Genomic DNA, 223,333 nt, shown 5'->3' with positions numbered 1-223,333 from the left:
ACCTCACACCTATTAAGATGGTTATTATACAAATATAAAAAGATGTCAGCGGAGATGTGGGGAATTTGGAACTCTTGTGCACTCCTGGTGGGAATGTAAAATGGTGCAGCCGCTATGGAAAAAAGAGTATGGCAGTTCCTCAAAAAATTAAAAATAGAATTACTACATAATGCAGGAATTCCACTTCTGTGTAGATATTCATGAGTTGAAAGCAACAGATATTTGAACATCGTGTATATACTCAAAAGGGTTAAAAAACAGGTATTTGTATATCCATGTTTATAGTATTATTTCACGGTAGACAAAAGTGGAAACAACCTGTTATCCATTAACAGATGACTGGATAAACTGGTATATATATATATAAAATGAAATATTATGCAGCCTTGAAAGAAATTCTGACACATTACCATGGATGAAACTTGAGGACAGTATGCTAAGTGAAATCAGTCACAAAAACACAAATGCTGTATGATTCCTTGTATGAAATACCTAGAGAAGTCAAATTCATACAGACAGAAAGAATGGCAGTTGGTGTGAAGGAGGGAGGGGAAGAATGAGGAGTTACCATTTACTGGGTACAGAGTTTCAGTTTTGCAAGACGAGTGCTGGCGATGGATGGTGGCGATGGTTGTGGAACAATGTCAATATATTTAATGCCACTGAACTGTACCCTTAAAAATTGTTAAGACTGTAAATTTTACCATCTTTACAGTTTCCCAAGATTGCAAGGCCAGTTAAAGACAAAAACTAAACTTACTATTTCCAACTGCCCTGCAGTGTGCAGACCTTTCTGTCGTCCCGCCCTGAGTACAACAATTGTCATTCGTGATCCCTGGTTTAAAAATTATGCTTGTGGCCAGGCCCGCTGGCTCACGCCTGTAATCCCAACTTTTTGGGAGGCTGAGGGGGGCGGATCACTGAAGGTCAGGAGTTTGAGAACAGCCTGCCCAACATGGTGAAACCCCGTCTCTTTATTCACACCACCAGCACTCCAGCCTGGGGGACACAGACTCTGCCTCAAAAAAAAAAAAATCATGCTTGCTTATCATAGTGAATGTTACACATTCAAACTTAACAAATATATTAATGGTAAGAAAATACGTTTCCTATCCGTTGTATACATTTAGGTGCCAGGAGCGACCTCGTTCGCATAAGGAATTCCGCAGATGAAAAGTGAAAGAAAATCCGTGACCTAAATAACCTGCAAGAAGAGGCCGGCCCCGCCACTAACCCCGCCCCGCAACGGGACCAATCAGCGGTGCGCGCGGGAGGGACACGCAGCCGCCGGCCGAGCAAGTCGATGAGGAGGCACTGGAGCTCCGGCGCGCGCTGAAACGCTGGTCGACGACGGGCTGTGCGACGTCTTCTGCAGCCGGCCTGGGCAGGTGTCTTCCTCGTGAGGCAGGCAGGGGATCCCGGACGTGAGTCCCTGCACTTGAGTGTGTTGTGCGGCGGGTGGGGCGGGGCGTTTCGCCCCGGCAGTTCTGGCGTATTCGCGGTGCCGACGCTAAGCGTGACTCCGGGTGGGGACCGCGCTCTCAGCGCTGCGGCGGCTCCGGCCTGTGGGCGCGCTGGGCTCCTCCCCCGGCTCCAGCGCCGGCGGCTGCCTGTCCGTCGTGGCTCGGCGGATTCCGGTAGGTGCTCGGCCCAGGGAGCGGCTTACGGAAAAGGCAGAGTGCAAAGCGAGACCCGGGCGAACGTTGAATTCTGTTGGCTTTGATCATCTCTGAAAACTTTAAGCATAATTTGAATAAATGCTGTCAGCCGAATAGCTCGGATTTAGTTGTAGTTAATTTTCTAAAACTTCAAGTCTGTGAATTAACACAGTTAACAAAAAACCGGACACAGGCTGGTACGAGTGCGTGGTGTTTACAACTAATTGATCACAACCAGTTACAGATTTCTTTGTTCCTTCTCCACTTCCACTGCTTCACTTGACTAGTCAAAAAAAAAAAAAAAAAAAAACCGGACACAAAGCAAACCTTCAACTCTGATTTTTTTTTTTTTTTTTTTTTTGAGACGGAGTCTTGCTGTGTCACCCAGGCTGGAGTGCAGTGGCGTGATCTCGGCTCACTGCAACCTTTGCCTGCCGAGTTCAAGCAAATTCTCAGTCTCCCGAGTAGCTGGACTACAGGCGCGCGTCACCACATCCGGCTAATTTTTGTATTTTTAGTAGAGACGGGGTTTCTCCATGTTAATCAGACTGGTCTTGAACTCCCGATCTCAGGTGATCAGCCTGACTTGGCCTCCCAAAATGCTGGGATTACAGGCATGAGACACCGCGCCTGGCCTTTAGCTACTATTGTATATAATTTAAAAATTATTAGTACCGAAGCCTGAGACAGGAGAAAAATGGTAAAAATAGTAGGGACTGCGGGAGAGAGAGTAGTTAGTACCCACTGACAAGTACTAGAATGACATAGGCGCCGCAATTAAACTAAACCAGCATAGCATGGTTACTTTTGATTAACACTTTGCTACTCAGAGTGTAGTCTGCAGCATCACCAGGAGCTTGTTATAAGTGGATAATTTCAGACCTACCTCAGATTTACTGAATCTGTTTTAACAAGCTCTGCAGTAGGTTTAGATGCAGCTTTGTTTGGAGGAAGTGTGAGATCTGTTGTAGGATTTCTCAAGGAGTTCCAGCCTTCATTCAGTGACCCTGGGGAACTGGCAGGAGAGCTTGAATTTCTAGCTGATTCTTCTATTCTGTCGTACCTTCTGGTCTTCCATCATTAGTAATGCTAATCTCTATTCCTGGATAAATCTATAGATCTGCTGGTCATTAGTGGAGAAAGTAACAGTTTGTGGATGTCACAGTCAAAACTCAGCTGCCTGGTTGACACAATGGCTCATCTGTAATCCCAGCACTTTGCGGGGTGGGAGGTCCTTCAAGACCAGCCTGGGCAACATAGCAAGATCCTGTCTCTATAAGAAAGAAAAAAAACCCTCAACTGCTTGACAGGCTTTCATTCACCTTTCTGTATAATGCCTCCTGTAGTATTTTTATCCCCTCCAAATCTCCATTTCCCCATCTCAACCTCCTCACATACAGTGTAAGAAATATAAATTATTCTTAGTAATTTCTCTGCACTCGATATCATATTATAATATGAACTCTGTCAGCTTCTCTTTTTACTTTACAGATTTTGTCTTCATTTCTGTTTATGGAGTGTATAACCTCGCTGCCTGTGAAGAACCCTTCTGTAACCTTGATTTCATCCACTTCCATCTTGGAGCCTCTCTCCAGTTTACACACTCCCTTTGTCACCTGCTTCTTAACCACTTAGAGAATTAGGTCTCTCACTGTCATTCTCTGAAAGGTCATAAATGGCCAACTAATTAATCCAATGGCTTTTTTTCAGACTTGATTCCTCTCCACTCCTCTGAAGTACTGAAGATGCTTGATACCTCTTTGTCGAAGTTAAGCCCCTCCTTGGTTTTTGCCCATTGCATTTTTTGGCTTGCCCTCTAGTGCCCTTATTAGCCTTCCCCTTCTCTCTTGTATTTGCTTCCATGGGTTTCTTCCTTAGCCAAACTCTAATTTTTCCCATAAAGTATAGTTTTTCAGTATTTCTAAGTATCTCCAGAGCATAACAGCAGTTTTGGTGTTCTGGGTCTTTAGTTGTTGTCATTGAGGCAGGGTCTTGCTCTATCACCCATGCTGGAGAGCAGTGGCGGGATCGTGGCTCACTGCAGCTTCAACCTCCCGGGCTCAAGTGATCCTCCCATCTCAGCCTCCCCAAGTAGCTGGGACTATAGATGTGCACCACCACACCTAGCTAAATTTTTTTTCTTTTAAGTTTTGTAGAGATGCAGTCTCCCTGTGTTGCCTAGGCTGGTGTCAAAATCCTGGGCTCAAGTGATCTTCCCACCTCGGCTTCCCACAATGCTGGGATTACAGGAGTGAGTCTCAACAACTGGCCAGAAACTTTTGTTCTGTGTATTTTATGCAGTTTTGGTTGTTCAGGCAGGTGGGTAAATCTGGGCCCTGTTAATCCATCTTGGCCAGAAGTAGGAGTTGGTGAAGTGCACTGGAGTACAGACTCCCCACTTTACCCTTAGGGGATATATTCCAAGACCCCCAGTAGATGCCTGAAACTTCAGTTAGTACTGAGCCTTATATATTTACTATGTTATTTCCTATACATCCATACCTCTGCTAAAGTTTAATTTATGAGTTAGGCACAATAAGAAATTAACAGCAATATCTAATAAAATAGAAAAATTGTAACAATACACAATAATAAAAGTTATGTACTGTGGCTGCAAATCTTTCACTTTGAGCTGCGACAGCAAAACTAGCATGAATTTCTTTCTCCTTCTGTACAATTTCATGGATACAAAATTTGTCTTGCAGCCATAGATCTTAGCAACCTCATCATGTGAATTTTTTTCTTTCTTTCTTTTTTCTTTAATTTTTTTTTTTTTTTTTGATACAGTTTTACTCATCACTGAGGCTGGAGTGCACTGGTGTGATCTCCGCTCACTGCAGCCTCTACCACCTGGGTTCAAGTGATTCTCCTGCCTCAGCCTCCTGAGAGCTGGGATTACAGGTGCCCACCATCTCACCTGGCTAATTTTTTTTTTTTTTGAGACAGAGTTTTGCTGCTGTTATCCAGGCTGGAGTGCAATGGCGCGATCTCGGCTCACCGCAACCTCCGCCTCCTGGGTTCAGGCAATTCTCCTGCCTCAGCCTCCCGAGTAGCTGGGATTACAGGCGTGTGCCATCATGCCCAGCTAATTTTTTGTATTTTTTTTTTAGTAGAGACGGGGTTTCACCATGTTGACCTGGATGGTCTCGATCTGTTGACCTCATGATCCACCCACCTCGGCCTCCCAAAGTGCTGGGATTACAGGCTTGAGCCACAGCGCCCGGCCTTTGCCCGGCTAATTTTTATATTTTTAGTAGAGACAGGGTTTTGCCAAGGTGGCCAGGCTGGTCTCTACTCCTGACCTCAGGTGATCCACCTGCCTCAGCCTCCCAAAGTGCTGGGATTGCAGGTGTGAACCACTGTGCCCAGCCTTTTGTTTTCCTTTGAGACAGATTCTCACTCTTAACCAGGCTGGAAGTACAGTGGTGTGATCTCAGCTTACTGCAACCTCTGTCTCCCATGTTCAATCGATTTCTTGCCTTAGTTGTGCCACCACACCTGGCTAATTTTTGTATATTTATTTATTTGAAATGGAGTTTCACTCTTGTTGCCCAGGCTGGAGTGCAGTGGCATGATCTGGGCTCACCACGATTTCAGCTCACCACAATCTCAGCTCACCGCATCATCCACCTCCTGGGTTCAAGTGTCTCCTGCCTCAGCCTCCCCAGTAGCTGGGATTACAGGCATGCACCACCATGCCTGGCTAGTTCTGTGTTTTTAGCAGAAATGGGGTTTCTTCATGTTGGTTAGGCTGGTCTCAAACCCCCGACCTCAGGTGATCCGCCCTCCTCGGCCTCTCAAAGTGCTGGGATTACAGGCATGAGCCACCACATCTGGCCTACTTATTTATTTTTTTTTGAGATGGAGTCTTGCTGTGTTGTCCTGGCTGGAATGCAGTGGCATAATCTCAGCTCTCTGCACCTCCACCTCCTGGGTTCAAGCGATTCTCCTGCCTCAGCCTCCCAAATAGCCGGGACTACAGGCACCCACCATTATGCCTGGTTAATTTTTGTATTTTTAGCAGAAACATGGGTTTTGCCATGTTCGTTAGGCTGGTCTCGAACTCCTGGGCTCAGGTGATCCGCCTGCCGTGGCCTCCCAAAGTGCTGGAATTACAGGCATGAACCATTTTGCCTGGCCAATTTTTGTATTTTTAGTAGAGACAGGGTTTCACCATGTTGGCCAGGCTGGTCTTGAACTCCTGACTTCAAGTGATCCACCTGCCTTGGCCTCCCAAAGTTTTGAAATTACAGGCATGAGCCACTGCTCCCAGCCCTTTTCTTTATTAAGTTGAGAACTTTCACTTTTTCACTTAAATAAAGCACTTTATGGCTTCTCTTTGTCATATCTGACTTGCCAGCATTGGCTGGCCTGTGCTGTAGTGCTATTAGTAAGTAAAATAGAGATTCCTTGAACACACACACTGATACCAGAGTAGTTGATCTGCTAACCCAGATGGGTACTAAGTGACTGGAGTGTGATACCTACAGTGTGGAGGTATCCCAGGTGGGATGGAACAGGACAGCAAGAGAGTTCCTCTCAGTACCCAGAGCTGCACATAATTGAAAACTTAGGAAATGTTTACTTCTGGAATTTTCCATTTAATATTTTCAGATTGCAGTTGACTATGGGTAACCGAAGCCTTGGAAAGCAAAACGATAGATGCAGGTACCACCATAGAGTTACTGTATCACCTTGCTCCAAAACCTCCACCTGAATGATTCCTTTAACTGTTCTTGCTAGGCTTTCTCTGTCAAAGCTGCTGTACCAAATCCAGGGGTCTGTTTGCTGCCCTCTGATTGCCTCACCTCTTAGCAGCATTCAACATAGCTGTCTGTTCTCTCTTCAGTCGGCTTCTGGAATTCCAGCCTCTCCTGGTTTTCTTCCTGCCTCGTAGCACTCACCTGAAGTATCTCTTGCCGGTTCCTCCTCTTCTTTTTGATTCCCAAATATTGGGTTGCCCTGACTCAGTCTTTTGTCCTCATAATAGATCTTAGGGTGATCGTACCCAGTCCATCTCCTTTAAACCCCATCTACATCTTGCTGACTCTCAAATGCAGTCCCACTGCTCTCCTTAGCTTCATCCTGCATATTTGCAGTCTCCACTTGGACATCAGTGGACACCTCAAATTTATTATATCCAAACAAAACTCGATCTTTCAGAACTTGCTGTCTTCCTCAGTCTTTTCCCTTCTCCCAATTGCCCTGGCCACAAACCTAGACATCGTCCCAAATCTTCACTTGTCTTTATCTATATCCAAATTTTCAGCAATTTCTACAGTGTATTTATTTCTGTATTAGAATAGCAAGAGATGTTACAAGAAATAAACCCCTATGTCTCAGGATTTGCCATAAAGGAAATTAATTTTTGCTCACATGAAAGTGAAAAGCTGTATTCCCACTTAGTGGGTGGCCTTCTAGGTGGTCATTTTGGGGTCCAGGTGCCTGCATAGTTTGGCTGCCATCCTCCAGGGCTCAGTGTCCTGGGCATTCTCCGGTTGGGAGAGGGCAGCTGGGAGGTTTTCATGGATGTGGTGCATATCCCTTCCACGCGCTGCATTGGCTAGAACTTTAGTATCACATGGCCATTCTTAACAAAGAGAGGCTGAGCCATACAGTCATCATTTGTCCAGAAGGAAGAAGAAATGTACCTAGTGACCTATTAGCTGGTCACTTTGCCAAATGTAGTAGGGTCTACCTACAGATTTGAAAAATCTAACCAGTTGTCATCACCTTTGCTGCTATCTTAGCTCCTGTCACCTTCATCTCTCAACTGGACACTGCAGATCCTTCCAACCTCCTGATTCATTGCATGGCTATACCACATTTTATTTATTTATCAGTTGATGGAAATTTTCTGTTGTTGTTTTTTCTGTGATGGGGATCCCACTCTGTCACCCAGGTTGGAGTGCAGTGACATGATTTTGGCCACTCCACCAAAATCATGGAGCAACCTCCACCTCCCAGGCTCAAGTGATGCAACCACCTCAGCCTCCTGAGGGGCTGGGACCACAGGCTTGCACTACCTCAGCTGGCTAATTTTTTGGTTATTTTTTTTCCATTGCTTAGCCTGGTCTTGAACTCCTGAGCTCAAATGATCCACCTGCCTTGGCCTCCCAAAGTGCTGGGATTACAGGTGTGAGCCACCACACCTGGCCCTGTTGATGGCAATTTGGGTTGTTTCTGTCTTTTGACTATTATGAAAAATGTGGCTATAAACATTCATATACAAATTTTTGTGTGGATATGTATTTTCATTTCTGTTGGGTATATGACTAGGAATGGAATTGCTAGGCCGTATGGAAAAATATCTATTTTCTTAATGAGCATATTTTGTATATATGTATGTTTTTAAAATATATGAACAATTTATTTTTATTTTATATACCTTCTTCCTTAGTTACTATTCAGAAAGCGTTCTTAACTCTAGAAGAAAGTAGTTTTCATTACAAAACAATTGGCTGGGTGCAGTCTTAGCACTTTGGGAGGCCAGGTGGGAGGATGGCCGTCAGGAGTTTAAGACCAGCCTGGATAACATAGTGAGACCCTGTCTCTACTAAAAATTAAAAAAAAAATTAGCCAGGTATGGTGGCACATGCCTGTGGTCCCAACTAGCCAGGAGGATCCCTTGAGCTCAGGAGTTGGAGGATGCAGTAAGCCACGATTGTATCACTGCACTCCAGCCTGGGCAACAGAGCAACACCCTGTCTCTAAAAAAAATTTAAAAACCCTAAACCCAGTTTATTTTAAAAATAATTCTATTTTGGCCGGGTGTGGTGGCTCAAGCCTGTAATCCCAGCACTTTGGGAGGCTGAGGCAGGTGGATCACGAGGTCCAGAGATCGAGACCATCCTGGTCAACATGGTGAAACCCCATCTCTACTAAAAATACAAAGAATTAGCTGGGCATGGTGGTGCGTGCCTGTAATCCCAGCTGCTCAGGAGGCTGAGGCAGGAGAATTGCCTGAACCCAGGAGGCGGAGGTTGTGGTGAGCCGAGATCACACCATTGCACTCCAGCCTGTGTAACAAGAGCGAAACTCCGTCTCAAAAAAAAAAAAAATAATAATTCTATTTCATAATATATATTAAAAATTGTTTTAGCCTTATACAGGATGCTGTGGTCTTTGCTCCTTTGTGAATGTCTACTGCTGGTAGCTGGTTATGCTCAGGATGATGACTGGATTGACCCCACAGACATGCTTAACTATGACGCTGCTTCAGGAACAATGAGAAAATCTCAGGTATTAAAAAAAAATTTTTGCATGTGTATGTAAGACCTTATTAGTCCCATGATGGAAATAATCTAGCTCTGTTGTTTTGCCCAGAGCTATGTGTGTGTCCATGTTTAGCAATTATGCAGAATATTTTCCTGACACTGTTAATCTGAAATTATTTCAAACCTACGTGGTACCAATTTTGAATATAAAGCCCTTGAAGTAGCAAAATAATTTGATTTTAGTTCTTAGGATGTACATTTGAAACTTCTTTTTTGTGGTTCAGTACAATTTAAGAATCTAACATGCAGAGTCATGAAATGATGAAGTCAGAATCTTAGTCTTCATTAACCAAAGGTTATTTTTGTAACTAAACTATAAAGAAATAAAATGTCTCTACTTTGTTTTAGGCAAAATATGGTATTTCAGGGGAAAAGGATGTCAGTCCTGACTTGGCATATGCTGATGAAATATCGAAATGTTATCACAAACTTGATTCTTTAACTTATAAGGTTAGTTTTTTTCATTCATAAATTTTGTATTTTTATATTATGTTAAATTGCTCTGTTTTCTTGTCTCTGCTGATATATTTGTGTTTGTAGTGTTTCCATGTACCATATGATTTTTATATGTCAAATTTTTCTTTGGATACTCTAACCTTGGTTTCTCATCAGTTATTCTAGCCTTAGTTTTCCTAATAGTACCTTGTATTTTCATGTAATAACATTGACCTCCCTGTGTTGTATTTCTTTACCAGACTGCAAACTTCTTGGTGCAAGGAGTACATTTCATTCATCTTAATTCTCTATCACCTATCACAGCTCGGAGGCATTGTAAACTCTCAACAAATGTAGCAAATGAAGAAATGTGTCTATTACCAGGTTATAAGCATAAGAGTTACTCTTACAAAGGATTATTATAATTTAGTGTGTAATCGCTGTTCATTCTTTCATTTATCCAATCATCTTAAAAAAATGTAGCTCAAGTATAGTTTATACAAAAATAAATGAGTCAGTAGATGTGAATGTAGTTATTTGCTGCAGGAGCCGCCTTCAGTTGGCTGCCTAGGCAGGGTGAACTGGTAGCGGTGTGGAGGGGCCCAGAATGGAGAAGGGGGTGTCTGTGCGATCAGTGGACGCTGCAGAGGTCCAGCAATGCTGAAGGTTTGAAATGAGGCAGTGATGGGTTGAAGATAAGAGGCAGGCCTTAAACTTATAACAGGTAGAATAGGCAAATGTTGATGGCTTAGGGAAGTAAGGGGGATAAGGGATAGGGAAGAACTAGAGTGAATAAGTCCCAGCTTGAGGGAGCTTGAGAATTTGTTCATTGAGATCCAGGTACAGCCCAATAAGATTCTTGTGATTCTTATTAAATGTTAATAGTCTCAACTGAGTGCACAGGAAGATGTGCTTGGATAAAATTTGCTTTACTCATGATTTGAGGAAGCCACAAGAAAAAAATATATTTAAAAAATTGCTTCACTTTGTGTATTATTGTATAGTGACTTAGTGGTTGCACAGCAAAAGTGCAGAAATGCCTTTTTACAGAAATTTTTTATTCCATTGTTTGTGACTTGTATAAACATTGCAAGAAACATGATTGGTAAAATGGAGTCTCAGATTCTTTTTTTTTTCCTAAGTTGTTTCTTTAAGGTTTGGAAATAAAATGGTTTTACAAACCTTGCCTGAAAGCAGAGGAAAGTGCTGCGTCCTTCTCTGTCCTTCTCTGTGCTCCTTATTTGTTGCCTACTTGTCCTTTGCAAAGAGAACACTGGGAAGCAGGCCAGATCTGCACCATGATATATTACAGCTGATAAAAGCAAGCTTGATAAAGACAACTAGCTCTTTACCGTGATTTCAATGGCAGCACTAGGCTAGAAGGTTAACCCTTACATTACACTCTGACTGTAACTAATGTTGAATTGGTTTTATGATTACAGATTGATGAGTGTGAAAAGAAAAAGAGGGAAGACTATGAAAGTCAAAGCAATCCTGTTTTTAGGAGATACTTAAATAAGATTTTAATTGAAGCTGGAAAGCTTGGACTTGTGAGTATTTGATGGTGTTATGCTAATCAGTATAGTGGATATTTTTATTGATTAATTTCAAATAGTATAAAGAAGTGAAAGCATCATGATGCTTTTTAACAGAGACCACCTGACTGACTTTTTAACCAGAAGCTATTCATACAGGATTAAAGGTACCACTATACTGCTTTGCAGTGGTCTGGTAGAAGATGAGCAGTGCAGAGTGCTCTTTCTTCTCTAGTTTGTATGGATTTACTTACTCAACTCTGTGCACTGCTCTACCAGTTAATGGAGGTGGGGTGATAATTCTCTCCTGACCCTAGTCCTTGTTTTCTCTCAGTATATGCTGAGGAAAAGAAAAAAGTGTTTTACGTAGTCTTTATCCTTGTTTATTGTGGTAAGTGCTACTTTGTAAACATACTGTTCACATAATTGTTAAAATTTCATTTTTGAAGACAGAGTCTTGCTCTGTTGCCCAGGCTGTGGTGCAATCTTGGCTCACTGCAACCTCCGCCTCCTGGGTTCATGCAGTTCTCCCTAACTCAGCCTTCCGAGTAGCTGGGACTACAGGCACCTGCCATCACGCCTGGCTAATTTTTGTATTTTTAGTAGAGATGGGATTTTGCCAGTTGGCCAGGCTGGTCTTGAACTCCTGACCTCAGGTGATCTGCCTGCCTTGGCCTCCCAAAGTGCTGGGATTATGGGTGTGAGCCACCAGCCAAAATGTCCATTTTTAAAAAGTAACTATTTTCACTTTGGGAAGTAAAAACATCAAGAAAATGTATAATAACTTATAACATTTATAAAGCTCATAGAATTTTTTTTTTCCTATCGTGTATGGCACCAGAATTGATTTAGAGAGTTAGAGACCAGCCTTTGGTCTTGATGTGGCTACTAGCCCCACCTGCTGAAGTGGTCACAGGCAGATCCCCGAAAATGAAAGGCGCTTACATCAGCATAGTGCAGGCTGGTGAAACTGGCCATACTCCCATCTTCCTGGTACAGTAAGAAGCCGCCAAAAGAGAAAGGAATGTTAGATGAATAATTTGACGACGCCACCTTATTCTGGAAGTATAGAAGCAGATGAGTTCTCATATGTGCACCCTCTGATTTGAGTCTTAGAACTGCGTACAGGGTAGAACAGAACCTAGATAAGAAAACAGACTGAACCAAAGATGGAAATGCCTGAAAATCTTTAATTTCTGATTTTTAAAACATGTTATTATTAATCAATGATGGCTTTTAAGAATGCTTACTGATGATTTGTGATAATTGTGACTTTTTTTCATTTTATATTTACTTTTTTTATATCTGTATTTTTTGAAACAGAGTCTATCACCAGGCTGGAGTGCAGGGGCACGATCTTGGCTCACTGTAACCTCTGCCTCCTGGGTTCAAGTGATTCTCCTGCCTCAGTCTCCCAAGTAGCTGGGATTACAGGCACTTGCCATCATGCCCAGCTAGTTTTTTTTGTATTTTTAGTAGAGACAGGGTTTCACCATGTTGGCCAGGCTGGTCTTGAACTCCTGACCTCAAGTGATCCACTCGCCTCGGCCTCCCAAAGTGCGGGGATTACAGGTGTGAGCCATGACATCCGGCCTTGTATTTACTCTTGTAAAAGAAAAAGGAATTTTTTTGTATTAACTGGCTAGTTAATGCAGAATTTGTTTACAGTGATTTTGCTAAGCTGAACTCACACGAAGCTAGTTATAAATACGTATTTCATGGAAACCCATTATTTTGTTGCTCTTTGAGATCCCTTGTTTTTCTTGCTTGAACTAATACAGATTTTAGGCTCTCTGAAAACTGTCAGCAAATGAAGTCATGCCACGAGTCATAAAATAAAGATGCACAGTTGATCCTCATTTTTCACAGATTCATATTTATTAATTGACCTCATTAAGTCTGTGTAACCCCAAAGTCAATACTCGAGGTGTTTGTGGTTACTCTTGGACACTATGAAGAGTGGCACAAAATTTGGGTGGCTGGCTGAGATGGAATAAGACAACTGAAACTGTTTTCTTGTTTCATTCCCATACTGCAAACAAGTGTCTTTTTTGTGGTCTATTTATTGGTATATTTTTTCATCCTTTTTTGAGGGCAGAGTGGTGATTTTTAAATTTTAAATTTAATTATTTATTTAGAAACATTCATTAAACGGCATGATGTCGTTGTTTAAAATGGCCCTCTGATATAGTGCTGAACTGAGGTCTGGTGTTTCTAAGTGCAGGAAGGTTGTGTGTTAGATAGGTTTCAGTCAGGCATAAGGTATAGAACAGTTGTCCATATGTTCAATGTTAATGAGTCAACTATACATATATTAAATAAGGTGTCCTTAAACAGGAGTGTACAGAAACACACATAAAACAATCAAATGATGAAAATGCTATGACAGGTTTGCAGGAAGCAAACCCTATGTTTACTATAGAAGTAATGGTTCAGTACTTGCTAATCAGTGTTTGAGGTGACTTTATAGAAGATACTACTGTGAATAGCAAGAATCAACTGTATTGTAGTGAAATTTACAGTATCTTTTTTGCATAGAGTGCTAGAATTTTTAAATTTTTTTACGTGTATTATCTTTGGTTTTCATTTTGGCCTGTGAAGGCAGGTGGATATTTTTTTTTTTTAGAGACAGGGTCTTGCTCTGTCTCCCAGGCTGCAGTGCAGTGGGTGCTCAAAGCTAACTGTAGCCTCAAATCTGGGGCGCAGACAATTCTTCTCCACACCACTGCACCCAGAGTTTTTGTAGAGATGGGGGTCTCACTTTGTTGCCCAGGCTGGTCTTGAAGTCCTGGCTTCAAGCTGTCCCCTCAGCTTGTCCCCTCAAAGCACTAGGATTATAGGTGTGAGCCACCTTGCCCAGGCTATTATTATTATACATTTGAAATACTGCAAACTACTATTTAGTTCCAAATTGGCTTTTGTCTTAAGATGGTTCACCAAGTAGTAATAAAAATCTCTTTTCCTGTTGTTTTTGGTAAATTTTATTTAGCCTGATGAAAACAAAGGCGATGTGCATTATGATGCGGAGATTATCCTTAAAAGAGAAACTTTGTTAGAAATACAGAAGTTTCTCAATGGAGAAGACTGGAAACCAGGTGCCTTGGATGATGCACTAAGTGATATTTTAATTAATTTTAAGCTTCATGATTTTGAAACATGGAAGTGGCGATTTGAAGATTACTTTGGAGTGGATCCATATAATGTGTTAATGGTAAGATGGGATGAGGGCAAGGGCAACGTGAGTAAGTGCCCTTTTTAAATACTTTCCAAACGACTATAATTATGTTAAGAACCTGTACTAGATCATTCATGCTCTATTGATGAACAAACCTCAAAATTGTAGAAATGATTTTGTGTATTTGAGTCCAGTTGTTTATAGTTTCCCTGAATATTTTTGGTGGCTGATTTCTGCTTCTTTCTGTTTTGAGGTACTTCTATGTCTGCTCTGCATCGTGGTTTTAGTGGCTACCGAGCTGTGGACGTATGTACGTTGGTACACTCAATTGAGGCGTGTTTTAATCATCAGCTTTCTGTTCAGTTTGGGATGGAATTGGATATATTTATATAAGGTATTACATGGGTGGAGAGTTTTACAGTTTTTTTTTTTTGAGACGGAGTTTCACTCTTGTTACACAGGCTGGAGTGCAATGGTGTGATCTCGGCTCACCACAACCTCCACCTCCTGGGTTCAGGCAATTCTCTTGCCTCAGCCTCCTGAGTAGCTGGGATTACAGGCACGCGCCACCATGCCCAGCTAGTTTTTTGTATTTTTAGTAGAGATGGGGTTTCACCATGTTGACCAGGATAGTCTCGATCTCTTGACCTCGTGATCCACCCACCTCGGCCTCCCAAAGTGCTGGGATTACAGGCTTGAGCCACCACGCCCGGCCTTTAAGTTTTACAGTTTTAACACATTTATTCACCATAAGAGAATACTAATCCATTGAGAGCAATCTTGCCTTTTTTGTGGGTTGGAGGCAGTGATTAGAGGTGGTCCATGGTACGGAGGAATTAAATCGACAATTCTTAGTTGACTGTTTTTTTGATTCCTTGACCAGTTAATGGGTAAAAAATTCAGTCCTAATTTTCATAACCTAGTTACTACTGTTAACATCAGCCAGGAGGGCTGAGCATGATGGCTAATGTCTGTAATCCTAGCATTTTAGGAGGCTGAGGCAGGCAGATCACTTGGTCAGGAGTTTGAGACCAGCCTGGCCAACATGGTGAAACCCTGTCTCTACTAAAAATACAAAAATTAGCCGGGAGTAGTGGCATGTGCCTACTCCCACCTACTCAGCAGGATGAGGCAGAAGAATTGCTTGAACCTGGGAGGCTGCAGTGAGCTGAGATCGTGTCACTGCTCTCCAGCCTGGGCCACAGAGTGAGGTCTGTCTCAAAAAAGGTGGGGGTGGGGTGGGAAATAAAGCTAAGTGAACACATTTAAAAATTCTCATGTAGGTAATTTAGGGCATGTCATTTTATTCTTTGCTAGAAATGATACCAAAATATTATTTTTTAAAAATTAGGTTATTTTTTGAATATATAAGTAGTATGTTCATGGCAGAGAATTTCAAAAAGACAGAACGATACAAAGAAATTAATTTTTAAAATCACCTATAATTTTAACACCTAGAGATAATCTGTCAATATTTTGAGCTATTTCTTTCCAGATTTTCCTAGATTTTATCTTTCAAAATTGGGATTATACTGTATATAGAAATTTGAAAGGACCACTACTATTCCCATCAACATAGCATAATCATTGAAAGAAAATTTTAGATCTTCCTAGAGAGTGAGTCAAGTAGCGAAGTATTTTCAATGATTTTATCTGGTTAAAGCATTGTGACATTTCCTTAACCTTTTGCCTTAAGTATTAAAGTATCTAGAACTAATTATTTACAAATTAAAAACAGATTCCATGTGGAAGGAAAAGTTATTTGAGTATTGTCACCTCAGTGATTTTGTATTGGTCATTGTGCTGGAAAGTATCTAGTGCAAAATAGGATATTATGAACTATAAAAGAAAATAAGGGCCAGGCACCATGGCTGACGCCTGTAACACTTTGGGAGGCCAAGGTGGCTGGATCATGAGGTCAGGAGTTCAAGACCAGCCTGGCCAACATGGTGAAACCCCATCTCTACTAAAATAGAAAAATTAGCCAGGTGTGGTGGCGGGCACCTGTAATCCCAGCTACTCAGGAGGCTAAGGCAGAGAATTGCTTGAACCCGGGAAGTGGAGGATGCAGTAAACCAAGATTGTGCCACTGCACTTTAGCCTGGGTGACAGAGCAAGACTCTGACTCAAAAATAAAATAAAGAAGTAGTCATTTAATTTGTATCGCTAGAACTAATTTTTGTTGTTGTTTTTGAGACAGTCTTGCTCTGTCCCCCAGGCTGGAGTGCAATGGCAAAATCTCGGGTCACTGCAGCCTCTGCCTCTGGGGTTCAAGTGTTTCTCCTGCCTGAGCCTCCTGACTATCTGGGACTGCAGGTGCATGCCACCACACCTGGTTGATCTAATATTTAAAAACAATGTTTTTAGTAAAGTTTTCCTTTTTCATTATAATTACTTACAGAGAAGGCAATTGGAGTTAGTACTACTTTATGGTTACTTGTTGCATTAAGGCTGTACTTTTCCATGAGCTGAAAATAGCTACTCTTTAAAAATAATGTTTTCCTACAATCCAGCACTTTGGGAGGCCGAAGTGGGCAGATCACTTTAGGCCAGGAGTTTGAGACCAGCCTGGCCAACATGGTAAACCCCATCTCTACTAAAAATACCAAAATTAGCTGGGCGTGGTAGCGGGCGCCTGTAATCCCAGCTACTTGAAAGGCTGAGGCAGGAGAATTGCTTGAACCTGGGAGGTGGAGGTTGCAGTGAGCTGAGATCATGCCACTGCATACCAGCCTGGACGATAGAGCGAGACTCTGTCTCAGAAAAAAAAAATTGGTTTTTTGATTGAAAATTTTAAAATAGTCTGGTTTGAATGAATGGTAAAGACACTCTTTGAATGAAGGTCTTTTGGATGTGTAGGCCTAACCTTCATTGGTAATGGCTTCTCCTGGTTCCCTTTCGGTCAGCTAGCTTTTGCACAGCATCAGGCCGAAGTCGCCAAGATGGAGCCATTTAACAATGTGTGTGCCGAGAAGATGGACTGGACTGGAAGTATCTGGGGTAAGGTGTTTGTGCACTTGGCCTTATTTTGAATAGAAATTCTGAGAATGAGAGAACATAGAACAAAGAAAATGATAAAATAACAGAGGAGGCTTTTCATGACTGAATCTTTTATATCAGAAGAACATGCAAGAAGCGTTTCAGGTTTCAAACCAGTGACCTTCACACTGAGCATGTGCCTGAAAAAGTTAAAAAAAATTTAAAAAACGGTGGCTTTTCGTGTTCATGTAAAGTCACAGGGAAGGAATAGAGGTTGTATATGTGTTGACTCTGATATTATCTATCTTCCTTCATTAGACTGTGAAGGATCCAGTGCTCGCTTTTGTTCATGTCGTCCTTAGCACAGTGTCTGGTATATTCTAGGTCCTCACTAGAAGTTTATTAAACAAGTGAATGAATGTATATATGAATTAATATCCATTTTAAGTTTGATGGCCTTATATTGACTTGTGAAATTTTATGTTGTAGCTTTACTATACTTCTTAACTAAGGGAAAACACATTGAGTTTTTTATTCTTCCACATTTTATAAATACTCTCATGAATGTTCAGTACCTCTGGTTGTGTATATCTAGCAATGGCAATGGTTTAATACTATTCTAAGGCATTTTATAAATGCAAGGCCATGACTGACACAGAATTCTATAGATGGGTTCCAAAATAAATTTCTTAAAAAGTTGTGGATCCCAGCACTTTGGGAGGCTGAGGTGGGTGGATCATGATGTGAGGAGTTTGAGACCAGCCTGGCCAACATGATGAAACCCCATCTCTACTAAAAATACAAAAAATTAGCCAGGCATGGTGGTGTACACTTGTAATCCCAGCTACTCAGGAGGCTGAGGCAGGAGAATTGCTTGAACCTGGGAGGCGGAGGCTGCAGTGAGCTGAGATTGCACCATTGCACTATAGCCTGGGCGACAGAGTGAGACATCGCCTCAGAAAAGAAAAAAAAAAAGTTGTGGGAACTAAACCAATTCAGCCTTGCTTCCTGACTTTAGTAGACAGTGAAATGCCTCCTCTAGCTCGGGCTAGTTTCCCAATGTATATAAGCCTGACTTGGAAAAATTAGAACCAGTGTTCTTATTTTGTAAACTCCATAAAGTACTGGCTTTTTAAATTAAAAATTTATTGAGGTAATTGTGGATTCACAAGCAGTTGTAAGAAATACTACAGCAAGAGCCTGTGTGCCCTTTCTCCATTTTCCCCCAATGGTAACATCTTACACAGCCTTAATAGTATAATATCGGGCTGGGTGCAGTGGCGCACGCCTGTGATCCTAGCACTTTGGGAGGCTGAGATGGGTGGATCACGAAGTCAGGGGGTTGAGACCATCCTGGCTAACATGGTGAAACCTGTCTCTACTAAATACAAAAAATTAGCTGGGTGTGGTGGCACACGCCTGTAATCTCAGCTACTTGAGAGGCTGAGGGAGGAAAATCGCTTGAACCTGGGAGGTGGAGGTTGCAGTGAGCCGAGATTGTGCCACTGCACTTGAGCCTGGGTGACAGAGACTCCATCTCAAAAAACAAAACAGTATCAGAACCAGGATATTGACTTTGATACAATCCACCAGTCTTATTTAGACTTCCCATTTTACCTGTACTCATTTGTGTGTGAAGCATTGCTTTTAAAGTATTTACCTTTTAGACATTTTTATAAAATATAATTTATCTGCATAAAACATGTATAATTTGAATGGATTTTTAAAACATGGTTTTGGACATAAGATGAAAAATTTAAAAATCAGTATTTGTGGGTGGTCAGGGAGGATCAAAACCAAAGTAATGTCTTATTTGGGGATGAAATACAACATTAAAAAAATGACCAGTGTTTTGTCTGTTTCTCTAAACAGAATGGTTGAGAATTTCATGGACCTATAAGGATGACCCATGCCAAAAATACTATGAGCTCTTACTAGTCAACCCCATTTGGTTGGTTCCACCAACAAAGGTATATAGTATGTATTTTATAAAAATTGCTTATACAAAATAAATCAGAAATCCCCTGTATTTTAAAGAAATTTAGTGTTATTTTGCTGATAAGAAGCCTTTGTCCAAGAAAAAATACTATTGCACAGTGATTTTCACATTAAAAATGGCACATTTTAATTTATGTCACCTCAATACACAATGAATTTTGACTCATTCTGTACTTTAGTCGTGTGCGGAGAAAATTGTTTTTGCTTTTCTCTTGTTTTAGGCACTTGCTGTGACATTCACCACATTTGTAACGGAGCCACTGAAGCACATTGGAAAAGGAACTGGGGAATTTATTAAAGCACTCATGAAGGAAATTCCAACACTGCTTCATCTTCCAGTGCTGATGATTATGGCATTAGCTGTCCTGGTTAGTATTAATATATTAGCACTGTCAGTACTTAGCAAGATTTACAGAGAAAAGGCAATGCTAAAATTATTGGGGTTCTTTGATGTTGTAAATCAGGCTAAGTTACACTTAATGAGAAGATGATTTTCAAGTGATACAGATTTTTTTCCTCCCGTCCACCCCTCTAAGTGATACAGATTTATTGTACTTGTATATTTTTCCTTTTTTTGTTTTTTGAGATGGAGTCTCGCTGTGTTGCTCAGGCTGGGGTGCAGTAGTGCAAATTTTGGCTCACTACAACCTCCGCCTCCTGGGTTCAAGTGATTCTTCTGCCTCAGCCTCATGAGTAGCTGGGACTACAGGCATGCGCCACTATGCCCGGCTGATTTTTGTATTTTTAGTAGACATGGGGTTTCGCTATGGTGGCCAGCGTGGACTTACCTGTATATTTTCCTAATCAAGAAAGTATTTCTCTAGTTTGATTGCATACGTTGTAGTAGTGGTTTAGAATAATAACGTCTTTTTAAATTTGTTCTTTAACCTTGGTGAATTAGCACGCAGGAAATAGGAAGTTGATTACTGCCTCCTTGAGAAAGGGGCCTTCTTATTTCTAGTCTGTTTTCGCAGCACTGAGAAGGGAAGAGCATTGAGTTTGACATAGAACCAGAAAGAGATCTGGAAGAATCTGGGTATACTGAGAAAGAGTTTGGGGATCTAGGAGCAGGCATTTATTAAGAAGAACTATTACTTGTCATTCATCCGTGGTCTATTCAGTGTTTTTGTTGTTGATTTTTTAGCTATTACCCAAGTAAAGCAGTTGTTGCATAAAACAAAAAGAACTTAGATGTGCCATGGGAAATTCTCCTCCCTAAGGATAGAAGATGCACCATGCTCTATTCACTTTCAAATCATTCCTTTTTTGGTTTTTGTTTTTTGGCTTGATTCCAGGACTCAGTGGTTGATGGGTACTTTTTAGGTGACATTAGTTCTATAGTCGTAGTTTAGTTTCTGAAACTGAAATTATCAGCAGAATCTTCATCTGTTTTTGTTTCTTATGTTCCCTAAGGAAAGTTTCACTCTTTGATTTTTGCTTCTGTCTTCAAATAGTAGTATTTGAAAAACTAGTACAGAAATTTTCAAAGTTTCTGTTCGCAGGACCTCTGTAGTCTTAAAAATTGAAGCCCACAAACAGCTCTTAAGGTGATTATATTTATTGATATTTATATATTAGGAGTTAAAACAAATTTTAAAAATACGGACACTGTATACACAACCACGTATCCCATGAGTCTCTGGAATCCCATTGTGCACTCATGACGGGACAGTGAGAAAGACAATGTCTTTGTATTATGAAAAGTTTTGATCTCACAGATCCCCTGAAAGTCTCAGGTATCCCCCGAGGGGGTCCCTGGGCCACACTGTCAGAATTGCTGCCTACTTTTTCCCATGGAATGTGAATAAAAACCTGTTGAATTTTAGCTGTAACTTAAGCCTCGTTTGTATTTGTAAAAAATAAGTGTACAGGAGCTTGTTTACATAATGATATACAACTTTACTTTTAGCATTTACCTTTTATGATGAGCATGAATCTAGAAACATGAATAATTATCAGACAACTAGAACCTACTAATTTAAATATCTAGGCTTCAGCCTGCCATTGTTACAGTTCAATCAGAATGTGTCTAGCTGATTAAAATGTCTACTGAATACTGAGCGATGTATTAAATCACTCGGGCCTGTATTACAAATTAACAATTATGTCTAAATGCCACAAATTAAATTACATTTACATATTTTTTTTAACACTGAATAAAATGCCTCATAACCTCTTTGTAAGTTAGCCATTAAGTCCTCAGGAAAATGTATTTCTTTTCCTTATAGAGTTTCTGCTATGGTGCTGGAAAATCAGTTCCTGTGCTGAGACATATAGGTGGTCCTGAGAAAGAACCTCCCCTGGCACGTCAGCTACGGGATAGAAGACGGCAGAAGGAAATTGATTACAGACTCGATGGTGGAGCAGGTGATGCAGCTTTCCATTATAGAGGACAAACTGGCCCCATTGAGCAAGGCCCTTATGCCAAAACATATGAGAGTAGAAGAGAGATTTTGAGAGAGAGAGATGTTGACTTGAAATTTCAGACTGGCAACAGGAGCCCTGAAGTGCTTCGGGCATTTGATTTACCAGACGCAGAGGCACAAGAGCATCCCACGGTGGTACCCACTGTAAGTCAGCACCTGTTTATTCTGCGGTCCCTTCGTTACTGGTCCTGAATGCTTCTGAAAGAATTCTGTCTGCTCTTTTACCCTTCATCCTGTTATATCCTGAGTGATATAATTCACTCTCGCGCTCCCATTTCTGGTCAAAAGTTAGTTCAGCTTCCTCAGAAGAAAAATTAGATTTAACTTTTATGTAAAATACAATGTAACAGTAGTTTCTTAGAACAGATGGTAATTCATAGGAACCTTCATGGGAAGCCAGCATGTGAGCATGACTGAAATTTCTGTCTTTGAAGAAATCAGAGAGGAGGCATCACTGAAGGCCTGGAGCTCTAGGGAAGGCGTAGTAGAGCCCTGAAGGCTTAGCTGAATGCAAGAGTGGACTGGGACCAGGGATCAAAAACATTGCTTTTCTAAATCTTCTGTGTCATTGGCTGGCTAGACTATACTTTTTACCTGTAGAATGGTTAGAAACTTCTCACCATTATCAGTCTGTTTTTTATTGTCGCCTGAAAAGTTTAAGTTGCAGCTGTAAACCTTTGAAATAGTTATGAGCATAATAGAATCTGGGAAACTATAGAATCCCTTCCCATAGAGTTCATATAAAAATAAACGTATCTATATGTACCTAGAAAACCTTAAGATGGGCCAGGCGTGGTCCTTACCAGCACTTTGGGAGGCCAAGGCGGGCAGACCACTTAAGGTCTGCAGTTCAAAACCCCCCCTCTACTAAAAATAGAAAAAAATTAGCCAGGCCTGTTGGTGCACACCTGTAATCCCAGCTAATCTGGGAGGCTAATGCAGAATTGCTTGAATCCAGGAGGCAGAGGTTGCAGTGAGCTGAGATGATGCCACTGCACTCTAGCCTGGGTGACTGTTACCTGTCACCCATCTCAGAAGTCTTCCAGTGACTTCCATCTCCCTTGAGGGGAAAGCCACTTAATCACAATGGCCTAAAAGCCTCCTTGGTCTCTCCTTCCCCCACATCTACTGCCTCTCTGGTCACCTCCTATTGTACCTCCATGCTCACTCTGCTTCAGCCCAAGGGCTCCTGACTGTTCCTTGAACTGAGAGCCTTTGTACCTGCCATTCACACTCTACAGTGTTCATTCATATAGCATATGGTAACTTTCTTCAGGCCTTTACTCATTTTTATTATTTTTGGAGACAGGGTCTCACCCCAGCCAGGGCTGGGGTGCAGTGGTGCGATAGCTTATTGCAGCGTCAAAATCCTGGGCTCAAGCAATCCTTCTGCCTCAGCCTTCTGTGTAACTAGGAATATAGGCATATGCCATCATGCCTGGCTAATATTTTTTATTTTTTGTAGAGATGGGGGGCTTGCTGTTGCACAGACTGGTCTCAAACTCCTGGCCTCAAGTACTTTCTCACCTTGGCCTCCCAAATTGATGGGATTACAGGTGTGAGCCACCATGCCCAGCCTCGTCACTTTTTCAGACCACCTTAAACTGTAATTTGACCCTACCAGCCCACCCACCCCACATTCAGCACTCATCTCTTTTCTGCTTTTCTACATAGCCCCCTTAATTCAATATATATATCATACTCGTGATTTTCTTCTAACCTAAATATAGTTCCAGTGAGAACAGTTTTATGTATTTTGTTCCTGCGGTATCCCTAACACTTAGAACTTAATATATGCTCAATAAATATTTGTCAAATGAATTATTCTCACCAGGCAAGAGAAATTAACAATACTGATTACCAATTCTCTTGACCCCTTCTAAGCTGGGCCAGTAGACCCGAGTATGCCCTAAGTGTTCCCACTCTTCCGTGGGAGTTCTCCTGTAGAGTATGGTGAGGTTTTAATAACATTTATATAGTTATAATCCAGCACTGGACCCTGGATTTGACAGAGTCTGGAGCTTGCTACAATGGATTTAGGTGGAACTTGTAAGGTATGTTTGATTACTAAGACTCCACATTACATTAAATGGTTAAAACACATGTAATTTTGTACTTTATAGCATAAATCACCTGTTTTGGATACAAAGCCCACGGAGACTGGTGGAATTCCTGGGGAAGGCACACTGAAAGAAAGCAGTACTGAAAGCAGCCAGTCTGCTAAGCCTGTCTCTGGCCAAGACACATCAGGGAATACAGAAGGTCCACCTGCAGCAGAAAAGGCCCAGCTCACGTCGGAAGCCAAGGACAGCCCAGACCAAGGCAGCACATGCAGCCCAGCAAGAAGTATGGCTGGACCACATGGACAGGATCCAGTCAGCAGCCCCTGTGGCTAGAGGAACAACAGCACAAGCGACACCTCTCAAGTCTTCTTCGAGCTTTGTAAAGTATACTCTCTATTCTCTCTAATCTGCAAGTATTCTGATCACTACACAGGTGCCAACTTCAACATTCACATTTTTACTGACAATTAGAATTAACACACACATGTATGTATATAAAAGCTTTTGATTTCGTCTTTGGTATGTAGTAGGAAGTGCTAATTTTAGAAAAGTCTCAGAATTTATGTTTTAAGATGAACAGATGGCAGGCATCACTGATTCTGGATAGTTAAGGAGCCAGTTGCAATGGGGGACATTGGAAAAGAAATTTTATTGTTACAGGCATGTACAGGAACCCACTAACCAACTTACATTGCCTAGTGGAACCCACTGTAGTTTCGACCACCCACTTGATGCACTCCAGCATCTTCCTGCAGCCATGGAGTATGCGTTACTAGATCAGTCTGACACCTCAGCTTGTCTCTGCGTAGGCTGCCCACAGGTCACTGTGGCCTTGTAGTTTCATCTTTTCTGCAGCTATTACTAGGCCTGCATCCTGATTTTCCCTTTTGTTTACTTAGACAAAACTGAAGACTGCCAGGGCAATTTAGATAACATAGCTTGTTATATTGGTAATCTGTTTTACAGAGTCAGTCAACTGAAAATGACTTTCTTTCTGTTCCCAGCAGATGAAGTGTATGGGCTTTTTATAAGACCTCTGTTTCTTGTTACTCAGAATCCTAGCAGTGGAGACTGTTCGATATTTGCATATCTTATTTATATTACAGCAAATCATATTGTTTTGTCCACAGGACATTTGAATTTTTAGAGATCTCTACACAGAGAATACCATGATGAAAAAATAGAGTTTGGTGCCTTCCTTAACTGCAGACAGGCCATGAGTCAGCACTTTAGTCTTTCTGATTATCAAAAGCATTCCTCATTTTAAAGTTTTTTTTCCCTTTTTTGTGCCCTTCTTCTGATTGTACATTTTAAACTTTTTAAAAAGCAATGCATAAATTTTGTACCTGTCCTTAGCAAGCAGATTTCATAAAAATCAATTATTTGTTTTAACCATATTTACAACTACAAGCTATGTTCAGCTGCTAGCTTAAAATGATAACCAGTCAGGAATAAAGTCTTTGAATTTTCATGCAGACATTTGTATTCCAAGCAATTTTGATTTTTAAAAAAAATATAAAATGCAGAATACACATTTTGGATCCAAGAAGTGTTACTTACATGCCTGTAACAATTTCATTTTAGGCCAGGTGCAGTGGCTCATGACTACAGTCCCAGCACTTTGGCAGGTCAAGGCAGGACGATGACTTAAGCCTAGGAATTCAAGACCAGCCTGGGTGACAAAGCAAGACCTTGTCGAAAAAAATTATACATATTAATATATTCTAGTTTAATACTGTAAACATCTTTAGTATTTCATCAGAAAGGTTTTCTTTTTCCTAAGAAGTGCAAAAGGATTTTAAGATTTTTAACACAGTGGGCATGTAACAAATGAATTCTGACAGACACCTGTGGTTCAGAATAAATTTGTGAACATCCATGCACATAAAGTAGTCCTCTGGGGACAAGATGTGTTCACACTGTTTGGGGAATATGCCCCCATGGTGAGATCTGTCTTTTGATCTGTGATCTGATTCTGAAAAGTAGTGAATCCCCAGGTGATGGACTGTAACTGTGAGTGGAATTAATGCTGCTTGCAGTTACTGCCTTTTAATCCAAAAACAAAAATTTTTTAAAAATGTGAAGTAAAATTTTACCTTTGTATTCTTTCGTTACAGATATCCATCTGGGGACGAAACCTACTTTGACACCTAGCAAGGCACCATGCAGCTGCTATTGAATGAAGACAGCAATTCAGGAAAGACTTAAATATGAAAGCAAACTGAACACATAAGGCCAGTTTATTACCAGAAAAGACGTAAGGCTTGTCTATTGACTAGGCAATATGTCATTAAAATTAAGGTTTAGAGTGTGAAGCTTTTTTAAAATTTTATTTTTTTCTGAGAGTTTTGTTCTGTCGCCCAGGCTAGAGTGCAGCAGCGCAACCTTGGCTCACTGCAACCTCCATTTCCTGGGTTCAAGCGGTTTTCCTGCCTCAGCCTCCCAAGTAGCTGGGATTTCAGATGTGCGCCACCATGTCTGGCTAATTTTTGTATTTTTAGTAGAGATGGGATTTTGCCATGTTGGCCAGGCTGGTCTTGAACTCCTGACCTCAAGTGATCCACCCTCATCAGCCTCCCAAAGTGTTGCGATTACAGGCATGGGCCACCGTGCCCAGCCTATATAGTGGGAAGCTTTAGGAAAATCAAAACAAGGTAGACAGCTGTTAAAATCAATGTTTAAATGGAATGATGTTGAATATTTACAGGCTGTAAGAACTATATTGTATACATAAAATAAACTTATTTTTACATTGGGGTTTGGTATACTGTGTTACTGAATTTTCTTATAAGAAAAGCCCCATGAAACTTACCTGAGTTTTTAAAATGCTATCCAGGACATCATACCCTAAGAGTATACATGAAACATAATGTGATCCATGTTTCAACTCAGCCCTTAATGTAATTCCAGATTTTGACTTTTTTTTTTTTTTTAAAAAAAAACATTGGCCATTTAGATAAGTAGTTCTGTTTGCCCATCAAAATCACCCGAGTGACTCTGAACAGGGGTCCACATCCCCAGATCCCATCCCAGCTGTGCAAGCAGAGTGGGACAAACTGCCAGCTTGTTCCAGGGGTGGGCTTCTGCAGTCTGATTCAGTATCACTCCAGGCCCTGCTCTGTCCCATTCTCGTCTTTTGCTACAGTTACTCTGTTATCCTCCCCTTCTGAACTGCCTTAAGTATCTGGGATAAGGAAGACAAGGCTTAATGACCACTAAAGTTCTAGCTGACATCTTTCATACTGAATTTCTGTGAGTTGTCATCTGTTTTCTGTTATGTGTTCTAGGTTCTTGATCTAACCATTTTTTTTTTTAAACATGATAACTTAACAAAAGTTTGTTTTATAGCAGTATTATGGAACAGAAGAGACCATTTTAAATGATACATATGTATATATTTTTTAACATATAGCCAAAACATACAAAAGATATGTTTTCTAGAGACAGGGTCTTGCTCTGTCACCAGGCTGGAGTGCACCCTCTACCACCTGGGCGCAAGTGATCTTCCTGCCTCAGCCTCTTAAGTAGTTGGGACTACAGGTGTGTGCTACCATGCCTGATATATATATATATATATATATATATATAATTTTTTTTTTTTTTTTAAAGCGAGAGAGAGTCTAGCTTTCACCCAGGCTGGAGTGCAGTGGCTTGGTCTTGGCTTACTGCAACCTTTGCCTCCCAAGGGTTCAAGCGATTCTCTTGCCTCATCCTCCCAAGTAGCTGGAACTACAGGCGCGTGCCACCAAGCCCTGCTAATTTTTGTATTTTTAATAGATACGGGATTTCACCATGTTGGCCAGGCTGGTCTCAAACTCCTGGCCTCAACTGATTTGCCCATCTCAACCTCCCAAAGTTTTGGGATTATAGGCCTGAGCCACTGCACCTGGCTGCTAATGTATTTTTCATAGAGATGGCAGTCTTACTATGTTGCCCAGGCTGGTCTTGAACTATCCACAAGTGATCCTCCTGCCTCAGCCTTCCAAAGTGCTGGGATTACAGGCATGAGCCACCATGCCTAGCCCAAGAAGTTTACTTAAGAGTTTCTTTATACTGGCTTTGGCCTAAAAAGTACTGAAAATAGATTTTCATGGAGAAAAAAACCTAGCTTTTTAATAAGACTTTTATATACTTTTTTACATTGGTCAAGTACATTATTTTTACTAAACAGCATTGTTTCCCACTACATCCATGGTTGTATATTAAAAAATGCCATTGTCAATTAAGATTTTAAAAACTTCTGTAAGAGGATTAAATTCTAATCTATGATTCATTTAACTTCCTACTTCACAAACACTAGGTAAAGTAATCTAACAAGCTGCCAAAGAACACATCCCAAGTAATAATCACAGATGATGAAGCACCTTACAGGACACCTCCACCTTGAAACACGTGAGTGTCCAGAGAAGTATTAAAGCCTTAATAATAGACTACTGAAGGTTAAATATTTACATTATTCTAAAAATATTGTAAGCTGTATTACAGAGCTATAAATTCTTCTTTTAAGGAAAGAAGTAATAGATTGTTTCCTTACCGTATTCTGAAAGGAAAAAAATATATCCATAGTAACTAGTGGCCTGCTGATTTTTTCCCTGAATTTTTAAACTCCACCAAAGCATTAGTTTGCAAAAAGTCCTTTAGCCCAAAGTCAGTGTCTCTGTTTTGATCTCTTTGTAAAAGAACTCTCTGTTCATCCATTCTTTTTGCCTGAGATCGTAAAATAAGGCTGAAAAAGTCTTCATCTGGTACTGTCGGACCCTTTGTGGTAGCAGGTGGCGGAGTACATCTTTGATCATCTAACCTGGATCCCTAAAAGTTTATGAGAAAGAAATTTAAAGACATACTGTGGGGAAAAAAAGCATGAAGCTATGTAATATCTCTGTCAGTCATAACAAGAAAATGCAGTTGTAAGCTATTTTTTTGGCTTCTCAGAAATTAATCTTTAGACCTCAAACTACATAAAATTCTTTTTAAAAAATGAATTAAGTATAGCTGCTTACATAAGAATAGCTGCTTCATGGGTTTAGTATGTGCATTATATTAAGTCATACTATTTTAATTATAATTGGTCACAAGGAATAATCTGAGACAAGGTCAACTGTATATAACAGTTTTAGGTTCTAAACTAACACGCATCAACAGGGCAACACCAAGTCTTTAGAAATATGTACAAAATCCATGAGGAACCACATTAAAAAAATCACATCTTAGGCTAGGAGACAGCAAATGCCTGCTTCTGTAAATGAGGTGTCATTTTCATTTTCCCATCAATACATTTGTTTATATATTGTCTATATGGCTGCTTTCCTACTAAATGGCAGTTGGGCAGTTGCAAAAGAGACCATATGGCCTGCAAAGCGTAAAATACTTTCTATCTGGCCCTTTACAGAAAAAGTTTGCCTGCCTCTGTCTTAGGCAGTTAAATCTGTTAAGAAATAGCCCAGACTGAATTTTTTTTTTTTTTTAGACGAAGTCTTGCTCTGTCACCAGGCTGGAGTACAGTGGTGCAATCTCGGCTCACTGCAACCTCTGCCTCCTGGGTTCCAGCGATTCTCCTGCCTCAGCCTCCCGAATAGCTGGGACTACAGGTGCCTGCCACCACACCGAGCTAATTTTTTGTATTTTTAGTAGAGACCAGATTTCACTATGTTGGCCAGGATGGTCTTGATCTCCTGACCTGTGACCCATCTGCCTCAGCCTCCCAATGTGTTGGGATTATAGGTGTCAGCCACCATGCCTGGACTGTGATTCTTACATTAGACACGCTACTCATCAAATAAAATGTACAAGCACTAACAAGTATACACCATAGATGCTGGCATTGTAGCTCAAGGATAAGAATAAAAATGTGATAGCTGATATTTGAGTAACCAATACATTGTCGGGGACAGTGACAAGCACATAAATCCCTCAACATTTACTCCCACAACCCTTAGAGGGTACAGTTAACTGCCCTAAGTCAGTGCCGCCTCCACACATACCTGGTTCACTCATTTCTCCTGTCCTAAGTTGATAATTTCAGTGTCCTCCAATTAACCCAACACTTGAACACTTCAGTTCCTAGACTTCTGATTTAGTGTTCTCCTTCACTTCAGCCTTAACCATCTGGCTCTCATGGTTATAGTCTAACCTCTTGTTATCTTCATAGAAATGCCTTTTCCAGTTCTTTGCCCATTCTTTTCTTTGCCCATTTTTGAATCAAGTTGTTTTCTGTTGAGTTTTAGGAGTTCTCTATATATTCTGGATATTAATCCCTTATTGGATATGTGATTTCCAAATATTTTATCTTGGTTGCCTTTTTTGTTTTTTTTTGAGACAGAGTCTTGTTCTGTTGCCAGGTTGGAGTGCAGTGGCACAATCTCAGCTCACTGCCTCAGCCTCCTGAGTAGCTGGGATTACAGGCACATGCCACTACGCCCAGCTATTTTTAGTAGAGATGGGGTTTCACCATGTTGGCCAGGATGGTCTCAAACTCCTGACCTTGTGATCCGCCTGCCTTGGCAGAAGCTGACAGAACTCCTTTCCGTTTTTGGATGGAACAGTTTGAGAAGGCATGGTGTTAGTTCTTTAAATGTTTGATAGAATGCACCAGTAAAGCTATCGGGTCCAGGGCTTTTATCAGGTTTTCTGTTACTGATGTAACCTCCTTCTTATGGTGTATTTTCTGTTTCTTCATCATTTCTTCTTGGTAAGTTTGTATTTCTAGTAATTTGAATCTTCTTTTAAAATTAGTCTGTCTAGCCAAAAGTTTGTCAATTTTGTTAATCTACTTTCAAAAAGTCTTGGCTTCATTGATTTTTTCTATTTTTTTCTGTTCTGCATTTTATTTATCTCTGCTATAATCTTTATTTTTCTTTCCTTCTGCTAGTTTAGGGTTTTGTTCTTTTTTCAGTTCTTTATGTTGTAAAGTTAGATTGTTGACTCAAGATCTTTTGTTACTGTAAACATTTACAGCTATGAATTTTCCCCTTGGCACTGCCTTTGCTGTGTCCCATACGTTTTAGTATATTTTTTTATTTGTCTCTATTTTACAATTTCCATTGTGATGTCTTTCATGGATTAGTCGTTTTAGAGTCTGTTTAATTTCCACAAATTTGTGTTTTCCCCGTTTTCCTTTTGTTACTGCTTATTTTATCCCATGGGGTCAGAGAAGGTACTTTTTATGTTTTAAATCTATTGAGAATTTATGGCCTAACGTGGACTGACCTGAAAATGTTCCATGTGCACTTAAAACGACTGTGCATGCTGCTGTTGTTGGTGGAGTGTGCCATATACACGTGTTAGACCTAGTTGGCATACTCTGTTTTTCAGATCCTCCATTTCCTTATCTTCCGTCTAGTTGTCCTATCCATTAATGAGCACAGGATATTGAATTCCTCAACTGTTTTTGTAGAACTCTCCATTTCTCCCTTCAATTCTGTTAATTTTTGCTTCAGATATCTTGATGATTTGTTATATATCTTTAGTATTCCTTGAATCTACTGAGACCACTGCTACTTTTTACTTCACACCTTTCATTTCTTTATTTTCCTTCTTACAGCCTGGATTCTAAAGTCCATTATTAAAATCACTTCTTGGCACATGTCTTCAACTACCAGTCTCTCCCCTATATCCAGTTCTCCTGGCAAAATATCAGTCTTGGTTTATCTCTCTGCCTCAAGCAGCTGGTTATGACTGGATAAAATACACAGCTTCACTCACCAGTTTTGCTTCCAGTGACTGAGCTTCAGGTGGGGTTTTAAAAAATTTTTTGAGACCGAGTTTCACTCTTGTTGCCCAGGCTGGAGTACAATGGTGCAATCTCAGCTCACCACAGCCTTTGCCTCTCAGGTTCAAGTGGTTCTCCTGCCTCAGCCTCCCGAGTAGCTGGGATTACAGGGGTGCGCCACCATGCCCGGATAATTTTTTTTTTTTTTTTTTTTTTGAGAAGGAGTCTCACTCTGTCACCTGGGCTGGAGAGCAGTGGTGTGATCTCAGCTCACTGCAACCTCCACCTCCCGGGTTTAAGCAATTTTCCTGCCTCAGCCTCCCGAGTAGCTGGGATTACAGGCATGTGCCACCATGCCCGGATATTTTTTTTTCTTTTTTTTTGAGAAGGAGTCTCACTTTGTCACCTGGGCTGGAGAGCAGTGGTATGATCTTGGCTCACTGCAACCTCTGTCTCCCAGGTTCAAGCAATTTTCCTGCCTCAGCCTCCCCAGAAGCTGGGATTACAGGTGCCCACCACTATGCTCAGCTAATTTTTTGTATTTTTAGTAGAGATAGGGTTTCACCATGTTGGCCAGGCTAGTCTTGAAACCTTGGCCTCCCAAAGTGTTGGGATTACAGGCATAAGCCACCACGCCCAGCCTAATTTTGTATTTTTAGAAGAAACAGGTTATCCGTCTGCCTCTGCCTCCCAAAGTGCTGGATTACAGGCGTGAGCCACTGCACTGGGCCTCAGGTGGGTTCTTAGTACAGCACAGTATTCTTAAAACTTTTCCACTAGTTTCAGTTTCTCTAAGTCAACTATTTCTCACTTCCTTTCTCTTCAAATTTATAGTGCTCCCCAACCCCAATCTTAATGAATGACTCTACACTTCTTTGGTGAGAAAATAAAAGCAGCCAGAGAGAATTCCTACTTGCTCCCATCTCCAAATCTGTACTCTGCTTTCTCTGTCACCTACATAAAAACTGTTCTTCAATTATCCCAGACTTACGTACATCACCGGCTCCCTTCTCTACTTGACTATTTCTGTCTGTAAACTCTATTATCACCCAAAATAAGAAAAAAATTTTTTGCCTTATACTTCTTTTCTAGCTAATAGTCCACTGAACTCATTAAAGTTTTCTATATTTACTATATCCTCTTTCACACTTCCTATTTTCTCACCCCACTCAATCCTTTGTCCCCACCATGCCACTGAAACAGTATCTTTCAAAATTATTAATAAACTCCATGTTACCAAATCTAGTAGGTTCAGTTATCATCTGACTCAGGTTCTTAGCAACATTTGCCACAGCTGAACATTGCTTAAGATACATTCTTCACTTGATTTCCACCACATCGCATGCTCGGGGTATCCTTCGAACTCTCCGGCTATTGCTACTTTGCCAGCTCATCTTCCTCCATCTACCTAGTAAATTCTGAAATGCTCAGGGCTGAGTCTTGGACCTCTTTCTGTCCTATTCTTTAGGTAATTTCTTTCCAGGGCTCTCCCAAATTTATTCTCCCTTGGGCTCCAGATTTGACATCAAATTGCCTATTTAACACCTCTACTTCACTGTCTATGCCAGTCTCACCTGCCCTTCCTTGAACTGGCTAACAGCTTACCAAATTGAACATGTCTAAAACAGAACTCTTGCTTTTTCTCCCCAAACTTGTTTCTCCTCTAGTTATCTCCGTTTCAGTAAATAGAATCATTCATTTCCCAGTTGCTCAAGGTATAAGTCATTCTTGATTCTCTCTTCCCCTGAAACCCTCTATCCAATTTATTAATAGGTCCTGCCAACTAACCATAAGATATAACTGATGTAATAACTAGTAATACAGCCCTGTGCTGACTGCTTCTCACTGTCCCCACTAGAGCCCACATCACCAATATTGTTTGCCTGCATCACTGTGCTATCTTTCTGACTGGTTTTCATACTAACAGTCTTGCCACTCTACATTCTTCTATCAGTAGCCAGCATCCTTTTTGAGGACACTTCCAGTACCTCCCTAATACATCTAAAACACAAGACTTCATTGTGGCCTCCAAGAGCCTATATAATCTAGGCCCTGATTACCTCTCCATCATCATTTTATACCTCTCTTCCCCCTTCCCCTCCTCATCCCATGCGTCACATTTGCCATTCCTTGAACTGGCTAAGCTTTTATATCCAAGAGGGGACTTGCTGCCTCTGCATGGAATATTCTTTCTCTAAATACTCACATGGCTGACTGCTTTGCTGCATTCAGCTTCACTGTATTCATGTCTGTTCAAATGACAATCCAGAAAGGTCTTCTCTAACCCTATCTAAAACAGACACTCCGCCACCACCACCTTTGCTTACCCACTGTTCCTTTTTCCTCCTCTAAAGTTCTTCATAGCAAGTACGATTACCTAATACAACACACATACACACACTGTCTCTCTCTATATATATATACACACACACACACGTACCCCCTCCTGCGTCCTAAAATGTAAGATCCTTTAAAAAATTTAGTGCATCCTCAGTGCCTAGAATAGCTCCTGAAACATAATCAGTGTTCAATAAATTTTACTGAATGATGGACAAAATAAGCCCTTCCTGAATGACAATTATAACACTGCCAATGTTCTCGATGGTACCTGAGCTGTATGTAGAATGAAAAAAACATACTGACATACTTGACATTTTACAAGGATGTCAAAGAAATCTTCATCAGCATCTTTGTTGTCATTAGTCATCAGGTGGCTAAGTACTGACTGGCTGTTGTTTTGTGTTAGACGAAGCCCTGGCAAATTATTGAAACTGGCCCTCTGGTCATCCAGACGGCGGCTCTGTGAGCTGGCAAGAAGGTCCAAAAACTCATCCGTGTTGGGGGATACCACAGGAACAGATGGTGCTGAGAACGGAATAAAGCCAGGGGTTAAAAAAATCCCTAAGCACATTTATTATATACCTAGATCTTTTTGGCCTTGCTAGTCCCAGTACCTGCCCTGCCCTCCAGCTATAGCGCTGACACTGATGTTGGCTAGATAGGTGCGGTTTTTATTGGTGGGAGGGAATAATGAGCCTCAGAGTACTTCAAATGACCCACTTGGAGGTTACTCAGATTTGGTTGTATTTATCTGTTTAATGCTTACTCAAAATGTGACTATAAGACATGTGACTAGATTTTAGAAGGTGAATGAACTGTTTTTCTTACATCATTTTTCAGACCAGGATGTATGGGACAGTGTTTTTTATTCCATGCTCTGGATATAAATCATCTAGCAAACTAACAGTTAAGTGCTGCTGGCAAGTCTTGGTCTATGGTATAAGAAATCTTTTGGTAGCTGAAATATAAAAATTTAAGTAACCTATTTTAGCCCTTTCTAAGTCAGCCAGGTCTTAGCCTCAGCCTTGGCCATAGGTTCCTCTTCAGTCTGTCTTCATTTTTCTTTTTTAATCCAGATATGAAATATTGACATTTTATATATAATCACAAGGTATGTATAACTATCTTTCCTCCTCATTTTTATTTTTAAAAATAAAAATATTTATATTTATATTTAGGCTGGGCATGGTAGCTCATGCCTGGAATACCAGCACTTTGGGAGGCTAAGGCAAGAGGATCACTTGAGGCCAGGAGCTCAAGACCAGCCTGGACAACACAGCAAGACCTCGTCTCCACAAAAAACATAAAAGAAATTGGCTGGGCATGGTGGTGTGTGCCTGTAGTTCCAGCCACTTGGTAGACTGAGGTAGGAGGATCACTTGAGCACAGGGGTTTAAGGCTGCACTGACTATGATCAAGCCCAGGCACTCCAGCTTAGCTAACAGCAAGATCTTGTCTCTAAATAAATAAAACCAGATTTTATTTTTATATATGTTTTAGACATAGGTTCTAACTATGTTGCCCAGGCTGGAGTGCAGTGGCTATTCACAAACACAATCATTGCAAACTATAGCCTCGAACTCCTGGCCTCAGTGATCCTCCCACTTCAGCCTCCTAAGTAGCTGAGACTACAGGCATGCAGCACCACACCTGACTCACAGTAACATTTTCCCCAAAAGATTTTTCAAAGAAAAGTAGGGAGGTAGTATGATATAGTTATGAAAGCACACTGGACTAAAAACACAGATATACTTCAAGGAACTGAAAAAACCTTGTGTGAACTGTATAAACAGCAGCATTTCAGATACACCTGGATTCAGGCTCATTTATCATATCTCCTATAACTAAAGTCTCAGAAATAAATCACAAGCATATCAAAGAGAACTTTTAAAACTGGGGGAGAAACAGAGATGACTCACTTTTTAGCATCATTTTGGGGGGAGTAGAAGAAGTTGCTGTTGAAGCTGTATGGCAGTTCTTTTCTTGTAAACAACATCTCTGATCATCCATCCTATTGCTTTGAAATCGGCTTAATAAGTCAAAGAACCCTTCATCGCCAATAGTATCTGCACTGATTTTCTAAAATATTGAGAGGAAGTCCAGTTCATTTGAAATATGCCAGTATTATCTTTAGATCATCAGTGAACATCATGATTCATTCAAATACAAAAAGTAAAGGATAAGGATTAAAATAAAAAAATTAAAAATTTAAATTGACCTTTTTAAAAAAGAATACAAGATGGAAAATATTGGTAATAAAAGGCTATTTTAATCCAACTAACAAAAAGCACTTCTAGTTTTTCATTCCTGTTTCTAAGGCTAAAGAAACATACCTCAGACTTAAGAGAACTGCTACAGATACTGAATTATGCACACACTGGTGATACAGGCCTGTACTTCAGGCTCCACATTCAGTCCTAAATATTATAATACAGTGGAATTTAAATATACTTATCTCTTTGTAAGAGCTGTTTAAGAAAGAAAACAGGTGTATTTTCCTAGCATAGTGATTTCTAAGGTCTTTTTATTATATTAGATTTGAAGATCTTGAAAAAATACAAACTTCAAATAAATGAATATTTGTGAGGAGAGGAAGACCTGTATTCTTCATTTGGAAGGCTTCAAAACTGAAATGATGAACGCAATGTCTAATACAAGTAATTATTTTTTTTTCATAATGATGTATAATAGAAGCACATATACAAAAAATGTTACGGGCCTGAGGAGGACAGAGGAACTAACTTTTAGGAGAAATAGGGAAATTTTCACAGCATTTATTTGTGTTGGCTCCTTAAGAATGAGTAGGCATTTGCAGGTGAGAGATGTTTCATACTAGTTAATATGCAGTCCAAAAAGTTTGTAGTATTAAAGAGATGATGAACTGAAGGGTAGGGGTAGGTACAGAGGAAGAAAGAGGCCTTTGTAAGCAATACTAACAAATGTAGACTTTATCCTAAGTGAAATAAGATGAGCAATGGCAGTAGTCAATTTTAATCAGTTTTGTTTAGATATAATAATGAAGGCAGGGAGATCAGTTCAGGTACCTATTGAAATCTAGGTAATAGAGTAAGAACGAGGCTAAGACACAGTAGTGGATTTTTTTTTTCTTTTTTTGAGAAGTCTTGCTCTGTCATCCAGGCTGAAGTACAGTGGTGCAATACTGGCTTACTGGAACTTCTGCCTCCTGGGTTAAAGCGATTCTCTTGCCTCAGCCTCCAGGGCTTCACCATCTTGGCCAGGATGGTCTCAATCTCTTGACCTCATAATCCACCCGCCTTGACCTCCCACAGTATTGGGATTACAGGTGTGAGCCACCGTGCCCATCTGACTTTATTTTTTATTATTTATTTTCTTTGAGATGGGTTCTCCCTTTGTCACCCAGGTTGGAGTGCAGTGGGGCAATCTCAGCTCACTGCAACCTCTGCCTCCCATGCTCAAGAAGCCCTCCCACCCCAGTCTCCTGAGTAGCTGGGACCACAGGTGTGTGCCACCACACCCAGCTAATTTTTTGTATTTTTGGTAGAGACGGGGTTCCACCATATTGCCTAGGCTGGTCTCAAACTCCTAAGTTGAGGAGATCTCCCACCCTGACCTCCCAAAGTGCTGGGATTACAGACATGAACCACTGTGCCCAGCAGAGAAATGGATTTGGAAATGGAAGTACCTTCTTTGTAACCTACTTTGATCCTTTTATCAGATTACAGGGTAGCTGCCTTAGAGATTTCCCAATACTTATGAGTAAACCCATGGTATTTTAATTTCTAAATAAATTAACTGATTGCTATGATCATTTTACTTTTTTTTTTTTTTTTTTTGAGACACAATCTCGCTCTGTTGCCCAGGCAACAGTGTTGTACAGTGGCATGATCTCAGTTCACTGCAACCTCCACCTCCTGGGCTCTGGGACCATAGGCGCACACTACCATGCCCAGCTAACTATATATTTTTTGGTAGAGACAAGAGTTTAATCATGTTGCTTAGGCTCATTTTTCATCAAAAGTTTGTAATTCTATCATTATAGTTTCAATAATGTGATTAATAGAAGTAGATGCTAACAGACACACTTCATTCTAAACTAATATTTAAAAATCCTCGAGCATCTGAATTTAATTTGTCTGTCTTCTGAGCTGAGTAGAGGGTAGTTTTACTGGGAGACAATGCAGTGAAATAACTGGTAGTATTTTTCCAAACAATAGTTACTCAAATAAATAATTATTGGCCAAGCGTGATGGTTCATGCCCACAATCCCAGCACTTTGGGAGACCAAGGAAGGTCAATCACTTGAGGTTAGGAGGTAAAACCCCATCTCTACTAAAAATACAAAAATTAGCTGGGCATGGTGACCCCCACCTGTAATCCCAGCTACTCGGGAGGCTGAGGCAAGAGAATCGCTTGAGCCCGGGAGGCAGAGGTCGCAGTGAACTGAGATTGCACGACCATACTCCAGCCTGGGTGACAGAGTGAGATTCTGTCTTGAAAAAAAGAAAAAGAAATAATTATTGTCCAATACAGTGGAGCAGTTTATCTACTAGGACAGTAATTATCATTTCTAGTTCTGAATAAGATAGAAAAGATAGGCAACTATGAATACAAAGATATTTTATGTTAAATGTCTAATTTAAATTACTAAAAATCCAGTATCAATACAAGAAAACCCAAATGTAGGTGCTCAAAACACAATACTTGAAAAAAAAATCTATTTTAAACATACCCTCTGAGAATTTGGAATTCGGTGGTCAATAGAATTACTGGCATCTTGGAGAACTTTAGTGGAAGAATTAGTTTTGTATTTTTTCCCCTTCAGTCTGTTGACAAAGAGTAGCTTTGCAGAAGGTTTGGCAATAAGAGGTTTTTGCTTAGCAAGAATTTCACTGTTCCAGTTCTGTACCTAAAAATATTACAAATGGAAAGTAGGTGAAAAAACATCTCCCAAGCCCCAGCTCTCTTCCGGTTTCCCATAATATTAATCTGACATATTCACGTATTTACTATTGGGGGAGAGAGGAAGAATTTTAGATCTCTTTAAAAAAAGATCTTTTAGTATACTGCACTATTTTCAAGAGCTTATGCCCAGTGCATACTGTGGATTCCTCATTATCAAAATATTAAAATGCTGGTTTTTAAGAACCTAAAATAAGAAAGCAAGATTTGCCAAAACCCTATAAAAGTAAAATATGAATGGTCAGAGAAGGAGCCAAAGTTTTACTCTAGACGTGAGCTACTTAAAAAATCTGTTACAACTGGAAATTTTAGATGGAGAATTTTTAATCATAAAAATATCTAAAACATAGTAGTAATTTTTAATAAAATGGTTTGTGTTTATGAATACCATACTATATTATCAATAGGCAAAATCAATTTAATAGGTCTAGATCTGGTTTAAATACATATGACAACCTACAAATAAGTACCATTTATCGAGCGCAATGGAAAAATACACACTACATACAACAGCTCTGACGTTTGCAGCTTTAATGGTGTCTTAAATGTTCACAAGTAACTCTAAAGGTTCATGCCATGTAGTAACTTTAGTGACACATTTTTTCATAGGTAAAATTTACAGTCAAATGCACAGATTTAAGTCTATGACTGGAAGCCATATAACCCCTACTCCAAACAATACATAGAACATTTCCATCAACCCAGAAAAGTGCCCATAATGCACAAATTGAAGTAAATGTACAGGGGAGTGAGACATGTAGCTGGGCATGGTGGCTCACACTTGTAATCCTAGCTACTCAGGAGGCTGAGACGGGAGGATTGCTTGAGCCCAGGAGTTCGAGGCTAGCCTGGATAACAGTGAGAACCCATATATATGTATGTGTATATGTGTGTGTGTGTGTGTGTGTGTGTGTGTGTGTATGTGTGTGTGTGTATGTATTGCTGTTTTTAAAACATGTAGCTAGTAAGTGAACCAACACATTGATTCCTTTTCACATAGAGGTCATAAGGGAAAGTTATTTACTACAGTGATTTCATGGTCTTTTGTTTAGAGAAAAGGAAAATGGTCCTTGATGTGAGAATATAAAGCTGCACCCAAAACCCAAGAAGAAAAATTGAAAATGCTTCCTAAACATTTATTTGAACCTCTCAACAATACTGAAAACAAGAATAGAGGGCCAAGCAATGTCTTAAAAACTGTGAAGAAAAATTATTTCTAACCAAGAATTCTATAGTCAGCAAAATTATCAAATGTGAGGTTAGTAAAGACATTTTCACATATCCAAATTCAGGCATCAAAGCCTCAAAAGTTCCCTCCCACTGCATACTCTCCCAGGAAGCCTCTTAACCTAGAAATCTTCCTTTTTCCTTACATATGTTTCTTTACTTTGTTGAGAATAATGAAGTCTTTGACAGCTTTTATGAGGAAATGAAACCAATACAAAGAACTAATTCCACTTAAACGTATTTGAAACTAAAGATAGAATTTTATCAGTTGACTCTTAGAGAATTACAAAGTCTAATCTGGTCAGCTTCTTGCATAACACTGCTAGTACCAGCACATAGGTAGGCAGAAGATAGATTATTTTTGCTACTTATTAGTATGCTCCTAAAAGAAAAACATAGACTAAAATTGCCTTAAAAGCTTTTTTAAAAACATAATATGTGGATTTAACAAATTTATATTTGAGAACCACTCAGAGAACAGCTGGACGTTTTGGGAGAATCACAAAGTCCTTCAAAAATTACTAGAGTTTCCAAATAACTCTGTGAATGACTGGAATAAAAATATCTTGGATATGATTCTAACACAATTTTATATGTTGGTTTTTTGAAGACTATTCACACATAAACTATCATTATTGAAAAATATGTTATAATAGGGCAGAAGAATATTTAATGACATGGAAAGATGTTCCTTTTTGTTTCTTTTTTTTTGGAGACAGGGTCTCACTCTGTCATTCAGGCTGGAGTGCAGTGACACAATCATGGCTTATTGCAACCTCCACATCCCAGGCTCAAATGATACTCCTGCCTCAGCCTCCCAAGTAGCTGCGACTACAGGCACGTGCCACCAAGCCCAGCTAGTGTGTGTGTGTGTGTGTGTGTGTGTGTGTGTGTGTATATATATATATATATTTTTTTTTTTTTTTGGTAGAAACAGGGTTTTGCCATGTTGCTCAGGCTGGTCTCAAAATCCTGGGTTCAAGTTATCTGTCCACCTTGGCCTCCCAAAGTGCTAGGATTACAGGTATGAGCCACTGTGCCCAGTTGGAAAGATATTCTTGATAGAATTACCTCATATTATAGTGTCTACAACATCCATATGAAAATGCCAGATGAATAGATGCCAAAATAACTGTAGTTACAATCAGGAGGCAGGATTACTGATTATCTTGATTTCTGTGTTCAAATTTTCTAAAGTTGCTGTAATGAAGATATTTTATAAAAAGTATTTTAAAAAATATACCACAGCTGGCACAGTGGCTCACAGCTATACCAGCAACTCAGAAGGCTGAGGCAGGAGGATTGCTAAAGGCCAGGAGTTCAAGACCAGTTTAGACAACACAGTGAGAGACTGTCTCTGAAAAAGTAAAACACTTAGCCAGGCATGATGATGTACACCTGTAGTCCCAGCTACTGGGGAGGCTGAGCCAGGAGGATCGCTTGAGCCCATGGCTCTACTGCACTACTGCACTCCAGCCTAGGAGACAGAGAGAGATCCCAACTCTAAAATAAATAAATAAAATAAATTTAAAAAAATACACACAAAAGAATAAGAGCCTATTTGACAATGTAATATTCAGTTAAAAGGAAATGGAAGAAAGTAGCCTTGATGTGTTCTTCAGTAACCTGTTTCCAATTATGAAGTCCCTTCCCTTTTACTATGTACCACCTCCCCCAAGAAAAAGCCTAGGGAAGATGTATCTTCAATACAAAAGTACTTGTTTTAAAAAAAAAAATGCTTTTCAAGGATGCAGCTAGAAAAACAACTCTCCTCTTAATCATAGATTTGATTCATCTTGGCAATAACGTTGCTATGATGTTGGGGAAAAAGAGCTTGTTTTGATCTTCCTGATCTCTTAAAAAAAAAAATACATTTACATGGTAAACAATTCAAACTGATATATAAATTATTTCTAGCCTAACCCAGACACTCAGTCCTCTTCTCAGAAGCAATAATGGTTAGCCAGTTTCTTACATATTCTTCCAGGAATGTTTTATGAATCTACAAAAGAAATATATGCAGGCATTTTTCTTAAACAGATGGCAGCATACTATATGCATTCTTTTTGCACTATACTTTTTCTGATTTTTTTTAAGGCAAATTTTTAAGTGGCATCTATATAGGGCAAGCCTTATTTAAATTATTTCATTAAATTAAAAGTTACTAAAACATGTTATAATAGTTCATGCAATTTAAAACATAAAAACCGCCACCCACCTTTTCCGGTGTTAACTTCATAAGTTCCATATTTTCCATACTATGCCGGCGTCCCAACTTGGGGCGTACACCTTTGTTTAAAAAAAATCAATTCAAATAAACCAGGGAGCCCTTAAGAGTACAAGATCAGCATCATTACATCATTCAGTTCTAAAGTCTGATACACAAACCCATATGAAAGGAGAAAACATGGACAAATATGTATTCTTCCAAGAAGAATAATTTTCCATACCAGCTACACAAAAATAGAATATACATTCCCCTCTCAGATGCTTTGATGTAAGGAAGTTACATTTTGGTTGGAAACTCTCACTGGTTACTAAATCACCCTTTGCTTTGAAAAAGGCATTTTATAACAACTGGTTTTATACTATCCACAGAGTTTCAAAAATAACAAACTATAGAGTAGTTTACTCCTTATAACATAATGAAAAGGCTGTAGGCCTTCAATTGTGTGAAAATAATTAAACTACCCACCCCCACTACTATGCTGTTACTCCTTTCTAAGTTACCCCTTTCCATTTAAAGATCTCATTAGAGGGCAGACTTACTACCAGTCAGAAAACAAATAAACAAGACCTCAATTTTTTTTTCAGTAAAATTATTAGACAATTTCCATATCCATTCAATCTTTTACAGTAAGCAGTATTTAAAAAGGCATAAGAAATACCTAATACTCAGCTTAAAAAATGAAACATTATGAACACATTAAACTCCCTCATAATTTCCCTTGTCTTCCCTGTACTTTTATGCATTTTCATTACAAATGTATGTTTCTCTTAGCAATATAGCATCTGCGGGTTTTGAAACATTTAAAAATGGTATCATACTGTATGTATTCTGCAACTAGCCTTGAGAAGTCTTATGTTTGTGAGATTCATCCAAGTTATATGTATACCTTAATTCATTTTCATTGCCTTTTTAGGCAAAGGTTTTATACCAACTGGTTTATACCATCCACACAGTCTCAAAAATAACAGACTGTAGAGCGGACTAGGAAATTATCCATTTTACTAGTGACAGATATTTAGGTTGCTTCCAACTTTTTGCTATGATAAACAGTACTGCAGATACTCTTGGAAATGTCTCTCAGTGTACATGAACAAGCATTTCTTCCAGTTTGGTGGATATCAGGAGTATGTAACTGGGAGTGGAACAGGAGTGGAACAGCTGGATCATACAGTTGGAACATTGAACAGTACACAAATAGCCCATAAATATATGAAAAGATATTTAACTTCATCTCATCAGCAAAAATCACAGTGGAGTACTATTAGAAACCTATAAGGTGAACAAAAATTACTACCAGTATTAAAATGATGTGCAGTAACTTCACCAGAATGTTGCTGGATTGTACTTTGGAGTTTACCAATTTCTATCCCATCAATACCACATAAGAGTTTCCATTACCCCACATCATTTTAATACTGGTAGTAATTTTTGTTCATCTCATAGGTTTCCAACGGTACTCCACTGTGATTTTTGCTGATGAGATGAAGTTAAAAGTCTTCTCATATATTTATGGGCTATTTGTGTACTGTTCATTACCATATTGGCCAAGGTGGTCTCGAACTCCTGACGTCCAGTAATCTGCCCATCTTTGACTCCCAAAGTGTTGGGATTACATGCATAAGCCACCATGCCTGGCCAGTCCCTGACCTCTTTTTTGAGAAGGGGTCTTGCTCTGTTGCCCAGGCTGGAGTACAGTGGCACAATCACAGCTCATTGCAGCTTTGACTTCTTGGGCTAAGCGATCCTGCCACCTCAGCCTACCAAGTAGCTGTGACTATAGGCATGCAACACCATGTTCAACTTATTTTTGATACAGACAGGGGTCTCCCTATGTCACCCAGGCTGGTCTTGACTCCTGGATGCAAGCGATTCTGCTTCTTTATTTCCTTTGTTTTTTGTTTTTTGAGACAGTCTCACTCTGTTACCCAGGCTGGAGTGCAGTGGTATGATCTTGGCTCCCTGCAAACTCTGCCTCCCAGGTTCAAGAGGTTCTCCTGCCTCAGCCTTTTGTATCTTAAGTAGAGATGGGGGTCTTACCATGTTGGCTAAGCTGTGATCCACCTGCCTTGGCCTCCCAAAGTGCTGGGATTACAAAGGTGACCCACTACACTCAGCCAACCTTCTTCATTTCTAGTAAGACCTTTTGCCTTAAAGTACTTTTTTATCTGATATTAATACACTATACTGGCTGTCTTTTGGTTAGTTTTGCATGATGAATCTTCTATCCTTTTATTTTGGGGCTTATTTATATATAATTTATATATACTTTTTAAATAAAAATACACACACACACACACTTTTTTTTTTTTTTTTTTGACATGGAGTTTCGCTCTGTCACCCAGGCTGTAGTGCAGTGATGTGATCTCAGCTCACTACAACCTCTGCTCCCGGGTTTCAGCGATCCTCCTACCTCAGCCTCCTGAGTAACTGAGACTACAGGTACGTGCCACCACACCTGGCTAATTTTTGTATTTTTAGTAGAGACGGGGTTTCACCATGTTGGCTAGGCTGGTCTTGAACTCCTGACCTTGTAATCCACTGGCCTCCACCTCCCAAAGTGCTGGGATTACAGGTGTGAGCCACTGCCCCTGGCCTACTTTTCTTGTATTGTTCTTGTCCAGTTTGGATATCAGGGTTACATGGTTCTCAGAAAGACTGACAAAAGTATTTCTACTTATTCAGTTGCCTATAAAATTTTTGTGTAAAGTGTTATAATTAGTTGTCTTAAGTGGCTGGTTTACCTCACTTGTAAAACCATCTGGGCCAGGTATTTTCCTAGTGGGAAGATTTTAAGTTACTTATTTAATTTTTTAAATAATTTTAGCCATTAGCATGCCATTCACATTACATTCTACCATTAGATCAGTTTTGGTAACTTGCTTTTCCAGAAATTGCCCATCTCTCCTAGATTTTCAAATATTTTATCATAACGTTATTCAGAATCTCTTTTTAATCTCTGCATATTTATTATGCCCCTTTTATTTTTGAGCAATCTTGCTCTAGATATAATTAGTCAAAATTAAACAATTTGTAACCAAATTTTGATTTGAAAAAAAATCTCTACTGAATCTTTGTTTTAATTCTATTAAATTCTGCTCTGTATTAATTTTTGCCTTCTTTCAGTTTTTCTTTACTTTTTAAGCTAGATATTTAGCTCATTTTCAGCCTTTTTCCTTTTTAAATACAACACACACTTTGCTCTAATACCAATGTAAATCATGCGCCACAAAATTGAAACAGTATTTTTATAATTCAGTCCTATTTTTTCTTTTCTTTTTTTCCCGAGATGGATTTTCGCTTTTGTTGCCCAGGCTAGAGTGCAATGGCATGATCTAGGCTCACAGCAACCTTTGGCTCACTGCAACCTCCACTTCCTGGGTTCAAGCAATTCTTCTGCCTCAGCTTTCCAAGTAGCTGGAATTACAGGCATGTACCACCACGCCCAGCTAATTTTTTTTTTTTTTTTTTTTTTTTTTGAGATGGAGTTTCACTCTTGTTACCCAGGCTGGAGTGCAATGGTGCGATCTCGGCTCACCGCAACCTCCGCCTCTTGGGTTCAGGCAATTCTCCTGCCTCAGCCTCCTGAGTAGCTGGGATTACAGGCACATGCCACCATGCCCAGCTAATATTTTGTATTTTTAGTAGAGATGGGGTTTCTTCATGTTGGTCAGGCTGGTCTTGAACTCCCGATCTCAGGTGATCTGCCCACCTCCAGCCTCCCAAAGTGCTGGGATTATAGGCATGAGCCACCGAGCCTGGTCTTCTAAGTTATCTTCTAACTTTAAGATTTCTTTTTCAATCTATAAGTTACTGAGAAGTGTGTTAAGTTTTCAGATGAATGTTATATACGTTATCTTAATTTCTAAATTAATTGCACTGTGCTCAGGGCATGTGTGATGTAGATGTGATACAAATACTTTTAAATTTGTTGAGATCTGCTTTATTTTCAGTTTTTCGTGAATGTTACATGAATGCTTAAAAATAATGTGAATTGAGTGGTTAGGTATTTCCATTAAATCGGTAGTTTTCACTTTTAAGCTGTGACCTCATATTAAAAAATACACATATATACCTAGGACAGACATACAACAAAATCTTCACACAACAGTTTTATATATACATATACACATATGTGTGTAGATTTTTGGGGTTTTTTTGAAGGTAGGTTCTCCTCTGTTGCCCAGGCTGGAGTGCAATGGCACAATCATGGCTTACTATAGATTCGACTTCCTGGGTTGAAGCTCCCACCTCAGCTTCCCGAGTAGCTGGGACCACAGGCTCATGCCACCATGGATGGCTAATTTAAAAAAACGTTTTGGAGAGATGGGGGTCTTCCTATATGCCCAGGCCAGTCTCAAACTCCCAGGCTCAAGTGGTCCTCCCAAGTTCTGGGATTATAGGCATGAGCCACTGCTCTGGCTCCTGTATGTGTATTTTTAATGCTAGCTGCAATCCATGGGCTGATTTTCTAACTCATTAAAGCGTCAGAGACATAGCTTGCAAAATATTGCATTAGATGAAGCCTATTAATTGTGTTGGTCAAATCTCTTATTATTGATGTCTGACTTCTGACTGATTTTTATCTATCAATTATTGAGGTGTGTTAACATCACAGTAAGACATAACTATCACATAAGACGGATTCTGGAGCCATAGTGACTAAGTTTAACTTCCATCTCTACCACTTACTACACAGGTAACCCTGTGGTTAGGAAATTTACCTAACCTCTATTGCCTCCATTTCTCCATCTGTAAATTAAGGATAACGGAAACTTAACTACTAGAATTGTTACAATTAAATAAGTTAAAACATGTAAAGCACTTAAATCAGTGCCTGGCACATCACAAGCACTCAATAAATGTTAGCTTTTCCCCCCCCCCTCAGGCCACCTAACCATTTTTGTTATTTTCGTTTTCACTTGTTATTTCTGTAAAGAACTGAACCCTGGGCACTACAAACTTAGAGGACAGAAAGATGAAGAGGAGAAAAGAGAATAAAGACAAGAGTGGCTGACGAGAAAAGTATAGAAATCCTGGAGGCTGAATGAAGAAGGTACTCTCAGAAGGGAATGATTGGCTATAGGAAACATTGCTGAGAAAAATCGAGTGAGCTGACATTGATGTATTTGGTAAAATGGAGGTTTGTGGTAACCTTGAAAGGTGGTTTCAGAGTCACAGAGAAGGCAAAGCCCAACGGGAGTGGGTTGAAGAGAGAATGGGAGGCAAGGAAGTAAAAACAATGAACAATTAGTATATTTCCAGGTTTTGTTATAGAAAAGAACAAAGGAACAGGTCTATAGCTAGAATGGTCCATGAAGCAAGCGACTGTTTTTGCTTTTTAAAGATGAGAGCTCTTATGGAATAACCTATATGAAAGTTCAACACAGAAAAACTTTTTGGCCCATAATTTAACCACAAAGCATGCAGTCACAAATTATTATATGGCTCACACTTCAGAACTTTTCACTAAATATTCTTTAAAAGTCTAAATCAGATGAGTAGTCATTAATTTCTTTTCCTTTTTTTTCATGACTTTCGAGAAAAAAATTTGAAAGAGAAAAGGTAGATTTATTACTTTCAACTTCAAAATATTTGTCAGTTTTTTTTTTTAGACTGAGAATTTCTTAAGCTTAGGAAAATGATCTCATACAGAATCACATACCGATGAAATTAAGAAATGTGAACCTAATCTTATTCCTTTTCTTTATAAGTAGACTTTTTTCACTCAAAAAGAGACATTATAGCAAGTTTCCTCTCGATAGAAATGTCAGACCAAATTGGCACCTGAGGAAGGCTTCCTAAAAATAGATTTTGCCACAAAAAAAAAAGAAAGAAAAATCTTAGATTTTTAGATTTATCTTAGATTTTTATCTTAGATTTTCTGAATTAAAAAAATAAAGTTCTAAGAAAGTTCACCTTGGAAATGACATGGGGGAAAAAGAACTAAACAGAAATCAAATATGTAAAACTGTATGAGATAAAAAGAATAAACAACATTTAAAAATTTTGGCACCTCCACATTTATAAATTTTTGAATGAGCTGATAGAGAATTTAAATGTATTTTTACAAAAGAAAAGAATGATACCATCACCATTCCTAAGTTCATGATAAAAACTTTAAAATAATGTTTTACATTTACAAATTATATGTTACATATAATTACATATTTATGTTTACAAATTAATGGAGCTGTGTACAACAAAAAAAGTATAAGTTGATCTTCCTATGTTATGTATTCTCTCTGAATATGGCAAACTTGTGATAAACAACTTTAAATATTGAGGATAAAAAAATTGCGTTTAAAAAGTCCTATTACTTACCACTCAAACTGCTGTCAATTTCATTATTTTCAGACATTATGGAGTTATTTGTGCTGTAGCTCAGACCAAGAACCATTTGAAGATCTGAGAGATTCAGTCGTGCTGTTAGTTCACCACTTTTATCCCCAACCTACAACCACAAACATTTATATGTTAGAGTAGTACTCAAAGACAAAGAATGCTGAAGATTATTTGTAAATGTAGTGAAACTACAGCTGGAAGAAAATATAGAGAAATGAAAATGGTATATTAGAATTATGAGACTGAATGAATATTTTTTTCCATTAATAGTTTTTTTAAAGAATATAGAAAGAAAAAATAATTTTCTAAAATATCACAGTAGGACATCTAATTGTACTCTTAATTCTTTAGTTCTCTAAACATTAGATTGCTCTCATTCTCTGGCATCATACTAAGTAATAACATAGATTATCCTGGCCACATTAATTTGGTATATGAATAAAATTTCCTTATTTTATTTCCATAGTATAATCGTTAACGTTTATTAAGCCAGCACCAGACATTATGCTAGGCACTTTTAATATATATTATCTCTAATCGTTCTAACACTTTGCAACCTAGACATTATTATTCCCCTTTTGCATATGAGAGAAATTGAGGCTCACAAAAGGTTTCCAAGCTCAAACAGCCAGCAAGTGGCAGAACTACAAGAAGCAGCCGTCCTTGATTCTAAGAACCATGCTTTTCCTTCAATACCATGCTACTTCTCCATGTAGACATTGGGGCAGAGTAGAGGCGTATTTTAGTACTCTCCTTCCATTTCCCCATGCCCAGCCTTACCTTCCTGTCTTCCTACAGCAAAGCCAACACAAACTTAACTGTGATCTCTACCTCAAAATGCTTTGTGGGGTTCTATGCCAAGAGAATGATATATAATCAAATTTATTATTCAGCCATATGATCAAACCAGAGAAATAATAGGGTTCCCTTTCCCAACCACTAATTTGTAAATTATAATAGCACAGACAGCATTTTTTTTGTTTCATACCTCTCTTGAAATTTCCAAGTGCTTTTCAGCAAAATGCATTGCTTGATCATGATTTCCTAGTGCTGTGTATGCATTTCCTAAGCTCCAACATGCTCTTCCTTCGCCAATTCTAAAACATTATTCAAAGCAAACATGCAGTTATTTGAAAAGAGGTCCTATGTAGAGAATAAAAGCTATCTAGCAGGAACTAAAGAAACCTTTGGATTGATTTGGTCTTTCATATAAAGAATATACAATCATGATATTACAGATATATTAAGATACCCAGATTAAAAAAAAAAAACTATATCCACATGATACTAAACTCATAGTCAAATATTAGAACATAGAAAACATTCTTTTAAAATATGAAATACATGCTCAAGTAATAAATCTCAAGGATAGGTATTCTGGTCCACACCCCATTTTCTTTCTCTAACAGCCCTACCAGGTAATCATCCAGTGTGTTTGAGCAGCAGAGGGTCTCACTACCTCTTCAGGTAGCATACTTCATTTTGAACTGCAAGGAAAAGTTCTCTCTCATACTTAGGTTAAAAAAAAAAATCTATCTTCTAAAGCAAACATTACAGACTAAATGCTGGCAAAAATATACTGTTTTTTTTTTTTTCATACAGTAAAACAAAACAACTGAATTAGCTACTAACATTTAAAAATCAGATTTCATATAAAACTCAGCACTTCCAGCTTCTCTTTAAAAGACAGGAAGATCTGGAAATAATGGATTCTTAGCCCCCTTCACACCAGGCATTATCTCTAAGTTCACCACAATTCCCACACTTATGTACTCATGAAGACTTTTTTTTTTGGCGATGGAGTCTCACTCTGTTACCAGGCTGAAGTGCAGCACGCCATGATCTTGACTCACTGCAAACTCTGCCTCCCGGGTTCAAGTGATTCTCCTGCCTCAGCCTCCCAAGTAGCTGGGATTACAGGCATGTGCCACCACGCCCACCTAATTTTTGTATTTTTAGTAGAGTCGGGGTTTCACCACATTGGTCAGGATGGTCTCGATCTCTTGACCTCGTGATCTGCCTGCCTTGGCCTCGCAAAGTGCTGGGATTACAGGTGTGAGCCACCATGCCTGGCCCATCAGGAAGACTTCTGAAGAGGTAATTGAGTTTGGGACCTAGTCACTGATCTTGGGCCAAGGGCATATGGAACCAGACTAATCCTCTATCACAGACTAGTCCTTCAAACAACAATATATAGAGGACATCACTGAAACAGAAAATTCCTATTAAGGAAAATAAAGGAGAAGAAACAAAGGAAAAACTCTAGGGATTCAATAATGCATCTATATTTTACCTTAGTTATGGCAAAAAGATGTAGAACATACCTATCATTCAGCTCTTGAGCAATTGCTAAGTGCTTCAGATGATAATCAATGGCCTTTTCATAGTCTTGAAGTAAAGTATATGTATTTCCAAGACTGTAACAAGACTGTGCTTCTACAGCTCGGTCTTTAAGCTGTCGAGCCAACAGTAGTGTCTTCCTACAAGAAGAAATTAATTCTTACCTAATGATTATTCTCAGTTTGGGCTATAAGAATCAGAAAATTAAACTCTCATTTTTCCTCTCTGCTGCCTTTAAATCTCCGAGAGCCTAATTTTCATATCCCATACTTTCTCCATTACTTTTAGACAAAATGAAAAGATGTTTTTGAAACACAGAAAGCAGATTCAAGACTTGCAGAATAAATTTGAGAATCCTAACAATTTACCAAAGAAGTATTGAAACATGACAAGAGTTTCTAGAGATTAACATAATTTTTTTTTTTTTTTTTTTGAGACGGAGTTTTCGCTCATTACCCAGGCTGGAGTGCAATGGCACGATCTCGGCTCATCGCAACCTCCACCTCCTGGATTCAGGCAATTCTCCTGCCTCAGCCTCCTGAGTAGCTGGGATTACAGGCACACAACACCATGCCCAGCTAATTTTTTGTATTTTTAGTAGAGACGGGGTTTTACCATGTTGACCAGGATGGTCTCGATCTCTTGACCTCGTGATCCACCCGCCTCAGCCTCCCAAAGTGCTGGGATTACAGGCGTGAGCCGCCGCGCCTGGCCAACATAATATCTTTAACATTAAAAAATACTTTCCCTGATTGAACGATCCAAGATGGCCGATTGCTAACATCTCAGGATTGCAGCTCTCAGTGAAAGCGCAGAGAACTAGAGCAGCCACACTTTCAGACAAATTCTGGTCGCTCACGGAGCAGAAGATCCCCAGTGGAGGAGTCACATGGGTCCCCAGCGTGACTCTTGTGGCCGGTGCAGCGGTTTCACTGGCACCTCAGCGCGGCAGCTCTCGGAGCAGAGTAAACAGGGCTGGCTCCCCTTCTGACCAAGGTTTGGAGGACCCACACAGGTCCCCAGCACGACTCCTGAGGCCGGCGCAGCGGCTGTGACGGCACCTCGGCGCGGCAGCTCTCGCACAGAGTAAACGAGACTGGTTCCCCTTCTGACCGAGGTTTGGAGCCCCGGAAAGGCAGAGTCGCCTATTACGGATACAAGAAGGAAGCCAGACAGGAGAATCCTGGGCAGAAAAGCACCATCAGTCTTAACGCCGCTGTTCTGGCCCTGGGAACTAACAACTTGGATGTCCACTCAAGAGACCAAATCTGAAAGTTGGTAATTTCAAAGACGACAGGAGGATAAATTTACAATGATGGGAAGAAACCAGCATAAAAAGGCTGAGAATACTCAAAATCAGAACGCCTCTCCCTCTAAAGATGATCACAGTTCCACATCAACAATGGAACAAGGCTTGATGGAGAACGAGCACATCCCAGTAACAGAATCATGCTTCAGGGAATGGATAATAAGAAACTTCTGTGAGTTAAAAGAACATGTTGTAGCCCAACGTAAAGAAACTAAGAACTTTGAAAAAAGGTTTGATGAAATCCTATTGAGAATAGACAACTTAGAGAGGAATATAAGTGAATTAATGGAACTGAAGAATACAATACAGGAACTCCGAGAAGTATGCACAGGTTTAAACACTCGAATTGTTCAAGCAGAAGAAAGGATATCAGAGGTCAAAGTCCAACTTAATGAAATAAAACAAGAAGACAAGATTAGAGAAAAAAGAATAAAAAGGAATGAGCAAAGTCTCCAAGAAATGTGGGACTATGTGAAAAGACCAAATTTACATTTGATAGGTGTACCTGAATGCCACGGAGACAATGAATCCAAGCTGGAAAATACCCTTCAGGATATTATTCAGGAAAATTTTCCTAAACTAGCAAAGCAGGTCAATATTCAACCCCAGGTAATACAGAGAACACCACAAAGATACTCTTCAAGAAGAGCAACCCCAAGGCACATAATCGTTAGATTCACCAGGGTTGAAACGAAGGAGAAAATACTAAGGGCAGCCAGAGAGAAAGGTCAGGTTACCCACAAAGGGAAGCCTATCAGACTTACAGCAGATCTCTCAGCAGAAACTTTACAAGCCAGAAGAGAGTGGGGGCCAATATTCAACATCCTCAAAGAACAGAACCTTCAGCCCAGAATTTCATATCCAGCCAAACTAAGCTTCACAACTGAAGGAAAAATAAAATCTTTTATGAACAAGCAAGTACTCAGAGATTTTATTACCACCAGGCCTGCTTTACAAGAGCTTCTGAAAGAAGCATTACACACAGAAAGAAACAACCAGTATTAGCCTTACTAAAAATATACCAAAAAGTAAAGAGCACCAACATAAAGAAGAATTTACATCAACGAAGGGATAAAACAGCCAGTTAACATCAAATGGCAGTAACCCTAAATTTAAATCGACTAAATCCCCCAATCAAAAGACACAGCCAAAACCCAATGGCATGTTACATCCAGACCTGTGTCACATGCAAGGATACACAAAGACTCAAAACAAAGGGATGGAGAAAGATTTACCAACCAAATGGAGAGCAAAAATAAATAAAAAGCAGGAGCTGCAATTCTCATATCAGATAAAATAGACTTTAAAGCAACAAAGATACAGTGGTAAAAGGATCAGTACAACAACAAGAGCTAACGATCCTAACACCCAGATACACAGAGACTTAGATTCAATGAGACAGAAAATTAATAAGGATATCCAGGACTCGAACTCAGATCTGGAACAAGTAAACTTAATAAATATTTATAGAGCTCTCCACTTCAAATACACAAAATATACATTCTTGTCAATACCACATCACACCTACTCATAGGTTTAAAAGAAACATTGGCCATTATTAATACCCATTTTTTTTGCAGAATAAAGCAATATTTCTGTTCACCCTCCCTCTCTGTCTTCCTCTTTCTTCCTCTCCTTTACTCATTTTTTTTCTTTCCTTCTCTCAAAAAACAAAACAAAACAAAAAACCTTTCCCTTTAGTACTGACAATAGCTAAAAGAGGCTTTTGTCCACATCTGTTTTCAGTCACACTGTCACCTTTGCATTGTCAAAATTTAAAATATTTAGGTAAAATTCTTATGTGTAGGGCATTAGTCACAAATTCATGAAAAATACTGAATACTGCATCTAAACCTTACCCAAATTCCACCTGCGTTATTGTCAGTGAAAAACTAGCATACCAGTTAAGAGCAGAGATCTTGGAGCTACGCTGGGTTTAAATCCCAACTGTGCCAAATTAGTAAGCTAAGGGCAAGGTCACTCAACCTCTCTGTATACCAGTCTCTTCATATATAAAATGCGGGAAATACCTCGAAGAACTTTTGTGAGGATTAAATGAATATATATAAAGTGCTTAGAACAGCTCTTGTGCTTAGTAGATACTATATAAATGTTAATGTGCTATTTTATTATTATCAGATTCAATAATTTAAATGACTCTCCCATCGTTTCTATCAAATAGTATAATTACTTCATATCATTTATAACTATATGACAAATTACTCTATGGTAACGTAGATTTTTTTTTAAGCAAGCACATCTAAAATTACATATTTAATGATGATACCTTCCAATTGGTCACCTTGGAAGGCTACCTACTTATTCGAATGTTGCCTGTCTTTTCAAATATTTTTGAAAGACTTTTGTAATTGCCTTCAGATCCAGTGGCATAATGCTTTCTGGCATATCATTATTCTTTGATGGTATAGTTGATTTGTAAATGATCAGAAATCTTTTTGGAACCAAATTCAATTACTAACATAAGTTTATCAAACTACTGCTTTGTATCCATAAGGCTATGGATCTGTAATGTTATGTCAGTCTTTTTGTTGGGCCCTGAAAACAATTCCAGGCTGGGTGTGGTGGCTCACGCCTGTAATCCCAGCACTTTGGGAAGCCGAGGTGGGCCGATCACTTGAGGCTGGGAGTTCGAGACTAGCCTTGCCAATGTGGTGAAACCCCATCTCTACTAAAAATACAAAAATTAGCTGGGTGTGGTGGTGGACACCTGTAATCTCAGCTGCTCAGGAAGCTGAGGCAGGAGAATTGCTTGAACCCAGGAGGTGGAGGTTGCAGTAAACCAAAATCGTGCCATTGCACTCCAGCCTGGGTGACAAGAGTGAAACTCCGTCTCAAATAATAATAATAATAATAATAATTCCAAATAAGAGTTCCAAAAATATTTCTAACCAACAATTTGGAATATATATAAAGTTCTGAGTTCTAGCCTGCTTATTGAGAGAAAAAAAGTAAATTTCATTACTTTCTATTCATGCTCCTTTAGGCAAATAGCCACTATTCACTTTATGATAGAACCTTTCAGTCTTTAACAGACACACCATTTAATAATTAAGACTTCTCTATATACCTTGGCTTGAAAATAAAAACTTTCATATTTAAAATAAAATATATACTCCTTCACATCGTGATATATTTTATTTGGGAAGCTATTTCATATCTAACTAACCTAACCAACCAACAAATATTAACCACTAGTTAATGTTTAAAGCAAGGTGGAATGCTATTCAATTTTTTAGATAGGCCTAAAACAATTTTACTTTTTTTCTTTTCTTTTTTTTTTTTTTGAGACAGAGTCTTGCTCTGTTGCCCAGGCTGGAGTGCAGTGCCATGATCTTGGCTCACTGCAACCTCTGCTTCCCAGGTTCAAGTGTTTCTCCTGCCTCAGCCTCCTGAGCAGTTGGGACTACAGGCATGCACTGCCACACCAGGCTAATTTTTTGTATTTTTAGTAGACGGAATTTCACCGTGTTAGCCAGGATGGTCTTCATCTCCTGACCCTGTGATCCGCCCACCTTGGCCTCCCAAAGTGCTGGGATTACAAGTGTGAGCCACTGTGCCTGGCCCAATTTTACCTTTTTTTTAAAGATGACAAATTATCCAGAACTCATTAAAGAATCATTGGATTAACAAAATACATCAATCACTGTGTCTTCTGTTTGGTCAAACTGGCTTCTACCTGAAATCTATAAGGGCCTTCAATCCCCACTAACTATGGAAAACTCAATCCAGAAAGCACAGATCAGACAACTTGAAGCTGTCTTAACTTCCTATCATATATGTTTCAAACCTACTGATAAGAAAGATCCTGCCACAGAAGCAGCTGCGATTGCCAGCTCTTCAGGTAAATGAATGGGGACTCAGCTTACAGTGATAGCCAAATATGGGCAAAAAGAGGGTAAAGGGAGAACTGCTCAATAAGAGGGTGGGAATGTAGAGGAAAAATTCAGTGATCACTGGTAGACATTATTAATATTTTTGTTACCAGGCTTTCTTTTGACCTCTATTCTAACCCATAATTGAGTGAAATAAAGTATATACACAATATATACCACATATGCTAAACAAGTTTAAAAGACATTAAAGGTTGAAAATTTCATTTAAAAACAATTACTTTTAAAGATAAAAACCAATAATAAAAAGTGTTCATATAGCGATTAAATCTTAGGTACAATAATATTTATTGAGCACTGTGTGCCAGGTACTATGCTAAGTGCTTAAAATATTATTTCATTCAATCCTCACAGCATTCCCCAAAATGAAGTACTGCTATTTTCTGTTACAGATAAGGAGATTGAGACTTAGATGCCACAGGTCCTGCTGCAATCAGATTTTAAAACCAAAGCCTATGAATTAATGGGACTGAATAACTATTCATTTTACATTTATCTACAGAAATATTAGACTGACCTGTAGTATTCAGAGGCAGTTTCAAATTCACCAAGAAATATATATGCATTTCCAAGGTTGCTATATGCTCTTCTTTCAGCTGCTTTATCTCCAAATTCTTTTGCAATAAGGAGACGCTGAAAAAGAAAGTTTTAATTAGATGTAGCTATAATAAAACTGGAGAATGATCTAATCGGTGTTCAGAACTTTGATGAAGAAATGATCTGGCTCCAAGGCCTTCCACTGTACCTGCTCATGGGCTATAACTGCATCCCTGAAGTTGCCAAGGAGGTAATGTGTGTTTCCAAGATTTCCAAAGGCACGTCCTTGTGCTGCTCGGTCACCCAAAGCAGTCACTAGTGATAGGTTTTCCCTAAGGGACAGCAAAAAGTGATGAAATAAGTTTTCAAAACAATTTTATTTATTTGATTTACATATCTAATTTTATTAGGAAAAAATGTAAATAAGTTTACAGTCATAATGTGCAACATTTTAAGGATGACATCTGCGATGAAGGGCAATTATAGGAAATAGCTGGCAACACTTTATTTAACCATTCGGATAGGTTTCTGCCCAGGGGCAAGCACAGAGTTAATCTGGGAACCCCTGTAGTTAAGAAGTTCTATGAAATTCTGTTGGTAAAAGACTAAATTACTCTAAATAACAGACCAAGCATTGATATTTCTTGTTTGTGCCACTAAGTGGCACTGGTCTGCAATTTAAACAAAAGCTGCAGATTACTAATATAACACCGTAACAGTTAAGCAACTGAATGGATGATTTTGCTAGTTCATAACTTTAAAACTTTTGCCAAACTTAAAACTTACTACTGAATAAAGAACATATAGCCGATCCACAACTTAGATGGGCCTGCATGACTGCACATAGCAGCCCCTACTCACTCATAAAAATCCACTGCTGCCTGAAGGGCATTTCTCACTTCTTCTGGAAATTCTCCTACGTCCTGGGGACCAGGGCAACCAAAACTTTTCCCTTTGGCATGATACACATTTCCAAGATTGTAAAGTGCTCTTGCTTCTCCCACCTAAATGAAGACATCAGCAAAGATTACATTTTGAAAACAGAGGTCAGTTTTATCATATATATGTGTAATATCCTTAGTATTATGGTCAAGGGAAAGAAATTTTTATATTTGCTCTCCATACAGAACCAATCAAATGATTACTTATGAAAGAAAGCCCTCTTGCTACTTCCTTTTCTCCATCAAAAATTTTTTTTCCTCTTTTACTTCTATAGTCTATAAATGTTTTCTTTTTTGGCTTTAATTTTTAAATAAACTATAGAATAATTAAGTAGTATTAAAATGCAAAGCACTTTGAATGAAAATATTGGGTCTACTACCATTTAATGCTGTGGTATTACCTTGTCATTAAGCTCTCTGGAAATATCTAGGTGTCGCTGACAACAAACTATGGCTTCATCAAAATTCCCAAGAACTTTTAACGTGTTTCCCAGATTACCACTAGCTTTGGCTTCCCCCAACTGGTCTCCAATAGTCCTGGAAAAAAAAAAAAAAGAAACAAATGGTATTAAAATACAAATGGTGTTAAAATATAAAGCAGCCAGAGTACAGTTTTCCTAGAGGACAAACTGACATGCTTAAGGTAAGAAAAATCCATTGGCTCTGAAACCTACTTTAAATATATATTTAAAACTTACATTTCTGTATTTGAATGTAATTAGTTTTCATTCATTTAATTAAACTCTAGGGTCCTTTCACTACTATTCATTCAATTAAGCTATGTTCAGCCTAAAGATTAGTTTTAAAAAGCGATGCTACTGAAGTAGAACTCATTAAATATATTGTTAGTTTTTGTTAATTGGATAGAAATTTTTTTTTAAATAATAGCTAATTGCAGAAGGAAGAATATTTTAAAAGCTTAAATTAATTACCTTGCAAGAGTTAAATCATGATGGTGATATTCTAATGCTTTGGCATAATCATGCAAATAGAAATAAGCATTGCCCAGCTGGCTGTAAATAGCACTAAGTGTTTTTAGGTCTTCAGTTCCAACTTGAACTGCAGCTTCAAAGAATGACACGCCAGCTCGGCAGTCTCCTGATTTACATAGACGTTCCCCTTCCAAGGCCAGCTCTAGGCAAGACGCTTCCATTCTACAAAATTATACAGGACAGACATTTAAACATAACATTACAGCTGCATCACAGTATTTTTAACTTCCAGTAATATAATTTAAATGTAGACTGTGTGGCTACTCTTGTTCAGGACAGCTGCCTCTATAACTGAAGTCTATATACATTCCTGATAAAACAGCAAAACAGTTATCTGTAGCAAGAGGTAATCTGCCTATTCAAATTTATCTGAGCCTGCTCAGAGAGGTCTGTTATACAGAATAGGGAGCTCATTTTAATTGGCCCAGAGCAATTCATATTACTAGTGAAAGAATCTAAAGCAGTATTTCCCAGACAATTTTGAGTTGTAACAGACCTCTAGACTTCCTGAGAGTCTGAGGAGACGAGTATTTGGAAAGTGAGGCCCCACAATTATTAATATTGTTCTCTACCCAGGTATCCAAGTAATCTAGTCACCTGTCCATCAACCCCTCTGACCATCCATCTATCCCTCTCTTTCCCTGTCATACACACATAACACACACTCTCCTTCCTCTTCTTACATGACCTCTCATACCCTAGAAAAATACAGGAACAAAGTATTCTTGATCTGTAAGGCACATTTTCACAAGAGAACTAAGTGTCAAGAAATTTAAAGTTAGAAAGCAATGATTCAAAAATTTGCAAAAATACTAATTTTCAAAGTCTGTCCCTGAATTGAAAAAGCCAGAAGGATTAAATCACTGTAAACATATCTGGGAGAAAAAATACTGGTACTTCGGATTCAAAGTACCTTTAGAGGGTGCCCCTTATTCAAGTTGCCATTGTGTTTCTTCAGCATCTTCATGATTTCTGTGATATGTATGAAGTACCTATTCATTTAATTATTTCTATAATTTGGCAAATTTCCTTTAAATTGGCACACTAACTTACCATTTAAAAAAAATTGAGCTTCAACCAAATCAGTACTCGTGAAACTGTGAATTTGATATGATACTTACATTTATTTTCTAATACAGCAGTCTCCAACCTTTTGGGCACCAGTGGCCGGTTTTGTGGAAAACAGTTTTTCCATAGATGTGTGGCAGGAGATGGTTTTGGGATGATTAAAGCATATTACATTTACTGTGCACTTTATTCCTCGTTACTACATAGTCACCATAATGTGCAATCAGTGGGAGCCCTGAACTTGTTTTCCTGCAACTACATAGTCCCATCTGGCTGTGATGGGAGACGGTGACAGATCATCAGGCATTAGACTCTCATAAGAAGCACGCAAACTGGATCCTTTGCATGTACAGTTCACAATTGGGATTGCACTCCTATGAGATGCCACTGCTGATCTGACAGGAGGCAGAGCTCAGGTGGAAATGCTCACTCGCCCTGCCCACTTGCAGCTTACCTCCTAACAGACCACAACAGTACTGGTCTGTAGTCCGGGGGTTGGGAACCCCTGTTCTAATATACACTGAACAAATATGTAATTATTAACATCTAAAAGTGGGTAAAGTTACCCTATGTACCACCAATGGTATACATATCACTCTTTGAAAAACTCTGATAGGGCTCATGAAACATTTTAAATATTGGAACAGCACTAAATTACTTACTAGAATGAGCTTTGAGCCACGCCAATAAAGCAATGGTTCTTAATGCTGGCTGTACAACAGCAGAGCTGACCTAGAGCACTCTCTAAAACTCTCAATGCTAAATTCTACTCTCTGGGTGATGTCTGGCCATCTGTATTTTTTTTAAAGCCCCAGGTAATTCTAAAGTACAAGTTAGGGTGGAGAATCAGTGCTTTTATAAGAAATGTGAATTAAGCCACCACTCACCCTAATATCATTCAAATATGATACTTTGTATATCTAGTGGTAGATCAATTAACATGTTTGAGTGCTATTTTTCAGTCTGTAAAATTTCAAGATTCCTTAAAGCCATAAATTAAAATGGGATTATAAAGTGGAAAATATAACTGATGAAGCTAAAAGCCTGGACAAAGATTAACAGAGCCAATTGCAAAGGTTCAAAGCAGACTTTTGGTTCAGAAAAAGCAGATGTATGTAGCCAATTCCAACAGGTAATTTTCAAGTTCTTTTTTTTTTTTAGAATTTAAGTGACTTAGCCAATGGCTACTGCTTGCTGATCTTCACTTTTTTTTTTTTTTTTGAGAAAGAGTCTCTCAGGCTGGAGTGCAGCAGTACAATCTCGGCTCACTGCAACCTCTGCCTTCTGGGTTTAGGTGATTTTTGTGCCTCAGTTTTCCACGCAGCTGGGATTATAGGCATGTGCCATCATGCCTGGCTACTTTTTGTAATTTTAGTAGAGGCGGGGTTTTGCCATGTTGGCCAGGCTGGTCTGAAATTCCTGACCTCAAGCAATCTGCCTGCCTTGGCCTCCCAAAGTGTTGAGATTACAGGGTGAGCCACTATGCCTGGCCCCATCTTCATTTTATGAATCTATGCAAAATAAGGCAAGTAAACCTCTAACATTTTGCTAAAACATTAGACCACAAGCCAATTAGATACAGAAGAGAAGATCGAAAATACAAAGAAAGATAATCAGTTAAATCAGAAAACTTAAACTGCTACATTTATGTTTCTTTATCTGTCACTTCACAATTAATAAAGCCTATTTTGGTCTTCCAAAAATGAAAAACGCCCTTTAAAATTGCATTTCTGAAAGTGAGAGATTTCATAAAAGAAAAACTGAGTATATCTAAGATTTTATGAAGTTATCGTCATATTCTATGTATAAAGAGAAATAAGTCAACAAAAGATTTATATGTAAAAATGTGATTTTTTTTGAGATGGAGTTTTGGTCTTGTCACCCAGGCTGGAGTGCAATGGCGTGATCTTGGCTCACTGCAACCTCTGCCTCCTGGGTTCAAGCAATTCTCCTGCTTCAGCCTACCAAGTAGCTGGTATTAGAAGCGGGAGCAACTGTGTCCAGCCAAAATGTGATTTTTATTAACAGATAATTTTGCCAGATGACTACCTGAACTGGTTGTCTTTGTCTAAAAACTGAAACCAATGAACTTCTAAAAAATATTATAGAAAAAAATTGAAAAAGACATTTTTATATGTAATATATAATTTCCTACAAAAGTTCTTAATTTAAGCATTCTAATTATGTTAAAAATTGTATCTCAAACATTTTCAGTGCTAGGAATTGATCTTAAGGTATATTCACACAAATTCAAGAAGATATTTATGAAAGGATATTCACAGCAGCAAAAAAAACACAAATGAATTAAATGTCCACCAATAGATACTGGAGCTTAGAACATAGTAAAAAAAATTACAAGCCACCTTACAATGGAATACTAATGATCGCCCATCATTTCACTCAGGGAGAGGTGGGGAAATGGTCATACACGATAGCACCATCAGTTCAGGATGACTGAGTTGCTGGCCAGGAAATTAGGAATAAGGCAGAACTGGCTATTCATATGAACAACATTTTAAAATCGTAAGTATAAAAGTGTTTGCCTATATTCATATAAAGCTAAGAAGTATCTTCTTCACACAAGTAACTTCACCACAAATAACTGATCTTCTGGATTTAAGCTTACAGAATATTTTACTGGAACCATTGAGCCAAATGATGTGTCATCCAGCAAAACATAGCTATAGGTTGAATGGCACTGTAAGTGTGACACATTTTTTTAAAAGGCATTTTATGTTACTGTCATAAGAAATGGCGGTAGCAAACTGGAAGCTTGATAGCTATGTGTCTGTCCTCGAAGTCCATGTAGTGAGAGTGCCCTACAGGACAGACTATCTTAGAAAACTTATTTCAGTGACTAATACCTGAAATAATGTCCAAAACTCCCTAGTTTATGATTCTTAGATGGATTCCTGCTCTGGTGTATTTTATTAGAAAGGAAGTCAATATTCTGGCAAACATCTCTAACCTCTGAATCAAATATAGGTTTATGCCTGCGAAATAGGGCAGGTTGGTTGATAAATTTTTTAGAAGATCATTAAATAGTAACAGAGAAAGTAATTTCATATCCTCTCTGTCTCTATGAGAGAATAGAATTACTTCCTTTGTTTACCAGTTGGGTTGAAAACAAAGAACATACCCAGATGTAGAAGAAAAACCAAGAAAATACCCCTCTATTAAAATACATCCCACATACAAAGTTTCTTTTATTCTTCTGATAGCCTATCTAGTTGTATAATCAAACAAAATATATTTCTAATACACTTCAAATAGACATAGTACTACCATCCTTAACTGAAGTGTTTTCATTTTTGCTAAGAGTGAACATTTTAGCTAAAATTCCTCATTTCCTGTGCAAACTTGTGTTATTTCATTTAAAAAAAATTTTATTTTTAACTTTTCTTCTACACTAGATTTTGCACTTGATTATCCTCTTTACCTCCTTAATTTTGTTTAGTGTTCACAGTATGTCAGTGAATGCAAAAGATAATTAAAATCATGATGCTACATCATTCTAAAAGACTTAATAACATCAATTTTGTCCTACCTGACTCTCGCTTCAAAGGGCTTACATGCTATTTAAGAATAAATGATGGAATTCAGGACTTAAGAGCCAAAACAAGAGTACTCTCCATTTTTTCTATTATGCTTTCCATTTCTGTGGTTGTAGAATCTTCTTTCATAAACCCTAGCTTGTATTCTAATTGGGCATGGACCTTTTCCATCGCCAATCTTAGCCCCAATAAACAATTTTCATCCATTCAATTTACCACATATATCAAGCTTTTCTTGTTTATTTTTTAAAAGGAAAAGTGTGCTCAATTATCTTGATTTACATTTTGCATGGTTAGGATGATTAATAACATAGAAGAAGAAGAAAATGATTAAAAAATTAAAAAATTGTGGCCAGGCACGGCAGATCATGCCTATAACCCCAGCACTTTGGGAAGCTGAGGCGGGTGGATCATGAGGGTCAGGAGATTGAGACCATCTTGGCTAACATGGTAAAACCTTGTATCTATTAAAAATACAAAAAATTAGGCAGGTGTGGTGGCAGACACCTGTAATCTCAACTACTTGAGAGACTGAGGCAGGAGAATTACTTGAACCTGGGAGGTGGAGGTTGCAGTGAGCTGAGATTGTGCCACTGCAGTCCAGCTTAGGCAACAGAGTGAGCCTCTGTCTCAAATCAATCAATCAATCAATAAAATAAAGCAAGCGTGGTAATTTAGTTTTAAAAACCTTGATCAAACCTAATTCCCCAAATAACTCTCTGAGGCTGGGTGCAGTGGCTCACACCTGTAATCCCAGCACTTTGGGAGGCTAAGGTGGGTGGATCACTTGAGCCCAGGAGTTGGAGACCAGCGTGGGCAACACGATGAAACCCCATCTTTACAAAAAAAAAAAAAAATTATCTGGCTGTGATGGCATGTTCCTGTAGTCCCAGCTACTCGGGAGGCTGAGGTGGGAAGATAGCTTGAGCCCAGGGGCAGAGGGTACAGTGAGCTGAGATCATACCACTGCACTCCAGCATGGGTGACAGAGCCAGATCCGATCTCAAATAAAATAAAATAAAAATAACCTTCTGAGATAGGCCCTGCTACACAAGGAGAAACTAATGCTCAGACAGTTTAAATGACTTGCTTAAGATCACAGGATAGCAAAGCTGAGATATGAAACTTTGTCTCCAGATCCAGTGTTCTTTCCATTACTACGTTACCTTAAACTATTCTTCAAAAAAGCACATGAACAACTACATTGATCTAACGAAATTAAAGAATTCAACACCGTATCTGTATTTCTTCACAATTATGTGAAATAATCTAACTTTTACATATTAAAGTATTGAAAGGTTTATTATTCACGGTAACAAATATAAATGACATTTCCCAAAGAAATACAAAACTAGAGAAAACTAGCGTTAGAAACCCAATGTATCCGGTTTTCAACTTCAATAATTACACATATATAATCAACATACGTTTCATCTCTACTCCCATCCTTACTCTTCCAACCCCAGATTAGTCTGAAGTACATTCCAGAAAGCATATGATTTCATTTGTAAATACCTTAGTATGTATTTTTAAAAGATTAATCTTTTTCAAATAATATAAACATACCATTATCATACAGAAAAAATTAATAATTCCTTAAAAATCAACCATGTAATTTTTTAAAACTTAGAAATAAACTGTATTTTAATATCAGTCTCCACCTTCTGAAATAGGTGAAAAATATTTCATAAAGCATTCTGATGTCCCTTAGGAGGTTACTTAGTATCTCAAGAAACATTGCATTTCAAAATTAAAAATTCACTGTGCCACAGAAACTCCTCCAGGGATAGATGAGGACCTCCACAATGGTAGAAGCAAGTGGATAAAACATTTCACAAGTATTTACTAGAGTAGAAGAGTAACTTATACTAGGCTATGGGCTAACATAAAGGGTTCAAATCATTACCCCCAATTATACGACAATACAATCAATATGCAGAATGCTGATCTTAGAGCACTGCTAAAGCCAGGGATTTGTTTGGTATAGCCCTATTAGAGACAGTACAGATTTTTAAGTTTCCCTTGGTGAAGTCCTATAGCAATGTGCAGCCATGTTTGATCTAAATTGTATCATGGAAAAAAAGATAATTCTAAGATCTTCCAACAGGCAGAGGTACAAGCCATTCCTCCTTACCTACTGTTCTTACAATATTAGAAAGCACACTACTCTTCTAAATGCTCAGCAAGAAAGATAAACATCTTATTACATTCATATTCCATTGAAGTTCAATATGTACCAGACAACATGCTAATTATCATGGCTGCTGAGGAGCTAATGGTCAAAGGGAGAGGTGAGGAGGAAGAGAGCACCATAAAAACAGATTCATTTAATTTTAATATAGTTGGTGCTAAGAAAGAAAAATGCACAGATTGTAATATGAGCACAGGGAGGGCATAGAGCCTAACCTTAGGTATTCAGTAGAATTAGCTAAACAAAGAAAGTGGGAAGGGAATTCAACACGGGGTACAGCATGAGCAAAGACACAGAGATGAAATAGCATGACATGCAGGGAACCAGAGCTCAAAGTGCAAAGTGAAGAACGGAAGGAAGTAAGGTCCAAGGAGTAGGCAGAAGCTAGATAATGGAAGATCTTCTGTTCTATGTTCAGCTTGGCTCCCGTGACTAGTAGCCACCCCAGGTATTAAGCAGAGGTTGTAGTTAGCTCAGTGTTTTGAGACTGAGCCCACAAGTGGCAAATCAAAACGATGGGTTCCAAGAGGTGAAGAATGGAGGGAGTTTCAAAGGAAGATCCTGGGGATCCCAATTAAAGCTATGGTGGGGAGGACGCACACGAGTAGATGAATCTGACGAACGTTTAGGAGATGAAACTGGCAATACTTCATGCTGGATACGGAGAGAAAGGAAAAAAGTATGTAACTCCTAGGTTTCTGGAAATTTATGTAAAGGGTAGGATGAGAGCATTTTATATGTTAAAAGTTCATCTTAATTATCTTAAATGTCTTCCGTTTTATTTTACTTGAAACTTTTATTTTTAATAGACATGTCCTCATCTTACCTATGTTAACTTCCTTGGCATGACTTCCTAACATGAACCATTTGCTCTACAGGATGATAAATCTCCTATTTCCTAAATATGTTAAGACATCTAAAATTTGGTAGAAAACACCCTTGTTCTGAAATTTTGAATTCTATTAATTGCTACGATATATATATATATTTTTTTTTTTTGAGATGGGAGTTTCGCTCTTGTTACCCAGGCTGGAGTGCAATGGCGCAATCTCGGCTCACTGCAACCTCCGCCTCCTGGGTTCAGGCAATTCTCCTGCCTCAGCCTCTGGAGTAGCTGGGATTACAGGCACGCGTCACCATGCTCAGCTAGTTTTTTTTTTTTGTTTGTTTGTTTGTTTTGTATTTTTAGTAGAGACGGGGTTTCACCATGTTGACCAGGATGGTCTCTCTCTCTTGATCTCGTGATCCACCTGCCTCGGCCTCCCAAAGTGCTGGGATTACAGGCGTGATCCGCGCCCGGCCCATTGCTACGATATTCTGATGTTTATCTAATAATTAACTTGTAACAATTTTGATAAAGAATCTAGTACCAGCTGAGCACGACAGCTCATTCCTGCAATCCCAGCACTTTCGGAGGACAAGGCAGGTGGACTGCTTGAGCCCAGGAGTTCAGGACCAGCCTAGGCAACATAGTGAGATCTCATATCTACAAAGAGATTAGCCAGGCATGCCTGTAGTCCCAGCTACTCAGGAAGCTGAGGTGGCAGGATTGCTTGAGCCTGAAAGGTTGAGGCCACAGTAAGCTGTGATCATGCCACTGCACTCCAGTCTGGACAACAGAACAAGACTCTGTCTCAAGGTGGGGAAAAAAGGCCAGGCACGGTGGCTCATGCCTGTAATCCCAGCACTTTGGGAGGCTGAGGTGGGTGGGTCACCTGAGGTCAGTAGTTCGAGACCAGCTTGGCCAACATGGCAAAACCCTATCTCTACTAAAAATACAAAAAATTAGCCAGGCATGGTGGTACAAACAAGCCTGTAGTCCCAGCTACTCAGTCCCAGGCTGAGGCAGGAGAATTGCTTGAACCAGGAAGGCAGAGGTTGCAGTGAGCCAAAATCACAGCACTGCACTCACTCCAGCCTGTGTGAGAGAGAGAGACTCTATTCCAAAACAAAAACCAAAAACCAAAAACCAAAAAACCCTATTACCTAATCACCTTACTAAATGATTATGTTTAGGTTTGCATTTATCATTTAGTGAAATTGCCAGAACTTCCAGAATAAACGTTAAATAATAATCATAGTGCAGATAGCCTTGTTTTGTTCCAAATTGCATCAGAAATGTCATTAATATTTTATCACTAAATATTAAACTGGCGATCTCGGTTATCATGTTTATGAAGCACCCACCTATTCCGACTTTTGATACCCATTCCTTCCAAATGCTCATTTATGAAGGCTCAGCTCCACACATGGATGGGGGTGAGCTGCATGCTCTCATGGACTGACACTGGGTGCCTGGTGTCTGTGGGTGACACTGACCTAAGCAACCCATCTAGAAGGATGCAACAGGAAGGTCTGTATGCAACCCTCCAGGAGTGAAGAATGAGAATGGGAGCCTGGCTTGCAGGCAGTGCCCAGGAGGAAGGCAGGTAATGGATTCTAGGCCATCCAAGGAGTAACGGGCAAAGTCTGGGAGGCAGAGGAACCAATGGAGCTTGGGGAATGGAGGGTGCAACGCAGAGACATGGAGGGCAATGAGGTGCGCAAGACCAGGAGATGAGCACTTCACACTTGGTGCTCTGGGCCTTGAAGTGCAGGAGGGTTAGAGCCTCGGAGTCCCAGGGTAAGTGTATGTTATGTCCTGGAGAAAAGCTTTCTCAAAACCTCAGGCTCTACCTCCTCAACCTTGCCTGTGTGATTTTTTAGAGAGTTGGGTCTGTTACAGGCCTTTTCCCCTCCTTAAAATGTTCAACCCACATTTAAAAAAATTTGCATTAGCTGCCAACATTTCAGAATTTGGAGACAAGATATTAAAGATTTAGATTTCCTGCCAGGCATGGTGGCTTATCACTGTAATCCCAGAACTTTGGGAGGCAGATCACTTGCGGCCAGGAGTTCAAGACCAGCCTGGCCAACATGGCAAAAGCCTGTATTTACTAAAAATACAAAAATTTAACTGGGCGTGGTGGCACACACCTGTAATCCCAGCTACTCGGGAAGCTAAGACAAGAGAATTGCTTGAACCTGGGAGGCGGAGGTTGCAGTGAGCCAAGATTGTTCCAATACACTCCAGCCTGGGCATCAGAGTAAGACTGTCTCAAAAAAATTCAGATTTTCAGATTTCCTGTGCTCTCCTGAAAAATCAAGAAGACCTGCCCACTCTGTACCTTTTCTGCCCAGCAGCAATTACCTTGAGCTGACTGGTTGCCATCTGACCAGTGTCACTCCTTTCCTGATGTATATGTCTGATTTGGATCCTGATCTAGATCAGTGGGGAGCACCACCCCCCTCCTGACACACATACATGTGCATAACATTTATATATAAGATGCAGCCAAAGGGAGTGTGTTGTACTTGTGAAAGATACCTGTAGATGCAGAACAAAGGTGGTAATGCTGGTCCCTACAATCTGCAACCTTCCACCTGGAATGCAGACAGTCCACGTGGGCATCCAAGGGAATGCTGTAAATCCTACAGGAGCTAGGCCATTTCCTTCAGGCCCATGATGCTTGTGAGAGAATGTGGGTGCCTTTCCTTAGCCTGACTTGCTGTCTGGAGTAAACCAGGGATTACCAAACCACTACTTCATGTAGCAATGTGGTCTTATGTATTAAATCAGCAAAACACCACAAAATGTCACTAGACATTACACTTAAAAATGACATTTCTTTTGAGCAATGCCTGTTTTATTTTAATAATGTATTTATATTAATATGGATTAGGTAAATATTTAAAATAGTAAATGGTTGTGAAATAAAATTTCCTTTAAAGATAAAATAAGCCAGGTGCAGTGGCACACACCTGTTGTTCCTACTACTTTGGAGGCTGAGGCAGGATTGTTTGTGCCCAGGAGCTTGAGACCTGCCTGGGCAATATAGTGAGACTGCCATTTCTAATACAGAAGTCAAAAAGTAAAATAAATTAAATTACAAATATACAGAAAAGGAAATCAAAAATACAGAGAAGGGAATCAAAACAATACACTAGAAAAAAAATTTTTTAAATAAAAAAGTTCATTTCTAAAAGATCACCATTAAATTATAATGTAAAGGTTAGGTCCTTCAGCAAACCACATATTTTTTTTTAAAAATCCATTTTTTAGCTCTAAAGATTTTCAAACACATTTCATTAACATATTTGCATTTTATAAAAAGTTACAAAGTATAAAGAAATTATTCATGAACTGTTCCGAAGAACATTAAACAAACCATAGTACATAACTGGTCTCTACCACCATTTTCCTATACAAAGGACACAAGAACAACAAAAAGAAAACATTGTCTACAGACAATACTATGGCTGGTATATTTTGAGTATTTTCAACTGAAACTTGAAATGATCAGAGATAAAAACATTTTAAAATAAGGATTAAAAGTCATCCACTAAGACAGCAATAGTCTTACCTGTAACGAACATGAAAAGAATGGTCTTCCCTCATGCTTATCAAGTTTTCCTCCATTGAGACATATTATAAGCTGAATGAAATAATTTTATTTTGTGCCAATCCAGTCCTTTACAATGCAGAATTGTTTGCAGAACACTGTCCGGTTAGTATATTAATGAGTTGGTGTTAATACATCCTAAGCTCCTGCTTCTTCTTTATTAATAATGAAAGGAGGTCAATGTCAGACAGCTTAAAGGTTCAAAATGTGTCCCAAATCCTTGCATCTCTGGCCCTTTCAGCAGCACTTCAGCAACATTTCTGCAAAAGGAATACAAGATGCTTTGCTTGAAGTCCTATTTTCAAAGAATAACTTATAGTAACCCTGACCTGTACATAATCACAAGCTAACTCCACAGACTGCTGTCATGTCAATCACTACAGAAGCAAGCACAGGGCTTAACTGTCATCATGGAGCTTCTACAATAGGGGTGTAATATAAGAGATTTGAGATCTGTACAGTTTAATTTTTTAAATAGGTTTGAAATTCAATAATTGTATGTAATATTTTCTGCTATAAATGAGTAGTATATTTAAAAAACAAAATTGTTGCTTCAAATTTTTAAAAACTACTATTAACAAATCTAATGAAAATTCAATAATTATTTGAAATAGTCAACTCCAAACTCACTAAATTTATTTCTTTAAAGAAGACATTACACTGATAATTAGGTCATACTTGGATTCAGTTGCTCTCAAAATATATTCTACTTAAACTCTTTAAGGTCTTTAAAATGCTTTTTATTAATATTGGGTAGGTACAAAAGAAATTTAGGAAATTTATATATAGTAAAAAGAATGACACAACAAATATTTATATAATATCATTCAGTTTAAAATAAAGAACACTACCATGGCCTTTAAAATCTCCTGGATAGCCCAACCTAACCCATCTCCTTCCTTTTTCCTCTAAGGTGATTTCTAAACTAAAATTTGTTCCTTATTCCTTTGCTTGTTATTACAACTTTACCACAAATGCCTGTATAGTCCTAAATAAGATACCATGTAGTTTTGTATGATTTTGCTGAACATTATGTTTGAGATTCTTCTCAATTTTTGTACACAGCTACAACTTGCATGTATCATATTCCATTGTATACCAAATATATTTTTCATTCTGCTGTTGATGGACATTTAGATTGTAGTTTTTTGCTATTATTAAAAGTATTAATGTTCATGGCACTGTACTCCAGCCTGGGTGACAGAGTAAGACCCTGCCACAAAACACAACAAAAAACTACCATGAACACTGACATTAATAACTCAATGTACTTAGTTATGGCCAGCTGCAATGGCTCATACAGCAATGGCTGTAATCCCAGCACTTTGGGAAGCTGAGGCAGGTGATCACGTGAGACCAGGAGTTCAAGACTAGCCTAGACAAAATGGTAAAACCCTGTCTCTACTAATAATACAAAAATTAGCCAGGCATGGTGATGCATGCCTGCAATCCCAGCTACTCGGGAGGCTGAGGCAGGCAAATCACTTGAAGCTGGGAGGCGGAAGTTGCAGTGAGCCAAGATCATGCCATTGTACTCTAGCCTGGGTGACACAGCGAGACTCTGTCAACCCCTGCAAAACAACAACAACAAACCCTCAATGTGCTAGTTAAGCAGCTAAAGAGAGAATGATAAACAGACAAAAATATACTAAAGAGAAGTTCTGAGAAAAGGAGGACAAAATGAGCAGCTCTAAAATATATCTAATAGGAGGATGAGAAAGAAAAATAGAAGAATAAGGCAAAATCTTCAGTGATAAGGACTGAGAACTTTTAAATAAAAACGAATATGTACCAATATATTAGAGCCACAGCACATAAGATATAAACTATAATCTCTGAGATAACAGTTGAAAAAGACAAAGGAAATATATATATGTGTGTGTGTGTGTATATATATGCATTATATATATACACATACATACATATGAGATAAATTAGTAGATATACAATCATAAAGTCCCGGAATCTCAGTGTTATAAACAACCCTAGAGGTCAGCTAGTCCCCTATCTTACTATATCATTCCTAGATAGGTCATAAAGCAGCTAATCCTAATTTTGAATATTCCTATAAGAAGATTGTTCCATGCTTTGAGCAGTCCTTCCATTTCTACCCACTTGTTCTACTTTTTCCTTCTGCTGCCATATACAATAAAACCTAATTCCTCTTGTATATAACATCCTTTTAAGTATTTCGGCTATAACATAAACCAGACTAATGAATACTCACTGCTCTGCTAATTAAGTACAGCTAGAGGTTAATACGGAACAGAGCAGTAAGGAGAGAGGAAAGAAGGTAGAAAGAAACAGCCTTGGGAATACTGACGAAGTTTCCTAGAGGAAATGAGGTTTTCATATTAATAACAAGTTTAGCATACAAGACACGCAAAATATTACTCCTCTTATCCCTTCCCTTTGCCAACAAAGGAAGCGCTATCTTTTGTTGTTATTTTGTTTTTAGAGATGGGATCTTGCTATGTTGCCCAGGCTGGAATATAGTGGCTATTCACATCTCATTCATAGCACACTGCAGCCTGGAACTCCTGGCCTCATGTGATCCTCTTGCTTCAACCTCCCAAGTAGCTGGGATGACAGCTGCATGCCCCAGAATTCACTAGGAAGAGGTATTTTAAGAAAGGACAAAAAGACAGGTAGCAGCTATCAACACACCAAATCTCTTTTCCTTTTGTTCAGAATTTTATTGTGCCTTTTTTTTTCTTAATAAAACAAATAAAGGGAATTACTGTGGATACTCATAGCAATAGCTCCAAAGTGCATCTAGATTACACGAATAGCTAAACTGGCAATGAAGTTATCTCTCGTTATCCACTATGAGGTTTGGGCTGTTATTTATAAAATGGAGAAGAGAGGTATTACAATTAATTAACCTTAGAATTAAGTTACAGTAGGCCCTCCAGATCTGTGGGTTCTGCATAGTAGATTCAACCAACCGTGTATCAAAAATATTCGGGAAAGAAAATGAATAGTTGTGTCTCTACTGAACATGTACAGACTTTTCTTCTTGGCATTATTCCCTAAATAATACTATATAATAACTATTTACATAGCATTTACCTATGATACAGTGTATCACAGGTAATCTAGAGAGGATTTAAAGTTTGTGGGAAGATGTGTATAGGTTATATGCAAATATTATAATGTCTTATATAAGGAACTTGCGTATCCATGGATTCTGGTACCCTCAGGGGGTCCTGGAACCAATTCCCCACAGATACTGATATTAAAGTTAAATATTGATCTCAGCTAGGCCTGGCAGCTCACATTGGTAATCCCAGTACTTTGGGAGGCCAAGGTGGGAGGATTACTCGAGACCAGCAGTTCAAGACTAGCTCAGGCAACATAACAAGACCCTGTTTCTACAAAAAATTAAAAAATCAGCCAGGTGTGGTGGCCTGTGCCTGTAGTCCTAGCTAATTGGGAGGCTGAAGCAGGAGGATTGCTTGAGCCCAGGAGTTCGAGGTTACAGTAACGTATGATTGCACTAATGCATTCCAGTCTGGGCCAAAGAGTGAGATCCCGTCTCTAAAAAAATAAAATAATTTTCTCATCCATGAGTTAATAAAATTCTAAATATCACATTATAAAATGTTAATTTCATACTCATTAAGATGTAAACATGTAGCATTTACATGTTTAACAAATAAATAAGTAAATGAATATAAATCAATGAAGCTTCAAAATACTTTACTTGATGAAAACTGCACAGAGAACCATTTCTAAGATCATTAAAATAAGCAAGAAGACAGAAAGAATGCTATTTACTGTTTTAATAAAGGCAATTTATAATATGGTGTTACTATTCTCAAAGGAAGAATATCCAAAATAGTGCCTCTTACATTACAGTCTCCATAACAATTAGGTAGCATTTCACAGAAAAATTATTCACTGAACAAACAAGCAATTCTTGATTCATGATTCATGTTTCAAGAACTCTCTAGCCAATTTAGCAACAGTATGTTCACTCATGTTCCTCATTACATGGAGTTAACAAACCTACTTCCCAGATACAATGTGTGTGTATACAGTGTAAGACTAGTAAAATTTGTAACAAATATTAAATTACAAATGTGTTCATTTGGATAAGAAAATTTAATCACAGGATCAAGAATTGAAAAATAAATTATAAGTTTGAAAGGAAACTGAGAAGTCATCCAGTTCAACCTCTGACCTCCATTACAATTCACAGCTAACAATCTGCAAGGAACAAATCTGTCTTAATAGCAGCTTCCAAGCAATGCTCCAAAAACCTCACGATTAACAAAATTGCTACATCACAGCATCTAACCATAAAGAAAAAGCAATCATTTCTTGCCATATCCCAGAAACTGACAGAAGCATAAAGAAAGATCAACTAGTACATAGCTCTCATTGCCTCACATTGAATTATCTGATTACAAAGTCAGAATAGACTCTCTTTAGACAATCAGGTGTACTTCCAGGCACTGTCCAAGGTATGTAACCAGAGTAGACAAAAAAGCCTAGCTCTTTATCAAAGAAGTCCTAGCCCTGCTTTACTCCACTGGCAGTAAAAAGTTTGCAAACCAAGTTACATTTTGTGCTTCCTTGAATTTATCTAAACTATCTGATCCTGACTGCCACTTAAATGTTAATAACTTTTGGTCTTTTTTTTTTTTTTGGTCTGTTTCTTTCATCCACGGATCTATATAAACTGGTAACACTAATCAGACAATAAATATAACTTACTTTTCTTGCCTCCAGGTTAGATCATCTGAACTATATCTAAACCTTTTTGGTACGCATGGCCATTTATTACTACCAATGATGGTCAGTCATCAGCTTCAATCGATGCATACATACACATGATAATTTTAAAGCTCATTAGTGAAATAGAAAAGAAATGGTCCTTTCCACTAAGCATTTTTCTTGAGTTAGTAAATGACAATAAATCAGTTTTCTTAACAGAAGAAGGACTTTAAAAAGGCTAAATTAGCTTCAGACACTTTTTTTTTTTTTTGAGATGGAGTCTCACTCTGTTGCCAGGCTGCAGTGCAGTGGTGCCATCTTGGCTCACTGCAACCTCCACCTCCTACGTTAAAGTGATTCTCCTGCCTCAGCCTCCCGAGTAGCTGGAATTACAGGTGCCCAGCACCATGCCTAGCAAATTTTTTCTATTTTTAGTAGACATGGGTTTCACCATGTTGCCCAGGCTAGTCTTGACTCCTGGCCTCAAGTGATCTGCCCACCTGGACCCCTCAAAGTGCTGAGACTACAGGTGTGAGCCACTGTGCCTGGCCCAAACACATTTTAAAGCAGAAGTAAATCCCATATGCAGAAAGATTATAAATGTTTAGAGAGGGTCCCTAGAGAGTTTGGGTTTAGAATTCTCCATAGGAAAACATATTAAACATGATTTTGTCTTCTCTTCCCAAAAGTTGTTACCTTTCTGTGGGAAAATAAATGTTTCTATTTAACAATGTTTTGAGATAATATGGGAAGAACAATTCTAACTAAAAGGGACCAGGGAAAGCTTTTTGGAAGCAAGGAAGTTTGTACTGCATCCTGAAGGATGGTAGATCTTATTGGGCAAATGAAGGAAAGGCAGAAAGTCAAGGGAAAGAATGGCTCAAGAAAAAAGGAGAGGTGGAAATGCACAGAAGTGTTCCAGAATAAGCATAGTGGGTTCAGCATAGTGGAAGAGAAGTCCGACGGGGTAGAGCAGTAACAAATTGTGAGGGACTCTGAATATGCGGCAGAAGCACATATTCAGCCTTTTACCTGCACAGTGGGGAACCCTGCAGGATTTTTTTTCCCACAAAGGAATAGTCAAATTGGATCCCTGCTAGGAAGACAAACTGGCAGCAACATACAAGGCAGGAATGGGGAGGGGGGAAAAAAAACTACAAAAACTCCAGAAACAACTACTGAATAGGAAGCATTTTTTCATCTCACGATACCAAAGACACTGCTTTGCACATAAGAGATGCCCAACAAACTTTTATTTCTTGCCTGGGAAGAAGATAGAAATTACGACGAGGCAAAAGAACCCTGTAATAGTGAGAAAACCGGACCGTAATACATTTCTTCTCCACAGTAAAGACTGTATTCATATTTATGTAAAAAACTCAGAAAAGTCTTACTCTTCACTTAAAAATGTTTTGTATAAAAATGATTAAAAGGATATTGAAAATATGTGACTGATAAGATGATTTATAAGATAATGAAGCAAGATAGTTCCAGCAGAAAGACTGAAATATTTCTGCCAAGCTACAACAAAACACAGCACCTACAGGCATCTTTAAAGTAGAACTTGTCCCTGCAGATGGAATCCAGAGACACAGCAGAGATCTAAATGGACACACAGAAGCAATACAGCACGTGCTTTGGGATCAGGTCATGATTTGAATCTCAGCACAGTGACTTACTAGTTATATGATCTTACCCTAGTTAAACTCTCAGTTGGTGTGGGCATACTGACACTTACCTAACCTGTGTTGTGATGATTACAGACATGATTTATAAAGCGTCTGACCCAGGACCTGGCTCTGATACATAACAAAAGTACTCAACATAGTGCTGTAGTAATAACAGTAACTGTTATTATAGCATAGACATATTTAATACATCTATTAAAATAAATTTAGAATCTAAATTGATGTCAGGTTTTCAATTTTAAAATTCCACAGAATTACAAAAAATTTTAGACAGATGTTAGAAACATTTATGTTTATGAAAAAGTTGTTTTTGGCCGGGTGCGGTGACTCAAGCCTGTAATCCCAGCACTTTGGGAGGCCGAGGCGGGTGGATCACGAGGTCAAGAGATCGAGACCATCCTGGTCAACATGGTGAAACCCCGTCTCTACTAAAAATACAAAAAATTAGCTGGGCATGGTGGCGCGTGCCTGTAATCCCAGCTACTCAGGAGGCTGAGGCAGGAGAATTGCCTGAACCCAGGAGGCAGAGGTTGCGGTGAGCCGAGATTGCGCCATTGCACACTCCAGCCTGGGTAATAAGAGCGAAACTCCGTCTCAAAAAAAAAAAAAAAAAAAAAAAGAAAAAGTTATTTTAAAAACTACTATATCTTATCACTGTTGTAATTAGTCTAGTACCAAGTCTCAGATTTATATTAAAGTATGTTTGTAAAACCGAACTTCTGATTTAATAACGTCAGAACATACAATTAAACTGCTTATCTGGCCAGAGAGGATTTTGGAGACGCGCCTCTACAACAATATCGCACAACTTTTTACTTTGTAACCGCTCCAATACTTAAATTATAAATAATGGCCTGGGAAACAGCTTGCGAAAACGACTCCATGGTAGTTGTAAAAAGGAGGAGGTGTGAGACCGCTCCGATCCCGGAGGCCCCACCCTTCTTCCACACATCATGTCAACCAACAATGATCTTTCCTTTTTAATATTGTTTATTCACTTCTAAACAATCAGCTAAAGCTGCTCTTGAATAGTGAGACCCCAAGCAAAAGCGGCATTTATCTGATGCAATCACACCGGCTATTATCAGGCCAGACATCTTCGGTACACCCTTCTAAACTGGCAGCTGAAACAGCTCGGTGGGTCCTGTTAACTTCCAACACACCCCACGAACGCTCCAGTGCAAACTCCACAGAAAGGAAGGCCAAGAACCTTCGTTTAATTCTACGGTGCGGTTAAATTATACATTAAGGAAAATAAAATTTCCATCGTTACTCGTGTTCTTTAACAGAGTTCAAATGCTCTAGTTGGTTACTATTAAAACAAGGAAATTACAGACCTTTTCACTTTTTATTTGAAGGTATCTTATAGATTTCAGGAAAGGGTTTTCTTAATATTTTATGTTTACTTACACTTTTTATAGCAACTACCAATTTCTGTGGTAAATCGACCAGTTGGTGCCCCAAAATTCAGCAATTTAAACATAGTCAACGCAGGTGTTTGCTATAAACCGCCTGGTTTAGGTAGGACGCCGCCGACTCCAAGTGATTGCAATCAGCCTCGGATTGAATTTCACGGGGATTCGGGCTTTAACTCACTATCTGTTACTCACAGTCAGAGTACGTATGAAGTCGCTGAACTCTCGTATACTTTTTGTCTTAAAAAGAGACTCGGGAACGAGACTCTTGCGCTTTACTCTCATATTAAGACTTTGCAACAAAAAAGCAGCAACTCCTAGCGCGGAGTTTCTGGATTCTGGAGCCGGACGCCCTGGATGGACGCCGCGTCCCCGCAGCGCCCAGAGGTGCCGCAAGCCTCCTGCCCGACCTCCGACCGGAACAAAGGACGTCGCCCCCAGATCTCTAGACAAAGAAGCCCACTCGCGCCCTTCCCTGCCACCTCCCTCCGAGAGCCCCTCAAACGCCTCAGACCCCGCGTTGCGGCAGCGCTCACCTCCCGCGGGCCGGCGAGCTCCGGGTGCGCGGCGAGGCTGCAGCGGCGGCCGCCTCGGGCGACAGGCGGGTGGTCACGCCCCTCCCCCAGGCAGCCCCCTGCTCCCGCCCCCGGCAGGTCACGTGGTCCAGAGCTCGGGGCGCCCCTCGCTTTCCCGGAGCGTCCCTTCGCCACCTAGGGGATCCCGCCTCTCCTCCAGCCTCAACGCCGCGCTCGTCTGCGCCTGCGCCCCAGCTCCAGGCGCTCTCATTCAAACCGACCACGCCCCGCGTCTTTCGGACCGGCCAATGGCGGGCGGCGCAGCGGAGCAGGGCGGGGCGGGGCTGGACGGGGCGGGGCGGGGCTGCTCCCTCTTCTCAGTCCTGGTAACCCGTCTGCGTGTTAAGGTGACGGGGGACTTGGGAGCTTGATCCTCCTCTGCTCCGGGACCTGTCCTCAACCCTCAGATTGAAATTTCTTTCCTGTCCTCTTCTTTATGCTTCAGACATTAAAAAGTAGAGCAATAAATATCGTCCGGAGTTGGCCGGGTGCGGGGCTCAGGCCTGTAATCCTGGCACTTTGGGAGGCTGAGGCGGGCGGATCACCTGAGGTCGGGAGTTCGAGACCAGCCTACCGACCTCAGAGATGGAGAAACCCATCTCTACTAAAAATACAAAATTAGCCGGGCGTGGTGGCGCATGCCTGTAATCCCAACTACTACGGAGGCTGAGGCAGGAGAATAGCTTGAACCCGGGGGCCGGAGGTTGCAGTCAGCCAAGATTGCACCATTGCACTCCAGTCTGGATGACAGAGCGAGATTCTGTCAAAAAAAAAAAATATATATATATATATATACACACACACACACACACACATATACATATACATATACATATACATATACATATATACATATACATATACATATACATGTGTCATCCAGAATTCAGATAGGGACTGGCCTATACCCCTTTAAAAATGGAGCGGAAAACCAGCGCCGCCTTTCTGGAAGGTTTGGTGCTGCCCTAGAGAAGGAGTGTCCCAAGCGGCAGATGCGGGATGTAGAAGAAAAAGAGTCCTCTGTGGAAGGAACAGAGGGACCGTGTGAAAGTCTGAACAAGGGAACCTCAGTTCTTGAGGCTGTGCCACAACTCTGGTGTTTCCAGCTGTTGGAAAAGCAAACTTCTGTCAACTGCAGAATCGCTGGTTCCCAGGAAAACTGGGTGGCAGTTTTACTCAGTTTCAGTACCCACATTCTAAAAAAAGACACTAGAAAGAATAAGTTTTATTTCCATTCGCCTCTCCTCCATATCAAGGTGACCCCAAAATAGTAGTCACCTTGTAGTTGATTCTTCACAAAATACCAACCGCGTGCTGTGGCTCACGCATGTAATCCCAGCACTTGGGGAGGCGGAGGCGAGCGGATCACCTGAGTCCAGGACTCTGAGACCAGCCTGGCCAACATAGTGAAATCCCGTCTCTACTAAAAATGCAAAAATTAGCAGGGCGCAGTGGCTTATGCCTGTAATCCCAGCACTTTGGGAGGCTGAGGTGGGCGAATCACCTGAGTCCAGGAGTTGGAGACCAGTCTGGCCGATATGGCAAACCTCATCTCTACTAAAAATACAAAAATTAGCTGGGCGTGGTGGCGGGCGCCTGTAATCTCAGCTACTCGGCAGACTGAGGCAGGAGAATCTCTTGAACTGGGAGGCGGAGGTTGCAGTGAGCCGAGATCGTGCTCTCCAGCCTGAGTGACAGAGCGAGACTCCGTCTCAAATAACAACAACGACAACCCAGATACCAAGACCAGAATCTCTCTGGGGTAAAGCATCTGATGAATTTACTTAGATTATTTCTCGAATAGATATTTCTCTTCTGACATGAAGTTTAAATGTTTCTACGGGGTTAAGGCTATGTTAAAGAAAACCCCGGGTTCAGTATCTGTGAATGATGTCCATACCCAGTGATCCAAGCAACATTTCCCATTTGGTGCATGTTACAGCAGATTGCTTAAAGGAACAGCTCTTTCATCAAACTAGACCTGGGTTTGAATTCCAACTCTGCTACTTACTATCTGATTGACCCTGAAGGAGTTATCCTCTTTAGCCTTAGTTTCCCCAACTGTAAAACATAATATAAACCCTCTTCTAATAAGGGTTGCTATGAGGCCTCAGTGAGCTAAGGTTGTTAACTGGTTGACGTAGGGCCTGACACATAGAAACTGCTCCATACTTAATACCTATTATCATTATTATCAACAACCACCTTTAATATCAGGTTCTTACAAATAGCAACCGAATTGGTTGGCTGTACTTTTTCAGAGGCAGGTATTAATTCCTTCTTAATCATGAATTATTTTAAAGTATGGATACTACGAAAGTCACAAAGGAAGTTTTATATAGAGAGACAGGATCTCCCTCTGTCACCCAAGCTGGGGATCACAGCTCACAGCAGCTTCAACCTCCCAGGGCCAAGTAATTTTCCTCCTTCACCCACCCCTATCCCCCAGTAGCCCAGTAGCTGGGACCAAAGGAGCTTGACACTATGTCTAGGAAATTTTATTCTTCAATAGACACAAGGTCTTACTACATTGCTCAGGCTGGTCTCCAACTCCTGGGTTCAAAGGATCCTCTTGCCTCAGCCTCCCAAAGTGCTGAGATTACAGGCATGAGCCCCCTTGCCCAGACCGAAGTACATGACATGTCCAAAATTATTTTCCCTCTGCAAATCTTCTCTTACATATGTGATTTCTATATCTGATATTAGTCACTTCCATCTTCCTAATCACTCAAATTGAAAAATATTTTTTAAATGGCATAAGTCAGATTATGTCACTCTCCTACTTGAAAGCCTTTAGTGATTTCCCATTTAATTTAAAATAAAATCCAAACTCCCTATGGGGGAAAAAGGCCTTAAGCCATCTTGCCCCTGTCAATTTCTCTCTTCTCAATTTCTTCCTCCTGCTGCCTTACTTTCCTCCACAGGGTATTCTTAGTGCTCCAGAACAGACTAAGCCTCAAGGTTCTCTCAGGACCTCCTCCGTGCCTAGATTTTCCCCCAAGCTCTTTAAATGGTTGGCTTCTTTTCATCCTCAGCTTTCAGCTATTCATTCCAGTATCAGCAAGTTTGTATTAAGTTTCTGCTGTGTGTCAGGAACTGTTCTAGGTACAGGGAATATGGTAGTGAGCACAACAGAACACAGCCCCTGATCTCTCGGAGCTCAAGAAAAATATCAGGACGGCGTGTGCTCACACCTGTAATTCCAGTACTTTGGGAAGCTGACGTGGGAGGACTCTTTGAGGCCAGGAGTTTGAGACCAGCCTGGGCAACATAGCAAGACTCTGTATCTACAAAAGTAATTTTTTTTTTTTTTTTTTTTTGAGACGGAGTTTCGCTCCTTACCCAGGCTGGAGTGCAATGGCACAATCTTGGCTCACTGCAACCTCCGCCTCCTTGGTTCAGGCAATTCTCCTGCCTCAGCCTCCTGAGTAGCTGGGATTACAGGCACGTGCCACCATGCCCATAATTTTTTGTATTTTTAGTAGAGACGGGGTTTCACCATGTTGACCAGGATGGTCTCGATCTCTTGACCTCGTGATCCACCCGCCTCAGCCTCCCAAAGTGCTGGGATTACAGGAGTGAGCCACCGCACCTGGCCCAGTAATTTTTTTTTTTATTAGCCTCGTATGGTGGCACACACCTTTAGTTTCAGCTACTCAGGAGGCTGAAGTCAAGGCCCAAGAGTTCAAGGTTCCAGTGAGCTATGATCCAGCCACTGCACTCTAGCCTAGGTGACAGATTCAGACACTGCTTCAAAAAAAGAAAAAGAAAAATATCAGGTTATAATAGGTACCATGCAGAGAGTTAAAAGAAGGGTGATGTGAGAGTGAATAAGTGACTACTTTAGATTGGGGGCCAAGGTAAGGAAGGCCTCTCTGAGAAAATGGCATTCATACTGAGATTTGAATTATGAGATGGAGCCAGCCTTCAAACAAACTTCAGCGAAAAGCACATTAGGCAAAGGCAACAGCCAGTGCAAGGTCCTGCGAGAATTTTGCAGGATTTGAGAGCTTTGTGGATATGAGAAACTGGAGGAAGGCCTCTGTGGCTGAAGTGAGAAAGAAGAAAACATACATACCCCAAAACCTAAAATTCAATAAAAATAAATAAAAATAATAATAATAATAAAAAAGAAGAAAACATACAAAAGGTAGTATAGGCCTTTGTAAGCCAGGGTAGTGAGTTTGGCCTTTATTTTCTAAATATTATAGGAAGCCAGTGGAAGGCTTTAAACATGGGAATAACTTAATATATATATATACAAGAGCAAAAAACTCCATCTCAAAAAATATATATACATTTATACATATAAATATTATATATATATAAAATACCATATAGATTCTAATATCATAATACATATTTATATATAATATTTTATATATATATATATTTTTTTTTTTTTTTGAGATGGAGTTTTGCTTTTGTTGCCCAGACTGGAGTGCAGTGGTGCAATCTCAGCTAACTGCAGCCTCCACCTCCCAGGTTCAAGCAATTCTCCTACCTCAGCCATCTGTGTAGCTGGGACTACAGGCATGTGCCCCCACGCCTGGCTAATTTTATATTTTTAGTAGACAAGGTTTCACCATGTTGGTCAGTCTGGTCTTGAATTTCTGACCTCAGGTGATCTACCTGCCTCGGCCTTCCAAAGTTCTCTCCCAAAGAGCCACCACGCCTGGTCCTGATTTATATATTTTTAAAAGCACTCTGGAACAAATCCAGAATTTAAGACATTCTACAACTAGCCGAGACTCTTCATAAAAGTCAATGTCATAAAAAACAAACTAAAAAAGGCACATTAGCCTTGTTGGGGATCCTGGATCAGAGAGAGAGAGAGAGAAAGGGATCTGTTTAAAAGCGTATTGTGATCTGCTCAATAACGTTTATGTTTAAATGCCTATTTCATGCCAGGCACTTTGCTGGATGTTGGAAACACAGCAATGAAGTTTTGACCGCACCACTTCCACAGGACTAGATGAAAGCCCCAGTGCTCACACTGCTGACAGGCTTCCTTGACCATTTTTCCAGTGTGTTGGAATGGGGGTGAGCACTGAGAAAGTACATAGCCTCACAACATGCGGGGTTGTTAGGACAGGCCAAGCTTTGCTTTAAGATGAAACCAGGGTGGTCAGACTTCCCTGAATTATGAATGACCATGCTGAATCACGGCAAACTTGAATAACCAATAACATTTGTTGCTTCTCTCCCCAACAAAATCTATCAGAGTAACAGTGCTCCCTTAACTAACAGAAAGTTGGAGATGATTGGGTGTGTAGTTTCCTCAGCAAGAAGGTGGACTTGATAACTTCACCTTTTAGAATAAAAGGAGATCAGGTGCGGTGGCTGATGCCTTTAATCCCAGCACTCTGGGAGGCTGAGGTGGGAGGATTACATGAGCCCAGGAGTTGGAGACCAGCCTGGGCAACATAGTGATACCCTATCTTTACAAAAATAAAAATAAAAAATTAGCCTGGTGTGGTGTCATGCACCTGTGGTCCCAGCTGCTTGGGAGGCTGAGGTGGGAGGATCACTTTAGCCTAGTAGGTCATTGCTGCAGTGAGCCGTGATTGTGCTACTGTACTCCAGCCTGGGCAGCAGAGCAAGGCCCTGTCTCAAAAAATATATATGTGTGTATATATGTATCTGTGTGTACACATACCTACATATGTATGTACATACACATATATGTACATAACTACATATGTATGTGTGTACATATATAGGTGTATGTATATATATAAAATAAAAATAGACTAAAAGAAGGAAAAAATGAGGGTGTGGAGTGGGTGAGTAGGAGCTTGCCAAAGGAATAGCTAAGAAAAAGGGAATAGGAAAAGAGAGTTCAAAATGCAGGGAAACAGCCTGCTAACATGCTTAATCTCTCATGTGAAATCTAGAGTAAATCAATAAATAATAATAGCTAAGATTTATTGGTGCTCAGTATATGCCAAGCACTATTCTACACATTTTTCATGTTTGAGGATTATACCTGGACATTGACTGATATAAGGACTAAATGAATTAATACATGTAAAGTGTTTAGAACAGGGCCTAGCATATGTAAGTGCTACATTTTGCTATTATTATTATTTTAACTATTATCTAATCTCCACAGCAACCCTACTAATTAGGTACTAACATCAGTCCCATTTTTTACAGTGTCTTACTTAGGTAGGTTTCCCTAGAAGCCAATCCCAAGATGGGACTTCGATCCCTATGATTTATTGAGGGAGGGCTCTTCAGGAGGAACCCATCAGGGAGAGAGCAAAACAGGACAGAGAAGGGGAGTGATCCAAGCAAGAATGGATCTTAGAAAATCCTAGCCTTGGTCTGCTCCATTGAGGGAGGGCTTTAGAATCTAGAGCATAAACCATACTGCAGAATTAGCCACCATCTTACACAAAGGTGTTGGCTGTTTGTACCTTTGTATCAGGATAAAGTGAGGCGTAATCCCCCCAGGTGTGGCTGCGCTCCCTAGTGTAAACTCTCCAGAAAAAGGAGCACCTGTGAGCTCTTGCCCCCAACCTCATAACAGCAGAGAGACAGGTGCTCTGGTCAGTAAAACATATTTAAACAGGACACCTAATGCAGCATCCCCCACGGCAGAAATGGCAGAACCAAACTGTCTCAGGAGCCATGCTTTCACTCTCTATATATATACTGACTTTTAAAAATTCAAAAGGAAAAGGACAAATGGAGACCTGTGTTACTGATAGAGTTAATACTAAATACTCAGTATTTAAATGAAATAACCTTACAGCCTAACCTCTTACGATGAAATAACCAAAAAGAAAAAAAGACAACAGCCCAATTGCAAAGGACAAGGACCAGCACTTAAGTGACCATAATGAGCTCACATATGAACTTCAGCTTCGTCATTATTTAAATAAATGCAAACTAGAACAACAATGGGACTCCTAATTTTGCCAATCAGACTTCAGATTTTAAAAAATTATATTACCCACTGTTGGTGAGGATGTGATGAAATGAGTCCTGTCATCAGCTCTTGTTGGAGCTGCAAATTAGTATAACCATTTTGGAGGAAGATTTCATAATATGTCTCAAAAGTTTCAGAACCTCTTGATCAAACAAATCCATTCTTTAGGACTTTACCTAAACAATCAGGCAAGTGTGCAAAATAAATGCACCAGGATGCTTATCACACAATCATTTTTAGTATCCGAACATTTGAAACCAGTTACATGTTCGAAAGATTGGTGAAAACAGTTCTCGGTCATCCATACAGAGAAATATTCTGCAGCAATTGAATCTTTTTTTTTTTTTTTTAGACAAAGTCTCGCTCTGTTGCCCAAGCAGGAGTACAATGGCAATGGCACAATCCTGGCTCACTACAACCTCCGCCTCCTGGGTTCAAGCGATTTTCCTGCCTCAGCCTCCAGAGTAGCTGGGATTGCAGGCGCGCGCCACCACACCTGGCTAATTTTTGTATTTTTAGTAGAGATGGGATTTCACCATGTTGGTCAGGCTAGTCTGGAACTCCTGACCTTGTGATCCGTCCACCTTGGCCTCCCAAAGTGCTGGGATTACAGGCATGAGCCACCGTACCCAGCAGCAATGGAATTTATTTGCTAGCTAAGATACATATTGGTTGACACGGAAAGCTATTCACAATGTATTGGATTCAGTTTCCTTTAGGAGCAGGTTATAAAGCACTGTAAGTATTAATGTTTTCTAGTATGTTTTACAATGAACATGTATTACTTGTAATTAAAAAACAGTCATATTGTAGATAATAGCTAAATGTGCAAAGGACAGAAATAATTCACAAATGAAGAAATAAAAATGGACAATAAACATGAAAAATATCCAACTTCATGAATTATCAAAGTACTACAAATTAAAACACTAAAATACCTTTTCTAATTAACAAAGATTTTTAAAAATATTACAATTTAGTGTTGCAGAGAACATACCAGTATATTATTCCCACCATGTTGATGGGTCTGTGCTTGCAGTTAATTTTGTTTTTATATTAAGAGCATTAAAATACTTACACTCTGTCCTAACACTTTCCCATCTAAGAATCTATCCTAAAGAAATAATTAGGAATACAGGCAAAGGTGTTTTATTGTTGTGTTATTTTAAAATACTGAGGCCAGTTACGGTAGCTCACTCCTGTAATCCCAGCACTTTGAGAGGCTGAGGTAGGAGGATGGCTTGAGTCCAGGAGTTTGAGACCAGCCTGGACAACGCAGCAAGACTCCATCTCTACCAAAAAATTTACAAATTAGCTGGGTGTAGTGGCACACATCTGTGGTCCCAGCTACTCGGGAGGCTGAGGTAAGAGGATAGCTTGAGCTGTAATTGTGCCGCTGCACTCCAGTCTGGGTGACAGAGCAAGATCCTATCTCAAAAACAAAAAAAAGAAAATGTTGAAAACTTGGATGTACCCTAAATGTCTGTCCTTAGGGAAATGATTGTAACAGAGCCATGTAGTGGATATAACTATTAAAAACAAGTATTCATTTCAAAGTTTTTAATAACATAGGGAAATGTCGTTGACATTAAGTGAAAACATAGTATAAAATTTTTTATATATTATGACCTCAAAACACTAGAAACAATTATGCTAAAGCATTGTCTCTCTATACTTTTCTCTATTTTTCGCATTTTCTACAATAAGCTGATAAATATAAAACAATATAAAAAAGTTAAAAACACGCTTCTAATCCCAGCACTTTGGGAGCCCAAGGCAGGCAGATCACCCGAGTCCAAGAGTTCGAGGCCAGTCTGGCCAACATGACAAAACCCTGTCTCTACTAGAAATACAAAAATTAGCTGGGCGTGATGGCACACGCCTGTAATTTCAGCTACTTGGGGGTCTGAGGTGGGAGGATCACTTGAGCCTGGGAGGCAGGGACTGCAGTGAGCTGAGATCACCTTACTGCCCTCCAGTCTGGGTGACAGAGTGAAACCCTATCTCAAAAAAAAAAAAAGTTAAAAACTAAGAAAAACCACTATGGATTTGTACATATTTCCCACACGTGCCTCTCTCTATCATTCCTTCTGGTGTCTTTCAACTAAAAAAACATGAAGAGACACTAAAGTGCTTGTGTGAGGGGGATAATACAGATGTTAGTTTTGGGTGGGGTGGAGAGTTGGGGTGACCAGTCATCCCAAGACTGAGAGGGTCCCAGGATGAGGGACTTTCAATTTTAAAACCTTGAGCAGTTGGCAAAGAAACTGAGCATGGAAACCTTTTAGGACTTGTAGACCAAAGAAGGTAGGTTTAAGAAGCCTGTCTGAGAAAGAGAAACAAGTAAGTAGCTTAGGGCTTTAACCAGGAGACATCTCTCTTCTTTCACAGAGTTGGTGAAGATATATTGATACCTTTTGGGGTTCACTGAAGTTGAGGTGGGTGCTATCACCGGTTAACAGCAGATCTAGAGGTTGCCTTTGCTTTGCCAACAAAGCAATCAAGTGCTCTTAATTCACACGGTGTCGGCCGGGCGCGGTGGCTCAAGCCTGTAATCCCAGCACTTTGGGAGACCGAGGCGGGTGGATCACGAGGTGAAGAGATCGAGACCATCCTGGTCAACATGGTGAAACCCCCGTCTCTACTGAAAATACAAAAAATTAGCTGGGCATGGTGGCGCGTGCCTGTAATCCCAGGTACTCAGGAGGCTGAGGCAGGAGAGTTGCCTGAACCCAGGAGGTGGAGGTTGCGGTGAGCCGAGATCGCACCATTGCACTCCAGCCTGGGTAACAAGAGCGAAACTCCGTCTCAAAAAAAAAAAAAAAATTCACACGGTGTCAGATGTAAAGGAAGTTGCAAAGAAGCTGCCTGGTGAAACTTCATTACTACCACATTGTTAAAAAACTCAGTGGGGTGGCTTGCTTAGAAAGGAAACAAGACACTTATGATGACCCTGGAAGCCTTCCACGTACCTGACTTCTAAGAGTCTGTTTGCCTTTAGGGTAATATGCTTGCTCATATGCGTTCCTCTGAAGATAATGCCGCTGTTTTATGATGCTATTATCAGTCTTAATAATGGGATTGCAAATGTGCCCAGAGGTTTAGGCAAATCATACTATTCCAAAGTGTCATTATTTGGACTTCTTTCTACTTTAGTGGCCAGACTCCACCTCAGATAGTTGTCACTGACCCTTCCCAAACCGTTGTGTTTTGCATTAGTAGAACCTTGGTAGGGCTCTGGTCTCAGAGACATTAACCCATTTATGCCTGAGGTTGCAATTTTTTGAATGTTTGCAATCGGACCTTCACGATGACCTTGTGCAGTAAGATATAAATAACTCCCACATGCTTAGCGTTCCAATAATGGAGCACTAGGCATAAGAACTAAGTAAATTTTTAGTGGTATCTCACTTCCCCACTGGGTCACATTCTTTCCAAGAAACCAGGTGTAGTCGTCCCACGGATACTTGCTAGCGTGTTGGAGGGATTGTGCAGGAAAGGGCAGATCTTTAATGAATATTTGAGCAACACGACCATGTCAATGTCTATGAATTCTGCCCACTGCCCACACTCTCACCAATTATGACTGTTCGTCGCCTGACCACAGGCTTCCTTTAAGACATTTTTGTGTTCACAGAGCCTCTCAAATCCATTTAGGAGGAATATAGATGCTCTCTCAGCAACATAGGCACAAAGGCTTTTTCAGTTCACCTTTCTCAGTTAAATGTTCACCCTTACTTGCTCTTCCATTTGGGGAAGAGGAAGAAGGAGAGAAGGTAAAAGGATTTGACAGTTTTTGAGCACCCACCATGTGTCAGATACTGAGCAAGGCACTTCCATATACTTAGCTAATTTAATTGCCATGAGCACCCTTTATCCCCATTTTGTGGATGTGGGAACCGAGGTTCAGGTCACTTAGATAACTTATCCAAGGTCCTTGATTACTAAGGAGCAGAGTTAAGGGTCAAATTTCTTTCTTTTTTTTTTTTTTTTTTTTTGGATGGGGTCTCTGTTGCCAGGCTGGAGTTCAGTGGCGCGATCTCGGCTCACTGCAACTTCCAACTCCCTGGTTCAAGCTGTTTCCTGCCTAAGCCTCCCGAGTAGCTCGGATTATAGGCATACGCCATCATGCTCAGCTAATTTTTGTATTTTTAGTAGAGATGGGGTTTCACTATGTTGGTCAGGATGGTCTCAATCTCCTGACCTTGTGATCTGACTGGCTTAGTCTCCCAAAGTGCTAGGATGACAGGCGTGAGCCACTGTGCCTGGCCGAAACTCAGTTTTTAAACAACTTCTGCTTTTCCACTCTCCTCCAGCAGCCAAACAGGTCTTCCTCCCTTCCTTCCTTCCTCCCTATCTGCCTTCCCATTTCTCACTCTCTCCCCTGCCTCCTTCCACCAGTATTTTATTATTGTGATAAATGCTACTAAGAAGATACACGGAGTACTCTGGAGGCTTACATGGGGGCCCTGGCCTACTGTAAGAATGAGAGAAGGTTCTGGAGGAAGTGGCGTGCTAAGAGTTGAATAAGAAGTAACCAGGTAGAAAGGCAGGAGGAAGGTGGGGTGGACACTTCAGGTCCTGGGAACAGATGAAGGGAAGGTCTAAGGTGGGCAGGAGGCAGCGTATTTGAGAAACAAAAGAAGTTCAGGGGATAGGGGAGTCCCAGGGGCCAAAGAGTAAGTGCAGAAAATGTGCATTTCAGGGAGAGGATTCCAGTCCTCAACACTAGCTGCCCATCACACTCACATGAAGCACTAAGGAAGAGGAGTATTTGCAGCCTTGACAGGAAAAAACACGTTTTATCCTTGAGTAGCGTTTCTTACTGGGGGTCCTATTGATGTTTTGGACAACAGTGTTCTTCTTTGCACAGGACTGTTCCGTACCTTGCTTCCACCGTGGCCCCTGAGTACCAAATGCCAGCTGCACTCCCCCTCCATTTCCAGAAGCCTCTGGGTGGTCCTACCATCCTACTGAGAACCAGCTGCTCTAGTTCAGGCTGCAGGAGCGTCACTGCCACCAACTTCAGGACCATGGTTTATCCCTGCATCCAGCAACATCCAAACTCCTCTTTTGGTGGATCTTCCTCCCTGTAGACATCCTAATGGTTCTCATGTATACCACATGACACACTGGGAGCATTTCCGGCTCCATGAAATAAATGTGGACCCTGCCATCCCTGCCATAAGCCCGGGTTGAGAGTACAGATAGGCTAGCAACAGGACAGGTATGAAACAATTATTACAAGATAGCGGGGAAAGTGTAACCCAGGAACCTTGTACAGGGCATGAATTGGCAAAGGACAAAGGGATGACCTCCCTTGGCCAAGAAGGCCAGAGAGGAAGGGCGTTCCAGGCATGTCTTGTTCAAAGACTTGGGGACATAAAACACCAGGTGAGCTTGTGGAGCTATAAATAGCTTGGGATTGTTGAAGCATGAATTTCAAGGCAGGGTGTGGTAGGAAGACTGGTTCGAGAGGTAGGCTGCAGCAGTTCACAAAGGGTCTCAAAGGCCATGTGGAGCTTAGACAGCATGCAAAATGAACTCCCAAATGTGTTACACTTGCAAACCTGCAATTATCCTGAAATGATAACATCTGAATGAGGTCACTAAAAATGTTCTGAAGAGCTTTATGGATAGGGCTACCGCTGTCTATACAAGTTTCTCCCTGGCTCTATAATCTCATTTTATGAAGCCCCCTGTGTGCCTTGAAGGATTTTAAAGCTTCTTTTCATGGATTAATATTATGTTTTTGAGACAGAGTCTCCTTCCCTCTGTTACCCAAGCTAGAGTGCAGTGGTGTGATCATAGCTCACTGCAGCCTCCAACTCCTGGGCTCAAGCAGTCCCTTCTGCTACAGCCTTTCGAGTAGCTAGGACTACAAACCTGTGAGCTTCAGTCACTATGCCAGCTGGTGTATGTGTGTGTGTGTGTGTGTGTGTGTGTGTGTGTGTGTGTGTGTTTTGAGATGGAGTTTCGCTGTTGTTACCCAGGCTGGAGTGCAATGGCACGATCTTGGCTCACCGCAACCTCCGCCTCCTGGGTTCAAGCAATTCTCCTGCCTCAGCCTCCCGAGTAGCTGGGACTACAGGCGCGCATCACCATACCACCATGCCCAGCTAATTTTTGTATTTTTAGTAGAGACGGGGTTTTACCTTGTTGACCAGAATGGTCTCGATCTCTTGACCTCGTGATCCACCCGCCTCGGCCTCCCAAAGTGCTGGGATTATAGGCGTGAGCCACCGCACCCGGCATGTGCATGTGTTTTAAAGATAGGGTCTTGCTGTGTTGCCCAGGATGGTTTTAAACTCCTAGGCTCAAGTGATCCTTCAGCCTCGGACTCCCAAAGTGCTGGGATTACAGGTGACAGCCACTCCACCCTGGGTGACAGAGGCAGATCCTGTCTCAAAATAATAATAATAATATTTATTATTATTTATAATTATTATTTGTAATAATTTATTATTATTTTGAGACAGGATCTGCCTCTGTCACCCAGGGTGGAGTGCAGTGGCATGATCTCAGCTCACTGCAACCTCTCCCTCCTGGATTCAAGTGATCCTCCCACCTCAGCCTCCCAAGTAGCTGGGACTATAGGTATGCACCACCAAGCCCAGTTAATTTTTGTATTTTTAGTAGAATCGGGGTTTCATCATGTTGGCCAGGCTGATCTCAAACTCCTGACCTCAAGTGATCTGTCTATCTTGGTGTCCCAAAATGCTGGGATCATGTATTATTTCTAACAGCTTTCTTGAGCCGTAGCTGACATACAATCAACAGCACATATTTAAATGGCACAGTTTGTTAAGTTCTGAAAAAAATCACCACAATCAACATATGCATCACTCCTAAAAATTTCCTCATGCCTCCTGGTCATTCCTATCTGCCTTCTTAACCTCTACCCAACTCAGGCAACCACTGATCTACTTTCTATTATTATATATCACTTGGCATTTTTCACAATTTTATACAAATGGAATGACACAATATATACTCTTCATGTGAGTGTGTGTGTGAGGGAGAGGGAGAGAGAGAGAGAGAGCTGGCCTCTTTCAAATAACTAAATTACAGTCATGTACCACATAGAGAATTTTGGTCAGTGACAGACTACATATATGACAGTGGTTCTGTAAGATTATATTACCACATTTTTACCGAACGTTTTTTATGTTTTAGGTACACAAATACTATTGAGTTGCATACTTTAGTATGGTAACATGCTAAAATAGGTTTCTAGCCTGAAAGCAATAGGCTATACCATATAGCCTAGGTGTGTAGTAGGCCATACCATCTAGTTTGTGTAAGTATACTCTATGATGCATTTCTCAGAAGTATCCTGGTGTTAAGTGATAAATAATTATATTTTGAGATTCATCCATGTATTACAGTTGCATGTATCAATGTCTATCATTTTTAATTTTTTAAAACTTTCTAATTTTGAGGTATGCCCTCCTGCTGTATCTCCATAAATTACAACTGTTCTATGGGATAAAAAAGCTTCACATCGAGAGGGGCTTTGGGGTAGTAGTACCCCCTGGACGTCAGATAAATGCTGCTTGGAGATGAAATGATGAGGCATAGATCCTGTTTTTCTAAGAATCATCCAAGAGAGTACTGTGGTAAGCAGAACAGTGGCCCCAAGAGTTGTCCAAGTATTAACCTCTGGAATCTATGAATGTGTTCCTTACATGTCAAAGGAATTTTGCAAGTGCAATTGAATTAAGGGTTTGAGATGATTATCCTAGATTATCTGGGTGAGGCCAATGTAATCACAAGGGTCCCCGTAAGTGAAAGACTGAGGCAGGAGTGTCAGAGTCAGGGAAATTTGAAGATGTCATGATGTTGCTTCTGAAGGTGAAGGAAGGGGCCATGGGCCAAGGAATGCAAATGGTCTCTAGAAGCTGGAAAAGGCAAGAAACTTGATTGTCCTGCCAAGCCTCCAGAAGGAGTGCAGCCCTGCCTACACCTTCATTTCAAACTAGTGAAATTATTTGCAGACGTTGACCTCCAGAACTTCATCAATTTGTGTAGTTTTACACTACATTTGTGATAACTGTGTGAAATAAAATTTCTGAGAGGTCACTGGTTGATGGAGCTTCTGCACTAGGCCCGAGCAGACCAGGCTGTGCTAGGGGCCGCATAACCAAACTGAACTTAGAAAGAAGTCAGTTTTCCAAAAAGCAGGAAATTCACAGCAACCCATCCAATGGGGCCCAGTCAGCTTGATCGGGCAGATAAGGAAGTCCTCTCTGCTTGAAGTCACTTTGAAACAACCAATCTGCTTTTTGTTCCTTGTTCCTTATTTCTGCTTACATCAGTCTCTTCTGACTATAAAGCCCAGCCTCCCTGCCCAGTTCATTGAAGAGCCTTTCTGTTTATGAATCAGAAAGGGGGATGCAGCCTGATTCATGAAGTGCTAATAAAAGCCAATTCGATCTTTGAAATCAATACGTTGAAATTTTGTTCCTTAACAATCTGTTATAGAAGCAATAGGAAATTAAAACAATAACCAATCTTATTTAAAAAAAAAACGCTGATGAGTCTGACTGCTTCTATTTCTTCTTCCTGTTTGTGACATGTGGTCTTACAGGAGTAGAAGCATGTTGGCTTTGGATGGTCTTTCCTAGCTCTGTTTCTCTGAGCTCAGTTTTTTTTTTTTCTTTTTTTGAGACAGGGTCTCATTCTGTTATCCAGGGCTGGAGTGCAGTAGCACGATCTCAGCTCACTGCAACCTCTGCCTCCCAGGCTCAAGTGATTCTTGTGGCTCAGCCTCCCGAGCACCTGGATCACAGGTGCATGCCATCATGCCTGGCTTTTTTTTTTTTTGTATTTTTAGTAGAGACAGGGTTTCGCCATGTTGGCTAGCCTGGTCTCAAACTTTGTCCTCAAGTGATCTGTCCCCCTTGTCCTCCCAAAGAGCTGGAATTATAGCCATGAGCCACCGATCCTCAGTTCTCATCTTAAAGAAGCAATGATATTTGCCTTAGGGGCTGTGGAAAGGACCGAGGAGATATACACAAAGCACCTACCACACAGTAGGCTTTTAAGTTGCACCTCATACCGGATTTGAAGGGATTAAATCCTGGCTGCTAGTGGCCTGCTGTGTAATTAATTTTAGCTAAACCACTTCCTCCCCTTCAATCTGCTCCACAGGTTACAGGGAGATCCTTAAGTTCCTGAGAGTGTTTAATTAGGGTTTGCAATGGAACTGGATACTGTTGATTGAAAAGTATTATTCAGAGGCAAAGGGCTGTTATTTTTGAGCAGATAATTGTTTCCTGTCCTAAGTTCTTAACCTTGTACTGAGTTTCCTTCTCTGAGATGATGACATTGCTTGAGAGGGTAAAGAAATACCTTACCTAGGTGTTGTGAATTTTATTAATTAACGCTTACGATGCCTACACAAACCTATCACAAAAGGCTAAGCAGTGATTATTCACCTTTCATATGGTTGTCACTTCCGGTACTTTAACACCATCCAGTAAAAATTGGCATTGCAGCATTGGATCAGGTCATATTTACTTCATAATCATGTTGGGCGTGCTAACTTAGGGTGATGCAAAGAGCTTTGTGCTTTTTACAAGAAAGGAGTTAGGGAAGTATTGATAGCTATTATTTTTCTACCATGGAATAACTTACAACACATTTACATTTCAAATCCTTATCTCACATAAAACCATACAAACTGACTAAAAAGGCAGAAATTGTAAAATACTAAGACAGGTATTTTACATAATAGTTAATAAGTTTTTAAGGCCAGACGCGGTGGCTCAAGACTGTAATCCCAGCACTTTGGGAGGCCGAGGCGGGTGGATCACAAGGTCAAGAGATCGAGACTGTCCTGGTCAACATGGTAAAACCCCGTCTCTACTAAAAATACAAAAAATTAGCTGGGCATGGTGGCACGTGCCTGTAATCCCAGCTACTCAGGAGGCTGAGGCAGGAGAATTGCCTGAACCCAGGAGGCGGAGGTTGCGGTGATCCAAGATTGCGCCATTGCACTCCAGCCTGTGTAACAAGAGTGGAACTCCGCCTCAAAAAAAAAAAAAGTTTTTAAAGCTAGCATGTATCAAGACATGTTCCAGGTGCTGTTCTAAAACCTTATGCATTCATTCAAGCTAAAGTAGGCATTAGGTTCTGCGTGGTGGCTCATGCCTGTAATTCCAGCACTTTGGGAGGCCAAGGCAGGAGGATTGCTTGAGCACAGGAGCTCAAGATCAGTCTGGTAGGCTGGGTGCCGTGGCTCACGCCTGTAATCCCAGCACTTTGGGAGGCTGAGGTAGGTGGATCATGAAGTCAAGAGATCGAGACCATCCTGGTTAACATGGTGAAACCCCGTCTCTACTAAAAATGCAAAAAATTAGCTGGGCATGGTGGTGCGTGCCTGTAATCCCAGCTACTCAGGAGGCTGAGGCAGGAGAATTGCCTGAACCCAGGAGGCAGAGGTTGCGGTGAGCCGAGATCGCGCCATTGCACTCCAGCCTGGGTACCAAGAGCGAAACTCCATCTCAAAAAAAAAAAAAAAGATCAGTCTGGTAAACAAAGTAAGATCCCACCTCTATGAAAAATTAAGAAAAAAAACTAGCTGGGTGCTGTGGCAGGAACCTGTAGTCCCAGCTACTTAGGAGACTTAGGCAGAAGGATCACTTGAGCACCGGAGGTTGAAGCTGCAGTGAGCTATGATTGTGGCACTGCACTCCAGCCTGGGCAACAGAGGAAGACCCTGTCTCAAAAATAAACAAACCAACAAATAAACAAATAGGTTCAAGTAATTCTTGTGCTGCAGCCTTCTGAGTAGTTGGCATGCCATTACAGGCATGCATCACCATGCCTGGCTAGTGTTTGCATTTTTAGTAAAGACGGGGACTCATCATGTTGAGCAAGCTGGTCTTAGATTCCCGGCCTCAAAGGATCTGCCCGCCTCAGCTTCCCAAAGTGCTGAGACTACAGGCGTGAGCCACCATGCCCAGCCTACAAATATGTTTAAAACATAGAACATGCTCTAACAAAAGTGATCATCTTTTCATATGTTTAAATGCCATCTGTATTTGTATATCTTTTTTCTCTTAATTAATGTTCTTTGTTCTTTGGAGTCATTTTCCTATTTATTTGAGTGGTCTTTATTCTTTTTTTTTGACACAGAGTCTTGCTCTGTCACCAGGCTGGAGTGCAATGGTGCCATCTTGGCCGACGGCAACCTCCACCTCCCAGGTTCAAGTGATTCTCCTACCTCAGCCTCCTGAGTAGCTGGGACTATAGGCACCCACCACCACACCCAGCTAATATTTTGTATTTTTAGTAGAGACGGGGTTTCACCATGTTGGCCAGGATGGTCTCAATCTCTTGACCTCTTGATCCACCCGTCTTGGCCTCCCAAAGTGCTGGGATTACAGGCATGAGCCACCGTGCCCAGCTGAGTGATTTTTATTCTAATACTTGGAAAAATACAAGAAAGCATGATGAGGGGTCCTGATTAAACTCTCCCTTGCCTTCACAAACACGTTGCCCAATTTTGTTGTTACTCAAAAATGTCTTATGTCTTAAACACATCAATTTGTTTAATCTCTGCCACCATTATGCTAGTTCCTTTCAGCTTTCCCAATAAACAATGTTCTTTTCCATTGCCAGGTCTTTGCATACATGTCCTCTCAGCCCAGAGTGCTCTGCCCTGACTCTCTGCATGGTTGCTTTGCATCCCTCAGGCTCCAGATTGAAATTCATGGCCTTAGAGAGCCCTTCCCTGACTATCCAATCTCAAGAAAGTTTTTCCTTCCTTTCTTATATTCTTTCTTCCAGCAGTCTCTTCCTATCATTCATAGCACTTACCACCATTTATAATATATACAATATTCTAAATCCTTTGCATTCAGTTGATGAATATTTGGAAAGTCATTAGAATAGCATCAGGCACATTGTGCTACATAAGTGTTGATTTAAACACCAACTCACACAGTCATCACAACAACCCTATGTGGTATTGCTATTAATACTCCCATTTTACAGATGAACAAACTAAGGAACAGAAAAGTTAAGCAACTTCTCTAATATAGCACAGCTCAGTCTGGCACCAAAGTCCACACACCTAACTGTTCTCTATATTTCCTTTTGATTTTCAGGACCTAGCATGGTACAGTGTGCCTAACAGGTACACGCAATAAATATTTGTTTAATAAATGAAGGAATAGTTCTTATGAGAAAATAAAAGTTACCTGTAATCCTACCACATAGAGATTTTGAGATTTATTCTCTAGATATTTCTTCTAATATAAAAAGAGACTTTTAGTCAAAATCATAACTTTTAGAAATCATTTTGAGGAGTGTAGATTAAGTATCAATGTGCAATATGTTTAACTTTGCATTCATTATTTTAAAAAAATTGTAATTACAAGTCAGTGTCCTTCCTTTAGGCAGGGGGAGGAGGGCAGAGGAGAGAAGGATAAGCCTTTGGTTAAGGGAGGAAGGGGATCTTTCTAAAATATTCTGGCCCTTCTTATGTCCAGGAAGAGGTTGTAAAACTTAAGTTCAAAAGTTTAGAGATGGGCAGAGGAGTTTCAGGGAAGAGATAAAAAAATATTATACTTATTCGAAGTTGGGTATGGTGGCTCATGCCTGTAATCACATCACTTTGGGAGCCGAGGAGGAGGGTCGCTTGAACCCAGAAGTTCGAGATGAGTCTGGGCCACATAGCATGACCCTGTCTTCAAAAAAAAAAAAAGAAAAAAATTAGCCAGGTGTGATGGTATATGCCTGTGATACTAGCCACTTGGGAGGCTGAGGTAGGAGGATTACTTCAGCCCAGGAGGTAGAGGCTGTGGTGAGCCATAATCATGCCACTGCACTCCAGCCTGGGTGACACAGCAAGACTCTATCTTTAAAAATAAAATAAAATTTGAAAATTATGCTTTGGCTGGGCGCAGTGTCTCACATCTATAATCCCAGCACTTTGGGAGGCCAAGATGGGTGGATCATGAGGTCAAGAGATCGAGACCATCCTGGCCAACATGGTGAAACCCCGTCTCTACTAAAAATAGAAAAATTAGCTGGGCATGGTGGTGCATGCCTGTAGTCTCAGCTACTTGGGAGGCTGAGGCAGGAGAATCGATTGAACCTGGGAGGTGGAGGTTGCAGTAAACTGAGATGGCACCACTGCACTCCAGCGTGGTGACAGAGCAGGACTCTGTCTCAAAAATAAAAAAATTATACTCCCTTAAGTCAGTGTGTTTTAAAGTTTATCACTGGAATTATTTTCAGAAAATCAATTGGTAAGAGTTTTCTAAATGTTCTGAAAGCACAGCAAAGGTCCATGGTTTACAGCACAAGCTAGGCTGTGTCAATGGGAAAATTGGATAAAAAGACAGTGCTAACCTCACCAAAGAGCAAGGAAAACCAGCGAAGATTGCTGGTAAAACACAGGCAGGAAGTTTCTCCAAATACTGCTTGACTCATACTTTCAAAAGGCTTTTTTCTCCCCCTAACTTTTAAAATAGTTTCAGGAAAACAAATTTGTAACAGCTGGTCATCAAATTCATGTACACTCCCAAAAGGACTCCATCCCTAAGACTGACTATAAATAATCCATCCATCTGGCTCTCGTAGGAGTATTGGATTGACTTGTTGCCCATCACAGTGTCTCCCTTCTGCCACCCCACAATGACAGGGTGAAGCCAGACAGCCTCACTGAATGGTGTATGGTTACAGTTAGAGGCACTGCATTGTGGCGCCCCACATTTCTGAGATAAAGTTAGCTGATAGAATTACCAGAGCGTGATCAAATGCAGTCATTACAGCGGGAGCCTATATCACATTACCTTTGAAAATATTTTAATCTAGAAACACCATACACTGGATACAAAATTCATGAATCCCTGACCCCTGGGCGTGGCCTTCGACATATTATTCTGAGCCATCTCCTATTTTCTTTCATGTGTAAATAGAATTCTTGAGCTAGGAATAGAAGGAGAGAATGAGAGAATTAAAACAGCCAGACCAAGTGTTTTTGAATGCTCTTAAAAGATAAAAAAAAAAAAAAAGACAAAGGTTTGAATCACATCAGAAGTTCCCTCTGTGGTCTTCAGAGCTGATTTCTTGCAGTTAAAGGAACCCAGAAGCAGGCACGCCATGATTTTGAAGCTCCGTTTGCGTTCTATTATTCAAGTGCAGTCACCTTCCAACTGTTGAAAAAAAGACGATTTAAGGGATTGCTTGTCTGTGTCGCAAGGCCCTTCAACTTGTTCACCCCATGATATGCAGAGACTTCAGGATGCTGGTGAGTTTCTGTTGTAACTGCCATCCTGCCATGGTTTTGCCTCTTTGTGTCGACTGCAGCACTGTGTTGGTTGAAGACAGAGCAGCATATTGCTTTGTGTAGTACAAATTATTAATGGATCACGCACTTAAAGGTTTTAGTTGTACACTATTCACATTATAAATGACAGATACAAAAGGAATAGTCAGAATTTGGGTTGTTGAATCATTGCCTCCAACAGCCAACTCTTACCGTGACAAAGTCAGTAGCGCTGATCCTAGAAGTGTAGGGTGTGGGACTTGCGAGTGTTACGTGGCTGTGCTACCTGGTTGGTACTTTAGTGGAGGGGCACAAGAGGGTGAAAAGAAACAATGCCTGCTTTCTTCTCCGTGTCTGAGTCCTACACATCTCCCTCAGTTTGCCTGGTTGGTAGAGGTTTAAACACAGAACAGAGGGTACTGGGAATAGGGGAGAGAGATTGTCACGGGAACATGGCCCCATAGTTTTCCTTTGGTGATGAAAACAATCCTCTCAATATGGAAAACTGTATTATCACAAAATGGGCTTAGTGAAAAGAAGAAATTCACCTACCAGCCAGAAGCAGTGATTCACTGACCATCTTTGGCCTCCTGCCACTAAGGAGTTTTGCCTTTCCCATCTGTAGAAATTCTTAATTCAGTCCATCAGATTCCCAGTCATCCTAGCCATGGTTACCTTCTTCTCTAAGTTGGCAGGTCAGTGAGCTCAGGCTAGCACTTTAGCATCAGAGTTAGACTTCATGATAAAGTAAATCACACAGGGAAGACCTGTCAGCATGCTGACCACCTTGTTCATTTCTACTCAGGGCCCGGCCTGCAGTGTGCTCACAGGTGGGGTCACTGTGATGTCCTGGGCCTGTTTGCTCAAAGTGTTCATCTCAGAGTGACTTGTGGGCTGTTGCTGAGCACATAATGGTCAGGAGAGCTGCATAAGCAGGCGTGGCCCCAGATGTAGTCACCCGGCTTCAGAAAATCAAATTGGGATTCTAGAGAAAGGTTCTGTTGGATTCTGCCCGGAATCTCTTTGGATGTGCCTTTGGATTTCAAGATTGAGCTGAGTGTTGACGCAGGAAGATGTTCCAGTTCCTCCAGCTATCTGAAGGGAGCCCATTACAATGCTAAGGGTACGGATTGTCCTTTCCCAGAAAAATCCTCTTGATATTTTGCATGCACACACACAAATAATAACAACAGAAGCTGTCTTCCTCTATGTAATGAGAGAGTTCCTCAGGCTTCTGGTTTATCTTAAAGGTATCTCACTCTTTTTTTTCTTTTCCTTTCTCTCTGTGTGTTTGTGGGGGTGTGAGAGACAGAGGGTCGGGGGGGTGGGGAGAGAGAGAGAGAGAGAGAGAGAAACAGGATCTTGCTCTGTCACCCAGGCTGGAGTGCAGTGGCGTGATCTCTGCTCACTGCAGCCTTGACCTCCTGGGCTCAATTGATCCTCCATCTCAGCCTCCCAAGTTGCTGGGACCACAGGCACTTACTATCACTCCTGGCTAATTTAAACATTTTTTTTTTTTGTAGAGACAGGGTCTTGCTTTGTTGCCCACGCTGTTCTCAAATTCCTGTCCTCAAGCAATCCTCCTGTCTCAGCCTCCCAAAGTGCTGAGATTATAGCCATGAGCTACTGTGCGTGGCCTCTTTTTCTTTTTCTTAAGAACCAGAGCAAAATTCAAATTTTATCAGTTTTAGTAGAATTATACTTTAAAAGTGGGAATTTGGCCAACAAAGTATCTTTCTTTCCTATACAAGAAGGGCACGGAGTCTGGCGATCAGCTCCTGAAAGCGTAAAGAAAGCATGAGGATAAGTTTGGAGCTGTTGCTTGGGTCATTAAAAGTCTTGCAAAACCAGAATGTTTTCTTCTTCTTCCCTTCTCCCTGTAGACATTTAAATATACTCTCAGGCTGGGCACAATGACTCGTGTCTGTAATCCCAGAACTTTGGGAGGCTGAGGCAGATGGATTACTTGAGCCCAGGAGTTCGAGACCAGCCTGGGCAACATGGTGAAACCCCATCTCTACAAAATAATTAGGTGTGGTGGTGTGTGCCTGAAGTCCCAGCTCCTCAGGAGGCTAAGGGAAGAGGATCAATCGAGCCCGGGAAGTTGAGGCTGCAGTGAGCATGGCGGTGTCACTACACTCCAGCCTGGGTGATGGAGTGAGACCTTGTCAAAAAAAAAAAAAAGATACTCTCTCTTTTTTTGTTCTAAAAAATTAGACAATATTTTGTTTAAAATTGTTCAGAGATTTTTTGTTTGTTTGTTTTTGAAACAGGGTCTTGCTCTGTTGCTCAGGCTAGTGCAGTGGCATTATCTCGGCTCACTGCAACCTCTGCCTCCTTGGTTCAAGCTATTCTCCTGCCCAGTCTCCCAGGTAGCTGGGACTCAGGGCCTGGATAATTTTTGTACTTTTAGTAGAATTGGGTTTCAGCATGTTGGCCAGGCTGGTCTTGAACTTCTGGGCTCAAGTGATCCATCTGCCTTGGCCTCCCAAAGTGCTTGATTACAGGAGTGGGATTATAGGAGCCACTGCGCCTGGCCTGATTTTTTTTTTTTTAACCTTCAAATATATTTATTTACAGGTTGAGTTTTAAAATTGTCTTAAAGTTTTTATAGAGATCATGTTTTACATATGCAGTTCCTTTCTTTATCCTTTAAATAACCCCATGGATAAGGAGTGCCTCAGCTCTGGTCCCGGGCATCCTTCAATATCCCAATACTGAAACTGGTTTTGTTTTTTCATTTTTCAACAAGAATGTGTGGAATTCTCACTGTGCCAAGCACTATGCCAAGTACTTTACATGCCTTATCTCAGGTGTTGCTAGTCCTGTTCTTCAGAACAGGAAACCGAGACTCACAAGAGTTAAAGAACTTGCCAGATGACACACAGCTAGAAAGCAGAGAAGCCAGAATTCAGGTCCATGTCTCTCCACTCTGCTTTCCCACTGTGCCTTCCACTTTCTTGGGAAGGCTTTTTCCCTTGTTCTTCAACTTGGGTTAGAGTAGCCTATAAGTCTACTCATGAAAATGTGCCTCACTTTATACAAAATATTACCCTCTGTGAATGATGTAAAATCATCCTGCAGTGATATTCTCCTTTCTCTCCACTCTCTCTAAACAGAGAATCTTTTTGATTTGGGTCTCTAATATTGGCATGCGACTATAAATTAAGATTTTTGTACAACGTTTCACAGATGCTTTTACCCCATTTAGTTTGTACTCCTTTTTTTCTTGGACGACTTAGTTAAAAATTTTTTGGGGGTCAAACATGGCAATTTTAGCTTTTGAGGTTACCTAATAAATCACCAATTTATAGACTCATAAAAATTTGGTTGGAGAGAGAACTTCAGAGACCTGCTCACAGAACCTCATCATTGTATGGGAAAGGGAGGCTGCCAGCAGCTGTGGTCACCCTGGGCTGTGCTCCAGGGACGAGGGAACCTCAGTTACTCCACCTAAAACTTGAGATAACTTTACTACTTCTGAGGAATCATCCCGAAAGTTCACAAATCAGGAAAAGATATCTGAATGGGTGCTTTACATTTTGAGAAACTAGGACTCAGACCAAATGGCAGCTAATTTTACTCCAGCCATTTTTAGGAACATCCCCAAAGACTCTGGTGCCACCAGCCTGCCACCTGCAATGTGGTGGCTGGCAGGGGTGGCTCAGGCAAGGCAGCCTCTCTGACTAGGTCCCTGCCGATTGTGAATTAGGAGAGGGCCGTTAGGCTGCAGACTGGCCTCCGGGTGTTTGAAAGCCTATTGTCCCAGGGTCACATTTCTTTCTCTTTTTTGGAGAGGGAGTCTCACTGTGTCACCCAGGCTGAAGTACAGGGGTGCGATCTCGGCTCACTGCAATCTCCACCTCCCAAGTTCAAGAGATTCTCCTGCCTTAGCCTCCCCTGTAGCTGGGATTATAGGCATGTGCCACCACACCTGGCTAACATTTTGTATTTTTAGTAGAGATGGGGTTTCGCCATGTTGGCCAGTCTGGTCTTGAACTCCTGACCTCAGGTAATCTCCTTGCCTCAGCCCCCCAAAGTGCTGGGATTACAGGTGTGAACCACTGAACCTGGCCCCTTGGTCATATTTCTGCAAGTCCTTCTCTGCCCTTCTCAGACATGCAAGGGAAAGTCAGGAGAAGGTGAGAAGGAGGTTTAAAGGAACAGGTGAAAAAGTACCAAAATGGAGAGGGTGGGTGTCACTTGTGAGTGAGGCTGGCTTCCAGCGCCACACAGCTTAAAAGATTGTCAGTGATGTGTGGACAAGGCGTGGCTCTGGTAGTTAAAAAAAAAAAAAATCAATTCTTTACTTGCATCCCAAGCTCTTATTTTGGGAGAATAAACTCCAAATAGTATCTCCTAAGGGAGGTTGATAAATATTTGACCATTAACTGTAGACCAATGTCTCCCTCAAAATGCGATAAATGAAAAATCTAACACTCTCCTTTTTTTCCTGTTCCTTGCTTTTATCCTACCGATTTTGTTAACGTAGTGTGGACTGAGGATGGGTCAGCTTGTGGCTGAGCTTTCTGCCTTCCTGTTTGTAACTGAATTTTTCCAATTAAAAAACATCCCCTTTGTTCTGGCATTGTTGGATACATTATTCCAATATTTTTAACAATGAGGCTGTTCTCATTTCACACCGAACAGCACACAGTGAAGACGGTCAGTGAGAACCAGAGCTACTGTGAAAATTGACAGTGGCCAGCTCAGGCGACAGAGGACAAGAGAGTGGGCTGCACCCACATGGACGAGGCCGATTTTTCACAAGACATGACTTATAAGCAGGAGGATTTGCCTTATGATGGGGACCTCTCCCAGATTAAGATACGTAATGATTACAATTTTACCTCAAAAAAGGATGCCCTTGAAGTTTCAAATCAAATTATTTTCATAGCAGATGACCCTCAAGAGAAGGCTATGCATAACGAGACTTGCAGAAATACCGTTATGACCATGCCCCTGGGTAAAATGACTGGAAATGCTGCCAATGAGAAAAGCGAGGAAGAGAAACAATGCACTGCAACTCCTCATATTCCAGCTAAGGAAGGAGACGCCTCTAAGTCAAGCATTTCAGATATTTTACTCCGTCATCTTTCCAAAGAGCCGTTCTTAAGAGGTCGAGGCATAGATTGTGAAACCCTCCCAGAGATCTCAAATGCTGACAGTTTTGAAGAGGAAGCTATTATTAAAAATATGATTTCATGTTATATTAAGAATTCATGGCCAAAAGAACAAACCCCAGAACTCACTGACCAACTCAAGCCCCAAAGGGATGGTGAAAGCGATAAGCCCAGTTTTCCCACCATGACAGAAGAAAATACCTCTGAATTACATGAGCCAGTGGCTGCTGAAGATAGCAGCCGTCAAGAAAATGTAAATATTTTAACTAAAATCAAGGGTCCAGGTGATAAACAAAACAGTTATCAAGGGCAGGTTCCCCAGAAACAGCAGACTGAAAAAGCAAGTTCGGGCAACACGTTCAAATATGGCCAAGGTCAAGTTCATTACCAGCTGGCTGATTTCTCTAAGATTGCTCCCAAAGTGAAAATTCCTAAAACTAAAATAGTTGATAACCCACTTGCAATAGCTAAACAAGCCAGCTCTTCTTCCAAGTTGAGAGACAAACCTGCTCTTGGGCAAGATATTTTAGAAACCACACGTGAGCCACCCTGTGCTGAAAAACATCATCAAGAGCAGAAAAGGGAAATCACTGAAACTTCACAACAAATCCAGGTAAATGAAACGGTCTCCTGTAAATACGCTAATTGGGACCCCGGCTCATCTCTTTCAGTGTGGGTTTTGGAGGGTGACTAGAGCTTGGTTCTAGTTCCAAGGTTTTATTCAGTACCCTGGGTCACGCTGGGGGAGTGACATGGCTGCTCAGACTCTCGACGTCCTCATGAGAAGCATCAGGGGCTATGCTGACAAAAACACAGACGAGAATAAAATCCATATTCTGCAAGCCGGCATTTGGCTCTCTTCACCTAAACTTAGCTGCCTTTCCTCAGGAGTCATCCCTGGTTCCCTGGCTGGTCCCGAACCTCTTCTCAGGACTTGAGCTCTCTGAGTTCCTGCCTTGCATGGCAATCCCATCTTGACTTACCAACGACCTGCTTGTTTTCATGGCCTCCTTCAATTCCCCCTTGGGCCACGTAACTTTTCGGGTCTCCCAAGTCACGAGCTTTCCCACACTTGTCTGTTTAGTCCTTTCATCAGCGTGTGCACCTCACCTGCTTTGGATCCTAAGAACAGAGGCATCTCGTTCCTCCCCTAGATTCTCAGGCTCTGGAGGGCAGCAACCGTATCTTCGCCTTCCCATTGCCTAACTTCCTCCAGAGGTCTAGCCTTGTGTCTTATGTACATTATGCCCTTAGTTATTAATGCTAAGTTGAATGGAATTAAGATCTTTAATAATGGATTTCAAGCTTGCTATCTTGGTAATCATTTGGTATAAAACTTTGTTAATGGTTAGTTTATGCTATTTCCCCCTTTCCCTTACCCCATCTTCTCACATCCCCCACCAACTTCCCAATGTGCTGAGGCTCAGGACCTAATGGATTATTGAGGCCCAATAGTAAGGTAAATCCATATTAATAACCAAAATAAACATTTTAGTTGTTTGAGACTTTGCCTAGACTGCCTGGTCTTTCTTTTGAGCCTTGTAGGAAGGCGTTCTGGACTGAACCACACTGCCTGTCTCCATTTCTATTCTCTCTCTCTTCTTTTCTGTAACCTAACCTTGGAAGTAATTTTTCTCTTTTCTTTCTTAAAATTTCCATTTCCATTCTCATTCCTTAGCTCCCCTCTCTTTCAGCTGAATGCTCTGGGGCGTTTGAGCAAAACCCCCTACATCCAAACCTGAGCCAACAGCCCACCTGGCCATGACAGAATTGCTCTCTAAGTCTGAGAGAAAGCTACACCCCCGTGGTATTGGGAGCTGTTGGGGTTCCTTGTGCTGGTTGCCGGAGAACGTCCTCGTTGTGTCCTGTTCTCAGTGCCCGTGGTTAGGAGCAGATGGATATCAGGCTCATCTTCCTCTGGTATGGGGTTTGAGGTCACGTATCTGATTTTTTTCTAGTCCTGTCAATTCAGATTGGAGAATTGACCTGGCAAGTTTTATATCCATCATATAGTTGAGATCCTCAGAGTAACTCCCTGAGGTAGGTTCACTTGCTATTCCCATTTTCCTGCTGAGGAATTGGAAGCTTATAAGTGGATGAGGCAATTGCTTGGGTCGCCCAGCAAGTCAGTGTCAGAGTGGAACTCAGCCTTGGCATCATGGCCCTGGTTCTTGACTACAACACTGGCTGCGTCTATGATGACCGAACATGTTGAGTCGTTCTGAATAGTCATGTCATTGATCAATATCAACAGTAATGTTTTCTTACCCTTTAATTGTGCAGATGGAGCCTACAGTACAAATCCACCAAGAACTTCTCAAAGGTACTAACATTTTCATGTTTTGCTTTTGTCTTTTTGAGATAGGGTCTCACTCTGTCGCCCAGGCTAAAGTATAGTGGCACAATCTCAGCTTATTGTAGCCTCGACCTCCTGGGCTCAAGTGATCCTCCTACCTCATCCTCCCAAGTAGTTGGGATTACAGATGCATGCCACCACACCTAGATAATTTTTTTTTTTTTCTAGAAGTGGGCACTCACTTTGTTGCTGAGGCTGGTCTTGAACTCCTGGCTTCAAGAACAGCCTGCCTTGGCCTCCCAAAGTGTAGGGATTACAGGTGTGAGCCACTGTGCCTGGCATAGATATATATTTTGAAAAAAATATTTTTTCTAAAAAACAGCAAGTGGTGGTAACTGCAGCAGCTCTCTGTTTTCGGTACTTAGTAAAACTGTGATAAGTTGAGATGAATGGTAGCCCAAGTGTGTTCCTTCTTGTATAGGAATAGAATCTGAGGCGAGTCTCTCTAAGCTGTCACCAACCTCTCAGAAAGGCACTTCTTACATATTTCAAAAGTTATCCCAAGGGAAACAGATGCGTCAGAAGTTAAAAGAACAGACGGATCCACTGAAGACTAAAGTAATAGTTTTAAAGCTTGTTATAAACAATACAAGTAACCAAATTCATACATGAGACACCATGCTATTAGGGAGAGACTGGAATTTTTTTCACTGCGGGTACAAGAATTTTCCAAAAGAATAAAAAGGGGTTCTCCTTATCATTTGCAAGACAAGAAGCTGGTAATAAATTGTGTCCTGTTTTAAATCTTGATTGGAGAATTCGGCTTGGATAAAGACAAATGACTTGATAGTGCCATGTTTTCTCAACAGTGGCGGAAGTGGAAATGTTTTGCTGAAGATTAAACCATCTTTGTTTATGGGGGCTAAAAGAGCATAGAATTCTGTTTTTGTATCTATTTAACCCTCTTTCCTTCTCAGGGGATCTAGTACTCATGGCTATTACTCCTTGCCAGTTACTCATAATTAATCTGATACCACAGTAGGTTCAAGAGGAGAACGCATAATCAGTTATAAAGGGTGGGCCTGTCATGGTTGATGGGTTCCGGTGGATTGAGGTTATAAAAATCTCCATTGTCTGGAAATTAAATATGATTTTGAATACTTATAAAATGAACCTCGAAGCAGTGTTTTTCAGGTCAAATTATTTTACTTTCACATCCTTGCTAGTTGCTGCATTTAATCAAACCATTAATTTATGTCATCATCACAGCAGCCTTGTCAGTGCCAGGGTCATGGGAAGTGGGGTGGGGCAATGGGATTAAGGCTGAGGCTTGGAGAACCAGAAATATGCTGACGTCGAAGATGTACTTGAGGCTGTTGGCTCATGAACAAGGCAGGAGGTCAAAAGTTCTGACACAGAAACAAGCAAGGTTTAGGGCAGGCTGTGCTTCAGAAACCCAGCAGCCTGGACAAAAACTGGGGGACCCACATGCTAAACGCACAGTTGATTATTCACTCATTCATCATATTAATTAAATCATTCGTTTAACAAACATTTGTCAGCCATTTTCTACGTCCCGGACCCTGTACTAGGTACTAGGGATTGAAGATGAAGAAACAATCTTTTTTCAAGTGGCTTGTAGTCTCTTAGGAACAATGGACTGGTAAACAGGTAACTCAAATGCAGCTGGAGAAATGTTACAGAGAATGCTGATGGCAGCCTAGAAGAGGCTTACCTTGCCAGTGAGGGGACATGTCAAAGGCTTCCTGGAAGTCACTTCTGAGCTGGGTGTTACAGGAGGAATAGGAATGAGCTTGGCAGAAGGGGACCAAGCGGTATTCCAGAAAAAGGACACAGCAGGTGCAATGGCACAGCGTTGAGGAGGTGCTGCCAGCATGAGGGGTTGTGGGCACTGTGATTTACCATACTGTGCTTGAGAGCATGCAGTGACATGGGGGTCGGGAGGAGATGGGAGAGGTGGACAGGGGCACATCACGAAGGCCCTTAAGCCATGCCAAGGAGTTAGATTTCATCCTGAGGCTGAGAAATTGGGCAGCATTGAAGGGTTTTTTTTGTTTTGTTTTGTTTTGTTTTGTTTTTTGCCAAGACAGGGTCTCATTCTGTCACCCAAGCTGGAGTGCAGTGGCATGATCTCAGCTCACTGCAACCTCTGCTCCCTGGGTTCAAGCGATTCTCCTGCCTCAGCCTCCTGAGTAGCTGGGATTACAGGTGTGCACCACCACACCTGGTTAAATTTTGTATTTTTAGTGGAGACCGGGTTTCACCACATTGGCCAGGCTAGTCTCAAACTCCTGATTTCAGGGTGATCCACCTGCTTCAGCTTCCCAAAGTGTTGGGATTACAGCTGTGAGTCACCACACCAGGCCTCTTTGAAGGTTTTCAAGCTGACAAATGGGAAGCACTGTGGGCGCAAGGCTGAAGGCACAGAGATTGGTTAGGAAGCCAGAGTCCAGGTAACAAGTCATTAGTGCCTGAATCAAGGCTGGCAATGAGGATGGAGATGGAGACAAATGTGGGGGTTTAGGGAGATGGTGGCAGATGGAAAGGGCTGACTAGAGGAAGGAAAGAGGCTTGGATGAGCTCCAGATTTCTGGCTTGAGTAATCAAGGTCAGGAATAAAAGCAGAGGATCCCGTCGAGAATGGACGTGGAAGGCAGGCAGGAGGCAAGATGTCAAGTTCAGTTTGGGGCATTTTGAGTTTGAGCTACCTTTGGGACATCTAAGTGGAGAGGTCCAGTCGGCAGTTAGACCAGTGGATCTGGCCTACAGAGCTGTTCGGGTGAGAATGTAGATTTGGGCATAGTTATGGGTTAATGCTCTGGAGTGGATGAGACGGCAAAATATGCAGAGTAGGAAGTGAAGAGGGTCCAGGAGAGACTTGAGAGAAATGGCAGCTGAGGAGGAGCAGAGGTGCAGAAGCCAAGAGAAAAGAGGGTTTGAAGGAGAGGGGAGTGGACCCAAACAAGAAGTGCATTGGATTTGGCAATCAACAGGGTCCTTGGCAAGCCTGGTTTTGAATGAAGTGGTAAACCTGGAAGCCAGATTGCAGGGATTATGGAGTAAACAATAGATAAGCAAGATCTCTAGATAGCTAGGATTTCAGAAATTGGAAGAACACAGGATTTTTAAAGGGCCAAGCAAAACAGAGAAAACTGGTTCAGGCATGAGCCTTCAGAAGCCTCGATGTGGGAAGCTGCTTCCTGATGTTATCAGGTATGTGGGGATCCCTGCTGACTCAGAGCAGAGTAAAGGTGGCTCCTGACAGTATCAGCCAGTGGTCTGGGACATCTGGGCCCAGGTGGTTCAGTACTGAAAGAAGACAGGGCTACAGGCAACCGCCTCAGCCCGAGCAGCACCACACAGCGGAAAGCATTTGGATTTTGGAGCAGATGTCCCACTTCCACTTACTGGTTACACAACTGCAGACATGTTGCAGCGCGTCTTCCCTCTCAGAGGTGTTATGAGAATTCAGTGATGCACATTTCTGCCTAGAAAACCGTGCCCTATCTTCTGCAGCATAACACAATTTAAATTCCAAGATCCTGAATTAGAATTCATAATTAGCTTTTTTCCCTTTTCTTTTTTTTTTTTTTTTTTTTTGAGACAGAGTCTTGCTCTGTTGCCAGGCGCCAGGCTGGAGTGCAGTCACACGATCTCAGCTCACTGCAACCTCCGCCTCCTGGGTTCAAGCAATTCTTCTGCCTCAGCCTCCTGAGTAGCTGGGATTACAGGTGCGCACAACCATGCCCAGCTAATTTTTGTATTTTTCAGTAGAGATGGGGTTTCACCATATTGGCCAGGATGGTCTTGATCTCTTGACCTTGTGATCCGCCCACCTCGGCCTCCCAAAGTGCTAGGATTACAGGCATGAACCACCGTGCCCGGCCGCTTTTTTCTCTTTTCTCCCTTGAACACCTAATTCCCCCTCATGGCTTCACTTGCCATTTTCAGGCTTCCAGTTCCTTAATTTCTTGGTCTAACTTCTCATCTATAGCACAAATGTTTGTGTCTGTCTTCACTTTGGGCACCCCACCCTCACTGCAAACTCTACCTTTCCAACATTGATATCTTCGAGCCTGTTAGCCTTTCCAAATTCCTCGGTTTAGTCAGGCCTACCACATTCTTCTCACTTCCCAAGCTTAGACACTTAAGCATTCTCTATGGGATTTACAGTGTCATTCAGGGTTCTGGCAGGGACCAGATGGTTACTCAAATGGGGCGCCTGAGGAGAGCTGAACAAAGGCATTGTTTTACAACAGGGTGGGCAAAGCTAAGGGAAACCAGTGAGGGATGGAAAAGCATCTCCTGGAAGGACCCTGGGGAGCTCTCCTTTGTCCTGAAGGAGCAGAGGAAAGGCAGGTCCTGGAGCCTAGGAGAGCTGTCACTGTGGGAGTAGCTGACAAGCCTTGTGGCTTTTGATGGAGAGAGGGAGTCAACTCCATGATGGCACAGGGAGGAAAAAAAAGACTCCCATCTCATCCTCCAACACCTCTCTCCTGCTGTTGCCTTCCATTGACTAAAAATAACCAAAGCCAGGGCACAGGGGAGCCTGTGGTGCAGTCCATTAAAAGTCAGCACGGAGAAAGATGGAGGATGAACCTGGGAAAAATGAAAAGCATCTGCCACACTTGCCATTTTTAATATTCCCTTTAGCCAATATGTTTCCGAACTCTTATTTGTTTTTAATATTAATAAGAATTGGCTGGGATTGGTGGCTCCTGCCTGTAATCCTAGCACTTTGGGAGGCCAAGGCAGGCGGATTACCTGAGGTCAGGAGTTTGAGACCAGCCTGGCCAATATGGTGAAACCCTGTCTCTACTAAAAATACAAAAATTAGCCTGAAGTGGTGGTGTGCGCCAGTAATCCCAGCTACTTGGGTGACTGAGGCAGGATAATTGCTTGAACTTGGGAGGCGGATGTTACAGTGAGCCAAGATCGCACCACTGCACTCCAGCTTGGGTGACAGAGCGAGAGACTTCATCTCAAATAAAAAAAATTATAAGAATTACTATCTGTTGAGTATTCACTATACTCCTGGCACAATGCATTATCTCATTTAGCTTTTTAAATATGAGGCAAGGAGTATTATCTTAATTTTACAGATGTAGAAACTGAAGTTTAGAGAGTTCAAGTTTACTAAAATCATACAGTGAGTAAGTGACAGAGTCCGAAATTGAACCCAGTTGTGCCTGATTCCGTAAGCTCACCGAGGTATGTTTCTGCCCTGGGCAATTTCTCTCCTGGTCCAGGCCCTCCAGAGCATCCTTTAAGCCTGACTTAATTTGCACTGCATCCACTGGGCCTTGGCAAAGGTATCTATCTATCTATCCCCAAGCCAGAGCTCTTGAGCTCATATCTACATCTATAGATATAGATAGATAGAAAGAGAGATGGAATCTCACTCTGTCACCCAGGCTGGAGTGCAACGGCATGATCTCGGCTCACTGCAACCTCTGCCTCTCAGGCTCAAGTGATTCTCCTGCCTTAACCTCCTGGGTAGCTGGGATTACAGGCATACACCATCATGTCCAGATAATTTTTGTATTTTTAATAGAGATGGGGTTTTCGGGTTTCACCATTTTGGCCAGGCCAGTCTTGAACTACTGACCTCAAGTGATCTGCCCGCCTCAGCCTTTCAAAGTGCTAGGAATATAGGCATGAGCCACCATTTCTGGCCTTTGGCAAAGTACTCTAAGCCACAGTCTCTTATCTCAATAGAATAACATCTCTAAGACCAGGGACTGTGCCTAATATAATTTTTTAATCTCACACTTCTGGTCCAAGGGCAGACATAGGCAGTGCTCAGGGAACGTTCAGTGACTGGGGATGTGAGACCAAAGCCTCCATACATCTTCAACATGCCCCTGCCCTGCACAGTTGAAACATTTGTCTGCCCACGGCTGCATGCAGTGACGTCTGGGAGATTCATTAACAGCTTTGGCTAAATCTTCCTGCTCCTTCCCCATCTCATCCGCCAATTCCCCACAGACTGAAACCCAGGCCCTGTAACTACAGTTCCTTTTTAAGATCTGCGTGGCTTCAGACATATTGCTAGAGCTCCAATTTCCTCCCTTGTAAAACTGGCATAATAACATATACTTTACCGCATTTACCACATTGATGTGTGCATTAAATAAGATGAGGAATGGGAAAATGCTTTGTAAGCTAAGAACCATTCTGCAAATACATAGGATTATGAATGTCGCACTAAGGAAGGCCAGAGGCCTCCGAGTGGGTTCTGAGAGAGAAATCAGAAGTAACTACACGTTTGAGCTTTGTGCTGTGAGGGCTTGTGAATGTTGAGATGATCCTTGGGTTGTCCGTAGTTTAGATGTCAGACTCTGAGACAAAGCAACTGATACTGCAGGGAGAACGACAGCTCCATTTTGACACGACTGTAGAGTACGCCTGCATTGTATTTTTGGGAAAACAATTACACACACAGGCTTGCATGTGAATAATTCCAGTGACTTCACTGCTGCAGGTCCTGGAGAAACTGCAGGGACGTCTTGAACTGCTGGAGCAGAACTTTCTGGCCACCAAGGACAAGCATCTGACTTTGCAGCAGCGAGTCCACAAGCACGAGTCAACAATTGTTGGTGACTTTGATCCGGAAAGGTCAGGTTTAAAGCAATTGTGTAAAGTGGAGGGGTAAAAGGTGACCTCCTTCAGGTGGGATTCTGGTGTGGCTGCTGGCTTAGTGCTTGGAGAGCCACTGGTTTAGGGTCAGCAAAAACTGTGTCACCAATGAACAAAGTGTCACCTCATGCCACAGACAGCATGAAGGACCCGCTGAGTATAAGGTACTGTGTTGGACACTGATCAGATGGAGCACCCAGAATGAACAATTGCCTCCTGGGACAAAGGCATTGGGCCAAAATTTTATAATGTCATTTATAATAACATCCAATTTGTTGGATGTCATTGTAATTGGTTTGGAGACCCAGAGGAGTGTAAGAAAACCCTGGAAAGCCTCACATGATAACTAGAACTACAGAGGGCCCTCTTCTCAAGTTCTCCTCTCCTCTCCCTCTCAGCTTTTTCCGCTCTTCTCTCTCCTCACACCCGCCTTCATTGTCTTTGCCTGGTTCTCTCTTGTGTCCCTCTCTTTCTCCTTTTTTCTTTTTTTTTAAAGACACAGTCTTACTCTGTTGCCCAGGCTGGAGTGCAGTGGCACTATCTTGGCTCACCACAGCTTCTGCCTCAGCCTCCTGAGTAGCTGGGACCACAGGCGTGCGCCACCATGCCTGGCTAATTTTTGTATTTTTTAGTAGAGACAGGGTTTCACTGTGTTGGCCAGGCTGGTCTTGAACTCCTGACCTTGTGATCTGCCTGCCTCAGCCTCCCAAAGTGCTGGGATTACAGGTGTGAGCCTCTGCGCCCAGCCTCTTTCCCCTTTTCTTTTCCATTCACTGATATTGCCAAGAGGCACTGGGCGGGAGGGGGTCATTGTAGGGTTGATTGGTGTTGGGGTGAGGGACCTACAAATCCTGACAAAGGAGAAGTGTTAAAGCTTAAAGTTAAATGATTTCTGAGTTATTTCTCTTTAGCATCTTGGACACTCACTCCAAACTTAAGTTTCTAACCGGTGATTTTTAGGGCACTGTATTCTCCTCTCTTCATTCCAAATAATTGTAAGCTGTATTCCAGGACTCAAGGAGAGGATTCTTTCCCTATAATTTCCTGGTATAAATTAAAATAGGCTATTTAGTAGGCTTAATATTTGTAAGTTCAGCCCTTTCTATTCATAGCATTTTAATATGGAATTGTTGTTGCCAAAATTTTTAATGGTTTACATTTCAGTCCTAGCATTCTGTGGTATTTTTCCCCCAAGGTATGGTTTTACTTTTTCAAAATGAATGAAACCTCTGTCTACCTTTATGTCAATACTGAGTAACTAGACAGCAAGCATGGGGTTTTAGTATTGATTTTTCCTAAAGGCTTTTCTTGGGGGCTAGGGGTTTAGAAAGAACTCCACATACTTCCGCTATTTAAAATCTATATAGAGTAAGGGTATTTATTTTCCAAGAAATGTCCTGTTTGGGCAGTGGTTTTAAAGACAGGCTTCTGCGCACATTAAGACCAAAGTTATTCAACATCTTATTTATATCCTAGTTACAACCACAAGGTGCCCGGCACAAGTATAAATAAAAAGAGCTTCAACTGCAGTCACATTCCATATACGGGAGAAGCTTTCAACACAGGGGCGAGGGAGGGACCCGGCCTTCCCCAAATCTCAGCTAAAGCCACCTTGGGACAGGCAAAGACTGATCAGCTCCAGATCGGTTCACTTTTGCTCAAATGGGCATAATGTGACCAGGAACAGAATCCCATACAATGACCAGCTCCAGATCGGTTCACTTTTGCTCAAATGGGCATAATGTGATCAGGAACAGAATCCCATACAATCCTTGGGTTCTTGATATGTTGAGAACCCTCTGGGTGTTGAGTCCAAAGGCTAATGCAGATGGCTTTCTGGAGGGGCAAGAATTCCGCAGATTCATTGACTAGTCCCTTGTTTACATGACCTGCTGTGCTCTTATTAAAGCCTTCTCAGTATTACCTTCACAAGGTAATACACAAAAATATTTGCTTGCATTTCATGCATCTTGCTTATCAGAGTGTAGTCCAATAGTAACTCGATTCTTCCACAAAGTAACAGCAGAAGCCAAGAATTCAAGAAATGGGGTTCTACCTCCATCAACCACTTCCCCCAGAGAGTTTCAGCACAAAATCTTATCTTCTGCTTTACAGAAAAGATCACAACTTCCTCAAAAATGTCTCCTCCATCTCCAGATCCCCATGTTGTCACCTCCTCTCCCTTCCTTAATTTGCTCTCCAACCGCTATAACCATGGCCCTTGAACCCATCTCTTTCTACTACCCTGAGGTCCTGCTCCATCATTTCATTTATTTTATTATTATTATTATTTCTATTTTTTTCCTTGGTCAGCACCAACTTGCTGTATATTATTACTATTATTATTTGAGATGAAGTCTTGCTCCGTTGCCCAGGCAGGAGTGCAGTGGCACGATCTCGGCTCACTGCAACCTCCACCTCCTGAGTTCAAGTGATTTTCCTGCCTCAGTCTCCAGAGTAGCTGGGGTTAAAGGCATGTGCCACCATGCCTGATTAATTTTTTTGTATATTTAGTAGAAACAGTGTTTCACCAGGTTGGCCAGGCTGGTCTTGAACTCCTGACCCCAAGTAATCCGCCCACGTTGGCCTTCCAAAGTCCTGAGATTACAGGTGTGAGCCACCTCCCCCAGCCCTATTTCTTCTAAACTTTCTTTCTTTCTTTTTGTTTTTGAGACGGAGTCTCACTCTGTTACCCAAGCTGGAGTGCAGTGGCACGATCCTGGCTCACTGCAACCTCTGCCTCCTGGGTTCAAGCGATCCTCCCGCCTCAGCCTCCCAAGTAGCTGGGACTACAGGTGCATGCACCACCATGCCTGGCTATTTATTTTTATTTTTAGTGGAGACAGGGTTTCACCATAATGGTCATTCTGGTCTCGAACTCCTGACCTTGTGAACTGCCCGCTTCAGATTCCCAAAGTGCTGGAATTACAGTATGAGCCACCGCTCCCATCGCCTTTTAAACTTTCAGTCTCTCCTTGTCCCCTGCTTCATTCTCTTCTGCCAGCAAGATCACAATATATTTTTCTCTATTTTATTCAATTATCACTTTGTTTTTTTCATGCTAAGATCTTTGTCCCACTACTTATTGAATCGGGCAGCCTTTCCCCACCAACTGAAAAAGCCCTTTATACAGACACAAAACCTCCACGTGTATATAGAACTGTTTCTATTCCATCCATTGATCTATGTTTATATTGCTACGTTATCCACATAGTTTAGAATTATTATAGGTTAGTGTATATTTAGAAATGTTTCTTCTTTTAAAAATTTTCTTTTAGCTATTCTTACACATTCCTCTTACTAATAAACTTTACAATCAGCTCACCAAGTTTCTTAATAAAATTTCATGAGGATTTTGCTTAGGATTGTATCGAATTTGTAGGTTAGTTGGGAAGAACTGAAATCTTTGCAGTGAGTATTCCCATCCAGGAGCATGTTTTCTTCATGTGGATTTTACCCATATTTTTGTTAAGTTTACTACTAGCTACTTTGTAGTTTTTCTGAATATTGTTGACAGATGTTTTATCTAATTTATATTATAGGAAATATTTATATATTATATATTTAACTTGTACTGGGCTACCTTATGCAATTCTGTTCTTAGTGTTTTGTTGATTTTTAGTTGATTGTCTTCATTTTTAGGTATGACAATCCATAGTATCTAAAAATATTAATAAGCTTCTTACTCTAGAATATTTTTATTGTACTTTATTTCTTTTCCTCCAATTCTTACGTATCTCATTTCTTTTTCTTTCTTTATTTCATTTGCTAGGTTTTCCAGAACAATATTGGATAATTAATACTAGTGAAAGACAGCATTTTTTAAAAATTTCAGACAAAGGCTCACTCTTGTCTAGGCTAGAATGCAGGGGCACAATCATAGCTCACTGCAACTCAAACTCGTGGATTCTGGGATCCTCCCACCTCAGCCTTCTAAGTAGCAGAGACTACAGGGGCACGCCACCATGCCCAGCTAATAAAAAAAAAATTGTAGAGACAGGCTCTCCCTCTGTTGTCCAGGCTAGTCTCGAACTCCTGGGCTCAAGTGCTCCTCCCATGCCTTGGCCTCCCAAAATGTTAGCATTACCAGCATGAGCCATGACAGACAGCATTCTTGTCATGCTACTAACAGTAATGAGAATTCTCCCAAGTATGATTCAAGTAGCAAGCTTCATCAAGAGAGTTTTCTTCTATTCCTAGCTTTCTAGAATTAGGGCTTTTGTTGTTATTTAAGAAAATGTTTAATCAAATGGAATTTAGAAATCTAGTTTTTCTCCTTTAATCTATTAATGTAGTGGAATATATTAATAAATATCCTAATGTTGAACCACAGAATGAATTGGGCAATCTTCCCTTTTCTTTTCATTTTCTGGAAGAGTCTAATAACAAAGGATGTATCTCTTACTTAAACATCTTGGTAGAATCATGTTTAGTGAACTCTAAGTTTCTATACAAGTGTTTCAGAGGTCTGCATATACTTGATTTAAATCTCTCCTTTAAAAATATATGTTGAAATATATACTTTCAAACTGTAATAAATTACATTTTAAACTATGTAATACATAAGAATTAATGTATTAGAGATACTGAGAAATTTTTAAAAAGGCTTGGTAGAACTCACCCATTATCTCATTCTTCATGTCTTTTGGGGAGATTTTTGACAATTTCCATTTTTCTCTGGTTATTAGTCTTTTCATATTTTCTACTTTTTAAAGTGAATTTGAATAATTTATGTTTTCCTAGAAACTTGCTCAATTCACCTAAATTTTAAATGGTGGTGATATGAAGTTTTCAATGCCTTTTATTTAAAAGTTTTCCTATTTTTTCTTTCTCAGTCTTAATGTTATTTATTTCTCAGTCAGATGTCCAGTGGTTCGTTTTACAGATATTTTGGAAAAAAACATGTTTTATCTTACTAATCAAATTCTTATGTCTTAATTATTTCTAGTAATTTTATGAATCCTTTTCTTTTCTGGGGTTTATTTTATACTCCCCTTTCTATCTTCTTGTTTTGAATACTTAGTTTACTAATTTTTCCCCCAATAATGCATTTTAAGACTATAAGTTTTCCTCAGCATACTGCTTTAGCTGCATTACATTGCTTTTCATACATTATTCACTCATTTGCCATCGACTTGTAAGTTATCCTTAATATTCATTTTTATTTCCTACTTAATACAAAGCTATTTAGGTATAAAATTTCTAATTAAATAGGGCTTTTTTTGGGTGGGCTATCTTTTTCTTGTTAATTTTTAGTGACAAGAGAATGTAGGTAATATAATGTTTAATATTTTGGATTTTTAAAAAATTTTTCTTTGTGGAATGATACAAGGTACATTTTTATAAATGTAATGATTTGAAGAAAATGGATTCTCTTTGTTGGGTAAAATATATATTTATATACACATACACATATGTTCATATAGATTAGAACTTGCTAATCATTCAGCTATCTTACATTCTTCCTCTTTTTAAATTAGCATAACAAGTATTTCCATAGAATCCCAGTTTTTAGAATCCCTTGTAAGGGATCTCAAAATCATCAAATCTGGATAAGCAAGGTACAGTAGTGTTATCCCAGGTTATAAGTGAGACATTGGAGGCTCAGAAATACTACGTGATTTACTCAAGGATACACAGCTAATGGACAGCAGGCGAGGATCACAGCCCAGGCTCTCGGAGAAGCTATGAACAGTCATGCTGGCGCCCATTATCTTTCGTGTCAGAAGACAGGCCGCACTAATAAGAGAAATCAATTCTGTATTCAAGAACTGTTGTTATTAATCAGAATGCCAGCTGCATAGCTCAGAAGATGCCTGTGTGTTTATGTTTACTTAGAAAAATGGAAGGTGAAATCTTCAAGTTGGAGATGCTACTTGAAGATATTAAGGAGAAAATGGATGAAAGCAGATATACTTCAGCTCCTTCTCTTCCTGTGAGTTTTCCATTTCCCCTGGATAACTTGGCCTCCATGTCCTCTTCACTCTCAAATGAGGTAATACAGCAATGTACAGCCTAATTTTGTGCCAGGAAAAAGGTTTATGCATTTATAGACTCCTAATTCATGGATTCACTGAATTTCATTTTAAAAGCTCATGAAAATTTAACTTTCCAAAGTTCCATTAATTATATTATTTTAAATGGGACCAGATTTTAAAGATTAGAAGCTACTTCACGTGTTAATTTTGAAAACATCTTTACAGTTTAGGATGTAACAATGCTGTTTAAATCTACTGAAACGCTAAAGGGCTATTTCTCCCAAATGAATAAGAAAGTTTTTGTGGATTTTCCCTGGAAAAAATAATTTCTTTTCTTCATAGTTTTGTACTCACCCAAGCTGGAGTGTGGTGGCACAATCTCACCTCACCTCACTGAAATCTCCACCTCCTGGGCTCAAGGGATTCTCCTGCCTCAGCCTCCTGAGTAGCTGCGATTACAGGTGTACGCTACCACTGCCTGGCTAATTTTTTATATTTTTGGTAGAGATGGGGTTTCGCCATGTTGGCCAGGCTGGTCTTGAACTTCTGACCTCAAGTGATCCACCGCCTCAGCCTCCCAAAGTGCTGGGATTACAGGCGTGAGCCATTGCACCCAGCTTGTGCTCCCTCTTCTAAATAAAGAATAGTACCCTCAGTGAAATAATTATTTTCCATGAATCCACTTCTGCATTTTCCTTCTCTCAAGTTAAATTCTTTTAGATTTCTAAATATGCAAGATTGGGAATTCAAATCAATCACCACTGTCTTTCTATACTTTTTGCTTTTGTAGCCTCAACTATCAGAACATTCAGACTAAAATTAAAATTCTGAGAAAGGGAGTCATTTAAATAAATACCTTAACTATATACCTTAAATTGACTCTTTAGTTTCATACAGTATTTGAAGCCACAGCCTGGGGCTGATACTCAGACTTGAATGAGGATTTTTTCAGAGTAAAGGACAAAGTGAAAAAGATTATGTCAATGTTAGCCCTTCCAAAGAAGTGTTTGCCTCCTCAAAACACTTACCTGCCTGGCAAAACCTCACTCATTCAAGGCCCAGTTCTAGTGTCAGGTCATTTATGCACCCCTAGTGCCCAGCCACCCTCTTCACCCCAACCACCCCCATCCCCTGCACCTGGAGGAATTCTTGGTGCCTGCCTCTGTGTCCCCACAGCACTGGGTCTCATTTGTCTCTGTGACTCTGCACTCATCTTTAAATCCTGAATGCCCAGGAGAGTCGATGCTTCAGAGGAAGCCCTGAGCCACTGTGGATATAACAGCCCATCTCAAGGCATCCAAGCAGTCTCCAGGCTCACAGTGGCTGCCCTGCAGTGACTTGCAGGAGTGGCAAGTCCTTGTGAGGCCACCGCAGGGTGGGCCCTGCCCTCCACCTAGTGGCTCCCTGGGGTCTTGATCTGCCCTTCTTTACTTGGTCCCAAGTTTACAGCCACTGTTGTGAAATGATGAGAACTCTCTCATAACTCTGGGATAAGTGGCCCTGGAAAGAGTCTACTGCTGGCATTCTTCATTCACTAAGCAGTATATATCGCTATATGCTAGCACTTTCCTAGGTATTGGGGATACAACATGAACAACACAGGCAAATCATCTGCCTCAAGATGCTCACATTTCTGTGAGAGACATATATTTAACAGATTAATGTATAATTATGAAATGTTAAAAGTGCAGTGCAGAAAATAGTAATACATTCCACATGACTCTGAAGCCAGACTACATGGGTTCACATACTGGCTCTGTCACTTATTAGCTTTGTGATCTTGAGAAAGTTATGCAATGTCCCTGGGCCTCAGTTCTCTCTTCTGTAAAATGGGGACAATAATACTTGCCTCACAGGGCTGTTACGATGTTTAAATGAGTTAATATAAGGGGTGTACTGAACACAGGGCCCGGCTCACATTATTCCTGGGTGTTAGCTATCATGACTATTAAGTAATGGGATAAGACCAAAAGCAACTAAATGCAGAAGGTTTGCGTTACTAAGGGCGAAGGTTTCTCAGAGAAGGTGAGATTTGAACTGAGTCCTGGAGGATGAGGAGGCAGCTAGGTAAGGAGATGGGGGAGACAGGGGTGGGGATGCCATGCAGGATGTTATGGTGCCTTAGGTGTGCTGTAGGGATGCTGAACTGATTTTGAGTCACCTCTCGTGGGACTGTGGCACTAATTTAGGTCCTTTTGTGTGGCTCCCTCAGATTCCCAAGGAGCACCCTGGCCACCATCCTGGGCCTCAACGCTCAAGTCGGAGTGAGGCAACAGGAATAGCCCAGGGAGGACCGCAGGAGGGCCCCAACGAGGAGCTCTGCGAGCTGCCCCCGCAGATGTGAGTCCTCATCCTGCAGCTCCAGCAGGCACAGGACATAGCAAGAGGTCCCTTCCTCATGCAGCCTCTAGGGAGGCCACGGGGCTCCCACAAGAAAAGTAGTCTTGGACCATGAATTACAAAGCCTGCAAGCCTGGCTCCTCACCTGCCCTGTGGCAACTAGAGGGTCCAGCCAGCCTCTGCCACCCTCTGGGCAGAGATCTGAGGGGCAGGACGGCTGGGGCTGGGGGACTCGGGGGAGAGGGGAAGGTCGAGTGGCCACACGAGGGCCACGGCACTCTCTGCCTTAGGTTGCTCGCTCCCACTGTCCCAGGGGTGCTAAATTAAATTCCCAGTGACACTTTTCCAGAATGAAGCCATAGGATTCCAAATAGTGGAGCTCCCAGGTAGCTCAAGGACTGATTCTAAAATTCAAACTGCTTTCTTTTCTTTCATTCTTTTTTTTTTTTTAATTAGTTACCTAAATGGTCATTATGGAGATGCAGCTGCCCAGAATCAGCCAGACCAAGTGGCCACTAGGCTGTCTTCTGACTCCAGGGTAATGTCCTGCAGCCGGGGCCTGGCTGGGTTCTGCTCATTGTTGGCTTTTTAACTAACACCAGCGTTGCTGAATGTGACTGTGAAATTGGCATAATCAAGATCACCTGCCTCTTTTCCTAATGGCATCCTGGGTGTCGGTGCTGGTGAGGGCTGGTACTGCTGATGGCTTCCCGCTTTCAGCACTCCTGAGAAGCTTGGCAGGCGTACCTCCACTAGGGCTTCTCCAGCTTCTCCGAGCCTACGAGTCAGCTGCAGATCTTGTTAAAATGCAGGCTCTGATTCAGTAAGTTTGGGGCGGGCCTGCAGTCCTGCACTGCTAACAAGCCCCAGGTGATGCCGAAGCTGCTGGCTCTGGCCTAGGGACCACAATGAAGTTCCAAGGATCTAGAGATTCTTTCACTTTAAATGAACTGGAAATGCTGGGATTAACAATCCCGGGATCTTAAATGATAGCAATATTATGAAAAGCAGTAAACAATGATATGATAATTCTGTTCGCTCAGAGCTTTACAAAGACTTTTTACAGAGGAAGAGTAGTTTAGAAAGGTGAGATTTGTTCAGGGCAAAGCCCAGGTCTCCAACTTGGGTGCAGGGGCATCTCCCTGCATTCTGCTATTGTAAATCTGCCTTAGATGTCAAGGGCAGGGGTAACCCTGTAAGCTTAGCAATGATTACCAAAAAAAAATTAAAAAACTAAAAAAAAACTGAAAAAAGGGGATGAAAAAACCCTTATTTTTAAATTATAAAATGGATACATGCTTATTACAAAAGAAATGAGCAAATAAAAGCACAAAGAAGAAACTTTCACTGAGGGGAAAATCAATGATTTTTTTTTTTTGAGACAGTCTTGCTCTATTGCATAGGCTGGAGTGCAATGGTGCAATCACCATTAACTCACTGCAGCCTCTGCCTCCCAGGTTCAAGTGGTTCTTCTTCCTCACCTCCCGAGTAGCTGGAATTACAGGCGTGTGCCACCATGCTCAGCTAATGTTCGTATTTTTAGTAGAGAGGGGGTTTCACCATGTTGCCCATGCTGGTCTAGAACTCCTGACCTCAGCTGATCCACCCACCTCAGCCTCCCAAAGTGCTGAGATTACAGGCGCGAGCCACTGCACCCGGCCCATTGCTAATATTTTGGTGTATATCCTTCCAGTCTTCTTTTCTCCTATATATACATTTTAGCCAAAATAGGATTTTACTATATATATTGCTTTATGCTTTTCATTTAATGTTATATTTTGGGCAACTCTCCACATCACTTAGAACAAACCTACCATTTCATTTTTAATGACTGCACTATATTTCATTATATTCATTTACTCTGACACATTTAGACAATCTCTTATTGATGGACATTTAGTTTTTTTCCAGCTCTTTGATATCATAAACATTGCTTCAAGTAACATCACTTGACATGCAAGCTTTTGGAGTTATTATTTCCTTAGAATAAAACCCTAGGATTGCAGGTAATGGTTCAGATGGTACATGCTGAAAACTCTGATCGTCTGGCCTGAGGAAGGCGGTGGGGGTCTATTGGCCGAGAGCAGTGCTTGGGAATGTTGATGTCTTCAGTATGAGCCGACCACAGACATTTTTTTCTTTTTCCAACTTTTGCTAAATACGTTAAGTGAAAACTGGTAGCTCATTATTTTAATCTGTTTGACTATTTTTGAAATTCAATCTATTGTCATATGTTTATTGGCCACTCTCACCTCCTCCTTGACAACATTGATATTTTAAGTTGTTTACAAAACTGAAACCACAGTCAATTAAAAAAAATGTAGACAGGTAACTGAGAAAATATTAAGAGCAAATAATGTTTACTGTTGAGAACTTCATTATATCAAATTCCAAGACAAATTCCCCAGTGAGCAGAACTGTGGTTAAGAACACAAGCATGCTGGGCATGGTGGCTCACCCCTATAATCAATCCAGCACTTTGGGAGGCCAGGGCAGGTGGATCACTTGAGGTCAGGAGTTTGAGACCAACCTGACCAACATGGTGAAATCCCATCTCTACTAAGACCTACAAAAATTAGCCGGGTGTGGTGGTGCATGCCTGTAGTCCCAGCTACTTGGAAGGGAGGCTGAGATGGGAGAATAGCTTGAAACTGGGAGGGAGGTGGAGGTTGTAGTGAGCCAAGATTGCACCACTGTACTCCAGCCTGGGTGACACAGAGAAACTCCATCTCAGATTAAAAAAAAAAAAAAAACAAAAAAAAAACACAGCATACCAGTCAGATGAGTAAAAGTTCAAATCCCAGCTCTGCCACTTATTCATGATGAGACCTTGCCAAGCTGCTTAAATCCTCTGAGCCTCAGATTACTCACCATTAAAATGGAGACAACATGCCAGGATGGTGGGACATATTAAAGAGACTATAAGAGAAGCACCTGGCTTCACTTCATGAAAAACTAACAAATGGTAACACTGAAACCCTCCAAGAAAATGAATGGTTGAAGGACATGAACTAAAAAAATCACAAGCAGGAAATACAACCAGTGAATCAGCATATGGGAAGAGACTTATCTCCTTTAGTCACAGAGGAAATGCAAATTAACACAAGGTGACACCCCTCCCCCTTCAATTAACAGAAACATTTTCAGGTGATGATTCCTGATGCAGAGGAAGGTGTGGTCAGGCTGAGCCATCCGCGTTGTTGGTGGCTGTGAAATCTGCAGTTTTGTGGAAAACAGTTTGGCAATATGGATCCTCACACAAACATGTCGGCAACCTTTGGCCCAGACATTTCCTCAGGAAGTCATTTAAGATGTGGAAAAAGCTTTGTGTACAATGATGCTTCTGCCTAATAATGGGAAAAAAGTACATTTATTTTTTGCTTACATAAAATGTAAGACCTTAGTGTAGTAAAAAATACACAGTGGGTGGTGTCAGCCCTCACAGGTCAGTGGAGCAATTGTTTTGTGTTTAAAAGGGACATATAACCAATCATTTAGGCCTCCAGACAGTCCCTAAACCCTGTTTTAATTCGTAGTTGAATACCTTTTTTTTTTTTTTTTTTGAGATGGAGTTTCACTTTTGTTGCCCAGTCTGAAGTGCAATGGCAAGATTTCGGCTCACTGCAACCTCCACCTCCTGGGTTCAAGAGATTCTCTTGTCTCAGCCTCCCGAGTAGCTGGGATTACAGGCATGCGCCATCAGGCCCAGCTAATTATGTATTTTTAGTAGAGATGGGGTTTCTCCATGTTGGTCAGGCTGGTCTGGAGTTCCTGACCTCCGGTGATCCAACTGCCTCGGCCTCCTGAAGTGCTGGGAATACAGGTGTGAGCCACCGTGCCAGGCCAGTTGAATATATTTCTTTAGAAAGGCTTTTAGAGCTCTACTAGCCAGTGGTCAGATTAGCAGTCTAAAAATTATGTTCCTCAATCTGTTCATTCTCAGGTGAAGCTTGGAGTAATGTGAAACCAAAGGAGAGAGAGAAAGGGGAAAGTATTCCGTCATCTGTACAGTAGATTTTAAAATCTGTGTAGAGGAGGAAAGAGGCAAAGCAGGGTGGAAACTTCCATTGTTCAGCCCAGGCAGTTACAGGCGCAGCCCCGACTGAGTGAGACATCAGAACTATGGGTGCGCTCTTTCTTCTTTTCCTCCTGCCCGCCCCCCGCACCGCCCCCGGGGCTCTGTTTCCCCGTCTGGAGAGGCTTGGTGAGTCTCTCTCTCTCGGCCAGAGGTGGCAAGTTCAGCCCGGCCTGAGCTGCTTGCTGGGTTGTGCATGTGCTGCTGCGGCGTGAGTCACATCCTCCGTCACTTCTCCATCTGTGTGTGCTTTGTGGTGCAGGAGGACCCCAAGGGCGGTTCGGGAAGGCAGGAACGTGCAGAGACGACGGCACCCAGTCCGAGCTGTACCTTCTGCCGCAGGCTCCTTGAATGGTGAGGGCTTCTTGTGGCTACATTCCCAGGATGGGTGGGAGTCAGTCCTGGCATGGTAACTCCAGTGAGAGTGGGCGGCAACTAACTGAGGCCACTGGCTGAGTTAGAGAGTCACAGATCTCAGGCCTGGGCACAGATCCCAGCCTCCCTCACACCCTACAGATCCTCTAGCAGTGGTTGTCAACTGGGGAGAACATCAAAATCAGCATGGGAGATTTTAAAATCGTGCACATGCCTCCACCCCGCCTACCGTTTCAGCATTGCCCACGGTGGGGCTCTGCTAGGAATATTGCTTTTAAATCTCCCCAGGTGATTCAGGTAAGTCCCTTGGTTAAGAATCATAGTTACGGCCCATGGAGGGGAGTCCTGTAGGCTTTGTTTGAACATTGCCCACATGGGGGATTGATTCTTATCCTTTATAACAGCTCCCACCATCCCTACTCCCTCCTTATGATGAGCAAAAGTATTCTCTGTTGGGTTTCACCGGAGCCCCCGAGTTCCAGGAACAAGCCTCATCCATCTTCTCAGGACTGACTTCTTCCTATTCCTAAGCAAGAAATCTTCCAGAGCTAACAAGCTATAAATCACGTAAAATCCTCATGAGAAATCCTTTGTTTTGAAACACCCATCAGTGCAACTATTAATCCGTGTCTCTTCAGTATCATTTATTTGAAGCTTCTTTCAGGTAGCGAGAGATGCTACTTCCAGGCTCACCATGGACTCTGGCCAAAGCTTGGCTCATTGACCTTTGGAAGGTCGAGTCAGGGAGGCAGCAGGTGCTTAGCAACCACTGTTATATATACGTAGTGGACTCTAATAGAAGCAGATGGCAAGGTCGGAAAGACTGAGGCTTCCTGTTAGGAAGCATTCCATCACGGGAATGGGCACCTGCCTTAAGTGTTCTACTGAGTGCCCACCCCTGAAAAAATAAACTGCATGAAGCTTGTGCTAAAAATGTCACGCGTCATCTTGTGTGGGTCACGAAACCACCATGTCAGTCATCAGCCCTGAGCTCCCCTTTAATCCAAGAGGCACTCATGAAGCTTACTCACAGAGTCATCCCAGGCCTACTCTTTTTATTTATTGAATTAAAGTCTAATTTTGGATTTTTAAAGGTTTTACGAAGTATAATGAAAGCATTTTGACATTTAAAAATGTTTTTATTAAGCATTCAAGGTACTAAATCTCTCTCTTTGAAACTCCTAGTCTACACCCTACAGAAGTACATAAGTACCAAGTCAGGGACCAATGTTCCAGACTAAATAAATATACTGTTTTATGATGGACAAGATGGAAAGACAAGCACAAGCAAGTGAAAATCAGATCTCACAGTGAATCCACTGCTGGGGTGATGGAGATACACATGACTTATGAATTAAAATCTTGGCAAACGACACAATTCCTGAGGAATTATTGATTGAGGGGAGGGCTATATACTCTTTCTGTTAGAAGCTTAAATCTCTCTGATGGGACTTGTCCTTTATGAAGCTTGCTGATGTACATACTGTTTTCAGGATATTTGTAAGTTCTTTATATATAAGTGGATAAGTTATATATGTGTAAAACGTAAAATATACTTATCTCTTTGTGTTATTTCTAATGCAAAACTTTGGATTTAAGGGTGTACTTAGCTACTTGTGTAACAAAAAACTGTTTTCCCCAGTGGAATTATGTTTGGCCGAAGATTTCCGTGCACAAAGGAGTTTAACGCAAAAAAAGTCCTGTGTTGGACTGCACGACTTGAGTGAGATCCAAGTTTCCCACTTTGGCGAGCAGATGTTCAAATGCCCCAGAGGAGGAGGGTGGAGACCGAAAATGAGGTGTGAGAAAATATGTGACTCAGGAGGACAGCATGTTTTTCCAAGAGGAGGGAAAGGGCCTGGCTTCTCAGCCCCAGCCTCACGAACCCCCAGCCCCATCCCTTCACCAACAGCAGGCCAGGGCACAGTGCTGTGAGCCTGTGTTTGCCCAGTAATACCTTGGGCTCAAACCCTAGCCCTGGACAATCCGCCTCATTCATGCCAGGATGTCTTGGGCATGGTGGCTTCCACACTAAGAATGAACAACTTTCCCTGGGGGCTATTACTGTATCCCAGGAGTTGAGCAAGAGCTTTGTTCAGAGCTGTTATTAATTCGAATTCCTTTGGAGGAGGGATTTCTGAGGCGGAGGGAGGAAACTAGGTGGGCCACAGGAAGGCTCCTGAAGAATGTTCATTGCAGTTGCTTCTTTCTGATGCCCCCTGGTGGCCACATGCAACTAAAATGATCTCCACATGCTCTCATAGCCTTTAGTCCCACAGACACCCGACAAAGCCCACTTTGCTGGAGTTGTTGTATATAATCAGCTGGTACTTCCAGGGCCAAAGCTACGTGATCCATTACTGACATATAGCATAGCTTCTTCCCTTGTAGGAACTCTGTTTTGCTTTTTTTTTTTTAGATGGAGTTTCACTCCTGTTACCCAGGCTGAGGGCAATGGCACAATCTTGGCTCACCACGACCTCTGCCTCCTGGGTTCAAGTGATTCTCCCGCCTCAGCCTCCTAACTGGCTGGGATCACAGGCAGGTGCCACTTGCCTGGCTGATATTGTATTTTTAGTAGAGAAGAGGTTTCTCCATGTTGGTCAGGCTGGTCTTGAACTCCTGACCTCAGGTGATCTGCCTGCCTTGGCCTCCCAAAGTGCTGGGATTACAGGTATGAGCTACCACACCCAGCCTGGAGTGGATTTTGAGGCATCTGAGGAAAACTCCAAATTTTATAATTCCATACTTCAAATGTGTTTTGTATTATGTGTATACGATGATTAGATATTAACTGCTGCAGAGCAAAACATTTATTTTTCTTTTTTTTTCAGGCAGAGTTTCACTCTTGTTACCCAGGCTGGAGTGCAATGGCCTGACCTTGGCTCACCACAACCTCCACCTTCTGGGTTCAGGCAATTCTCCTGCCTCAGCCTCCTGAGTAGCTGGGATTACAGGCACGTGCCACCATGCCCAGCTAATTTTTTGTATTTTTAGTAGAGATAGGGTTTCACCATGTTGACGAAGATGGTTTCAATCTCTTGACCTCGTGATCCACCCTCATTGGCCTCCCAAAGTACTGGGATTACAGGCTTGAGCCACTGCGCCCGGCCCAAAACATTTATTTTTCATGTCTTGTATACATTTTCTTATCAGGCCAAATTGTGCCAACGTGCAATTTCTTGTAGAAAAGCTCTCAAACAGGCAGGCAGAGGAGAGCTCTGTGTGGAGGATGACACGCCCCTCCCACGCTGTTCCAGGTTCTGATATAACAAAATTTAACGTTTTAGCTTTACAAAAACTTTCCCTCTCTCTATTAGAAATGCACTAAAAGTTTACAGGCTCTTATACACCTTTTTTAGGAAGCAAAAAGTGGAGAAAAAAGGCCACAGAAGGATCAACTGTGGAAGATTTTCGATTGTCCTTCATGAAAAGGCACTGCACTCAGATTCGACTCCCAGTAAGTTGATGGGCTTGGGCTGGGTGCTCAGTCTTCAGGGTCCCTCCCCATGGGGTCTGCTCACAGCAGGTACCCACTTGCCATCTGCCACTCCAAGAGCATTTCCTTACACTAGGATGTTGCATGTTGCATTATTTGCAAAATGTAAATAATTAATAGGTGGCATGGGGGCTCACGCCGGTAATTCCAGCACTCTGGGAGGCTGAGGTGGGTGGATCACTTGAGCTCAGGAGTGCAAGACCAGCCTGGCCAACATGGTGAAACTCCCATCTGTACAAAAAAATGCAAAAATTAGCCAGGTGTGGTAGCTCTCACCTGTAGTCCCAGCTACTTGGGAGGCTAAGGTGGGAAGACTGCTTGAGCTCAGGAGGTGAAGGCTGCCGTGAGCCATGATCATGCCACTGCACTCCAGCCTGAGTGACAGAGTAGGAACCTGTCTCAAAAAAAAAGAGTAACTTTCAATAAGATGTGCTTAAGTAGAGTGAAGCATGAACACCTGTTTCTAGCTGAAAATGCAGGGCTCCATGGACTCACTCACAAGGTGTCTTTCAGTCTGTCTGTCCTCATCCTTCCCACGTGACCCAGAACTGTACCTGGTAAGGTTACTGGCTATGTGAGTGTTACTGCTGCCTTGGATATATGCATTTCATAGAGGCAAAGAAAGTTGGAGCTGGGAGGTGCCCCAGAGAGCAGCAGTGCATTCAGTTCATTGGTTTTTCGTCATAAGATCCTTTCTTTGAAGACAGTTTAAGGAGAGAAACTATCTTAAAATGATGCCACTCTTCTCACTGAAATTTTTTGGAAGTAGTTATTTTCATTAAAAACATGCTGTTTTGTTAATATGAAATGGATTTATTATTTTTAAAATGCTATAATAGATAAAATTGTCTTTTAAATGTCTCAGTTCTAATAAAAAGCGCCTCGGAACTGCTCATTTAGTTTTGGGTAATCTAAATGATTCTGCACAAGCAAAAAATGACTTGTGATCTATAAATCAGTAGCTCTCTACCAATCCATGTGCAGTGGACTGAATGTTGAATGATAACTATTCTCCAATGGCGGAGCCCATTTCACCTCAGGTATATAAATGGTATATATTAGCATTTTATGGTAGATAAAAACCACAGAAACAAAGGCTCTTTAAGGGTCCTCAATTTTAAGACTGTAAAAGGGTTTAGAATCAACAGTTTGAAAACTGTTGCCAGTGTATATAACATAACTCTCACTACCTCCTGGCAATGCAGGAATGATTATCTTTATTTTATAGATAAGAAACTGGAGGCTCAGAGAAATTAAGTGACTTGGCAGGACCAAAGAGTGAGTGTATTAGTTATCTATTGCTGTGTAACAAAGTATACCAGAACTTAAGGCTCGAAACAACAAACACTTATCATCTTACAGTTTCTGTGGGTCAGGAATTTGGGAGCACTTTAGCTGGGGGGTTCAGGCTCAGGGTCTCTTGTGAGGCTTGGTCAAGGTGTCAGCCAGGGATGCAGTCATCTGAAGGCTTGACTGGGGCTGGAAGATCTGTGTTCTCACTTCCCTGACATGTGGGTCTCTCCAGCAGGCTGCCTGAGTGTCATCAGGATATGGCAGCCTGCTTCCCCCAGAGCAAGTGAACCAAGAGAGAAATACTGAGATGGGCGCTTGGGTGTCTTTCACGGCCTAGTTTTGGAGGTTCTATGCCATCGCTACTGCTTTATTCTATTTGTTAGAAGTGAGTCACTAAACCTAGCCCGCACTCAAGCAGAGAGAAATTAGACAGCACCTTTTAAAGAGAGTGTCAGTTGGGTGTGGTGGCTTATGTCTGTAATCCCAGACATAAGCCTGGGAGGCTGAAGCGGGACTGCTTGAGCTCAGGAGTTCCAGACCAGGTTGGACAACATAGGGACCTAATATCTAAAAACAAAAACAAAACAAATCAAAAAACCTCAGAAGGTTGAGGCTTGTGATTGAGCCACTGTACTTCAGCTTGGGCAACAGAGTGAGACCTTGGCTCAAAACTAAATAAATAAAAATAGAATGTTAAAGAATTTGTGAACATATTTTCAACCATCATAAATAGCAGAGCCAGGCTTCAACCTTGGGCCTTCAAACTCTTTCCATTTGCTAATATGAAATGGATTTATTATTATACAATGAAGTTATTGTATATTGCATAGTATGTTAAAAGTCAAGATGTCAGCCAGGGATGACTTCACTTGACTTCACTTTAACAATCTTTGAAAGATAAAGATGAGTGTAACCATGAGTTCAGTAAGGCAAGAAGCGTTAGAAGAGGCTTTGTTGCTCTGATCTGTCCTGCAGCGAGATGTTGCTTGGCCATCCAGGGTGGACATGCTTACCGCCTGGCTTTCAGACTCTGGCCTTACCTAGAGTGCTCCTCTGTTCACAGCCTGCCAGACAGGTTCTAGACCTGTGACAGATACACATGCTGTCTGCTACTAGCCTCTCTGAGGCTAAGAGAGCAAAGTTATGATTCAGGTTCCCTTATAGGCTTATGAATGTCACATAGAAGGAAACCATCTTTCCAGTTGCCTGGATAACAAAATATAAGCTCTTGGCCACAGCATGGTCTGAGAGAAAGAATGTGGATGTATCAGGGCAACTATGGAAAAACAAATACAAATGCAAGATTGTCTGATAGTTCAGTGGGCCAAATTGTCGCTGATCGGTTCATTCAGCAGACCTTTACTAAGCCTAAATATGTATGCTACATCTTGAGATTTTCATACAAGAAATGTCAATTATCAAAACATTTCTCAGTTGTCAAAAGGGAATCCCAAATGTCACCTCAGGCTGGCAACTCCCCTTGGTGACACAGCTGGGACGTTAAGCACTTTGGTGCTGAATCCACTCTCCACACTGTATTATATGACTGTAATCAAGAAACTTACACTTCTTTCATGCAACTGGGCTTTTTCAGATTCTGATATAGGACACAGCTTCTGTTCTGATTCTGGCACTGAAATGCAGAGTAACAAATGTCAGGACTGTGGCAGTAAGATTCCTACCTCCCAAAGAGGCTGCAGGAAAGAACCACCTAAAGGTAAGACTCACCTGGGGCCTCAGAAAGGTGAGAAGGGAGACAGCCACTGTTCCCAGGCAATGAACTGTATTTTTAATCTTTTCTTTCCAGAATTTCATTATAGATATAACACCCCAGGACAGAATTACGCAAATCATAGCAAAAGAGGTACCTTTGTCCAGCCCCATTCTTTAGATGAAAGGAAGAACTCTTCTCCCTGTAAGTTCATTTCCTGCATGAGCCCATCCATGTCAACAACCTAATGTCCCAGGTATGGGACACCCACATGACACTGGCCACCGCTTCCATCTGGGAAGCCCTGGCCTCTCCATTCTGCTGCCCAGGTCTTATGCACTTGCCAGACAGGTCCAAATCCAGCCCTACACCTGGACGGCCAGAGGCTGAGCTGGGGCTGGAAAATATGAATTGCAGTGACCAAGGGCTTTGAAAGTTATTAAGTGCTATACCAGTGCAAGTTGGTAACAACCCATAAATGTCTGCTGAACAAAGAAATGACTTACTGGATAATCACCACTATTATTGTTACTATTCAGAGGCAGCTAATGCTTTAGATATATCCCTCCTGAGAGTCAGCATGTAGAGAAATAGGCTATTTTTATACTCCATAGACAGCATGTTGCTAACTTCCAATGCAAAAATTTGCTGTCTTTGAAAAAAAATTAAAACCCCACAAACATGTATTTAAAAAGATGAATGACATGTCTGCTCCTTCCCAAGCTCTTAAAAGAAAGGAACTCATACCCAAGTAAGGAAAGTTCAAAGCAAAATGGGGTAAGTTCTAAAAGCAGGGCAAAGAGTGCCAAGGGAATGGGAAAGAGGGAAGGAAATACTCCGAGGTTTTTTGTTTTGTTTCGTTTTTTTTGAAATGGAGTTTTGCTCTTGTTGCCCAGGAGTAAAATGGCACGATCTTGGCTCACCACAACCTCTGCCTCCCGGGTTCAAGCGATTCTCCTGCTTCAGCCTCCTGAGTAGCTGGGGTTACAGGCATGCACCATCTTGCCTGGCTAATTGTTTTTTGCATCTTTAGTAGAGACAGGGTGTCTCCATGTTGGTCAGGCTGGTCTTGAACTCCTGACCTCAGGTGATCTGCCCACCTCAGTCTCCCAAAGTGCTGGGATTACAGGTGTGTGCCACCACACCCGGCCAATACTCCCTGTTTTACTGCTTAACGACAGCTATACCTCGTTCTCTGATAGGCGCCACATCCTTTGCCCTCATACCTTCAGAGCTCTTCTCTCCTTCTCTGGGAGGGGGCACCAGGGAGAATGTTTCTTATCTTTCATGATAGCCAGTGCCCAAGACTTAAGAATGTCATTTACCTGATTGACTTCAGGTGTGTCTCCCCTCCCCACCTCCAGCTGCCAAAACCTCCAACTGCATGTATTCTCTTGAAGTGACAGTTACTAAGACTGCAGAGGCCTCCTTGGTCTTGTGGTCTACAGCCTGTGACACTTGTCATGCCAGTGTACGAACGAGGGCTGCAACGAAGTCATCCACAGTGTGATCTGGAACTCCGTTAGCTAACTAAGTGGGCAGAAGTCACAGGGAAGCAGCTTTTCCTCCAGGGTACAAAGACCCTTACAGCAACTGGAGCTGACAGAAAATGGAGGCTGTGGCAGGAGGTTGTGAGCCCATGTGGACTGGGAGGCAGTGTACTTTATACGGGTGTTGTAGATATATACACTGGACTAGAACCGGACCAGGTGACACTGTGGTCCTTTCTAACTCTGAGTTTCCAGGAAAATCCAAAATTACATTTGGAGACCACCAAAGAATCAGATTAAGCTCATCAGTGCCTCTTCGTCATGCCCCAAGTCTCGGTGGTCACATGACTAAATCTGGGTTTCTGGTTTCTGCCCTGCCTTGCATTTCAGAGGGACAGTCTCTCCCAGCTTCCCTTGTCCAATGGGACCCTCCTGAGGGTGAGGGTAGCCTGGCTACTTGACACCAATGAATAAGACAGAAGACCTGGAGGGAGAACAAGGGAAGACAAAAGAGAAGAAGAAAAAGAGGGAAAGGGAAGGGGAGAAGGGAGTCTTGGTGACAGAGAAGGCAGATTTGTTGGCCACTGACTCATCTGTTTTCCTTTCCCTGGCTTTCTTCTTGTCTTCCATAGTGACTTTTCCACATTTTTCTTCTTCTCTGTTTAGTCTCTATTTTCTGGAATTGTCTTTGTAACATAATCATTAGTTTCTACTCCTAGAACTTTTTTTTTTTTTTGAGACATTCTTGCTCAGGCGCCAGGCTGGAGTGCAATGACGTGATCTCAGCTCACTGCAACCTCTGCCTCCCGGGTTCAAGCAATTCTGCCTCAGCCTCCCCAGTAGCTGGGACTACAGGCGCGCCCCACCATGCCCAGCTAATTTTTGTATTTTTTTAGTAGAGACAGGGATTCACCATGTTGGCCAGGATGGTCTCAATCTCTTGACTTCATAATCTGCCCTCCTCGCCGTCCAAAGTGCTGGGATTACAGGTGTGAGCCACCACGCCCCACCTACTCCTAGAATCTTAACTCCTAAAATTGAAGAGGATTTCAGGAATCCATTTGGTCCAACCTCTTGGAAGATATTGTCCCTCTATTTATCAGATGCGTTAATTAAACCCAGAGAAGTCAGACATCATGCACAGGTCACACAGCAAGCACCCAAGGAACCCAAACTCCTGGTTTCTGTCTGCTAATAAAATTCCCCTTATTATTATTATTTTTTTGAGACAGTCTTCACTTAGGCTAAAATGCAGAGGTACTATCTCAGCTCACTGCAACCTCTACCTCCCAAGTTCAAATGATTCTCATGCCTCAGCCTCCCAAGTAGCTGGGATTACAGGCACCCACCACCATGCCTGGCTAATTCGGGAATTTTTAGCAGAGATGGGGTTTCATCATGTTAACAAGGCTGGTCTTGAACTCCTGACCTTAGGTGATCCGCCCATCTTGGCCTCCCAAAGTGCTGCCCTTAAAAGTGTGAGCCACTGCACCCAGCCTAAAACTCCTTTTTTAAAATTGAATTTCCTTTCCTAAGTTCAGAATACTTCATAGAAATTTCTTTTTTTAAAATTTTATTTTTAGAGACAGCGTCTAACTCTGTCAGCCAAGCTGGAGTGCAGTGATGTGATCATAGCTCAATGCTTCCATGAACTTCTGGGCTCTAGCAAACCTCCTGCCTCAGCCTCCTGAGTAGCTGAAAAACTTTAGGTACATGCCACCATGCCCAGCTAATTTAACAAAAAATTTGTAGTTAGTATGAAAGGGTTTTATGCATTTTTTTTTTTTTTGGTAGAAACAGGGTCTTACAATGTTGCCAAGACTGGTCTTGAACTCCTGGCCTCAAACAATCCTCCCGTCTCAGCCTCCCAAAGCACTGGGATTACAGACATGAGCCACCATACCCAGCAAAAGTTCTTTGTTGTCTGTTTCCCAGTTTTCTGATTTATTAAAATTTTATTATTTCATTCACATAAAAAGTTCAAGAAATGATACATATGACCATTTGGGGCTCATTTTTGATCATCTGAATTTAATCATAGCTAACATTTTTCAGCTTTTTTAAAGCCAAAACGGATCTGTTCTCAGAGAGTGAATTCAAAATCCTGTAAAGGTGAACATGAGCCCACCCCAGGAAAGTAAGTATTATTTCATTATTACTAACAAAACCTCTCTTATTGGTTGGGTGCATGAAGTGTACTTGATAGTGCATTAACTACCTACCCCAAGATAACCTAGATGATTATTAGTAGAGCCATGATTCAAACCTAAACCTATCTAATACTTCAATCCTTCATTTGTTTATTCAACAAATGTTTGAGTAAACGTTTGTTTATTCAATAAATCAAGTCATTGTGCTAGGTACTGAGGACACAGGATAAAGCCAGCCACCATCCCTGCTCTCACAGAGCTTACTGTTTTGGCAGAGAAGCCACAGTCTTTGTAAGTGCCAAGAAAGGGGTGCACAAAGTCCTACTGATCTAATTTGGTAGTTAAGAGAAGCTGAGCTTCAAAGGATAAGTATGAATGAACTAGCAAGGAGACCTGGGGGCAGTGAAGAACATTCCAGTCTCAGAAAGCTTCCTGGTTTGAGGGGGCGTTTGGCAAGTTGAGGAATGGTGTGGCTGGAACCCAAAAGAGGGAGTGGCAGTGGAGCAAGATGAGGCTGATGAGCGAAGGTTGATGGGATTGCCAGGGCCAGACGCTACAGGGGCTTGTCAATTCCAGGAAGTATTTCAGATTCTTAGGAGCAAGGGGAAGCCAACTAGGGTGGTTATTTTTTTGTTAATTAGTTTTTATTTTGAGAGACAGGGTCTCCCTTTGTCACCCAGGCTGGAGTGCCATGGTGATCATATCTTGCTGCAGCCTTAACTCCTGGGCTCAAGCCATCCTCCCACCTCACCTCCTGAGTAGGGCTATCAGTGCAAATTTTAAAAAAAATTGTAGAGACAGAGTCTCGCTGTGTTGTCCAGGCTAGTCTTGAACTCCTGACCTCAAGTGATCCTCCCACCTTGGTCACCCAAAGCACTGGGATTACAGATGTCTGGCTCCCCCAGTGAAGTTTAAAAAAAAGTTTTTTGAGGCAGGGTCTTGCTCTGTTGCTCTGGCTAGAGTACAATCTTGGCTCACTGCAGACTTGACCTCCTAGGCTGATCTTCCTGCCTCAGTTTCCTGAGTAGCCAGGAGTAGAGGCATGTGATACCACAGCCAGCTACTTTTTTTTTTTGGTAGACATGGGGTCCTACTATGTTTCCCAGGCTGATCTTAAACTCCTACTCTCAAGCGATCCTCCTACCTCGGTCACCCAAAGCACTGGGATTACAAGCATGAGCCACTATAGCAGGCCATCCCCTCCACAATTAAGTTTTTTAATCAGAGAATTTAAAAAGTTTTTTAGTGTTTTAAAGGATCAGTCTAGCTACTGAGGGAGTAGAAATGAATTAGAGGAGTTAAGATTGGAGGACAAAGGCCAAATAAGAGGCTAGTGAAATAATTCAGGTGAGAATGCTGCAGCTTGGCTAAGGGTGGAGATGGAAAGAGAAAAGTCTGTGTCTGCATTCAAGAGCTATTTAAAAGACAGAACCAACAGTGCAGCAGAGTGGCTAACAGTTCAGGCTCTCACTCAGAGCCACTCAGTCTGAACCTACTACCCTCTAACATAGTCTAGCCCCATGTTTTAAAAATATTTAAGAATTTAAGAATGTGGCCTTTGGAGACTTCTTGTTTTTTTGAGATGAAGTTTTGCTCTTTTGCCCAGGTTAGAGTGAAATGGCAAGATCTTGGCTCACTGCAACCTCTGCCTCCTGGGTTCAAGTGATTCTCCTGCCTCAGCCTTCAAAGTAGCTGGGATTATAGGCACTGGCCACCACACCCAGCTAATTTTTGTATTTTTAGTAGAGATGGGCTTTTGCCATGTTGGCCAGGCTGGTCTCCAACTCTTGACCTCAGGTGATCACCCTCCTTGGCCTCCCAAAGTGCTAGGATTACAGGTGTGAGCCACCGCACCCGGCCAACTTTTTGGGTTTGTCTTGGTTCTGTGTCCTTGGGCAGTTTCCTTGACATCTCTGTGCCTCCATTTCATAGTGCCAAACTCATTGAGGACTGAGTCCATACATACAAAGCACTTAGAATGGTACCCACCTCATAATAAGTACTCAGCAGGTGATGGCTGTTATTGCATTGTTGACAGTGGAGACAGATGAGATACGGGGAGAGAGAGGACTCTGCAGCACTCTGCCATCCCCTACCCAGAGTATTTCATTAGTTGCCGGCCCCTGATGCTGGACTACCTATTGCCTAGAGGATCAATCCAATGTTTTAAAATAACTTGCAGAACTGACTGATGTTCATATGGCAGGGGAGAGGGAAGAAGGGATGTTTTCTGAAGATGATATTGCTCAAAAGTGTTTTATGTACCAAAGAAGTAATGTTTAACAGTGGAAACCTGAAGCTAGGGGAAGATGTGAGGGTGGCTCTATGACAGCCCTGTCAACAGGCAAGTTCTCATGGCTTCCCTCAGGGCCACTGCTCCTGCTTGAGAAAAGCGTAACTTCAGGCAGTGACCTTCACAGACTATGCAAATAGCCCCCCAGAGCCATGCTCTGCACGATCTGAACAGCCCAGTGGCCTTGCACCCCTAATTCACCTAGAGCAGACTTCAGCCCATCCCTGAGACAGAACCCATCGCAGTGTGGCAGGCAAGGGCAGCCTGTTTACTTCAAAAGGAGCGGCTTTTATTTTTTGACTGCTTCTGCCTCCTTGGGGTGAAAGCTCACTGGTGCCAGAATGAACTCAACCCAAGGTACCTGTAATTTGTAGTTTTGTGTATTTGTTTTATAAAAACGCAAGGTAGAAAGTTGGCCCCAAAAGAATGAAAACAGAATAAAAAATGTCTTTGGAGTCTTGCCTCTTCCTGCACCAGAGGAAAAGCAGATAAATTCTGGGAGGAAAAACCCTCATGGTCATGGCAACAACCTTTTTCTGAAGCTCAGCCGTGGTCAGCCACATGGGAGCACGAGAGCTACGAAGGCAGCGGGTGCACAAATCCACCGCCCAAACCACACACATAGAGCTATTACCGACCACGGAGCTGACGTGAACAAGAGTGTGGTAGAGGGTGGTGCTTTACACAAGTATCAATGTGCTTTTGTCTTCCAGAAAAAATCTTCACGCTTTCAGGACCTACAGCTCAGACCTTGCAACACCCTCGCCCCATTTCTACTCCTGCAGGAATTCTGGAAGCAAATCCTTAGATGACTTTGATAGCACTGAAGAAACAGAATCTAAGGTGAGGACTTAGAAAATCATTCAAGAATCCGTGCAGCTCGTAGTTTGATCTTGATGACCAAAGAACTGACAGCTCTGAAGTTATTACAGTATCAGGGCTTCAGAAAACGCTCTGCTAAAGACATATGCTCAGTACTAAGCTAAAGACACACAGCCTCAGCAGCTGCATGGTCTGTATTATTCCTAAATTGGTTCCAAGGGAAATTTCCTGGAGAAAGTGATTTGTGGCTGGTGCCTCAGCTACAGGATATCCCTGGCCCGGGCTTGAAGGCACTGGGTCTGTTCCAGTGACACTGTGATCAGGGTTGCCAGTGGTTTCCTATTTCAAGTCACTAACTCGAATCCCCAGTCCACTTTCAAATGTTTACACACGCATGCGCTGTATCCCTGAGTACCCTCTCAGTGGTTATAGCTCCCAAATCCCCATCAATGGCCCCTAAGAGCTGTTCTTCTATTCTTTCTCTGCGGCAGGGAAACAGCCCAGCTGGCGGCTGACCTCACCCTCTGATTCATGCCCATCAGTCACGTGCTGATCTTTTTTTCAATCCCTTTCCCTAACAAATATATTCCATCTCAGACTGGTCTCCTAGGAAACCAACCCTCAAAAACAGAAATAGACCAAGTGGAAAATAGGAATGCTCCAAAAATTCCACCTTGTAATGTTTAATGAGAGAACCCAATGAGCAGAAACAGCACTTAGTTTATGTAATTAAAATGTGTGGACTTTTTCTCTGTAGAATCTAAACTCGGCTTTGGATCATGCCCTAAGGACAGCAACCATTTTGAAAGAAACTACAGATCAAATGATTAAAATGATTGCAGAAGACCTTGCTAAAGCACAGAGGTGGAGGAATCGGCTGAAATACTAGTTCAATGCCAGGAAAAAGAAAAAAATGCAAAGAAAACTTGATCTTCCCCCAAAATGTATTTTGCTTACTGCACAATTTAGGGAAAGAACTTTCTAGAGAAAACACAAAAACTGTAAGAAATGTGTAACACAAAGTACTTACAAGGAAAAAGAAAAAAAGAAGGGATTTCTGATTCTTAAAATCAAAAGCAGTAAACAAGGACTTATTTTTAATAAATCTAGAAAAAAAGAAAGGACTTCTGATTCTTAAAATCAAAAGTAGCCAACAGGTATTTATTTTAAAATAAATCTATGTTCTTCCTAACTCATAATAAAAGAAATCAAAACAAAACAATGAGTTTTCTTTTATCTATTAGGTCTGAAAAAATGTTTGAAGGAAGCCTGTGTGAGGATGGAGGGAAACTGGTCGTCTCATAGGCTGTTGGCAGAAATGCAACCTTTTTGGGAGACTATTTTTTAGTATCTACCAAGTTCCACAAATTCTAAATCATGTGCCTTCAGAGCAGCAATTCCACCACTAGGAATTTCCTTTATATACAAGTCATACAATGTTGCATGATATATGTAGAGGGAAGGCCACTGGAGCACTGATGGTAATAACCCCAAGGGGGAACTAATCTAAATACCTCCTGTGATGATTCATAAATGACAATACTTTGTAACCACCAAAAAGAATGAGGTTGGATTATCTGCAAAATAGTGAAAGAAGCAAGATGCCTAAGCATATATATATGTTACTTCTAACCTCATTTGTATATATTTTTAAAGAGACAGGGGTCTTATTATGTTGCCTAGGCTGGACTTGAACTCCTGGGTTCAAGCAATCCTCCTGCCTTAGCCTCCTGAGTGGCTGGGTCTACAGGTAAGCACCGTACCTGGCTCTTCATTTGTGTATTCTTTTTTCAAGGGTATACATATTTTCAGGAAAGAAACCTAAAAAATCTTAAGTGAACCGCTAGTAAATAAAACTGGGAGTTTCGGGGGAGAAGGGTTTTTTTTACCTTATTTTCTGTACTATATGACATTCTTACGATATACTTATGTTACAAATCAAAATTATCTGTTTAGCGGTATCTTAAAATCAGAAATTTGCAAAAATAATAGCCTTAGATTAATAATATTTTGGAAAAGACAATTCATTAAAACTGTGTACCAGAGATTAAGTAAATTTGTAATGTTTCATGTAGACCAGAGCAGGCATTTTATTTTTTCAAAGTAAGCTTTTGATTTGCTTAAGACTGATTTATTACCTCTTTAGTGACAGAAGAGCAGGGTTTGGCTCTTTCCCCCTTTCCTGAAACTTCTGATCTTCATTCACCCCAGACATTCAATGAATGGTTTCTCAACCCCCAAGTTTGGCTCAGTGGTCAGGAGGGAGCTGAATCTGTTCCCACTTTAGATTTTTGTGCCAGTGTGGGCAGCTGCAATTTGTCTAGCTGGCTGGAGAATGGGCTGTTTTTAACTTTGGGGCTTATAAATTGGTTTAGGATACCCTGGAAGAGATAAAGCAGAGGTCAGTGTGAAAATACCTCTGACTATGGTTAAATTTACTTTAGGCTGTGGCCCTGTAAAGAAGATAGCAAGGAACTATGGGTAGTACTGTAAGAGAAAAAACAGAGCTTAAACTTGTGCATGTTCTACTAAATAAAACTTACGGGAGGTCATTTTTTTTTTTTTGGACTGAGCTCCTGCATGAGATCCCAACAGACCAAACCAAACTAGAATGGAGTCACTCATGTTAGGTGCCACATAATCAAACTGAACTTTACAATAGGCCTTTTTTTTTTTTTTTTACAAAATCCCAGAACATTCACAGTATCCCATTAGAAGGGGCCCCATCAACCTGAGCTGGCATAAGGAAGTCCCCTCTGCTACAACCCATACAAAGATACCTATTGTTCCTTTTATCTGCTTTCTTCTGCCTTTTCTGCCTATAAAACCTCCTCCCTGCCCTCAGCCTTTCTATTTCATAGACCAGACGCTGCCCAATTCATGAATTGCTAAAAAAAAGCCAGTTAGGTCACTGGACTCAATTTGTTGACATTTTGTTTTTTTGGCAGTTCTAAGAGGCTTCCAGCTTCATCACATATCTCAATTGAATCACAACTTGCTAACCTGTTTTACATGCCAAGTGTCACTATCTCATCCCCAAGTTTAAAAATCACATAATCTCTGGCTTGAAGTGTTCTTATTTAATTCATTTGTTCTTAACCTTTTTTGGGCTCATCCTTTTTTGAGAATCTGGTGAAAGCTATGGAGTCTCCCTTCCCCCATGCTCTGCCTTCTCATGGAAAAAAATAATTTTAAAAAGTTCATGGATACCCTGAAACAAATCCACGGAACCTTGGTTAGAAACATCTACCATTAATGAATATTTCTAAATCCCTCAAATTAACATTTATAGAAATTGGCAATTATAATTATTTTTGATTTAAAAAATTTGGCCCATTTCTGCTTTATCAAACCATATTCTAAATGTAATTTTCCATTTCCTTGAAGATTAGGGGTCATTGTGAGAATCACTGCAACATGACTAATCTAATAAACAGAAAAAAGGCAGGCAATGCCCTTAAGGAGTTCTAGTAAGGCACTAGGCTCTGATTTACAAGGATAACTCTATACTTACTGCTTCTGTAGTACTGGCCATCTCCTCCCTCATGCAGTTCTTTTGTGTCAATTCTTATGACTTCTCTTCTAATTCTGTTCCAGTAATAAACCAGAAAAACAAGCTTATAAAGTAAAAACAATGGTACCCCTAATTTGCTTGCTGGGGGTCAAGGGGCTCAGCATTGCCTGAAAGCAGTGGTGCTGTAAAAAACACTTGGGAGTCTCCAGGGTGCAGGGGCCTCTTAGTATTTACTCCAAGGTCTAGCTGTGCTCTGGCTGCTTGAAGCCGCCAGCAGGATGCAATGGGACTGTTTGTAGAGGGCTTTTATCGTCTTTCAGAGAAAGTTCTAGCCATCCCCTTTAGTTAACTATTAGATTTTGCAAAAGAAATCTCATCTTTTTATCCTTTCTATTGTAATCTTGTTAATGAATTATATAAAATAGGCCTAATTTGTACTAAAAACGAATATGTATTTATATTTAATAGACAAAACATTGTTTTGGTAGTAAAAATGTTTCTATAGGAGGAAGACATTCCTTGCTCCTTTGATTTTAGAAGAAATCTGCTTGCATACCAATAGGACTTACCAAGGGTATAAAGTACCTAGGGAAGAACTGAGGTGTCATATCTTACACAACAATGTGGGGTCAGGCCCTTTGGGGCTCAAATCCAAGAATTTTGTGACCCTGTGAACTCCTGTTGTGACCCTGGAGCAGTCGAGACTAAGGGTCTAGGAATCAGATAACAGGATTAATAAAGATATCCTTATTTTTTACTAATATGGTTGAAGAATGTGAATCCACTGTACTTTATAAACAAAGCACATTTCAACAGGAAGCAAAACTGTGCTTCAGAGATAGTGAACAAATGGCTTCTGTTGGTTGCAACAACAAAAAGGTCTTTTTCTGGGTCTTGAAATCAGAACCTGTAGTTTTTTTTTTTTTTTTGAGACAGGGGACTCACTCTCGCCCAGGCTAAAGTACAGTTGTGTGATCACAGTTCACTGCAGCCTCTACCTCCTTAGTTCAAGCAATCCTCCTGCCTCAGCCTCTTGAGTAGTAGCTGGAATCAGAGGTGCGTGTCACCAAAGCCAACTTTTTTTTTGTAGAGATGTGGTCTCACTACTTTCAGAATCTTCACAGAGAAAAAGAAAAAAAAAGATATGGTCTCACTATGTTGTACAGGATGGTCTCAAACTCCTGGGCTCAAGTGATCCTTCTGCTTTGGACTGTAATTGCTAATTCTATGGGGAAAAAATCAGCTTATACAAGGAATTCATGTGAGATGACCTCTTAGGATTTCAAATTCATAAGATATTTAGTAAACAAAGGGTCTCTGCAATTCAAAGTTTAACATATATGTGAAATATAGGACCCAAAGCATCCAATTTCAGTGTGATCAGGGTAAAGTGATCACTGAGGTGTTAAGGGATTGAATGAATAAACAGTCCAGTGTTTGCTGTCATCACACTCTTAGTTCCATTTGTTCCAGGCCATTGGATTAATCTAAATATCTAACCAGTACATGTCCTCACCCTGGAGAGGGAGTCACTGAGGCATACAAAGATCTCAGATAAAATGCAGACACCAAAAACTAATCCTCTTACTAGACATGTATTGTTTTCATGCCTAATTTGCAAAGAGGGCTGTTTATTGTGCCAAGCTCTTCCTTTTCACACACTCATCCACACCAAGTTAATGTATCTCTTTGTGTCTCAGTTTCCTCAGCTTTAAAACAGACATGATAATCACAGTACCTATGCTCACAGGAATATATGAGAAGACTGAATGAGTTAATAATAGAAAGCATTAAGTAAGCATTTGTATATTATTCCTTTATTATCAATACTTAATGAAGTTAAGCTAACTTATCAAAAGTTGGCCAGGTACAGTGGCTCACACCTGTAATCCCTGCACTTCGGGAGGCTAAGACAGCAGGATTGCTTAAGGCCAGGAGTCGAGACCAGCCAGGGCAACACAGACTCTGTCTATTTGAAAACAAACAAACAAAAAGACAAACCCCCAAAAATTAGCCAGATGTGGTAGCACATACCTGTAGACCTGGCTACTTGGGCAGCTGAAGCAAGAGGATCACTATGGCCCAGGAGTTCAAGATTCCAGTGAGCTATGATCATGCAACTGTACTCCAGCCTGGGTGACAAGATCCTGGTCTCTATTAAAAAAAAAAAATTAAATAAATAAAAAAAAAATCAAAAGTAGGTATATTTTCTATATAGAAAAAACTCATTTGAAAATAATAGAAGATTCAACCCACAATGAAACTACAAAAATAAGGTATTTTGACAATGTGCAGTAACTTTATAAAGAAAATGAAGATTCTGAGGGTTATAAAGATTTAGATAAATGAAAAGACATTCCACATTCCTGAATATCAAGTTTCAGCATTATAAAGATATTAATTTTTCCTAAATTAACCTATAAACAATATAAAGATCAAAATAACTTTTTTGAGAACTCAACAAAATGATACTACAATTCATCTCGAAAAATCTGATAGAAAATTTCTGAAAAATAATAGTAATTTAGGTGGATGAAATAGGGACTTCTCCCATTACATATTAAAACATACCATGAATTGAAATAGGGAAAAAGAAATGCAAAACAAACTGTAGGTCATTAAAAGAGAATCCAGAAATAGACCACAATACAAATGGAAATTTAGTCTGTGATAATGGTGGTATTTCATATTAGTTGGGGAAAGAGAGATGACCCAATAGAATCTGGTATAACATCTGGCTGTTTAGAAAGGAGTGAAGCTGGACCACTATGAAATACTCTATCTAAAGTCAGGGTTCCATGCAGGAAATAAACTTCTCTAGATATTTCAAGCAGAAAGGGATTTAATACAGAGAATTAGGTCCTTACAAAAATCATTGAAAAAGAAGTAGGAGCAGAAACTGGAGACCCACGATCATTTTACCATCTGTGACCCAAAGGACAGGAAGCTAGTGCTGATGCCACAGCATTAACTCATACCCATGAAGCAGGTGATGAGACACTAAAACGTGGAGTCTGGTTGCTACAAACAATTCCTGTCTGCAGGAGCTTGTCTACTAGTAGATGGCCTCTGCCTTCAAATCTTGACCAAGTGCACATCACTGATAGAATGTAAACTGTTCACACCTTACTTATCTTAGAGTCTGAAAAACTTCATGCTTAGCCTTTCATCCACTGTGGTATGGGGTAAGGAGGCATGGAATGCCATGCCAAGTGCTAAGGGACAACAACTAGCACACATTCTTACATTAAAATCAATCCCAGATGGGTGAGTTACCTGTAAAAAAAATACAGTGAATCTGTCAAAATGTTCTAGACGAAACCATGTGTGAATTTATAATCCTGGAGCATGGAAGGTATTTCTAAATAGCACATAAAATTCAGAAGCCAAAATGGAAAAGTGATGGATTTATCTATATTAAAACTAAAAATGGATATCCATCAATATTTAAATGCACAAATCTCTTGACCACTGCCAGGAATTTACATTATGGAAATGTTCGTGTAAGTTTGCAAAGGTAAGTACCTAAACAATGCAGCATTATTTATAAGAGCAAAACTCTGAATCAATAAAACTACGGTCTGCTGTATGACAGAACACTATGAGTAAAAGAAGTAAAAGAAGAGATCTGAAACAAAGACATTCCCTTTGTTTAACAAAACACTCCTGCAGACGTATATTATCTAACCTTATATAGAGATTACATTATTTTTTAAAAAGTCATTAGGCGTTATCTTGGTGGGAATATTATGGTACATTCTTTTTCTTCTTTGCTACTCTAATTTAGAACTTTTAAAATTTCAAACTTTCCCCTCTCCCCTACAGAAAAAACAAAGCAGGATCATTTTTTAAATTCTACATTTATTTTCTCTTAGAATGTTCATGATTATTTTTGGTTTTCTAATTTAAACATACATGATTTCAAAATTATACAAAATTGTGTTCTTTGAAGTATGTGGCAAGATAGTATACACTGTGAAATCACTCCATTTCTATTAATGACTGAATTATTTTACACGTAAAACGGTGAATTTTAGTTGAAAGAAAAGCTGCACTTATAGGAAACAATTCTATCATACATACACATTTACAGTTTTTACTTTTATAATCTCTTTACTTAAAATCTTTCTTTCCCAAAAAAACTATACTTCAGCATGAGACAGATATAAGTATCTGGTGGGTAATTAGTATGTACACAGGTGGCTGTGAAAAATCACCGACAACTCTAATATATTCTGCTCCAAAGGTGAAAACATTTTCTTTTAGAAAGCATTTGAACATTTCTTCTCAACATCTACAAGGCAGCAGCAATATTTAAATTATCAAAAATGGCAAATCCAGTAATACATAATCCTAAAGGTCCTTAAGAAATGTATTTGAAAAGCCATTATTCTATAAAATATTTACATTGTTTAAATTACATGACAGCAACATTTTCTTTCTATTTTAGTTCAACATATTAGTAAGAATCTCTAAACCCTCCAAAAAGAGAAGCTATTCGTCCTTAATAAAGGAGATTTTATCCTTGGGTTTATTCAGCATCTTTATATCATCCAACAGCTTTTTGGGTGTTAAGATATGCGTAGAACCTGGTAGGAGAAAAGAGAACTGTTCAGAGGCCAGCAGTTAAATCAGTTTTCCTTCACTTTTATAATGTGTTGTCCTTCAAACATACAAAGTACAGTAGCCTGGGGCAATTTAACAAAATTCCTGTAAGATCTACCTGAAATCTGCCTATGCTACAATGTTTCAAACCTTCCTCACCACTGAGCATGCTCAGTAACTTTTCAGAAACAGTGGCCATTCCTAGTGCTTTGTCTACTTTGTGCTATACACTGGTACACTGAAGAGCAAAACTGGAGATTACCCTATCCTCAGCACTGTAATAGTTATTGTTCAAAAACAGAGACCTATTAAGCAGTGCTGCAGGTCAAGGCTTAACACACAAATCTAGCACCTCCATGGGTCAGGAGGGTTTACCTATCATTGGCTTTGACTGAAATTCTTATTTATTTTTTGTAGAGATGGGGTTTTGCTTTATTACCCAGGCTGCTTTCAAACTCCTGACCTTAAGTGATCCTTCTGCCTTGGCTTCCCAAAGTGCTCGGATTAAAGGCATGAGCCACTAGCCTGGCCTGAAATTCTTAAAACTGAATTCCACACAGGCCTTGCCAATGTCATGTCCATAGCCACAAAAACTTCAAAATATATTTGAAGTGCAAATGTATTTGTGCATAAAAAACTATTTGATAGTTAAGCAAATGTACAGAACATACTATTTTAAAGGAGCAAGCTCCTCTTCATCAAATAAGCATATTTAAAAATAAAACTATCAAAAAGTTAACCAGGAAAAAACCCCAATACATGAGATAAAACACATTCTAAGGTTAACAATGTTTTTTGCATTAAATTTTGTCTCAAATGTATAATGCAAGATAACATTCTACATGTGTATTTTTTTGCATTTAGAGTTTGTGTTTAAAAACAGAAAAGTCTTACCAATAATAACTTCACAGGATTTATGTGCCTGAGAAACTTCATAAGCACAACGCATTTCAGAGTATGTAATCCCTCCAATTACAAAAACAATCAGCTTTGACCCGTTTCTTCGGTCTTCTAAATAATTAGCTCTGGGTTTCTGGCGAGCACTAAAAAGTAATTTAAAAAAAGTAAACATGTTATAAACATTTCCAAAGCCATAATGCTTGAAGACTTAAAAAGCCTAACTCGACCAAACTCAAACTTGCTACCAATTACACTGATTTTTAAGGAAATGACTTAACCATAATATGACTAGAACACCAAGAGTTAAGCAAGAGAGCCACATTTCAAAAACAGTTTTAACAAATCACGCATAATATGGCTTGGCATTTTAACCTATAGAGTAGAGCTAACACCCACCCCCTTATTATTTCATAATAAATAATATACGTGAGAAGTCTGCAACTTCTTGAAATTAAAAAAAAAGTACAGAGTGGCACTGATAAAGTTTTGAAGACGTGAAGAGGAAAGAGGCAAGTATTACTTTGGAGCTGATGTGGTATTTGGTTGTTCCCTGCTGGAACGGAATTCAGGAACTTATGATGGTAAGAGGTTGGCTGTTAAGAATTAGACCTGGGTTTTGATTTGTATTCTGCTTGTTTTTGATTCAGTATGACTTTCAGCAAGTTACTTAACTTCACTTCTAAACCTCAAAGGACCCAGCAATCCCATTACTGGGTATATACCCAAAGGATTATAAATAGTTCTACTATAAGGACACATGCACACAAATGTTCACTGCAGCACTGTTTACAATAGCAAAGACCTGGAACCAACCCAAATGCCCATTGATGATAAGACTGGACAGGGAAGATGTGGCACATATACACCATGGAATATTATGCAGCCATCAAAAACGATGAGTTTGTGTCCTTTGTAGGGACATGGATGAACCTGGAAACCATCATTCTCAGTTAACTGACACAAGAACAGAAAATCAAACACCACATGTTCTTACTCATAGGTGGGTGTTGAACAATCAGAACAGGTGGACACAGGGAGGGAAGCATCACACACTGGGGTCTATAGGGGGAAATAGGGGAGGGAAAGCAGGGGATGGGGAGTTGGGGAGAGATATCATTGGGAGAAATACCAGATATAGGTGATGGGGAGGAAGGCAGCAAATCACACTACCATGTGTGTACCTATGCAACAATCTTGCATGTTCTTCACATGTACCCCAAAACCTAAAATGCAATAAAAAAGGGGGGAAAACAAACAAACAAACAAAACCTCAAAGGTTGTTACAAGGATGAAATGAAACAATGTAGAGAACATACTAAGTAGGGAATCTGGTGTTGGGTAATAATACTCAATAAATAGTAGTAATTACCATTCCTCCTCCAGATTGCTCTAGATTTCCAGACTCCCGTATAGTGGCCACTAGCCACATGAGGCTATTTAAATTTGAATTAGTTAAAATTAAATAAAATAAGAAATTCAGTTATTCATCCACACCAGCCATATATCCAGTACCCAACAGCCACTTGTGGCTAGTGGCTGTCATATACAGTGCCGACACAGAATGGTTCTATCACTGCAGAAAGTTCTATTGGCTAGCACTGCTCTAGAGCATAGGAATCACTTTTTTTGTTCACAGGTTCCACTGGTAAAAATTATTAGCTTTTGTTTGAAAAGTAAATATTTCAAAATAAACACACTCATTTACAAACAAATATATATTAATGTATAAATGACCTATATGTACTGGAATATATGAGTAAAGCTTAATTTCTTATATTTTAGGTAAAAATAAGTACCCAATGGTTCATTTTGTTACCTACTTTGAGAGCCACTGTTCTGGATGACCTACAAAGTCTTGCAATATAGAATCTCATAGCAAATTTTTGTTTTCTTAGAGATGCGGTCCTGTTATGTTGCCTAGGCTACAGTGCAGCAGCTGTTGGCAAGCACCATCACAGGGCACTAGAGCCTCAAACTCCTAGGCTCAAGAGATCCTCCCACCTCAGCCTCAAGTACCTGGACTTACAGGTGTACACAATTGCATCTAGCCCCATAGAAAACTTTTAATAAGGTTCTTTTTTTTTTTTCTTGAGACAGAGTCTCACTTTTGTTGCTAGGTGCCAGGCTGGAGTGCAGTGGCGCAATCTTGGCTCACTGCAACCTCTGCCTCCCGGGTTCAAGCAATTCTCCTGCCTCAGGCTCCTAAGTAGCTGGGACTACAGGCACGCACCACCATGCCCAGCTAATTTTTGTATTTTAGTAGAGACAGGGTTTCACCATATTGGCCAGGATGGTCTCGATCTCTTGACTTTGTGATCCGCCCGCCTTGACCTCCTAAAGTGCTGGGATTAGAGGAGTGAGCCACCGCGCCCAGCCTAATAACGTTCTTAACCTAGCCTTTCAGATGATCGCTTCTACCACCTTAAAGAATGAGGTAGTGAACTGGAAAAAATTTTTTTAAATTAAAATTAAAATTTTCTTTTCCTTTTGAAAGATGAAATAGGAACAAGACACACTCTTTTTCCCAAACAAAGTCAAGGACATACTAAAAACATAAATTTGGCTTAAAAACTGTATCAACAGAGGGAAATAAGGTACGAAGGCAAAAAAAAAAAAAAAGGAGACAACACTGCTGAAAACAATTCTATTTCTAAGCTTCTGAAGAGCAATTTTAGAGCAATGGGATTATATTTAATTTGTTTCACATACATGTGAAGACTGAGAGATATAAAGATAATAATTAAATCTTTATCTCTAAATAGCACCAAGGAGCACTGATTAAAATAAGAGCAAATATGTTTTTAAATCATAGCTGAGAATAAACAAGTCAGAGAAATCTCCAGGGGCTGCTGGTAAAAAGGAAGCTAAATATTAGAATAAGAAATTGAGTTGAGGCTTGATCTGCCTTGTGGAGTATTTTCCAATCTCAGCAAACAAGGGGCCAAGCCCTGGGTATTGTGTAAGATAGAGATTGGGAGCTAACACCCTGCAGAAGGTCAGGACACCCTCAAAGGCAAGGGGAGATGCAAGGAAGCTTCTCACCTGATAATTTAGCCACATGACTGTCTCATGAGAGTCTTAGGTGTTCATTATGCTACCTTTATGGTCTGAGGAACCCCAAACTGAGAAATTAACACAAAAAAGAAAAAAACCTCTAATCTGGCAAGAGCACACCAGAAACCTGTCTGAAGGGACCTGTTCTTAATGCTGGCTACCAAAATAAACTCAGCATTCAAAATTACAAAACACGTATGGAAATAAGTAACTATGAGTCTGCAGAAATAAAAGGCAGCAGAATTGAACCCAAAGAGTGTAAAATAGTGAAATTATTAGATACAGACTACAAATTAGGTATGTTTAAAATGACAATGGACAACAAAGTAGAATAGAACCATGACAAAATAAGAAACAACAAAAAATCCAAGCATATTTAAAAAAGAAATGTGATAACTTCTAAAATGGAAAAATAGTCACTGAAAATAGAAAAAGAAAAAACAGCTCATACAGCAGATGAGACAAAGTGTAAGGGAGAACTAAAGAACTGAAACCCAAATCTGAAGAAAAATTTCTAGAGTGAAACACAAGCAGAAGAAATAAAAAAGTATAAGAAATTGGGAGACATTATGACAGAATAAGATGTTTGAACAAAACCAAAACCAACACTACAGAAGTGGCAATATTTGAAGAATTAATGAAAGATATGAATCCTCAGATTCAGGAAACATAAATTTATCCCAAAGAAAGAAAAAAAAATAAATCCTCTGATGTACACAGCACAGGGAATATACAGAACCAACAACAAAAAACAACCAGAGAAAAAAAGGCTTATTACCCACACAGGTACAAGAAGACTGACAGAAAACACAACCCCCCTACCTTCCCAAGAACTGAAGTAGAACCTTGGAAACAGCAGAATATTTTCTACAAGTGTTGAGTGAACATACCTCAGCCCTTAGAAATTCATAGCTGGGTAAGAACAATGACCAAATGAAGAAACGAACGAAACTATGAAGTTCCCGCCACTGGCTGGGAACGGTAGCGCACGCCTGTAATCCCAGCATTGGGAGGTCGAGGTGGGTGGAGCATGAGATCAGGAGTTCAAGACCAGCCTGGTCAACATGATGAAACCCTGTCTCTACTAAAAATACAAAACTAGCTGGGTGTGGTGGCACGTGCCTGCAATCCTAGCTATTCACGAGGCTGAGGCACAAGAATTGCTTGAACCCAGGAGGCAGAGGTTGCAGTGAGTTGCGACTGCGCCACTGCACTCTGGCCTGGGCGACAAAGCAAGGCTCTGTCTTGGAAAAGAATAAAAAACAAGAAAATCTTAAAAAAAAAAAAGACTACCACCAACAGACCCACATGAAAGAATACACTTCAGAAAGAAAGAAACAGCCCACACAAAAGGAGTAGTGGGCGATTTAACAGGTTCACATGCACATACAACTGAATTTAAAAAAAAAACAATAATACTGCTTATTAAATTGGGGGTGAGAAGATATAAAATGAACAAAAATGAAGTACTGTAACATTTAAGGGGTACATGGTTTATATCCAGTTGGTCTAAGGTTCTTGTATTGTTCAAGAGGAGGGCAGAGATACTAATTAATCTTAGACTTTGTAGATGCCAAATATGTGTAGGAATAAACTGCTACAAGAATAAAAACAGATAACATAATCACCAAACCTTTTGTAGAAAGGAAAAAACGGAACAAAACTAAAGAAAAAAACCTCAGTCCAAGGGAAGTGCCCTCAACACCCAGATACATATAAAAGTATAAGAATGCTCACTGCCTACTGTTTGTAATAATGCCAGTTTTGAGAAAGGCTAAATTTCTATCATGTGGAAAACAGATGAGTAAGTTGCTATACTCATATTAACTATATACAAACAAGCAGTGAAAATGTATGCATGTATCAGTTTGGGATAAATGTCACAAACATAATGTAAAGGAAACAAAAAAGTAGGCTGCAGAAGGACACACAATATGATACCATATTAAGGTTAAAAACAAAATACAGAGAGCACTTGTAGTCATGGCAGAATAAGGTGGTCAGGCAATTCCCCTCTAAGAAAACAAATGCATCCTTGGATCAAATTGTGGGGGAAAACAAAACAAAACAAAACATTTCAGGTTAACTGGAAAGCATAGGCAGACAAGAAACTGAGAAGCATTTAGTCTTGAATGCCTGCTAACATACCTGGTAGAATGGTGGCGGTGAATATGTAACCTTCTAGCCTGGGCTGCATCTAACCCTCACTGCTCTCCCAGCTCAATCAGAGAAAAATTACAGCTTTACTGCCATTGGTGTAAGACTTGATTCAAAGTGGGGCAGTGAGGGGAGTGCAAAATCCTGCAGATTTGCTAAGTGTGATCTCAACTTAAAATGGGCAGTCAATACTGGTTTGTTTATTTTTTTGAGATGGAGTCCTGTTCTGTCGCACAAGCTGGGGTGCAGTGCTGCGATCTCAGCTCACTGCACCTCTGCCTCCTGGGTTCTAGTGATTCTCTTGCCTCAGCCTCTTGAGTAGGTGAGATTACAGGCGCATGCCACTATACCCCACTAGTTTTTGTACTTTTAGAGACAGGGTTTCACTATGTTGGTCAGGCTGGTCTCGAACTCCTGACCTTGTGATCCGCCTGCCTCGGCCTCACAAAGTGCTGGGATTAGAGACGTGAGCCACTGCACCAGGCCAGGTAGAAATTTAATAAGGAAATCCCAGAAGTAAAGACGTCAAAGAAAGAAAAGACAAGCTCTCTACACATTATTAGTTGACTGCTAAACTACACGTGTGTGGGAAAACCTGAGAAACTCCAGGGGAAAAAAAGAGGGAAAAAAGTGGGGCCAGGTGCAGTGTCTCACACCGATAATCCCAGTGCTTTGGGAGGCTGAGGCAGGAAGGTCGCTTGAGCTCAGGAGTTCAAGACCAGCCTGGGCAACAGAGTAAGACCCTACCCCTACAAGACATTTAAAAAAATTAGCTGGGTGTGGTGGCATGTACCTGGAACCCTAGCTACCTGGGAAGCTGAGCCCATGAGTTCGAGGTTATAGTAGGCTACGATCCTGCCACCACACTCTTGCACTCCAGTGTGGGCAACAGAGCAAGACCCTACCTCTATTTTTTAAAAAAAAATTTTTAAAGGAGGGAGACTTAAGAACAGCATATTTTGGAATGCAATCTCTAACCCACACTCAGCTTGATCTGCAGAGGATGGAATCCATACAGGCTTCAAGTATATGAACAGATAACTGACGGATGTCTAAACTATACAGACATAGGGGCAACCACTAGAAGCTAAGATACAAAAATTAAAATTAAAAAAAAATTAAACAAGGACACCAGTGACTACAAGAGAGCAAGAGAGAAAGATTCCATAGTTTGAGTCCACACAAATTACTAAGACAATTGGAGTTGCTATAATACATTATCTAAAAGGTCAATTTTTCAACCAAAAATTAGATATGCAAAGAAACAGGAGTGTGTGACTCACACTTGGGGAAAAAAACATTCAATAGGAATTAACCCTGAGTAGACTAAGATGTTAGGGACTTCCAAGCAGTTACAAATATGATCAAAGAATTAAAATAAAAAATATGCTAACAAGTTAACAATAGGGAATCTCAACAGTCAGAAATGGAAATGAAAAATAACTCAAAAGGAAATTCTAGATGTGAAAAGTACAATAACAAATTTAAAAAAGATGAAAGAAAAGAGGGCCTCAGTAACTCACAGGACAATGTCAAACCCTCCAACTTATGTGTAACAGGAGTTTCAGAAGGAGAGGAAGGAGAGAGAAAGGGGCAGAAAAAAATTTTTAAAAAGTAATGCTTGAAAACATCCCAAATGTGAGGAAAATTATTAACTTGCGGATCTAAGAAACTCAACAATCCTGAGGTAGAATAAACACAAAGAGAACTACACCTAGACACAACACAGTTAAAACGGCAGAAAGTCAAGGAGTAAGAGAAAATCCTCCAAGAGGTAACTCAAGACGCTGTTTAGGATACAAACATATGTAGAAAAAGTATAAAGACATACAGGCAATAAACACCAAATTCAGGACAGAAAAGAAAGGGAGAATAATAAAACCAGAGTGTGATATACAGGAAGTTTGAATTATGATGATTTAGTTGATAAGCTAGACACTGGGTAGAACATTGTAACATGCTCTACGTATCTTTCTAAATGTTTCAAATATTTCAACACAAAAAAGTTATTGAAGAGGATTAAGGTCTCTGCTATGTGAAGGAAGAGTAGGTGGGGAAGGGAATACCTCTTGTTTCATGAAAATATTTTTTATAATAAAGTTACATTTTCATATTGCTTATCTAGATTCATTTAAAACAAGTTACAGTTAAAGAAAAAATACAGGACTGTATTCTTCAAAGAAAGTTGCCAAATATGAGCACCTGTGTACCATTGAAAATTATTAGTCTGTAGAATGAAAATATCATTGATTTTCACTTATAAATTTTACCTTACAGCTCCGGAACCATTCCATACTGCTGGATACTGGGAACAATATGGCCATTCTTTTGAATCTAATCTATTATCAATAGCATCCTAGGGAAGGAAAGAGTTAATTCCATCAAGAAAATTGTAAATTGCAGGACTCTTTTGCATAAAGGTCAAAACTTGCATTTGAAATTGAGGAACATTAGACATAAATATTTAGTAAAATAAGATTAGCCTTTTCTTTGAAACTCATAAATCTTATTTGCTTCAAAATTAGTGAAATCATTTACTTATTAAACCAGTATTTGTTGCATGACTCCTTCTCTTCATGTGCAGGGTTTCGATGCTGTTGTAAGGATTCCAGGTACCTTTAGTTCTACAGTGCCAGGGGTTTCTAATCATCATTCCAGTCCTGACATACCTCTAAAGCTTTGCCCTTCATAGCTACTGCTATGGCCTAGAGGTACTCAAGACAATCCAATAGGATATGGGAAGGTTTCCTTTTCATTTTATTCTTAAAAATTTTCCCTCTTTTCAGTGTTAGATTTTATGATATATGTATATGTATTAATATACTGCATACAGATTATATATTTTTAGTATAGTAATGCATAACTTATAAATAAATAGGTTCATGCTCACAGTTTTTATGGTTAGGTGTTCATGAACTGAAAAGTATGGAGACCGCTGCTTTACAGCATGGTAGTATAAACAGTATTAACAAGTGGGCACAAGGAGTGGGCACACAGTACTCAGCATCCAAGAACATTTCAGTAAGATTGCAAGAAGGGAGGAAATCAAGTTGCAGGAGAAATTCTAAAGGCCTAAGACTGTCATGGATCCAAATGTGTACCTTCTGATTTTAACATGCAAATTCTTGTTCAGGGGTTCAAGAAAGTCAATTCTTATTTTACAAATTACAAGCCATGGTAAACTGATTAGGAATATATTTAACAAAAACTATCCACGAGAAACTACTTATTAGTTCTACATCATCCTGTGAGAAAGGAAAAAAAATCCTTATACAAAATAAAGTCTACTTTAGATTTTTCCTATGTGTTTAAGCATGTGTGAATGACATAAAGTTAGCCAACCAAAACAGAAAAATCACAGTTACGCACTGTACCAAATTAGCTCCCAAAGGAAAGTATAAATTGGGGTTTAAGTTGAAGGAAAAGGGGAATAAATGGAACTATATGATCATGACTAAAGAATCAGTGTCATGATTTTATTAAGTTCATAAGGTAATTTTAAAATGAGCTCATTTTATAATTTCCTATAATTGAATAATCTTCTCTAGGCATAAATAGTATTAAAGACATGATTCATCTGACAGAAAACTATAATGAGGCTTACATTTTAATCCAAATACATTTCCAAGAATACTGGTATTTACACTTTTCTAATAGTGGTCCACATACAAATGTCATTTTGTTGAACTTTCAATCAAATAAATTAATTATATTTATGCCACATGTAGTTATTTAAATAAAGCAGTAATTTTCATTAAGCATATATGTGCTTTTAAAAATCTATTTGTTTTGAAACAGTCAGTGGTATGAGTTTGTCTGAGGTCTTTAAGAAAATAATCTTTGGGTGGGTGTGGTGGTTCACACCTGTAATCCCAGCACTTTGAGAGGCCGAGGCGGGTGGATCACAAGGTCAGGAGTTCAAGACCAGCTTGGCCAACATAGTGAAACCGTGTCTCTACTAAAACTACAAAAATTAGCCAGGTGTACTGGTATAGTCCCAGCTACTCAGGAGGCTGAGGAAAGAGAATTACTTGAACCCGGGAGGTCGAGGTTGCAGTGAGCTGAGATTGTGACACTGCAATCCAGCCTGGGTAACAAAGGCGAAACTCTGTTTCAAAAAAAAAAAAAAAGGAATCTTCAAGAATTTTGTCTCCTTCCTTGACCCCAGATACAGGCTTTTTTTGTGAAGCCTCCGAACAGTGCAGAAAACTTCCTGCCCAATACATATGCTCAAACTGACATAAATTACAAAAAGTAAAGAATATGCTAAAGAGGGCACTCAAGTAGAAGAAAAAATTTAATGATTTTTTACCTCCATAATATCTTTGATAAAAGGTGTCCATCGAGAGAGCTGGAAAGTTTCTTCTGCAGACCGATCCTTCCTTAATGGTTTGCCTTGTTGAGACTAATACAATTAGAAAAAAATATTAAAAACCAGTAATTCTATTCAAAAACAATATTCTTATGTTTCCTAACAAAGATATTTAATTCACCAGCAAATACTATATTCTGTATGATTTAAAACAGAGTGGAGATGCCTAGTTAAAAAAATCTGAGTAAGTGTGGTCACATTCCACTGAACAGTATTTTGTGCTTTAATGCTAAAATGTATTTATAATCATATCAGAAAATATGTTTATTAAAATAAAAGTATAAACTTGATGTGGCTGGGTGTGGTGGCTCACGCCTATAATCCTAGTACTTTGGGAAGCTGAGGTCAAGAGTTCAAGGCCAACTTGGGCAATATGGTAAAACCCCATCTCTACTAAAAATACAAGACTTAGCCAGGTGGATGGCAGGCACCTGTAATGCCAGCTACTCAGGAGGCTAAGGCAGGAGAACCACCTGAACCCAAGAGGCAGAGGTTGCAGTGAGTTGAGATCACATCACTGTACTCCAGCCTGGGCTACTCTCTGTCTCAAAAAAAAAAAAAAAAAAGAAAGAAAAGAAAATTGATGGTAAAGAGTGAGATTCTAAATACAGTTCTTTCAAAAATTTTTTTTTTGAGACAGAGTCTTGCTCTGTCCCCCAGGCTGGAGTGCAACGGCGCGATCTCGGCTCATTGCAACCTCCACCTCCTGGGTTCAAGTGATTCTCCTGCCTTAGCTGCCCGAGTGTCTGGGATTACAGGTGTCTGCCACCACACCCAGCTAACTTTTGTATTTTTAGTAGAGATGGGGTTTCACCATGTTAGTCAGGATGGTCTTAAACTCCTAATCTTGTGATCCACTTGCCTCGGCCTCCCCAAGTGCTGGGATTACAAGTGTAAGCCACTGCGCCTGGTCTTTTTTTTTTTTTTTCAATTTTTTATTTATGTATTTATTTTAAAGAGACAGTCTTGCTTTGGGCTGGAGTACAGTGGTGTGATTTCATCTCACTGCAGCCTCGACCTCCTGGGCTTATGTGATCCTCCCACCTCAGCCTCCTGAGTAGCTGGGACTACAGGTACATATCACCACAACTGGCTAAGTTTTTTGCTTTTTGTAGAGGCAAGGTCTCACTATGATGCCCAGGCTGGTCTCGAACTCCTGGGCTCAAGCAGTCCTCCTGCCTCAGCTTCTCCCAAAGTGCTGGGATTACAGGTGTGAACCACCATACCTAGTGAGCCTAAATTTTTTTTAATCAAGAGAATATATACTTATTTTCTCTGCCAAATTACAGTTAAAGATTATATGTTTAACTAAAATATGACAACTGCTATAAATGAATCATAAAGACAAAAGTATAAGTAGTAAATTATGATAGAAGCCATAAAATAAATTCACTAGAAAACTGCTATTTGCCCAAATTACATATGGAAAAGAAAACAAAATCTTTAATTGCTTATTCAAAATCTATACAGTGAACTTAACAATACCGTTCACATAAAAGACACAGTACATACAAACAACCATACGTACATATATGTGAAGTGTATGCACAACATAAGACTTCTTACTTGGGGAACAATGGGAACACCAAGGTAACTCCAGTTACGAATCATGTCACTGTCATTTTCTATCTTTACATTCTGGATCAACCTGTCCAAATTTTCTTCTGTAGTTCCTTGAATAGGTAAAAATATGGGTGCATAATCACATAATTGCTACCAAAATAATTTCAGGGTTTCATAAGAAACAGTCAATTTATATCTCCTTTAGTCTTCTCTCAATTTCAAATTTTCCCTTTTATTTATCTTAACCAGCTGACTTTCAGTTTTTAAGGATTCTTTTATGATAAATAGTAAAACACTTATTAAAAAGTGATTATCTCCATTACCATTAATACTGAAGATATAAAGTAGGATTGCTCTTATTTTATCACAATTATCATGATTTTTGTTCAGTAGAACTGGAAGGAGTACTCGCATGGAATCTTTCACCTTCTGTCCTTCTGCATCAGTTCCAAGTGCCAGATCCTTAATGAAAATAAAATATTGTCTGTGATCTATAATCAAAATTCATTTTTTAGTTAAAAACATCTATTATTGGAAGGGCATGGGTGGCTCGCCCCTGTAATCCCAGCACTTTGGGAGGCCAAGGCAAGTGGATCATCTGAGGTCAGAAGTTTAAGACCAGCCTGGCCAACATGGTGAAACCCTGTCCCTACTAAAAATATAAAAAATTAGCTGGGTGTGGTGGCAGGGGCCTGTAATCCCAGCTACTCAGGAGGCTGAGGCTGGAGAACTGTTTGAACCCAGGAGGTGGAGGTTGCAGTGAGCTGAGATGGGGCCATTGCACTCCAGCCTGGGTGAAAGAGTGAAACTCCATCTCAAAACAGAAACAAAAACCAAAACCAAAACCAAAAAAACAAACAAAATCTATTATTAAATCTTGTCAAATTTTAATGGAACACTCATGACATTATAAAAGAAAATATTAACATCACTTGTAAACTACTGTCTGTACAAAATACAAAAGGTCAAAAACGAATCAGAGAAGACAAAAATCATTAATCTAAACCTATGCTATCTAGTACAGTAGCCACTAGTCACATATGACTACTGAGCACTTAAAATGGGATCAGTCTGAATTAAGATGTGCTGCAGGTACAGAATATCAGAAGACTTGAAGTAATAGAACACAAAATATCTAATTAATAACTTTTTATGTTGATTATATGTTGAAATAATATTTTGAATACATAAGGCTGTCAAACCTTTTTTTTTTTTTAAAGAGACAGGGTCTTGCCCAGGCTGCCCTCAAATTCTTAGGCTCAAGGAATCCTCCTGCTTCAGCCTCTTGAGTAGCTGGGACTATGCACACACACCGCTGCACCCAACTTATTAGTAAAATTAATTGCACTTTTTAATTTTACCTTTGTAATATGGCTATTAGAATATTTAAAATTACATACAGCTTGTATTCTGTTTCTATTACGAGCAATGGTCAAAACGATTAAGGCATGATATAAAAGGCCTCTTGTAAAATGAGCTCTTCAGGATGCTACATTAAATGCTGTACTGAGAAAGTCCTGCCAACAATGCTACCCTGAAATAATGCTCCCAAAATTTAAATCATTCCTTAACAAAAAATATACAACATATTAGGAGGGACTGTTTACTAAGACACTCTACAGCTACTTGTTAATGGTAGTGGGGAATGACATATTAAATATTGCCTATGTGGGTTCCCTGCTAAGAGAGGGTCTGTGATTCTGTAACAACCAAGTTTATCCTGTAAATTTATTATGAACATAGGCATTTCTCACTCTGCACATACCTGTTCAGTTTTGCAGAGCTTTTCTATATTAAGCTTGAACTTATTCATGCAATCTTCTGCTAAGTTAAGATGAACAACTTGCTGAAAAACAGAAGGAATCAATCATTTAAGGCATTTTAATGACTTTTGTGCAACTAGTAATATTAAACTTTTTAGACAGGCCTGAAAGTAAGTATGGGCTGAGGTGAATGAAAGTAACATGTAAGCAAGGGAACAACTCAAGAAAGGAAGTAAATGACAACGTGATCTACAGGTGATACGGTTTGGGTATGTCCCCATCCAAATCTCATCTTGAATTGTAGTTTCCATAATCCCCATGTGCTGTGGGACGGACCTGATGGAAAATGTTTGGATGATGGGACTGACTTCCCCCATGCTGTTCTCATAATAACGAGTGAGTTCTCATGAGATCTGATGGTTTTATAAGCGCCTGTCATTTTCCCTGCTTGCACTTCTCCCTTCTGTGGCTTTGCGAAGAAGGTTCCTGGCTTCCACCATGACTGTAAGTTTCCTGAGGCCTTCCCAGCCATGAAGAACTGAGTTCATTAGAACTCTTTCTTTTATAAATTACCTAGTCTTGGGTATTTCCATATAGCAATGTAAGAACAGACTAACATAACAGGGGGCAATCAACAGACAGCATAAATGGGATGGAAGTGTTGAATCTGTGTTGAGTTTGACAGTAATGAAAAATAAAGTGAGAAAAATGCCCAGAAGTTAAGTTCATCAGAATCAGATTGTATTATAATATTCTCTTTATCTTTCTAAACGTTTCAAGTATTTTCACACACACAAAATTCATTGGTTGACTAGGGTACAACATGACAAAAATGTTAAGATTATTCTGATATTTGTAAGGAAGAAAAAAATAGTTTACCTGACTAAACAGCTTAAATGCCCTTAAATCTTCTAATATGTAACTATTACTTTAAAGAAACATGTAGAATAACATCCACTAGTCAATCTAGTGCAGAATTCCTTATAAGGTTGATAAATATTACTCTGTTAGGCTATTCAAGACAAAGATATAGAAAAATTTAAGCTGGAGTCAGATAAATCTAGATTATATAGGTAGAGAAGTTATGAAGCTTAGATATATGGGATATTTCTCAGACCTACAGTAAGATTTTAGAGGACAACTAATACCAAGTATTCCATAAAACCCACTGCTAAACTGAACTACAGAACTGAATATAAACTAAAACTAATTAGGCACTTCTTATGCAATACTGCTTACCTTAGTAATCTGTTTACGGAAATGGGGCATCTTTTTCATCAGCTGGGTAAGAGCACTCAATGATGTCTAGGAAAAATCAAACATTTTTTTAAGGCAAACCATGATTCAGTTATTCTATATTACAACTTTGAAGTCCTAGAGTTTTACAAATTATCAAATCTAGTGAATTTATAGAATATTTGACAATTTTTTAAAAGAAATATTCAGGAGACTTCCAGTTTCACTCACAATAATGTAGCTGATATCAACCTTATCCTCCCTCCATAAATAAATAAAATTAGACACGTAAATAAAACAACAGCTTTCAAGTAATAGATAAAAATAGCTAACAGCTGAGACAGCTGAGTGGAAGGAAAGCACCAAAGGTGATCCCTGCACTCATCTTGCCTTTCCCCTGAAGATGTTTTCCAAACACCACTGAAAGGAAATAGTTCCAGGTATAGAGAAGTTATCTCTCTGGGTGAAAAAAAAAAAAGGAGGTAAGAGCTTGGGGCTGTGAGGTAGATTTTGGGAGGAAGGGTGCTAGAGAGAAAGGAGCTAGATAGAAGATAACCCAAAAATGTCTACAGAGATTGTCCTTGGATCCCTAAGCTGTACACGTATAGGGCATAGCCCTCAAAGGTGTAATAGAGAACAACTTCTGCGTGGCTAAATGTTGGACACAGAGATTTCAGAAGGGTCTTAGTGCTAAGAAAATACTAGCATCCCCTGATCCAGAGAAGGTAAAGTGACCTAAGTAAACATCCTAAACATTCAGTCCTGGGACTATGCCTTAGGACTAAGAGCAAAAGTGAAACAAACTTACCATAACATTGTCTAACATGAAGTTACAACAGAATCATGATTATTCCTCAACAACTTAACTGCCTGCCAGAACAAAACTCAACATTCTCTGTAGATAGAGTATCATCTAGAACCTCTGCAATGTATCATCCACCATGTCTATCACAATAAAACATTAACAGGTGAAACAGGAAAGTGATTGATACTCAAGAACAGTCAATAAAAGTAGACCCAAGATAAGGAATAGTTCTAGTGTTTGAGAGCACAACAGTGACTATAGTTAACAATATATATTTCAAAATAGCTAAAGGAGAAGATTAGAAATGTCCTCAACACAAAGAAGTAATAAATGTTCAAGGTGATGGGTATTGTAAATACCCTGATTTGATCATTACACACTGAATGCATGTATAAACATATTACATGCCTCATAAATATGTACATTTATTATGTATCAATAAAAAAGCTAAGAAAAGAAAACCTCAAAATGTAAAAACAAAGAAACTCACCAAGAAATAGACATAAGATGGAATTGGCAAAGACTTCAAAATAACATACTTATGTTAAAGTGGAAAGAGAGGAAAAGATGGACTACATGAATCAAAAGATGGGGTATTTTAACAGAGAATTAGAATTCATTTTTTAAAAATCCAGTGAATGTCCCAGAGTTAAATATAAGACTAAGCTAAAAGTTCAATAAGTGATTTTCATACATTGCTAGTGAGACTGTAAAACAGTACCGCCATTTGGGAAAAATAGTTTGAAAGTTTCTTATAAATTTAAGCATAACATTTATTATTAATCCTGCAATCCCACTCTTAAGTATCCTCCCAAGCAAATGATAACATTTGTTCACTGACATGAATGCTGACAATAAAAAGCTGAATGTTTATAGCAGCTTTATTCATAATTGCCAACAAGCTGGAAAAACTCAAATGTTCTGAAATGATAAGCAAATTGTGGTACATGCATAATATGGAATATTACTCAGCAATAAAAAGTAATGAAACTACTCTTGCATGCAACATGAATGAATCTCAAATGCATTATGCTAAATGAAAAGAGCCATGGTGTATTATCTGATTCATTGGACATTCTGGAAAAGGCAGAAGTACAGGGTCAGAAAACAGATTAGTAGTTGTAAGGGGATGGGGACTGAGTTAAGAGGTTATCTGCAAAAGGGCATGAGGACATTTTGGGAGGTGATGACATTATTCTATATCTTGATTCTGGTGGTTATATGAGAGCATACAATTGTCAAAACTCATAGAATTGTATATATAAAGGGGAAATTTTATTTTGTACCTAAATTTTCAAAAGTATACAATGAATGAGTTAATAGCAGACTGAATACTACAGAAGACAGAAGTAGGGTACTCAAAGTCAGGTCAATAAAGAACATTCAATTGCAATGCGGAGAGGTCAAAAAAAAAAAAAAAAAAAAGAGAACAAAATGTAAGAGATACAGCATACAGTCAAGAGAGCTAAAAAACATGTTGACCGGGGTCCCAGAAAGAGAGGAGAGAGAGAATGGGACAAAATCAAGATGTGAGGAAATAATGACCAAGAATTTTACAAACATAATGAAAGTTATCAACCTAGTGACTAAAGAAGCTCAGCAAATCCCATGGAGGATAAATACCAAGCAAACCACATTACAGTAAGGCATATCATGGTCAAATTGCTAAAAACCAAAGATATAGAGAAAATAATAATGAACATATTTTATCTTCAAGAAAACAATAATACTTAACAGCTCCCTTTTTTTTTTTAAGCAGAAATTATGGTAGCCAGAAGGTGATACATTGAAACCTTTAAATTGCTGAAAGGAAAAAAAAAAAAATGCCAACTTTGAATTCTAAATTTAGCAAAAGTATCTTAGAAAAAATTGCAAAACAAAGACGTTCTCAACAAAAAGAAAGCTGGGATAATTCAATCTACCCAGCTGGAGAAACTGAAGAACAGTAAGAAATAAACAGTACCAGATTGTATAAATGTGTGGGTAATATAAAAGTCTACCTAGTGTTTAGAACAAAATAACATCTTTTTATTTTTTTCTAAACAAAGTAACATCTTGAGTTTATAACACATGTCAAAGTAAAATACATGAAACAACAGCACAAAAGAGAATGGGGATAAATGAAATTAAACTATTATAAGATTCCTGAATTATTCAGGACATGATAAAATTACACTATTAAGCGAGGGTAAAAATACATTTTTAAATTTCCAGTATAATAACTAAAGGAAGGACTATAACACAAAACAAAAATGTTTATATTGGAGATGAAATGGAATTTATTTTAAAAACAGACTTGATAAAGGAAAAAAATAGAATATAAAAAAATGAAAAGAAAACAAGATACTAGATATAAATTTAACTGTATATATACTTATATGAAATATAGATGAACTAAACGAGCATTCTAATTAAAAGATTTTTGGGCTGAATAAAAAAATAAAATTCAACTACAAGCTATTTTTTTTTTAAACAAATAAAGGTATTTTTTAATGATCCTATTTTGGAAAATTGTGAGAATCTGAAATTTTTAATTTTTTAAAACAATGGAGCGCTTCAATAAAACATATTTTCTTTACTAAGAATTATACATGGCTTGTTTTCTAGCTTAATTCTTTAAGTTGCATTTTAGGTTTTGGGGTACATGTGAAGAACATGTAAGACTGTTGCATAGGTACACACATGGCAGTGGGATTTGCTGCCTTCCTCCCCATCACCTATATCTGGCATTGCTCCCCATGCTCTCTCCCCCCAACTCCCCACCCCCCACTGTTCATCCCCCATTTTCCCTCGACAGACCCCAGTGTGTGATGCTCCCCTCCCCGTGTTGATGTGTTCTCACTGTTCAACACCCACCTATGAGTGAGAACATGCGGTGTTTGACTATCTGTTCTTGTGTCAGTTTGCTGAGAATGAGGGTTTCCAGGTTCATCCATGTCCCTACAAAGGACACAAACTCATTTTTTATGGCTGCATAGTATTCCATGGTGTATATGTGTCACATTTTCCCTGTCGAGTCTATCATTGATGGGCATTTGGGTTGGTTCCAGATCTTTGGTATTGTAAACAGTGCTGCAATGAACATTCATGTACATGTGTCCTTATACTAGAATGATTTATAATCCTTTGGCTATATACCCAGTAATGGGATTGTTGGGTCAAACGGAGTTTCTATTTCTAGGTCCTTGAGGAATCGCCACACTATCTTCCACAATGGTTGAAACTAATTTACACTCACCAACAGTGTAAAAGTGTTCCTATTTCTCCACATCCTCTCCAATATCTGTTGTCTCCAGATTTTTTAATGATTGCCATTCTAACTGGCGTGAGATGGTATCTCAATGTAGTTTTGATTTGCATTTCTCTAATGACTAGTGATGATAAGCATTTTTTTCATGTTTGTTGGCCTCATGTATGTCTTCTTTTGTAAAGTGTCTGTTCATATCCTTTGCCCACTTTTGAATGGGCTTTTTTCTTGTAAATCTGTTTTAGTTCTTTGTAGATTCTGGATATTAGCCCTTTGTCAGATGGGTAGATTGCAAAATTTTTTTCTCATTCTGCTGGTTGCCAATTCACTCTAATGACTGGTTCTTTTGCTGTGCAGAAGCTGTGAAGTTTGATTAGGTCTCACTTGTCTATTTTGGCTTTTGTTGCCAATGCTTTTGTTGTTTTGGTCATGAAGTCCTCGCCTATGCCTATGTCCTGAATGGTTTTGTCTAGATTTTCTTCTAGAGTTTTTATGGTGTTAGGTCTTATGTTTAAGTCTTTAATCCAACTGGAGTTAATTTTAGTGTAAGGTTTCAGGAAAGTGTCCAGTTTCTGCTTTCTGCACATGGTTAGCCAGTTTTCCCTACACCATTTATTAAACAGGGAATCCTTTCCCCATTGCTTGTTTTTGTCAGGTTTGTCAAAGATCAGATGGTTGTAGATGTGTGGTGTTGCTTTCAAGGCCTCTGTTCTGTTCCATTGGTCTATATTTCTGTTTTGGTACCAGTACCATGCTGTTTTGATTACTGTAGCCTGGTAGTATAGTTTGAAGTCTGGTAGTGTGATGCCTCCAGCTTTGTTCTTTTTGCTTAGAATTGACTTGGCTATGCAGGCTTTCTTTTGGTTCCATATGAAGTTTAAGATGGTTTTTTCCAGGTCTGTGAAGAAGGTCACAGTAGCTTAATGGGGATGGCATTGAATCTGTAAATTACTTTGGGCAGTATGGCCATTTTCAAGATATTGATTCTTCCTAACCATGAGCATGGAAGGTTTCTCCACCTGTTTGTGTCCTCTCTTATTTCATTGAGCAGTGGTTTGTAGTTCTCCTTGAAGAGGTCCTTTATGTTCCTTGTTAGTTGTATTCCTAGGTATTTTATTCTCTTGGTAGCAATTGTGAATGGCAGTTCGTTCTTGATTTGGCTCTCTTTAAGTCTGTTATTGGTGTATAGGAATGCTTGTGATCTTGTGTATAGGAATGCACATTTATTTTGTGTCCTGAGACTTGGCTGAAGTTGCTTATCAGTTTCAGATTTTGGGCTGAGATGATGGGGTCTTCTAAATATCAATCACGTCATCTGCAAATAGGGACAATTTGACTTCCTCCTTTCCTAACTGAATACCCTTTATTTCTTTTTCTTGCCTGATTGTTCTGGCTAAAACTTCCAATATTATATTGAATAGGAGTGGTGACAGAGGGTATCCTTGTCGAGTGCCAGATTTCAAAGGGAATGCTTCCAGTTTTTGCCCATTCAGTATGATATTGGCTGTTGGTTTGTCGTAAATAGCTTTTATTATTTTGAGATATGTTCTGTCAATACCTAGTTTATTGAGGGTTTTTAGCATAAAGTGTTGTTGAATTTTGTCAAAGGCCTTCTCAGCATCAATTGAGATAATCATGTGGTTTTTGTCTTTGGTTCTGTTTATGTGGTGAATTATGTTTATAGACTTGCATGTGTTGAACCAGCCTTGTGTCCCCCGGGATGAAGCCTACTTGATCACAGTGGATAAACCTTTTGATGTGCTGTTGCAATCGGTTTGCCAGTATTTTATTGAAGATTTTTACATCTATGTTCATCATGAATATTGGCTTGAAGTTTTCTTTTCTTGCTGAGTCTCTGCTGGGTTTTGGTATGAGGATGATGTTGGTCTCATAAAATGATTTGGGAAGGACTCCCTCTTTTTGTATTGTTTGGAATAGTTTCAGAAGGAATGGTACCAGCTCCTCTTTGTACATCTGGTAGAATTCAGCTGTGAACCCATCTGGACCTGGGCTTTTTTTGGGTGGTAGGCTCTTAGTTGCTGCCTCAACTTCTGCCCTTGTTATTGGTCTATTCAGGGTTTTGATTTCTTGCTGGTTTAGGCTTGGGAGGATGCAAGTGTCCAGGAATTTATCCATTTCTTCCAGGTTTACTAGTTTAGATGCACAGAGTTATTTGTAATAATCTCTGATGATATTTTGTATTTCTGTGAAATCTATGGTGATACCCCTTTATCATTTTTTATTGCATCTATTTGATTATTCCCTCTTTTCTTTTTTATTAATCTGGCTAGTGGTCTATTTTGTTGATCTTTCTGAAAAACCAGCTCCTGGATTTATTGATTTTTTGAAGGGTTTTTTGTGTCTCTATCTCCTTCAGTTTGGCTCTGATCTTAGTTATTTCTAGCTACAAGTTTTTTTTAAGAAGCACACTTTAAATATCAAGACATAGGTAGTTGAAAGTAAAGGATGGGAAAAGATGTACTACGTAAATACTAACAGAAAAAGAAGGTATAGTGGTAATCACATCAAAGTATACATTAAGACAAGAAATACTGCAAGTAGTAATAGGGACACTATAATGATACAAGGCTAAATTCAAAAGAAAGATAGCTATGTTAAATGTATAATAAACTTAACATAGCTTTATCAGTTACTATAATTTCGGAAGTTGAAAGGACTAAAGAAAAACAGACTAATTCACAGTCATAATCAGAGTTTTTAACATGCCACTTCTAATAACTGACAGAAAAAGCAGAATAAAGAAAAATCAGAAAAGAAAGAGAAGATTTGAACATGATTATCTTGATTTAACTGACGCATAGAATTTTTATCTCCTTCAAGTACACATAAGGCATTTACCAATATATCATATGCTAGGTCAGTAATCAAGTTTATTATTATTATTATTTTTTGAGACAGAGTCTTGCCCAGTCTCCTGAGTAGCTAGAACCACAAGTACGTGCCACCACACTTGGCTAAGTTTTGTATTTTTAGTAGAGATAGGGTTTCCCCATGTTGGCCAGGCTGGTCTTGAACTCCTGGCCTTATCTGATCTGCCTGCCTTGGCCCCTCAAAGACAGGGATTACAGGAATTATTATTCTGGGATTACAGGCATAAGCCACCATGCCCAGCCCCATAAATCAAGTCTTAACATATTTTAAAAGACCGATGTCATATAGTGCATATTCTCTGACCACTGTATAATGAAATTACAACTCAGTAACAGAAAGATAACCAGAAAATTCCCAAGTGCTTTGCAATTTAAAAACACATTTTCTATATAACACACTGGTCAAAGAAGAAATCACAATAAAGGTTAAAAAATGTTTTGAACTGAATGTAAGTAAGTTATTCTTAAACTCCTGGGATGCAGCTAAGTTTGAGAAGGAAATAAGTGTAAAATATATACAATAGGAAAGAATAAAGGTTGAAATCAATGCTCCTAAGCTCCAACTCAAGAAGCTAGAAGAAAAAATTTAAACCAGGGGTGTCCAAGCTTTTGGATTCCCTGGGCCACGGTGGAAGAACAACTGTATTGGGTCACATATAAAACACACTAACAATAGCTGATGAGGTTAAAAAAACATCACAAAAACATCTCATAATGTTTTAAGAAAGTTCACAAATTTGTGTTGGGCCAAAATAATCCTGCTGCTAAAATCTGACAAGAACATTATAAAAAAGGACTACTACAGAAAAATCTTTCTCATAAATATAGAAGCAAACATTCTAAAGCAAAATATTAGAACAAAGCCGTTCTGGGCTGTATGTGGCCTATGGGCCATAGGTTGGACAACCTTGATTTAAAACAAAGAAAACTGAAGGAAGGAAATAAAACTGAGTAAAAATCAACTATATAAAAATACAAGAGTGAAAATCAACAAAGTCAAAAGTTGGTTCTTTGAAATATTTATGACATATGTAGGGGATTTTTTTTTCTCTTTTTGACACAGTCTCACTCTTTTGTCCAGGCTTTAGTGCAGTGGCACCATCTTTGCTCACTGCAACCTCTGCCTCCCAGGTTCAAGCAATTCTCCTGCCTCAGCCTCCTGAGTGGCTGGGATTACAGACATGCGTAACCAAAACTGGCTATATTTTAATTTTTTAAGTAGAGATGGGATTTCACCATGTTGGCCAGGCTGGTCTCAAACTCCCGACCCCAGGCGATCCATCTACCTTGGCATCCCAAAGTACTGGGATTACGGGTGTGAGCCACCACACCCACCTGTAGGGAATATTAATAACATACAGGGGAATAAGCAAATTAACAATATCAAGATTAGTAAATAAAATCTAACTACAGATTCTATACATATTGAAAGGATAAGAGGACATTTCACAATTTAGATGTAATAGACAAATTCCCTGAAAAATGAGATATCCCAAAACTAATATAAGAAAGAAAATCTAAATAGTTCTGTATTTATTAAATAACTTATAATTAATTATAATAAAAAACTTCCCCATAAAGAAATCTCCATGCCTGAACTGCTTCAATGGTGAATTCTTTCAAGCAGCAATAGAACAAGTAATGGCAATCTTACATAAACTCTTTCAGAGAATGAAATGATGGTGTGTGGATCACAATTCATAAGACCAAAATAATCCTGCTGCTAAAATCTGACAAGAACATTATAAAAAAGGACTACTACAGAAAAATCTTTCTCATAAATATAGAAGCAAACATTCTAAAGCAAAATATTAGCAACAAAATCCAGTGATAGAGAAAAAGGATAATGCATCATGATCAAGTGCAGTTTATTCTAGAAATGGTCACTTTTATGTTAGTAAGTCAATAAATGTAATTCATCACATTAAAAGAATAAAGGAGAAAAAAAGATAGTATCAAAATGCTTTTGATGAAATCCAACATCGAAGTTTCCAGATTAAAAGAAAACAGAAACAGGCCGGGTGTGGTGGTTCATGCCTGTAATCCCAGCATTTCGAGAGGCTGAGGCAGGCCTATTGCCTGAGCTCAGGAGTTTGAGACCAGCCTGAGCAATATGGTGAAATCCCATCTCTACTAAAAGCACAAAAAAGTTAGCCGGGTGTGGTGGTGTATGTCTGCAGTCCCAGCCATTTGGGGGCCTGAGGTGGGTGGATCCTTTGAGCCCAGGAGGTTGAGGCTGCAGTGAGTTGAGACTACACCACCATACTCCAGCCTGGGTGAGCAAGACCCTGCCTCTAAAAAAAAAAGAAAGAAAGAAAAGAAATAGAAAAAAAGGAAACCTGTTGGCAAACTCAGAATAGAAAGGAACATCTTTAATCTGATAAAAGACTAAAACTACCTAAAACTAACATAATACTTAATGAACTATTGAATTCATTTCCCATAAGGCTGGGAATGAGACATGGATGCTCATTAGCACCAGTTTGATTTCATGTTATACTGGAAATATTAGCCAGAACCAGGAGGTATTAACTACTAAGAAAAACATTTAAAATGTATGACAAGCTTGTCTAATCCGCCTTATTTTGTTGTTCTGTTTTGTTTTCAGCTTTTTGCAGCCTGAAGCCATAGTTTTTAGTTTCTGTCTCTAGTGGTAAGTGGAAAAGAGGGATGAGGAAGGGAATTTACTTGCCCAAACAGAAACTAAGAACCCATGACTATATTCTCTCCTCTGGATAACCTTGGAAAATTAATTTAGAAGAGACTAAACTTTCTTTATTCACAGATGATATTACTGTATAAATTAAAAAATCCAATTAAATGCACTGGTACCTGCCTGTAGACCCAGCTACTAGGGAGGCTAAGGTGGGAGGATTGCTTGAACTTAGGACTTTGAGACTAGCCTGGCCAACAGAGTTCCCATCTCTTAAAAACAACAAACAAAAAAGCCAATCCATAAACAAAGTATTAGAATTAAAAAGTAAATTTAGCAAGGTCACCAGATTCAAGGTGAATACACAAAAACTATTTATATTTTATATACTAATAAAGTAAAATAGAATTTTAAAAATACCACTTATAACACCAAAAAATAAAATATCTAGAAATAATCAAAGAACAATGTGCAATAAAACTAAAATGAAAATTATAAAATCAATCATGAGGGCAGTTCCCCCCATGCTGTTCTTGTGATAGTGAGTGAGATCTCATGAGATATGATGGTCTTATAAGGGGCTTCCCCCTTTACTTGGCATTCATTCTCTCCCCTGCCACCATGTGAAGAGGTGCCTTCCAACATGACTGTAAGTTTCCTGAGATTTCTGCAGCTATGTGGAACTGTGAGTCAACTGAATCTCTTTATAAATTATGCAGTCTAAGGTATTTTTTTCAGGCCATTGCTTCAGATGGTGAAAGCCAGCAGCTTACATGTGGTGTTGGGTCTACAGGGTGCACAGAAGTCAGAACTGAGGTTTTGGAACTTTCACCTAGATCTCAGAGGATGTATGGAAATGTCTGATGTCCAGGCAGGAGGAGTTTGCTACAGGTGTGGAGCCCTCATGGGGACCCTCTGCTAGGGTAGTACAGAAGGGAAATGTGGGGTTATCCTCCACACCGAGTTTCCACTGGGGCATTGCCTAGTGAGTTGTGAGAAGAGGGTCACCATCCTCCAGAACCCAGAATAGTTGATCCACCAACAGCTTGCACCATGTGCCTGGAAAAACTGTAGAAACTCAACACCAGCCCATGAAAGCAGCTGGAAGAGGGGATATACACCCTGCAAAGCCGCAGGGGCAGGGCTGTCCAGGACTATGGGAGTCCACCTCTTAAATCAGCATGACCTGGATGTGAAACATGGAGAGCATTTTGAAACTTTAAGATTTAATGACTACTCTATTGGATTTTGGACTTGCATGGGGCCTGTAGTCCCTTTGTTTTGGCTAATTTCTCCCATTTGGAATAGGTGTATCTAGGAAGTAACTAACTTGTTTCTGATTTTATAGGCTCATAGGCTGAAGGGACTTGCCTTAGCTCAGATGATATTTGGATTTTAGGGTTCATGCTGGAATGAGTTAAGACTTTGGGGGACTGTTGGAAGGGCATGATTGTGTTTTGAAATGTGTGGTGATGAGATATGGGAGGGACCAGGGATGGAATGATATGGTTTGGCTGTTTCCCCACCCAAATCTCACCTTGAACTGTAATAATCCCCACGTGTCAAGGGCAGGACCGGGTGGAGATAACTGAATCATGGGGGCAGTGGGCCCCATGTTGTTCTTGTGATACTGAGGGAGTTCATACAAGATCTAATGATTTTATAAGGGGCATCCCCCTTTGCTCACTCATTTTGCCTCCTGCAGCCTTGTGGAACTGTGAGTCAATTAAACCTCTTTTTTTAATAAATTACCCAGTCTCAGGTATTTCTTCATGGCAGCATGAGAATGGACTAATACAGTGAATTGTGGACTTAAGTGTAAAAGCTAAAATGATCAATCTTCCTGAAGAAAACAGGATAATGTGTTAATGACCTCAGGGTAAGCCAAGACTTCTTATGTAGGACACGGAGAAACTATAAAAGAAATAAATTGATAAACTAGATTTTATTAAAATTGAGATATTCTGTTTATCAAAAGATATATATATGCACACATAAATACATGTATAGGACTCATATCCAGAAAATACTTCTATAAATCAGTAAGAAAAACAGACAATTCAATTAAAAAATGGACAAAAGACCTTCAATGGGCCCTTTGCAAAATAAAATATTCAAATGGCCAATATGCACAAGAATATCAGAGAAATTAAAATTAAAACCACAATAAGATACCACCACATATAACAAAAATTCTTACAAAAATTAAAAAACAAGAATATATCAAGTGTTGGTGACAATATGGAGTAACTAGAACACTCAATTATTGCTGATGGGGATGTAAATCAGTTCAAACACTTTGCAAAACTTATGGCATAACCTATTAAAGCTAAACATAATCCTGCCCTATAACCTATACCCAAGAGAAAGTGTGTATTTCCACCAAATGACATGCACAAAAAAATCCATAGCAGCTTTGTTCATAATAACCCCAAACCAGAAACAAGCTAAATGTCCAACAAAGGGAGACAAGATGAACAAACTGTTGTACATTTATATAATGGTATTACTACTATACACAAATGAAAAATAAATGAATTACTAAAATATGCAACACAGGTGAATCTCATCATGTCAAGTTCAAGAACAGGATCTCTGGTGATGAAAATTAGAATGGAGTTTAACTCTGGCAGGATGGGTACTGACTGGGAAAAGACAAGAGGGTATATTCTGGAATGATGAAAATGTTCTGTATTTTGATTTAGGTGGTGGTTCCAAGTATATATATAAGTAAAAGTTATCCAGTATACATTTAAGATTTCTTTGTTTTACTTATATCTCAATGTAAAATCCCAACAATACATTCATAAAATTGACTAAACTGTCTTAAAATAAACTTTAGGGCCAGGCATGGTGGCCCACACCTGTAATCTGAGCACCGAGGTGGGCAGATCACTTGAGGCCTGAAGTTCGAGACCAGCCTGGCCAAGGTGAAATCCCATCACTACTAAAAATACAAAAATTAGCTGAGTGTGGTGGAGCACACCTGTAATCCCCACTACTTGAGTGGCTGAGGCAAAAGAATCACTTGAGCCTGGGAGGTGGAGGATGCAGTGAGCCAAGATGGTGCCACTGCACTCTAGCATGGGTGACAGAGTGAGAGACTCTGTCTCAAAAAATAAAATACAACAAAACAAAATTTAATGAAGCAGGACAGACAAAATGTTGTTAACTACTGAAACTAGGCAATGGGTATGTAGGAGTTCATTCTCTACCTCTGTGTTAGAACTTTCCCAAAATAAAAAGTTAAAGAAATAAAATAAAGATTTTAAATAAACTTTAAAATTCACCTTCACTCTTATTTTGAAAGTTAAGTAAGACTCTTACCTTTCCTTCTGTTGCTTTCTTTGTTGATGAAATTTCCTTCATAAGCTTGGGAATTTCCCTGTCAAATTGTGAGAGAATTCTTTAAATTTCTAAGATGTAATTCTTTACAGAACTATTTTAAGATTACAAAATGTACTATCACATAGTGTCTGAAAAATATGGAATAAAAATTAAAATGGATTCACATACTCTAACACAACCGCAATATGCCGATGTCGAATTCTAACCCAGAGGTCATCTTCTTCTTCAAGGATGGCCTCCTTTTCTTTTCCATCTGTTTTATATCTACAGGTAGACAGAAACACTAAAACTTTTGGATTTTTTTCCCTCCAAAAGCAAAAGAAGTATTTTTACAAACAACAATTTCAAGACATAACTCAAGAAACTGAAAAGTACAAGCCAATGTTTTAGGGGAGTAACGAATACCTACTCAAAACTATGGCATATTGCTATCCTTACATTAAAAATAAAAGTGCTAAGCCTACCAAGACATTTTCAAATGTTAGGTTTAGGTGTCATTATTATAGAGTTTTAATTCAGCAAAACTGTACCTTATAAAGCAAAAATTCAATGTCCTACAATTGACTTTAAGAACAAGACTGAATATACTAACAATTTGTGTTCTAGTTGCCCAAAACACTGTTTTGATGTTCTAATAACCCACAGTACAATGATCAAAACTCCATTAAGAACAGGAATATCAGCTGGGCACGGTGGCTCACGCCTGTAATCCTAGCACTTTGGGAGGATGAGGTGGGCAGACAACTTGAGGTCAGGAATTCAAAACTAGCCTGGCCAACATGGTGAAACACCGTCTCTACAAAAAATACAAAAAATTAGTGGGGTATGGTGGCACATGCCTATAATCCCAGCTACTCTGGAGGCTGGGGCAGGAAAACTGCTTGAACCTGGGAGGTGGAGTTTGCAGTGAGCTGAGATTGCACCACTGCACTCCAGCCTGGGTGACACAGTGAGACTCTGTCTCAAAAAAGAAAAGAAAAAATAAGAACAGGAATATCATCCCCAATATAACCTATTAAATACTGAAGGTGTTTCAGAATTGGTACAAAATTCACAAACACATATCATCTGTTTCTTTTTTCTTCCCCAACCCTATAACCACATCGCGTTTACGGAATGAGAAAGGAAATGAGAGAAAAAAATATGTAAGCTATAAAAATTGTGACAGCTTTAATGAGTTCTACTGAAATGAGCAACAATTTAAGGGGTTCATGAAGCTACTCAAAATGGGCTTCCTGATTCCCCTTATCTTTTTATGCAGACACCCTCCTTCCATTTGTAGAACTAGAGAAGTCTGAATCATCCTTGGAACTACTGATTTCCTGAGTCAAGATCAGAAGGACTGCACTGAGTTTTCCTAGCTCTGAACTACAAAGAATACATGTGGACTTCCGCTATATGAATATAATCATTTCTAAAATCCCCCAAATTATATATCAATCTATAAAACGATCCACCTGTGTGGATTACAGATGTCCAAAGACAGAATCGCTGTGCTCAATTATATAAGGCTACAGTGCTAAGGATGAAAGCCCTTTTGTCATTTAAAACACCACTTTGTTCTTATACAACACCTTTGACTTATAAGTGATCTGTAAATAAAGATAAGAGTAGCAAGCCTGATAATACTCAGGAGATGAATATCCCATTTTAAGAGTACATTTATTTGGAAGGCCAAGGAGGGTGGATCATTTGAGGCCAGGAGTTTGAGATCAGCCTGGCCAATATGGCAAAACCCTATCTCCACTAAAAATACGAAGATTAGCTGGGCACAGTGGTGCATACTTGCAGTCCCAGCTACTTGGGAGGCTGAGGCCAGGAAGTGCTTGAACTCAGGAGACGAAGGCTGCTGTGAGCCAAGTGAGCCACTGCACTCCAGGCTGGGCCACAAAGGGAGATTCTGTTCCACCCCCCGCCAAAAAAGGTAAAATTTAAAGAGGTCACCAATATGAAAACTTGAATCTGGACCCTTAGAGCTTCCTGCTTTGAATTCTGTTTCCAAAAAAAAATTGTGATGGAGGCTGGGCATGGTGGTTCACCCCTGTAATCCTGGCACTTTGGGAGGCCAAGGCAGGCAGATCACCTGAGGTCAGGAGTTCGAGACTAGCCTGGCCAACATGGCAAAACCTCGTCTCTACTAAAAATACAAAAATCAGCCGGGCATGGTGGCAAGTGCCTGTAATCCCAGCTACTCAGGAGGCTGAGGCAAGAGAATCACTTGTCCCAGGAGGCGGAGGCTGCAGTGAGCCAAGATCATGCCACAGCACTCCAGCCTGGGCAGCAGAGCAAGACTCTGTCTCAAAACAAAACAAAACAAAACAAAACTGTAATGGAGCACAAACCACAGGGAGCTTTACTCCCATCTAATTCTTATCTCTGAACTTTGATTCAGAAAGAAGGGGGTATAGTGGCTTTTAAAAAAATAAATCTCTACTTTAAAAAAATTAAAACTTGCTTTGCTTGCCAGCGAACCTAAAGAAATACATATTTTAAATATTAGGTTTAGAAATATCTAAAATTTATATCTATGGTCTGGAACTAAATCCTTTACTATCCATTGTTTTATTAATTCTCTTCAAAATCTCTTGAGCAACGTAGGTTACAGACCTAAAGGGTAACAGAGGTTAAGTAATATCTCCTCTGAATAAACTGCTTAAAATAACTTTTAGAAAAATAGCTGTTATCTAATATTAATACAGAGAAAAACTCAGAAACCAAGATTCAACCAGAATGCAAATAAAAATACAATAGAAAATATAAAATTTCACAATATTTAAGAAAAAAAAGTATTATAACTATCACGTGTCTATATCTTAATCCAATAAAACTACCAAATTAAACATAAAATTTCAGAAAACTAATTTTCATTTTTACTAGTGTACTCGAGCAGTAAATCTTAGCTGACAAACACTAGTTTGTATTTAAAAATCATATCAAATAACATCTGTAATGTATGTAATACATATGCACACCCATAAATGAATGATACAGAGATGCAGTAAAATGATTCCTTGATAGAAAAACTATTTGTTTTTATTTGACATTACTTTTAAAATAAATATGTTTATGCCAAATTAACTAGGTAAAAAGTACCAAAATGGTAAAACTATGCCTGCTGTTTTCAACAGCCATCCTATTTAGTTTTCCAGCGTTCTGATCTTTTAAAATACGCTACGCTGTTAAGACACATACACTTTTGAATGTATGATTCAGAATAATTATAGCCTAACAATTTTGAATATGGTTTCTACTTCAATAAATATGATAGTGAGCCTGGTATTTACTTTTAACATGAGTAAAAGGCCCAAATTCCATGTGTTTAAATGTAGCTCTGTTGGAACATAGTTAAGGAAGCAAACACACCAAAACTGCTCCAAAGCAATCAAATTATGCTTTAACTTACAAGGTCAACATATCTGTCAAAGACTGTAACTGCAGGAATAACAGAAGGATAGTCACTGAATAGAAAAGGTTACAGGGGCTTTAAGATTTCTGATGCTTATATAAATCATTAAATGCTCATATTCTATTCTGTTTGTATATGCCCTTTATACGCCCTTCAAGTTATACTTGCTTGTATGTATCATTCTCAATTGGTAGTAGATCATATGCCATTGCCTGAAAGGTCAGTTCATGCAGGACAGTGGACACAGGATCAAAGCCACGATCAATTATTAAGAGCTGTGAATGAGTTTTACCCTAGAATAACAAGATAAAATAATCTTAAGCAGCTTCAATTTCTTAGTGTGAACGTATTTTTAACATCTTAGAATACAAAGCAGCCTTTTCCTAAGTTCTGTCCCTTTTCCCCACCAAAAACATATAACAAAACAAAACAAATGGTTAACTGTCTTAAGAATGTGAAGTTATAATAAAACAAAGAAAAATCTGAGTAGCGCAAGAGAGAAAAAATGAAGACTGCATAATTAAAAGCTTTTTTAACTAGAGTAAGAGGATACATTTAATAATAGGTTTGAACTGTGTGGGCACACTTATACTCAGAGTTTTTTCAACTGAATACAAATAGAAAACACAGTATTCTCAGGATGTGAAACCTGCATGTATGAGGGTCAGACTTTCCAGATATATGGGTTCTGCTGGGCTGACTGCAGGACGTGAGAGTGCGTGGATTCTGGTACACACAGGAGGTACTGAAACCAACCCTCCCCTCCTCTGTGTTTACCAAGGGACAACTGTATAATAGCCTGAAAATTCCTTTTAAAAAAGTAACATTTTGTTTGCACTAAATCTATTTTCTTATGAATTCAGTTCCAAAAGCACGAAAACTGATATAAATTATGAATAGTAGCTACAACCTGAGTTCTAAGTATTGGACATTTGACTAAACAAAAATACATGGATTATTTCATTTAATTCTTTTAGTAATACTGTGAGACAGGTATTATTATCTCTAGTACACCATGAGGGCATTGCGGCCTGAAATGAAGTAACTTGCCCAAATCACACAGGTAGTAAGAGGCAGAATGGAGATTCAAACACAGGTCTGCTCCAATAGCATAACCATTGTGCTACATTAAAAGACTGTATTGTTACAAACTAAGATGATAAATCACAACGAAAGCCTTGTTATAATTAATTCACAAATATCACTAATCACTAAACAGTGAATAACAGCATGGAAAAATTTATTGTTAACATCAGTATCTTTCATACTTCATTTTAAAAGTAATAAATTCTTTGGATTATTTGAAGCAGTAACAGATAACTACAGCTCATTATACAAACATTTTCTATTTATTTACTTATAACTGGTAAATTATATAGGCTAGATTTTAAAAATATTTTAAAGTTAAGCATACTCATTTAACTAAATTTTGAGACAGTATAATTTTGAGCACAGCCTCTGGATCAACTAGGTCTGAATTTGAGTCCAGTCTTGACCACATTCTTACAGTACAAGTTTGGACAAAATGCTTAGCCTGTTTATATGCCAGTAAATTCTTTGTAAAACGAAATACAATTACAGAATCTTTGCCTTATAAGATTATTGTAAAGATTAAATATAATCATACCACGAAACACAGCACAGTAAGCCCTCAAAAATGTAAGCTATGAATCTTCAGAAATAAACAGGAAAAAGTGCAATATAAGTTCTTTAGCAGGCTTAGGGCTTCTTATAGCATGTGGAAGGAAGCATCACTTGGCCTGAAGAGTCAGGTAAGACCTCAAAAATGAGGTGACACTTTATCAGGTGTCCCTGAATAAAGGAAAGGTATCAAGTATTTGAAGGATGATTAATTTTCCAGGCAGAGAGAATGGAAAGGACAAGTTTAATTTTTGTGGATTTTCCTCTTTTTCCACTTAAAACATAAAGGACTAAAGGGACATTTGATTGTGTATCTCTCCATTCCATAAACATTAATTCACTATCTACTATGTGTACTAAGCCACGCTGCCTTCAAAACTACAACCAGAATAACAGCCTTCACTAGTCCTCTAAACCAAAAACAGGACTTTTAAGGTAACTAACCTAACATCTAAGTTTATATCTTCCATTCCAGCCACACTGTTTAAATTGTGGATTTTGCCTTTTTCTCTATTGCCTCTACTGGAAGAATCCTGTTTTCCACGCAATAAACTCCTTCTTTTATCAGTTTATACTCATTCTTCAAGCTCAAGGGCCTCTTTCTCTTGGGATGCCTTCCAGCACTCCAATTTAGAAGATAAGCCCGAGACTATATTCCCATTATACTCTGTGTATTCTTCTCTCATTCCACTTATTACACAGTATTGTAATTGGTAGTTTCCTGGCACAACTCCTCTTCTAAACTAGCAACAGTTCATTTCTTCATTCTCCAGCTACTGTAATATCGCCTCTTAGCCCTCTGGCCCCAACTCTGTCAGTCTCCTCAAGCTCTTCATTCTGTCACCCACATGTAAATGCTGATATTTCCCAGATTTCAACCTTAGTCTTTGATTATATTATTGCCATAAGATGATAAAAGCTGCCATTTATTTAATTCCTATTGGTGCCAAATACTTACTTGCTAACTTAATCCTCATACCGCCAAGCAAGGTATATGCTATTTCATCTATTTCATAGATGGAAAAACAAACTCAAGGTCACAGAGCTAGTAATAACAGGAATTCCTATATTTATTAAATGTTTACTCATTGGCAAGCATTATTCTAAGGACTCTGCATGTATTAACTCATTTAATCATAACTTTTAAAATAGAAGTATTCTCTTATTATCCCCATTTTATAGAAAAGAAAATATAGTTACATAGAATTACATAATTTGCCCAAATAGACATTAACTATGAATTAAATGGCAGAACTAGATTTGGACACAGGGTTGACTTCAAAATCCATTAGTTAACTGATTCTCCTTTAAACCATACCATCTATTAGGGTTTCCACAATTGTGTATGTTAATGATTCTCAAATCAGTATTGGAGATCTATGTTAATGGCTGCCAAATCAATACTAGAAAATGAATGAAGAAATTTCTTCGGCTAATAAAGAAATAAGACAGACTTTATGCATAGTTACTATTTGACTTGCAAACATTACCTTTATTAGGCTCTTTTCATCAATTTTATAGTAGTCTTCAAGCTTTTTTTCAACAAGCTGTGCAAGCTTACTGGCATTATCTAGGGGTTTACTAGAAATGGAAAAAAGGATCAAACATTATCTTTCTTTCAGTATATACTTTATAATATCACAAAGTTTAATTCTAAAATTAAACCATGGAACTTTAAAAATGTTTACAAAAAGAAAAATTTTATAAACATGTAAAAGTTCAGATAATACATCAAATAATATATCAATATATCTGGGATTTATAAGGACAAACCTTATCATATCTGCTTCAGGTTTTTTAATATAAAGAAAATAAAATGTTACATGTAAAGGTGCAGTTCCCTTTATTCTGCTCCTGAGTCCTGATCCTTTCACATGCCCCTCCTCCAAACCAAGGCAACCACTATCATTAATTTCATGTGTATTTTCCCTCCAGTCATTTCTGTTTCGTGTGTGTGCATGTGTTTGCATATGTGTGTGTCTGAGATTTATGTAGACTGACACACATATCGAATTTATTCATTTTAGCTCCTATATAGTATCCCGTCATGATTATATTGGATTCTATGGATTGATTCCTTTAAAGATGGACATGAGTCAATCTTAATATTACACTATTATAAACACTGAAACAAATGTTTGTACATATGCATCTAGGTATATGTACATGTTTCTCTAGGTACATTACACGTAAAAGTATAACTGCTGGGTCATAGAGCATATACGTTTGCAACTTTTTTCAATATTATCAAATTACTCTACAAATTAGGTGACCAATACCCCTCCGACTAGCAGTGTGAGATTTGTCCACATTCTAACATACAGTCAACTTTCCAGTGTATTTTGCATAAAATCCTGTCTATCATTATCTTCTAAAATGATAACGTTGCACTCTAAATTGTAACTTCATGACCAGTGGTATTAGTAAAACTTCCAATTATACCAAAAAAAAAAAAAATGCAGAAGAAAAGCTCTTTAAAAGAAATTGAAGAGGACGTAAAAAAAACAGAACAATGTTCCATGTTCATGGATTGGAAGCATAAATATTGTTAAAATGTCCATACACCCAAAGCTATCTACATATCCAATGCAATCCCTAAGTACCAATGACATTCTTCACAGAGATAGAAAAATATTAAAATTTACGTGGAACCACAAAAGACCCCGAATAGTCAAAGCTATCCTAAGCAAAAAGAACAATACTGGAGAAATCACAATACCTGGCTTCAAATATACTACTGGGCTGTAGTAACCAAAACAGCATGATACTGGTATACAGACAGACATAGAGACTGATGGAACAGAATACAGAAACCAGAAACAAATCATACATCTACCATTTACTCAATTTCAACAAAAGTGCCAAGAACACAGGTTGGGGAAAGGATAGTCTCTTCAATCAATGGTGCTGGGAAAAGTGGATATCCATATATAGCAGAATGAGACTAGACCCCTATCTCTTGCCATGTACAAAAAATCAAGTCAAAATGGATTAAAGAGTTAAATCTAAGACCTCAGACTATGAAACTACAAGAAAACATTGGGGAAACTCTCCAGGACACTGAACAAGGCAGAGTTCTTTGTGGAACATTTTTGAGTAATACCCCATAAGCACAGGCAACCAAAGCAAAAATGGACGAATGGAATCGCATCAAGTTAAAAAGCTTCTGCACAATAAACAATCAAGAAAGTGAAGAGACAACCCACAGTATGGGAGAGAATATTGAAAAACTACCTATCTGACAAGAAATTAATAACAAGAATAGATAAGGAGCTCAAATAACTCTATAGGAAAAAAATCTGATTTAAAAACAGGCGAAAGAGCTGGATATTTCTCAAAAGACATACAAACGGCAAACAGGTATATGAAAAGGTGCTCATATATATAATTAATTACCAGAGGAATGCAAATCAAAACTATAATGAGGTATCATTTTACCCCAGTTAAAACAGCTTTTATCCAAAAGACAGGTAATATTATAACACACGCTGGTGAGAATATGGAGAAAAGGGAACCCCTGTACACTGTTGGTGGGAATGTAAATTAGTACAATTACTAAGGAGAAGTTTGGAAGCTCCTCAAAAAACTAAACATAGAACTACCATGTGACCCAGCAATCCTGCTGCTAGATATATGCCCAGCAGAAAGGAAATCTGTTTACCAAAGAGGTATCTGCACTCCGTGTTACTGCAGCACTATTCACAACAGCCAAGATTTGGAAGGAGCATATGAATGGATACAGAAAATGTGGCACATAGACACAATGGAGTACTATTCAGCCATAAAAAAGAATGGATTCTGACATTTACAACAATATGGATGGAACTGGAAGTCACCATGTTAAGTGAAGTAAGGCACAGAAAGACACACTTTGCAGGTTCTCAATTATTTGTAGGAGCTAAAAATTAAAACAACTGAATTCATGGAGACAGTAGAAAGATGGTTACCAGAGGCTAGAAAGGGGCAGGAGTGGTAGGTGAGGGTTTAAGTGCGGATGGGTGATGGGTACAAAAATATAGATAGAATGAGTAAGATCTAGTATTTGATAGCACAACAGGGTGACTACAGTCAACAATAATTTATTGTACATTTAAAAATAACTAAAAGAGTATATTGGATTGCTTATAACACAAAGGAAGGATAAATACTTGAGGTGATGGATACCCCATTTACCCTGATGTGACTATTATGCACTGTATGCCTGTATCAAAATATTTCATGTATCCCATAAATATATACAACTACTATGTATCCAAAACAATTAGTTAATGTAGGGAGCAGTGGCCATCTTGAGCGTCATGATAGCCGTCTTGTGATCTTGTTGCTCAAGCTTCTGCTTCTCTTATCCAAGTTTCACGTTCTTCTTAGTCACGAGGCCAGCCTGCACCCTCGCCTCCATGATTACTTTCTGACGTCAGAACTCAGAGCTTCCCGCCTTTGCTTGCTTATAAGCAGCTGCTTTGTACCTAATAAACGAGACTTGATCAGATCTTTGACTTGTCTCCATTCTTCGCGTCTCCTGTCTCTCTCTTAATCCCCACTCCCTCCCTAGGGTCTGCGTTGCTTGTCCCGCGGGTCGGGACAGACTGGCGCCCAAACGCGGTGCTCGAGTACGAGGGGGGTACAGTGAGGGACGCCTTTGAGGTCAGCCGGCACAGAAGGATTAAGAAACCGGGAGGAACGAGCGTCCTGGGAGCCTGCCAGGGACTCGCGCTCCGGTAAGCAGACGGCGAATATGGGACAGGAAATCAGCCAGCATGAGTTGTTTATAGAGAGTTTAAGTAAGGCTTTAAAGGCGCGAGGAGTAAAGGTGAAAATAAAACAATTGTGTAAATATTTTGACTATATCCAGGATGTCTGCCCTTGGTTTCCCCAGGAAGGAACCATAGACCAAAAAGGGTGGAAAAGGGTAGGAGATGCTTTGAAAGATTATTACAGTACTTTCGGATCCGAAAAGGTCCCAGTCACAGCTTTTTCTTATTGGAACTTAATAGATTAAATTTTAACTCAAGATGCCACGATCCCCTCATTGCCAATGTAATCTCCCAGGGAGAGTCTCTCCTAAAGGGGAACTCGATAAGAGCAACTTCGGCAGTGCTAAGAGTCCAGATGACTCCAAGCAATTGTCTGTAAATGAAGAGGCGCAATCGCCACAAGTTAATAAGGAAGAGGATCGGATGTCTTTTGATAGTGACTCCGAGAAGGGAGCGCCCAGAGGGTCACAGTGCCCCTCCGAGAGCCAAAGTCCGCCTTTAGAAAAAACCAAAAGAGGATCTAAAGGGCATACCCAAAGATCCGATAGACCTAAAGTTAAATCTTTAAAACAGAAAAAGAGATCCACTTGGTTAATGGAAAGAGCAAAAAAATCAGAAGATGAGGGCATAGATGAAGGAATAGACTGGGGTGACTTGGAGGATGAGGCAGCCCGGTATAAAAACCAGGACTGGCCCCCCTACGGACCGTGACCTCCGCCTTACAGAGCGGGACCCTCGGCACCCCCAATAGCATGTCCCGTTGTTGATCCCCAAAAAGAATTACAAGAGAAAATCAATTCCCTAAAAGAACAGATAAGGCTTGAGGTAGAACACCAAGAGCTCATTGAACAGCTTGAAAAAATAAAGACAGGTAAAGCCAGAAACTAGGCTGAGACCGAAAACATCCAAAACACCCAAAACATTATTCCTCCCCGACGAGGAGCAGCACTAAAGCAACCTTCCCAGACCAACCCTTTGCTGGACCTTAATAATCTGAGTGCATTCCCCATAACAGAAACCACTGATCAACAAGGAACCGCTTGGAGATATCATGCCGGTTTCGATTTTAAAATAATTAAAGAGCTAAAAACTGCGGTGGCACAATACGGGGCCACTGCTCCGTACACCACTGCAATTTTGGAATCTGTGGCCGAAAATTGGCTTACCCCAGGGGACTGGCAGACATTAGCCCAAGCCACCCTTTCAGGGGGTGATTATTTGTTGTGGAAATCTGAGTTTTATGAATGCTGTAAGGAAACTGCCCGCCGCAACGCACAGGCTAATAATAATTGGAATTTTGACATGCTAGCTGGTGAAGGCAATTACGCTACCAGCGACGCACAAATGCAGTATGATGCAGGTCTGTACGCCCAAATTCAAACTGCGGATACAAAGGCCTGGCGAAAGCTGCCTACAAAGGGGGATGTTAGTGCCTCCCTTATCAGCATAAAACAAGGGCCAGATGAACCTTTTTCAGAGTTTGTACATCTCCTTATTACAGCGGCAGGCAGAATTTTTGGCAATGCAGATGCGGGCACAGATTTTGTTAAACCTAGCATTTGAGAATGCCAATGCTGCCTGCCAAGCGGCTATCCACCCTTATAAGAAGAAAACAGACCTCTCAGGGTATATACGTCTGTGTTCAGACATAGGTTCAGCTTATCAACAAGGACCAGCTATGGCTGCAGCCCTACAGGGCTATACTGTGAGACAGTTCTTATCTAATCAGTCAAAAAATAGGTGCTTTCAATGTGGCGCCAGTAGTCACTATGCTAAGGATTGTAATGCTGATAAGAAACTCTCCCTTAATACTAAAGTCCCTGGCTTGTGTCCCCAATGCAAGAGAGGGAAACATTGGGCCAATGAATGTAAGTCGAAAAGAGATGCCCAAGGGCAACCACTTTCCCCACATCAGGGAAACGGGATGAGGGGCCAGCCCCAGGCCCCCAAGCAAAAACAAATCTATGGGGCAGTCAGCTTTGTTCCTCCAACCAACAATCCGTCTCAAGCCTCTGCCGAGCCACAACAGGAAGTGCAGGATTGGACCTCTGTTCCACCTCCCACACAGTACTAACACCTGAAATGGGGGTTCAGGCATCTTTGGGCCCCTGCCTGAAGGTTCTTTTGGACTTATTCTAGGGCAAAGTGGCCTCACTCTACAAGGCCTGCAAGTCCTCCCCGGAGTAATAGATAATGATTACACAGGAGAGATCAAAGTTATGGCAACCTCTCCTAAGGTCATAAGTACTGTCTCCCCTGGACAGAGATTTGCACAGCTCTTGCTTTTACCTCTTTGTAAAATCAGTAATAGAATTGTAAAAAGGGGCAGAGGTAACTTAGGCTTTGGTTCCTCTGACGTCTGTTGGGCAGAAGTGATATCTCCCAACAAGCCCATGATGACATTATGGCTAGATGGAAAGGAGTTTACTGGGCTAGTGGATACCGGAGCAGATGTGACCATAATTAGCAAAACCCAGTGGCCTGTCACATGGCCAATAAGTGCTACTATTACTCATCTCACCGGTTTTGGGCAGAGTAAGAATCCCGAGAAAAGTACAAAAATGCTAAAATGGGAAGATAAGAAAGAAAATCAAGGCCAAATCCAACCCTATATTGTTGCAGGCCTACCCTTCAACCTTTGGGGAAGGGATTTGCTAGCTCAGATAGGTATGGTCATAGGTAGCCCTAATGAGATCACTGCTGCCCAGATGCTTAAACACGGATACGTGCCCGGTACTGGGTTAGGAAAAAACCAAACTGGAATCTTAAGCCCTATAGAAACTAAATCAAAAACAGATAGGACAGGAATAGGACATTTTCAATAGGGGCCGCGGTCTGTCCTGTAGCCCATGCAGACAAAATTACCTGGTTGTCAGACAACCCCATATGGGTTGATCAATGGCCCCTCTCCTTAGAAACATTAGCTGCCGCACAACAACTGGTACAGGAACAGTTGCAAGCGGGGCATATAGAACCTAGTAATTCTCCTTGGAACATACCAATTTTCATTATAAGGAAAAAGTCAGGAAAATGGCGATTGCTACAAGATCTTAGAGAAGTTAATAAATCCATGGTCCTCATGGGGGCCCTACAACCTGGGCTCCCTTCTCCCGTCACCATACCCTTAAATTACTATAAGATTGTTATTGATTTAAAAGACTGTTTCTTTACCATTCCATTACATCCAGATGATCAAAAATGTTTTGCTTTCAGTGTGCCCTCTACCAATTTTAAGGAACCTATGAAAAGATATCACTGGAAAGTGTTACCTCAAGGCATGGCCAATAGTCCAACCTTGTGCCAAATCTTTTGTTGCCTTAGCCATTCAACCTGTTAGAGACACCTGGAAAGAAATCTATATTATCCATTATATGGATGATATTCTTTTAGCAGGAAAAGTTGGACAGAATGTTTTGTCTTGTTTTAAAGCTTTGCAAACATCTCTTACTCAACATGGTCTGTTAATAGCTCCTGAAAAGGTGCAACTCACAGATCCCTATACATATTTAGGCTTCCAGCTAAAAGGAAACCAAATTACCACACAAAAGGTACAACTCAGGCTAGATAAACTGAAGACACTCAATGACTTTCAGAAGTTATTGGGAGATATTAATTGGCTGCTACCTCATTTGAAACTATGTAAAGCAGATCTCAAACCGCTTTATGATATTCTAAATGGGGACCCAAACCCCACATCACCTCGCGAATTAACCTCTGAAGGCATACAGGCTATTCAAACTGTAGAACATGCCATTAATCATCAAAGCATCACCTTCGTAGATTATAGCAAGCCACTCCAATTTATCATTTGCCAAACCTCATTATCCCCTACCGCTGTATTTTGGCAAACCGCTCCGCTCATGTGGGTACACCTCCCTAACACGCCAAAAAGAGTCCTTGAACCATACTACCTTATGGTAGCTAATCTAATTATCCAAGGTCGAATAATGGGCAAGGAATATTTTGGTTATGAACCTTCCTTAATTATCTAGCCATACAGTAAAGTACAAGTTCAGTGGCTCATGCAAACTACCGAAGCTTGGCCTATAGCATTGGCTTCCTTTTCAGGACAATTGGACAATCACTATCCCCCTCATAAGTTGATTGCTCTTGCCAATAGACATGAATTTATCTTTCCAAAAGTCACAAAATCTGAGCCCATTTCCAATGGACTCGTAGTGTTCACCGATGGTTCATCCACAGGTATAGCTGCCTATGTTAGTCAAGGCCATACCGTGCAGTTTCAAACTCAATCATCCTCGGCTCAGCTTACTGAGCTGCAAGCAGTTATAGCAGTATTCTCTGCTTTCCCTAATCAACCCTTAAACATTTACACCGATAGTGCATACATTGCTCAATCCATACCTAATTTAGAGACAGCTCCCATCATCAAACATACCTCTTCAGCCGCAAAATTATTCAAACAATTACAACAGTTCATCATCAGCAGAACCCATCCTTTTTTTATTGGACACTTGCGGGCCCACTCAGGATTGCCTGGACCACTGTCACAAGGCAATCAACAAGCCGACCTAGCCACCCGCGTTTTTCACGCATATGCCACAGGAATTAAAAATCCATTATCTCAAGCTCAACATACACACAACCTACACCACCTTAATGCTCACTCCCTTAGATTATTACATCATATTACCAGGGAACAAGCTAGACAAATAGTTAAGGAATGCACACAATGTGCCACCCATTTACCTGTGCCCCATCTAGGGGTCAACCCTAGGGGTCTAGTCCCCAATGCACTCTGGCAGATGGATATAACCCATGTTTCAGAATCTGGCAATCTTAAATATGTTCATGTGTGCATTGATACCTGTAGTGGATATGTGTTTGCCACACTCCAAACAGGAGAAGCCACTAAACATGTCATTGGACACCTGCTGTCTGCTTTTGCTACCCTTGGCTGTCCACAAAAAATTAAGACCGATAACGGACCAGGGTATACCAGCACAGCCTTTGCCCAATTCTGCTCTCAATTAAACATACAGCATATAACTGGCAGCCCCTATAATCCTCAAGGCCAAGAAATAGTTGAGAAAACTCATCTCACCTTAAAACTTACCCTTCAGAAAATAAGAAAGGGGGAATGGTACCCCATCAAGGGGTCCCCCAGAAACCTTATAGCACATTCACTATTTATACTCAATTTTTTAACTTTAGACAAAAATGGACACTCCGCTGCAGAACGCCATTGGCAATTAGAAACTCAAATGAAATTTGCATCCATGATGTGGAAGGATCCTATGACAGGCTCCTGGCACGGTCCTGACCCCGTATTGATTTGGGGTAGAGGATCAGTTTGTGTTTATGCAAAGGAAGCAGACTCTGCGAGATGGTTGCCAGAAAGATTAGTAAAACAAATAGACAGTAAGGGAACATCAGGGTGTGAGGATAATAACCCCTCCCAGGGAATATCTTAAGCCCTGAGGATTATTCCCTGTTCCCCCTCTTCCTTTTTCAGAGACATGTGGACCTTAATGCTGATATCCCTGGTAACCATTCTCATACCTAAGACTGTCAGCGGATTTGGATCACAATATGACATAAGACCAGCTTGATTCCCTAGCCGAAGTGGTCCTGCAAAACTGCCGGGGCCTAGATCTGCTTACCGCCAAAAAAGGAGGGCTGTGCCTTGCATTAGATGAAAAATGCTGCTTCTATGCCAACCGTTCTGGTGTTGTCAGAGATAAAATAAAAACCCTGCAAGAAGACTTGGCTGAAAGAAGAAAGGTACTCTACGATAATCCGCTGGGGGGGGGGGTTGAATGAGTTCCTCCCCTATCTCCTCCCCCTCCTCGGCCCTTTTGTCGGGTTCCTCCTACTCCTCACTGTTGGACCTCTTATCTTCAAAAAGGTCATGGCTTTTGTTAAACAACAAATTGACGCCATAAAAATGCAACCTCTACAGGTCCATTACCATAAGCTGGAAATGGCCGACCGGGAAATAGAGATGGATCAAGGTTACGGTAGAAGCTCAATGAGCACCGCCAACCTGGTGAGATGGACCAGTTAGCCAATGATGGGCAACCTGAGAGCCTGGCGGTAAGATGCTCCCGCCTAAGACAGGAGACCGGGATACAAATCCCGCTTGCCTTATGACGGGTAAGGGTAAAAGCATCACTGCAGGTGTGTCTCTTGACCTAAGACAGGCATGGTCCCCACAGGCAGCCGGCCAAATGAAATAAGGGGACCTGTAGGGAGCAGTGGCCATCTTGAGCGTCATGATAGCCGTCTTGTGATCTTGTTGCTCAAGCTTCTGCTTCTCTTATCTAAGTTTCACGTTCTTCTTAGTCACGAGGCCAGCCTGCAGCCTCGTCTCCATGATTACTTTCTGACTTCAGAACTCAGAGCTTCCCGCCTTTGCTTGCTTATAAGCAGCTGCTTTGTACCTAATAAACGAGACTTGATCAGATCTTTGACTTGTCTCCATTCTTCGCGTCTCCTGTCTCTCTCTTAATCCCCACTCCCTCCCTAGGGTCTGTGTTGCTCGTCCCGCGGGTCGGGACAAGTTAAGAAAAAAAAGAGAGAGAAAGAAAAAGGTTCGTCAGTAGCACACCAACCTTGAAAATGGGAGGTCTCATTGTGAGGACCTCAAAGTGTTACAGAATCTTTAGGTTTTATACCTTAAAAATAAATAATGCAACATCTATAAAGGGTAATTCATTACCCTTTATTTTCAAAATAAAGACACTTCATTTTTAAATTATACTTTAAAGTCTATAAAGCCTAAAGAAATATATATATATATATATATTTTTTTTTTTTTTTTTTAATAGAGACGGGGTTTCATCATTTTGGTCAGGCTGGTCTCAAACTCCAAACCTCAGGTGATCCACCCGCCTCAGCCTCCCAAAGTGCTGGGACTACAGGCGTGAGCCACTGCACCTAGCCCACCTAAAGAAATGTTTTGTGAAAGCAGGTAGAATTTTAAAAAACAGGATTACAGATCATTTATTAGTGTAACTCAAAACTAGCCCCCATGTGAGCTACTAAATTATAAATTGGCTATATTTACTCACTTCCCCAAATATAACCAATCATCAGCAGTAAAAGCTTCAATAGTTACTAAACTCTTAACAGGAGCCAAACCACTTAGCTCAGCTCCACTGAGTCCAGAGTGTAATTAGCACATCTCTTATAAGAAAAAGGTAATGCCAGCACTTTGGGCGGCAGAGGCAGGTGGACTGCTTGAGCCCAGGAGTTTGAGACCAGCCGGGGCAACAAAAAGAGACCCCATCTCCAAAAAAAAAAATTGAAGAAAAAGAATGTTTCTAATACCCAAGGTATGAATAAAGAGCTTGTTTGGTAATACCTGAATTAAGGAGATCATTATACTTTTTCAAAGTATTAATAGTGGAATTTTTAAATGGTAAATTAAGAGTAATGTGACTTAAAGCACTACCTGAATTTAAAATTAAACAGTTCGGCCAACTAACTTGACAAATGCCAATGTTCAAATTAAATAACTTTTTAAAAGACAAAGGAGTAATAATACTTATTACAAGTAGTGTAGTGTATTTACTACTACCGTATTTATTAGTGCTGTGTACTATTCTGAATGCTTTATAGATATTTATTTAATTCTAAAAACAACTGCATTATTTTTTCTATTTCATAGATAAGGAAACTGAGGCAAGAGAGTCACACATGAACTAGCAGACCAAAATTAAAACTAAAACTGGCACACACAACAACATGGATGACTCTCAGGAAATAATGTTGAGTCAAGAAATAGAAAACAAAAATTATCATGTGATTCCATTTATACCAGTTCAAAATCAGGCAAAATTAAACTATGTGTTAGAAGCGAGATAGTAGTCATCTCTGGGGAAGAAAAGGGGTGAGACAGCTGGAACGGATCAAGAGAGAAGCCTCTGGGATGCTGTTAATGTTTGATTTTTTTGACCTTGGTGGTGTTAGATGGATATGTTTATTTTGGAATGAATTATCACGCCACATTTAGCAGGTCCTCAAATAATGTCATTTTGTTCAATGTCATCTCATTATACTGCTGAGGAAAAAAAAATCAATACCTGGCTGGGGCCACTGCCTGTGTGGTGTTTGCATGATCCCTCCACGTCTGCATGTTTTCTCCTGATACTCTGGTTTCCTCCCGCATCCCAAAGATGTGCATGTTTGGTTAACTGGTATGTTTAAATTGTCCCAGTCCGAGTCAGTATGGATGTGCGTGCAGTGTGCCCTGCAAAGAGATGGTATCCTAATCTGGGTGGGTTCCTGCCTTGTGCCATGAGCTGCTGGGATGAGCTCTGGCCATCCATCTAATGAGCCTGAACTAGAATAACTAGGCAAGAAATGATCCTGTTTTTATTACTCTTTCTTAAATGTACATATAGTCACATTTCTTTAAGTGTTAATATTAGAAGTGTTTCAGGTATTTAGAAGTGTGGTGACATTACATAACCAAGGGACTTAATTCTTGTTTAAATCAATTAGTATATGGTGAAATTGATTTCATTGGTTTCCGAGAACCCATCAACAACATTGTGAGGACTTACTGTATAGACAATTTATGTACTTTACAGTAAACTTCATTTTTAAAAAGAAGTATATAAGTCAAGGTATACAGTACTAAAGTTAAATTTTACCTGTTAAAAAACCTCCAAAATTTATTTAGAAAAGGCTCTGGGATTAGATACTATAGATACTTAGACACGGTAACAGGTATCCAGAGAATACCGCCATTTAAATTTGGTGGTGATTTAATGAAAAACATTAATTGTACCACTGTATTCCCTATGTGACTACAAAGACATTTCCTCTAAGCAGTCCTTAAACTGATGACAAACTGTCTGGTAAACTGTACCAAATTTAGGCTCTGAAATTCAGTAACAAAAGCTATTTGTTATTCTGAAATTTAAACCACAAGCTCTGAATCTCCTATATGTAGAGTATGGTAATTATAAAAAGAAAATAAATTTTGCAAACCAATATACAAAGGTACAGAGACATTACTTACCTCTATAATGAATGGTAAACAGAAGCGTAACAAGTTCAAATGCTCAGTGTCTTACCTTTTATATCGTACTCCGGGATTTTCATCCAAGGTGGCACATACTGTAACTATCTGGTCAGCCATTGCTTCCATAATGGCATCTTTTCCCTTTGCATTACCAGGGTCTGGACTATAACAGTAATAGAATGCATCTGGTACATCAAGAGTATACACCTAAGTTAAGCCAAAAAAACTCACTGTCAGTATGGAGACCTGATTAAAACATATATATCTAGAAAATGAGGCAATTATTTGGGACAGTTAAAAAAAAACACTTGCACTAACCATGCTGTTTGCTGAAACAACTGTGTTTTCACCTTAATCAAATCTCATTTTCTCTGTCATCTTGATTTCATCCTTTATTTCTTTTCTCACTCTCCTTTCCTGCTTAGTCTACCTTTGTCCTTCAATTCCTGTTTCATATACAGGTTGTACTGTCTGCTTTTCACTACCTGTGCAACAGATGAAGTAATCTGAGGTAGTCAAACTAAAATAAAAATCTAACTCCTAGCACAAAGAAATACAACAGTATCAAAATCGGCCTACATGTCAGACATAAATTAAAAACCTTAACCCATTAGAGAGTAAAAAAATCTCCCACAGTTAATACATGTCTTCAGTTCTTTAGCTTATACTCTTCATGTCCTTAAGAGATATACTTCCCCAAAAGACATGGCATTGTGCCAAACATAATATAACTCTTACTATATGTATATGCAGCAAAACCTCACAGATTCATTCACTGAATTAACAAAAGAATTTACTTACGTACAAAGAACTGGATTAGAGGATTTGGAGGATACAAAAGCAGGAGTTCCCTAGTGGGTACCGAGAGCTCCCCCATTAAACTAAGTCTTGTTTTTTTAAAACAATGATAGTAATTTCTCTTAAACTATGAAAATTTATTGTAAATAAAAGTAGGCAAGAAATAAACATTATAGGTTAAGCAATGAATTATAAATCAACTTCTTGCATTTCTTTTTACACACATTCATTTCTCTGGACATAGTCTAGCACCACCAACAGCAGCCTGAACACGGAGGAAAATTTAGCTGTGGCTCAACCACTTATCTCTTTGCTGCTCAAAGGCTAGGATGCTATATTAATTGTCAACAAGCACCCTACACTTGAACGGTGGCTTTCTCATAGTATAATATCCTACAGCAGTAGATAATATTATTTGTTCAAAGACATTAACTGCACAGCCCCCCAAGGCTTTTCCCTCCCACCCACTGATACCAGGTTTGGCCACGGTCATATATAGGTTTGTTTTTGTCTTTGTTTTTTAAGACGGGGACTCACTCTGTCACCCAGGCTGGAGTACAGTGGCATGATGATGGCTCATTGAAGCCTCTATGTCCTGAGCTCAAGAGATCCTCCTGCCTCAGTCTCCCACGTAGCGAGGACCACAGATACGTGCCACCATGCCTGGCTAATTCCTTAAGTTTTTTTTTTTTGTAGAGAAAAGGTCTCACTTTTTTGGCCCAGGTTGTTCTAGAACTCCTGCACTCAAGTAATCCTTCTGCTCGGCCTCCTAAAGTGCTGGGATTACAGATGTGGGTCACTGTGCCCAGACTGGAATGTGTGTAGAAGACACATGTGCCACTTCCCAGCAGAAGCTTTAAAAGCCACTGTGTGGCTCCGCTATTTTCTCTTTTCCCTTGGCTATGTCCCAGACTAGTCCTTCAGACTCAGTACTAGAATGTAGAAGATGTAGAACAAAGTCCCAAACAACAATGGACAACACATATGAGAAATAAACCTTTGTTGTTGTAATGCACTGAGATCTGGGGTGTTCCTACCACAAATTAACCTAAGCCATCTAATACCCCAATGTACCAAAGATAATCTGGGGGCTGGTTCTCATTCTATACTCACATTTCTTCTATTTCCCTCCTCCTCTATCTCCTTCCCACTTCCTATCACCATCATTGGAAGTTCTTTTAGACTACTGCCACATGCTTTTTTCATCTTTATAAGCCCATAATCAGCTCGTTAAATACAGATCCTGTCTTCCATCTACTCTTCATGCTAACCTATAGCTAGCTTGTTTCTATCTCTACCAGATCCCTTCTAGCATCCTCTCTACTAATCGTACCAGACTCTCTATACTCACTAAGGCTCACTGTAAACAAACTCCCTCATGTTCTCGAATGCTTTCTATCTTCAGCTGACCCTTGAAGAACAAGGGTTTAAACCACACAGATCCACCCAGATGCACATTTTCTCAATAAAAGTTACAAAGAGTGTATCTGCCCCCTCTGCCTCTGCCACCCCTGAAACAGCAAGACCAATCCCTCTACTTCCTCCACCTTTGCCTACTCAACTTGAAAATGACAAGAATGAGGCTTTCATAAGAATCCACTTCTACTTAATAGTAAGTATATTTTCTCTTCCTTATGATTTTCTTAATAACATTTCCTTTTCTCTAGCTTACTTTGTTAGAATACAGTATATAATACATAAAGTATACACAGTATGTGTTCTTCTATTGTGGTTATCAGGAAGGCTTCCACTTAACAGCAGGCTATTAGTAGTTAAGTTTTTGGCTAGTTAAAAGTTATACACCAATTTTTCAACAGGGGTTGGTGCCCCTAACCTCCATGTTTTTCAAGGATCAACTGTACTTGCTTTATTGCATACATGACAGAATCATTTATCTTAAATACTCTAGAAAGGGAAAGAAAGATCTTTCTTTAATCCCTTTGACTCATGGAATCACCATGAGGAGTGAATTAATCTTTTTCCTTCCTATGTAATTTTTTTTGGGGACAGAGTCCTATTATGTCGCCAGGATGGAGTGCAGTGGCATGATCTCAGCTCACTGCAACATAACCTTGTGATCTCCTAACCTTGTGATCCACCTGCCTTGGCCTCCCAAAGTGCTGGGATTACAGGCTTAGCCACCACACTCAGCCTCTCCATGTAATTCCTAAACATGCTGATGTCCAACTTTAGTTTTTTGAAGCACTATCATATCCAACTTTACCAATCTCTCCCCAATGATCTCCTGACTTCTGAGACTCTACTTTTCCTTAAAGACTTTAGGACCAGTTCCAGAGTTTTCTGCACCAACTAATTTTCTGTCATTATTCTTGGTGGAACCTGGAGGCTCCTACATACAATACAGTTCCAACCTATCAACAGAGAGCCTATCTTTCATTCCTTCACCCTTTATAAGCCATATTCCTGCTGTTCTCCTGCACTCTTCTGATTCTCTATCTTACATTCAGTTTATTTTCACCTCCTATAAGGTTCTTTCCCTGTTCATTACCACCTTATTCTTCAAATATTTTCCCAATCTCCCAGTAAGAATTAACCTCTCTCATGGCTGGGTGCAGTGGCTCATGCTTGTAATCCCAGTACTTTGGGAAGCCGAGGCCGGTAGATTGCTTGAGCCCAGGAGTTCAAGACTGGCTTGGGCAACATGGTAAAATCCCATCTCTACTAAAAATACTAACAAAACCTAGTTCCAAAATACATGAGATAATGGTGGACACATTACTTTGAATCATTATACAACATAGATACGTATCAAAACATCAAACTGTACCTCATAAATAGGTATAATTACAATGTATCAAATAAATAAATATTTAAAAAGAGAATCTTCCTCCTTTTGTGGCTACAAGGTGCCTCCCCAAAAAAAATCCTCTCCTTACTTTTAAGTAACCGCACTCCAGTTCTTTGTGAAGAACAGCCATTTTTGCTCAGCTAAAAAATTTTCTGTTTCCCATGCACTTATGTGTAGTCCTGTGACTAAATTTTAATAATGAGATAAAAATGAAAATTATTCTCTCATTTTTTTCTTATATCCTCAAATGATGATGTAATAATTCTACAGTGTGGCTGAGAGCAGTAGCTCATTCCTACAGTCCCAGCACTTTGGGAGGCTGAGGTGGGAGGACTACTTGAGCTCAGGAGTTCTAGATCATCTTGGGCAACATAGCAAGACTTCATCTCTCCTATAAATGAAGAAAAAATTAGCCAGGCGTGGTGGCATGCATCTGGGGTCCCAGCTGCTTGGGAGGCTAAGGCAGGAGGATTGCTTCAGCAAGACCCTCTCTCAAAGAAAAAAAAAAAATCAAGCCGCCCACCTTGTACATGTGCCATTAACGAGGTGGCAGCAGCGTGCAGGTGCTATGGGGCTGAGCCATGTGCAGGCCATTTTCTTTGACCTGTACAACACACTCATTGACACAGCTGTGGCGAGCAGAAGAGGCATGTTGGAGGTGATAAAGCTCTTAAAATCAAAATACCATTATAAAGAGGACACTGAATTCACCTGTGATAAAGTTCAATTAAACTCAGCAAGGCATGTCCTCATCATTACAATACATACATTACTGATCTAGGGAATCCACACTGGGAAGATGCAATCCAGGAAACAAAACGTGGTGTGGCCAATAGGAAACTGGCTGAAGAATGTTACCTCCTTTAGAAATTACACATTTACAGCACATGACAGTAATTTCAGTGAGTTGTCAAAGTCATGCTCACTGAAATTAGAAAGGTGGTCTGCCTACTTTTAGCAATGAATGGGGTCAGACAGATCCAGAGGGAGAAGACTGAGGGTTGTGCCTGTCAGTCCTATTTCCAGGCTGTTGTAGGTGAATAGCAGAGAGAGGCCAGCACCTTCCATATTTTATTACTCTTGCAGTCTCCTTGAAGTACAACCTGTGGACCGTGTGATGGTTGGTGACATGTTAGAAATGGGCACACAAGGAGGCCTCAATGCAGAGTTGAAATCCACAGTATGGATCAATAAAATTGGAACAGGAACACTGAAGTCCTCCCCAGTTCTGCATTACAGTTTCTTTCGTGCTAGAGTTACCTGCTCTCTTAGAAAGTACAGACCACAAAGTCAGTATGTCCTTTTAAAACACCTAAAAGGGCATGATTATGCTAGAGTCAATTTGCAGGGTTTGAACTAAAAGAACTTAAGTCTTTCTGCATACTATGGGCCAGTTCTAAGAATAATTTTACTTATGATTTAAATTAAGAGCCAATATTGTGAAGGTCCTCCCAACTCAACTGTTTTTAAGTTTTCACAACCAACCACTAACTGGTATTTATACCTGAAAATTCAGATTGCATTAATACAAGTCAGTAGTGTGGCCCAGAAAACTTGAGGAAACGTTCTTTGCTAGTCTGTGACTGAGATTTTAAAAATTATTTTATTAATCTTTTAGTATCTTGGTTCCATATCAAGCAGGATAGATTACACATAGATGCAAAAATGTAATGTTTATGTTCTTGCTTAAAAATAGATATTTTAAAAGAAGAGCTGTTCTAAAACATAGAGACTTATCGGAGCAACCAGATTTGGTTAATATGAAATAAGTACTAAGTCACATGCAAATCAAGGCATTTCATAGTGAAATTTTGCATATTTTCTTTTTAAAAAATAAACCCGTATTTTTGCCTACTTTTGATACATACTTTTTTAATACTATGATTCTGATTTTCCTGTATGACCCTTTTTTGCGGGATGAGGGGCAATTTTTATGTGGTGTGTACATGTCAAATAGATTCCTCCAGTTAAAAAAAAAGCTGTTAAAATCAGCTGGGGACCGTGGCTCATGTCTGTAATCCCAGCATTTTGGGAGGCCAAGGTGGATAGATCATATGAGGTCAGGAGTTTGAGACCAGCCTGGCCAACATGGTGAAACCCTGTCTCTATTAAAAATACAAAAAATTAGCTGGGCTTGGTGGCACATGCCTGGAATCCTAGCTACTTGAATCAGGAGAATCGCTTGAGTCCGAGAGACGGAGGTTGAAGTGAGTCAAGACTGCACCACTGCACTCCAGCCTGGTGACAGAGTAAGACTCAGTTTTAAAAAAAAAAAAAAAAAAAAAATGGCCGGGTGTAGTGGCTCACAACTGTAATCCCAGTACTTTGGGAGGCCAAGGCAGGTGGATCATTTGAGGTCAGGAGTTCGAGACCAGCCTGGCCAACATGGTGAAATCTCATCTCTACTAAAAGTACAAAAATTAGCCAGGCGTGGGGGTACATGCCTGTAATCCCAGCTGCTCTGGAGGCTGAGGCAGGAGAACTGCTTGAACACAGGAAGGCAGAAGTTGCGCCACTGCACTCTAGCCTGGGCAATAGAGTGAGACACTGTCGCAAAGAAAAAAAAAAAGCATGTGCTGCTTCTTTACCATGACATTTTCACAGTGAGTTTGTAGCTTTCTTGTAGTTTTTAGTTCTTATGGAAATATTTCCACTATCTTTTCCCAGACACACAATGGGGTTGAGGGAACTAGACTGTTTTGCTGGAGATAAATGCAAGCCACATGGCACCAAAAAGTATTTTTCTTCTGTGGATCCAGAGGAAAATTCCCTTGATGGGGGCCTATCCATGGAACCTCTTGTTTGTTCTCTACTGACAGTGGTTTCACCCATGTGATAAACCTAACAGAAAAGAAGGTTTTGCAGCATGACACTGGTACAAAAACAGACATGTAGATCAATGGAACAGAACAGAGAGCCAAGAAATAAGGCTGCACACGTACAACCATCTGATCTTTGACAAAGCTGACAAAAATAAACAATGTGGAAAGGACTCCCTATTCAACAAATGGTGCTGGGATAACTGGCTAGCTACATGCATAAGACTGAAACTGGACCCCTTCCGTACACCATATACAAAAATCAACTCAACTTAAATGTAAAACCCAAAGCTATAAAAGCCCTGGAAGACAGCCTAGGCAGCAGGAGCATTCTGGACTTAGGAACTGGCACAGATTTCAAGACAAAGAAGCCAAAAGCGATTGCAACCACAACTGACAAATAAAATCTAATTAAACTAAAGAGCTTCTGTGCAACAAAAGGAACTATCAATGGAGTAAACAGCCAGCCTACAGAATGGAAAAAAAAAATTGCAAACTATGCATCTGACAAAGGTCTAATATTCAGCATCTATAAGGAACTTAAATTTACAAGAAAAAAACCCCATTAAAAAGTGGGCAAAGGACATGAACACTTTTCAAAAGACATACAGGTGACCAACAAGCATACGAAAAATGGCATAAATCACTGATCATTAAAGAAATGCAAATCAAAACCACAATGAGATACTATCTCACACCAGTCAGAATGGCTATTTTTAAAAAGTCAAAATATAACAGATGCCGGTAAGGTCACAGGGAAAAGGGAATCATAATATGCTGTTGGTGGGAATGTACATTTGTTCAACCATTGTGGAAGACAGTGTGCTGATTCCTCAAAGACCTAAAAAACAGAATTACCATTTGACCTAGCAATCCTGTTACTAGCTATATACCCAAAAGAATATAAATCTATCATAAAGACACATGCCCATATATGTTCACTGCAGCACTATTCACAATAGCAAAGACATGGAATCAACCTAAATGCCCATCAATGGTAGACTGGATTAAAAAAAATATGGTACACACACACACACACACACACACACACACCCCATAGAACACTAAGCGGCCGTAAAAAAGAATGATTATGTCTTTAGTAGGAACATGGATGGAACTAGAGGCCACTATCCTTAGCAAACTAATGCAAGAACAGAAACCAAATACTGCATGTTCTCTCTTATAAGTGGGAGCTAAATGATGAGAATACACAGACAGAAAGGGGAACAATAAGCACTGGGCCTGCTGGAGGGTAGACGGTGGGAAGTGGGAGAAGAACAGAAAAAATATTGGGTAATAAGCTTAGTACCTGGGTGATGAAATAATCTGTGTTACAAACCCCCTTGACATGAGTTTATCTATAACAAACCTGCACACGTACCCTGAAACTAAAAGTTTAAAAAAAAAAAGTTAGGTTTTGCTATGAGCCATTTCCAGAGTGCCATTTTAATACTTCAGTGGCTCTTTTTACGGTTACCATCTGCCTTAAATCTGTTTTTCATATTTTTGGAACTATATCATCTTTCACAAATACCTGCTTCATTTCACTTGGAGCTTAATAATTAATGGTTCCACAGCAAGGCATCATCTTACAACCACAGAATTTTTCCTAGACCATTAGGCTAGACAATCTCATGATTACACTAACCAAACCTGGAGTAAAATGGTTGATAAAGGATAAAAGGGGTTATCCAATGGTTAATATAATTTGGGTTGATTTTTGAAAGGTTTTTCTCTTAACTATTGTATAAGAAACTACTAATGTAATATATTAGATTGTACGTTGGACCACATATAGCTATGTCTCTAAGATTAATACTCAAAGAATCAAATTCCAGGTTGTATTTCTCTGTAAACCTATTTCTTTAGCCAGTTGTTTTCTGTCTACTGCCAAGAAGCAGGATTCTCTGCCTTGTGCAAATACTCTTTTGTGTTTACTTCTTACTCTTGATTTTTAAAAGTGTGACTGTGTCCAAAGCTGTCCCAGGACAGTTCAGTGCTGCTGTAGCACTGAACGGGCATGAAAAGGGTCTGTCTGGAGTTCCAGGCACAGTACCCATATGGCCTTGACTATATTTCGGCTATTTAAAAGTTAGGTTGGAGGATTTTGGTAAAAGCAGTTATGAGTGTGATTGCTCTAATAGATTGGTTGGCATATGATGCTGAGGTGTTGTCCTTTTAGCTGTCCCACAGGATAGATATAGGCAATATCAAAGTCATTATACTATTGCAAAGGTTCATTGCTCTTACACGATGGAGGCAAATTTCAACAAGATAGCTCCCAGGATGTTAAGTGAGCAGTTCTACAGCAAAAATGAAGTAGGAGGAAAAAATGGAATAACTGAATAATATAATACCATATTCCATCAACACCTTTCCTTTGGGAAGAATTTTGTTATCTACCTTCTGAGTGGAATGCTACATAAAATATTTAAAAATACTGAAATAAGCCTATGATTTTTATTAATAATGCTGTTTTAAAATAATATTCCTTAAAATTTTTTAAATGATATAACAGTAAAAAAAAAAAAAATGGCCAGGCGCAGTGGCTCACGCCTGTAATCCCAGCACTTTGGGAGGCCTAGGCAGGTGGATCACGAGGTCAAGAGATCGAGACCATCCTGGTCAACATGGTGAAACCCCGTCTCTACTAAAAATACAAAAAATTAGCTGGGCATGGTGGTGCGTGCCTGTAATCCCAGCTACTCAGGAGGCTGAGGCAGGAGAATTGCCTGAACCCAGGAGACGGAGGTTGCGGTGAGCCGAGATCGCGCCATTGCACTCCAGCCTGGGTAACGAGAGCGAAACTCTGTCTCAAAAAAAAAAAATTTTACAATCATTTTAGATCATAAGGGCCATGCATAGAAGACTAGGCCCCTGACAATTTCATAGAGCCAGCATGATCAGCCTTACATAGCCTATTCCTGACTGCTTTTATATTAACAAGAAATAAATTTCCATGTTGTTTAATCCATTGAAAGTCCAGAGTTTTAATGAGTTGAACCTAATCCTACTTGACTTAACCATGATATAGTTTTTTTAATTGATGTAGTTTTTGAAGATGTATAATACCTTCTATCTCTTTATAGTATTCAAATGAGGGTAGAACACATATTTTGCTCATCTTTTGAGAGCAGACTGCTTTGCATCTAGCAGACAATGTGCACTGAACATGATCTTGATAAATGCTGAGTAGGCCTGTGCTCATAGTTTAAAGCACCTAGTATATTTCGTTTATATTTTCACTTACAAACAACAAAAATTCAAAATACTTTCACTGTAATTTCTCCAAAACAGTTAGATTTATTAAGTAGACCCTCTTTTTTTTTTTTGTTTTGAGATGGAGTCTCACTCAACATGTCGCCCAGGCTGGCAATGGCGCCACCTTGACTCACTGCAACCTTCGCTTCCTGGGTTCAAGCAATTCTCCTGCCTGAGCTTCCCAAGTAGCTGGAACTACAGGCGTTCACCACCATGCCTGGCTAATATTTTTTATATTTTCAGTAGAGACAGGGCTTCACCATGGTGGCCAGGCTGGTCTTGCACTCCCGCCTGCCTCAGCATCGCAAAGTGCTGGGATTGCAGGTGTGAGCCAGCATGCCTGGTCAAGTAGACCCTCTTAAGACTCTTATCAAAGACGTAAATTAAAAGAAAAAAATTCTTCGGGAAAAGCATCAATAGATGGGACCTTACATAATCACAGTTATTTTGTAAAGACTGATAAGTAGAAACTTCTCAAGAGTGTTCTCTAGACATGCAAAGACATTTTATTTCTATATATCATCAAATTATTCAGATATCTACACAAACCATTCCTTCAAATACAGCACCTACAGAATTTTAATAACTTCTGGTGCTAAAATTATATTTATTTTCTGTGAAGTGAGATGTTCTAGAAATGTTTGTAATATTTCTCACACTACCACTTAAATCCCACATCATTTTCAGAAGCTCATCTTCATCCTATACTAAACTTACATCATATTAAAAGAATAAGTTTAAAGGAAACTTTTGGAAAACAGTTTAAAGTAGCTATGTTAAAATTCTATAATTTGGATTATCATCTTTCTTTGTCAAAAACAGCAGTATCAGCTGGGTGTGGTGGCTCATCCCTGTAATCCCAGCACTCTGGAAAGCCAAGATGGGTGGATCACCTGAGGTCAGGAATTCAAGACAAGCCTGACCAACATGGAAAAACCCTGTCTCCACTAAAAATACAAAAAAATTATCCAGGTGTGGTGGCACATGCCTGTAATCCCAGCTACTTGGGAGGCTGAGGCAGGAAAATCGCTTGAACCTGGGAGGTGGAAGTTGCAGTGAGCCAAGATCGAACCACTGCACTCCAGCCTGGGTGACAAGAGTGAAACCCTGTCTCAACAAACAAACTCCAACAATATCTTAAAAGCAGTATCTCAGAAATCCCTTATCTAGGACTTGTCTATCCCTTAAAAGGTTGATCTCATAGTTCCAAACAACAGTCAACTATTTGAATTCCATAAAATGCTAGAATCCAAACACAGAGAACAGAGCACAAGAAACCTTAACAATTCATCAGCTGTGTGAATTGAGGCAAGTTACTTAACCTCATTGATTTCTTTTTCCTCAAAATGGAGACACAAGTACAATCTGTTCCTATGGCTATTGTGAGGATTAAACGAATAAATTTATGTAAACCACTCAGGAAAGTATATGATACACAGGGAGTATTATATAAGTGTTTGCTTATATCATTATAATCATTACTATTATTAATTGAAGGCTCAATGTTCCAAAGGCAACATAAGTCAAAAAATCTCTTCATTTTATAAATTAAAATAATTTGTAAAATATTATATAAAAAGTTTATTAAAGAGTATTTGTTTTAATATCACAAAAGGTTACACAAGCTAAATGAAATACTTTTTTTTTGGAGTCATCTAACAAAGATGGTGCCCCAAACTCTCTTGATTTCATAATCTAGTGGTTCTGTAATTTGACAAACACAGGACTTGGTGGCAGATAGGAAATTTAAGCCCTGCTGTTCATTGTTAATTCCAATTTATTGCTCACGCTTCTGACTTCATTGTAGGAAATGTCTATTTGTGGATTAGGTTCAAAATTCACCAAATACATATAAAAACATCTTTAGAATATACTTTATTAATAAATAAGCTCATAAAACCAAATTTAAAAACTGTCATGAATGAAAAAATAAAAATGGAAAATACCTGAGATTCATGTGGAATGAAGGAAATATTTATTTCTTTACATCTTCTTATTGACTTGGAGCAAGAAGCCTTAATTTTGTTAAAGAGATTATCAGGGCAAACTGAGGGGGGAAGAAAAAAAATTAAGCATATAGTTCTATCCAAATGTTTATTCCTTTTAAATAAATCATTCCAACATCCAAGAACAGTTATACATAATTACTGGCTTTCACAAAGTTATTATGAGGACATAAATAACATATAAATATTGTTTTTTGCTTTACGAAAGATATATATAGTCAAAAAGACTATAACAAAAATGTCATCTTTCCCATTCACATCCCCCATTATCTCAGATGTACTGCCTTAAAGATCTGCTAACAGAGTAAACTGAAACTGTTAGGAAGAAAAATCATGCCCAAGCTTATGACTTAATACATAGCAGCACTTTCAGGACATCTCGGAAATTTATGCTACTTTCCAAATTGCCATGTAGTGATCTATACTACAACCACACAACACAAATGGTTAATTTTTCCTTGAATTAAAGGCAGCTTCCTAACATTAGGAACTTCTAAGACACTATAATACTAAGTTCCGGAACTCAGAGCCAGAGTTTTTCCCTTTCATCAAAGAGTTTATCACTCCATTAGATCTAGGTTGGAACATCAACAACTGGCTCCTAGTATCTTTTAACATGATATTCTTCAGCCTTAAGATTCCTTAAGTTAAAACAAGGTTCATATTCATTAAATTTCATCAATTTCATAAACACGATGCTCTGTATAAGGTTACATTACAAATACTTACGGTGTGATGTTTTTAAAAATGCAAACTATTAGATATGAGATAAAAATTTATAGGAAAAATGATAAACTACTTAAAGTGAGGAACCTCTAATAGCAGAGACCTACACTTAACTTAGATAAATGATATTTTTATTTTGAAGTGTATTATGTAACATATACAGAAAACAGAATTGTATGTGTCTTTGGACTTCTCTGTGATTCTTTAGTTACCAGTTTTCTAAGTGATCATATGGCAGAGTAAGATAAATGTAATAAGAGTTTCTCTCTTTATATTTGCCAAACAGATGGCTGTTTTCTTCAGTGCCCTCTCAAAAGGTCTTTGTTTTTTTTTTTTACAAGAGAATCAAATCCCTAACTGAAACGCTGATTAAAAATATTTCTTCCTGTCACCAGCATAGGATTTGAGGGCTAGCCTCTCCACCTGTCCCTTGCATCCCAACAAAATGATTGTCTTTTAAAAGTAGTTGGGAATAGTTTCTTTTAATTTTCTATCACCTCAACATGAATTAGGATAAATATAATCTTATATTTTTAGATTCTTTCTGACCTAATTAGAATAAACGATAAACAGAAAATCACCAGGACTGAAATAATATAAAAAGTAAGCACTTTAATGACGTTTTGGGCTGAATGATTTTTAAAAAGTAGACACTTTAAAACTAATGGGATTTTAAACAATGAAGCAATAACTTTTTAAACCACTTACAGTCAGTGAAGTATATATATGCTGTTTTATACTTGTTCTCTGATTTACTCCCAAAATCACGTAAGAAACAATCTACAGACTTAAAAAGAAGGTTAGACGTTAATATACATTTTATTAAATATTAACTTAAATATGTTACCTTTTAAAATAAGTAAGGTTATTTTATTTCAGTGATAAACTAAATCCTTACTGGCTAAAATTTAATTTGTAAACTGATTTTTTTAAGATGCTACGTTCTCCAGCCAGTGATAGCTAATTACACAGCAAAGTAACAAGAATAAGGTAATACTGACCATTTTTGGTTTTGAAAAAAAAAAAAAAAGAGAGTAAGGTAATATGTATGAACATGGGGCTCTTAATTGGCCATGAAGCGGTCTAGGAAAACTGCAACAACACAGAAGACAAGACTACTGGAAGATAACAGATCAAGGAACTAGAAACCAACATACTGTAAGTATCATCTACATGGATAATGAAACCACCAAGACTTATGACTGGACCAGTGTTGAAGTCAGAGACCCTGACTGAGAAGCTTAAACTATCAAGTGATTAGAAAGACCCAAAGCTTGGTAGGTAACTGCAAGAACGAGAAATATACAATTTTGTATCTTGCTTCTGTCACATAACATTCAAATGAACATTTATCTAGGTCACTGACAACCCCTAAAAAAGTTATTTTTAATGGCCACATGGGTTTTCAGTTATTTATCACTTTATTCATATATTTCATTCATATATCATCATATGGTTTATTATTTATTAATGGTAAAATTTAATTAGGTTTATTTACAGCTAGAAACTTAGCTAGACCATTTATGTATTTCCTAACAATAAACTCTAAAATATAAAACTTTTTTTTCAGGTTCTTAATGAAAAATTACCAATTATTGGGCCGGGCGCAGTGGCTCACGCCTATAATCCCAGCACTTTGGGAGGCTGAGGTGGGTGGATCACGAGGTCAAGAGATCGAGATCATCCTGGTCAACATGGTGAAACCCCGTCTCTACTAAAAATACAAAAAAAATTAGCTGGGCATGGTGGCACGTGCCTGTAATCCCAGCTACTCAGGAGGCTGAGGCAGGAGAATTGCCTGAACCCAGGAGGCAGGGGTTGCAGTGAGCCGAGATCACGCCATTTCACTCCAGCCTGGGTAACAAAAGCAAAACTCCGTCTCAAAAAAAAAAAAAAATTACCAATTATTTTCCAAAAAGGCTGTATTAATCTACACTCCTACTAGCAGTATATGGTAGTTTCTGCTCCATTATCCACTGATAACCTGAATAGCTAGAATGTGATATATATACATGTACACATATACACACACCCATATATATATATATTTTAAATCTCTCTGCCAATTTGCTAGATGAAAAATGGTGCTTTTAACTTGCATTTTTTTCCAATCATGAATTTTCTTATGGAATTATATTACAGATAAGATATAAAATATCATTAAAACCCACTAGCAGTCAATACATAGAGACTAAAAAGTAAATATCTGTTTTTGTTTTTAAATGTCTGCTAGAGTTTTTTAGAAGTAAAATGAAACAGAGATTGCCAAATTAACATTCTACATGGGAATAAGTGAGAGATCGGGTTTTCAAAAATGCATTCTCAGATACTGTACAGAATAAAGAAATCTGATAGTTCATTTGGCTCTAAAAGGTTGACATCAAGTATGAGTTAGGTCATAGAGTCAGATTATACACTAAAGAATTTCCATTCACATAAAATATATATATATACACGCATATACACCTATCTTCATATGTACATACAACTATGCTACAGGAAAGTCACTAAGATAAAGAAGTAATCCAAGACTATAGATTATTTCTTTTACCTACATTTCCATCCCCCCAAATGGTATAGTTCAATAGGAACTGCATGAAAAACAAAACGTGCAAAGAAATGTTATTTTATACAATTAAATTCTGCTTTCATATACGGGGAAAAAAGGAATCCTTTTACTTATATACTCTCATTGGGAACAAAGCAAATAATCTAACACAGAAAAAACTGTCCTAAGCAAACCGGTTTATGGCAACATTTTTCTATTAAAGGGTATTTTATTACTTTCCATTTTCTATTAGTAAAGCATAACAACGGTGAAATACGATGAACCTACTTTTTAAAGCCTCAAAATACTCACCTTTGATGTCGGAGTGATGAAATAAAGAGCTTTCATTTGTCTGACAGGTTCACGATTCTTATAAATATTCTCTACAACTGACAAGAAAAAAGGTCACTTTATATAACCAAATATTTATACACTTGAAAATAATTTTAAAATAAACTTTACTTTCCATTTATAATATGAAAACATATTTACAAATAATATGAAAACAAACACATTTACTGGGTTTAACATTTTCTTTGTCTTCATTCAATATGTCTAAAAATCCTAAAGAATGAAAAATGTATCTTCCCTGTGTGGCTAAACCTTGGGCTGAACTGCCTTCTCATCATAAGGAGAAAAAGATAAAGCAGTTACTTCATAGTTAGGTAGGTCTAACAGCATAAACAACGTGACATGAAGAAACCAAGAAGAGGCATCAAAAATTAAATGTTGTTTCTTTTAAAAATATACTACCATAATAATAGCAAATATGACACCAGATACTAGGTTATAGGCACTTTACATGAATTATTCACTAAAATTCACAATAATCCTGCAAGTATTTTACAAATGAGGAAACTGAGGCTTAAATAAGTAACTTAGTGAAACAGGCAGGGTTCTAATCCAGATTTGACTCCAGAACCCAAGTTTTTATCTACCACAATGCTGTTTAAATAAATTGCCAATTAACTCCTATTCTTTTAAAACCACACATAAATATTTATAAAGCATTTTTTCAAAAACAGAATGTCACTAGAATTTAGTTAGTTATATTTTTATTATGGAAGTTAAGTTTATAAGATTACCTAAAGCAAAGTGAATACAAAGTTAATAAACTTTGTCAAATTAACTATTTAAAGCTAAATATATATTTCTTAAAAATAATTTAAAGTATCCCTCAGCAAATCCAGAGAACCATCTTTCAAGATTCATGTTGACAAAGGGCCTAGAAAGAATTAACGTTAATGTGACAGGCAAGAGAGGTTACTGTTGGACTTCTTTTTTAAATACAGTGGATTTCATTTTCATTCCTAAATACATATTAGTAATGTATAGGTTTATCATAACTACTACTAGATGAATAATATTTCTAAGGAAAAACTTAAACTTTTTATCTCTATTCTCAACTATTATAGTTTAATTTGAAAAAAATTAAGGTTTAATCTGTGTTCATTTATTTCAATTGTTTAATACTCAAAATGGAGTATTTTACAGTCATCTTATGCTATAGATACTATTTTGTTGGGTGAATAATGTGCATGTTAAAACACTGAAAATAATGTGATATGATTTAGGACACAGGCTCTGAAAATATTCTGAAATCTCTTTATTAACAACAGAAAGTACCATTTCTCCATTCACTGAAAAGTACATATCTATCAGATGACTAACAAAAACAAAGAGAAAGTTCTTTAATAGTGAAAAAGAATCATCTAATTCCCAGTCTTCTACTTTTTATTTATTTTTTTGAGATAAGGTCTGTTTTGTCACCCAGGTTGGAATGTAGTGGCACAATCAGGACTTATTGCAGCCTTGACTTCCCTGGCTCAAGCAATCCTCTTGTCTCAGTCCTCCAAGTAACTGGGACTACAGGTATGTGCCACTATGCTTGGCTAAGTTTTTTGAATTTTAGTAGAGACAAGGTCTCACTATGTTGCCCAGACTTGTCTTGAAACTCCTGAGCTCAAGTGATCTTCCCTCCCCAGCCTCCCAAAGTGCTGAGATTACAGGCATGAGTCACTGCACCCAGCTTCAGTCTATTTTTTTTTTTTAAGGCTTTTACACTTGACTTTATTCTCCACCAAAGTAGCAAATACTGACAGAGTATTTTATTCTCAATTTGTTTTTTTTGTTGTTTCTTTTTTTTTCTGAGATGGAGTTTTGCTCTTGTTGCCCAGGCTGGAGTGCAATGGTGCGATCTTGGCTAACCGCAACATCCACCTCCTGGGTTCAAGTAATTTTCCTGTCTCAGCCTACTGAGTAGCTGGGATTACAGGCATCTTCCACCATGCCTGGCTAATTTTTGTATTTTTACGAGAGACGGGGTTTCTCTCCAGGTTGGTCAGGCTGGTCTCGAACTCCCGATGACCTCAGGTGATCTGCCTGCCTTGGCCTCCCAAAGTGCTGGGATTACAGGCAAGAGCCACTGCACCTGGCTCAACTTGTTTTTTTTAATTCCAAGACACTACTAAATGTTTTCATGAATTACCTGAATGACAACAGAAGTTTGACCACTGAACCTGCCAATGCCCAGTTTCATAGAGGGATTCTCAGAAGAGCTAATGAGGAACTCAGAAGAACTGTTTTAAGTTAGTAGATATGACTACAATTAAACCATAGCAAACTTAGGTGATTCCGGCAGATATCAAAAGTATCCCACAGCAGTGAGCATTCTGATACACAGTCCTATGAAATGCTTCTCAAAAATAGCTTTCTGTGGCCAAATAAGTTTAGAAAACTGAATACTATCATTTTACCCACGGGATCCACTTATGCCTTGGCATATAAAAGACTGAAAAGTCTTAAAGAAATCTGTTGAGCTCTGTTTAGTACTGTTTCCTAAATATACAGGCCACAGAATCCCTTCTTCGAAGAATATTTATCAGTACTGAGCATACAATACGAAACAATGGTCTACAAAATGCAGTAAAATCTCCCTACAGTGCATAATGGCTCTGTAGTTCCACAGAGCTTTTACATGATATCAAACGGTTCTCACCCTAATTTCACCTCAGAATGACTTTTCAGAACTGAAAAAACTTAAGTGGCTTAATCAATATTTCACTTATCCAGTAGTAGAAAAATCACAGCTTTAATTTTCTAATTTCTAGTTTAGAGCTTTTTACACTGAGGGTCAAAAAGGCTACAAATTGAATATGTAATCAATACGTAATACAATAAAGGTTATTTTATGGCTGGGCATGGTGTCTCACCCCTCTAAGTAATCCCAGCACTGTGGGAGGCCAAGGCTGGGGGTTCACTTGAACCCAGGAGTTCGAGACCATCCTGGGAAACATGGTGAAACCCTGTTTCTATCCAAGAAACACACACAAATTAGCTGGGTATGGTAGTGTGTACTTGTAGTCCCAGCTACTTGAGAGACTGAGATGAGAGGATTGCTGGAACGTGGGAGGAGGCGGCTACAGTGAGCCAAAATCATACCACTGCACTCTAGTCTGGGTGACAGAGTGAGATCCTGTCTCAAAATAAATAAATATTTTAAAAAGATTATTTTATGTATAAACATCAAAACCAAAATATTCTATGTTTAGGCTTTCTTGAGAATACTGGGTATACTTTTGAACTTCATTAAGTTAGGAATGACAGAGGGTACATAAACTATATTAGGATCCAAAATATAAATGAATTATATTTCACTTGGAGCCTCAGATTCCTCATTACAAACGACAGTATTAATATCTGTCTTCATAAGGTTGTTATGAAGACCAAATTTTAATAAGTGAGTTGAAGAATAATGAATTAAGGATAACACGATTATGAATGTTACAAAATATTGGTATTTCCCTCAAAACGTAATACAGATTAATATCTCAATAACATAATCCTGCCTAGTGGAAGACAACTTCTTGTGACATGATTTGTTTTTTTCAGAATCTGTATTACAAATTTTCATACTAAAACTGATTTAAACTTATAATTGTCTCATTTCTAGTAATAAAGATAAATTTACAAAGTCAGCATGATACATTTGTAAATAAGTACAAAAGTTGATTTTATGACATAATCTTGATATCCATTTTAAAGCAATACATGAAACCATAAACTAAATCAAAATACTGAAGTAAAGCTGGGATATCAATATACAAAACTGTTATATATGTAAAACATTTAAAGAACAATCTCAATAAGGCAATTGAGTTAGGTTTTGTTAGGGGTATTAATTATACGTCTCAGCTGAGGGAAAAAAACTGACAGAAGATTCAAAGAATGTTAAATCTAATTGTTGTGGCTACAGTAATTTTTAAAAATAAGCTCCGTAGAAACACAATTACTGACTAAAATTTCTTAATACTTCAGATCTCCCCAATTACAATTAAAAAGTGTTCATGCCAAGAATAACACTTACCAGTAATACCTTCTTCTAGAAGATCTGACATTTTGCAACACGATGCCAAAAGCTTAGTGGTAAATTCATCTAAAAGCATTATCTTAAACACAAATTTAAAAATATGATAAGCATCCTATTACCAAGAATTCAAAAAAGAATGTTATCCATTAAACCTTTTAAACCCTTTATAACATTAAATATCAGGACAGGAGGCAAAATGATCTCAACTCATCTTTTATCTTGCATGATCTAGAGATTTTTCTCAATATATGTACATATAGTGTTATACATAAGGAAGCAAACAGAAATATTTTTAATTTGAAGCACAGAGCTTAATTTTAAATCTACATTATGTTTAACATTAAATTTTCTTAAAATTACAACTGCCACTTGTAGAACAATTATTGCTCAAAGCACTGTTTTAAGCAATTTCCATGGATAAACTCACCTCATATTTACAATTACCGCATGAAGTATTAACCATCACCATTTTTATAAACAAGGAAACAGCAGAGAAAGGTCAACTTGTGTAAGCAGCCACAGCTATTAAGTGGTGAAGTTAGTATTTGAAGCCAAGTAGTATAATTCCAGACCCTATTTAGTGATCTCTCAGTATCCATGGGGGTTAGAGAACCCCCGTGTATACCAAAAATCTATGGATGTTTTAATCTCTTATATAAAAATAGTGTAGTATTTGCATATAACCTATACATATCCTCTCCATATGTCAAATCATCTTTAGATTACTTATACTAGAATACCTAATACAATGTAAATAAAATATAGTTTTTATACTTTATTGTTTTTAAAGTTCATATTATTTTTTATAAGAGCAAGGTATGCAAATTCTACCTTCCATTCGCCTTCTTTCTTGCAGTCATCAAACACTGTTGCTTTTATCTCTGTTTAAAGAAGAAAGGAATTACTTAGGAATTAAATCACCAGAAACATAATAATAGACTATTCAAAAGGTCCAAAATGGCTAAGAAAAAAATCCAATTTGAAATTTGTTAAATTACATAAAAAGCATACATATTTGTTAAACCCTAAGGAAAAATCCAATTCTAATACCTAACCTATACAGTACATTTAAACTGTAAATTTTTTAACTTTAAAAAGTACTGTAAAAAGAGTTAATATATTTAAGTACATGAACATACAGGGAAAATATTTCTAAAAGTGTTACCTGATTTGGTTTTTCCTATTCTACTTAAGTCCCAGGTAAAACAAGATGAAAACAAAAAACCCACAGGAACATCCTTAAGTTGCCCATTGCTAAATTACATCTGACAATCAAATCTGCATAAACATTTTTCATACTGATTTACTACATTATGCTTTTCAACAATACATATCACAGAATTTGGATACCAATATTCAGTCTTGATTTATAATCAATAAATATTATGTTCCTTACGATGATTTCAAAATTAATCTAAATACATTTTACAAATTAGTTCACTGATTTATAAACATTTTCTATTATGTATCAAATAATACATGTGGATAATTTACACAAATACCTGTTCTTCTACTTAATAAAACAATTTCCCACATTTACTATGTTTTATTAATGTTCAATTGATTTTAAAATCTGTAGTAATACATAAAATATAATTAAAATATAAATTATAGTAACCTGTTTTTTATTTAATTCTTGTTAATGAGATGGTTGTATCATTAACTTAAGCTTTTCCATTTCCTAATTTATATTTAAATTAATACTTGTGGGAAATTTATCAGCAAGTTTTTGATAATAAGTCATGACAAAAAATGACAGCTCTTCTATCAGAGGGTATAAATAATAATAGTTACTGTGGTACAATAAAAAATATTTGTTTTTTGTTCCCAGTTCCTGGCACAGAGCTCCTAAAGGCTTTGGAATCTCTGGAGTGATAGTGTCTCTTTGGTCTGTGAATGAAATGACTCTTGGGTGAGATGCCCCTATACAGCTTTAGGCTGAGCGCTGGTCACCAGACTAAGCCATGACTAGAGGGATGGACCCTGCCCTCACATTCCTTGTTAATACATGGGTTGGAACTTTCAGATCCACCCCGGGACCTCTGAGAAAGGAAGAGGGACTGAAGATTGAGTTCAATTACCAATGATTTAAATCAATCATGCTTACATAATGAAGCCTCCATAAAAACCCCTTAAGAGAGTCTGGAGAGTTTCCAAGGTGGTGAACAAACCACGTGCCAGGATAGAAGCTCCATGTGGATAGAAGCTCTTATGCTTGGGGCCTTTTTGGACCTTACCCTATGTACTTCTCCACCTGGCTGTTCATTTATATCTTTTGTAATAAACTGGTAATAGTAAGTAAAGTGTTTTCTGAAGTTCTGTAGCCATTCTAGCAAAGTAATGAACCTGAAAGGGAAGGAGGGTTGTGGGAATCTTTGACTTTGTAGCCAAGCCAGACAGACGTGTATATAACCCAGGGACTTGCTACTGGCATCTGAAGTGAAGGCAATATTGTGAGACTGACCCCTTAATCCTGTGGAGTCTGACACTAACTAGTGTTCCTAACGAACTAGTTCCTAACTAACTACATATCCTACAATCATTTCAGTTCTGACACTAATCCATTTGGTGTCCAGAGTTGGACAACTGGTTGGTGTGAGGCGGGGAAAAAACCACATATTTGGTGTCAGAAATGTTGTTAGTAAAAACAATTCAGTTATTTATAGTCATTTTCAGAATTGTGATTTGGAAGGTTTTATTATGATTGAGAAGATTTAAAAGTGTCAAGAAATATCAATTGAAGTAATTATACATTGTTTGCTAGGAGGAGTATAGTGTTATATGGGAATTACGGTAAACGTCTAAAATATTTAACCATAATTTAAGCCAAAGGCACTGGCTCCTAGATAAAGGATTTTCTCAGGCAGAGCTCAGATACAGAAATATTATGCTGCTTTCTCTTTCTAAGCTAGCTTCATTCCTTATACCTCAAACAAGCTGAAATTGAAGACATTTGCTTGCTTTTATCAGATTTCTGTCTTTCTCTTAAGAAATGAATGCTCATGGAATTTATGATGGTGCAGATTGGAGAAAGGCTCCCTAAGCAGAAGTCATCTCATTATAGTCTTCAAAATCTTAGAACTGCATTGGCCTAGATGGCAGAAACCAGCCACATCTGGCTACTGAGCACCTGAAATGTGGCTAGTGTGAACTGAGATATCCTGTAAGTACAGAATACACACAAGATTTCAAAAACCTTAGTACAAAAAAAGGAATGTAAAAAATGTATTAGGTCAAATATAATATATTAATTTTACCTTTTTATCTTTTTAGGTGACTGCCAGAAAATTTAAAATTACATATGTAGCTTGCATTAAATTTCTAATGACAGAACTGTCTTGGAATCTGAAGATACTTACATCTCTGTCTGCTAGAGAAAAAAAGAATCTGAAGATACCTGGAGGTATTATTGTCTTAAATCAGTGTTATTGTCTTAAAAAGAAAGAACTAGTTTTTGGGGATAGGAGGGTCATCCATGAAAAGTGACATAGTCACAGGTAGACATGTTTAGAGAGGAGTCAAAGGAAATCATATCAACAAATATTACAGAACTAAGAAGGTATTTCCTCTAACTATGAATGAAAACCATTTGACTTTGTATCCGTTTCTCTAGCATCCTAAATATGGATATACCTCAAGACTCAATTTTCTTACCTTCGCTCTGCTTGCTCTCAAGCAAAGGTTTTACTGTGATTGGGAAGATTTCAAAGTGTTAAGAAATATAGAACAAGCTCTGCTTTTACTCAGAGCAAAGGTAAGAGAATTTGTTCCTGTGGCTGGTCTCTTCAGAGACCACATTCATCATCAAAGTTTTATTTATCATATTAGTCTTTCAATTTTTCAACAGTCTTACAGCCCTTCTCTCTTTGAACTTCAATTATACAATACAGATACAATACCTACATGCCTCAAGTTGAGATTATAGTACCCTAAAAACTGCTCTAGACTTATTTCTCTAAGTATTATTGTCATTTTCTTAGTCATTGTCTTTGGCTATTTCCTCCTTTCTCCTGACCCACCTATCAGGCATATTGACGGTTCTCTCTGGTGGCTATAATTTTTCATTGCCAGTGTCACCTGGCATCGACTTGATTCTTCTCTCTCACTGAAGTACTAAAATAGAATCCTATCTGGATTTCCTGCTTTCTACCTCAAACATCTTTGCCATTTCAATCCATTTTCACACTGCTGTCAGAGTCACCTTCGTGAAATACAATCCTTTGTTTATATTAATACACACCTCAAAATTCCCTCAAATGCTTACTCTTGCCTACAGAATGAAATCTAAACTCTACTACTTAACATTCTCCACTGACTGGCTTCTACTTAATCTCTAAATTAATCTTCCACTAGTCCAAATGCTACCCAAATAATAACTTCATTTATTTATTTATTTTTGAGACTGAGTCACGCACTGTTACCCAGGCTGAAGTGATTGGCATGATCACTGCTCACTGCAGCCTCAACTTCCCAGGCTCCAGTGATCCTCCCACCTCAGCCTCCCAAGTAGCTGGGACTACAGCTGGTCCCACGTTACCACACCTGGCTAATTTTTCTATTTTTGGTAGATATGGAGTTTTACCATGTTGTCCAGGCTGGTCTTGAACTCCTGAGCTCAAGTGATCCAACTGGCTTGGCCTCCCAAAGTGCTGCAATTATAGGCATAGGCCACTGTGCCAGGCCTTATGCTAGTTAGCTATTGATTGACTGATTGATTTAGAGGCAGGGTCTTGCTCTGTCATCCAGGCTGGAGTGCAATGGCACAATCAATGCCCACTGCAGCCTCAACCTCCTGGGCTGAAGGGATCCTCCTGCCTCAGCCTCCCACGTAGCTGGCAACATAGGTGCATCACCAAACATGGTTAATTTTTAATTTTTTTTGTAGTGATTGGGTCTCACTTTTTACCCAGGTTGGTCTCAAATTCCTGGGCTCAAGGGATCATCTCACCTCCGACTCTCAAAGTGCTAGGATTACAGGCATGAGCCATAGTATCTGGCTTATATATATATATTTTTTGAGACAGAGTCTTGCTCTGTCACGCAGGCTGGAGTGCAGTGGTGCAATCTCAGTTCTCTGCAACCTCTGCCTCCTGGGTTCAAGCAATTCTCCTGCCCCAACCTCCTGAGTAGCTGGGATTATAGTTATGTGCCACCACGCCTGTCTAATTTTTATATTTTTAGTAGAGATGGGGTTTCATCATGTTGGCCAGGCTGGTCTTGAATTCCTGACCTCATGATTCACCCACCTCGGGTTCCCAAAGTGCTACGATTACAGGCGTGAGCCACCATGCCCAACCCAGAATTTTTATATAATCTTTTTTATGGCACCTAAGTTACCACTTAATTTTTAAAAGTCTAACTCATACTATCCTATATTTGCTCCATACTTTACTGTCTTTTTATATTTTAGACCTTTATATGAATTTTTAAAATTTGCTAGAGATGGACTAAGATCATGCCTAAGTATATAAAAGAGGAGCAAGAAAGTACAATTAAAACAAAAAAAAAGATGTCAGGCAAAAAGCCTTAAGACAGAAATAACTTGCAATAAAAACCTAATAGTAAATATTTATGTCCCAAATAAAACAACATAAAAGAAAGTTATGAAATAAGAGAAAACTATCAGGAATACAAGCACAAATAAAGAAAATATAACAAAGTGAAGATCTAAAAAATGGAATCATGGAGAATTCAAGCTGAAGAAAACGTAGTCCAAACCCCTCATGGTTTAAGTCAGGACACAGAAGTATAACCTGTATGGAAACCAAGTTCTGCAATGACTAGGTTCAGTATGGAGAAATAATACACCAAGCTTTTATAACTAGTGCATAATGACAATGTTTTTGAAAATCAAATAGCAAAAGTAAAAAGTCAGACTTGTAGACCATAAGGGAATTTACATTCTCAGAAAACTAAAACATGTTATTAAATTCCTAATTATGATTCGAACAGATTCTGCCCTCTGGCCCAGGTTATTCAGGGAACAGGTAAGAATCTTTATAAAAGCAAACCCAGGGACCTGGGGTAGGAGACAAAAGCAATAATCATCATGAGTCAGCTGAATAAAAACAGACTGAACTGTGAATGGGAAAGACCACCCAGGGCTTTCAAGATATAATGATCAAAAATTGTATGAAAGCAGAATATATAAAAACTAAGGACTACTGTAAGACCAACTAAACATATACAAAAGTAAATGCTAAAGCAATTATTTCTAGGTAGAAATGTAGTAAATTCAAGATTTATTCTATTTATTTTTTGAGACAGGGTCTGTCTCTGTTGTCCAGGCTGGAGTGCAGTGGTACAACCTCGGCTCATTGCAACCTCTGCCTCTTGGGTTCCAGTGATCCTCCTACCTTGGCCTCTCAAGCAGCTGGAACTACAGGTGTGCACAATTCAATATTATTATTGAAGAAAACACTACAATAAAGGGTATGGAGAACTTCTCTTAAACATAACAGTGAAAGGGTAAAAAAGCCACCCTGATGTAATTATTTGGTGGTGATGTAATTCAGAATACTGGTTACTCCAGAGGAGAGGACAGGGTTTAGACTGGGAAGGGTAATTGGGTGCTTGGAAACATTCTTTATCTTGATCTGGATGATAGTTACACAGGTTAAAAAAAACCTCATCCAGCTGTACACTTACCATTAGTGCACTTCACACTAACATTACACTTAATTAAATCTTAGAATCATTTCTCTTCAAAATAGGAACCAGAAAATTGCTTCCTCTCAGCATTGTTTCATAGAATGCCAAAAATGCTGGTGACTATTCTTTGAAAAAGAAGGAAAACAAAATCATTTTTAATGGTTCCCCACTGCCTACAGAATGTGGAAATAATACAGCAATCAGTCCCTCCAAAATCTGGCACAAATCTACCTTTTGGTCTATGTCCCCCTATCCCTGCAATGAATACCCTGAACTCAATCAAAAGGAATTATTCCCTCTTTCATCATCAACCACTTACTTTGTCACCTTTGGGTTTTGACATAGATTTGCCTCGGCCTATCAAAATCCTACTACCTTTCAAGAAACATCTTATATGTCACTTCCTCTTGAGCATTCCCTAACCTCCTCCCATAGAGGAAATAATTCCTTTTTCCTCTCTTCTTCCAAAACTTCATACTGCTAATACAGCACTAAGTACTTACGGACCTGTCTTCTCCCACTAAATTGTTAATTCTAGAAAATCAAAGAACAGAGTACATACTCAATAAACACTAATTTAAATAAATAAACGACCATGAAACTATCCAAAAATTAAAAAGAGAAAGCAACCAGAATGAAAAAAGACATAAAACAAAGATAATTGATTTAAAAAACATATGATTATATGCATGCTTGTATTTGCATAAAAAAAGTAGACGGGATTTATGAGAAACCTAAGAGTGATTGTCTCAGGAGAGGAAGGCTAGGAGTCTGGTTGGAAGACTGATTTTACTTTTATTTAAAAATTTTTAATTTAAATTAATTATTATTATTATTATTATTATTAAGACAGTCTCATTATGTTGACCAGGCTGGTCTTGCTCCTAGGCTTAGGCGATCCTCCTGCCCTGGCCTCCCAAAGTGCTGGGATTACAGGCACGAGCCACTGCACCTGCCCATAATTTCTTTTCCTTCCTGCTATCAAGAATTTTTGCCACCTTAAGGTATTTAAAAAGCAATTTAAAATGTTAATTATGAAGATTTTGAAGCAGCATGAAAAATGTTGAGTCAATGTTAGTTGCTTAAAAAAAGGAAGTCACAGAAGGACATAATAAAAAATGTGTTTTTTTTCTATACGCGCAACAGAAGGAAAATGTGAAAAAGGGAGAAACCTGATTCAATACGTAAATAACTGGCTTAAATACCATACATGCTGATGTTAAGCACATATATATCTTGGAAATTATTTATATAACACAATTTGTTACCCTTTTTCACATAAATGTATTTAAATACCATTGTTTCAAAACATCCCCAAATCTTAAGTCAGCCATGTAAATCTTGAAAAAGCAAATGCCAACCTTAAACTTAACTAATCTTTTAAAAGATAATTTCATATTTTTCACCCATTTATACATTTGCTTAGTGCCTGCTATATGTTAAGTACTATCCCAGTTACTGATTTAGATTTTTAATTTTAGACAAGCAACTTTGTAACCCCCAGAATTCTGCTGACTAAATCATTTGTTTTTTCGTTCAACAGGTTGGACTAAGAAATACTAATTAGATGCTACTCCCTTTCCACTACTAGGCCATAAGTATTTTAAACTCAGCGATGCCAAACAATGACGGTTACTCCTGTGAGGTGGTTTCATTCTTTCTCTATCCTGCCAGACCTAAGTCTGGAGCGCTGTTTATGAAAGTTGTGGATGATCCCGCAGAACATCAGTAACCAATAGGAAGTCAGATCCTAACAGCAGGGAGAGGCTCCGAGAGGGTAAAGGTAAAAGGGAAGGAGCGGCTCTGCTCTGGCTATGCAGGAAGATGTCACGGCTGGACACCTGGTCATTCCAATGGTTCCTTCTCGAGAACTTTCAGAAAGTAGGCTCCTCTCGGAATACAGAAGAGGGGTCTGCTGAACAGTGAGGGTTTTTGGAAAACACGGGTTGATACTAACATGAGTAAGCAGAATAAACAGTCATCGCAAACTCCAGCGTGGGGAGGAGATAGGGGCGGAATAAACAGCGCCCGCATTGTCTCGGACGGAGAGACATCCCCAGCTGGTGGGGCGCGGGCGGGAGCGGAGAAGAGTGGGGAGCGCGGCCGAGGACGCGCGCGGGGCCCGCAGGAGGGAAAGCCGGTCCGAGGCAGCTCCCCCAGGGCGGAGCTTCGTGGCCAGAGCGCGGCCGAGGCAAGGGGGTGCCCGACATCAACAAGAAGGCCGCGTCCTGTCGCACCCAGCCCATCCCTGATGCTGGCGAGGAACAGGGCAGGGCAGGAACGCAGGAAGTCCTCACACAAGTCCCAAAGCAACAAGTGCTCGCGGCGGCTCCTCAAACAGACCGCTGGGTTGGGGATGCAAAATGAGGCCGGGCACGGCGCCCTCCCGGTCTTCCCCCTCTCAACCCCTACCCCACCGCACTCACTCTGCCACACGACGCTCTTCAGCCCCCTCTCTGCCACTGGCGGCGCCATCTTCCCAACAGGGAGGAACAGCAGCCACCACCTTCCACTCCCAACCTACTTTGGTCGTGGAAGCGGCGCCGGGTGGCCCCGCCCCTCACTGCGAGGGAGGCCCCGCACCCTCCTGCGGACCTCGCCCTCCGGTGACGTCACGAGCGTCTGCCAGGGAATTTCCGCCCACTCCCGGACGGAGGCTGCGCAGCACGGGTGGAACCTTCGTGGGAAGTCGGGCGCCCCCTCGTGGGAGGCTGCTGTCGCCCGAGGTTAGACGTCCTGTGGCCTAGGAACTCTAAGTGCCAAACCGATCTCGTGAGTCAAGGCCGGCTGTGAAATTCCGAGTTCACACATACATGAAGATATCATCCCCTTCACAGAAGAACCCTTCACTTCGCGAGGCGACTCCTAACAGACTTCACTCAGTAGCCACCCAACTACCCAATGGAAAATGTACTGTCGCCCAAGATTTATTTCATTCATTTTTCAAGGTCACAGTAATTGCATATAACTGTGAGGAACGCGCCAGTGTGCCAAGAACTGTGCTGGACTTTTATGATGCTCAGAGAAATGAGATGCCGACTTTTTCCTCTGAATAATTTGTAATCTAACTAAAGAGCACAATTTCGTGAATGCTGCA

The 223,333-nt window shown here is 39.7% G+C and overlaps 4 protein-coding genes and 1 pseudogene across 17 annotated transcripts; 3 read left to right on the top strand and 2 right to left on the bottom strand.

Moving 5' to 3' along the window:
• The first annotated feature begins 1,282 nt into the window (after positions 1-1,282).
• CLCC1 (chloride channel CLIC like 1) lies at positions 1,283-47,996 on the top strand. 9 transcript variants are annotated; one of them, XR_013520314.1, is made up of 16 exons: positions 1,283-1,424; positions 8,761-8,900; positions 9,284-9,385; positions 10,813-10,920; positions 13,895-14,116; positions 14,334-14,474; positions 16,987-17,080; positions 18,932-19,029; positions 19,279-19,425; positions 21,286-21,627; positions 23,607-23,925; positions 25,664-25,803; positions 26,692-26,798; positions 27,847-27,938; positions 36,131-36,251; positions 46,929-47,830. XR_013520314.1 is itself a non-coding variant. In XM_035252352.3 (12 exons), the coding sequence occupies exons 2-11, from the start codon at positions 8,772-8,774 to the stop codon at positions 23,877-23,879; spliced, it is 1,656 nt and encodes a 551-aa protein (XP_035108243.1). In that variant the 5' UTR covers positions 1,283-1,424; positions 8,761-8,771; the 3' UTR covers positions 23,880-23,925; positions 25,664-26,303. The 9 variants fall into 9 exon arrangements, 2 of the variants coding, with proteins under 2 accessions (XP_035108243.1, XP_035108244.1); XR_008473087.2 differs by lacking the exon at positions 36,131-36,251 and having other exon boundaries at positions 46,929-47,065; XR_013520316.1 differs by lacking the exon at positions 36,131-36,251 and having other exon boundaries at positions 23,607-23,930; positions 46,929-47,065.
• Positions 27,632-78,201, bottom strand: GPSM2 (G protein signaling modulator 2). Of its 3 annotated transcripts, XM_002751165.6 has the most exons (15): positions 77,981-78,201; positions 69,581-69,879; positions 58,305-58,526; positions 57,774-57,909; positions 57,293-57,435; positions 56,640-56,763; positions 56,412-56,527; positions 50,659-50,814; positions 49,323-49,431; positions 48,314-48,443; positions 41,981-42,051; positions 38,306-38,482; positions 35,514-35,673; positions 33,902-34,119; positions 27,632-28,355 (listed from the first exon to the last, which is right to left on the bottom strand). In XM_002751165.6, the coding sequence occupies exons 2-15, from the start codon at positions 69,634-69,636 to the stop codon at positions 28,116-28,118; spliced, it is 2,058 nt and encodes a 685-aa protein (XP_002751211.1). In that variant the 5' UTR covers positions 69,637-69,879; positions 77,981-78,201; the 3' UTR covers positions 27,632-28,115. The 3 variants fall into 3 exon arrangements, with proteins under 3 accessions (XP_002751211.1, XP_009000064.1, XP_035108242.1); XM_009001816.5 differs by lacking the exon at positions 50,659-50,814; XM_035252351.3 differs by lacking the exon at positions 69,581-69,879.
• Positions 78,202-103,841: 25,640 nt separating this feature from the next.
• Positions 103,842-140,373, top strand: AKNAD1 (AKNA domain containing 1). The gene is made up of 15 exons (XM_002751166.8): positions 103,842-104,976; positions 106,647-106,686; positions 107,141-107,277; positions 107,352-107,438; positions 113,165-113,298; positions 119,158-119,314; positions 121,510-121,637; positions 122,094-122,175; positions 125,975-126,066; positions 129,450-129,547; positions 132,474-132,596; positions 132,687-132,794; positions 136,136-136,217; positions 139,237-139,366; positions 140,103-140,373. The coding sequence occupies exons 1-15, from the start codon at positions 103,987-103,989 to the stop codon at positions 140,232-140,234; spliced, it is 2,520 nt and encodes an 839-aa protein (XP_002751212.3). The 5' UTR covers positions 103,842-103,986; the 3' UTR covers positions 140,235-140,373.
• Positions 140,374-146,952: 6,579 nt separating this feature from the next.
• Positions 146,953-222,798, bottom strand: STXBP3 (syntaxin binding protein 3). 4 transcript variants are annotated; one of them, XM_035252348.3, is made up of 20 exons: positions 222,663-222,798; positions 214,417-214,466; positions 213,583-213,664; positions 209,529-209,605; positions 209,224-209,259; positions 207,377-207,455; positions 205,883-205,983; positions 194,302-194,456; positions 181,991-182,081; positions 179,028-179,152; positions 175,622-175,717; positions 175,433-175,490; positions 162,513-162,578; positions 161,276-161,356; positions 159,834-159,972; positions 159,514-159,620; positions 157,888-157,980; positions 155,846-155,931; positions 148,359-148,507; positions 146,953-147,448 (listed from the first exon to the last, which is right to left on the bottom strand). In XM_035252348.3, exons 1-20 carry the CDS (start codon positions 222,709-222,711, stop codon positions 147,354-147,356), a joined length of 1,815 nt encoding a protein of 604 aa, XP_035108239.1. In that variant the 5' UTR covers positions 222,712-222,798; the 3' UTR covers positions 146,953-147,353. The 4 variants fall into 4 exon arrangements, with proteins under 4 accessions (XP_035108239.1, XP_002751208.1, XP_035108241.1 ...); XM_002751162.6 differs by lacking the exon at positions 209,224-209,259; XM_035252350.3 differs by lacking the exons at positions 159,514-159,620; positions 159,834-159,972.
• Positions 198,425-199,163, top strand: LOC103794617 (N-acylneuraminate-9-phosphatase pseudogene; annotated as a pseudogene).
• Positions 222,799-223,333: the final 535 nt, after the last annotated feature.

Source organism: Callithrix jacchus, chromosome 7, assembly GCF_049354715.1.
Source record: "Callithrix jacchus isolate 240 chromosome 7, calJac240_pri, whole genome shotgun sequence".
In the NCBI taxonomy this organism is placed as follows: Eukaryota; Metazoa; Chordata; class Mammalia; order Primates; family Cebidae; genus Callithrix; species Callithrix jacchus.
The sequence above is the reverse complement of the archived record's forward strand: the minus strand, read 5'-3'. Positions and strand labels throughout refer to the sequence as shown.

Bases quoted from the DNA above. Each gene is read 5' to 3' on its own strand.
- GPSM2 (XM_002751165.6), bottom strand. From the start codon at position 69,636: ATGGAGGAAAACTTGATAAGCATGAGGGAAGACCATTCTTTTCATGTT. The intron at 35,674-38,305 runs GTATGTTTAAAA...TCAATATTTTAG, and splicing joins GAATTCCAAATTCTCAGAGG to AAAATCAGTGCAGATACTAT. The intron at 28,356-33,901 runs GTATGTCAGTAT...ATAAACTTTTAG, and splicing joins ACATCCTTGTAAAATGTCAA to GGATCCAGGTTAGATGATCA.
- CLCC1 (XM_035252352.3), top strand. From the start codon at position 8,772: ATGCTGTGGTCTTTGCTCCTTTGTGAATGTCTACTGCTGGTAGCTGGT. The intron at 8,901-9,283 runs GTATTAAAAAAA...ACTTTGTTTTAG, and splicing joins GAACAATGAGAAAATCTCAG to GCAAAATATGGTATTTCAGG. The intron at 9,386-10,812 runs GTTAGTTTTTTT...TTATGATTACAG, and splicing joins TTGATTCTTTAACTTATAAG to ATTGATGAGTGTGAAAAGAA.
- AKNAD1 (XM_002751166.8), top strand. From the start codon at position 103,987: ATGGACGAGGCCGATTTTTCACAAGACATGACTTATAAGCAGGAGGAT. The intron at 107,439-113,164 runs GTAATAAATTGT...TCACTGCTGCAG, and splicing joins ATTTGCAAGACAAGAAGCTG to GTCCTGGAGAAACTGCAGGG. The intron at 122,176-125,974 runs GTAATGTCCTGC...TTTGTGGTGCAG, and splicing joins GGCTGTCTTCTGACTCCAGG to GAGGACCCCAAGGGCGGTTC.
- STXBP3 (XM_035252348.3), bottom strand. From the start codon at position 222,711: ATGGCGCCGCCAGTGGCAGAGAGGGGGCTGAAGAGCGTCGTGTGGCAG. The intron at 205,984-207,376 runs GTAAGTGGTTTA...TTCCCCCCTCAG, and splicing joins ATATATATACTTCACTGACT to TTTGCCCTGATAATCTCTTT. The intron at 194,457-205,882 runs GTATTTTCCATT...GGCTTAACTTAG, and splicing joins TCATTCCACATGAATCTCAG to GTGTATACTCTTGATGTACC.